Source organism: Pithys albifrons, chromosome 23, assembly GCF_047495875.1.
Source record: "Pithys albifrons albifrons isolate INPA30051 chromosome 23, PitAlb_v1, whole genome shotgun sequence".
Lineage (NCBI taxonomy): Eukaryota > Metazoa > Chordata > Aves > Passeriformes > Thamnophilidae > Pithys > Pithys albifrons.
This window is the reverse complement of record NC_092480.1, coordinates 2,910,651-3,199,008: the sequence shown is the minus strand read 5'-3', so window position 1 is coordinate 3,199,008 and position 288,358 is coordinate 2,910,651. Positions and strand designations below refer to the sequence as shown.

The following is a 288,358-nucleotide window of genomic DNA, read 5'->3' as shown; positions in this document are numbered from 1 at the left end:
TTATTTATTTGTTTTTACTGGGCAGCACAGAAAATGACAGCTCATAAACTGCCTGCCAGCACCCTCCCTCCCCGTGTCCTTTGAAGCACTGCTAACCGCTGGCTTTGAACCTTCTCTGTTTATTGTGCACCACGAAGCTCACGCCTTCTCGGCTGACATAAATTATAGAGCAGGAGTAGAGAGAATAGGAGGAAGATAATGCAAAATGCCCTCCCAACTAACTTTGCTAATTAAACCAGCTCTGAAGCCTTCCCAAACCACCCCCATGTTATGACAACGTGAACAGCACATTCCATGGAAACTGTTAAATTTATTGTTAAATAAATTGTGGAGATAAAGTTCAAATGAGACCATTGTTGGTTGATAGCTGAACATGAACCAGCATGTGCCTGGGTGGGCAAGAAGGCCAATGGCGTCCTGGCTTGTACCAGTAAAAGCATGGCCATTAGGACCAGGGCAGTGACCTGGGCACTGGTGAGGTCGTTCCTTGAATCCTGGAGTCGGTTTTGGGTCCCCTCATGACAAGAAAGACGCTGTGGTACTGGAGCATGTCCAGAGAAGGCCAACAGAGCTGGGGACACGGTTAGTGGTGGGCTTGGCAGAGCTGAGTTAATGATTGAGTTTAAAGGTAATTTCCAACCCAAGTGATTCTCAGATTTATGTCTCATTGCCCTTATGCAAAAGGAAATAATCCTCAAGGAATAGGGATTCCTCTGAGCCTGGGTCACGTCTCCTGCCCTGCTCCCACCAAGACACTCACAGCACACAGCAAATATATTCCTTCTGGGCTTCCCCCTGGATTAGAGCAATGGCAGCAAGGCTTCAGGCTGTGCCAGCACAGCATGTGAAATGGGAACTGACTGTCCTAACAAGAATAATATTCCTTGCAGAGGTTCACGCACTGCTGCAATTGAGTTATGAAACGCCATGAGGATCAGGTGGACTTTGCAGGAGCTGCTCTTCTCACGGAGCATTTTTTCATTGTCTTTAGCTAAAATAACCTTTCAGACATCAGGAGCAGCATCCTCCTCCCCCTCAGCCCTCCAGTCACTCTGTCCTCCACCGAACATTGATTTTTGCAGTGCTCCTCATTTTTCCTGTGCTGGAAATGAACCTGACTGTGTTTCTGCAGAGATGGTAGAAAAGAGACAGTAAAGGCAGAGATGTCTGCGTGACCATGAGGTCAAACTGGTCTAGCTTTTGGGAGTCCTTAGAAGAGGCTTCAACCTGCCCTGTGTTAGGCACTTTAAATTCAAAACGTTGACAGCTGAAAAAAGACCCAGGCTTCACAACTACCTGCTCAATGCTGAAGGAGAATGAGACTGACCCTGTGCCAAGGACTGCTGTCCGAGGAGCCCCACAGTGGGGTGACAGTGACTTGCCCCAGTTAACTCATAATTTGTGGGTGATTACATTACATTGATGGGTGGTCATCCTTTTCCACCTTACCACCACTAATTAGCCATCAGGGCCTGGAGCTCTTTGGCTGCTATTTTAAGTCGTTATTCCCTCTAAGCAAATGCAGATAGAAGCAACTTCTTTTTCCTAAATGAGGCACAGCGAGAGCTTTCACTCAAAGCCAAAATCAAAGAGTGAGCTGGAGATGCAGTTGGAGGAAGCTTAGAGAAGTTTGGATAACCTTGGTGTTGGTGGGGGTGTGCTTGGACCTGTGTGCACTGACAGCAGCCCCAGGGACAAACACACCTGAGTGTGACAGGCATCACTAGAAAGAAGAAACTCTAAAGAAAAAAAGCAACTTTTGCCTTCAGGTCTGTGTCTCACAGTTCCTGGGCACACGGTAAATTCTGCTGGGGGAAGTGTTTCTGTACAACTGCTGCATTGACAGTCACAGGAGGGCTGGAAGGGCATTGGGTGGAGCTCTGGATGTTTACCATTATTTATCCTTAGTGTTTTCCTGGTGCCAAGAGGCCCTGGGTACTGAGCAGCCCTTGTTCAAGGAAGTGCACACACAAGAGAAGGCAGGTTTCTCCAAAACCCATAAAAGTGAAAAAACCAGAGACTATGGATACATTATCACTGGATGAGGGCTCACCCTAAACAGTTATCTGTAACTATAAAGTGATTTCATTCCAGAACCAAATGATAAACTGACAAATTTCATGGCCCAGTTTCTATTCAGGAACTACTCCCCCTGCTTGCTGAGACTCGATTTTTTGGGAAGTATCGGAGGAAAATGAGCACTTCCCCCTCAGATCTCCCCGGGGAATGCTCACACGATGCAATCGCTCACTCGCAGCATCCCTGACACAAAAGTACAAACGGCGACATTTCCCAGTATCAAACAGGGATCGGAGGGGAGTTGCTGAGATCAGGCTCTGCTCTGATCTAACTTGCATCTCTCCAGTTTAAAATCTTAATTGAAATGCTACTTGAAAGCCTCTGGAGCGCAAGGAGGGGAGATAAACTCAGGCGGTTGCCTGGAATGCAAAAGCAAGGGGAAGGAAAACCAAAGTGCTGTTTTTTCTGAAAATATAATTTTGAACTGCCTGTCACTGGCAGAGGCACGGATGTGTTCCTCTCCAGAGAGGGACAGGAGGGAGAGGAAAGTCATCTCCCAAATTCGTTGTGAGCAGCAAGTGTCAGCCAGGCAGCAGCACTGCCATCCATCCTTTGCCTGCTGTCTCCCTATTGAGTTTGGGAAGAGGGAGGAGAAGGAGGGGAGGGGGCACGAGACCACCACGTGTGATCAAAGCTGGGCCTGAACCCCCACAGCACTGCTCACTGTGACAGCACATCGCGATACACAATGCACAGAGCTGGTCCGAGCACTCCCTCTGCCCAGCAGTGGATGGAGCGCTCCCACACATGCTGCTGCATTCCACCCTCCTAGTGCTTCCAAAACACTTCAAACAAAAGAAACCAAACACAAAGAGAGGGCTTCGAGGACCCGTGAGCCTCTAGCAAATGCAAATACAGAGCACATCTATGTTTAATATGGAATAATCCCCCCCCCCGGTGCTCGGCCTCACGGCAAACAGAGGAGCGATTTGCTGAGCCTCTCTAACGCCACCTGCTTCGCTCTCCTCGGATCCTCATGCTGTTCATTTCACAAGAGCAGGAGAGGCTGAAGACAAGTATTGATTTTGGGGAGAATGAAGCTTCTGGGCCTCATTTCCACACGTGTCTGGGAATCACACAAAGCTGGGGTGTGCATCGTCCATGGGTATTTACAGCCGACTTTGCCACCCCCCAGAGTCCCTCTGCCTGGGGACACTGGCCATTCCTGAGGTCCGTGCCCTGAGCCCCAAGGTCCCCCTCTGCCCACAGCAGCCAGGCAGCTCTTCCACATGGGAGACCGGGCAGGGAAAAACCCCCAAAGTGGCCAGGAACAGACTAGCGGGTAATTACACTTTGCAACATCTGCTACTTGCTACCATTTGTTTTAGTATTTCTACTTTATACATTGGAACGCTCTGAATTTTTGGCATCTGGAGCTGCTGAACTGCCTTGGAAAAGAGCTCCCGTTCGACGGCAGCGGCAGCCCCCATGCGTGGCCAGAGCACCAACACCATGGCAAGGACCGCTCAGCCAGCCTGCCTGCCGTTTTTTTAGTGGTTTGGTTATTTTGGGTGCCGCAGACAAACCTCCGACAAACCGTTTGTTCATTTGGGAACAACAGAGCTTAAAAACAAACGAGGTGTTAAAAGGAGCGAGCTCAAAGCCGGGCTTTCATCTGCAGGCTGCGGTGCGGCTTTGATGGGGCCGGGAGAACAGCTCTGTTCTCAGGGGGATAATAATTATGTTTTTGGCTTTGAGAAGTCCAGCGGGTTGGATCTTCACAGGCTCTTGGTGCTCCCTTCCCCACCTCCTCGCATTTCGACTTCAAAGCAGAAGGGAAGAAGCCCCAAATAGCATCATTTTGTTGATCAAAACCCTACACTAAACACTGGCCCAGGTGAAGAAACCAGAGAGGAGCTTTTCATTAGCGGCAGATGAAAACAACACCTCGCTCAGGCTTGGCCGCTCCCATCCGGAGCAGCGATATTTCACCGGCTAAGGAGCCGCGCTCAGCCCCGGCTGCGCGCACAGGCAGAGGCGGGAAGAGTGTCTTGCTCTGGGCACCGGCATTTAGAAGAAAATGGTTTTCTTTCATCTGTCCAAGTAAATCTCTTCCCAACACTTGTGAGCCTGATTGCTGCCAATTTCCGCTGCAGAACGCAGCCGTTCGGAGGAAAGGCATTAGGACTAAGAGATACTCATAACATTTCAAATGAAGCCCTTTTTCGCCTCTCCCCCTCCCCATTCCACCTCAGGCTATATCTCTTTCAGCGCTTGGGTATCTATTCTTTGAGAACAAGAGATACTTCTCCGCTTGAGCTCTGTCCCGTTTTTTGCAGTCCCCGCCTAAACACGAAAGCACTTTCGCTTGGAGGGATGAGTCCCCTTTGCAGAGAGGGACCTTAAAGCACATCCAGTTCCACCCCCATGCCACTGGCAGGGACACCTTCCATGGTCCCAGGCTGCTCCAAGCCCTGTCCAACATCGCCTTGAACACTTCCAGGGATGGGGAAGCCACAGCCTCTCCCGGCAACCTGTACCAGGGCCTCCCTGCCCTCACAGGGGAGAATTTCTTCCTAATATCTAATCTAAATCTACTCTCTGTCATTGTGAAGCCATTCCCCCTTGTCCTGTCACTACATGACCTTTGTAAATAGTCTCTCTCTGGTCTTGCTCGAACAGATCCACATCCTTCCTGTGCTGGGGACCCCAGAGCTGGAGGCAGCACTACAGGTAGGGTCTCACCTGAGTGGAGCAGTGGGGCAGAATCCCCGCTCATCTGCTGCCCATGCTGTGGGATAAGCCTAGAACACAGCTGGTTTCTGGGTGCCAGTGTACATGTCCAGCTCCTGTCCACCTGCTCATCCAGCAGCACTCCTAAGTCCTTCTTCTTCCTGCTCTCCATTCCTTCATTCCCAGCCTGGATTGATCCTGGAGATTGGCCAGACCCAGGTATGGAACCAGTACTTGGTCTTGTTAACCCTCATGAGATTCCCATGGGCCAACTGCTTGACTATATACTCCACTAGGTATATATATTTTGAATTTTTTTTTGAGTGAGAGCAAAGAACTGGAGCATCTCCCCCCAGTGCTATGCAGGAGTTGCAGTCGCTCAGGGCGCACACAGGTGCCAGGCTACAACCACTTTCCACTTATCCTTCTGTGCCTGAATATTGCCACACATATGTTATGAAAAATTACCCGCTGCTTGGAGAGCTCAGAGATACAATAAGATCCACATCAACATTAATGAACCCCTGTCTCTCCTGTGAGAGGAAGCTAATGTAATAAGAGCGTTATATTCGGCAAACAAATGCTTGAGACAATTTTTTTAAGCACCAGACAGTAAACAGGACCGAAAATATCCTCATGAATTACAAGAGTCTAAAATCCTCTACTGAGAAATTAATTTAATAGCAGTAAATACTGGAGCAATTTCCCCCATGTGAAATGCCGCCACCACCACATTCAGTTAAAAAGCTTCATTTAAGCAGCACGTGGGCACCCAAGAGGGCAGGGGAAGGTATTTCATCACCTGATGGTCCTTTGGAAGAGGCTTTGTCCCTCCTGCACCAGCCCTAGCTGAGAATGTACCTTCTCCCGTGGAATGGTCAGGGTGAGGGAGAGTGAGATCATGTTGGAGGGACACAGAAGGAGGAAAAAAACCTCAACCAATGTAACAATTTGTGGACAAACTGCAAGTTTAGGGTATTTCTTAAAATTTAGCCTCCCTGGCCAAAACCTAGACCTATCTGGGCATCCCCCACATTTACCTGCTGCAGAGAAAAGGGAACATGGGGCCGGGGCTGGTAATTCCAATTGATTTTTGGAGGAGGCTTCATCCCCTGGAGGGGCCTCGTCTCTGAGAAGCAGCATCTGCCGAGATTGCCGATCGGCGCCTGCCTCCTCCGGCCGTAATGAGATCTGGGAGCGGCTGGAGGAGCCGGCACACCGGCCTTTGGGGAGCACATGGGCTTTGAAAAGAATTATGTTAATCAGAATAGCCTTCTCCCTGCATCTGCTTGGCTGTTATTCCGGGCAAAATTAATAGGTCTAAGGAAAGATCCGATCATAATGACAATCTGGTCTGCGCAGCGGGAGATTTTATAAAGGAGCTGAACTGCGGCTCATTGAAAACACTTAAAGTAATTAGTTACAGGGCTACTCGCTTTCTTTCCTTTTAATAGTAATAATGGTTATTAATGTTTACAAATTACAGTGCCGTGCTGGAAATGAAAGGATGGCTGGAACTGTTGCCCAGGGAAAACAGGCACTCCGAAATTCAGCCCCTGTGCTCCCTTAGAGATGGATTCTCTCTCCCCTAGGCCAGTGCCACTGGAAACAGGGTCCTTTGGCCAGACCATGACCAAGGGCTCACCAATGTGAGTCATTATGAGCCCAAAACAGGGGTTTGGAACCGAGTAGCGATGGTGTGGCCGCCCCTTGCTGGCACACACTGCACTCTCACCAGCCAAGTGCCAGGAAAGGCAAGCTGAGAATCACTCTGTTGATAAATATGTAGGAGAAGCTCAAATCAACCTGAACTTTAGGAAAGAAGAAAGATAATTAAAATATAAATAGACATGTTTGTTTCAAAGATTGATGGCAAGCACTCGACTCAGCCTGAAGATTAATCAGAGAAGTATAATTATGTCTTTGCACAAAAAACCCCCTGTTAAATGTCCTGTCTGCCCCAAACAGCAGAGGAAGGAGGTGGCCAATGCTGCCAAAATACACATGAAGCTGAATTTTTGAGGACGGTCCCTCAGCACAGGGACACTGCCATGTGGGGCCAATGGCTTTGCTCCACTCCATGGGTGTTTCAGCAGTTTCCCTCATTTCCCCAGAAGCACTTCATTTCCACACACTGGAAAACTTTAATGTGCTGGGATTTCCTTGTGTTCCTGTCCCCCAGTCACACCTCCAAAGCCATTTGTAGGGATACAAGGCACTATCCCATCAAGGACACATTTTGTCTGCTCTCCTTTCTTTGTAGCCCCTGAAGACTCTCCAAGGACATTTCAAGGCATAATTATGGTGCTAAATGTTAGTGCCCGAGCTTGTATGACCTGCTCATCATGCTGGGGGTGCTGCTCACTGAAGCTTCTCCATAACCCCATTACACCCCAGGGCTCTGGGGACCAAGGGCAGGAGGTGGATGTAGCATCACCAGCCTCACGTTCCTCCCCAGCAAGAGATCACATGGCCAGGCCAAGGCAAGAGATTGATTTGTGGGAGCTGCGCGTGTGTCTCAAGCCATGTGTGACGAGCACAAAGATTTGTTTGACATCTCTTTCCACGCAAGGTCAAGTTGTACTCAGCTGCTGCTGACTCAGGCAGTTGGGATGCTGCAGAGCTCCAGAGAGGGTGGGATGCTGCCTCAGCACACCCAGCCACCAAAGACATTTCCCTCTGTGCCACTTCCAGCTGTGAAACATCAGCCCAGCTGATCCCACCAGGTGGGCACCTCGGCAGTAATGCTCAGGGTGTACCTGCTTCCACCAGCACCCCTCTCCACCAGACCTTTCAGTGCTTCCCCCACTCCATATTTAGTCACCCAGCAACATTTGCTTGGAGTTGGGGAAGTTTTTCATTTGAAGCCCTTCAGAACAAGTCATCAGAGCACTGTGAGCCAACTGGAAACACAAGAAGGGGAAATTCTATGTAAGAAGTGTCTTCACAGCCTTCAAGTAACTCCCCATTAGTGGTTCATGCTCCAAGACCATTGCCTTGGACTGTGCATCAGACAGTCACCCCACAGGTCTCTCTTTTACCAGCAGGTCCAAAATCCTGAGGGAGCTTCCCATCACAAGGCAGAGCACGTCCTCACCTCCTCACACGTGCCAGCTGGGAGACAGGGCTCAGTTCTTCACATTATTTACTTTTTATAGACAAAGCTGTGACCCTGGTCTCCTTTTTAAAGCTTATCCATCATGTAGATCTCTCCTCTCCCTCTCGGCATCAAGCTGAGAAGAGGATGGTGTGTGGGGAGGGATGCAGGATTTATTCTGCTGCATCAGTGCTGGGGATGGAGTCGACACGTGGGAATCCCTCCTTTCCCTTCCTGGTGCAGTGGACCAAGGTTCCCATACCCCTCTTTACAGAATGCAGGAGATGAGCAAACAGAAAGCAATGGATAGTGGGAATTTTTGCATGGCAATCAAAAAGAACAAGCTGTCATTGCCTACTGAGCGAAGCCAGGGAGCCTTAAGTGCAGCCCATCGAGTGCTTTATTTAGAGTATCTGGAGAGAGAACAGGTAAAATAGCTGAGTTCAGGGATGAGGCCACAATTCTCCTGGCTTCTGAGAGCTGAGACTCTCCATATGAGAGGTCAGAGTGATTTTCATGAATCAGAGTAGCAGTGCCAGATGCTCTCCTCTCAGCTGGAAAAAGAGGACTCAAAAAGCTCTTTTCCCCGTTTTAAAATGACTCTCCATTTCAGAGAGAGCCCACATCACCCCTGGACCTTCAGCATTCACGTTGCACCCAGGCACCTCAGTGGTATCCCATGGCCCCCATGGGGTGGTGGCAGGAAAGAGGGGGCCTGTGGTGCTCCCACTCCTCTCTTGCTGCCTCTGTGGTGCTGGGGCTGTATGTGATGGGGCATCATTATTCATGTACACACATACATATTGTATACATATATATACACACACACATGTGACAGACGGACTCCACACCGAAGGCAGAGGGAAGGCAGCTCCCCCTCCATCCACGCTGGGACACCAGCCCACATGCTAATCTGTCATTGTCTTTCCTTTCATCCCTGACCAAACCTCGGAGCCGCTCTGTCTCTGCAAAGAACAGGATGGAAATGCTGCAGGCTCATGAGGCAGATCCCTGCTTTGTCTGGTTTCTTCTTCTCTGCGCACAAGGATGTTGGAAAACAAAGTTAGACATAAAATCCTCTAAATTATTTGAAGAAGAAAAAGGCCTGAATGCGTGCCAGGCAGCTTTTAGGGGAGTGCCGGCAGAGGCAGCCCAAAAGCTACTGCTGAGCATATTAAAGAATGGCATTATCAAGTGGAACAGACAAGACATGTATATAATGCATAAGTAGTGTTTGCTGCTTCTCCAAACAACTCATAGATCACCAGGACACAAGCTCCTAGGAAGAGCAGAAAGGAAAAGAGAGAGGAATGCACGATAGCATCAGAAGAGACGTGTCTGCTGCCAAGGAATGGAAAAAGCCCCAACAAAGCCTGGGATCTGGACAGACTGGCAATGCCTGCGGGTCTGGGGACAGCTGGAGGGAATCAGCACACAGGAACCCATGAGCCCTGTGCTCGTCCAAGCTGTCCCCTGCCTGCCAGTGTGGGTGTTCCGAGTGCCACCCACGGTGCCACCAGCCCCAGGTGACAAACAGGGCCTGACAGCTCAGTATAGTCTGCCAATGAAGTGACCTTCAACTGCTGAGGGATGTTTTCAACAACTCGTAAGTGTAAGGAAGGTTCACTTCCATTCTCATTTAGCATATTAAAAGGGTATTATTGCTACAAACCAGGAACCCAAATGAGCCCCTGGTTGCAGCTTTGGATGAGGCTTTAGTCTAAAGGTGCAGGGCAGCGATTAACACACAGCACAAAGCATTTATCCTTCATAAATGAGGCCAGACACGCTCTCCCTCACGATAAGCAATGGAAGGGCCATAATGAAGCTGCACAGAGGCAAAAGGCACTGGGGAACTCATGTGAACCTGGTGGCTGTGGTGGCTCTGAACTGTGTCCCCCAGTTTCCACAATCGAGCTGTTCCAGACAAGCTGCTGTTTGCAGCTGCAACAGCTCAGCTTGTGCCCCAGACTCTGAAGCGCTAATCCTGCTCCTCCAGCCTTTACCAGGGCCTTCCTACTCTTGTCAGACCTGTAAAGCCCCTTTGCCAATATAACAGAGTTGTGCAATTTCATCTCTCACCTCCCCAACGGGTTTGTCAGCCCCATTGTGGCCATGGTGGCTCCTGACTCCCTCTTGTCTCAGGGCAAATTCCCATGAACCAACTCCAAGCTGTGAACCTTTCCCCCACACTATTTCTGTGACAGAGAAGGGGAGACAGGAGATGGGAAAGGTCCTGCCTGTGCAGCCTGGCAGGGAAATGAGATTGTTATTATTTGTAGGCTGAGATGCTGCCCACAGAGCTCTGGGCTGTCTGAGTGCCTCTGATGAGAGGTGACCGGAGAGGTCCCTTGGAGGTGGCTGTCCCCAGCTCATGCCACTCCAAAACATGCTGGCACCTCTGGCTCTTCTCCCTGCTCAAACACAAGGGCACTGCAGGAGCGGAGCCTTGGGAAGCTCCTGCCACAGAGAAATCAGTCACTTTAATTAGCCCTTGCACTCTATTTATCTCCATGAAAGGTCTCTGGCTCCTTCGGTGCTGACTGGCAGGGGGAGCAAAAAGGAGCAGCAATGATCTATATATTTGTTTATTTATTTTTCGCCATCACAGCCTGCCTCCTGCAGACCAGGCTTTCCTTATTGCTCATGAGCTTCCAAACTCTGCTCCCTCCAACAGATGGAGCCACAGGGCTCCTGCCTGGCTACTCGGTTTGGTGTTTCCAGAGTGAGGTCAGGAGCTGAGCCAAGAGCACCATCAGACGTGCTGGTGATGCAGGGAGCAAGGACAAGGCTGCTCACCGGCCACATGACTGAGCCAAGGCCACCAGGAATGCAGGGATGGCTCTTCTCATGGGGAAAAGGCAGCAGAGCCCAAGAGGCTGCTCTAGGAGCCCACCCAGGAGGGAAGGTGGGGTGGGGTAAGCAGATCTGCCGACTAGTACCAAGGCAAACACTCTTCCACTTCCCAGGGGAGCGAGGGTGCAAAGAGGAGCTACGTGCAGAGAAAGCAGGTGAGGAGAGGCAGGGAGAGGGCAGGGAGGGCAGTGTGGCTGTGTCCCTGTCCCCAGAGCGCCACTGTTTGTGTCAGCCCTGGCAGCTGAGAAGCACTTTCTGCTGTGACAGGGTTTTTTCTGTGATTGACCCCAATTACAGGAGTCAGCCCGCACGGGCCGAGCGCGTCACCGGTGTCAGCCCAGCAGCTGCTCAGTGCCTGGAAATGCTGCTGCCCAAATCCATACAAAATGAAGGGCAACAGCCAGGGGTAAGGGCAGCTGGCACAGCAGTGGATGCTGAGAGCGGCGCAGCATCCCTGGGAGAGCCTAGAACATGCAGAGACCCATACACACCCCACATCACCTCCCAGGGTCCTGGGCACCCCCCAGCACTGTCCATTTCACCCACACTTGTCAGGAGACACCCATAGTTTGTTTACAGCTTTTCCGTTAAGTTCATGCAGTTTTATTGTTTGCACTGTAATGTCACAAAAGCAGAACACCAGAACATGAGGTTTCAGGAGTGCTGCAGACCCCACACCCCACTGCGTGGTTGGGTCCAACTTCAATACTCACTGCCCTCCATGCATGGTGAGAGATGCTGGGAATAGCCATGGCATAGGTGGAAAGTCTACCCCACTTCCCAGTGTTTGGCCACTGCCAGCAGCAGCCAGGCCAGGCTCCAGCACAGAGCACAGTTGGAATACACCCATCTGGTGCCAGGAGGAGGAATTGCTTTTTGAATTAATTTCCTCTGGAAAGTTTGGGAGCACAGGAAGGATCAGCAAGCTGCTCCCTGGAGACCAGCTCACAAACACAGAAGGGCTGTTTGTGTCCAAGTAGTTTCAAGACCCTCAAATCACCACCTCCAGTAGCCCCTGCCCAGGCAGGGATTACAAGCAATGGGAACCAGCTGCTCCAACTCAAACCATGGCACTGTGGAGCACCAAACCCAGCATGTTAGTCTATCTTCCCAACAGCAAGGGGCAAGAACAAATGGGTTTATAAACATTTGAGGGTAAATACACTTTCCCAGCTTGTGTTTCTCATCAATAACCTTGCAGAGAGGCAAAGAACTCATTATAGAGCACAGAGACACAAAAAATGGAATAACATCCATGCAACAAGCTTTCACACTGCTGTGGGACCTACCCACACATCTGGCTGGAGCAAGAGCCCCCGGACAAAACCATCTCAGCTCTGCAGCCAACACATCCTCTTTGGTTCTACTACAGTCACTCCTTAAGATCCTAAGCAAGGTCCACATTAGATGGGGTGTGCTCACAAACTAAAGGCCTTCACCAGATAATCAAACCACCGACCAAATAACCAAACCAATGACACTTCTGCTGCATTAGCAAAGAAATAAAAACTAAAAGACTCACCCAGAGTCCCAGTTGAAGGCTCTGGAAGAACACCATGTTGCACCCAGCTCTAGAGAGCATTGCCAGGACATAAATAACTTCACCTGCCTCATCACTCCCCTCTTAGTTGTGCCTCATTAACCACCTGCCCACACGTGGGGCCCAGCTGCTTCCTCACCATCGTTGGGGGTTCACACGACTTCTGCCTCCCCATCCCCTTGTCCCACTGTGTCTCCTGGTCAGGAATGTGTTTCTGCCCACACCACTCCAGCCTGTATTTGCTGCAACACTGAAATTGAGCTCTGCTCAAAGACCCACTTCTGCTATTATTTCATTCTGCTGTTATTAATACTCGATTTGATTCCATTTGTTCAATTTTACAGCTTGTCTCCTGCAATTGCCTGGCTTTAGAAACAGTTTTATCTGAGCAGGTGAGGCAGATTATAAATAAATGTTGTACCACACTTTGTATTTTAAGCAAATTTGAGACTTTTCTGATTAGGTGCTTTCACTGGAGAACCTCGTTCTGTTGGATAATTGCAACCTCGGTTCTTTATCCTCCCCTTTTGTTCTCTTCCCCCCTTGGCAAAGCTGCAATCTTGCATGAGAACATCAGCAGACAAAACCCTTGAAAATAACTCTCCAGAAGAAATCTCATTTGCTTTTTAATCTGGTTCGGAAATTTGCCAGCAGAATTTCCCCCGACAAGCAGAGCCATTTATTCCTAGTTATCATACCGGCCGGATCCTCACTCCCAATCCAGGTAACACAGCAGGGATGGTGGAGTATGTGAAGAGATGGAGAAAGAAATCTTTTGGTATATTATTTATTAGATACAATCTTCCTCCTGATCAGATCAGTGAGCAGAGGACAAAGTGACAACCTTAACCATTCCAGCTGCTTATGCTGAAGCATCACATGGATGCAGAATCCTGTTTTCCCTCTCTTTGGAAGGTTTTCCTCTATCTATCTATCTATCTATCTATCTATCTATCTATCTATCTATCTATCTATCTATCTATCTATCTATCTATCTATCTATGCCCCACACAAGCACCCATATGTATGTATGTAACATTCCAGGGAGGGAAAGAGCTGATTTTCTGTTATTTTATCTTGGACAAAGAGGGTTTTCCTGCATAAGTGACTCGAGGTTTCTCCCTGAAGCCATTATGGTTTTGTTTAATGAAGTGTCTAATGAATGTCCACCACAAAGGCCACAGATTTGTTCCATGTGGCATCTTCAGGGGAGACACATGTGTGCCAGCACATGGAACACCCTGCTCCGCAGTGAAATCATCAGGCTGAAGCTGGTGAGATCTGGAGTGATGTGGGCTCTGCTGTCACCTGTACCCCCAAATAATCCTTGTTCCCCATCTTTTTCCTTATGGCATGTGTAATCCAGCTGCAGGGATTGGGGGGTTCCTGCTTGGTGTCTGTCCTCTCCTGGTCACTCCTCCATGCACTGCCAGCCACTGCCCCTCTCACATTGGAGATCTCCTTGCCCAATGGCTTCTCTCCATCAGGAGGATTCCCCAGCTGAGCCCAGTGCAGGCACTGAAGTTTCTACATAAAAGTTTCCATCTCTCACTTTTCCTTCTTGGAACGATGCCTCCTGTGGGAAGTGTAAATACAGAAAGATGACAACGTGTGCATTAGTGCTCGTTAGAATGTCATCATTATATCCTGCAAAGTGTCTGCTGAAGGGATCCCTGAAGGACACTTAGAGATGGAGCAGCTGCTCCGGATTTGTTCCAGCTCACATCTCAAAGAAAATGACATTGAGATGAATACGGCAGCGCGAGCGGTTTCGGGGGAGAGCAGGGGCAAGAGGGGTGATTGCTGGTGGCTGCAGGTCTAGGATGGACCTCAGCAGACTCCACCATGCCTGGCCTCTGCCTTTTTAGCATTAGTGGTGTGCTGAGGGTCCTCAAAGCTGAAGAGTGTGATGCAGGAATATGTGCCCCATCAGCATTCCAGCCAGCTCCGATGCTGGCGGCAGATTCACTGCAGCGGGTGAAAGTTTGGATTCTTTGGGGGAAAAACCCAAACCACCCACCTAGATGTCTAGAAGATAAAATACACCTGATCAAAGCCTCAGGTGTATTTTAAGCTGGATCGTCATCTGCTGGAATCAGAACAACCTCACTTATTCCTTCAGTGGAGCAGTACAACAAAAGCTTCACCCCCACCAGACTCAGGACAGTACCAGTCCCTAACCTGCCTTTGACAGCCTGTTGCCAGAAGAGAGGAGAATGCAGGACTGATGTGTCTGGTGGCAGCCTCCCCCACACCTGTTTGCTTTTGGAGAGAAAGCCTTGAAATCGAAAGGTAAACAGTCCCAGGGGCACTCGCTGTAGGAATGAGGAAGGTTAACAGCTGTGATTGACCATGAGGAGATCCAGACTCTCACACTGCTGGGAGCCCTCACGCACTTTTCTTGTATCTCTGCCCAGCAAATAAACAAAAAAAGCATTGTCTTCGATTCTCCCATCTCCCAGGAGCTCCTATCACGTCAAGTAGCAAAGCCACAGACAGATTTTCTTCACTTGACAGCAGCAAACAGCTCCTTCCCTGGCAGTGGTGTTAGGGTTGGGGGGGTACCTCTACTGCACAGAGGCCACAGAGGCCTCTCCATGCCAGACAAAATGTGGGGAGCTGGCAGAGACCAGGTCATGTTCCCTGTTTGCATTTGAGTGTGTAGGCCCCAGACCAATTAATAGATCTTTGCCTCATCTGCCAAAAAATCAGCCTGCCTTGAATGTGTCCTTCCACTTCCTCGTGCCATCAGCTGTCCAGCTGCTCAGGAACTGCACGCTGGAAATGTGGGTGTGTTTTGGGGCAGAGGCACATCTTCTGAAGGCATCACCCGATGGCAGGCTGGGCTGGTATGGGCTCCTTGGTGCTGCCCCACAGCCTCCCATGCCTGATGTTCAGCAGTGAGAGGCAGGATGGGGGCCAGTGGGACAGGTAAAACACCTCCAGACAGGATGTGGGAAGGTTTTGATTCATCTTCTGTTGGAAGAGTCTCCCCCAGATGGAAAGGAATAGGTTGGGACCAGAGGACCAGTGCCACAGGTGGCATTTGTGGAGACAGAGGGAGAGACAACAAGGGCTGCCAGAAGCCAGAGTGGGGACAGTGCCAAGTGGCTGCTGAGGTGATGGATTTACTGTGAAATTGTGTCGCTCTGGGAGGAGGCAAATAGCCAGAGCCAGCTGAAAATTTTCAGAAAAGCAGAAAATTTTTATTTGGTCAGTTTAGATCCTGCTTTGGAGAAGTGAAGGAGCGTGGAGTGATGCACATCAGTGCTGGCACAGGTGCTCCAGGGTTGTGTGCTTGGACCTGGACCCTCAGGTGGCACCACGATGTAGATACCTGGGACAGCTGCAGGTGCCTCCTCCACATGTGGCACACCAGAGGAGTTCCAGCCATCCGTGTGGGATGTATCTATTACATAGTTCATATGATATTATCTATTATATCATGTATGTTATTGTATCTACTTTTATTTACATGTATAGATGTGCATGCATACAATGACACCTCATCCAGCAAAGACTGATCCATCATCACTAGCACTGGCAGTTCCTTACAATGGACTGACATCTCATTAGGATGTTTGGGGACCAAAGAAGCCCAATGGGATCTCACACCCCTCAAGGCGTGAGGGAGTAACAGCCCTCCTGCCTTGGGCACTGACAGCCCCCATGCCAAACCACATCTGTGCTCTGAGCTGGAAATCAGGGGCTTCACAATCTCTGTAGAAGAAGTTCTCCTTCCAACAGGCGCTTCTAGCCATCAAGACATTGAATTTCCAGGCTGACATCCACCATTTAACAAATTTCAAGTGAAAAATCTATTTTGGAATGAAATATTGCCACACCGCCGCCCAGCAGCACTGAAACATTTCAATCCTGCTACTGCATCTCTTTCTCCTCTCCCATTTTCTGCCTAACGTGAGATAACCAAGGCAATAAGGGATGCAGTGGGTGCCAGCCCAGCTCTGACCTGGGGTCTGCCCAGGCCACCATGCTGTCCCCAGGGATGGGGTGTCCCCACTGCTGCAGAGAGAGATGGGGAGCGTGCAAGAGGCAGGGCCAGGGCAGAGGGAGGATGTGACTTCCAATACAACACAGCGAAGATGCAAGAAGACTCTACCCAGGTGGCTGTTTTGCAGGAAACGAGCCTTGTTTGGGGTTTCTGTAGTGATTAGGAACTAGTTTAAGCTAAAAGAACTGGAATGAGAACAGATGAAAGGCACAATCTGCTGAGCTTTATGGCATCCCCGTGCTGGGCGCCGAGCATGCCCACGGTGACTTACAGCACAGCTGACAAACAGTGACTTGTTAAGCTGCGGTGGCTGGATGATACATCTGAGACTTAAAAGCACAAACAGAGATTCACACCAGCCCTCCTGAACCCAACACAATTCCCTATATAGGCAAGGCCTCCTCTTCCATCCTTCCTGCCTGTATATATTGCTCACAGTTCCCCATCTGCGGGTGCAGCGCTGCCACCACAACAGAACCCAACACAAACCTCTCCAGCATCAAACCCAGAGATTTTTATTCTGATTTTTTAAAGCACATGCTCGACTTGGCACCTGCAGCCTCCCCTCTATGCAGCAGAGTTGCCACCTCCTCAAATAACTGTAATTTCTTTTCAGTTCAATTATTTCTGCACCGTATTGTTTGCAACAGCTGAAGCCAATGGTGCCTTTCACATATGATGTACTCCATGTCAATGCCCCATGAAATATTAAAACCACAATGGTCTGAAGTCACAGAATCATAATCTGTTAATAGCTTGGTTCATTTTAGCTGCAGAAGATGGCAGAATATTTCTGTTTTTAAATTAATGGGTTGATTCCAATGAAGCTGGGCTCTCATATCACTGCAGCTGCACACCTTGTTCTCCACTGAGGTTCAGGTAGGAGGGAGCTGCTGGCAACTTTTGAATTAACTCTGCATTTACCTGTGGTGACACACTTGGCTTTATCACTTTGCTTCTGATTAATTTGCAGAAAAATATTTTCTTCTCCATTTTTCCAAGGCACTGCATTGACAAGGCTGAGGACTGAGAACAATGAGACACATCTCTAACTCCATTTCTAACTTGCCAATTCCCCCCGAGTTTGAGAGGAGTGAGAATGGAGTAGTTCCCAGGGGGAGTCCCACTCCTTACATCCCTACAACACTGCTTTTTTGGGACATCCATCCCGTGGCTTGACAGATGCACACTTGCACCTTCTTTTTTCATAAAGACAAGACCTTTTTTTAATGCCTTCTGGCAAATTTGCATATCCCTCCTTCTCCTCTTCCATGCTTAAGCTCACGAAATATAATAAATATTTCACTTTCAAATCTAGATTCATTAAAGGATGCCCAGGAGGAAGAAATAATAAGATCTCACTTTACAGCCCAAATAAAGCACAGAAAGATGCAGCCTATAATGTATATTTCAGGCTTTAGGTTGAAATAACTCAGACATTGCTCCTGGTTAAGAAACACGAATGATGCTGTGTCAGCACCTTGGCTGAAAAAGTATCTTCTTGTAATATTTTGTGCCTTTTGGGAATGACTCCCTGTGACCCTGTGCTGCTGCCAATGGGAAACCAGGCAGGCCAGAGCAGCAGCCCCTCCACTGGGGGAGAGCTGAGGTGTTGCCCTGTCTCTTTCCTCCATCCTGTGCTATGCCAAGAAAAGGGAAAAGTGGGAAAACATCATTTCTGTGCCGTGTTTTCTGACCAGAGGCAAGTGTTCTTGCTCTGGCTGCAGAGCTGAGCAGCAGCAGGGCTCAGTGGGCCGAGAGTGCGCCTGTGACAGTGCCTATGACAGTGCTTGTGGCACCACCTGTGATAGCCTGGTGCTCATTTATTTATAAGAACCATTTCCCCACTAATAAAATGACCTCGTGTAAATAGCTCAATTTTTCACCGTTATCACACTGTTAGGACAGGACACATTAATGGAAAGGGACCACATGGACTGTTGATCCAGGACAAATAGCCATAGACAAGGACTGAGTTTTGATGGGGCTGAAGTGCTCCATCATTTTCTGACAGAAGGTGCAGGGAGCAGCACATTCAGGGATGTGGCTGGTCCTGCCACCACTGATGCCACAGGGAGCCTGGGCTTCGTCCTTTATCCTCTCCAGTGGCCCATGCTCTGCCCAAAGGAACCTCTGCCTCCACATTGCTGTCTCCTCAGTAAGCCAAGACCCATGGGAGAAATTGCAGCTGCTGGAGAGCTGCTGCACTTTCCTGAGGTCTGCTGGCAGCAAATGAGACCTTTGAATCAGACCCAAAGGGTCTTATTGAGTGCAAGGAGCAGAGTCCCCACCTTCTCCAGGATGTGCCATAGACATCACCATAGCTTAGCTTCAAGGCCTGAGCCCCAGTGGGGCAGGACGTGCCACAGATCCCAAGTGAACAGCACAGTGGTCTCACCTGCTTTCCCACAGCATCCATTCCTCTGTGCATCTGCAGTGCTCCCATCAGTTCCACAGTTCTGCAAGGGAGCAAATTAGCAGAGTGGAGTGGGAAGGGACAGAGGAGATCCACAGGGTTATGCTGCAAGGAAAACACTGGTAAGTGGGATTTTTTGCTGTGATTTTACTCTCCCATGTATACTCCTGGCTAATCCAGTAATCTCTTATTTATGTGCAGCCTAATTAAGGCTGTGAGTAGCTTGATCTTTGTTTACTTAAGTGCATAGCAGAAGATTGCCAAGATGAAATGAAATCAGCTGCAGGCAGGCAGGGCTGTGTGTGCTGAGGATGGCACAGCACGAGGTTGGGAGCTGCCCTCCCGCCTCTCCGGATGGGGATCACACAGGCTGTTGCATCACAAGCCCTGTTGCTAATTTAAACTTATCTAATAAAGATTCAGATAAAGCAAACAAAACCAAACACAGCAAATCTGAAAGCAGCTAATGAAATGTGATTAGTGCTCCTCAGCCTCCCTGTCACCTGTTACCAGCAGGACCTCACATCCTCCCTGCCTTGCCTGGGAGCTGCACAGGGAACACCACACGCTCAGGGCAGGGAGAGAATAATGTGGTTTTAAATCTCATCTCTATAAAACAGACCCATAGCTGGGCTGACACCCCACTGAAATCACAACACAGATGCCCACAATCTGCTCACTGAGATCAGCCTCCGCTTTCCTTCTCAGCACTCCCCATCCACGCTGGCTCTGGAGGAGCTGTGCTGATCTTTCACTCAGTGTTCCAGGAGGGTTGGATCTGGCACCTGCTCCTTCACCCCATGGGACTGAACTGTCTGGACCAACACATGAAACCTGACTTCCATGAGTTACTGCAGGGGAGTCGATGGGAAGATCCACGTGAGTAGCTGGGTACCGACAGGAATGAGGGGGCTGCGAGCTGCCTCTCGTGATTTACACAGACACCAGGGAAATAGATGAAGTATCTACTCATGTCGATTCCCATTTACTCAGCTACTCTATCTTAAAGGGGAGCATGGATAACATCGCCTTTTTGGAGCACTGCAGATGAAATATGCTCTCAGCATTGCATACATTATGACTTTTACACTTACCACACTGGGAGCTTCCTCTCCTCCCATCAGCCCACGGCAGCAGATCCCACAAGCCGAGCCAGCTAACGAGACTATTACATTCACAATGTGCACTGCCACCCTACGTCTTCCAAGTGCTCTCCAAATGGATCTGTTTGGACCCATTTTAAATATAAATATTGCTGGGTTCTGTGCTAAATGTGTACGCAATGCGTTTTACGAAACCTTTAACAAATTCTGTGCAGAAGAATATGTTTTCCCATATGGGCTGCTTAAAGAAAGGCAGATGTGAGGCAATCCAAATCCCTCATATGCTTCTCCTCCTTCTCCCTTTCCTTTTGGCAAACTAACTCAGGCAAAGACAAATATTGTATCAAAGAGTTATGGAAATAAACACGAATGTAGCTCAAGGGCACAAGTAAGTTTCTGGAATATTTTCTCTGTGCAATTAATAGGTAACATTGCGGGGGGAGCACAAGTACCCAAAATATGCCCGAGGAAGCTAATTTTATTGTGCAGACGGTACTCTGGGAGCCACGGAGCGAGCTGTGTTAAGCAACATTAGTCAGGATACTCTTAATAGGCTGCAGAGAAAGATGAGGAAACGTGAGTCAGAAGTTGAGGGAGAGCAGGTAATGCTGAGCTGCGGGAAGGGGATGGGAAGACTGAGCCTGCTCCTTGCAAGACAACAAGAGGTGGGAGCCACATCAGAGGCTCAGGTGTGAGTGGCTGGTGAGCCCTCTGGAGCAGGCAGAAGCACCTGGAGGTGGCACTGCCTGTTGCAGACCCAGCTCCTGGGAAAGATGTGCTGGGAGAACTGCCAGCCTTACCATGAATTCTGCAGACACAGGAAGCCTGTGGCCAGTGAAGTGTGTGCTGTGTGGGAACTGCTCATCCTGTGCCCAGGGCCATGTAAAAACAGATGGCAGAGATTGCAGCCACAGAAAAATCAGTGGTGCTTCCTGCACAGTGTCTGTGGTTGTTCCCGGCATAGCAGGACTCCCTGGCACCCTCTTCCCATGGGAGAGGCACACAAGGTCCTGGGGCTGGACCCGCTGCTGAAAAGCACTGAGCCAAAAGCAGAAGGCCAAAAGCCAGCACCAAGCTGCATCTCGCTACAAATCCCATATTCCTACAAGAAGAAAAGGAAATAAATACCTGGTTCTTCTCCCGGGTTCCTCAGTTCATTAAATAACCAGCAAACATTAAACCAGATGTTGTGTTTTATCACTTGACTCAGATCATTATGACTTTATTTCTGACAGACCTGGAATAAATGAAATGCAGTTATAAAGGTTATTTAACTATTAAAACAACTATTAATTAAAGTTTGCCAAGTCCTGGGAGCCCTGAGGACAAGAGGCAGCTAGGTAAATGTCAGTTATTATTTAATAAGTCCTTGTTGTTGAAATACGTGGCACGTGAGCTGCATCCCCAGCAGGAGCTGGGAGCTCACCGGTCTCTGCTATAAATATTTTGCCCAGTGTTTGCAAGGCAGAAGAAAGGTGGGAGGTGATTTAGTGCCAGGGTTGATGCTGCCAGGGACTGAGGGCTCAGTGAGCAGAGGAAGAGGAGGTGCAGGGAGGATGTCCAGCAGAGCCCAACTCCCCCACGAGGGCCTTGGGTGAATGGGGGACACAGTGAGGCTCACAGGGCTCTCATTCCCTGTCCCAGGATGACCTATGACATGGATGTCACAGCTCACTTGCACGTTGATGCACGTGTTTTGGGCTGCCCTCAGCTCACTGCTCACCCACCGGGTTCCTGCCCCCTCCAGCCTGGGAATGCTACGGATTGAGGCTCTCTGGTGTTTTCTGCCTACAAAGCAAAGACCACAAGCGCTGACCTGGCTGGAACCCTGGGATGATGAAAGGCAGCAATAAATTGTACAAAACCAACAGCTGAGCTCATCCAGGATTTCCAGAAACTGCTCTAATGCCACTAATTAACAGAAATAATGCTGAATAAGCTTCCAACACATTGGAGCTTGAGGAGTAAAGGACTTCACTGAGCTGGAATCCAGGAAAAAGAAATATGGAACTGTTTTTGTATGTTATCCTTTAATTAGGGCTTGCTGTAGGTTTGCCCCCGTTCCCTGCATAATGGAGCACACTCAGTGTCCTGCTGGTGACACAGACCGAGGGGAACAGCCACCTTACAAGTCCTCACTTTGTACAGATGAAAAAACCCACCAATAATCTGATTCTTTTAAGCATGAGAGAGGAAAGAAGGGAGAGAGCAATGAATATGGAGTGGCGAGCCCAAGCATTAAATGGGGATGAAATGGTGCCAATGTTTTTTTAAAGACAAACCAAGGAAATGAAGGGGCTGCACAATGATCACTCATCAAGTCAAAATTTCAGTCTAATCGGTTCAGATGTTAAGGGGAAAAAACAGAGCAGTGCTGGGCTTGGAGAGTTGCCACACATAGCTGTCCCCTGTCCCAGGATGCCATCAGTCAGGCTGAGCCCAGCTTGTGAGGAGCCTGCTCGGGTGGCCAGACCACCCCAGACTTGAGAACTCTGCCAAGTACCTTGGAATCCCCAATAACTCATCACAGGGAGTTTCATCTTATTCAGGAAAATGTTGCTATAATTTTTATTTCTCCCACCTCTTCTCTGAGGTGCCTCAGTCAGAACTGAACACGTTTCCAGGTGAGCAGAACCCATGGCATTAAACTAGGGCTGGGTTTTCTCTGCCATGTGCTTTGGAGATAACTCTATTTCTCAGCTTTCAGGTTATTGATTTCCTCTAACACAATTGTGTATCAGCTTCCTGAGATGACAGGGTTAAACAAAGCACAGACATTTGTGCCAACAGCACAGGTAATTGCAGCCTCTGTTCATTGTTTTGCATGGGGCAAAGCAAATGCCACCTCCAGGCGAGGTGCTCACTCACCAGCCATTGGTAGATGTCCTTAAAATTTCCCCATCTTCTTTAAACTTGCCTACTCGACACAGCCGTGTGTCATCACAAATTCTGTTCCTTCACAGCTTATTGCTTCTCTAGATCATTAATGACTGCATGCCACAGTCCTGGAGTTGGTGCAAATCCCAGAGGCTCGTTCCCCTTCATCATCTCCAGCCACAATTTATCTGCTATTCTCTTTGATGCCACGGCCAGTGAAGCAGCAATGAAAGCTGAGTCCCCACAGAGCCCTTCCTCCAGAAACAATGGGAAGAGCCATGTTCCCACACAGCCCTGCAGCGAGGTGGATGAGCAGCAGCTCTCAGATAGCTCAGTGGAGAGGCAGGGTTTGGAATATGACAAATGACCTAAGCTGGAGCCCTACTTGCCAGGGCAGCAGGAGCAGGGGTCCCTGGGGAGCTGTAGGCTGGCAGATGGCAGAGAATGAGCCTTCTTGTTCCTTTGGCAAAGGGACTTTCAAAGTTTACCTTTCTTAGAAATTGTCTATAAATGCCACTTTGCCAATTGGGTCTTTAGCCCAAGGGGCAATCTTTCTAGTGAAAACAGAATGAGGGGTAGGGGGGAAATAAAAGTCCTTTCACACCTCTATTTTTGACTTTGGCCAAAACAGCAGCCAGCAATATGAGGCAATAATTTTTTTGGTTGTTGTGTAAATCTTATTTTCTATCAGGAGTAACCTCCTGAGTCTCCTGCTGTAGTTCAGATTACTGACCTGCCCTGTGCATGGTGATGTGACAGCGCTGGAGGATTTGCTGCCTTGGTCTGAAACATGGAACGTTCCTTTTCCTGCTGTGCTGCCCCTCCATCACTGCGACAGGCGATAGGGGCACATGGCCCAGAGGAGGTCGGTGTCAGGATTGTGTGTGCTGCAGGTACCTTCTCCAGCAATTGAATCCACAGCTGAAAGTCACCAGAGGAAGAAGTAATTAATGCAAATCCCCAGGGCTGGATCAATGCAGATACCGAGGCTTTACAGTCCCCTGGAAGGTAAAAGCTCTTACTGGTTGCTTATTTCAAGAGTTCATGCCACACAAAATATCTCAAAATGTTATAAATACCTCCCGAGGTGCTGCAGAGACACACGATGCCGTCAATGCCACATGGAACAGTCCCCATCAGGAGTTTGGACTGGCATGGTCTCTGTCGGGACAGGGATAACTGCATTCATTTTGGTCTAAAAAACCCCAATAATGACCAACTGTGTTTGTTCAGGGCCTCCCATTCTGTCACTGTCTGTCTCCTCAGGTGAGAATAAATCCTGAGAAGAGCTGGTGGTGAAGGTCTGGAGCAGTAGCCCAGGCCAGGTGCAGGAGGAGGATGTGTCTGTGTCCCAGTCAGGTGATGGATACAGATGGGTGACCCAGCTGAAGTGTGTTTAAGGGCCTCAAGCAGCCAGCACAGCTGACCTGAGAACTCTGACCTGTGGGGAGCTCGGTGTGGTGTGCATGACAGGAGCTGATTGTGGAGCCACAGCAGAGCTAGAAGAAAGAAGTCCTGGAGGTGGGAACATGTTGATTGCTGATATCATGGTTATTGCTTATTAAAGGCAAACATAGTGAAGAGGTGACAGCCCAGCAAACAGGCATGCCTCCCAAAAAAAGGTTTCCTTGTGTGGCAGGGTCTCCTGCAATGACTACTCACTGTCCTCATGCCTCTGGCTCCACCAGGGTCTGCCATCCACTCACAGCCTTCCTCCCCTCTCCATTGCGCAGAGGTGCTGCTGAATTCAAGCACTGCCTCACGTATATGACAATTGGGAAAAAAGCCCTTTTTCTCTTTTGAGTGATGATTGCTGTCTAGGGAGTGCCTCAGAAGTGACAGGCCAGCTTGTGTGCCTACTGTCTTTCGATACCTTCCAGGCTGAGAGCGGCTGGTTTGCACATCAAAGAACAGAAGGTTTCTCCAGACACACACACATGAGTGGAGGTTTAGAAAATCAAGTTACCTTCTGTACTTCTACCCATGTTATCATCAGGAGAAGGGGTTGTATTGCCTGGAACTGGCCTGTCCTGATCTGACAATGTCCAGTAACCTCAGTAAGAGCAGGGAGGAGAACAGTCTGTGTTGCACAGCAATCTCAGTGATGGCACCAGGGTACAAGAACTGGCCATGTCTCCCATCAAGGACCACTGAGGTGGTTGAGGTGCACAAGCTTTTAAGCACAAGATGGTCTTCATTCCCAAAAGTCTGTCTGCTTTTCCCCAAAATTTCATCCACTGGACAATTTTAGCTTTTCCTACATGTTCCTAAATTTGCCCATAATTCCTTTCCAAGTCCATCACGGTTATAACAACACAACTATTACTGCCCCAGAAGCAATGTGGACAGTTTGGACTTGGCCATCCTGTGGGTCAGGATCCCTCCTTGCACTCAAGCCTTGCTTCTGCAGGGATGCCAGAGGAGATTAAGCAGGGAGATGTCACACACACCAGCTGCTGGTCTGTGGGGCTGCCAGAAGAAGCAGCTCCCCACAGCTCACCTCAAGCATCCCCTCATGGGATATGGGGAGGAGGTCATGGTGCTCTCTGTGGGATCAGCACTCACCATCTTCTCAGGATCAGGTTGTGCACCTTGAAATCCTGGCAGGTTCCTCTGCTGTCAGAGTCAAGTGCAGTTAATGAAGGCAATCCAATCCAGCTGTGGCTGGTCAAGTTCTCCCCAAAAGTGCACAACGGTGTTACCAATGTTTTCACAGGATTTAAACTTCCAATACAATAGCCAGAAATAAAACAGGCTTCTTACGAGCATTACTGCTACCTTTTTTGCATACAATTGAATAAATTACCCTTTGTTATGAAACATTAATCCTCTTTGCTAAATGGAATAATTCCCACCTCGGATGCAGTGAATGGCTGGAAGGCCCTCAGAGCAGACCTGGGGGCATCCTCTCATGCAGTGCAATGACAGATGGGGCAGGGGAGGGGAGCTGCTGCACCACGGGGTGGGAGCCAAGACCTTGATGGAGGGAGAGATGTTCCCTGGGGCATCTATATCTATCTATATCTAATATATCTATATCTATATCTAGTTTATCTTATCTATCTAATCTATCTATACACACATACATATATGTATATATAATTAATATGCATTCCAGTGTAAAGTGGAGCTTGTCCATATCTTCCTTTCCATGGCACTGACAGGTTTGCTTTACCCACACACACACATTCACACATCAGAGTCCAATGCCAGTGCTGGGAGGGATCCATTAGGAGGAAACTCCACAAATCTTGTGATACTACAGCTCCTGACAAAATGAAGGCAAGGACCTGGTTCAGATCTGCACTTAAAACAATCCAGAGGGCCATTAGTATTCATCCCGCATGATCCAGATGGAGTAATAGTGGCTGTATGAATAAAATTAAAATTGGAGAACTGATGCTGCCTTGCACTTAGGAAAAGGCTGTGGATCACACTGGCATTGCCAATGCTTCAGTGAGAGCTGGGACCTCTGTCCAGCGATGTGAATGGCCCTTTGCTGTGGAAATATCCCTTTGCTAACCACTGCAAGGTGAGCACTGCTTGGCTGCGATCTGGGCCAGCCATGCCATGGTGGTCAGAAGGGCTCCAGGACATAAGTGCAAGGAGCGCATTTAAGCAAAGACACCTTTTATCTTGGCACAAAGATCAAGCGTTCCTTGGCACGCGCAGGTCTGGGAAATTGCCATTTTTCAGCCAAGAATTGAAGACAGACGAAGATTCCTCCCAGGGAAAAGGTGCCAGGACACAAAGGGATCGCTGCATTTATAGTGTTAATGGAGGCGCATCATTGGCACCTGAGAGCCCAAGGTTGCCACCTTTTATCTTGGCACAAAGCTCAATCGTTCCTTGGCACGAATGGGTCACATAGGTGGAACAGGAATCCTCCTTGAAATGGGTGAAATCCATAGCGATTTTAACCAGGCTGCAAGTTCCAGACTGTAGTTCATTAATTCAAATACACAGAATTGATGTCCCTCCTCTTCCCATCGATGCAGTCAAAGGGTCTTTCCATGTCTCCTAGTGCTGCCATTGTATTCCCATAGCTCTGAGTGCTCCTGCATAACTGGATCGTTGTCTTCTCCAGGACTCCTTGGAGGTGCCCATAACCAGACTACCCTAACTGGGTACCCACTGGCACTGGGAAGTCAACTCCTCCTTGCCTGTCTGCCCAGGAACCAGATTGGAGAGGAAACCGCTGTGTGAGGAGCCTCCGCTTTGATATCAAGAGGTTGGCTGTCTGATTCAAAACACTGATTTTTGCCAAGAGTCCCTAAGCACTATTATTCATGGTTGCTTATGAAACCCCTCATTAGCTGAAGAAGCTAATTGTTGTTGTTGAAAAAATGAGCAGTGAATCTCCAGGCCTGGCGCTCTGCCACCTCAGGAACCTGGGCTTGTTTACTGCAAGGTTCAGTGTCCTTTGCTGCTGCAATCAGGAAAACGTTCCTCAACGAACCCCACCTTTCCCCCCCATACTTCCAACTGCCTTTCCTTTTTCTTTGCCCAGATCTGAGAAACAGAAACAGTCAGGAGTGCTAAGGGAGGCCATCAGTACTTTGTGACTCATTTCAAACTCTTCTGGACAGCAGCAAAGTGACCTCTAAAGCGCCAGTAGTGGGAAAAACATCATCCTCTATGAGAGCATCGTGCCCATCTATGAGAGGACTCAGGATGGCACTCCCTCCCCTCTCTCCACCCACCTGCAGGAAGAGGTTCCACTCTGGGGTCAGCAGAGGCATCGGTGTGACCATCATTTCATAAATCTTCCCTTTCATCTGGCTGCTGAGAAGAACAAGGCTTCAGTCAGGAGGCAATTGTTTTGCAGTTATTGTTTTGCTAACAATAGCTGTTTCTGCTTCTGAGAATGCTGTTTTGCTTAATACCTGCTTTCTGCAGAGAGACAATGTGATGGAGTAATAGCCCTGGCATGGGTACGAGGGGTCTGGCTGGTGACAAGAGAACAGACAGCTGTATCCATCAGGAAAGAAAGAAAACAAGTGCAAAGAAAATAAGTGCTCCATGTAGGAATCCCTCAACAACATGAGGTTTTAATCTTTGGGATTAAATGGTGTTTTGATCCCTTACAGCACAATAAATGTATTTGCAGGGGAAAATGTGTCAATTTTCTTCCTGTAAAGAGAAAAGCAAGGTGGACCTGGGCAGTGCTATGCTTATTGGAAATAAAACAGAGATTTGTTTTGAAAGTTATCTGACAGAGCAGAAATGGGACCCAAATCCCATGGTGTGGCACAGAGAGCAACGGGCTGGAGCACCTGCCCTGGTGACCTGTCCTGCACCTGCTTCCTGAGGACACTGGAGATCACTCAGTAGTTGCACAAAACCAAAAAAATTAACTGCTGACAAAAGAGTGAAAAGCTCAGCCTCAGATGATGGAGGGGCCAATCCTGCCCAAAGGACAGAGGGGCAGTGCTGGCTCTGCTCCTGCAGTCCCCTCAGGCACTGCTGCCAACACCTGCACATCAACAGCCCTTGGCCCTTGGAACTGCCTCCCTAAAATCATCTAGTGACCCTAGAAATTTAATTATTCCTTAACATTTTCCTGGATTTGTTTCTGTTGCACAGAGAGGGCCATCGTATGCTGGGCACCGAGTGTTTATGTTGATGAATTATTCAAGTTCTGTGGAACCAGACATCATTATCCCCATGTGAGATAAAGAAGCGGGTGCACATCTACATGGATGCAGATATAACACCAGCTTTAAAAATAATTACAATTCTTGGTATTCTCCCAAACAAAACCCCCAAGATGCAATGTTCTGTTTTTTTCTTCCTTTGAAAGAAAAGCAGCAAACACCAAGCCCTGCCAAGCTCCTAATGAGAGGCTGCTGTGCCCCACATTGCTGCCCAAGAGCCACTAACACCTTGTCCACCCACACTGTTCATCAGCGACCCTAAATAACACACCAGTGTGACCCACAGCACAAAGGTGCAGCCCAGAGAGAGCTATGGAGGAGCTGCCAAGGTTTCCCAGCTGCTTCTGGCTCTTCCTTCGAGCTCTACACAGACATTTCCCCTCCCTCCACATTTGGGAGTAGCCCATGAGTAGCAGCTCCTGTGTGGGTGTGTAGCAGCTCCCACAAACCAACCAGTGAGCTCTGGGCATGCACAGCACCCTGAGCAACCCCAGGGCTGACAGAGCTCAGAGCATCCCTGCAGGCTCCACAGCCCTTCCAAACCCAGCCAAAACACACCAGTACAGTGCCACTGCCAATGTGGCTCCTGCAAACTGCAGCAACAGCCCTGCAGCCCAGAGTCCCCCAAAGCAGAGCTGCACAGTGAGGGGATCACAGCACTCACTGACACCCCCTGCTACAGCTGCCCACTCCAAGCTGTCTGTGAGCCAGGCTGTGTGTCAGAGGGGTAAAGCTTCTCTGCAAAAGAAACAAAAAACAAAACCCTTCTGAGGAGTGTGATAAACACAAGTGTAAAGGAAAGAGGTTGTTTTGAAAAATGGTAAGCAATCCTTCAGCTGCTGTCCTTCTGCGCTCTCCGCAGGGGTGATGGAGGGGGCCTGTGCTCATATTGATCTGACCCGCGACACCCCGAGCACAGCTCGTTACCAAAACAGAAAAACAATGTTCAGCAACACAACATCTTGTTAACTCGGGAAGTCAGGGGAACCCTCCCGCTTCCCAGCAATCATTCGGGCATCGCCTGCCTAAACAGAGCCGAACGGCGCCGCTTTTAATGGGGTTATTAATAACTGTCACGTTCCACGAAGGTGAAATAATGTGCTTGCTTTCATCCATAGATTAAACTAAACCTGTGGGGAATTGTCCAAGTCCTCCTACCCAGATTTGTGCCCCAATACCAAAGCAGAGGAACAGCTCCTCTGACACTGTGGTCATCAGGATGGCCAAGGGCAGCTGCCTCCACCCAGACTGGCCTGTCTGGAAGAAACAGGACTCACTCTCTGACACCAAACACTGGGCAAAAACGTCTCCTTTTTTGCTCTACAACAAATGCACTTGGTGCGTTGTTGTAGTTACAGTTTTAGACCTAAATATAACTAAAAGGCAGAGAGAGGAGAGTGTGTTAAGAGACTGTTCAACTGCAGGGAAGAAATATCTCAGTCCCTGCGTATTAATTTAAAGTTTGAGGTTTTTACAGGGATGCTGCTGAGACAGACACAGCTATGAGTAAATATGTCAAAATAATCTATCAAGTGGAAAGCTGGTCCCTGAGCTGTTCAATGCAAGAGGTAAATTACACAAAGATTATCACTAGATTTCCAAAATGCCTTCCAAAGAGAGAGAAAGAAAGGGAAAGGACAAGATTTGGGTACCTTTCTTAAGGCTTAGACTGTTTCCACCCCATTCTTGCTTTCGGGAACAGCCATTACAATCTGAGGTTCCCAACCTTCTTCACACATTTTTAGAGATCCAGGTGGAAATGGAGCCCTCCATTCCCTCTTCTCCAATGTGGACTGTGGCCCCTCCCTGAATGCCCTCCAGTTGCTCCTTGAGGTTAAATGAAGCCCAAAGGTCAAGGTCACATACAGGTCTAGCCCCTGGCTTCAGTGGGAAGGATGCTGCCAAGCTCCTGCATCATGTATGGCTGGAACACCTGGATAAAATCTGCCCACCCTGCCTGAGGGCTTGGAGTTGCTTGCTGGTAAAGGGGCTAAATTAATCCATTTAATAATGAAAAACCCTGCCTTCAGAAAAAAACCAAAATCCAAGATCTCTCTGAGCAGCGTTCCCCTCGAGGCTTTACCAGCGCTGCGTTTTCCATCACAAAAATAACGTCCTGTAAAAGACTGATTAGTCAGCTGATAATTGAGTTCTTAAATGTCAAAAACAATATGGTATGAATATTCAGCAGATCATGCCATGAAACTTACCTGTTCCATCAACAATGACTAACAGTTGCTACCCCCATTGTTCTTTTTCAGATATTATGTTAATCTGACTTTTCTAAGGTGATGAACAAGGCTTCCTTAAAACACATCGTCTTGCAGGTTAATGCGTAATGAGCTGCTTGGAAAAAAACAGTTTGGAAGTCGTGCCTGACTTCCATCCCTGCACATTAGCTCCAGCTCGCAGTTCAGGGAGAGGGCCAATTGAATCAAAATTGTTCAAAGCAGACAGAGTTAATATTTTGCCTTCTGAAAGGAAAAAAAGCTGGTATGTAGATTGAATAAAAAAGTGATGTTTTTGTGCTGCTTGAAGTTAAACGCAGCCCGAGGGTCAAGGTCACAACACATTTCAGACATCATTTAATTTAACAGGGGAAAACACAGGCTACGTTTCATTCAGGGATGTATCTCTGGTTTTTAAAGAGAAGTGGACTGGTCTTGGATGCAGCTCCATTCCCCACCACCCTTGGGGCCCAGCCATCCAGCCAGGTTTAACTCAGCAAAGAGTACACCCCATCCAAGCCATGAGCAGCCAGTTTCTCCATGAGAATCCTGTGGAAAACGGTATCAAAGCCTTTACTGAAATCTAGTTAGACCCATCCACAGCCTTTCCTTCATCCACTATCTCTTTAATCCAACCACTAATTGTGATGGAATGGCTTGAGAGGAAAACAAGCTCTGAACACCCAATCTCCCAAAGGTAGATGCATCAAAGACAGGAACTCAGCATTTTGGTGCTTGTTTGGGACCATGTGTTGTGCTGAGCCCCTGCAGGAGGGAATCAATCCTGCTGCTCCTGGTGGTCACCAACGAGAACCCAGCACAGTGAACGGCAGCGCGTTTAAGGACTGAAGGATTGTATCTCTGCATCTTCCTAAGCATGTGTTTAATTAACGTCTCATCCTAACCGGGAGCTTGGAAGCCTGGCTCTCAGTTACCCAAACCCAGATTTATGGGCTCAATGTGGAGTGGTTAGGAAAGACATTTAAAACCAATCAGGCCCTTGGAGAGGCAGATCTAAGCAGCCCAGACTGCACTCATTATGCTGGAGAATAGGAAAATAAAGCCGTCAGGCTCACCAGACAAGTAGGTTATTTGTACTATTCTTTTTAATGATTAGTTTCTTTAATAATGCCTTCTGCCTGCAGTGGGAGAAACTCTCCATTGTGCTGCTGATGGATGGTGCTCCCATGTGACCAACCAAACCCAATTTTAATGTTTCCTAATGCCACTGAAAAGAATGAAAAGGCAATTATCATTTTCCTCCAGCAAAGCCTCAGATGCTGCCGAGCACGAAGGGGTGCGAGTTCCTCGGTTGAGGACCATCACACTCAACTTGGCTGAAGATATTCATATAGACAAGCCAGCTTCCAAGATGCCAAACTTTGAGGGGAAAAAAGCAAAGTGAAACTTCTGTTTCTTTTCCCCCTTAGTCTCTCTATCCCTGACATTAGTCACTGGCTGAACCTCCCATGCATAGTGCACTCAGAATGTTTAGGAGAATGTCCCATAGCTTAGACATCTGGTTTGGGCGCTCTTCTTCCCTCCCAAACTTCATGTGGACCTCGGCCTTGCTCTGCAAGGCATCTGCCAGAGCCTAAGGGGACAGATCTGTCCACTAACTTCTCCATGGTATGGATTGACTGTAGGATCCATTACTGCAAATGATATATCAAGGACCTTCTTAGCAACTTGCTCTGCTGGGACCCAGAAACCAGAGAGGACATAAGGGGGAAGTCTGCCTTTTTAATACCATCACTTTAAAAAAAAAATCCATCTGTAGAAATGGAATAAAAAGGACCCTGTTAAAATAGCATCAATATTCCATGTGAGAGAAGTCAGAGATTTGGTTGAATTTCTTTCAGTCTTTGAAGGTTTCCATCTCATACAAAACTCCACATATTGTCATGGATATCGGCCTGTCACTCACATAATTCCAGCATGTCTGGGGGGGCTGAAAAAAAGAGGTATTTTTTCCTTCCATGGCAGGGTGAGTGAAGGTGACCTCTCCCACATGCGCCGAGTTAATCACCATCGTGCCTTTCCTTTGCTGCCCGGACCAGTACCCCTAATTACACTAACCTATTTTTCATGAGTACAATGGGAGAGAGTTTTGGAGGAACAGAGCTCTGACAGGGAGAAATTAACCTCCTTCTCTGAACCGGGATATAATGGCTGTTTATTTTTCCCTGCAGCACTATAATTCTCAGCAGAATGGCCCATGGAACAAGAGTAATACATGGGGCAAGCACAGAGCAGGGATCCATCCCGTGCACACCAGGTACTCAGCCAATTTCTGAGCAGCCATCACCTGTTAGGAAGAATTTCCAACCCTCCTCCCCGAAACATATTGCAATTACCAAAGCAATTGGAATTTTAATCAGCAACACCATGGAAGTGTTTCTGACTCAGTCGGCTGTGTCAGAAACATACAAACAACCCCAAAATTAAACCCTTTATTGCTCCAGCAACACCTGAAAAATCTCCACCTTTTCCTGCCTCTTTAAATAGTCGATCCAAGACTTACTGGTCCCTAAGCCCAGCAGCAGAGAGCAACTTCAGCACTAACAACTTTGATCTTCCCTCAGGCAAAGCTTTTGGGTGAAGCCTGGCAAGCTGAGCATGGAGGGTGGACCTTGGGCTCCAGGGCACAGACAGAAACCTTCCTCTTGGGAGGATTACGAATGGCCATCTTGTTTAGGATGGGATGTGAGGGGATTTCTTGGCAGCATCACTGCTATCTTGGTGTGGACTCACCCTGGTATTGCCAGAGCCACTCATTCCAGGCAGAGAGAAGAATGTGAAGGGGCCAGGAGAGCCGTGAATCCCTTGCTGCATCCCTGTGGTCAACACTGGCACCTCACTGCTGTGTGCGCCAAGTCCCCTCCCGTCACACCAGGCAACATCCCAGCTCACCAGTGCCACATCTGCCTGCCTGGCTTTCACCTGATTTATTCCTTTGGTCTGGATGTGCCATGGACGTCCTTGCCCTGGTCTCTTTCCCTGTTCCCCAGTGACCAGTTGGGGGACAGGCACTTGTTTTTGCCTTCCCCAGGTCTGCATGCTGCCGTGTTCCTACCGCAGGAAGCAGAAAACTAGTTTAACATCTCATTTATTTCATAGATGAGAAAGTAATTCCCTGCTGAATGATTGTCCTGAACCAACAATTCAGAAAGCAGGAATTTACAGTGCCTGCCGGAGCCGGGAGTGCATTACTGTAGTGTTGCTCTGTGATGGAGCTGAAATATGTTTTTTTCCCTCCTGTTAGCCTGAAGAGAAAAGCCATTAAATATGATTAAGGTTAAGAGATTGCTAAAATTACAAACAGCCGCCATTCAATTATTTTGGTCTATAAAATGCAACACAGATTGGAGTTATTTCTCTGAAATGTGTTTTTAGAAAATAACACAACACAACTAATGTGGTTTGATGTAGCAAATCAGGTTTCAGATACTCCTCGTAATGCAAAACTAAAAGGTTCATAATTTAACTCAAAGTTCATAACTTCAAGTCGTCAGGTCGGTGCTGTGTTAAAAAAGTGGGGGGCCAAAAAAAAAATCAATCCTGCCCCAACGAATACGCCGTGGAGTTGTCTAAAGACGGAGAGTCAATCAGTTTTAGCACCCATTAAAGCAAAGACAGAAAAATGCAACAACTTGGCATAACAGTCACACATTTTTTATGGAGAATAAATCTCTCCAACAGTTTCTGCAGTTTCCAATGCAGCCTGAGGTGGGTGTGAGGGACGTGCCAGGGCTCTGAGCTGCTGTTGGAGCGTGAGTCACTCATCGGGAGGGTTGGTAGGGTGTCACTGAGGTTGAGGGCATGGGGAGCAGGATGCCTGTCCCCACCACACTGGTGGTTCATGCACTGCCAGGCTCACAGCGCCCCAAAGAAACCACACTAAAATGTATTTTCTGTCAGCAAGGTGCAAGGAGCTGAAATAATTGGAAAGCTGGAAAAAAATGTGGATGGGGATATAGTAACGGCTGGAGACTTGTGTTATTATGGTTAATAAAATATGAGGAATTGCATTATTCTGCTGAAAGGAACACAAACCTTGCAGGGTCCCCGGAGGGTGGCTCCAGAGTTGTTTCCACTGGCAAACTCTGAGTGAGCTTGGCACAGAGCCAGGCATCAGAGGTTGTGGGAAGTGAAGGGCAAGGCAGGAGGTGTTTGGTGTGCTGGGCACTCGTGCTGTGGCAGCAGCATCGCCAGCCCCATCCCACAGCCAAAGGAACCATCCTGTTGACTCAGCAGTGTTCAGGCAGGGTGAATTCATGTCTGAGGTGCTGATTATTTACCTCCCAACAGCCATGTGCCTGCAGGATTCACATATTCCCACTGTAGTTATCCCCAGAGCCTGAAGTGACACCCAGAAAAACAATTTACTTGCACTTGTCACAGTTTATGCACAAGGTCCTTTTTGTAGCGGGTTGAAAAGAGTTAATATGTGAGAAATAGATAATTTGATGAGCAACTGCATGATTAGGACCCAACGGATCGATAATTTCTTATAAACCTATAAATAATTCATTCTGCTAATGCACTTATAATCACCTCGCACGTACCCACTTGTGTCTCACAACAGCTACTCACTCCTTCGTCAGCCCCACGTAAAGCAACGTGGGGCGGAGAAAACATCACAGACACTCCTGATGCTACACAAGGGCTTGGCTGAGCAGGTGGGTTTTCCAACAAGAAGCTCTTTAAAAATACTGGATCTCAACACCTTGCCTTTGTGAAGAAGACGACATCATTTCTTGCAACATGAACAAATTACGCTGCCACAATCAGGGCTGTGTATCCAACCACCCAGTGTGTGTATCCAGCCACTCTGATGGCATGTCCATGCTGGAAGGCTTTGGGGCAGCACATGGGTTTTGTTGAGGTCCATTTCCAAGGAGCCAGTTGGATGACATCCCAGTGACAGACAGGGCATTTCCAGTATTCCAGCCCTGCATTCCCTTTCCCGCCTGCATAGCCTCAGACCAGCCTGAGGACACCCTAAATCTCCTCTCCCTTTGGCTTGCTCCCAAACAGCCCTTCAGCACAGGGACCAGCAGAGAACTCTCTCTGACAGGTAATTAGCTGCAGAAAAAAACCAAATGAAAAACAGAGTCTAAATTAATAACAATGCACACACACACATTTGTCTGGAGAAGCACAGTGAATTACTTTAATTTACCAAAAGCGCCTGGTTTATCTGCGTGTGGGAACGGATACATCTTCATTTCCTCTTGCCTTTGGGAATTGCAGCAGCAGCCAGGGAGCAAGGAGAGGCTTCAGACACTCCCACCCCCTGGTTGTACCAGAAAGCGCCATCCCCACTGGCACTCTCCAATGCTGTGTGTCTGTACCTACAGTGACACTGGAGGTGACAGCCAGAAAGGACAGGAGCCAATAAATCCTGATAATTATTGCTATTTTGAGGAAAAAAAGGAAAAGAAAGTGCTGCTACTTCAAACTAACCCTACAAACTCACAAGGATGCATTGTATGATGAAAAAGGGCAAAAAGAGATTAAAATGAAAGCACCAACCAGCCCTGGCACAGCAGCACTGGAGACAAAGGCACGTGCTGGGCTCTTCCTGGGGCACGTGGCTCCTCTTTGCTCAGGTGGCAGGAACAAGATGGGAGCGTAGGTGAGCTCTGCATTTTCCTTCAAGGCTCATTGCTTTAGAGTTTCAACCTTAAAGTTGAATTTCAATTACATGACCAGTAATATTCACTTAATGAAAAGTACCATGGGCTGCAGCAGGAAAGAAGGAGAGGAAAAAGAAGGATTAAGCATCACAGCCAGACACCCATCCCAAGGAAGGTGTTTGAGAACCTGAGACAGAAGCAGCACATCATCGTTCCCAGCTCTCCTTGTTCCAGATACCCTGGGGCCTCCCTGGCTAACTAGAAAAACCATTACCTTAGGATTAGGCTTTCATCTGATTTTCATCAAAGGCTTTGGTCACCACCTATTTGCTTAACACCAGACCTTTCAGGCACCATCAAATTTAACAGGGCTTGACAGATTCAGGATTAAACACAAAAGCCAGACAAATCCATACTTTCACAAGAGGTCCCAGTGGATGCACCAGGACAGGCAGGATTAGGGAAAGGAAAAAAGAGAAAAGGGAAGAGGAAAGGGAGACTCATACAAGGTCTGGCTGGTGCTGCTCATGCCAGGAGCATGGTCTCTGTGCCAGCAGCCCTCTGTCCTCTCTCCTCCCCAGTCAGGATGCTTTTGCTTCTTTCTCCCACTTTTCCCAGCTTATTCCCTCTGTGGCTACTGCAACACACAGATGGAAGCCAAAGCCAGTAGCAGGGCTCGAGAGCTGATGAGCCTTGCAGCAGCAGCAGCTCAGGGATTTCAGGGTACAAGGTCTAGTTTATAAACCACTCTACTCCCTTAGCCAAACAGAAGCTCAAAAGCAGCAGGTCTGATTGAATTACGTGTTTAATATTTAACAAGAGGTCAGGCTAGATAATCAAATAGTCCTTTTTGGCTGAAAATTAGTCCTGGGGTCAGTACAGACCCTGCAAAGCCTCTCCTCTGCAGCAAAGGGAGTTATTTCTTTCCATTCCAGTAATGGTCACAGCAGGTTTGGGCAGGGAGCTCAGGAGAATCCAAGATGTTTTAAAGAATACCATTAGGAAGGAAACATAGAATATACTTTATCACTAAATGAAGCTTCCTTGATGTTATAGAAACAAAAATTCAGAATTAATAAGTCTGGTTCTACTTTAGCTTGTTGTCTCACCATAGTAGTGGGAATATCAAAGTGGTCTGGAAACTGTTGTAATCCAAGTCTGAGTCTCTTTTCAATTTTAAATTAAGAGACATAAAGGAACAGACGATTTGTTCCAACAGAGTGAAAGAAACTGCCCCCAACTGCTTTGGCATGTACTGGAACCACTGGGGTGGTACCTCCAGCCTCCACCCTACACCCCCAAACCTGCAGGTGAGCAGCCACCACCAGTTCTTCTGAGAATGGGAGCCCTCCTGGTGCTCCCATCCCAGCAGGGACAGCTGTGCACAGCTGTGGTGCCTGCACCAACCCTGGCCTTGCCACACCACAGCCCTTCCTGACACAATTTATCTGCAGCTGTAAACAAGCCTGTCCATTCTGCGAACAAATTGGAGTGATGGCCAGTCACCGATAGCAATTCCCAGTAATTAAATGTGAATTAATTGATTCAGCAAGCGATGCACTTGCTTTATGTATGGTGTTTTTATTAGCAAACCCTATCTACTTAAGCAATTTCCAAGGCATATTTATTAGCGCTGCGTAAATCTGAGTAAACAAGTCATTTTTAATTGTGGGAATAATTAAAAATGGCCGTGTACATTAAGTGAAGATTGCATCCAGCCAGGGCTGTGGTTGAGGAGACTTTGCCCCTCCTGCCTGGCACCTTGGGCTGTGTTGCCTCTCAGTGTGGCCATCCCAGGCTGTAGTAACCCTGTTGCCGTGGGATGCCCCCCCTTCTCAGTAACAAAACATCTCTTGTCAGATTTATTTCCCATCAGGACATCCCCCACTTGGTGCAAGGGCCATTCCCATGGTGTATCCCACCCCAGTGGCAGCATCACTATCAAAGGAGTGTCCTCCTACTCCTCCCCCGTGTCCCCCACACTCCTGCTCACCTCCCCACCTTGCACAAAAAGACTCCAAAGTCTTTTTTTTTTTTGGGGGGGGGGTCTCATGATTAAAAACTTGGCTCTGCAATGCTTTATGCATGCATCTGTTATGCTAAAATAACCCTCCTTCCTAACCATGCCCACCTGCTGTCTTTTTCAATTTTAAGTATTTCTAAGTAGCAATCAAATCAGTATAATTTGTTCTTTATCTCAGAAAAACCATTGTGAAAGAAAAATGTGACCATTATGTTACATCAGGGAAAAATACCAGCCCTTTCTTTCCAGCCTTCTCTCTGTTCTATCAGATCTCAGTCGTCATTATGCCCGTCAGATTTAATATTGCTTGAATGCTCTGAGCTTTCTTTAATCACTGCAACCTTTCTGCCAGCCCCGAGCTCCCCCCTCCCCAAGGTTAAGGCTTTTTTCCTTTCTTTTTTTAATTCAGATACATAAATACTCGTATCATGAATGCGTTAAGGGTTTCCAGGAGACGGCTCTCGGGTTTGTTTCGGGAGCTGGCTGCTCGCAGCAGCGTTACCATCAGCTGCTATTGTGCGGGGATGGAGGGGCCGGATCCGGGGAACTCGGGATGCGCCAGACAGAGCCACCACCCACCGGCTGCTCCGGGGAGATCAGAACAACAACCAAGGCAAATATTGATGCTATAGTCAATCTTGAGATTAGGATTGACTGCTGAAACACACCCAGGTCGCTGTAAAAACATTCAATGCTGCAGATTTCAATAAAGCCCACAGATCAGAGGGCAACAGTAAATGATTATTTATAGACTCGCTGCAGAGGTAGGGCAGAGAGGGAGCCCATTAGAGTTCGGATCAATCCCTTCACGTGCCAAGGGCCAACTGCTATGCATTGGGGCAGGCTTTGGGAAGATATCTCTTTCATTTAAAGGATGGGGCAGCAGAGTCTGTCACCCATAAGAAAACCACTAATGGGTGGGTGATTTTCAATCACCCACTTCCTTGAAGGAAGTTCAACTCAAAGGATAACCCTCTGCTGCTCTAAACCCCTTTCAGTTCCCTGATGATTCAAACATCTTCTGACATCTCCCATATGGTCTCTGGCCACTCTGACTCCCTGAAAACTGTTCTTAGGCACAGGACTGACAATGCCACACTGGAATTAAGCCCTGGCTTGATAAATGTCTTTCACATCCTTTGGATGAGACGTTAGAGGAGCCTTTCTATGCACTGCAGCAGCTGGGGGACCTGCAAACACAGCCATGGCTTCTGGTAACACTTCCAATCTGTGCTATCTCCATGGGCTCTTCCCAAGACATGGCCATGGGGGACTGTGTTGCCATCAGCAAAATGTTATGCTCCCCACATCGCAGCATGGGAGGGCTCAGAGGAAATGGGCCTCTGAGAAACTTGTCCTCCAGTCTGTAGATCTCAGAGCAGCTTTGGCAAAAATAGATGCTAAAAATAAATCCTGTCCTTTCCTTCCCTTTTGACTTCCCAAATGACAGTCTAAAAATAAGAGCCATTTGCAGGAAAATCCCCCAGTGCTGAGACTCCTTCTCCCCATCTCTCTCCCAGGACATAATGCTATCACTGTTAAGCGACCTGTGAGCACATCTTCCAACAGATGAGGAGAATGGCACACAAGGTTCAGATCATTAAACAGGCAGCCAGGGCCAGGGTCAAGCATTTCTGTTTATGAGCAAGCTCCTCTTTCCAGCTCTTCAGTCCATGAGGTCAGCTCAGATCCCCCAACTGACCACATCCTCTGTAACGAGGGGCTGTGGGATTGACCCCCCCAGAGAGCCCCCCACAGCCTGCCCTCTGCCTGCCTTCCTCCCCCAGCACACCCTGTGCACGTGCTCTCCAGCCAGCTCAGCTACACTTTGCAGAGCCACGTTTCCATAAATAAAAATTAAGCAAACACTTAACGAGCGTCATGCATATTAATACCCTCCAGGTGAAGGTTAGCACGAGCTGTGATTGTGGCAAATCCGCATTTGATTAGATTGACTTGAAAACAGGGGAGATAAACAATGCACAAAACCCTAAAAATTACTATAATTTATTCTTTTGACCTCTGCGAGTTTCTCGGGTTTATGCAGCTTCAGCCTCCTTTGTGCAACGGGATTTTTCCCAACTCAGGGCACTTCAAAGGAGCAGGTGCCAGCACATGAAAAGTGACTCTGCTCTCCTCATCTCTCGAGTTGCTCTCCACGTGTACACACGGCATCTGTACAGTGACTGGGAGTGTTTGACTCATCTGGATTGTGAAAAGCTCCTTGTGGAAGTGAGAGACACGTTATGGATCCCTCTGCTGAACCTGGAGCAGGATGGCAAGGCTGTGGGATAAGCAGGACGTGTTTGGGATGGCAGACCTGACACTCGAGTTGCCTTTTCTCACAAACTGCAGTGGGTTTATTTTGGCGCTTCTGGGTAGCCAGTGGGATGAGGCTGACTTGGGAAGCAGAACCAGGACTGTCCACAGCCCCAAGAGCCACATCCAAGTGCCCCAGGCTGTGACTCCAGACATGGCTGTGCGGTATTTAGGACACCTGCACCAAAACATGACAATGCACATCCCAAAAGTTTCTCTCCGTTTCCCCTGGCTTTAAACCAGTTTAGATATCAGCATTGGCAGTGCAGACCTGCAAGTCCCACTGCTTTGAAACTCCTGGCTTGCCACGCAGTGAGGTGCAAAGATGCCTTTCTGATGGGCTGAACCAGTGGAGGCTGGATGTTCTCTGCAGAGCTGGAGTAAATCCTGTCCATTTGGCATCCCCAGTGTAATGGCATTTCCTCACCCCCCACCCCAAGTACCAGCTTTCTAACAGTTCTCTACCTTTGCAACATCCTTTCTATAGCCCAGGCACTTCAACCTGGACCCAAACACACCTTGGAGGAATGCAGATGTTTTATGAGATCCCTCACGAGGCTCCCAACTCCTGAGTTTTTCCCAGAAGAGCAGTCACTGCTTTCCCCGTGCTCTAACCCAAGCCATAAAGGACATTCCAGCTGCAGACAGGACACCAACAGCTGCTTAACGAACCCTGGTAAAGACAACGTGGCAGGATCCAACCTGCAGCAGGAAGTTCTCTGCGGGGTCCCTGCTATGCTGCTGAGCAAAAGGCACGTTTGCTGTGGAAGGCAGACCATTGTTATTCATTCCTGTCCCGTCTGTGGTGACAGCGTTAATCACAGCAGTCTCTGGGAGAAGGATGCTAATGAAGATGTGATGCGGGCAGCGCCGTCCGCAGCCATTTCTCAATTCATTAGCATCCTGTCACTCCGAGGGGTGACCACGGAGACCCACGTTCCCACCTTTCACCAAAACATGACAGGATAATAAAGCAACGCTATTTTCAGTCCTGGGGAAAAGCTGAACATATTCCTTAAGCTCAGTGGTTGTTACAGTGAGGCACTAAAACTGGGAACAGAAACAGGGAACAAAATCCCAACACCCAACCAAGCAACAATAAAGCATCTTGGACCTCTGCTCTTTCACAGGGAGGTCCATCAGCCCCATCCCTCAGTGCAAGGTGCCACTACACCCATGGTAAGGAGCACAGAACTGCATGGAGTGAGCCTGAAAATCTGTGTGGATGTCCCATGACAGGACAGACCTGGAAGCTGAAAGCCAGGCCAGGCAGCTCCTGCAGGGCCAATGTCCTCACAGCTGCACAAACTCTTTATTTGGTGGCAAAGACATGGAGAAAGGAGCAGGCAGCAATGTACAACAGGAAAAAGTCAAATCTCTGGATGTGAGGTCTGGACCACACTCCACCAACCAGACAATGGCCAATGTCCCCTAACATTTGTGCTCCACATCATGTTGGGTGAGAGGCACCTCTTTGGCAAGGCAGATTTATTCCAGCAGCTCCACATAATGAACAAGCCCATTCCACTATTGAAATCAGAGTGGGCAATCACACTGCATCTTCAGAAAAGATGGAGTGTGCCATAAACAGCTTTACTTCAGAAATAGAAACAGACCTCCAAGCCATGCAATGGGCGCCCAAGGTAATGTGATCAGAGACCAGACAGGTTTCTAACATAGCTGTGAGCTTTACTGTGGGCAGGTTTCCATGCTGCTTCCATCACCATGACATCTAAACTCATTGTCTCTGCTCTGACTGGGTGTCGTATGTTACCCGCAAATGTTCAGATGAGCTGTGAAGTTCATGCAAGTACTCCCTTAATCTGGGGAGACACCGTTTTGCTGATCTCTGTTCTCTTGACAGTGGCCTCATCAACCAGTCAGGAGTAACAGCAGCACAGCATGACCCACCACAGGCTCTGAAGCTGTGGGTAGCAAGCAGCTGGGACATAGCTTTGTAAAATACACACCATCCATCCCCAAAAATGCCTGTCTGGCTGATTTGGGATAGAGCCATAAAGCAAGCCAGACGATGCATTTGCAGACACTGGGAAGAAGTAATCCAGTTCTCAGTCTGGGGCTTGTTTTACACCCTTGGCAGACAGGGAGGAGTACCAGCCATATCTCCCTTCCTGGGGCAGAGCCAAAGCACTCACCTTCCACCAATAGGATCTCCTAGGAGATAACCCAAATCCCTCTTGGCATGATGGGGTCCTGAAGAGGGCAGACCAAGGCTGCTGGAATAGTAACATGGGTTAGCGGGAACCTTTATATCTGCAAGCTAGACCATTCTGGCTAGGAAAATTAAATTACACTTTTGGAACTTGAAACAACGTGCCTGTGTTTGAGTGGCAGCATCTGTTTTTAGTGAGACGCTCATGAGCAGGGAGTTTGGCAGATGCCAGTGTGGCAAAGCAGCCAGGAGGTCCTTGGCCATGTCAGCTTCCTCCATCCAAAAGAAATCCCATTGCTTCCCTCCCTGCTAAGAGCTGAAAAGGCTCTGGCCAAATGCAGTCAATGCAAAGGGCCCTGGCTCTGCAGCAGAGTGAGACAGGCATGTGTTGGCAGTGTCTGGACAGCGCCAGAGACCTCGCACTTCTATGATTGAATTTCACTCCTCTCCCATGGATACCTCCTGGCTTTGCTGCCAGCCTCAGCTGCAGCACAGCATCACCCGAGCTGTGAACACACAGCCAGCACGTCCAGCCGCTGCCGCCTGAGCCCTCCCCAGAGCTGTCAGCTCTCCACAGCCATCAGTGCCTCCTGATGGCAAACAGGTTTTGTGGATGAGTGGGGACAAGCAACCAGGGTGAAGAATCACCACAGGGAGAGGAGACAGAGCGAGATGCAGAGAAGGCAATCAGTGAACAGGAGCACATCCAGAGCCAGCCCACCTAAAGACACAGGTATGCTGAGACCCATGTGGGGCCCCATCCCTGCCCAGAGTCATTCAGCAGCAAGAGCTGTGCAGGTAACAACCTCCCAGAGCAACTGACCAGGTAAATGCCTCTGCCCACCTCCCAGATGAAAGGAAGTGTTCAGTGCGCTCTGACAATCCAAAACTTTCCTGATCTGATGCTAATTCCTCTTGAAAACACTAAAAGAAAAGAATAATCTCACTCCCCATCCTTCTCCCACAGGCTCACAAAGGCACCATCTCTTCTTCATGTTTTTTTTTTTTTAAAAAAGACCATGCACTTCCATTTAATTAAAAGTATCTACGTAGGAATGAGATTAATTAATTCTCCTTCTACCCAAGAGCCCTCTTATTGTGTTCTCTTAAATGAGGTTTCAAAATGTTGTCTATGTGCCGTATCTCGGCCAGTTGTCTCCAGATAACACTCGGGATGCTCTCCCAGCTTGTGCTATACCACCCCTCATCTCTTACAAGAAAATGAAGAGTGCAGGGCCAGTCCACTCCCTGATTAGGAGAATGTTCAGAGTAAAGCTCAGAACACACGTGGGCAACTCCAAGGATGCTCTTGCCCTCCCAACAGCCTGTATAGGAGACACAGCCTCTACACAACACTCAAAATGCCAGGAGAGAGCTGCCAAAGGCTGCACAGTGGCAGGGATGCAGCAGCCAGGACAGGACGAGTGCTGATGATGACTGAGAAGCACTGCAGAGCAGCACTGCTGCCTCCAACACCTCCCAGCACCTCCAACCCTGGCTCCAACTTCTCTGATGCGAATCAGCAAATCAACAGACTGAGAGATGCCACTTCCCAACCTGCCACTTTCCAGAGCCACCTGCCCATTTCTTGGCGCAGGTTAAGCACAAAGAGGGTGAAGGGTGACAGCTGACAGGGTGATGGCTTTAACCATGCCAATTAAAAGCAAGGGAATAAAGCAGATTAACAAGCTTCTCAGCTTTGGAGAGGTGACCTCAAGCAATGCTGCAAGAATGGCCCTGGCTATCCTGCACACAGTGTGCTCCAGTCATGCTCTTTGCATCCAAATTCCACCTGTTGCAGAAGAAACATCTTCCAGCTAATTCAGGCTGCCTGTGACCATGGCAGGGAGCCTGACTTTCCCTTTCCTCGATGACTCCCCAAGGCATACCCCTGGCAAAGCACCGTATTTGCATCCCACTTTCCAGAGGCAGTTCATGTTTCACCCGAATTCCCTGTGATAAATCCTTATCAGAGTGCCCATGGCAAGCCTGTGGTGACTTTGTTCACTCAGATTAGCTCTACACAGATTAGCTCCTTGCGGTGCTTAGCCAGTTCACACACATTTCCGATAAACGTTTTGACAGATTTTCCCCACTTTGGGGGTGTGGGGGTGGAAGTGAGAGGTGGGAGGAAGAAGAAAGACTTTGCCTGCCCATGCTGCAGATAGTGCTGGAGACATGAAATATTCATTGCCTTTCAACCAGGCAGGGTCAACAAGCTGGTGAGCACTTCTCTACCCCCAGAAAATACATCATCACTCCTTTCCCAGCCCTGCTCCAGCAGCACCTCCTGGGTCTTGCTTCTGTCCTGCACCATCCCAAGCTGCCTGCCTTAGAGAAGTCAGGACTCCATGGAAGGATGCTGCTTCACCTGCTCCTTCCTCAGCATCCTGAGGAGGATTAGAGGCTGCAGGGAGACTTTTAAAGCTGATTTGGGATTCACAGGCAGCACTTGCCTCCTCCCGATTTGTGTCTCTGCAGAAAATACAGCAAATTTGGTGGATCGCCTTAACCTTTGGCATTGTCTCTCCCCTGTAACTTTAATCTCTTATTCATCTCAAATCTGAGAGAAGACTTTTTAGGTAGTAAAGCGACAATGAGAGCAGTGGGTATGTCACCTTCTGGTCAGACATGGGGATTGTGGATGCTTTTGGTGCCACTCAAAGCCTCCCACCTGCACAGGATCCCAGTGCCAGACTCGGAATGGTGTTCATATGAATGCAGGTGCCTGGGTTTCACCTCCACTGATATCTGAGTCTCTCCCTGGGAGAGGCAGGACTGTGCAGAGAGGAGCACACAGCCCACCTCAGACAGGGCTGCGATCTGTCTGCCCTCCCTAGGCACTGTGCCTGGGGATGGAAATTTCCACCATTCCTTTCATGCAACCCTTTACTCTCCACTGGATTTCTCTGCCTGCCATTAGCCTTCAGAGCTCTGATTTGTTGCCCTGTCATTTGGACAAATGTTGATGGGCAGAAACAAGCAGGGCTTTCTCCCCCCCCTCCCCCCTCCCTTTTTCTTTCTTTTTCTACCTTCCACACTATCCACTGCCAGAGAGAACATCAAGGGAAAAGGATGAACAACTGACCCATAAAATAAATACAGGGCTTACAGTTTCTGATAGAGATTAAATATTGTAGGAGTCATGACTAGATAAAAGCCAGTGGAAGGAAAAGCCTCAGACCTCAATAGAGCATTAAATAAAAAGAAAGCAGCACATATACACACACCCAGACACAAGAAGATGTGTTGCAAGTTTTATGGAGAGTTTGATAATCTGAACTCGTTTTGCGTCAGGTACTCACCCTCAGGAGTACAGTTCAAACATGGCCCTGAGGAGAACAGTAGAGGCAGAATGAGGCTCTGCCTCACCCTGCCTTGGGGCAACCAGCCTCTGTCTCCAGCCACAGAGGTGCCCCTGGCCCCAGAGACACCCCCAGCAGCAATCCCAGTGCCAGACACAGTCATGAGTCACACGTGGGCCAAATTGGCTGGGGCAGATGGTGTGAGCACATAAGTGGTGGTAGGTAATGGCAGCTCCTCCAGAGTTCAAGGACTTTGATGGGCACACTTGGCACGATCTCCTTCCAACCCTCCCAGTCTCAACAAGTCAAGCTGCTGGCCTGAGTTTCCTTTGAGCATGCAGAGGGTCCAACACCCTCAGCAAACCCTGCTCCTCATTTCCCTTTGCCCTGTTTTCCTCCCTTTGTACCATTCCTCTTGATTTCCCTTAAGCACATTTTCCAGGCAGGAAGACATGGCTGACAGAGACCCAATAGCTCCAACACTGTTCAGTTCTGCTTAAAGTACCCCAAATTTTAATTCTTATGAGCACAGGAACCTTCACCCCTGGCAGGGTACACTGGACATTTGCAGACAAAGCTGTTTTGGGTTTGCTCCAGGGCAGCCCTTCAACAGGGGTATGAACACCATGGGCCAGATCCAGGGCACAGCCAGGGGCAATGCTGCTGACCCTCTGCCCTGGGCCCCCTCCCCAGGACTGGGTGCTCCCCAACTCTCCAGCCAAGCAGCCAAGCAATCAGGCAAGCACCAGTCAGAGTTAAAGTGGCGGCACAGGGAGAATTGGAGCCACGCTCGGCAGCAAATTAGACATTTAAAAACTGAGGAGAGTGAGCGGTGAAGATTAAATGCGTTATAGATTTGCTGGAGGAGAGGCGAGAGAAGCAAAGGTGGATCATTGACACCCCTCAGGCAACTGGGTGAAGATTTGTTTACGTACTGGTGTGTAATCAAGTGGGAATGAATGCAAGACACGGGGCCTTAATTTTTCATTTGCAATCAAGGCCACGTACACACCTTTTCTTAGTCACAGAAAAACACTGCCACGCTCCCTCTCCCTGCTCAGCAGCATTACCTGGAGAAGGGACAATTACCAGGGATAATCGGGCTGATTGCGGACAGGAGCAGTGGGGGAAGGAACACTCCAGGGTTGCAAGGGAGGGCTGCCTGTCCAGTGAGTGTGGGAAGGAACCCGGATCCCAGCAGGTCCTGGTCACTGTTGGAACAATGCTCCAGGCACTGCGACCCCATGCTAGGAGTGGGTTACTTATGGTGGGGCACATGGGAGCTGGTTTGGGAGCATCACCTGGATGGTGTGCTGGAGCAGTGGATGAGGTTCCTGGGATGCTATGCCTGGGTTGGAGCACACTCCCATAGTAAGAGGCTATTTTCCAATGCTGGGGATAAAATAAAAATCATCACAGCCGTGTGAAATGTTGCACTTGACTTGTGGCTCTGACACACTTGTTGAAAGGACTCTCAGAAGAAGTGCTGATGCCAGGGTCCAGTCTGGGAAATGTGGAAGAGCTGAGAAACATGAATGCCCAAGGCATGGCATGGATGAAGGGTCTGAGAAGGAGAATGATGCTGGAACAAGCTGTGCCCCAGTGAGGGGGCATGGGTCAGCACCTCCCATCCTGGCAGCAGACACAAGAACCAGGTATGGAGAATGGAAAGCTGACCATGGGCATGGAAAACAGCAGAGAGGAGATGGAACAGAGAAGAGGGGAAATGAACGTGGGAAGAAAACAACACGGAGAGTCAAGGCAGGAGATTACCTTCTCCATCTCATTGAGATTCCCATGCAGGTCCCATTTTGAGGAGCTGCTGCCAACCTGTCGCAGCTGCAGCACTCGGAGGCAGTGAGGTGCTGGCCCCAAGGGAGGCTGAGAGCAGAGAACAGAGGAGAGAGGAGGGCGTCTGATCAAATATTCCCTTTACTCCTGGCAGCCTTCACATCTCCTGCTTGCTCGTTCCATGCGTGCCTGCTCCAAGTGTGCTCCGGTGGGTGAGGTGCCACCGTCACTGCTCACTCCGCTTGTCGCAGCAAGGAGGGAGCTGCAAGGGCTCCCAGGAGGGATGCTGTTGCTGTGACAGATGCTTAGCTTGGGGTACCCAAGATGAGGACTCAGCTCCCCAGATGTAACACAGTACCAACCAACCCCTGGCTGTACAGGCACCGCTGCAGTCAGGGAATCCCACTTTTGGGCAGTTTGTTGAGGAAGAGGAGGGGATCCTGTTCACCCGATTGGATGCTGAGAGGCAGCACCTGGGGACTTGGGAAGATGTGAAGGACAACACTGGCATTGATGGAATACAAACCAGGAAAACAGGATTTCCAGGATTTCTCTGGGGACAGCAGCTCTGCCAGCCACCATGGGAAGTGAAGCACAGAGGCAAATGTGGGTCTGGCTCACAGCACAGTCCTAAGACAGAAAAAAAACTTTCCAGGGCTGCTAAACCTCCTGTCTCTTCTGAACAGGCTCAGTTCCCCCAGCATCTGGGAGCAGTGCCCCCCAAACCACACTCGGGCTGCACAGCACCTAGATCCTGCTCACCTAGGCCTGCAGAGCTGAGGGACTGCTGAATGGCATCTCTCCATACCCTTCCTATCTATATTCTGCATCCCTGTTCCACCTGTATGTGCTATTCCTATGCTGCCCACATCACTCCGGGTCTGTGACTTACAGGTCTGCTGCTATCCTGCAGAACAGGATAAGGAACTGGAGCGGGAGAACGTGGCAGATAGGCAGAGGCACACGGGTTAGAGCTGATATTAATGTAGCTCGGCCTGGGCTGACAGAGAAAACGGATGGAGAGCTTTGCAGCCAGCACTGGCACCTCGGTGTGAGGTGCTGACAAGTCCTTCTGAGCAGAGCATGGGGGTTTGTCAGTCCATCCACCTCCAGGTGACTGAGGGAGAGGATGAGCCTGGAGGGCTGAGCAAGGAGCAGACCTGACATGGGACAAGGAGATACCCTACATGGACCAGGTGTGATTCCATTTGCTTGGCACCCACTGGCAAAAAAGAGCTGAAGGAGATGGTGATGTCCTCACTCACAGTAGCTCCAAGGGGTCTCTCTCCAGGAGAGCCTCTGCTGGGAAGGATGGCTGAGCTTTCATCCTGCTTCTCACGGGCTCGAGCAGCACAGCTGGCCCTCAGCTGGCCCTTTAGTTACTTTAGCAGAGTTTACTTATTTAACTCAAGCACTTTATTGCACTAAAGTTTTGTTTATTCATCTGAAGTTTATTTTTTCACTTAGTTTCTTAATTCACTTAAAGTTTATTTTTTCACTTAAAGTTTGTTAATTCACTTGATTTTTTCACCTAAAATTTATTTTTTCCACCTCAAATCTGTTTATTTACCCAAAGTCTGTTTATTTAACTGAAGCTGACCAGGGAACTTGTCAGTTTGCAGCCCTGTGCAGGGTGTGCAGAGCTCTGGCCAGTTGCAGAATCCTCTTTCCTGCACCTCCCCAGAGACCCAACTAAGCCCCCACCCTGTTCATTCTGGAAACAGGACAAGGCCAGTGTAAACTTATGGCCAGTAGACTGAAATTCCTTTCCTGGTTGTACTAATTCAGATGTAAATTATTAGCCCAAATGTTGGCTTTTAGATGGAATTTGGGTTTTCCCCTTCACTGAAATTATACATCCAGATAAAGCTGTCAGGACCCAGCACTGGAGGGGACACACCTGCCCCTGTCCAATCGATGCTACCCAGAGCAGATGTTATCCCAGGTGGCACAACACTGGTCACTGCCTGGAAAATGGGATTGGATCTTCAGAAAAAGCTATTAGCCCCTTGTCAGGACCCTCTGATGAGAACTGACTGGCCAGCGTGGATCGATGCTGCCAGACAGCTGCTCACACCTCGTCCCTGCTCCTGTGTATTTCAATCACCCAGCCCAGGATCCAGGTACATGTTACCTGATGTGAGTTAAAATGTCATTTATCACTAATTACTTTACATAGCATAAACTTTTTGGCAACTTCAGGCTGGCAGAAAAGGCTGTAGTTACACAAGTCAGACTCAGTTAAAATAATTCCACCCTCTATTTGGTTAAAAAAATGAAGTATTTTATTACTTACCCAATGAAATAATTGTGCAATTAGGACAAATTGACTTCTGCAACTTTTGAAAATGTGAAGTTCAGGCCAAAGACTACATTATTTTTTAAAGTAATGACAATTTTCTCAATTATAATGAAAACTTGAGCATGTCCTCAGCTCTGTGTAACAGGACAGGCTCATCAGCCATGGGGTCATGTCTGTGGGGAAGGTGTTTCTGCAGTTGGACACTTGGGATATGGGAGTCACTGAGTTTTGTTGCTCAAAGTTACTCTTTCCAGCTTTCTCCATCCATGGTTTTGTATCTGTGTCTGAAAGTTAATGGAGAGAGTTTCACCAGGAAACTGATCCTGCACCCTACAGGTACAGCTTTTTGTCACCTGTTTGTAATGCCTGTATAGACCAGAAAAGCACAGGACCAAGTAGGAAATGGGAAGAAAAGCACCACTAAACAACCTGAAAACCCTGAAAGACGTGGACCCCTGGGAGGATAAATTACAGACACTCCAAGTGTGAGATGCAATTAGTGCTGGCTCGAGGAAAGGAAAATCATCGTGAGCTGGCACTGGGGGCCTGTGAGCCTCAAACCTCTTCGGCACTGAAATAATTGCAATAGCCATGGAAAACATCAAAGCCGCTCTGTTCATTTTGGGCAAGAAAGGGAAGAGCTGGTTTTTTGGCTTTGCCCTACAGTTTTCCCCCCAGTGTCACAATTTCTCCCAGAAAAATGTTATTTCTGACATGATCACGAGAAGCACCAAGTGCTCAGGAGGTGGACATTGTCCCCAGAGCAGCATCAGCCACTGCCTCCGGCACACATCGCGGTCCATCCGGCTCCTCCTGTGCGCTGGTTGTGTGCAGCCATTCTGGCAGCACATCCCTCAGTAGGATCTCCTCGAAAAGCCATTGTCTTTCTCCTCCTCCCTTGTGCAAAACATAAAAGATTGATGGCTCTAATTTCAGCGCCGCAGCTGCCTCGCAGCCCAATTTTGGGGGCTGCTGCGGAGGGAAAGGCTGAGGAGGAGCGAGCGCTGCTGCCGCTGACTGTGGCACGAGGCTGAGAGGAGGCAAAGGGATCCTTCCCAGCACCACTTGTTGGAGTTTGGTGTCCTGAGGTGAACAGATATGGTGTGTCACAGTTCAGAAATCCCAAGGGCTTGGAGGGGAGATGCAAGAAAATCTGGCAGCACCAGAGCTGAATGGGAGATGGGAGCAAAGGAGGTTGTGTATTTGAACACTCACTTTCCATGTCGGGATTTAAACATGTTTGCTACTAAAAGCTTGTGTACCAACCTATCCCAGCTTGAGAAGGTTGGAATATCTGTGACAGATCAATTTTGTCCAAGTAAATAATCCCCAGATAAAACAATTCAGCAATCATAAAAAAGAAACTTGTGAAATTTGCTCTATGCTTAATGCAGCTTCAGTGCATCAGGTTTTATTCCTCTTGCCCCAGGCAGCACTGGGTGTTACCTGCCCATCCCCAGCTCCTTCTGCCCAAATCGATGGGCAACCTCTGATGGTGGTCTCTGTAACAGCTGGGGATAAAGAGTTCAAAACGAGATTTAGTTTTGTAACATTAATTTTTTTTATTAAGAAGACAGATATTTTATAGTACTTCTTTTCCTTTGTAAAAATGGGATACATGAACCAATACAAAATGTGAATGGGAACAGATGGATATGTATTTTCTTACACTGTAACATCTTCCATGGACACCTTAAAACAGAACTGGCCTAAGGGGAAAAAATAAAAAAGGCCGGGTAAATAAAGAACAAGGTTGTTTATCATCAGTTCCGCGTCCTTCATTTGTGATCCTCCTTTAAACAAGGTTGTTCTTTCTTCACGCTTCAAAATCCTAATGATCTAAAGCTGTACAAAGTAATACTCAACAATACATTTCAACAGTGCACTGTATACTGAAGAAAAAATACATAAACCGATATACAACTAAAATTCATAATTTCCTGGTTTTTTCTCCTGTTTTTACGTAGTTTTTTTTTTTAATTTATTTTTCCAATGCATGGGGCCGAAATTTTGCAATCTACCTGAGACGGAAAACACCAATCAAACACATGAACCTGAGACATGTCAACATTGTAAGTCAAAGTTACATCGGTAACACTGCACTACGGTACACTTCCAAACAAAGATGGGCTGCTCAAGGCCAGGATGCCTGTCCCGTCCCGCCGCCGCCGGGCCACGGAGCCCCTGACTCCACCCTGACTGCTTCTCACCGCGATGGGGTTTGGCAATGGTGCTGAGGGCTCAGAAAAGAGCTGCGCTCGACAAAATCTGCTCGGAAAAAGGGTGTTCCGTGAGGTTCTGCTCGTGAAGAGGGGAAAGACGGAATACTGCCGGAGAACGGGCTCGCTCGCTGCGTCAGGCCCCCCACCCCGTTCCCAAAGGAACCCTGCACTGTGATGGTTCTACCAAAAACAATTTAAAAAACAAATGCACAAAAACGCCTCCCCCCCTGCCCTGAAAACCCCTAAAAAGTCCCCAAACCTGACGCTAAGATTAATGCTTCCCTTAAATAAATCAGAGATACATTTGCCACGTAAACACAATAAAAAAAGTATCGCTCGAAATCCATGATTACTCACCAAAAAAAACTCAGTATATATAACTTTATACCATCCTCCCGCTGCGGTTTGCCTACGATTCCGATTGAGCCAGAGTCTCCTGTGCACCTATGGCTTTAGTGGTCATTAGCACACTCGTTTTTCACAAATTCCCATGTTTTACTTAGCAGGTAGAAAAAAAGGCAGTTTTGTTCATCCAGCCACTCTCCAGGTCTGGGCTCACACACCAGAGGGGCTTTACCTGGTGCCCCTGCAGCTGCCAAGCAGGAGAGGATGAAGACATGCCCCCACGCCCAGGAGGGCTCTGCCTGCCCAGCAAGGAGCCCAATCCTGCATCCCCATGGCTGAGCAGCACCTCTGCCGAGCTCCAGCCCATTTCCCAGCCACCACCATTGAAAGCACCTGAAACAGCCACAAAGTGAGGCCCAGGGGGTGTTATCCGAGCCCTGACGGTGACAGGGGAACGGGACACGGGCACACTGAACTGCAAACTACGCATCTAAAATGTGCTGGTTCTCCTCCGATGAGCTCGAGTTCTGAACGGAAACCAGTGAAGAGAAAAAAGGGGAAACACCTTCAGAGAAACGCACCTACTCCACAGGGTCCCAGCTGGCAACTCCAGAAACAGGAAAGGGGAAACGAAGAGCCACAGAAACCCGAAGGGAACTAACGCACAGAAGCCCCTCTTCTTCCCAGCCTCCCCCCGACCCGAACGAACAGAAATTAAACAAGGCACAGAATCTTCTGCAAATGACTTCACTAAACTAAATCCAAGCTGGACTTGGCCAAAAAAAGAAAACCCAAACGAACTGAGGTGTCGAACAGCAGAGTGTACTTTACGAGGAATATTTTTACACAGCGAATCCCGGACCCTCCCGGCCTCACCGCTCTCCACCCATTTGCTTTTTTTTCCTTAAAAAAAAAGACACAAGCTGGTTGCAACTTCCAAGATCACTGTCTCTGTAGCGTTTAAATAGGGCCAGTAGTAACCATCCACAGTTGGACACCTCATGGGAACCAAGGCTGCTCTAGATGAAGTACTCTTTCTTTTCCTCAGAGTTGTTTTGTCCCCCCTCTGCGTTGATGATGGCTGTGTCTGCATCGGCTGCATCATCTGCTCCTTTGGCTTCGTGAGTGAAGTATGTACCTGCAAGGGAAGTGGAGGCTGCATGACTCCTCTGGGGTCTCAGCAGAGTGTTGAGGGAGGGATTGATGAAGGAAACAAAAATGCCACTGGGAGAGAAACTGGGGGGGTCTGTCACTTCAGACAGGACAGCCCCACAGGTGAGGGGACACTCGTGCCAGGACTTTTGTCCTCCAGTTTCAGTCTTTATCTTACCTTTATGTCTGGCAAAATATCGCCCTAAAATGATGAGCAGGCAAAGCATCGCGAAGACGACGACGGCCACGACACCGCCAACCACGGCGTGGTCCACACTTCGTATCGCCCCTTCCTCACCTGCGCGGGAATCTGTCGAGATCAGAAGAGGAATAAGAACTGGGGACTTACTATGATGCTCTCAGCAGGGTCTGGCTGCAGCTGCTCCCAGGATAGGAGGAGCCACCCTCGGGCTCTCTGGAGGAGCAGGGGTGAAGCACGGAGCTAACTAGACAGATGAGTTCAGGCAGAGGAACTTTGTCCGGAGCCGAACTGATCTGGCAGCTCGACTCGTGAGGTGTTTTCCGCTAAAAGCAGCAGCACTACGACTACGCACGTGGGAGACAGCTGGGAAAGGGGAGGGAGGGCACATGGAGTCATCGGTGGGGACCTATTCTGGCAAAAATTGCCCTACAATGCTCCCCAAATTTCAGCCTCCCTGGTGGGTGGGGCACAGGGACGAGCAGTGCAATACGTGACTGTTAAATCTTTAGCTCTGAGAAATGTCATTAACGAGTGCCCTGTTGAAAACATTCCAACTTCTGCCCAAAACACTCCTTGCCCAAAATCCAACCCACCCAACATGGAAATTCTGTTTACAACCATCCCCTGCCCCAGCTCAACTGGGTTCCACCATTAACCACCACCTTTGCTTTCGATGCAGCCCACGAGGACACAACGCTCCTGACCCAGTTTGTAACACCCACTCTGAGGCCAACAGCGAACAGTAACTGAACGGTGCCTCCGACTGCTTTGCTGCGTTTATTTAACTCCTCACTACACAATTAGTTTCCTTTCAGAAGCACCTCTCCCTCGAGACGCCGTCACCCGGGAGAGGAATGACTGATGTGGCGGAGGAAGAGCTCTGGAATGAACCCTAGATGAGCTATGGCCATGTAAAATGAATGTATAGCAGTGTAAACAATTTTAATTTAAGAACGCAGCTACATCAACCCTCGCTGCAATCCTAATGGCAACCAAGATTTATAATGCAGTAAAAACCAATTATTCTCCCGCTGATTAATACATTAACATTTTGGAATAGAAGCTAAACCATTGTCTCTTTTTTTCAGTGAGTCAAGCGTGACACCTCCATTAAAATGATTTACTGGCCATACCTTACAATTTAAGCACAGCAGCAACAGAAACGGTAAAAATCTTTTAACTTTACATGATTTGTGAAGTCATATGTGAAGGATTTACCATTTAAATCTTTCACTACAAGAAGCACATGGCCCATAAATCTGCCCTGCCTGCGCCTGCCTGGACACCTCGGAGAAATGCGTTTTGCCAGGACGACTGAGAGAGCAAATGCAAGTCAATTTTTAAGAAAGATTTATCTCCGTCTCCCTCCAAAGAACAGAGCAAATCTCTGAAGCCTCCACCTCTAATAATATTTGAAGTTTATCGATCAAGCGTACAGATCCGTGACAGCTAAAGGTAATGGGGCTCTTTTGAGCCGAGACCTGATACAAAGCTTTCGAGCAGCAGCTGGGATTTACACTTTCTATCGATATTTCCAATTCTGCTCCAAGATTAAGGACTGAGGGACCCAAGTAAATAACTTGGGACCCAGAGCACCATAAAGTGCCTTTTAATTAAAACAATTTAAGAAAAAAAGCCCCTTTGAGTAACCTCTGAGAGCAGGAGCTCCGGCACAGGCAGGGGTACGCTGGGCTGAGCTGGGGCACGGCAAGGGACACTGTGGAGCAGGGAGCCCCTTCAGCAGCTTGGCTGAGAAGCCAAAAACTGTAGCCAAAAAGGATTTCCCTGCAAATCAAAAGCTTTCCCTGCCACATCACTGAACCCCAAGCCACAGCACCGTGGAGACACCGTGCCAAGGAATCTGAAAGCATGGCAAAGGGGAACCTTCTGTCTCACCTCCAGTGGGAACAGACTGTGCCGTGACGGCTTCCCAGCGTCTGCTGCTCTGGCAAGTGTTCAAGCATCCCTGTATGTGGATGGGAAAGGTGCCCACAGACGCACTGTGGGATGCCAAGCCGACCTGCTCACTCAGGCACAGACCCTGCTGCCTGCCTAAGATGGCAGCTGGGGCAAAACCAGCCACCTTGGGCATCCCGGGAGCTCCCGCTCTGCCACAGCCTTCTCATTGCTGCTCCAGCTCGGCTAATCCAGCCTCTACAAACCTGCTCTCTGCAAAACAACAAAACTGGCTCATCTGCTGGAGCAGCTGCTTCAGGCACGCTTCACTCCATTTTTTTCTTATTTTTTTTAGAAACTTTGCACCCAGTTCCGCTCGGCTGCACTCGGCACAGCCAGCAGCATCCCAGCCTGGGTGGATGAGTGGCTTGTTGACATCTGGAACAGCTGAGGGGCATAAACATGCTGAGTTATGGCTCTGTAATGTGCTTCCAGCAGGATTTTGCATCAAGAGGCATTTTTTCTTCATCACCATAAATTAAAGTTCCAGAAAGACGAAGCCGTGGTGTGCTCGTGCTGGCGACCCACCGCCGCAGAGATAGGGGCTGTGCCAAAGCCTCACACATTCCTCAGGTCTTCCCTTAGACTGGCATCACACTGAGAGTACGGAAAGAGGGTTCCCCTGAGAAGGCACTTTGGCCTAAAACCTGTCCAGGAGTTCTGCTCAGCAGTTTGTTAAGTATGAGCTTGTCTGCTGGGACATTCAGAGCTGTTTTTCTCAGTTATTTCTGTTAAAGAAGACCCCTGTGAGGTGCCAGCCCGAAGTTCATGCTCTTACGCAGGCGGCTAAACACATCTTCAAGCTGGAAAAAGACCTAAACCATTCCTCCTGCAGCAGCTCCTGTCCTCACCTTCAGCATCTCCTCAAACCTTGTATGCTCCAATGGTGTGACCCATCACCAAGAGCTCTGCCTGCCGGCACTGCGAGCATGGCAAAACCCAACTCCACCACCAGCAATTCCGACACTGCTCCCGGCAAACCCATCTGTGCGCAGGAACAGCCCCTTCACGTCTTGTCCCTATTTCATTGGTAATTAACAAAGTGTCAGGTCTATGGAGGAAGGAATAATTCCTCAAATTTGTGCCCAGGAGAGACTTGACCTTAACAACCGGAATCTGCTTTAAATGCTGCCTCCAATTCACCCGAGCTATTCCCACCTCCTATCTCTGATTAAACCAGAAATCACAACTTTATTGCTGAAGAGGGAACAGCAGAGATGGCAGGAACTGACAAAATGCCACATTATTTGCTAATCCTAATATGTTATTCTTCTTCAAGATTTGCTTTTCTCAGCACCAATTCAATTACAGATGCTACAAATCCTTCTGACATTTAACTCCCTCTTGTCAGGGCGCAGTAAATGTATACATGCAGAGCTTTCCCATTAGGATGTTAATATATATTGGAGCAAGCTGGATCCTGGCCTCTCCAGCAAATCGTCAGGAATTTTCCTACTGTGGTTTTGGTTTGGGTTTGCTTGTGGGTTTTTGTGGGTGGAGGCAGAAGGAGGGAGGGAAGGGTAAGGACGGGACAGACATCACAGCATGTTGTCACCAACATGCCCCCCATGGGGCTACTCTGCAGCTACACTGCACCTCAGCTGAACTTCTTTTGGGTCGATGCTTTGCTTGGCACCAAAGCACCTTAAAGGAAAACTGCAGTGGTAACATACAACTCACTTGCCAGAACTGAATTCAAGCAGGAAAAAGTCAATTTTTCTTTTAAAGTGCTGCACTGCCTCCCCTGAAGGACTGGCAAGGCTGTGGCCCACATCAGGGGATGCCAAGGTTCCATGGGATGCAGCACTGAGTGCATGTGCCTGCAGTGCAGACCAATGCACAGCACAGGAGCACTGCAGAACCCCTTCTGGGCGAGCCCAGAAAAAGACTGAGGTAGGTCTAAATTAGTTTTTGCTGATTATTTTCATCAACTGCTCATGTAATCAACAAAATAGTGATTATACTGCTGGAATGGGAACCCTGAAGTTTTCCTTTAAACAAAAAGTGCAGTTCAGCAAACAACATGTAGACAGGGAAGAAAGGGGTTTGGGGCTGGTTCCTACCCATCACTGAACTGAGTACCTAATTCCAAGGGTCAGGAGCAGCATGGAGCAGATGCTGAGCTGGGGATCATCCATCTAAGTACTGACAACCAACATCTGCGATTCAAACCTGCAGGTTGTCAGCTATGGGGGCTTTGGGGGACACCCTTTTTAAAAACTGTATCTGTTGATGATCTCCAGTTTTCTAACATTTCTGCTGATGTAATTGCTAAAACCAGCTGTGGGCTCTCAAGAAAAATGCTAGTGATGGTAATGGCAACATCCTGACAGTCTGGTTCAGCATGTTCACCAAGGTTCAGCAGAGGACAGACTTTTCTGCTCCCACCTTCTCAATTAAAAGGTTCCACTCATTTCCATTTTAATGAGGTTTTAAATATAGATGTACCTATGGATATTAGACTCTGTCAGCAGCAGCACCTCAAGAATAAAAGCAAGACTTAGCTGGGACTGGCTGCCTGTATTTTAAATCTCACTTACACCCACACTTATTTGGGTCAAATATGCCTGTGTTTACCTTCAGTGCTCCCCATACTCTCAGCAGTAGGTCCTGTGAGGCTTGAAGTGGCGGGTTTGGGCTCACCTTGGTGACAGGAACCCTCTGCACCCACGAGTATCCTTGAGCACCTGGGGCAGTGGCTCCTTCCAGTGACTTCCCGCGGCTGGTGGAGCCAGCACTGGCCTCTCTGCCACTGCTGGCACTGGTCCTGCCATTACTGCTGCCTCCAACAGCATCCCACCCTGGGTGGTCCAGCACCCTCTCTGATTACACTCTCCCTCACTCCATGCCAGAATTGTGGAGCAAAAGCAGCACTGGGAGACACAACCCAACCTGATGCAGTGTGGGAAAGTCCAGGTTTTATGGAGCCTCTGCTGTGTGGTGCTCCAGTCTCCTGTTTCTCCTCATCTCCCTCAGGCTTGTCATCCTGTAGCCCACTGCTCTGTAACACTCTGGGGTATCTCTGGACCACCCTGACCCTCCTCTATGCACATTTCTGCTGTAAAAGCAGAGAACAGAGGAAGACTTTTATGAAAATGTAGTTTTTACGTTAATTTTGCCATATTGGGATTTATTGTTGCAAAAATTTACTAATTCTGAAAATTAATGTCAAGCTCCCAACATTGGACAGTGTGGGCTTGTGTGTATTCACATGCTCAAGCTTATATACAGTGAACCCACTGACAGCTCCTGAGCTTCCCAGATGTGCAGGTAACATTTGCATCATGGCAGGGGGAAGGAAACCAATGTCAATGGCTTTGAAGAATTCCTAACTTAGTGATCCCTTCTAACTCTGGCTATAATTCACTTTATTGAACGATTATCACACCGACATGACTAAAGCTCCCACAGGCCACAATGTGGGTGCTAATGGCCTTAAGTCACTCAGGCACTTCTGAAAACCTGGTGAGCCAATTACTTCTTTTCCCTCGAGGTAGGAAACATCAGAATTACACTGACATCTCCCCACTGCATTTGGGATCAATTCTTTTGCAGCATTGAACTTTTCAAAATGATGGGGCAGCACTAGAGGTTGGGCTTGGTTGGGGGTGCTGGTGGAAGAACCGGCTGTTGTTACTCCATGAACACTATAAACCACTTAGCCATGATGTGGGAGGACAGAAATCACTGCCTGTGTATGACAGGATGAGCAATAATGTTATTCATTCCCACAGTGTGGCGTGGAGTAGACAACCCCTCCTCTAATTTATTGAGGGGCCACTAAAGAGCAGTCTTAACCTGCCTGTCGTATCATAATTGAATTTGGTCCAATTTAAGCCAGAGAAATTTGAGTTCATCCTTCTTCAATCAATAAGCTCCCCTTCAGCGACTCATTTCAAGATCGCTTCATAAAAAATAACATCCTTCTGTCTGAATAAATGTGCTCACCCTGGCAGTGCCCAGTGCTGTGCAGCTGCTCTTGTGGACTCCTCTGCTGGAAAAGGAAGCTCTGCTCACAGCTGACAGCAATGGATCCATTAGGACCCCCTCTGCAAAGCTGCTAATCAGGTTTTGACCAGGTAATCCAGCTCAATGCAGAGGCTACATGGGGCTGTTGTGACTCTTCCCTGTTTTACAGGAAGTACCAGCACTCTGCAGAAGGGCAGGCAGTGCTGGGACAGGTCCCTGGAGTGCCGTGCTTGGAGCACATGTTTGTATGTACCTGCCTGTGCAGGTGTGTGCACACACATATGCTCAGTGGTTTGCTCTACGATTCCCAGCGCTGCAGGAATCCTGCCTGTCGGACTGCACTGGGCCGGAATAAGGAACTGGGGTGTGAGGCCAGCCCTCTCCACACCCTGAGGGCTTGGGATGTGAGGAACAAGAGGAGGATTGCAAGAGGCAGGGACACACAGAGCTCGGCCGGGGAGAGCAGGACGGCTCTGCACTCAGGCTACCTGGCTGGAAGGCAAGGGATGCATTACTTAATTGCACGGTCGGCAGAGCCTCTGTTGAAGCTGTTAGCGGGACAGGAGTACCTGGAAGGAACAGCACACTGAGCAAACACCGCAGAAGCCCCATGCCCAGCACACCACAGTGTCCTGTGGGGGTGGGCACATGCCCTGCATCCCACAGGACAGTCCCCAGGACTTCCAGCGCCTGCTCCTGCTGGAGCAGAGGGTGGTGTTCCCGATGGAGAGCTCAGCTCCAGCACTCACCTGGACCACACATCTGAGAGCCCAAATGTGTCGACCCTGGGCCCAAAATGGGACCTGGTTTCAGTTTCCTGGGACTCTGAACAGGGACTATGGGATGGAGGCTGCTCAGTTTGTAGCAGAGAACAGCCCAGGGCTCTCTCTCTACTGTCCCCCCATACCTGAACAGGTATGATCCTGGCCACACCTGACCAGGAACGATTGCCCTTTGGGCAGGCAAGAGTAACCAAGAAAACAACAAGTACAATTTTGAAAATCTTAGGAAAGAAAATTTCTATCTGTAGCCAAATCAGATGCTCCAGAATGGGTGTTGGGCAGCAGCTCTGCTTGTGCTGCCTTCTGGTAAGATGGGGAAAATTTTGGCTTCCATTCCAGATTCAGAACAAGGACAACACCGAGCTGTGTGCTCTGGGAAAGGTGTGAGCCCCTCTGGGCAGTGTGACCACTCCACAGGCTCAGCACTGGCTGCAGAGACTGGCACTCCTGGGGAGGGCAGGTTGCAGAGCAGACAATGATTTTGGGCAATTCCTTTGTGGAATTGTTTCCTGTTCTTCTTTTCATTCACCAAAAGGTGTATTTTCTCCTTAAAAATACAATTTAAAAAGTGAAAAGGTTTATCAGAGCAAAACAATTATTCCTCATCCACTCAGGGATGTTCTCAAGATCCCTGGTGTGCCTTACCTATGGGATCTGGACCGGGCCTGCAATAATAATTGTTAGCATTGCTCAGTGTTAAAACACACCTGGAATGAATCCACCATTTCTGAACTCATGACAAAAGCACACCTGTAGTGGCTGACAGAACAAGATGCTCCCAGTTTGACTGAGTGAAAGGGAAGCATCTATTTGACAGAACAAGGACTCACGGGTTTGGTTTTTTTGGGTTATTTCTTCCTCCATTCTGGAACCCCTGAAGGGAACAACACTGGACCACAACCCCCCTAGGCAGGGTTCTTCCTGGAGGGACAAAGAGCTCCTCCTGCCTCGTGGCCGAGATTCTGCACCCTGTGTTGGAGTGCCCACATGCAGATTCAGAGCCTGGAAGGTACAGTGAGTCTGCAGGGATGTTCTGCAGATGAGGGCAAAAAAAATCTGGTGGATTTCCAGAGGAAAGCATGAAGAACAGAGATTTTGGGTTCATACCACTGGTTCAGGCCCTACTCTGAATATCTGCTGCATCCACTGAAGATGCTGTTATGCTTTAATCTGTATCAGTGCTAATTGGCAAAGACCAGCCATTAGGATGCTTTTATGCCCGTTCCAGTCCAGTGTGGATAAAAAGAGGGTCAAACCATTTACTTGGTTTTGCCTTGCTGATAAAACAATCACCTCCTTTTTACCCCCAATCTGATGCTCATATGCTGAGGAGTCTCTGAGCACCTGAGGGTTAGCACTGGCCACCTGTTTTAAGAGCAGTTTCACAGAATATGGCAGAGTTGACTATTTTACAAGCAAAGATTCAACTCCACCAGTCTCCAAATCAGTGCTCAAAAAAATCCCAGCTGGGACGAACTGCAGTGGTTGGCCTTGGCGCCCTGCACCTCCTGCCCCGTGTCCGAGGGTGCCACACAGAAATGGGTGCCAAAACCAAATAAAAAAGGAAGGAAAAACCCCAACAGAAAGGAGAGCACATCCAAGCTGTGAGAGCGTGGGGGGAATGGCTGCGCCACAGCGACTGCACAATGCAACATGGCCGAGATGCAGAAATCAGAGTGGAACCAGTGTCTAGCGAAGGAGAGCAGCAGGTTACCTACGGACTAGCCCTTACCTGAGAGATCCCCATAGTCCAGCTCCTCGGCCGAATTGGGCAACTGAGTAAAGCCTTACAAGTAAAAACAAACTCGTTTTTCTCTGCGTTTCTCAAGCGACAAAAAACAACACACTTAAGAACTGAGGATGAATTTCTTGGGACAGGGAAAAAGAGAATGCGTCAGTCACTCGCCGCCGTCTGCCAGAGCGGGCAGAGCCATCGTGTGACACAAAGTGCAATCGTGGCCTTTATTACAGACAGAAACGCTCCTCGCTCTACACTGTTGGCACACGGAACATGGCATTGAAACCACTCACTCATAACAGCATGCAGAGCCCCCAGACTCTGTATTTCAGCCATCGTGGGGGCAATACCCCAATTTAGTCCAGGCCGATCTCGGTCCTGCCATACACAGAAAAATGCAAAACTTTCTTCCAATTTTGCACCCAATCCAATTGGTTTTGGTCGTGGTGACAAGCCCGGCCATTATTGATGAGTGAATGTGAATATTGAGCGCTGCACTTCATGGCTGCAGGGGCACCTCTGCAGACTGTGGGCTGTGTCCTTGCCCAAACTATTGGGCAAAACCGGCTTTTTTTTCATCTGCCCAAATGTGATGGGTTCATGGGAAAAGCATCTGTCCTCAAAGCTCATAAAGCAGTCAGGGAGACAAGTGGTCATGGTCACTGCAGGCAGCCAGTGCTGTCTGTGAGCGTGTTAGTGCTGTTTAGTTTGGGAATTTGGGGAAGTGCCAGGGTCTGCAGGCAGAGCAGCCCCTTGAGAGGATGTCTCAGCACTGGTCATGGGGCAAACCAGTGCCTGCAGGCCACACAGACCTACTGAAATGAGAGGTGGGGCAGCGTTTCCATGTGGGCTGGGACTTCCAGGACTCACTCTTGCTGCTGGCTGCTAAAGCAAATGCATAAGTGAATAAAAAAAATTTCCATGAAGAGATCCCCCATCCCTGGGCACTGGGGAACCTGGAATTGTCAGCTTACAGTGCTAGTGTCTGTTCAGCAGCAAAGCTGTGAGTGCAGTATGGTCAATGTGCAGACTGGCTCCACTGCTGATCACTAATACATATAAATACATTGCTCTTTAAAAATAAAACTAATTTTCAGTGACTGGTTTTCAAATACACCAAGTCACCTGGAAGCTACATTGGAGTTACCTTCTGAAGCAGGAAGCCATTTAGATTAATAGCAGAAAATTTGTTTGTGTGTCCCTTTTGGGTTTCAGGAAGCCCTTTTCAGATTTTCAGGAGCATTTTTTCTATGAATGATCTATAAATATGACAGTTGACTCACAGAAGCGTTGGCCATGCAAAGCTGCACTCGGCACAGGAGCCCTTCAACTTTTCTCTCTCCAAAATTGCTTCTGTAAAGCCTTCCTTTCCCTTTTAAAGGAACTACATTTTCTCACTAATGAAAAAGGGCAATGTTGCATTTTTTATGAAGAAAAAAAAAAGAAAATCCTTTTCAAAAGAAAAATGTGCAACAATTCCACAGTTCAGTTTCTCCCTGCACCTGGGACACACAAATGCCACTGACTGGTGTTAAAACCTGTTGTGAAGCATTTAAATAGTGGCAAATTAGTTCTTGATTTTTCTCATTAAACTTTCATATCGGCTACTAAAGCCCCTTCTTTTCACTTCCGAGGGGATGAATTGAAAGTCTGCCACTACTCCTGTTAGATAAATGAAAGGGAACTTTTCACTCAGCTCCATTTCCCTGGAAATGATAAATCCTTGGTAGGCAGAGCCAGCACGGTGAGCACGTCCTGCAACCCGACTGGGCACTCCCACAAGGACATGGCACCCTGGCTATATTTATATTTCTGTGGGCTCCCACACTAGTTTTTTTTTAAGGAAAAGCCAATTTCTCTCCCATCTCAGGCTCTAAATAAGCAATTAGGGATTCTGTTTCATGCTGCGCTCCACGGCACTGCACAGACCTGCAGCAGGCGCAGACAGTGCTGTGATGTTTTATTCAACTGCCCCAAGGATGGGATCCGTAAAATACATTGAGGAACATATTTACTATTAGCTGTACTTTTAAGTAGGGCATTTCCAAGAGGGAACGAGGCAGCTGGATAGGCAGAGCTACTTGAGAATGGCAGTGTAGAAAGCTGTGAGGCTTTTTCTGCAGCACCTGGTGAGATGTGTGAGCAGCTGGCACTGTGGCATGGCCAGGCTCTGGCTGTAGCCAAGTAAAACTCATTTCCAGGGACTGAGCACTATGAAAAAAACCCAAAAAAAGTGTAACACAGTAGTGTTACCTGTTCTTGTACTGAATCCTGTTAAGGCCACAATCAAAAATTCATATGGGCCTACAGGTAGGAATTTCCAGCCTTTAAAATAATTTACCTGCTGCATTATGGGCAAGGTATTTTCTTCATTCACAACTGGGGTGTTCTCCTTATTTTAACCTTCACTCCAGACTTCCTGCTTTGCCAGCTTCAGAGAAGATGTTTTTCACCCTACCTTTCCATGAGGATAAGCAAAAATTCTGCCTGTGCTGAGGCAGCTGAGCCTGGTTCCTGCCTTGCCAGGGCAGTGAGGAGCAGATGGACAGGGCTGCGAGTGCCATACCCTGCGTTAGCAGTGCCTGCATCCTGGGGGATCATTGTGAGCTCTGAAAGTTCTCTGCTTACAACAGGGCAAGGGCAAAACTTGGGAAGAAGTGGGCAAATGACTGGTGTGTCCAGGGTCATTGCTGCTTAGAGATGTCCTGCTTGTGTAGGGGGCAAAACGTGAGCTGGGCGTCTCACCACAGGGTTTCACAAAGGGCAGTACCTCACAATGTCTTGAGCTCTCCACCCCCCAAGGGGCAACAGAGCAGCCAGGACATGAAAAACTGGCATGTTTATTTTGGTGGGGAGAGGGGCAGGGGAGAAGAATTGAAAGGGCATGGCAGAAAAAGTGCTTTCTCCCCCCGACTGAGAGGTGCAGATGCTCCCGGCTCCACCAAGCTCAGCCCATATTCCAGCTCAAACAGTGGGACCTGGGATTTCAGCCCCGCTGGCACCCTGACCCACAGGGGCACACCCAGAGGGAGAAGGGCTGAAGCTGGGAAACCCTGGCTTCGTGGGGTGCAGCGGAAGCACAAGCCTTCCTGCCGGCCATGACCATGCTGTTATTGGAGCTCTGGCAATGAACAGTGCAGAGAAAGGAGAAAGTGCATCAGAAAATTCACAGTTAAGCTCTCATTTTTCAACAAAAGAGTTAACAACGTTCGTGCGTTAAGTCACTCATGCATCGCTGCCGTCAACTCCATTCCGGGAGGAAACGGGAATGGCAGGGCCTTGGCTACTGCTGGGACATGCACACACATACAGGACTCCTTCCCCCCAGTCCTCTAGGATACACTCCAAAACTTTAAATGGCTCAAACCCCCTTTCCCAGATTGAAACATTGTGCTGGCTCCGCACTGGCCTTACATTCTGTTTTCTTTGCTAGCAATCTCTTTTTTGGGTTGGTTTTTGGTTTTGGTTTTTTTGTTTTTGTTTTTCTTCCCCCAATTCATTTAAAATTGTTTTTGGAGAAAATCCATTTGGCTGTATTCATGCCCATGCATTTCTAGTCATTCACAGACATGCTCACTCCCATTGGACATTGGAAAGAACAAATGGCCAACATACAGAAACACCTGGTATACTCCATACACACTCCAGCAACACAAGCTTGGAAAGAAATCCAGAGTCTTCATGGGAAAAGCACCCCACAAGGGCAAGCATGGGGGAATTTGGGAGAAATGGGCTGGTTTTAAGGCAGTAAAGTTTGTGGCAGCTCATTTGACTGGGATGAGTTGTCATTTCAGCTGGCCACCTCCTTGGCAGTGATCCTCCTGACAGAGAGGAGATGTTCAGAGGTTGTCCTCAAGCTAAAACCAGGCTTTTTATGGCTTCCCCAGGACATGGAAAAAGAACGAAAGCCACAGGGAACTGCTTTAAAGAAACAGGCAAGGGCTCTGCCTTCCATGCCACCAGTGAGCCCACCTGCTTTGTCCTCACCACAGAGACTGATACACAGCTACACTGATCCCTTTCTACGCTCAGATGCCTAGAAAGGATGTCAGGAGTCACACTGGCATCGGGGCTGCCTGATCTTTCCCAAGTTTAGCGATGAACATCTAGCCAAAAACCTATCAGTGTTGGCTCTTGACCTTTAACATATACAGGTAAGGTTGTCATGTGTAGAGAAAACATAACTATGCCTGAAGGCTTCCAATCTTTACACCAAGTGGGAAAATGCATACATGTAGGTAAGTTATTTGGGACATGAAGGGCAAGCCCCACCACTTGATGGGGCATCACTACTGAACCATTGCTTCACTCAGTCCTGCCTCTGCCCTCACCCAAGTGACACCTTGAGGGGAGCAGGCAGGAAAACAGGGTGCTCTGTGCTACAGATTTTTGTCAGTAAAAACCCAGTTAATTTATCAAAGTTAAAAGAAACTAAAGCAGCAAGGTCCAACATGGATTAGCTGTAATTAAAAATTGTCAGAGGTTTTGGTGTTCTTTAGCTGAAAAGTGAGCTCCTGCCAAAAAACGAGATGCTCAACTTCCAGCCTGCAGCGCATACGTAGGCTCGCTGGGGAATGGAGGAAGCTCGGGAAGCTGTCAAGCTGTTAGCTAGACTGCCTCGAGCAGACGAGAAGGGTTACTTTGCTAGACTGCTATGCTGAGAGGGAAGTGTTGCTATTTGTTTTCCCAATCTCCTTCTGCAGTGTAATAACGCAAACTTCACTGCCGACCTTGGAGGCGAGCACTCCTGTGGAGCATCCCAGAATCCCCAATGCTGCCCCACACCGGAGGACCCAATGGATGCCCTGTCTTAAAAATTAACTCAAAATGTACGAAAAGTGCTCAAAAAGGTAAAAAAAAAATCGAATTTCTATGCTCAAAAGCTGGATTTATTTTCCATGTGTGAAGTGATTCTCCCAGTTATGGGTGGAGAATCACTCGGCACTGCTCAGACCTGGATGTCACTTCCAAGGGGCTTGGGGCTTGCCTGGCACCAGGATGACTGGCTGCAAAAGCTCACAGCATAAATGACAAGAGCAGACAAGACTTTCCAGCCTTAAAACCCATGTTGTATTTATGAGATGAGTCCACCTGAAACATGGTTTTCCCTTGAAGACTCCAGTTCCCTTTTTGGCTCCCCCTTCCCAGGCTTGTCTTGCCACTCAGCAGTGCTGAGAAATAAGATAAACAGGAATGTGATACCAACCGTGAACTGCCGGTTCTGTCGTCGCCGTTGTGTCTACACACGGGAACAGAGGATTGGAGGAAGGGAAGAAACAGGAGGAACAGCATGCAAAAAAAGGGAAAATGGAAAAAATGGAACAGATAATATATGAGCAAGCTTTCAAAGAACATTGCGTGACAAGCAATAATAAAATGAAAGGCAAAAAGCATTTGAAGTGAGTTGCACTGTTTAGAAGACATGCCTCCAGTTCAAAAGCTATGAGCCTGAGGAAAACAGTAAATTTTTTCTCTTTTTCCAGAACCTTGCCAAAACAATTACTGGTGGTTGCAAAGTCAGGGGAACAGGAGACAGGGGAGAACACCGACACCAACACTTTAGTTGGCGGGGACAAAACAGAAGCTCCAGAGCAGGACGAGGAGCTCAGGCTCAGCACATTGTTGTTACACACTCAAACATTGCCCTCACTGGAGTGCCTGTGGCTGGGGAGTGGTCCACTCACACCTCTTCTCCTCTTTCCAAACCATCACCTGCATGATGCACCATTTTTTCAGCAAAAAAAAGTTCTAGAACTGGCATTGCAGACAAACATTACCAGTCCCTCTGCTGCAGCAGGTAGCTGGTTTATTCCAATATCCTGCAGTTTCTTTGGCCATTAGTCTGAAGCTGACTCTACTCTATATGGACTATATCCCATAGGGAATTTCTTGAGGGGTGCTGCCTTGGCGATGGAAAGACACTTTGTCTTTTCCAGGTGTTTGCAACAGGCAGTTTTAGAGACTGACCTGAGTCTGTAGGTTTTTTCTGACAGTTATTTCGTCTACACCAATAGGTCTAAACCATATTACTCAAATTCACTGGCTTATGTAGTTGTTGGAGCTCATTTACTTCCCATCTAGAGGTATGTACTCTGTGAGGGAACTTGTTGTTTGGAGCAGGCTGGCTCCTCAGAATGTGTTCCTCTGAAATCCCTGGACCCACCAGCACAGCCCAGGTTTGGCCCAACCCTGCCCAGGTCTGGTGCAATGTTTGAGTGAGTAAAAACCCCATGGGTGAGCACAGAGAAGGCTCTGCTGTGTATCCCTGCACAGCAGCCTGGAGCTTAGGTTTTGTAGCAACGACAGACAATTCACAGCGGCGTTTCCCCTCAGTGACATGCTGGCAGAGAACCCAGGGATGGGTCCCCTGCACAGGTAGAGGCAGCAGTGGAAAAAGGAGGACTCGTTCCTTGGCAATTTAGTTGAGGACAGCTCAGGGCTGAATTTCTGAAGCAGCAGCAAAGACAAGAATCATACAAGAATACACAATACTTACAGATACAAGGTCTACATGCTTTAATTATGGAAGCAAAACAAATAAACCCTGCACAGTTTAACAAACTGCACCAAGATTTGCATAAGAGATTATCAAGCCATCATTAGCCTGTTTTCACTGCCAGCAGAGACTGTTCTCATCTTGGCAACCAAATCTAAGGCACCCTCTAAGAGACCGGCCCTTGTTCTCCTGTAGGAGCTCTGGGGTCTGCAAGGGAACCCTTCCAAAGCCATGAGGAGAACAAGAGCAGGGCTTTGCTTTGGTTTTGGGTAGCAATCCCCACATGATGCCTCATTTTAACCAAGCAAATGGTGGAGGGGGAAATGGTGGTGGAGGTGGGGGGAAAGCCGTTGTTCGGAAGGGGCTGTAAAACTGAGTATTAATTCGAGATGGCCTCTATAGATAGTCTCAATTTACTGTCTTCCTGAAATAAAAAGAGTTACATCAGCTTTTACACTAAATAGAAAATCTGCTGGAAGCAAACTTGTATTGACGTGCTAGAAGAGATATTAGTCAAGAAACAGTGCAAACTGGACAGTGCATCTCGCTTCCCCATCCGGGGACAGAGACCAACAGGTTACACAAAATAAAGTTCTCAAGCGGTTGTAAGTGCGAACAAATATCCAAGTCAAACAACATGTTGGCTGCAGCTGGAATGACAAAGTTATGATTAGCAAATGGTTTGGATGGTTGCAATAGGAAACACAGACCGGTTAAGGTTTAGAGTGAGCTTTCAAGGAGTCCTGTTCAATCCCAGAGTCTTCTTTGAGAAGGACTGTACACCAGTGTTCCGAAGGGGAATAATCTCATGTTAAGGAGAACACCCTGACACAGGCACACTACTACAGAGGTGTGGAAAAGGAGAGAGAAAGGGTCACTAGTGCTTTGGTACCAAATCAGGGCACTCCTGTGTGTGTCCTGGCCCCACTGCTGTCCCTTCTCACCCAGGAAGGAACATTCTGGCTCTGCAATGCTGCTGCTCTGACAAACCATAACTTTAGGCTGGACTGGCCAGCTTTGAATGTGCTTTCCCAAATTACAGGAATGTGCTATCAGCTTCTGCTTTGCTTTCAAGAACAACCACTCCTCCATGCTGGAGAAGGCAGACAGGACCCCAGGGACCAGCCTTCTGCCCATGTCCTACAAAAAAACCCCCATCTGTTCTCCTCAAATGCTGACCAAGAAGTCTTACAAATGTTTCTGACTTAGCTAATGTTGAACAAAGCCAAGAAAAGGCTTTGCCATCACCAAAAAGCACAGTTCTGATCCCATGCCATTGGTGTGCAGAGCAGCCACGTGATCACCCAAGGCTGATGTCTATCATTTAAAATGGAAACTTGGTGATGAAGAATGGGCTGGCTTACCAGGTGTGACAAGGCCAGAAGGACACAGAAAGCACATATCCAATAAGACTCAGCTCTACACGCAACATGCTATCCTAACAACAAGGCTTCCCTTCACGATGCCAATCAAGAGGAGAACAAAACGTGCTGTTGGGGGAGAACTAGAACAATGCCACGGCCTTCCAAAATATCTGTGTACACAAGATCCTCAGTGGCCTGTTTTATAGCTAGAGAAGGTACCCAAGGGAGGAACTATAGGTCTTGACAAAGCTGCAAATTTCACTTTATTGGGATTTCTGTTTGGCACTGCCCATGAGGAATGAAGACACCAACACACATCATCCTGTGAGATACCAGTGGTGGTATCTGCCAGTAAAGACAACCCGGGTGACACCCAAGGTCTAGGCACTCACTGCCTCATTAAGCAGCTACATAGGCACACGCACATAAACACACACATATTTATAAAATTATTGTGTAGAGGCATATGGGCAATGTTTCTCCAAGTTACAAGTTCCATGGCTGAGCCTCCTCGTTTTCTCAAATGGATTCTCTCCAACTTCAGACTGTTTGCAGAGTGTGACAGACCAGGCCCTTTAAACTCAGCCGTAATTAGTCCACAACCTCAAACAGAATCAGCACGATGGAGGAATATTAAAACCCCAGCAGCAAAATTAAATTCCCTCAGTTGAATGCTGGAGCCGCAGTGCTGCAGCCTCACAGGGGCACTCGGTGCTGAGGAACACACTGAGAATTACAGCAGCACATCCAACAAAATAACTGCAAAACAAGCTGCTGCCTTTTAAATTTAAAGAGGCTTTAGCAAGTATAGATACCCACTCAATATATTGCTTTCTAAATTGCTTTCTGAACTGAAACCAAAAGCCAATCTGATCCCTGACGCGTGGAACTCTTATTCTTCCTGATTTTCCAGACTACTTCACAGTACTGACCGAGGCAAATGTGAATTCCTGTACATCCTGAGGGACCAGCCTGCAGTGCTGCAAACTGGGTTCCTGCTTTGGTTCAGGTCCTCGGGGCAGGTGAAAAGCCCTACAAAACCCTTCCTGGCCTTCCCATGGAACAAACTTCTGTGGGACACTGGCAGAGACATCACATTCCCACATCACCCTTTCCCTCATCACAGCCTCCTTCAGGAGGATGGATGGGGATGTCCTTTGCATTCCGATGCCCCACGACCTGCTCTGAACAGCACTCCAGCTCAGTGCTGAGTGCCCAGGCGTGCTGCAATGCGCCCCAGAGACAGCTTGATTTGCAGACCAGATGTTTCACAAAAATCATCACAATCTGTATGGACACTGCGTGCAACCAGAACAAAAATAGTCTGAAATGAGCACTGTGGCTCTGCCCATGCTTTTGCATATTTCTCCATACAGATCTGGGAGGATTTTGGTTTAATTTCAATCTCAGGCTTGCACACACTCAGTCTCACATTTCTGCCAAGCAAGATGATGGTCTGGGGACTGCTTATGCTGAGTCACCACAGGTAAGGCCAGGTGTGACAGTACCTGTCTGCTACTGGCTGGATGTGGGACTTGAAAGACTGAATTTTATTTCATTTTATTTCCTGTCCCAGGCCTGTCAGCTCTGCCTTTAGCCCCTTTAACGCAAACACATCCTGGATGAAAATGTCAGAAGAGCAGACAATCATCTTTAAATTAACTTGACATTTTACCAGGGACAGGCAGAAGCTTCAACGGAAAGAGAAAGTTAAATAATAAATAATATGGGGGAACAAATCCCTGGGCTGCGTCCCTGCATGGTGGTATCAGCACCTGAACATGTCACAACCCGACAGTAGACCAGGAAAGCTGACGGCAAACTGGGAGCTCCAGCAGCTCCCACCAATGTGCTCATCTCCCTGTTTGCAGTGCAGGCACTGCCAGATCCCTGGAAAAGCGGGAGACTGAGGAAGAGTCCAGACCACCAGGCTGAAGCTGACCACCATCATCCCTCTCTGATCTGACTGGGGAGAAAGTGTGTTTCCCTTTCACCATTAAATTCCATGTCACCACTTGCAGCATCCTCATGAAGTGCCCATAGCTGAGCTGATGTGAGGCCCATGATCCTGCTGGGACATATCACCTTATCCCCACGGTGCCTCTTTGCCTCCCACAAACTCACTGGAGCAGGAATCTGGAGCAAAGAATGACTGGGACTGGGTTCTTCCTGCCCACCAGCTGTTGGGAATGCTGTTGGAATAAACCTCCTGCGACTACAGCTTTTCATTACACCAGTTGTGATCAGGAAAGCACAAACTCCCACTGAGGGCAAAATCATCATTTTCCTTGTTTTGAGGAAGTTGTCTGGCATGTGAAGGCTCTGAAAACCCATTACACTATTTCTGCTCACAGAGTTCACACTTCATGTGCTATTATTTTTAAGACAACTGGGATGATACAAAAGTGTGTTTTTTCAGAAGGCAGTGCCTTGCTCTGCAGGCAACAGGAGAGTTCTGCTACTATGTGCCCCTGCACAAGAGCTGATTTTCTAACTTGGCATCAATTACCAGTTCCTGCTTTGGAACTTGCTGCCTCCTGCACACCTCCAAGCCAAACAACGCTTGCTTCTGCTTGTACAAATCCTCAGCCTCAGGAAGAACTCAGTGTTTCCACAGCACAGGCTCAGTGCTTTCCAGATGTGTTCACTGGAGAGACTGGGGCATCTCTGGGAATTCTCAAGCTAAAACCACTGCCCATATTACAGTCCCCTAAAGACATACACACACACACTTACTACTCCAAGGGCTCAGCGGGGTCTCAGATATGCTTTAAACTGGCACTCCAGGAAGGACACTGGGAGCCCCCAGCTTGTTGCTAATGGTGCTGCAAAGGATGGAGAGCAGGGGCTGTGCAGAATCAGCAGCACCCACTGCATGGCTGCAAACACTGGCAACTTTCACATGTGTCAACCCCATCCCTGGTCTCCACCAAAAGGGCTGTTAAGACATCTGTGTAATCCACCTGCAGAGAAAGTGTGGGAAATGCAGATCTGCACCTACAAACGATGCCGTGGATCCTGGGAGGAGGATGTGCCAGGTGGTAGTGAGGAGGCTGGGAAAGGCAGGCAACCACTCCATGCTGTGCCCCAAGATGAGGGCTGGGCTGTGATTAAGGACCTTTATCTCCCAGGAACCAACAGCTGTCCAAGCCCAGCATTTCAAGGAGCGACTCCAGGGGTAATTCAAATGATGCCGTTTGCTCTGCTGTATCGTATTGTACATCTTAATGAAGAAAGCCACAAGGACAATTTGAACTGATAAAAAAGGGCTCGTCAGCGATAACGGCTGAAACGCAAAAGGATGGCCAGAATATCAATGCCACTGGAGGATACATGGAAAAGATCAAGCTGTCACACAGAAAATCTTTTCGAGCACCTACACTGAAGTGACAGAGGGAAAGCTCTAAAGGTCGTGGTGTTTGGAAACTTCACCACTGTTCAGCTTGTCCTTTGCTAGAGAAAGCATGTCAGCTTTCCAAGAGCTCCCCCAGAACCGCCCTGCGCCAATAAATCAAAAGGACAACTTCCAAGGGCAGGACTTTCTAGGGGCACCTGCTAGGAACTGCTTCAGTGCAGTCTCTCTCTTCATGTTTTATTAAAGCAAGACAATTGTTTTTTAGAACTACTCTATGGCTTCAGGGAACAGGATACTAGGCCAGGATTATACTAGAAGCAGGGGGAGAAAGACAAAATAAAACAGATTTCAAGCCCCCTTCATCCTAAGGATTGGATTCCACCAGGCTGACTCCAGATACCTGGACTGTCAGTGGTTCAGGGAATACCCTGTTGGATCCCATCACTCCTCTGTCACACAGGAAGAACAGTGCAGTGTTTGTGTGAGGATGGGAATTAAGGTATCAGCTGTCTCTTGAGGCTTTATAAAGTGTTCTGACACTACTCTCCTATGTAATTCTAGAGATTATGTTAATTTGACCTCATTTTTTCCAGCTAGAAAGTCTCTTAACTATTGAAGGGCAGACGTCGGTGCTGCTCCACTCTGCCTGGGCACTGGCTGGAGAAGACACACATGCACATCTCTGCATGACGGAGGGAGGTGAAGCCTCAGCTACTCTGTGTGAGAAAAGCACACTGAACTCATGGGCAGAGGATGGGAAGACACACATCAAGAAGACTCAGTGACAGGAAGAAAACAAAAATTTCTCTTATCAGCATTAATCTTCCGGCATATCGCTAGCAGGAACTGCTGGAATCAGGGAGCAATATCACATTTTCATTACATTTCCAGTCTCCTCAGCAGTTCAAAGATAACACCAAAAGACATCAAGGAGGGAATGGAGAACCACTGAGTTCTGCCAGCAGGGTTTGAGATCCTCCATCACTGCAAACAAAGGTGAGAGAATGACGCTGAACAGCCCCGTGCTCCTGACCCTGGGGGACCTCTGCCAGGCTGATGACACAGCTATTTCCAACTCCAAGAATCACAACCCTCCCCTTCTTGTATTCAGTATGAAAGAGCTGGAAAACTACTACAGAGGAGAGCCCAGAGGCTACTAAACATCCACAGGAAAGCTGCAGTGCTTGCATCAGGACAGCAAACAACCAAACTGCTATTTATTGTGAATAACCCACCGTGACTTGGAAGACTGACACAGCAGGTGAGGACAGGTGAGGACAGCGTGGGCTTGGGAAGGCAGTGCTGGGGTAATCCCTAGAACAACAGGCTGATAACAACCCAGTTCCCAGGAAAAGGACAGCTGTTAACATTTGCAGGCTCAGAGATTAATTTAAGGGGTTATCCAAGCATCAAGACACATTGTTGCTTTTGGACTTCCAAAATTCACTGAAAGCATGAGCAATTACCGTCAAACCAAAGAAACTTGTGTACACATCCATGTACAGTATGTGGAGACACACAGGCCGAGCTTCTCTGCAAACAGCTCTTAGGGAGGCTTTGAGAAAGCTTCAACCTACTCTGAAACGAAAGCTGGTTAAAGTCTAGAAATTAAAACCACGGAAAACAGGAGGGCGTTCACGGCAGAGCGTCCCAAGCATCCAAACGTGGGTGCCTGGAGTTGGGCTTATCCAGAACCACCTGGAGGAAGGAAGCAGAGCGTGGCGAGGTCTGGCAGCGCGATGGTTGATGCCGGCGCGTGTTAAGGCACGTTGGGAGAAAGGTTTCACCTGTGTGTCCGTGCCAGCCTGGCTTGGTTGCAAAAAACCTCAAAAGGAAAGAAGCCACGAAACGCCCTGGGCAGGACGGTGAGAGTCAGCTGAGCAGCGTCATAAAAGCAAATAAAACGTGAAGGCATTTACACAGGGGATGGTTTACAGCAACAGTAAACGTTGTGCCATTAGCTATTCAATGGTCCATCCTCACCTGCCGTTTGTCACCTCTGCCTCAAAAAAAAAAACCAACCAAAAAACAACCCACAAAAAGCAGCAAGCAAAAGCAAAAGCAGCGGTTGAAATAGGAAAGGTCAGAGAAATGACAATGTGAATGGTTACAAATAAATCAAAGGTTTTCCTGATGAGTGAGGAGTTGGGTCTGGTGAGGAGGTATGAAGATGTGTCAGAGAGAGGTGTCATGATCTTGCTGGTTGTTTTTATTCATCTTTTCTCGCAAGACAGGGAAAATCTCACAAGCTGAAAGGCAGCTCCTCAAAAAGTGGCCAATGGACGGCGCTCACTCAATAAAAACAACTGGTGGAATTCCCTTCTCTGGGAGAGTGAGGGAGAGGCTTATCACAGAGAGAGACCAACACCTCGCATGAGAAAAAACATCTGGAGTCACATCAGGCAAATTAAATTGCTGAAGATCAACCTTTCTGTTGCAAATTCCTCAGAAATTGATACTGATGGGGTGGAGGCTGAAATGACTGCCCGAGTTAAGTGAGCTCTAAGGCTGTTTGCATCCTGCATTTGAAGTACCCAGTACTGGTCACTAGTAACTGAATTACTCACTCTTCCTGCCATGACAATTCCCACTTTTCAGAAACACCCACGGCAAGGACTGTCTGACACATCGAGCTGCCAGACCAGGGCTCATGTCATGGGCATATTTGAGGGGGGAAAAATACTGCAAGTGATTGGTTTGTTGTTTTTCCCCAGGCTTCATGCTCTGCTTATATACATAAAAGACAATAAACATTCAGGACATTTCCAATGGTTATGAAGGTACCATACCTGTGATGGTGGTAGGGATGGTGGTGGTAGTGGTGGTGGTTGTTGTGGGAGGAGGGATAGTTGTGGGGGGATCTGGATAAAATATAAAAAGGAAAATAATAAAAAAGCAAATTAAGAAAAAAACCAAGCAGAACACAACATGTGGTCAATCGTGATCAGAGGAAAACAAGGACGCTAAGAAGCAGCACGGGGGTCAGGGGCCTTTCCTCAGCTAAATCCCAGGGGGAGAGCCCAGCAGCTGTAGGGACAGTGGGGTCAGACCCTCCACTGATGTGCCTGGGAGCTGTGCCCATGCCTACTTGGGCTGGAGAACCTGGCCCCAACCTCTCCCCCTTTCTGCCTTCTATGATGCTAAAAAAAATAAATAAAACCCAGCATAAATTAGTCAATGAGAGAGAGGAATGGAATGGGAGAGGCATAAGGAAAATAAACTGCACACGCTTTCCACAACAAAAAGGAACAGTCTGCACATACAAGGAGAGACACGGTGGTGCTTTGGTGGTTGTCTAAGGATACATTTGCAAATCCAGGTGGGAGGGTTGTGTGAGAGGCCCTGCTGTGCTTCAGAGCCTAAACATTAACAGCACATGAACAGATCTCACTGTCTTCCCAGGGCCATGAACCTCACTGCTCTTGCTCTATGAATACACGGCAGTAGGATGTTAAAAACTACTTCAAAGATGGTTACAAATACAGAGAAATGACAACATCATCACTGAATATCAATGTCTGGGTATGAGGAATTCCACCATGATCTTTTAATTAAAAAAAGCCAATATTTTTCTGACAGTATCAATTGCACACCCTTGGCATCATTAATGAGGTGTTTCTCTCTGTGACCATTTCTCAGATGGACCAGACCTGTTGAGATTCAAACTCGGTTGCTCTCCATGGTATTGATGTTACATACAGGGGCACATCCTTATCAAAACTATCAGGCAGGAGAAGGTAGATATGAGAAGATGTAAAAGAAAAAATATGTATCAATGCCCAGATGATCAAACCGAATGCGCTAAGTAGTCAGGAAGACTTTGAACTACAGATTCATTCAGCAATAATAGAGCATGAAACCTTTCATGGGCTTTTGATTTTAGGTTTCCTCCGTAGCACGTCAACTGTTCCTCACTAATACATCTGCTACTCTTTTATCTCCAAGTGAGCTCCCTCACATTTCCTAATTAAGATATCTGAACTTTAATTATATGCACCTTTATTATATTCCATCCAACTTCCTGAAAGTTAAGGAATGTCACCTAGGAGTCTGCTGTGTTAGGAGTGGTCACTGTCCTTCCCTACATTCCAAGGATCCCAGCCCCTGTGCTTACAGCTGGGTGTTTCTCTCACTCCTGATCCACACAGCTCCCTGGGAGCAGTGGGGACCCTCACAGCTGAGGCACAGTGGGACTGGGAGGAGAGCCCCTGGACACACACCCATCAGCACAGGACAGGCAGTGCTGTGGGCTTTTCCTCCATAAAAGCAACAAAAAAACCCCAAGCAAACTGGTGTGCTAGTGGTGCTCAAAGTTTCTATCAGATGTGTCTGCCCACGGGGAGGAAAAGCATGAATTTCAGAAATAAACACATTTTCGGTGTGTGTCGATGTGATTAGACATCCCCACCCCACGTGGGCAGCCAGGAAGGTGTTGGGCACAGCTCAGCAGTGGCTGCTGCAAGTGGTTTGCACCTGCAGAGGTGTCCCTTTGGAACGGGACTATCTCAATCCTGCCCCTCCTGGAGCTGTTCCAGTCCCTGCTCTGGGCATGGAGTGTCTGTAACCCCCAGTTCCCACACTAATGTGACTTGGGGAGCTCTGCACAGACGAGTGGCCAGACCTGGCCCTGGTGGGGCAGGGGACAGCAAGGCTCATCCTCCCACTGACACTCACCCCGTGCCCACAGAGACATGGCTGCACGGACACAGAGCCCAGGGCTGCTGTGGAATTTACTGGTGGGGGTGGGGAAAGAGGCAAAGGGCTAAAGGTGTAAGTGCTCCCTTGCTGAGGAGGGTGAGACTAGCATGCTGAACTTCCCCTCAGCAGCAGCTCGAGCTGGGCCTCTACACCAGGAGGCTACAGCTGATGACCACAGCCCAACCACTCCCTTCCCACTTTGGAGTCCTTCCTTTTAAATTAAGGGTTAAAAGGATTCCTTAGGCTGCCCAGAGTGCTGGATCCTAGCGGGATGCTCCCAAACATGCAGAACTGGAGGTGATGGAGTGTAAACCCCTTCTCTGCTCACAAGCACACCCCTCCTCTATGGGGCCAAGGATGCCTGAGCTGCAGCCCACAGGTCTCCACCTCCTGGGAACTTGCATCTCCTTCCAAGTAACACTGTCTTGGGTCTCTTTTGGATTTAATCCCAAGAGGGAGTAGCCCTGAGGAAGTCCTGTGCTGTCTGTGCTTGCCCCAATCCAAAGTGCAGTGTATTTAATACAAGCAAGAGTTACTACCAGCTCTAAACTCCAGGTCAGTAAGGCTGGGGGAGTTCATGCAGCCCTCCCTTGGCCCAGGACAGTTATGTAGAACTACATAAGGAGGCAAACAACCTGCCCCACAGCTGCTTTACTGCAGCAAGCTTTCATGCCTTTCATCTCCTGGGGAACTGCCTGTGTTCTGTTCCTACTGCTTTGCCCTCTGAAACACTGGCTGTTTCTTTAAACACTGAGGTAAACAAGGGTGGGGGTTTTTTATATTGTGAGCATGCGAACTACCCATCATAAATGCCTATCTGACTTAATTTTGTAAACTGGAGTCTTGTAGAGTGAGAGGCACTAGAAAAACTATCAATATGATGGGGCACACAAATTTTATATCAGCTCAAAGCTGTTGCTTTGGTACTATTTTGAAACTTTGGGCAGGTTTCTAAGACTAGGCTTAAAATTGCTCCTGCAGAGGTGGCATTTGGAGAGGTGTGGGAAGTTCTCTATTTGACTGGATCAGAGCAACTCCTAGAGAGCTTGGACTGCAGAGCTTCAGGCAGCTGTTACATGGAACAAACTTCAAACCAAATTGCTGTCCCACCTGCGTGGAACCATAGCACTGTTCAGGTTGGAAAAGACCTTTAAGATCATGAAGTCCAACACCCACCATGAGCTAAGACCAGCCACACACAACCACTCTTTAACAGAAAAAGTTTAAATAAGCAGCCCAAGAGAACAGCTCATCATTACACTGGGGGATTGCTCTGCAAGGGCCTCCTGAATCTCCATTTCATGCAACGCCTCATGGCAGGAGCACAAGGTTTACAGCAATGCCAAAGTAATGCAGAGGAACCGAAGAATTAAAGCAGTTACTTAATAGCACTTTAAAAGATGCTGAGGCATGTTTTAGTGGCTGCCCAGCTGCACAGACAGGCTTAAGGCATCTCATTCCTCCAGTTTATTTACTGGTTTGTAATTGTCTGGGGATGCTGGCTGATTCCTTGGTAATTTAACTTGTTAATGGAAGGCTCAGAACCCCCTGGACCATCGCTCAAGTCACTGGAGGAGGCGCTACCAAAAGGACAAGGAATTATTGGAGAAGTCCCTAGGAGAACTGCACGGTTCTTGCCACACCCCTGCTCTGGCTTTTCCTTCGGCTTCACCTGACAGCACAGGTGTGCCATGGCCAGTCCCAAGGGCTGCTCCTGTGGAAGGAGCCCCTCAGACCTGGGACAGGCTCTGTGGCTGATGCTCACACCGAGATCCCCAGGAGCACCCCCGGTGGTTTCCCAGCCCCTACCCCAGCCCAGCACAGCGTCGGGGCGTCAGGAGCTGCCTGTAAATCTGGCATTAAGCAAACGTTAAGTTCTGTCACAGCTTTCCGAGCAGGGCATGTTGCAATTACGTGTAAACGAGTCTAGAAGAACGGTGGTTTTTCTCACGTACCGTATACAAACAGCATGTAATCCGCATGTGATTTCCCCACCGCGTTGGAAGCCTCACAGCGGTATGTACCATTATCTGTTTTGTTTAGGTTACTAATGAGAAGGTTTGAACCAGACACTACAACGTGTTGAGGCATCTCATCATCTACTCTTAACCACCTCATGTCCGTAGGCCTACAGAGGAGGGAGAAAAAGAAACAGTCACATTACTATTTTCCTATGGTCAAGATGGCATCTTCAATAGTTCATCCACAGACAGAAAGCCCAAACCAAGAAAAACTGTAAAGAAACAACACATACTTTTTTTGCACTACTCAAGCCCAGATGCTGTCGGGCTTCCTCAATTTAAATTTATTTTAACCCAACAGGAAACTGTATCCAGACAAATTTTCTGAAAACACTAATGCAAGCAGGAAGAAAGGTCATTAGTGGTTAATCATTCGCTTACTCAGCAAACCTGAAAGCTCTGAGAGGCTACAGACTGTGTGCATCCACAGGGTGCTCTGAGGGCAGAGCTGGACAGCAGAACAAGTACTGTTTTGTCACATTTGAACCCTTCCACAAGCACTGTGATGGACCCGGTGATGTCAGTGGGGGCCATGCCACACACTGAGGGACTTCCAGCCCTGCTCCTCTCCCCAACCTCCCTGGCAGCCCCTTACTGCACTCCTGGGCAGATGGAACCCATGTGAGCAGTGGATCTGCATCATTCAGGGAATGAAATTAATCTGGTTTTTAAAGCTGGTAAAGAGCACGAACACTGAGGGGCTTGGAGAGTCTTTTTAGTTTGAGGGCTTTTTTAAATCTTCAAGCAGCAAGTGGGCAGATCAGATCTTACCCAGCAAGAAAAAATCCACTACCCTTCAGGCCACCAACAATAAACTCTTAAAGGGGAGTTTCCTGCAGCACAGCATCTCTCAGCCTGCCTGGCTCCAAGGTTGGCAAGTGGGACTTTGTGCCACCAAGGGTATCCCACAGCTTGGGATTTTCCCAGGGTCCAAAGGGTAGGTGACTCCCATGATGCACAAGCTCCTGAAGCTTCAACACTTCAGCCATGCTACTGGATGGATCCAGCACTGAGCAAACCCATCTCAGCATCAGCTGACTCTGGTTCTGGACATGGGCTCGGTGCTCTGCCCTTTGACCCTGAGACTAGTTCAGTTGGTTGAAGCATGGTGCTAATAATGCCAAAGTTGTGGGTTTGATCCCTGTATGGGACATTCACTTAAGAGTAGGACTCCCTTCCAACTCAGAACATTCTGTGATTCTAATTCCTTCTTTGCTGCCATAGCACAGGCAGCAGAAGCTCCTGAGAGAGCCCAAATGCAGTTTAACCAAGGTGGGAAGTGTTTGGATGCTCCTGTCTATGGATTTCAAAGGCTCTTTGTGCTGTGAGTTTCCCAGCTTGTACATGACACAGCAGCCCCTGCTCAGAGCTGTGTTTCCCCAGGTGCCCCACAAGTGACCATTTCAGCATCCTCCCCCTTTTGTTGTAGTCTCGAGGGGTTGTGTCTAATCTAACAAAACACCTGAATTCATGCCAAATAGAAATCTCTCCTCTCTGGTATTTTTTTTTCTGAGCTTCCCTCCCCAAAAATGTCACAAAATTTTGCAGAGAAATTGTTTTATTTAACTGGAGAAACCTCCCTCTTCATCTGAAACCTCTGCAAAAGATTTCATTAAATCTCTGTCTTAAAAAGATGGAGCTTAACCCAGCCCATTATTTTACTGTGTATTTTCTTAGGTTTGGGAGACCCAGGTGAAGTGACCTAGAGAAGCCACTTCCCAGCACATCACCAGCATCACGTAACGTGCCATGGCAGGCTGCCAGGGAGATGTGTCTGTCCTATTTAACATGGGAATGTCTTACTCATATCCTGGAAGAAAAAAATGTAGAGAAGCCTGTTCATTAGGTTCCCAGTTGATAGCAAATGGGAGGCACTGCAGGTACCCACGGGAGCAGGAATGCAAAGGGGCTTGGGAGGCTCTGAGCAGGGAATAGCTATTAAACAGAATTCAGCAGGGACATGCCAGTCTGTGATGGACAGGGAAGGAATTGGCCTTGTGCCCAACAAAAGAAACTGGGAAGCGGGAATCAAGAAAATACTGTGGGAGGGGAGGTAGGCTGGTGGGGAGGATGAGGGCAGCCTCAGCCTCCAGAGTGCCCACCCTGGATGGGGTCCAGCTCCCTACACCCACCGTGACGCCCCAGCTCTGGGCATGCAACCAGAGGCACTGACAGATCCCAGGGACGTTTGCAGAAGTCTTATGGACATGATGAAAATAAAGAAGGGAGGAAATACTTGACAGCCACAAATCCAAGTTGAAGAGAAAGTATTTTAAAAAAATAAAGCCGACAAAACTTAAATTAGAACAGCAATGAAAATGTGGGAGAAAATCTACCCTCCCTTGCCAGGATTTTCCTGCTGCATGTATTTCTTCAACTGCCTAAGAAAGCCTCAAGGGCTTGGCAAGAAGAGGAGAGAGAATAAAAGCTGCATTCTATAAAAACCACACAGGGCACCGAAAGGGAGGAAAACCATCACACAGTCAGTATAAGCAGAAGGACAGACTGCCTTACCTGAGGATCCATCCCACTTCCCCAAGGGCTCAGTGCTGTGGTGACCTCCACAGGCCTCACCAGCAGCCCCTGATCTCGCTTTTGCAGATTAATCAAACCCAAGATTAATTGCAGATTAATGCCACCCAAGCCATTCCCTGGGGGAAGAGGTGTCCAGTTTGGAGCCATTCCCTTCTGCACCCGAGGGCTGCTGCATAGTGGCTGGGAAGAACTCTCTTAGGAACCCTTCCAGTGGGAATCCCTTGGCCATTAGGAACAAATGCAAGTAGACCTATATGTCTGTAGTTCACAGCAGGTGCTTGGGTGCAGGAAGCATCTCTCCTTCACTCTGGGACATTGTCTTCGCAGCAGAGAATGGCAACAGCAACAGCAGCCACGTGATGTCCCGTCACTGCCGGCCACCCTGCGCCATCCCGGGGAAGGGTCCAACTTACTGTGGCTTTCCAAAGGCTGTGCACGTCAGCTCCAGTGGCTCCCCTTCTCTCGTCAGGCCTTGCAAGGGGTAATTCTGAGAAACCCGCACTTGAGGCTTATCTGCAGGACACAAAACATCGCTCTGTGAGCCCTGGTGGCACCGGGGCCGCCGCCGCTCGCCCTCGCCCACTCGGTGCCAGCAGCAGGGGAAGGTGGAGCTGGCGGCACCTCGGACCCCGCCGCGGCACCGTGCTTCCCAGGAAAGGCATTTTGCTGCACACTTTATCTGTGAACTTGCTCAAGCTAAAAGGAACTCATTTGCCTTCACGCTGAGGTGAAGCCGGAGAGACCTGTGGTGCCCGGAATTGACAGGTTTTGTGGTGTATCAGCGATTCCCGCACCACAACACCCGGAGTCCGTGAGTGTTAATACGCTGGGCTGGACAAGAGATGCTTGTTAGAGACACAAACAGAGCCACGGCCACCGCTGCCTTTGTGTAAACAACAGGAGGTTGTATTTCGTTCAGACGAAGCTCCTCTAAATCCTACAATAAACAGAGAATTAATGGATAGTTAGGGAGCCAACTCAAAAACATTTTAGTAAGACCCTGCAGGAAAAAAACAGCCAAACCGCAAACCTAGAGTCCACAATTAAAAAATTCATTACCTCCCACGACTGAAACAGAGATTAAAAACGCAATCTGAGCTGTAGCTAAAACGTTATCAGTGCAGGAAATCAATTCAAGGCTACAAGTGCCATTAAGCCATAGATATTTTTCAGGAATTTACTCAACTGTAAGGAACAAAGGAAGGCAAAAAATCAGTATGCATAAAGGTTGAAACCATTTAAATGTTTCTATTTCCTTTGAGAGTAACTGCTACCCAAAATATTGGCTGGCTGCATTTTATTAACTGTGTTTAACTCATTAACATGCCTCCTATGGAATAATAGAGATTAGGAAAAAAACCCTGCGTGTCAGGATTTAACCAATTTAAACTCTCATAATTTTCAGTAATGGAATAAGCTACATGAGTAAATCCTCTCCCGAGATGACTCTACCACAACATTCCATCAACTAATCCCTGCTACAGATGCTTCTTTCAGCTCTGGAACTGGGGGTGTCCCTGCGGACTGGCAGCAGCAGCAGTGATGCTTCGGGGTGCCACTGGCCCAGGGGTGAAATCCCAATCCCATGGGAAACAGGGTAGCTTTGGCATGCTGGAAAATGCACTCCAGCCCTGGCAGGGATGTGGCAGCAGCAGCACTGCACAAGGAGCACAGGAGGACAAGTTCAGTCCGTTGTTACGCAGCGAGGAAATCACCCACTGTGTCCCCAGCGCCGCGCTCGGGCTCAGCCGCTCCCGTCCACCATTCCCACTCCCCGGCCATCTGCTCCCCTTCCATGATGCACTTTGTGGCAGCACCACGAGCCCGTGCCAGGAACATGGATGCTGTTGTATCCACGCTGTGGAAGAAGGAGGAAGCCTTTCCAGCTCAGAATACTTGGCACACAGGGACTGCAGCTGAGGAAGCTCCGTGCTTATCTTTGCCGTTTGCCTCTCCTGCTGCTCCCATTCCCTTTCCATTAGCTAAGTTTTAGTACTTCTAATGAGCTGTTTACCTCTGACAATTACTTATGGAAATCAGGAGGAACACACTGTATTCCTTACTGTATGAAGAAGGAACTGCTAACTTTGTGAGCTCCCACTAAGGCAGGTGAGCCCTTTCACTGTCACTTTCCAGCCTCACAGGCTTCAGTAAACTGGTGGTGGCAGTGATGTGGACCTGTCCCATTTGGATCCAGGCAATGTTGTGGTGTCATCTGTAACACTAATCTGGGTCTATCACCACACTGGTGAAGCCAAAGAGCTTCCCAAGAGAATTCCCACAGCAAACGTCTCTCCCAGACAGGGACTTGCCAGCATGCTGGGAATTACAGTGGGCACTTAGGAAAATGTTTCCCAAGCCTCAAGGATTCAGAGGGATGGCTGGGCACTCTGGAGGAGCAGCTAGCATTAGGCTCATTGCATGCAAAAAAAATTTCCCCCATGACTCTGGAGGGGTGGTAGTGTCTTTTTTTCCCTCTGTTTAAGGATGTGCCTTTAGACAATCTTAAATTCTAATTTCACTACTCACACTGTGCCTCACATGAAGTCAGTGTATTTCCCTCAGATTATGGACTCTGAGTGAAGCTTTTGTGAAATGTTGAGTGCTGTGGGACCTGAAGCCCAGCTCCTTCACGGGACTGTGACATTTAGCAGCACACACAGGCAGAGCCCTGATGGTTTCAAAGCCTGGACCAGCCATTTGCCACCTCTCTGTTAAAAGGTCATGTTCCAGCAGTGATGTCTGTGGCTGCATAACGTGGGGCAATGACTATCTTGGACTGTGACACAGGACATGAGGCAAGAAGTTGCAGTTTCTACCACCAAGTACATTCCAGCAGCCCAAAATCCTCAACTTGGAACTTCGTAACATCACACCACTGGATTACTACATAAAAAATAAACACTTGCATCTATGCACCCAGACCCCTGAGTGCTCCATGGCAGCCAATTAGACCCAACAACCCACAGCTATTTCCTACTATGCCTCTTTCTAGCAGCTTAAAAAAACAGCCTCGTAATTTAATAAGGCACCTTTATTAAGCTAAATTCATTCAAAAGCTCAGAGTGATATACAAGGTTAAATACCAGTCGTCTAAAGGTTACGCTGTAGCAGCAACCAATTTGAAAAACTTATTACAAAGCCATTCTGCATTTGATGAGATTTTTCTCACAACAGGAGCAGCGCGTGCCTGAGCATGGGGGACATCTGGGGACCACAACCCTCCTGGAGGGTCCATGCACCCCAAAATGCTCAATCTCCCATTCGGATGCCACTGATCACCCCAGGCTGCACCCACTGACTTTCACAGCTTTCAAGCTCCATGCTTGGGAATTTACCAAACCACTCCAGTTATTCTGCACTTGTCCCAGTTCTTCCTTTTTTAGCTGCTCACCCCCAGTTTTGTGCCATCAGCAAAGATTATTAACAGCGACTTTTTAAGAACTTCAAATGCTTCAACTGAACAGCATCAGGCCAAGCACCCAGGCCCCTGAGTTCCCTCTAAAAATACCAGCACTGCTGATTACTCCCTAATGACTATCCTTTGAGATCTGCCAGTTAGTGATTTCTTAATCCATTTAAACATGCGCTTCATCGATAATGCTTAGATGTCATTAATCAGCTGAGATAAAACGTTACACCGAGTTCGGGGCCTTACAAAAGCCTAAGCCTATTATTTCCACCCGTTTCCTTTCATCAGGCCAACCCACAATCTCGAAGGTAGGTGAGCTCACTGCCCCAAAGCCTGGCACAAGGAGGATTTGGCAAACCTGGTTCCTCCTGTGTCCAGGGTACTGCGATGCTCCGGATGGCTTGGCTGTGGGACCCTCACTGACCACCACCAGCAACAAACCACCCAACCATCCCCCAGATGATGTGCTCCCCACTGAGGCTGAGGACAGCCAAAGGCTTCTTCCCAAGCCCTGCTTTGGGAAACCAGCACATGGCGTCGTCAGCAGTGCCGGACCTTGGCCAACAGAGAAACCTGCAAAATGGACTCTGTCAAGGATTCAGCTGAACAGGCTCTGGCCTGTGCTGGGAGATGAGGTGCTGGGTCCAAGTTTAAAATCCGTTTTCTGATTGCTGTACGAATTGCTGACGCGTCTCTTGGCAGACCAGATGCCAGATGGCATCCCTGGGAGCAGGATCTGCAGGCCAAGCTGTGTTCCTGCCCACTGTAGGTAATTCCAGCCTCAGCACTTCCCAGATAATACTTTACACATCTCCCTTCAGGTGGGCACTGCTTTGTCCAGTTGCTCATCCCTGCTCTGTTCTGTGCCCAAGGTTGCTGCTCAAAAACCTGACTTCTGGGAGTCTCTGATCCCACCTGGGGAAGAGCAGGAGGAATGTGTTCTTCAGTACTAAAAGAAATTGCTGAAGTTAATGTTGATCTGTAGGTATAAACACAACAGCCACCTTTATTCCAGAATCCAGTGGGAATGCTCATCAGGAATGCGCTCTGCGTCAGAGCCAGCCTAGCCCGGCAATCCCCTGCCTGCTCCTCACCTCTGACAAGGACGAGAGGCTGCACTGCTGATTTGCAGCCAAAATACAGAAATCTATTCAATAAATAGATCCCGTGTTTAAAATAAGGAATGAGCGCAGGACTGGCAGGTCACAACTTGTCTTGGAAGAGCCTGTCAACCCCAAACACGACTCTGCAAAATTCACCCTCAACAAAAGCAATTTAATCACTTTGCTTGTCGCGGGAAAAAGAATGCCAGAGCCCGACAGGCATTTTGGGGATAAACACTTATCTTTTAAATATTTAAGCACATGCTGCTGTTTAATGCCTGCGAATGGCAGAGCCCTGACCGCCCCACACGCTCTGCACTCCCAACAACATTCCTCCGAGAAAACCTTATTAATGAGCTCGCAAACGAGCACCCAACTGGGAAATGTCACAAACAACAGTGGCTAATGCCCCAGAAAATCAAATAACTGAACACTCGGCTGATTGTGGTGCTTTTCATATTCACTAAAAGAAAAAAAAATTGCTTTAAATCAAAGTTTCTGAAGGGGTCAACACCTCACTGAACAAAACAACTCATTTATTCACTTTTAGCGATCTCCAGATGATAAATTACATGGATGTTAATCACTTCACTGCATACTATGCAATTAGTAGTTGTGCTGGATGGAAATGTAAGGATTACTGGAGATGCAGCAGTAAATGTATGTGGCTGATTTTGAAGATAATTGGGCACAAAAAGTTTCTCCGTTGCAACAGCAAAGGCTGTAACAGACTCCATCAGGGCAGACTTTAAAAGTACACTTGTAAATACTATAAAAATGAATACATGATTAATTATAACTTCAGAAAAGCACAAAAAGACAACCCAGAGGAAAGGCCAAATGACACTTACTTCCAGGATCACATAACGAGAGAAGGAAACGCACCGCAAGGGCTCAACTCAAACGTCTCCCAGAATATCTGGTTCCATTCAATTCCTTAATGATATTTTAATGCATTTTGTTGCTTCATTTCCTTTCTAAAATTATACCCAATGCACTGGTCTCCCATTGCTCACTGACAGATCTGAGCCACAAAAAGAGAGTGATTGCAGCCAGAACTGGGGATGTTTCCACACTGGTGCCACAGGCTGTGGCTGCCACAGCACAGGGCAGTGGTTGTTCATCAGGCATGGAAGTGTTATGGCCACTGTGAGGACACACCACCCTTGGTCACACCCTGTTTGCCTTTGAGGAGTGTTACCAGGAGGGTTTCACGCACATTATGGTCAATGTTTGCTGAGATTTCTTATCAGTAACACACCCAATATCCACATGGAAGCATTTATCCTTAACTTCACCATGGGCCAAGCTGTGCCATGGGAGATACCCAACAAATGGCTTAGTCCACGAGTAGGGCAAGTTAATACCCACCATTGCTGTTTTACGTTTTTTTCTTAGAAAATAAACCCCACAACTTTGAGTTGCACCTTAAAAAAACCCTCTCCCTACTCTGAAATTTAGTCACACAAAAAAATACCTTATTATCTAAGCAGGCTACATCCATCATCCTCCTGTCCTTCCCCAACACATTTCATGCTCCAGTTGGATACATTAAGTGCAGAGAAATACAACGTCTGCTGAGAAAAACATTTTCCTGTGCCCTGCTGATGTTCTCAAGGGGTGGATCCGCTGTGGCTGTGGGGGGAGCAGGTAGGATTTCTGGGGAGGGTATGTGAGAGCAGAGAGCAGAACACGCAGCCCAGGTAACCAACCTGAGTGATGCCTCTCCAGCTGCAAGCAAAGCAGCAACATCCACACAAGATGAGCAAGAAATTCCAACTGCCACTGCAGCAGAGACCTGGCAGCTGGATGCCTGCAAGGTAATGCCCTGGTCAGTGGAAGGGCACGGACAGCAGCTGGAGAAGAATCCTCTGCTTGGACTGAATATCCCACATTTAAAAAACAACTGAGAATGGATCAGTCAGGACCGGTTGTAGGAGCCCCAGTTCCCCCAGAAGCTGAGCCCACCTCATGGGAATAGTGACGGAGATGCCTGTCTGCAAGGACACGAGGCTCTTGCTCCAGCCATGCTCTCCCACTGGCTGATGCATCACTGTCTTGAGACAGGAAAAGCTCAAGGGTAGGAGCTTGTTCTGAAACCACCTTTTCTTTAAGTTCAGGCCCCTCAGCAGGTATGAAATGCAGGTGTCTGGCCATGCTCCAGCACATCAAGTCCCGGAGCCGCTAACTGCCGGAAGCTGCAAGGTCACAACACACGACATGTTCCTGGGCCGGGGCTCTTCTCTGGCCATCTGCTGCTGCCCACCCAAGGAATGGACCAGGCTAACGGGGTCAAGTCCCTGTATCTGAACATAATTGCTTTAAACAACCTCAGAGTTTATTTCAGAACATAAAACCAAACACGTCTGAACACCTTGTTCATCCCCTGCTCCCTTCTGAGGAGACTCCAGGCCTCATTCCCACAAACAGCTCTGGAACAGACCAAGGGGATGCTACAATTGGTGCTAAGGGCAGAAACCCATGCACAAGGATGCAGCTGGACTTCCAGTGCGAGAGCTGAAGGTGTCCATAGGACACCCAAAGAAATGTACTTTAGGGATGTATTGCCCTGATTGCACAGGGAACCCCCTAAGGCTGCAAATCCATGTGATCAACAAGGGATTTACTTGAGGAAGAGGAGAAAAAACACCTTTTTTTCCCCCCCGAAACTGCTGCCTTCTCCTATCCCACCAAACCATCAGGAGTTCAGAGGAAATCCTTCCTTTCTTCTGAAACAAAGCCTCAAGGTTGTCTGATGCCCTTTCAACCCAGAGAGGCTCCAATCCCTCCACAGAACAGGGCAGATGGGATTTTTTGCTCTTCCCCGTTAAGTATTTGATCAAGCCTCACAAAGGTGCTAATGTATTATTAAAGCTAATGGAGCTCTACAAGAAATGTTAATGGACATTAAGTTTGCATAAATGAATTACACATTAGCACAGTCACAAGAAATCTCGTATCTGCCAATTTAGGCAGTATCTGATCATTCCTGTTTTCCTCATTACAGGAACATTACTTCCCGCTAGTTTAGGAGATATGAGAATTGTAACCAAGATGTTCATAATGAAACTACATAATGAAGCAGATGAAATAAATTAATACAAAACTTCTTCTTGTCCTTTCAGTTGTGAGGAAGTTGAAGGGAACCTATAAAAACAATGACTTTGAGTCATCTCAGGTGTCCCACTGTTCCGAGCCTTGCTGCAGGGACCCTCCCACTTTGCTTCTGGGAGCTGTTTTGGAGCAGATGGGCACTTGCACACAGCTCTGACATTTCCACTAGCTGGAAGTCCAGCACTGCTGTATTTGGGACCACAGGTATTTCCAGGTATCTGCTCACAAACCCTGTTATGGTCATGTACAGTGGAGCAGCTCCTAAGGAAAGTAAGATGCATTATTAACACTGAACATGTAGGAAGCAGCACAGGTTGGCCTCAATCAGTGCTGCTACTACACATTCCACAGAATTCCAGTCATTCTGATGTACAAAACCAGTCGGTGCTGTATGTTCACAGTGCATAACACTGAGTTTCTTCTGCACAGAACCCAGTTTTTGCCAGCAAACTTGCCACGGTGACCAGTTGCTTTGAAGTGGGAGTAGAGGAGCACTTTTCAAAGAGATAAGTAGGTTGCTAGAAGAAAAATACTCAGATTTAATCTGTTCTGACAATTACAAAGCACAGCCAGGAACCTTTGATGCAAATTCTATGTACAGAGAGTTATTTCTTCAGAGAACAAAGGTAAGTATTTATGCTATTGCAGAGAGCTGGGAAAGTTGTGGCTTCACCCATGAAGTGGTATCCAACATTTTGATTTCTATTTCTATTCTAAATAACAGGATGCAATCCTCATGGATGCTGGAATTTTATCATGTAGTGAATGACTCCTGAACTCCCAAGTGAGCAATTTTATACATTAAGGGAATTAAAGGCTCTGCTACTCACACATGACTTCCAGGTAGCGCTGTGTCTGCAAGTCTTTGACCGCAGGGTGATCCACCAGGCAGATGACAGGGACGCCATCGTCCTCCCGCCCCACCTTCAGCAGGAGCTGGCTGGTCACTGTGTACATGTCAGACCACTGCTCCACCTCCGACTTGCCTGAAAGAGGGGACAGAGAGAGCAAAGTGAAGACAGGATGGAGCCAACTGCCTCCTGTGTCCATTTCTCTTTGGACACCCATCCCATTCTCCTCTCCACCAGGTTCTGGCCAATTAAAGCCCACGTGATGTTGTGGCAATGATTAATAATTCCCTTTCACTGTCTCTAAATCCCCACACTCTTAAATCAATGAGCTACAAATCCCCCCCTCCCCTGAATCAACAATTAGCTACAAAAGTGATTAAACAGATTAAATAATTAAAAGTAGTATGGATAAGCAAAGCACTGGGCAGTGCTGTGTCTGAGGGAGGGAACAGCAGTGGGAGGGGAGCCTGGCTCCGGACTGGCTGCCCGAGGGATACCGTGATGCATGGCACGGAAACGAGGAGGAAGACAAGACAAGACAGGAGAAAAAGGACTTTTCCAGGAACTCAGCAAGCAGCTGCTGACAGCACAGCTCTGCTCTGGTTTCAGTGCTCTGATCTGTGCCTTCTTATTTAAGAATTCACAGGCAAAATGCTAAGAGTTACTTCTGTAGCAGAGCTCTTCCAGACACCAAATATTTCTGTGTAATATATGAGAGTGAAATAGGGGAATAGGGGACAAACAGACACCCCCTGATATTTGGAGTAAAGGCTTTCCCATGGGCAACACACTTCCTGTGATTCATAATCCACAGCCAAGGGTTTCAGTCTCTCTAATTCTGTTTAAAAAAAAAAAAAATCTGAAGATGAGCAGGGTGAGCTGGCATTGCACGAAGCTCAGCACTCTTCCCAGAGAGCAGAAAGGGATTTAACTGCCAACACAAGAAAACTCAATCCAGAAGCTGGACAGGCCAAGCACAAAGGGACAATCACTTTGCTGTGCTGCCCATCAGGATGGGGAAGGGAACCAGACTGGGATTGTTAACACCCTGCACACCACAGTGATGGGACTCAGCAGGACACCACTGCATGTGGCAGCAGGTTTACATCCCACCTGCACCAGCATCCTCCCAGCATGTGCTTGGATGCTCAGAAGTGCTGGGCCTAAACAGAGGATTCTATCCTGCCCTTGCAGGAGGGTGGGTTTGAAGTAATGAGTCTGGACTTCAGCAGAGAGCCCGTCAGTGTCTCAGACTGGGTAAAGCACAAAGGTGTTGTCAACCAAGCTCACCTCTACATGCAGACTTAAACTAACAGCATGTCACATGCAATCAGAGTCAGTGACTTGAATGTGCAAGTACCAGGAGCAACCAGACTTCAGGGAGTCGGAGAAACCCATCTTAGATGAATATTCAACTGAACACAGGGAAAATGCTCTATAAACAAGGGAGCTAGACGTGAAGGTGAATTGTAAATCCTTACAGCCCAAAGCGCAGACGATCCCTCTCGTACCTTAAACAGGGCACAAAGCTACACAAGCCACACAGAAATGAATTCAGTGCACAGCTCTGGGCTCCTCAAGGTCACCTGCAGTTACAGCAGGACTCCAGAACCCGGCACTCGAAGCTGGCAGGTAGGCAGAGGACCAAATGAAGTTCAGCCCCCTGTGTTAGGGAATAATCTGTCTGCCCACACAGTGCTTTGTTCCTCAGCTGGCGCTCAAAGCAGCTCGCTCTACTTTTTTCTTTTTTTCCCCTTAAACTGGCAGCAGAGAACAAACACCCCATGTTACATAAATCACTTCAGCTCTCTGAACAAAGCAAGTGACTGAGAGGACACATCTACCGGTTAGCTCCTTGTTGCCTTTGAACCATCTGATGGTGGTGGGTGGTCTGCTGGCCATGGCAGTGCAGTTCAGCTCGATCTCTTCTCCCTCCACGGCGGTTTCTTTCTGGATATCAATTACCAAATTGCGTGGCGGGACTAGAATGGAAAACACAACACAGACCAGATGAAAAAAAAACATCTTTTGATCACTCACACAAGACAAAATCTAGAGGAAAACCTGTAAAATGTACTGAAGGAAATGAGCAGACAGCATTTATTTGATCTTTCAATCAATCAGACCTTTTGATAGGTGGTCTCAAAGTAATTGGAGTGAGCACTTTCACTCTCCACCAAATAATCACCGCAGTCTCAAAAATTATTACTTATCAGGGTTGTAACTTTCTGTTCCCTCTCCCAGGCAGGCACCGTTCCAGGGAGAGCCACAGCCTCCTGTACTACTCGGGTGTGTGCTGCTATTTAAAAATCCAGCTTGACTCCGTGCACATTTCCTGACTTCTCTGACAAGGAGAGGAAACACAAAAGCTGACACTTGGCAGTGCATTACTTACCAAGCCTCTAACCTCCACAGCAATTTTTCTCTCCTGCTGTTCAGCTCCAAGGCTCAGCCGTGAGTGTGGAAGCAGGCCAGCAAACATCAAGCTCATTCAAGATGCTCAAAAAGCCACTGAGCACAAACCTGGAGTGGAATACCACCACCTTGGGAATACCACTGCCTCCCATCACAGTCCTACAAACACCCAAAACCCACCCCAGTGAGAGGAGGGAGCCAGCTCTGCACCAGCCAAGGCACCACGACCAATGACAAGTCCTTTGGGATGGAGATCACCAGGTACCTACCCACCCTAGATCAAGACTCTCCCAAACACAAACCTGCAGCACTGTATTTAATGAAAAATCACCCAGTAATAACAAGAAACAGCCTGTAACTTCAGGGGGTAACAACCCCTGCAGCACAGCCTAGAAATGGGACAAATGAGCTCAAAAATTATGATATAGGAATGAGGAATCTCCTCCCCATGAAAGCAGCAGCAGCAAGGCAGACCCAGGAAAAAGTGAACAACAAGAGTTTGTATGGCAGAGTCACGGCTTCAGAAAATCCCAGAACTTCCAAAGGAAACTCAACTTTGCTCGGATCAATGTGATTAAGCAACTGCATAGTTCAGATGTGACTCACAGGTCTTCGAGCTAATGAAGAACAAATATGTATAAATACCATCCAGATGATCAAATGGACTAATTAGTCACTTGTGGCTTTTCTCTAAAAAGAACAGAATGGGCTACATATTTGAGACTTTCACATGTTCCAATTAGGCAAGAATAAATCTACATATCGTGTCACAGAAGACATGAAAGTGCTGAAGCAAACGCGCAGCTCCCTCCGAACACCAACTGCCAAGGGGATGCCTCAACACCTCACTCTGCACTCCCCAGCTGGCAGCAGAAGAAGCAGATGAGCAAAATCACTTTTTGAAAGAGCCTCAGACCTGGGTAACCAAAGTCTGGGTGATGAGCACGAGATCTTTGGCAGGGAACACGCTCCTGTGAAGACCAGCGAACACCAACATGGAGAACACCACTCCTCCGCCCTGGCTCATTTCTTTCCCTAATTAGGGAGTCAGTAATAGGGAAGATGTGCTATCCTTGGTGTCATGGCTCCCAATCTCTCCATACAAGTGCTAGGGCAAACCACTCCCTCATTCATCTTCTAATAATAAACCTCCCTCATCCTTGCCTGCTTCCTGAGCTGAGGTTTGACCTGAGTACGTGATGTAGGTGACAAGAAATCACCTGCTTTTTGGATGTGGGGGAAAGGCAGCACACACCAGCCATGCCACAAAGCCTTTTCAAAAACAACTGAAGTACAAGGCAAGAAAACAGATTTTTCCCTCAATTCTGAAGCACGATTCATGTTTTTAAAAAACCCAACCAACAAAAACCTGCATTATGTCTCCCACTTGAAAGACATGCGGTGCTGGCTTACAGGTGAATGAAGCAAGTGCTCTGATTTACACTTTCCTAGGCTGCCAGCAGTGAAATGAAATCCAACAAACTGTTTTTCCCTGTGTACAATTAGAGAGAGGAGTTGGAATAGCTTCTCATGCCTGTGAGCGCTGGAAAGCACACAGAAACTTTGAAGGTGTTGATAACCGTAATAGCTGGAGTAAAACTGCTTATAAACATTACTTAACAACGTATAAAAACCTAAGACCCAAATCTCATTAAGCAAAAGAAGGAAGATTTAAACTAATCAGCGAGTGAGATCTTACATTAAGTCACCCTCCCTGATTCAGGTTCTGCCATTAATAGAGCCTTAAAAGCCACTGCTAATCGGCAGGAACCGCTCTAATAGTGGAGCTGCTCTCACTGGCACGTGCCTGGCCATCAGCACTCAGTGTTCAGATCCTTCCTTCAAATCCCTCTCCAGGTGGCTGCAGGTCTCCCAACACCACACAGAGCCCCATCCCACTGGCCCTGTGTGTCCAGGGACTACAGAGCTCCCCGTGTGCACCGACACGATCCTTACCGAGCACCGTAATTGTGGTGTATATTTCCTGGGGGGGGTCGGTGTACAGCTGGCAGAAGTACCTTCCTTCATCAGAGATGGAGACGTTTGTCAGGGACACTCGGAGCTCACTGTTGGAGAAGTTCACCAGCTGGAACCTGCTGTCTTTGAGTGCTGCAGGACAAGCACAGCCTTGGTGACTGCACAGAGAGACGGAGCATCCCCTTCCCACCTCGCCACAACCCCAAAGGTCCCTACAGACAGCAGCACACTGAGGCCAGCACACCTGGGCTCCTGACCAGCTTCCATCCTGCTTCTTACCTTGAAGTCAGACCTATCTTTCAGTTCTCAAGTAATTTTAAATAATCAACATGAACAAATCACAGGGCACAGCATCAAATCTTTTGGCATGGTTTTATTATCAGGCAGCTTAGGGATGTGCAGTAAAATGCTGGGAACAGTGTATGGCCAGACTCACAGGGACATTAACAGAGACCAATGAAAGCATCTCACTGCAGCCACTGTGGCATTCACCACTGGACACAAAGCCTGACTCATTGACTGGATGTGAAAGTGAGGTGAGAGTTTGGTTTGGGTATAAAATAGCACAGATTGTCCTGAAATTTTCAGTCTTTGGAACAGAGAGATTACCTCTGAGAACACTGTGCTGTCTCAGTGTTGCCCTGTTCAATCTGTTTGTGTCAGCTAAATATTTGGCACTCAGTTGCAATTCACCCTGAATTACAACAATCAATTCTTACTGCAAAGTAAGACGCTCTGACTTTTAAAAGGGACTGTGAAGGTTTCCATTAAGGAGAGAGATTATGATTCTGTATCTCACCTCTCCACAGAACTAACTGAACTGCAAGTCCCCAGAAATACATTAACATGAGAGATCTCTGCAAATGCTGTCTCCTGAGTGGAAGTGAGGTGCAGGAGAAGTTGTAATCAAATGAGGAATAATAAACTTACGCCTGAAATCTCTGAAATAGATGGTCTGCCTGTTGGGGTTCAGGAGTTGGATCACCGAGTCATCGCTGTTCTTGACACGGCAGCTGATGGTGGCAACGTCCCCCTCCACCACTGTCACATCCTCTGTCACCAAGTTCTGACCATCACCTGCAGGACAGAGCAAAGGTGGAACTCAAGGTCAGAAACAACACCAGTGAGTTTCATTTGGGAATGAAAACCTCCACTGCGATCAACAGAGGAGCATTGGCTGGCAAGACCTCGGCTCTGGGTTGACCAGCCAGCTGGCCATCACTAAATTACAGAGGAGCAAAGGGGGTTCTGTGATGGGAATAGTGCAACAAAGACTACTGCCAGGCATGGAAACACAAAAAATTCACTTTACCTCTCAACAGAAGAATTTTGTTAAATCACCTTGAAAGAACAACTTGCTGTAAGAAGCACTTATCCTTTGACTGGAGCAGACAGACTTCAGGGAATCAGTCGTTACTCACTCTGTGTAATCAGTAGGTGCTATTAATGTCCAGAGGCTGGGAAAAAAAAGGATCCCGTGCAATTATGCTGTGGGAGCCTTGTAATCATTTACAGGTCATCACCCCGAAAAGTCTCCTCCTAATGAATCGAATCATCGCATCACCCGCACGCTGAGACATTCCCTCAAACGAAAGCAGGGGATGGGACTGGGAAAAGCACTTCGCATTTCAATTTCTCCGTAACTATCAGGAATCAAAGTGGGAGAAATTTTGAGACTTTGATTGCCAATTTGCTAAAGGAAGTGCAGGTACATGGGCAACTGGACATGGGCTGGGGGTCAGGAGCATCCTCTGCTGCTCCACAGCTGTCTGTGACAGGGAGTGGCAGGGAGACAGCCCAGCTCCCACCTTGGCCAGGACAAAGCCAGGATTTGAATGAAGTTTGCACACAGTAAATCTGGGGATAGTATTTATACCCCAGTTTTTCTCTCATCCCACACTCTTCTCCATTTTTTTTCCTTTCTTTCTGACTTGAATTTATTATTTGACATCCCTTGTAAATTTATGTTAGACAAACACTGTCTGGAAAGAGAAAGATTGATAAACCATCAGACACCTCTCCACATCCAACAGACACTGAGCTGAAGTCTGGGCACATTTTTCTGCCCTCTCAGCATAAATTTTGTTTTTCCAGATTGATGAACTTTTAAGAGCAACAAGAAAAGTTGATATCAAACAGTAACACCTATATTGGAGCACAGACTCTCTGTGCGAGAAGAGCAGAGCCCTGCACATCTGTCTGGCTCCTACTCCACATTCTGTGCTCAGGATGAAGCTGGTCCTGCTCAAAGCCCTCAGAGCAGATGAGCATCAAGCCACACCATCATGTTGGCACCACCCTGAACACAGTGCTCTTGAACCCTAGGGACATGGGTAAGTGCTGGCCTTGGCAGTCCTGGGTTAATGGTTGGACTTGATGATCTTAGAAGGCTTTTCCAACCAAAATGATTCTACTCTGCCCACAGGGGCAGGTTCTCAAACCCCAAGGGCCATCACTGCAGAGCCCCACCACTGCCTGTGCTACATCTCACCATGGAAGTGCTGGAGTGGTGCAGAGCCCGTCCTGCACAGCCACAGCCAGGCTGTGGCATCAACAAAATCAAACACCTCAAAAGTGGTTCAAGCAAAAACATTAAACATTACTAACTGCTTCTGGGGAATAATTTTATCAAACCCATTCAAAACAAGGTTCTTGCACAAGGATCAGCTTGATATGTTCTCATAAATGCAATATTCCCTACAAATCATTAACAAAGCTATTAAGATTCGATTTCCATCTAAGCAATTATTGCCAGCATATTTTTTTACATTTACTTTAAAAGACTCAATCCTATTTTCAATTCATTAAACTGTTCCTTGCGTTTACTGAATTTTACATCAGCTTAGAAGACTATTTGAATTAATAAGAATTACAGTAGAAGTAATTTAGAAATAAATTATTTGAAGTTCAAGCCACTGAAGCTTTTCAGGCCAGGATGCTGCTGCATTAAACCTGCCGATGGATGGCTGCAGAGTGCAGCACCTTGGTCTGGGCTGGCATCAGATCCCTCTGAACAAGGCATTTATCCGGGTTAACGACAGGCAGGGTGCACCTAAGGACACGCTGAGCCCCTCCACAGCCTGGAGCAGTCACAGCCTCACAGGCTTTGCCTATTTATTCTGAATCAAAGGGAATCTAATCTGCTGTTGTCTGCTCTGCTGACCTGAACGTGCCTCACCTCAGGCCCTGGTGTGTACCCCTCCAGATTTTGGGATATCTGTATTCCCATCTGCTCCTGTTTACCAAGGCAGGAAAGTTATTTCCATGAGCAGCGTCAATTACAAGCTCTAAATTAAATAAAAATGCAATGCAAAGCTAGAACTCTTTAGACCCATCCTCACGTCAACACCTTGGGAAATTTCTCAGTAAATATTTACTGTCAGTATATAAGTATTTTGAGGAGCATTAAAGTAGACACACTTAAAGCATGGCAATATTTTGGAAGAGAAAATACTGCGGAGGGGAGATGAAGTTTATGGACCTAACATGGAATCTCAGGAGCTGAGAGAAGCACAAGAAAGCTACTACTGAGAAACAACCTTAGACCCCCTGGCAATGCTTTGGGGGGCAGAGCATGAGCAGACACAATGGGAAAGATCCCAAGAGAATTACATGAGACAGATTTTCCTCTATTACATGCTAAGGGACTATGAAAGCCCTCCCATGCAGTGTCCATGCATGAGACCAAAGCTCCCTGTTGGGACACAAACACAAAGGACAATCCTTACCCCAGCACATGATGCCTGGACAGAGAGATGCCAGGATGGACAGACTCCAGGGCCAGACTGGAGTACTGATCATCTTGACCTGGAGTACAAGGCACTGCTCTGGAGGGAGGGGAACAGGAAGGAAAGTACCCCCAAGGTGGGGCTCTGGGGTGAGCTGCTGCCTTTAGGCACCATACACATCTCATGCTAAAAAGCAAAGGAAGCGGCTGAAATTGGTGTGTGCAGTGCAAGGGGGAGGGAAAACGCTGTGTGTGCTTCCTTCATTAACCAAAGCGACTCTCTGGCCTCACTTACTGAATCTCCCTGTGCAAGGCAAAAAACGACACTGTGTTTTATACTTACTGGAAGGGGGAGAGAGGTGGGGGAATGCAACGCTTGAGGGACGCTTTGGCTGCAACCTGCACAATTAATTTCTGCACTTGTCTTCCTGCCTTAGACCACTGCAGTCTCTTCTCTTAAGGCTGCAGACAGACACAGCTGAGTAAATTGTGTTTCAAAAGTTTCCCTCAGCTGGACACAGCCCAAGGACCTTGGCTCATATGCAGCGGTCACATTTAAAATCAATTCTTTCTCCGCTTGTAGCACACCGGGCTAGAGGGAAGCGCCGGGGAGAGAAAAAGGGAAAGATTACAAATATGTGCTGGGGAGCACGATCCGTCAATTTCTATGGAATTTCTTACCAAGCCTGAGCCACAGGTATCCCAGCGTGAGCAGCAGCACTGCTGGCTCAGTCTGCAGGATCCTGACACAGATGCTTTCCAAGGAAGAGAAGTTTTCATTACACCTGAACTATGTAAGCCCGTAAACCTAAACAAAATCCTTCTTAATAAATTGAGTCAGGAGAAACAACTCACATAGACACACAAACTGTCTGTTCATGTGCTTGCAGGGAAAAGCGACACGATGCTCCATCCCCAGAATTAACACAATTTGAATGTCAACACTCATCTATCAGCTTCAGTACCTAAAAGGAATGTTGTGGTTAAAGAACCAGCCAGAGCTGAGACAAGCAGATTTATAAACAATGAGCATCCACCTCCCCCAGAAGCTTTGTCTCTTTCATGTTCCTTCTCTTTGCTGACCAGATCCTCTGCTTTCTAATTCATCATGGAGAGCTTAATCTCTTCCCTTTAACACAAGCATCACCACCAGCTTTTTGGAGAGAGCATAGAAACTAAAGAGACTCTTGGTTGTGATCAGATACAGGAAAAAGAAGGAAGCCCAACTGCCATTTAATTACTTTGCAGATTTGCTTCTAGGAGGGAGAGGAGAACTGCCAAGGCAGTGCTGGGAGAAGCTGCTGGAGCTCCACCCACCCGGGCTCCAAGTCTTGAGAGACTGTTTTAAAAAGCTGCAGTCGTCACACTTGAACTTTGGAGAAGAATGGACAATCCACACTGATTGTGCTGGCAAGAAAAGGCAATCGCTTTTGATGGAGTTAATTTCGTGGTATCTTTTCACAAGCGAGAGAATGGCAACAATTTGGGACCAGGCTGCCTAGAAAAATACATGTACACTTGCCATGGCCTTCACTGCACATGGGCAGTGCTGCAGCTGGAGGGACACAGATCAGGTCAGATAGCAATGCTTACAACCCGCACTAAAGCCAGCCTCTCTCCCTTGATGTGTGTTTGAAGCATATCAAAACAGGCACATTCTCATCCACTTGCATAAGGAAAGTTACTGTGAAAGGCTGGGGCGAAGGGAAGGCAGAAAACACAGCCCACTGTTCCTTCCACCTGTGCACAGTCCCTAAGGGAAACCCTCCAAGGCCACAGAACCTGAAGCCAGACGTGGCACCTCTTGAGCAATTCTGTCAGTGTGACCCTCACTCTCAGAGGAAAATTTTGTTTTCCATTCAGATTCACAACTAGCCTTTTGAAACAGCATCTTCTAATAAGATGTAATTACCAGCTTTGTACCCCTGAGTTAAGCCTCTCTCAGATTTTCCCTGCATTCGAGTAGCTCTTACTCCCTCTTCAGCATCTTCTCCATAGTCAGCAACAGACTCAGCAATCCAATTCCCAAGCAAAAAGCTCTTAAATAAAGTAATGGTGGTGAACAAAAAGAATTCTAGAAAAATCTTGGGTTTGAGTTTGTTCTGTGCAGGTCCATCAGCTGCAATATATGGCTGGGGAGTTTTGGCCATGAAAATCCCTGTGCACTGACATCAAGAGCAACAGGCTTCATTCAATAAGGTGCAGCTGAGTCAAAGTGGGCAGAGCTTGCTCAGTGACATGAAGGGAAGGGGATATGGCAGCTCCACATCCCTCTCCGAGGCAGTGATTACAGCAAATTGCAATGGTAGTGCTCACCTGGTACTCAGATTTTTACTTTCAAATTTAATGCATGTTATCATTTCTTTATTGCTGCACCAGGTCTAAAAGAGCTGCTTTGAGGACAGGTACTGCTGCTGGATGACTCTGCTGCTGCCAGGTTTGGGATTGTCTCGTGATGCTCAGAGCATCAGTTCCCACTTGGGAGGGGGAAATGGAGAGGAGGGAAGAATTAGCATTCACAGAAACAATTCCCAAAACATTACTATCATGGATTTGTTAACACACAGGTACGGCTGATGGCCAAGGAAGTGCTCTGCCAGTGAGGGCACAACTCCCTGGCGAACTAGAAGGTATCAAAGGTATCAGCAGAGCCAAGACAGGGTAGAGGCAGTAGAAGACACTTCCCACTCACTTGCACCCATTCCACATATGGCTGCCACGCTGGGTGGCTTTTCCCACAGGCCACCAAACCGGGGGCAAACAACTTGCACATCTTTAAGGACAAGCAACCATGAGATCCAGGCGGATCCCACCAGCAATCCTAATTTCGTTGAGTCTCCCCAGTGCTGTCTGCAGGAACAGAACCGCTCCTGCTGCTTGGCATCCTCAGCACCAGGATCTCATCTCCTTGTCACAGGCTGTGCTCAGCCCTAGCAATCACAGGGACCTATTTCCCCTCCTTCTCAGCACATATTTTCGCGAGCGAACGCTTTCGGCACCTTTCCGTGGCGCCGCACCCGGCTCCTCTCCCCGCTCGCACCCGCCGCAGTCACACTTCCCTCTGAATTACTCTCCACATTCAGAGAGAATGTGCAAGATGGTGCTAAAAATTACTTATTGTGGGGAGCGAGTTTACGCTATGAAACAGCCACTTCAGAGAAATATACTGCAAATTCAAGCAAGTTGTGCAGAGATATTAAATTTGTGAAGAAAAGAAATGCCATTGCCACCTTTATGGCTTTTCTGGCTTAAAGAGTAAGAATAAAGGATGACAATAGCTCTGAAATTACACTGGAGGCTGCACTGACTTTAAACATAGTGAATACCTGCATGATGCAATGGCATCAGGGAATTCTTTCCACTGGTTTGAAACAAAAACAGTACAGGGACAAAAAATCCTGTGTTATGACCAAATCAGAGTATTTCTTTGGATCTTAGGAACAAAATCCTTTTTTCTGCCATGAAAAGCTCTGTATCTCTGGGCAAAGGGTTTTCAGCCTGAAGTGGTTCCTTCAACCCCCCCTTACACTCCTGTTGTTGCCAGTTGCTGCATCTGCACAGATTTATGATCCGTCACCTGTGCTGGGATTAGATGTCACCCTTGTCTTTCTATTACCCAGATATTGATAGATCAAACTCCTTGGCCATACATCGCCTGTCCTTTCAAAGGTTACTGTCGGTGGACACTGAGGATCAATATCCATCTGCTCTGTCACTGACCAGAGGGGACACAGCAAACGCTGTACCAGGAGCCCGGTGAGGAAGAATTCAGCACGGCAGCAGAAGTCTGTTGTTCTGCACATCTCAGGTTTTTAATCTTACATTTCTAATAAATCCTGTGATGAAAAGCAAATTGTAACAACTGCCAGAAATTCAGCCCTTCAGGATACGATTGTATTTCAAGCTAATGCGGTTGAACCATTTGGAGGAAGAATCCTACGAGTCACACTCACTGCAGTGGAAGTTCTGTTGTCTACAAGCACAACAACATGTCTTGCTGACATAGCCAGCATGGAAAGCTGTGTGGCTCACTTAGAGCTCATTTCTTAACCTACTGGACAGTTCTTAAATAAAAGATGTTGCTACAGCAGCTTTTTATTTTGTTTACCTCTCCCTCTGCCTATGGAGGGATGCTCAGTTTCAGCAACTTTCCAGAAGAGCTTTAAGAAAGAAGCCACCGATCTCCTTCTTGTTTTGGCTCTGGAAGTTGATGGTCCATTGCAGAGACAGTAAAAAGGTCACTTACTAAACTCTCCTGCTCCCATAAGGTCAGAGGTTTATCCAAGTGTCCCCCCAAGGACATTGCATGAGCAGCTCCTCGGCTGCAGCATACCAGGGAGACAGACCATGTTTTTGTGGGAGGATCTGAAAAGGGGAGGCTGCTGAGGACACCCCTGATGGATGCTGAGGGCTCTGAGGGGGTGGTTAAGGGACACTGAGGGGCAGAAGCAAGTAAGAGTGCAGAGGAGAGGACAAAAGGGCAGGAAAGGGCAAAGCTGTGCACAGCCTCAGCAGAAATAGTCAGGGACCTTTCTCTCATGTTCCTCCTGATGCTTGTCCGTCACTACCAGGCATCACCTGTCAAGGACACCACTGAAAATCCACCACTGCCGTGCCCCTACCGCTGCTCGGAAGCAGCATCAGCAAGGGAGAAGGTTTGACAACACGAGACGGTCCCAGCAGGCTGCTGCCTCCATTCAGTGTGTTTAAATAACACTCAGTTAGGATCAACACACATTTATTATTAATGGTGCCCTAATACAGAATTCTTTATCGGCATTTTATCTTCCAGCTACATCGCTACCAAGGACACTCACAGCCCAGAATCAGGGAAGGAGACCTTGATTAATCCTGAGTTTCCAACACAGGTGGAATTTCCTCTCCCTGCCATAACTTGCTCCATGGGGAGCTGAGCCCTGATGTACAGCAGGTGGCTGCAGGTAAGAGGAGGGAGCACTGATGAAATATTCGGTTTTCAACATCAATGAGCATGTTCAGTGCATTTCCCTGACCAGAACAACATTGTTTAACAGCACCTGCTGCCTCACACTCCTTTCTGTCTTTGCCACATGGGTAAAGCTGCAGCAGCCCCTGCCAAAACCTGAGCACAGGAGGAGAGAATTTACACATTTGCAAGTTTGTCACCATCATTGTCACCTCTGGTTTTGCCCTGCAGTGGCCAGCAGCAGCCACCTGTCTCACACTGAGCATGGCACTGCTCACACCCTGAGCTGGCACGTGGATCTGGGGAGGGAGCTCCCCATCTGCTCCCTGTCCACCTTCCCCTCCACCAACAGATCCATGTTCCCACAGATGTCAGTCAGGGACAGGGAGGGGTGATTGCCCCACAGCATCATCTGCAGATTATCACAGGGGGAGCCCTTCCAAGGACCCCACCACCCCAAGCCTTCACCCCCAGACACTCCCTGTCACCTCCAAGGGCTCTCTGTCACCACCAAGCCTTTTGGGATGATGCCATTGCTATTAACATCTGCTTTGGTGCACACTCTGAAGGCACCTGCTCCAGGTGCACCCCAGAATTCCCATTAGTCAGAGCGACGGGGTTTCCAATAACACGGGAGTCCTGTTTCAAGTCAGATGATGGGTTTCATTTTACTCTAATGAGCAGATATGTCTTATATCCATACCTGTAACCCATTTTTCTTGCAGATTTCTTCACATCCTTTTTATTTTTTACTGTCAGTAGCATCTGTCACAACGTGCAGCTTAATAATCTCTTTTAAACCCAAGAAATCTGTATTTCCATAAAGCACCCACGATGAATTCTGATCAACATCAGCCCAGTCTCTTCCCTACAGAAAGGGCCTCCCTTCACCGCCTGCATATTTAAATCTGAAATCTTTAGTTCACCACTGCAATAAGAGTAAATGACAAAATTATTAACAAATGTGCAAACCTGTAGAAAATGTCCTGAAGCACAAGGGGACAATAAATAATACACTGGAATACAGTATTTTCTTGGGGTATCCTGGCTTTGGATCAGCATATAGCCAGTCTTAAAACCCAGTGCTATCCTTAATGTGTTATATACAGGGAGTGACTCTGTGAGCCTTCTATGAAACACCTGCGCAACTGTTATCCCAAAAGTTTACTGTTATATAGAAGCAGGAGGCAAAACATTTACCAGCTGGAATGACCAAGAGCACGGACATCAGAGTGACCCATCCACTACCAGTCCATCCAACTGAGTGAATGAGGACGAGTCTTCCTCCACGGGTTAAGCAGAGTTTCTATTTCACCCTTTGAAGTTAATTTCCAGTTTGCCATCAGAGGAGGGAGGAAAGCTGATCTCACTTCCCATGGAATCCCAGCCTTTGGAGTGGCTTTGCTTGCAGCTATCATCTGCCCACTCTTCATCTCTCTGGGCGGGAGCACGGACGTGAATGTCACGATCCTGGATTTCAGTCCCATTGTGCCCACGGTCACTTTGCTGTCAACCCATCACCTGTATGGGCGCCGTGTCATAGGGAAAGGGCACTGTCTTTAGGGGGTCTTTTCCTTCCCTTTCTTAAGTATTCCCCCTCAACAACCTTTTTTTTTAGAGACCAGAGACAAAATCTTTTGTCAAAGAACCACGAGACCCCCATCATTGACAGACACTCCCCCCAAAACCAGGGGAAAAACTTCGCAGCAGCAGCATTACAATCAAAGTGAGGACTCTTTCCAATTTCTACATCCCAGGAAGGATAAAAAGGTGTGAGAGAAGCCTTTAGTCTAGATCCCAGATCAGACACGATGATGAATGCTTGCCTAAAGGGCAACATATTTGTAAGTTTTAAGTCTCTTGCAACACCAACTGTCCTGATTCATCCCTGTGATAAAGGCAGCTCTAAGAGCTATTTTTCCATATTTATTATTTTACAGAGGAGGAAGAAAAAATGTGGAATGAGCCCTCAATCTGCCACCCATCAGATTTATAAATGTTAGTATAGGACCAGCACTAATGTCTTTAAACATTAATCTCCTCACTGCAGATCCTGCACATTCCCCCTCAGCCTCTGCCTGGTGGCTTGTCCAGGCTGGGGGAAATAAAATACATTTTGGGTTGGGTTTTTTTTTCCCTTCATCCATGGGATTTGCTTTGACTAAACCCATGAAAAGAAGAGAAAGGGCAGATGCTCCTAAACACATTCCTGCCTGCTGTCAGTGCTTTGCCAGCTGAGTGGAAGGCACAAAGCTCTGCTCCAGTGTTTATTTTTAAAGATGCAGCTTGCCTGATCCACACTCATTCCTCACGCCTTGTTTTCAATAGAGACTCTGTTCTCTTTGCTGGCTGCCAGGACAATGGCAGAGTTGGGAGGAAGGGAAGAGAAACTGTGTTCTGTACAAGAAAATAAACCCTTGGGTTTATAAACTGTGTTAGCCCAATCCCTGTCACTACCTCTGCAGGTGCAGCAACACAATCATAAGGTACACAACCAAAAAATACAGTAATGATGAAAGAGAAAGCAACTTTGGATATGGTCCTCATCTGACTTTCCTCAAATCTGCATCCCAACCCCCTTGGATGCCCATCCCATCCCAAGGTAAGCACACTGAGCACGGCACTCCTCTCTCAGCAAGCTCTTTGTAAATTTTATCACTTATTTCTTAAAGTTGCAATTGCCTTTTAAAATTAGATTGTATTTAGTTTTTAATTAAATTGTCATCGTTGTACAAAACCCCACAGGCCTTGAGGTTTAGATTGTCATTTTAAACAAAAGTAAAATGGTAAATGCCTTTTCCATCCAACACCATTAGGTATAATTAAGCAATGGGTAAAGCATACATCGTGCTATAAATGTCATTTAGTTTTACAGTGAAACTCATCAACATTTATCAAAACACTGCCTCGAGAAAGAATGAGACAGCTCCAGAGAGTGACTTCCATCCACTGCTGCCTTTGAAGCAGCTGCTCCAAGGCAGAGCTGCAGCAGGAAGGGCCTTCCCAATTGGTGTTTTCATCTTTTTGGCTGATATGTTGATTTTCTGCCACGTTCCTGTATGCAGCAGGATGGGTGGTACATAACCATCGCACATCAACGCTCAGAAGGGGCTCCCAAAGAGCCCCAAAGGCAGGGGCAGGACAAGGAAACTCAGGCAGAGCCCTGAGGGGGTCCCACTGACAGCCCCATGGGCAGTTTGTGCTCCCCTGCGCAGCTGGCACTGCTCCTGACCCATATGGAGAGAGGCAGAACAACGCTCTGGGCGCAGGAAGTGTTGGCCAGAATGATGCGTTCTGCTTTTGCTCATGAGGACCCTGGTTTGTTCCAGAACCTTCTGCCTTGCAATTGCTCAAGCTACACATCTCCACCTGTCAACATGGAGCAGGAGGTAGGGCCAAAATCCATGGCCAAGGGATGTTATGGCAGGGGCAAGACTGTGCCCCTGCACCTCCCCAGGGACAGCGTCCTTGTTCCAGCATTACAGGGACTGGGCTGCCCAGCAGACTCACACCCAACCCCACTGTATCACAGTGCTCCTGCAGGTGGGAAGGCTGATATAAACAGCACTCCATCCCTGCCTTCAGGTGAGGTGCCTTTGAGCTGCTGCCAAAGGGACGCGAACTGTAGAGAAAGACAAACACCAGCAATGCACATCACCAGGCACCACTGCACTGCTTCTATTTTAAAATCTCAACATTTCTTGTTTTCTCCTGAGAAGCATTAAAACAGTCAAACTGAGCCCATTAGAAGCAATTTTCAATTTACTGCTCCTCCTTGATATCCACACAGTAAACACCAGCAGGCACCGGCTCCATCAACAGGGATCCAGGCACCCGGCTGCCTGTGAATGCTCCGAGCGCCTGACGCTGCAGCTTTGGGCACACGGCAGAGAACAGATCTGAAATTGATGTTTCATCATTACCCATCATTAAAAAATTATGTTGTTGTACAACCTCAGAAGTAGGAAGGAGTGAATGCTGAATGCCTCTGCGAGTGTTATTAGTTCTCCCTGCACATCGTGGCATGGAGGGGTTTTAGGGTGGTGAGTTTCTCCTCCTCCCTTCCCTGCTGCGCCGAGCCCCCCGTGTTATGGCTCTGCAGGAGCAGCAGCCACTCTCTGCTCCACCATCCCCTTCCATCGTGTTGGCAAGGCAACAGGAGCACAGGGCTTTGGGGAACCCGTGGCTGCACCCAGAGAGGGGAGAAGGGAAGGGCAGAAGACACCCAGCAATGGCCCGAACACCCACACTTGGACCCTTTCAAACAACCTGAGGCTGTTTCCAGCACGAGGCTGCCATGATGCTGCTGGGACCCAGAAGGAGCAGCCATGGGAAACTGTTTGAAGTCCTCCCTGGAAACCACACACACGTGTTACAGTCAGGGTTTGGCCAGAACTTGAGCAATTCCTACCCTAGCCCCTGGGTTATGTGTTTGCCCACCTTTCCTGCCTGTAGACAACCATTCCAAAGGGACACGGGCTGGGGACACAAAGCAAAGGTGGTATTAGACATGACAGAGACACACAGTGCTTGCCATCTTTGGGAAAACCCCTCACAAACAGTGAAAACACCCAAGAAACTCATTATTCCCCCATTTTGTTTTCTGTCCTTCTGGTTCTCAAGCAAGTATTTTCCATCTCTTATATTCTCCCACACTCATGGGAAGCCCTCAATGTAGTCCACACAGGGATGTGCAGGCATGGGGGAGAGCAGGACACACTTTGTGAGGCTCATCTGCCACATTTCCAAGGTCAGAGACGAATGGATTTTGGTCTGTACACACTTGTACCCCTCCCAGCAACTCACCTCCTGCCCACCTGCAGCCTCAGAACTATCAGCAGAGAAATTCCTGTCCTCCAGCCCACTGTAGTGCCCTTAAGAAGGGGGTAGGGATGCACAGGTGAGCTAGTGAGCAGTACAGCCAGGGATTTCAGAAATGGACACTGCATCCAGCACCCATCCTCTGGGTCACCTTGTTTGAAAACTGCAAATACAGAGAGGCCACTCCACCAAAAATCCATCTTCTTAACTGCTTGAAACTAAATTTAAAATGCATGTATGCAGCGCTCCTCTCTGCTCGCTATTCTGAGCTTCTCCTTTGGCCTTATGATAAAAGAATGCAGGAAATTATAACCAACCTTCCCCCAGCCCGGAAAAGGGAATTAATTACTGCAAGCACAAAGTCAGTGCTCCTCCAATAAACCAATGCAATCCATCCAGGCACTGAAAAGCAAGGAAAACATCCTGGGGGCTCGATACCTTGCTAACCATTCATAGCGTGTGCCGCCGTGGATATTGCAGAACAGCTGTGCCCCAGACTATCACAAAGCCAACATTATCTCTGCCATTATTGGAATTAAATAAAGCCTCTCCTTCCCGATGTGCCCAGGATTACAAACCACCTCAAACCACTGCAGCCTCTCGCCCGCCTGGCTCCGTGGCAGGTTTGCAGCTTTTAGCCAGGATTAGATGATCCCAGTGACTGGTGACAAAGTTGCTCGACATGCCAAGTCACCAACACCCCCTAAGTGCCATCCTCAGAATGCAGAGCAGCTCTCTGGAATGTTCTGAAGAGCCCAGTGTGGGCACACAGGAGAGATGCTGGGCTAAAGGGTCACTGCTCCCTGGGCACTCAAATCCCAACACTGGCTGTTCAACTCTGGTCCTGCTCACCCTTCATAGAATCATAGAATCATCTGGGTTGGAAGAGACCTCTGAGATCATCAAGTCCAACCCTTAATCCAACCCCACTTTGATTGCTAGATCATGGCACTCAGTGCCACGTCCAGTCTCACCTTAACAATCTCCAGGGTCGGAGAATGCACCACCTCTCTGGGCAGGCCATTGCTGCTCACTGCTGCTCTTCCCCATCCTCCCTGACACAAGCCTGGGCAACACGAGCACCCAGAAGAATCTGATAAACCACCCTTTTTTGCTGCAATTTTGGATAAAACTGCTGTCTCATGCCCACAAGGGAGCAGCTGGGCAGCATGGGGTTTGTGACTCCCCAGAACAAGGTGTTAGTCACCCAGCACAAAGCTGGCACTGAGCATTGCTGCAGGGGGAACCAGGTGTAGCAGCCGTTCGGAAGAAGCAGAGGACACAAACAACCTCTCCCTTCTTTCTATTTGTAAATACAGTAAGTGTATTTCAAATAAAAATACACTCCAACCATCAAAGCCAGGCAGGCTCCAACCCTCCTGCTGCCATGTCACAAGAGACTCGAGACCTTTTACAGATGTTGCCAACAGCAGCTGAAAATCTACCAGACATTTGCTTAGCATTTCTTGAAAGAACAGTTTCAATTAGACACATTCTTCACAGTTCTCTCCTCAAACCCCAACAGTTTGAAAAGATCTGCTTGTTTTTGCCAAGTTTTTACGAACTATAAGCCTGGCCCCCTCACACTCAGCACATCAAGGGTAGGATATTTAAAACAAGGCTCATTTTCAATGGAAATGTTCCACAGTAAATAACTCAGCAGTGCAGTTGTGATAATTTAAGTTTTCAGCAGTTGACTTTTAATCAGGAACTGCATTTCCACCCAAGAGCAAGACAAATCTTTCCCTTAATCACTCGCATTTAAAACCACTTTATAAAACCTACAACAGAGTATGGTCTGTCCAGAACACCCCCTTAAATTCCAGCAATCCCAACCTTGCAGTAACACTTCTCTCACCAAATCAGATGATGCACATTTTGGAGCTACAAAGGAAGGACAATTCCTCACAGGTATTTTTCTAACAAGTCACTGGAGTGACAGCCTGGCTCAGCCTGGTTTTTAAAAGCAGTTTATAAACGTTAAAAGGGCTTTTACTGAGGAGCCACTTGGGGAGAGCATGTACAGAAGGTGTTTTGGGGTTGGGGATTATTTTTTTGATAAAGCTGCCAGGGCTGTGTGTTACTGAAGGGCTTACAGGCAGGCAGGTCAGTTGTTTGCTGAAGGAGTCACACCAGAGTGTGGGTGTCATCAATCACTGGATCCTTGTCAGGCACTCACCGGGTTCCACCTCCAAAGTTACATGAACAACTCGCCCAGACCTGAGCTCCAGCATCCTCCCTGGGAGCAGCACTCCTCCCTCACCTCACCTCGGGCTGCAGCTTGGAATCATTACCCTGGAATAACCATCCTGTGAATGGAATGCATTAGGCTCATTTGATGAGATAAAACACTCCGTTTTGTGGAAAAATGCTTTGACACAGACACCGTATGCTCAACACCCACAACGAGGCAAATGACTTCAACCAGCAAAATTTCCCTTTCCTACTGCCTGTATTTAATTCAGGAGGAAGCTCATCCTGCTTTCACACCCTGAACACAGGGATCTAAGCAGCGTGTATGGAAATGGATTGTGGAGAACAGGCTCTTCTCCAACTGGGGCTGAATCCTCTTTTTGGATACCCTGAGGCGACTGTGCAGGGTGATGAACAGCCTTGGAGTTTGGGCTGGTTATGAGAACAAAACAAGCCATCATGAATCTGAAGGTTTTATGGGAATGCTGTTTCATATAATTTCCCCAAAAAAACGAATTACATTCTGCTCATTAGCAAATGCCGCTGCACAAAGCGAAGGATTCTGCAAGCGGATTACACGAAGGCAGTGCGAGGACAGCAGATAATGACTCCAGTCAAATTCTATTTTAATGTGCCCAAAGAAACAATAGTGCAATCAAATGGGGGGTAGAGAATCAGAAAAGAAGGAAATTCATCTGCTGTACTCTTCCTTTCCCTACGAAATGCGATACAAGGAATTAAACTTGTCACTCTCAACCAAGCGCCGCCGCAAACCACACTACAGAGTGGAACCATGTGTGGCTGCCTCTGGCACCAACGAGCCCAGTGGTCTGTCCTGGTGCTGCCAGCTGGGATGTTTGGGAGGACTGGCATGCAGGATGGGAAACACTGATCCCCTGAACCTCATATCATATATTTTCCCTGGAAAACTTTGAGTTTATAGAGCCATGAAGATGCACAACTTTACAGGCACTGCACCAATGCCATGCCTCAGACAGAGCCATAATCCATGTCATACCTGTTGTCTCACTCAAAATCCCAGGGACCAGTATTTCACGTGGCTCAGAAGGTTTTTGGTTTGTTTTCTAAGTGAAAGCATCAGTGAAATGTTCTCTGAGAGGCAAGTTACCCACACAGGCACAAAAGGCCCGTCTCTAAACAGACCCAGCCATAACTCACTGCAGAAGTCAAAGGGATTCCTCCTCAAACTTCACTTTTTGCTGAAACCTACCAAGTTCTAAAGGAAACATTCAGAATAGGTAAGCTTTGAAATACTCCAGTACAAATCCCAAGTTTGTAAACAAATACTGATATGTGTACAGGACAGGGGAAGGAATCTACATGTCAGTTTGTTTTCTGATCTGGAATTTTCTGACTGGCCACAGGCTCACATCAGCTCTGCTCTTGTGCTTAGGATTATTGGTGATTGGGACCCTGAACCTGGGAACCACCACTGCACCTGTTTGCAAAGCTCTGTAATGTTCTGAGCTGCAGATTTTCTGGTTTTGGTGCTTCAGGACTGGACTCCTCCTGAGCAGCTCCCAAGGCCAGGCCATATTCCCTCTGAGAACCAGTGCTCTCTGGCAGGGTGCAGAGCTGCTGGGTCACGCTAATCAGCTGAAGGGACCTCTGCCATGAGGAAGGGCCACCCACCTATGTGACACAGCACCTGTCACCAGCACCCAGCCTGCACTTGCTATTCCACTGCTGCTTCCTAAAGACCCACTGGGGCAGGCACCTTCAGAAACAAGCTTGATCAGAGCAGCTCCCCTGTCTACTGCCACTCTACAGCTAATGAGGATGGTGGCCAAGGAAGCAAAACCTCCTTCTGCAGTGGTGGATGATCGTTTTGCTACAACACAACTCGCTCAACTGAGAAAAACACTTGCAGCACTTTTCTGGTCTGAGAAAGGCTCAATTGCACCTCAACCTCACCAACAGAAATCATTAATGGCATAATCCCAAAGAGCTGCAGCTTCTCGGCCCTCTTCCCTTGCTGCCACCCCACTCCCCCAGCCGGAGCCTGGTCACACCGCCAGAGCCGGAGGGAACATTCCCAATGGTGATCCCAATTAATGAGCCCGTAGCTATTCATGTTCAAAGGCTTCACAGCTTCCATTGAATGTTCCCCTTTTGTCTTCCCATCCCTTCCCAAAGCCAGGGCTCATTACTGCTGCAGCCCCGGCTGTAATTGCTTGGGAATGCGGCTCTCGGCACAATACCCCAGAGAAGCTGCTTTATGAGGCTCCTCATGCTACTGAAGAATGCCATGAAAACCCCAATCCCAGATGTCTGGCTTTGAACCAGGGAACTTGGCTGGCCTGACGAGATTTCCATCGCACTGCCACGGCATTGTGCTTATGTAAGGGCGGCACTCACAAAGGGACACTGTAAAACAGAGACGCCGTCACCGCTGCCTTGGGCCAGCTCCCCTCGCAGGGAACAAGTGCTTTGGCTCCTGGTAGCACCTTTCATGCCCCACACTGAACCTAGAAAGGAATTCAGCACTTGCCTTAAGTTTTGCCCAAGTGAAACCACAAAGGAACCTCCTTTCCATGGGGAACAAGCAGTTGGAGCACCTTAAAACAGGACTGGGTCAATACACATGCTGCTGAAGGGATGCTGCCTGCCAGTGTAGTGCCCAGATGTGCCAAATTTGGGACGGTTTGGACAGCATGGATGGCTCCTCCCTTGTGGGGGTCAGGGTCATGGGGGCAGCTCTTCATCACAGGAGCCCAACACGTTACAGTAAGAAAAACCATGTTAGGGATGAGCTTTTTGGCATCATGGAGAAAAGTAAGAACAGGTCAGAAAAACAGCCTCAGAACCATGGAGAGAGAATTACTCATGCACTGACACTCCCCAGTAACGGGTAACCAAATGAAACAGTGGAATTATCCACGTTAACAATTCTCACGTGGCTTAGAGCACTTGGAGCATGGTTTGGACTGAAGCCATGACTTCCAGTTTCTGCCTGAACTGGAAGGGATGACCGAGGGCAATGAGAGGCAACATCACCAGAAATGCAGTGATTTCTCCACAGCAAATTGTCTCTACGGAGGAATCCTGTCTGACCACCCAGGGCAGCTAAACACTGACTGTGTGATACACCCTGCAGAACTCAGAAGCGTGCTGCTACTATAGAACTGCAATACCCAGGGTGTCTACAGCCGCAGTGCTTCAGTGCCAGCAGCACTCTAGGAACAGCAAATAAACACAGTGGAGACACTCAGTGAGACTGCCAAGCTCAGAGCGCCAGCCCTCTGTGTCATCAATGGAGCCAGGCAGCACTAGGAGCTTCCACTGCAGCCCCAGGATGCTTTGGCACACCTGGAAAAAGGATTTTTCTCAGTTCAGCACATCTTCTGCTGCCATTATTTTTTTCACCCAACACAACCCACATAAGACGTGCCGATGTGTCACAGGCACCACGTGCCACCTGCAACAGGCACAGGCTCTCCAAGTCACTTCTTTCTGGCCCCAAAATGCACCTCCTGAGCAGCATGAGAGGGAAAGGAACTCTCCTGGCTCAGGGGGCACAGCCAACCAACCACTCCAAGTCATATCCACTGACTCATCAAGCAGGAGCACTGCAACCCTGGCAAGGACAGGGGAAAAGGAGAAAGTAGAATTGTCACGGAAAAGGAGTTAAGCAAAGTCCTTAGCCAGAGGCTCCAGAACACAGGAGATTCACCTCTTTACTTATTGGAGACAAAGCTGAATTTTCCTTGTTTGTCAGCTTGGGTCCTGCTGTCTCATCCCTCCTTCCCCCTGAGGGGGTTATAGAGAGGAATGTTTTCAGCGAGTGACACCCCTGGAGTTTGACAGATCGTCCTTCTGTGAGAGGGAAATGGAGGATCGGGTTGCTAAAAGCATCAGCCTGCTTATCAATCTACAAGCAGCATCTTTAAAGGTCACAAGTGGGAAAAAAATAAAAAATCAGCGACTCATTCTAATTCCTCGCAAACAGGAGCTCGTTTTTCACAAATCCACCCTGCCGTGCTCGGTAACGTGACCTTTCACTTACAAAGAGAACAGCCGATTTCTTTCTCTCATGCATTACCCTCCCTTATTTTTCATAAATTAGACACAGTCTTTGTACCATCCTAACAGGCTTTTCCAGCAGTCCCCAAAAGCTGCCACAGCCATTCTGTTTTCGGCCCTGCTGAAGGTCTGGAGACTATGCAAGGGGCCAACAGGGAAAACCAAAACTTCAATGAAAAATGGTAACCACAGGAGTGCTGGATGCCAATCCAATTCTCAACTTTGCTAGCAGGATGACACCAGTCTCTTGGAATGGGAATTTTTAATGGTAGCTGGTGTATATGAAGAAAATACAAAGCAAGGAAATGACAACAAGAACATGACGTGTTGTCCTGAAATCTTTCAGTTTCTCAACATCTCCAAGAATCCAAATCCAAACTGGAGTTAAGCTGGAAGACACTTGGAAACAGACCTGAGCACAACCTGGAGGACAGGATTACCTGTGGAGCCCTCAGGGGAGATCACAGCATGCCTTTTTTCAATCCTTGTCCATTTCTAGTTACTCCAACCACAAGCACCCCAAAAAGCCATGGTAGGGCTGGGGGTGTTGACCCGTGATCCCACCCACGAGGCAAAGGAACAGTCATCACCTCCTCCAACACAGTGTACCCACCAAGAGCTTCAACAGGATTTGCTTGGAAAGCCATGTTATTTAACACAATCGCTACATTTTGGCAGCTGCAGAAGTTGGCAATAAGAAGGGAGGTTGATCTTCAACTCCTTTACTTACTCATAACGATCTTCATGGCGCATGCGCTCTTTGCCCACTCGCTTGCATGGCTTCAGCTCTAACAGGAGCAGAACACACGACATTTACCACGGCTGCTCTGCAATTATCTCTGATTTAAACTGAAGGTATCTGAAATGTCAGCATGGGATTCCACCCACACCCATCGCTGCCCAACTTCATTTTGGCCAGAAACGGTCCCGTTATCTCCAGCCTGCCTGGCAATTCCTCCTGCCTGACAGATCAGCTTGAGAAAGGGCTCATGCTTTCCTAGAAACCATCCTTCAGCCTAGAGATGACCAAAATGGGCTCCCAAGGCATGAAATAACTCTCACCATTCCCTGGAAAGCTTTTGATCCCAGGTCAGTGCATGCCAGGCTGGACAGTGGGGAGCATTTGAAGCAAAGTTTCATCTGCTCATCTCATGCATGTGTAAGAGAGAGCAAAGAGAAGACCATGCCGGAACCTGCCAGGTTCTGCCAACAAGTAGATTTTGTAAAAATATCCCGTATTCCTCCTATAACCAAAAATGGGAAGCTAGTAGCAGCCCTCCCTCAGTTCTGCTGGCGGAGGAGGGCGGTGAGTGGGTTCTGCTGAGCCATCAGGACCAACACCATTGGAGTGTTGTCGAGCGACGCGATTACAGCCCCAGGCAGCGCGTAAGTGGCTGTGGGAGGGGAACAGCCACATTTGCATTGAGTTGTGGGAGCTCTCGAAGGGGATCTGGCAGATGACTATGCTTCTTTCCACCCTCAGTCTTCTGCAGGTGACTCAAAGATGAGTCAAGGACTGCAGGCAGAGGTGAGCATGTAATGACCATGCTCAGCTGAGACCGACCAGCAACATCAGCATCCTCCCCAAGTCATTGAGTGACCTCGTCTCCAGAGCTAGCGTTGTTCTGTATGTCCATGAATTATCGATCTCAGTCGCTGTATCAATAGCAGGAGGCAGAGCAGATCACAGACAATCCACCCCGGATGAAAGCAACGCTGAAAAACTCAGTACAACAGGAGAAGAAGCCTCATTTTACAGATTTCAGTTTAGTTGTGTGTTGCCAGCAACTCCCTTCATCCATATCGTTATCACCTGTATTTTATATCAGCTCTGTGCTTTTAATCCTAACTTTGTCTGGAAAATATTTCTGAGAGCAGCCTTTGTTCGCCACCCACCACTGCAAGGCTGCTGCCAGCTCCCATAGCGGCACCACCGACAGCATGTGCCAGATGAAGAGAATGGCATGTACCTGTCAGTCTTTGTCAGAGCAGCTATTTCTGGCTTGGGTTTACATGTACAGCCTCCTGCAAGCTGCTTGAAATCTCCATTTTAGAGGGCTCTGATGCTACCTGAATGCTGGCAGATATCGGCACGCTGACAGCAAGCGGCCAGCACTGCGGTGTCCAGGCTCGGGTTGCAAAGGGCTGACTACAATGCTCAGCTCACGGCTCATTTCTTCATAGATTTAATTAACTCAAAAGCCTTTCGTCTTCACACTTGCAAAAAAGTATTTTCCATCTTAAACGAGGGATAATGAGGGTGGTAGGGCTAAATCTCCAATCGATGTACAGACACTGCAACGCTTACGAAGAACTGATGAGATACCAAATAAAAATGCTCTTTTGTGTTCATCAGCCCCATTACACTCTGATGTTTCATCTTCTCTTGTACTTCAGAGCTCCAGCACAATGGTCAGTCCCAGGGAAGCCTTTTGGACCATACTTTTTGATGTTCCTGCCTGAAATGTAACCTTGAATGACTAAATACTGCATGAAGAAACACAACTGCACCCCAATGCCTGTTCAGAGAAGGTCCAAGGATGAACATCTACCATTGACTGCTCTTGGCTGCTGCTGAGGCTCAGCTTGCTCTTGTTAACAAAAATAAAAATAGAAAACACTAAAGATTTGGGAACCAGCATTTCTGATGGAGGTGATGCCCAGCACTGGGACACACCACAACCTTCCCAGTATGATTCTCATCTGAAGATGGAATCAGACTCCTGTCTGAAATTGGTAGCACTTTAACACAGAGGGAAAAACCTGCATTTAAGTTTAAGCACATGCAAAGTGTGCAGAAGGATTCAAACCCAGGGAAAAATGGTCTCAGGATGAAGCTTCCCAGTTTACAGAGCTATCTCAACATGTCTCCACCTGAGAAGATTCTGCAGCTCACACATAGCCCTGCCAGGCCCCCTGTCAGCTCCTATTTGGAAGACAGCTGCTGCACATGGATGCCTCACACTCAAAGCCCATTCCCAGCTGTGGCACTGCCCGGAGCAGGACCCAGGGACTCATGGAGCATGGAAGCCCCAGGATGGCTCAGCTAAGCATCGGCACTTGGCACGCTGACTTGGAGGTACCAAAAGCTGTTGCCACATCACACCACAAACAAAAAGAGATGTTTAAAAGTCCATCCCTTCACATACACAAGGAGGTAGGTGACCACAGCAGTGCTGGGGTCATGCAGATCATGGGTAACACAGGCCAGCAGAACTTGGGGTTGCTGCGGTTTCCAGCTGGGCAAGTGCCTTCACGAAGTTTCCACTCCAGGAAAACTAATGGATCGTGCCTTTCTCAGTACAGTAATAATGCTTTGCTCCATTTGCACAAGAGCTACTCCTCTTCAGTAACGGCTACAAACTCTGATCCTTTCCACAAATCACTGCCTCATCCTCACCAGCATCATTTTGGGATGAAAGCTGCAAAGGTGAAAGAGTTTCCCAACTGAAATTGTGAGAGTGGCCTCAAAAATAGCATCACACTCCCTCCTGCAGCCAGCAAAGAGCCTCAAAAGGCATTTGCTGCACGTGGACTCTTTGAATCCAGTGACTTCCCTTTTCATTACCTCGAGTACACTGAGCAGTGAGAGAAAAGTCTTCCAAAGGCAGCAAAATAAAGTTCAGAGGGACATGCTGGATGATATTTAGTGATCAAGTCAGATGTTCCTGTACTGGAGCTGGAACATCCTTAAAGTAATTTTAAGAGTTTTTTCTCCCATGCTCCCACAAAGGCCAGAGGCCACTGACGAGGGGCACAGCTGACATCCCTCAAGAGTACACACTAACAGCTCATCACATACATTTTCTTAATTATGACACCAGGAATGGCTGAAAACCCATTATAAGTGTGTAGAGAACCAATCAGTACATACAGAAGGTGCTGTTGAAAGACAGGAACTCCCCGATTTCCATCTGGAGAGCTTTAAGACAGGGTGTTACAGAACTAACCCATCTTTCTGCAGCAGCTGGGTATCTGGGACAGCAGGGGATGGGCAGCTGCCACACCCCCAGATGCCCAGTTTCCAGAGCCATCAATCCTGAAAACACCAGCAGGTCACAAAGGGGTATTTTATGCTTCACTCTATCCCAGCTGGGGCTGCTTTTGGAGCCCCCAACACCACAAAGTGTTTATGGGCTGCAAAAGGATTCATCTGCTGGTCTGAAACTGGAGGATACCAACAACAAAGAATAAAAGATGAGCCAAGTTCCTGTGGCCAAGGTGGGAGCAGGTGCCAACAGTGCCAGAAATGTGTGTGGGGAATGTGGGGGCTGTTGTGGCTTCTTGATCCCTCCTGCAGGCAGGGAAGAGCCCACTGGGCAGTGGGACAGAGCACACATGCTCAACAAATAATCAGGTTTGAGCATCCCTTCTCCTATTGAAGCCAAACACAGGACACCAGGGTAAGAAAACAGGGATCAGAGCATCCCTACAGTGAGGGAACCATCCTCAGCATGGCAACCCCCCGCTGGGAACATCCCCCTGCACCGAGCAGCATCAGGGAGCCTTTCATCAGGGATACACTGGATAAAAGCTCTGCTTCTATAGGAGAGTGACCGAATCTACAGGGATATTCTGTGCAAATTGTCTGGTTAGAATAATAAATAGTGGCTTCGCCTTATAATGTCGGCCGCTCACAACACGTTCATTTGTGATCCGAGGCTCCGATTTAAGAGAGGAAGAAAGGATCCTCGCCTGCCTGGAGATAAACTTAAGTAAATAATGTTTGCCATCAACTCCAAATGAAGAATGACAGTTAAATTTTATAATCATCTTCACAGCTCCAGGACTTACTTTATATTTTCTCAGGCTCATGACCCAGGGGTTGTCATAGCAACTAGGAAATCCTACCTTATCAGCCTCTTACATTTACATTCCTTACGGCTGCTTCCCTTTATGAATTAAATCCATCACGGTCTTCTATTCTCCAAATAAGAAGTTCTTAGGATTATCTCTCAGAAACAAGGATCAAATGCTTTGATTGAAACACTATGCAAAAGCTAATTCACTGGTGGTTTTCTTTAAGGGAAGATTGACTGTGCTACAAATAAATGGCTCCCATCCAAGTGTGCAGTTGGCAGCCGCTCGCAAAAAAAGTTGGGAGAGCAAACACGGATTCTGCAGCGTGTTCACGCCACTGAAGAACGTTTCTACATCTGGACAGCAAGAAGGGCACCTGCTTGGCTGGGTGGTCTCTTCATTTACAGAATGTAACAAAGATTCAGCGCTCCAGAAGAGGAAAGCTCAACATTCCACCAAATAAATGTGTCCATACAACACAGGACAGATTCTGGTCATTGACAAGAGCCTGGATACTCCAGCTGCACACACTGAGAAATACCAAGGTGACCATACATGTGTTGGCTCAGAGACCCCTGGCCCATCAGCCTGGGTGTCTGCTCATCTGCAGTATAGACACACAAACAACACTGGAGGACAAAGATGATGCCATTAGCAGACAACATCAAGTCCCATTATACATAGTTACATATGCTTAATTTGGGGAGAGGGTGGGGTGATACCATTTAATTGCTTAAATTCGATTATTCTGCCTTCAATGGGCCAAGGTTCAGAGTCCACCAACAAAGCTCATCTCTGTCCTAAACAACACAGAAATAAAATAAACTTTAATTCCCAGAATGTTTTCTGCAGGAGTCTCTTGATTAACAGAACTCCTATAAACTGTAATGAATTTCAGAAAGGCAACTCTGCAGTTACAGACCTACAGGCATCGAGAGTTTAATTTACTTAATGTACTTTTTATTCATTACTGGTCCTCCACGAGAAGCTGATCACCAACTTGCAGAGTGCATTGCTTAATTATCCATGCTGCACTTCTTCAGATGAGAACTATTGGAGCTGCCTGTCAATACGGCAGGCTGGGATCGATTGATGCAGCCAGAGACATGCCGCCGGAATGCCAAAGACAGGCAGTGGCTCCGTGCAAGACCTGTGGAGTACGCACGGAGCAAAACAATCAGGAACTCATCTCACAGGCTGAAAACCCTTTCTGCTCCCAGTGATGGTATCGGCTGCGTTGCAGACAGCGAGCGGACTCCAGGACTCTTCTTCATGCACTGTATGTCTCACTCAGTGCAAACAGCTCCTCAACACCATGTCCAGGCAGTCTGCAGCCACCAGTACCTGTGTTTTTGCTTTATCTCTCTCCTCCATACAGTGAGGACGATGGAAATATGAGTTCCAGTCTCTACCAGCTGCCTTAGTCCCCCAGGGAATAGGTACAAAGTCAGAACTGGTCCTTCAAGAGGTCTGCTCACCTACACCTGCCTACTGAGGCTGAGATTCAGAATGGCACACGTATCACCTCAATGTCAGCCACTCAATAAACATAAATCACAGTTCCTTTGGTGCAAGCTAACACAGAGAAAATCTGCATTTCCATGAAGAAAAAGAAAGCTCCAAGACTGACCTAGGGTGCCGTTCTGCAGAGATCTCCCCATCCAGACTGAAACTCTGCCCAGTGACATCTTCACCAGCTTCTGGGCTTCACATTTCACCTCTCCCTCCCCAGCAACAGCAGCGATGCTGATTTCAGGGAGAGCTATGACAGGGTGGTGGGGGATCTGTACCTTTGGAGCCACATGCCAAGGATGCCTTTGGTCTGAGCTGTGGTGGTGTGAACCTGGGACAGGCACCGTGTGGGAGAGACTCTGCTTACCCGAGGGCAGAGTGAGGGCAGGGCTGGATGTGTCTGCAGCAGCCTCACTCTCTGCACCTTCCCTGGAATATTCACAATCAGCCGATCAATAATTCATTATATAATGTGATAAAAGGTAATCCACTGTTTGAAGTCAAAGCTTAAACAAACTCCACTCAGTTGCAGCACCGCGAGGTCATACTGAGCTCAAGATACCCAGCAAAAGGCAGGAAGAGGCAGTGGGAAGGGATGGATACATTCCTGTTCCAAACCATTCCTCTCTCTGCTGAACAGAAACTATTCACAGCTCCGAGTTAAGCCAGAAGCTCTCCATAAAGGGACGCTAATTCAATATGAAGTAACGTAAGTCAATATTCTTGTTTCCCCTTTCATCCTTTCAGCCAATATAAAGTAATACAAATGTTAATGACATGGCACCCGTGACCCCTCCAACACACTCCTCCCCTTGCCACTGGGGTGTTGATTCTCCCTTTAAGCAGGTGATTCAATTTGAGTGAAAATTAACTCTGAGCAGAGGAACACCTAAATTGTGTCAGTGCAGAGCTGCTGACATGTCCCAAACAGCAGCACCACGTGTAGCGCCACTTTTTGGGACTATATACTGGATTTTCATTCCCAGCTGTATGGTTTCCTTGAGCAGCCCAGGCTGAACTCAAGTACAGGGACACAAAGCTGATTCTGAGGAGATCGGATCAGCCTTGCTGCCATTTCACAATCATTTGCCAAAGGTCTGTCAGTTGGGAACATGAAAGGCACTGAAGCAACCAGACACCAAAGTCCCAGACTGTGAGAGGCAAATGCAGGCTGCACTTCCTTGGGCTCCCTGTCTGCCTCAAGTCAAGAGGAAGAGCTTAAAAAGGTAAATATCTACACTGAGAAAGGTCTCCACATTCCCAACCACCTCACTGACACAGTAGGCACCGACAGAAGGATGCACGTGAAAGGGAAAAATCAAGCCTCCCACCTTCACCAGCATCCTCCGAGCATCACAAATGCTTTTGCAAAGCTGGTGGCCACAACAGGGGCTTGTTCTTTGCATAAAAGGCCACAACAGTGCACAAGAAACCCTGCTGATAGTTAAAAGGCATGGATCCAAGGTCAGCCAGGCTGGGAGCCAAGGCTCCAGCAATAAACTGCCAGATCTGTTCTGAAGTGGAGAAAGTAAAAGACCTTTTAATTGTAGAGCTCTAGAAGGTTTCCATACTAATTTAACATTCACCTTGAGAGGCGAGCTCTCTGCAGACCACGGTGGATGGGGGAGACCACTGTCAAGAAGGAGGAATGGTTCTCCCCAGTGTTTAAGCACATGATAATCCAGATCGTAAGAGAAAGGCGACCAAACTGATGTCTCAAAGCCAGCCATCAGGAAGACAGTCTGCCTGAAGCTCCTACAAGCCTGCCTGTGCCTTCACACCCCGCCCCATCCATTCCCACCATGAGCATCAATCCTGCACCTGAGGACCTGTCTGTACAAAAATAGTTACCGTGGGAGAGGCTTTGTTCGTAAACTGAGTGAGAAAGTTCATTACATGATAAAAATTCCAACCGTGCTACTGGGATGTAAATTGCCTTCGTACCCAGAGCTGACATCTTAAACAGTTTAATTTAGGTACCGCTCTCAGCAGCGTTGGGCGTCTGCAACAGAAACAGATGCCTTGAATCATTTCAAAGTATGCTCCTGTCAGAAATGTCCTTTCTGACACCAAAATCAATTTCCTTCTCCTTTACTAACTACTTTTCCAAAAATAGAAGGGGAAAAGTTGCCTCATTTTATCTATTGTGAGCGGCACAAGACGAGCTTTAAGCTCCAAGGAAGAAGATGGCAGCGAGCGGCACGTGCGGCTGCGGTAATTAGTGCTATTTTGATAGAGCAACTGGCAACGAGAATGAACCTGATCCATCTTCATTATAGAGATCTATAAAACCTTTGACAAGCCTCGTGCAAAGGCAGACAGGCTGCTTCCTTGCATCCACACCGGCATTCCCGCACAGGCGGCAGGATCCACGACGGCTCCGGTGGGAGCGCAGCCCTCTGAGCCCTCTCCCTCTTCTCACACACTTCATGGAGCTCAGTTTGAGCAAAGGGAATGCACAGGGCTGGAATTATTTCCTGCTGATGGTCAGATGAACACCTCAGCAGTCCCCAAGACCTCGCTGTGCATATTTGAGCAGTCATTGTAAATCACGGCTCTTCAGCGGGCTGCAAATCCAATTAAAACAAGAGGCACGGCTACCTAAGCAATGTGCTGGGCAGAGAAACATTCCTCCATCTCTAACTGGATGCAGTAATGAAAACATCTCCTTGCTCTGCAGAAGGCTGGCTGCTGCTGTGGCAGCCCCCTCCTGTCCCACAGCTGTGGACCAAAGGGATGGGGACAAGTCCAATGCTCCTCCTCCATGGTCAAAACATCCCCTCCGTGCAGTATGGCTGCTACATGACACCTTGACCAGCCAGCACCCTCCCTGCTCTTCAGCACATCTGAAATCTGCCCCATTCCCATCTTCACACAAGTTCCCTCACCGCTCCTGATGGCCCTGACCTCCCAGGTAAAGCCCTTCAGCAGCTGTCCATAGAACAGCATTGCTGGGAATTTTTCTTCCTTGGTGCCAAGCTTGCACCCAAACATCAGCACAGCAATTGGTACCCGGACTTTTTGGGACAGCCACTCCCCCATAGCTACTGAGGGTTTGGGTCACACAGAAAATATGGAAGGTTCCTGAAAATTACTTCCCGGAGAATGCCAGCACTGGCACCATTACACTGTCTAGTCTAGTGGTGGACTTGGCAGTGCTGGCGAAGTGGTTGGAGACAGTGATCCTAACGGTCTTTTCCAACCTAAACAATTCCATATGATTCTATGATATTGGCCTCAGAAAGCCCTCATTGACTCTCAGCCCACTGACAATGTGTCCATCACCAGCTGCCTCCTCCAGTGCTTTAAAATGCTCCATTAGTTTAACTCCTGTCCCTGAACACACCAAAACATTTCCAAGACCGCTTTCCTACAAACACACCATGACAGGCTCTACAGACAACGTTCCATCTACACTCAAACATGCAAACAGGACAGCATTTCCCAATTTTTTTATTTTAATCTATACAAAGGAAAAATCTGTGGGGGTTTGTGCTCTAAAAGGAAACACGATGTGGAAAAACAAGCTCAAAACAAGTATAGCGACAAAACCACAGCCAGCATAAGTTCATATTCCTGACAAATGGCTTCAGAGGTTCAGAACTGCACGATGGATCAGCTGGGTAAGGGCATCTGCATATCCCATTAACGCGGCCGAGAAAAGGGGCCCTCGGCAGCCGCAAGCCACGGCGCTCGCCATCATATTTTAAGTTTATTTTTCCTTGTCTGACCAGTTCCCGCAGGGCAGGAGGCTAATGACGGCACTTCATCACCGCAGCGGCGGGGATTTACATCCATCCTGCGTCGCGACAGCTGTGCCACCGCAGCCCAGCCAGCCCAGCGCCGGGCGCGCGGCCGCGGGATGCAGCGCCCTGCAGTCATTACTCACCAAGCACTTCCATTAACAAACTGCCCTTAATTACAGCGGTAATTGCGAAATTATTTCATAGCAGCAATTATTCTTCTCAGCCCAATCCAGGCTATTTAAGCGGGGCACTGTCCCCCAAAACGGCACCGACTCAACTCGTCTACATCCCAGGATTCTCATTGTGTTGAGAATTGTGATTCTCACTGAGTTCCAAAATGGAGCAGCCAGGGTGGCAGCTGGGGATGGGGGAGCACTCCATGTGCCTGGGGGGGGTTCGAGGCTCAGCATGGGACCCTGTGGACAGAGCCCTGGCATGGGACACCACATCCCACCACAGCCAACACCCTGTGACATGGGAAACAAGGAACAGGCTCATGAAACCAGTGCAAAGGTCAAGAAAGACTCTGAAATCAGCTCAGTTGGTTAAAACTTGGTTGTAATAATGCCAAGGTCATGGGTTCAATCCCCTGTGTGGGCCATTGACTTAAGAGTTGGACTCGATGATCCCTGTGGGTCCCTTCCAACTCAGAATAGTTTGTGATTCTGTGAAGGGGACAAGGCCCTTCAAAACCCAGACTTGGAGCTTTCCTGCACAACTGTTGGTTTTCAAAGTTCACTGTTTAAGGATGGTCCCAGATCTCCCTGTAAAAGCATGAGATCAAGACAAATGGGTGATTTCCTCCAAAAAAGACTAGAGCTTTGTTAAAAACACCTCATAGATCATCCTTGTAACAACTTTACAGCCAGGAAGTGAATCTATTTCATTTTGATCACTTCAAATTCTCCATTAATGAGAAAAATTGAGGCATATTAGTCAGTGATCTGAAATACTGAGTAACCACAAGTCCAGGGCGAGTCTGCGAGCAATTCCCATGTCTGACAGGTTGGTGGCAAGAGATGGGGAAGGTGATGATGTGTCAGAGAGAAAAACCACAACTCAAGTGTTTTAAACTGACAGAGGGCAGTGTGAGATGGGATATTGGGAAGAAATTCTTCCCTGTGAGGATAGTGAGGCCCTGGCACAGGTTGCCCAGAGAAGCTGTGGCTGCTCCATCCCTGGGAGTGTCCAAGGCCAGGTGGGACAGAGCAACCTGGGACAGTGGGTGTCATCCCTGTCCATAGCAGAGAGTGGGAAGAGATGATCTTTAAAGTCCCTTTTAATCCAAACCATTCTGTGATTCACTGCCTGGACCTTGCTTCAAGAGTCATGGACTAGCCAGTTTTGCTCAATTAATTCCATGCTTTTCCTTGCTTCTGCTGCTTTCTAATGTCTTCTAAAGTAGCTGGCAGCTTCCAGCATGCAGAGAACCACCCAGCACAGAGAAATTCATGCAAACTTCTCATGTAAAAGAGGAAAAACAAGAAAATTCCAACAGCCACGACCTCAGCTCCTCTTGTCTTCCTGAGTCCCACACCAACCATGTTACAATGCATTTTTAACGCCTGACCTGGTTATGTATATGCAAATATTGGAATAACAACACCTCTGATGCTCTGGGTGTACCTGATCCGTGGAGACAGGAGTTGGCTGCTGGTTTGGGTTTCCTGGCCATCGTGTTTCTCAGCCCTTCCTTGCTGTGCTGCTGCCAACACCATCTCATCAGGCTGGTGATTCCTACAGAGAGATGTTTCTAAAGACTGAATACTAGGGTTTGATTTTTTTTTAAATTCATATAATTTTGGAAATTCTAGGGCAATTTTGAAAATTCTAGGGTAATTTGTTTGTCAATTTTATTAGGAGAATGTATCACAGACTCACCTCTGCTGAGGGCAGTTGATACAACAAGAATATTTCCCTGCAGAATCTCACACTTGCAAACTGCAGAGGGATGTGGAGAGGGAGCAGTGACTCCACTAACACCCAGACAGCCAAGCTGTGGGTGGGGTGGCAGCTTGGCCAAGGTCACCCAAGCACCTTGGTCAGACAGAACAGAAAACATTGGCACTCACATCATGAAACCCTGCAGCAAGATCTGAGGTACGGGTGCCCAGCGGACAGTGTGACCAATGGTGGACATGCAGCTACTGACACGTGTCCTCCAGGAGCTCAAATATTTCAAATCACAGTGTATTTATGATCACAGTGCTACTGCACTTCGCAGTCAAAGCAGAGACATTCAATAATCATCCAGAAAAGCACCATCTGTTATGTCTTATAGCTTAATTAAACTAAAATACAGAACTCCTTAATTCTCACAGATCATAAAGATAAAGGTCATCCCACAGCTTTACTGTCAGGTACCCTGTACAGAAAATGCAGAGGTTGGAATTTCTCTCACCCAGACATCACTCAAATGTGGCACCATCCTCCCAATACACATAAACATAATTCCAGCAGCGTGACACTAGATCAATGTGGGACTGAAAGCTGGGGAGGATGGACACAGTCCCCTCCTTCAGCACGAGTGTGCTGAGATCAGGTGGGTAACCCTGCCCACCACCCAGACTCCTCCTCATTCTGGCCCTGAGCACCTGGACAACACTGGTCCAAAGACCCAGAGCTCCAGGACCAAGAACTATGACTATCCACTGCCTGTTGTCCTGTGGATGTGCCTGTAATGACCAAACCAGTATTTGAAAGGGCCCAGCACCTCAGTGTGCCCCACCTGCAAGCCCTCCATACTGGGATGTCCCAGACAGAGGTCTCTTATACTGGAAAATCATCCCAATATTCAAATAAGAACAATCTCTCTGCACCTGAATGGGAGCAACAGCCTCAGTTTGGTGCTGGGGGGAAGCAACAGAGCTGCCTGTCATTTTGGGAGTGAAATGGGAACTGAAAGGTTCCCTGTGGAGAAAACATGGAGAAGTCACCTGTGCTCTGTTTTTTTCTCTTCTGGATTCACTTGCAGAGAAAAGGGAAACAGAACTGTGAATGTGGAACAGGTATGGCATCATCCAGCCTTGGACCCAGTGCGAGCACTACCAGTGCCCCCACACAGGTTGGATCCGTGTGAATGGGAAGTTCTAACCCCTTCCCTCCCCTGAGGCCCCTGCCTGGTGTGCCAATGTGGATATCAACCCTGGTCCTCTCCTCCCATGCCACTTGCTGGCCAATGACTCCAGACAGACACCGCTCAACGCTCCACTCCCCTCAAAGCTGTGACTCCCCAAACCTTCCTGCACCATTACTGCACTCTCTGCATGAAGTCTGCTTTGTATTTCAACATGAACCCAGCAGAAGCCTCACTAACACTGACCAAAATTCAATTATTGGCTTGTCAGCCTTCACACATTTCCTTGTCGAGGCCTGGGTACGAGGAACAGGGAATTAAAACCTGTCTGAGAGGAACAAAGCCTTCAGGCTACCACAGCACCTTCAGGAGTGCAAGCCACATGCCGGACAGAGACGGATGAGATGCTCCTCTGAAAGATGAGGGCTAGCAGAGAGTGTTGTGTGATTATGGGGGGTTTTCTTGCTTTCTGCTTCCTGTAGGTGGAGGCAAACTCCTTACTGAAAAGAGGACGGACAGGAAAACAGCTGAAAGGTACCTGCAGCATCTGCCAGAGAAGTGCCCGAGCATCTCTCCTGCAGTGTGATGGCTCCTGCAGCAGAGCATCCTCACACTGCTGCCACCTGCCCCCCAACACCATCTCCCAGCAAAAGGGACTTGCACAGCCCCACACGTGGTGCAACTGCCCCAAACCAGCAGCTGCCCCACAGGACTCAGTGCAGAACACCCCAAATGGCTTTTCTGCCTCCCCAGCCCATGGGTTGCCACAGCACCTGGGCAGATGTCATTTACTCACTGTTCCATCTTTTGTCCCCTCTGAGATTTTCAGGGCCCGATGACCACTGTCTGGACTGCTTTGGGGTGTCCTTCCCTCACCCCATGGCCCCTGACAGGCTTTTATCAGCAAAGATATCCCACACACCAGCCCCATCCTCCACCTGCACCAGATCATCAGTGCTCAGGTACAACTGAGGGATGCTCCAACACAGGGATATGGCCAAATCCCCAGGACTGAGGGCTCCTGCCCCTCAGAGCATTCATCTGGCTGTAAGCACCACCACAGTGCTCTAATGAGCTGCCTAACCTTGCCCCTCTTCTCCACCCAGGCTTTAAAATTTAAAGCTCCAGCCAGCTCAACATGAATAGATGAGCAAGAACATCACACTGCTCTCTGTGTAGGTGCAGTGCTTTATATCTTCATTAATATTTCAGTCTCTCCCCATCTCCTCCTCCTCCTGCAACTGGCCTGGTTTTATTTATATCTGCAGGATACCACTCTTACTTATTCCAAGTTCTTGTTTGCTTGGAGAAAGGCTCCCCACTGAGAGACTGTGTCTTCCTGGCACTCCTGTCAAACCACTGACACGTGGGGTGGCAGAACAGGAGTTTGGGTCAGCCCAAACCCCAGGGCAGATCTAGGTATCCCCACTCCAGACCCACTGGTTGGATGGCACCATGGAGGCCTCTGACCCCTGTGGCCAGTCAATACTTTTCTGACTTGATTACGAAGAAATTAAATTACACAAATAATTCATTAAATATCTTTTTAAGCCTATTAATATTAATATCAATTCCGCCTCTTATGTGCCTGGCATTTAAAAACCCATCTTAAAATCTCAAACTAATTTAAGATTTACATCTAGAATACAAATTAGTGAGCAAGACTCCCCGTTCTCTATTTTGCCTGGCACCCCTCTCTGCCCAGTTACTCTTAGATGTCACTCGGTGACACTGACAGAAGATGAATATTCAAAGCGAGCTCTTGCCTGCAAATGTTTTACAGCTTTCCGGCCACTGAATTTGTTTAAAGCTGCAATTATACCGAGCAGCCAGACCCTGCAAGACCAAAGTATTCTATTTGTCTGCACGTCACCACATCACTCACACACTGCTACGGTTTCAAATTAATAATCAGAATTCTGTGCTGAGGGAAATAAGTGGTGTTACAGGCGAGGGTGCGTTTGCTTTTCTGTGTGTGTCAGATAGAACCTTTAAGGGAGGCAGCCAGAGATGCCACCACCTGGTTCCCGTGTGATAGCCTTGCCTTTTTTCCCTCTCTACTGAACTGCCTCAGATTTACAGGCGTTCCGTTTATTTATTCCGAGAGCCACTTTTCCTGCAACCATCTTGCACAACACGCAGCTTCTTTTTAACCACCCAGAAGCCCAGGGAAAATGAAAAAAATTATCTTTTCTGAGCAGCCATCCAACAAATGAAAGGCGAACAGAAAATTAGCATCCTTTAAACACTGGTACATAAAGAAGGACAATTGGGAGAGGCTTCTCATGCTGGCCGGGCTCTCCAGTGCCTGCCCAGAGCCCTGCCCAGGCTCTCTCAGAGGTTGATGTTCCTCAGCTGGCACAAAAAAAAGTTAATAATGGTCAAGGCCCTTCTCCTGACAATCCTCCACCTCACAAGTGCTCTGAACAACAGGGAGGAGCATCCCCACTGGAGCACAGATGCCGAATGTTGCATGGACCCAGCAGCATCGCCCAAGTTCATGTCCTTTGGTGGCAATCAGATGGCAATTCCTGTTCAGTTCCTCTGGGCTGCACAGACAAGGAGAGGACCACAGGATGGTCACTCAGGAAGAGCACATTGTTACTGTGTCTCTGCAGAGCAAAGGAGCCCATACCAGGTATGACCAAGGGATGGTCAGCATCAATCCAGAGGGCACAGTGTTAGTTCACGGCTGATGCTGCAGCCTCACTCACTGGAAAGAGAACAGTGAAACCCACAGGTGCCACATCTCCCCTGGTTCAGGGGCACTGCTGTCACAGCATGACTGAGCTGCTCCTCACACCACAGTTCCAGATTTCAGACTTGGCTGCTTGGGAAACCACAGGCAGCTCTAGTGCTTGGGCTTCCTCCCTTCTACCTCCGATGACTCATGAGCTCGTATCAAAATATTTTCTTTATAGCTGGCAAAATCTGAAGCCAAATTTTCCTTCCCTCTTACAAATTCAAGTGTAAGCACTGCAGATGCAGTCAGGGAGCCGCCGGTGCCAGCTCTGCATTTCAGCCGAGCTGCTCCTCTCTCATCCAGCTTGCAAACCAGAAGGATCACACGACATATTTTGAAGGGCAACACCCAATTAACATCATGCGAAATAAAACTTCCTTTCATGCAGAAAAAACCGCACATCAGCAAACCCATGGACCTCACACCGGTATTGCCTGGCTCACCATCAAGGCAGAAGAGGAATATAAGCAGGAACACTATGGGAGAAGCTGGATCTGAGCTCTGTGCTGACCACAACCACTGGCACCTTGGCAGGGAAGAAGAAGAGCCAGGTGGGAAAGCACAGAGCCAGCTCAGGACCAAGGGAAGAAGCCTATTCCCATCAGCACCCCTGGCAATCCTTAAGACATTGCTCCACAGCTTTGTGCCAAGTCATTCCGGTTTCTGGATGTCCCTTCTGTGGCTCCTGTCTGTACTACTTAGCCAAGAAACAGCTAAGGAAGGCCCTTCTCTGTGTGACTTGTGCCTTAAACCAAACATCATTATTCTTTTGAACAAGCAGACGTGCAGCTAAAAAAAAGTATTGCTGGAGAGGAGACTCAAATAGCAGTTTGCTATTTGCTTTATATAACAAGGCATCCCCAAGGCCCAGTTTGGGGATGTCTCAGTGTCCATGTCAGCACATGCCCTGCCCCAGAACCACTCTGTGGGTGTTACCAACTCCCTCACCTACAGCACCCAAAACATGGGTGATGCTCCATCCCAGATGGGAGGTAGTATCACTTACAAAACATCCCTAACTGGAGCATTCCCACCGGACTGGCTGCCACACTCCCTGCTCTGAGGACCTTTCTGCCCTTCAGGGCCATCCTGGAGGATCCATTCGCCTGCTGTACCTGCTGGATCTCTGCATTCTCTGGGCAGGAAAGGCAAAACAAGCCCCAGCAATCTTTATCTCATGCATTATTTCTCCTCCCATATAAATGACACAGCAACAAAAAGCTCCGACAAAGTTCATCTACCGAGTTTCACTTTATGGCACCAACAAGATCAGAAAACAATTCTCTGTCTTCTTGTCACATTAAGTGTTTCAATATCCAACTCAGTGTTCCCAATCTAAAAATTTATGAATTCAGTGAGAAGCTCATGTAATATCTTCCCTTTCTATCCATCTAGTAAGGAAAGAAATTACACCAGCCATTTGTCACCACCGTCATTCCAAAGATAAGTAACAACTGAAATAACTTTAACTTACCTTAAGAACTGCAGCTACCATAAAAAATAGCTGCATGCACAGGTTCTGCCATGCTGTAATAGGAGATTACTTTAATTTGATTACTAAAAACAAAGCTAGTTGAGACCCAAAAACCAGGACAATTTATCACACTGCAGAGCCACCACTATGTTTGGCTCATGAACGTTATCAGTGTGTAGCTAAAAAACACATCAGCTGTGTAAGAGAATTTACAGAACTCATAACTTTTGTCTAAACAGCACTGAGGAAATGAGATTTGGCTTGGGGAAACTTGAGTTTCAATCCCACTTGGAAACAGTACACACATCCCTTTGGTTTCAAAAGTAAAGGGCACAGGTAGTTTTTACTAAGTAAAAGGGAATATGCAAAGTACTGTTATTTAAGAAGAAAATTGCTGGGAGCCTTTCTGCCCACCCAAGGAAGCTGCTGGCATCTGGCACATCTCAGAAGGGACAAGTGCCCACTGTGGGCAGCTCAGCTCTGCCATGTAAAACTCACATTATTTACACAGGTGCATTTGGTTCCAAGACAGACACAGGCAAGTTCAAGTGGCTACAGGAGGAGATAATGGGACAGCCAGTCCCATTCTTCAGCTGCATATTTAAGCCTAATAATAGAAATGATCACTTGCCATCGAAGCAGCATTTCAGCACTCAAGAGGGCTTAATTTCACAAGCAATGGGGGTTACTTAATCCTGAGATGTCACCAATTTCTCCTCATTAGGCATGCACACCAACTGGTGCTGGATGAAGGGATGGAGAACAACAACCAACCACGAAGCAAAGATGGGAGGAGCTGAGGGGAGGTGGTTTGTCAGCTGGGGAAGAGTTCATGGGGGTCTCTTTGGGAAGGATCTGCCACCTCTGAACAGGCTGTCACATGAAAGAGATGACCAGTCACACACATCATCTCCAGACACTCAGTTTCTCTTCTCAGAAGGAAAAAGGATGTTTGGGTGTCCCACCACACACATTCCACCCATTTATCTGCCCATTCCCAAGCACAAGTGGAAACAGCTACAATGTCTTCATTTGCAGCAGAGCCCACACCTATCAAGGGTCAATTAATCTGCTTGTCCAAATGCAGAGACAAGAGTTCAAATTAAATCTTGAGGCTCAACTGCCTTAAAAAATTCCTTTCCCTGAGGGCTCAGCTTTGAACAGCCATCACAACTCAGCAAAATAATTAATCTCTGCTCAAACAGGGACTAAATGAGACTATGGGACTAAAATGAGTTGGAGAATGTCTGAGAAGGATTCTTGGAGGAGCAGCAAGGACCAGCACACACACAGTCTGTCAACACTGATGCTCAGGAGTACCAGTTCCCCAGATCAGTGGCTCCATCCTGCATCGAGATGTATAGAAGAACCCCCACTGTAAAGCACAGACAAGGCAGAAGTGCTAAGACAGGCAGAGAGCAGGACACAGCCTGGGGAGGGGAAACAGTGTCTAGATTCCCTTCTGGAAAGACACGCTGTGCCAAGGGCTCACTTCATAAAAACACCAGGCTTCTTGTCATCGTCACTTTGCAAAACTTCACATCTAAAGCAGAAACCAAGGGCAAAACTAATCAAAAGGATACAAATGCTGTGCCTGCAATGGGTAGGGTGGGGGGAAGGAGAGATAGGGGCTCCATTCCCTGCTAAATTTAGTCCGATTTTCATCTGCCTTGAAAGTGTCAGCACTCAGCAAGGAATAAAACAAGGTTAAAGAATGTGAAGTTGAAAGCGGATGTCTTCGTGTTTATCTACAAAAGCAGCACAACTTTTAAGAGCATCATCCCAAGCGAGTGCGACGTTCTACTGTCAATTTGCATAGTAAACCCGCTCAGAGCAAGGCTCTGTCAGGATGTCCACAGCCTCCATGTGCTTCCCAAACACCTCCAGCAAGGCTCTTCCCCAGGGAAATCCTCCTGACACCTACGACACATCCCTGCTTAACCAAATCAATTCACCCTCTGATGAGAGTTTGGTTTGTGCACCAGTATGGTACAAAGGTACTAAAATAAACACTGGCAAGAAAACAAACTGCTCCAAGACTTGGGAGAGTTTTGCTCCACAGCTTCTCCCAACTCTCGACGAGACTACATATGGCTACTATTTTCTCTGCAGCGTGTATCATACCACCATCTGAGCAAAACCCAAAAATCCCACATAAAATCTGTGGACAGGCTCTAAGTCGTGGTTAACCACCAAGGACCATCTCGAAAAGAAATCTCAGAGGATTTGGCAAAGCAAGCAGAGAACCATCAGGAATCAAAACAGGCTCGTGACTCACCCATGGCATATAAGTAGAGAGAGGCATAGAACAGAAGTGCAATAGTCTCAGAGTTTTAACAAGCTTGACTCCAGATAAGAATTACCAGCACTTCTTTTCCTGGGAAAAATGACACCAGCTGCAATAAAGGTGCCCAAATAAAGAGGCTTTCAGTGTTATTGATAAGTTCTACAAGTTTATTAATAAAGGCTGCAAATTACCAGGCTGAAACCTGTCATTTACTAATCAAATTTAAGACTCATTTTCCTCCCACAGACACGAGATGAATTATCAATTCCTGCATATCACTGGTTGAGCAGCAGCCTCCAACGCTGCAGAAGATGGAATGTTGGGAGCTTCCCACCAGTGGGTCTCAGGGTAGTCACTTTAGCTGACACTTTGGTGAGCCTGAAGTCTCACATTATGACACTGAGGGGTCCATGACACTGATTTTCACTGTATGATTGGATTTATTGCAAAAATCTTGCTGCAAACACCAAGTGCAAAGAAGGAATTGCATTCTACCATCTGTGTACTTCAACACTTCTATGTGTTTGGGAGTCATCAGGCTTTGGAGGCTACTTTATTCCAGCTTCCAATGAGCATCCTGCCATTGCAAGACCAGGATTAACTCTCCTGGGCAGATCTCCCTGAGCAGATATTCGTGAGCATTTCTGAGGAAAAAAGAAGGTAACTGCTACCCAATGATTTCTACAAAAATGCATGTGGAAAGACTGCTTTAACCAAGCCTGTAGTAGCAAAGCCACAGGATCCCAGTGTTCAGGGAAGCCCAAACGATGGTCTCAGCACCCGTGTTTGTTCTCAAAGTATTAGATGAAAAGTTCCATGCTAATGTGACATTTTACTATCGTGAAGAAAGCCCAACACTAAAATTAGAACATAAATCAGGCACAAATACTCTTCCAGACATGCAATCAACTCAGCTTTCCACTTATCCTCCTTTATGCACCGAGGGGTCACAGCGAATCCCGTTATGTATCTGTTAACTGCAGGCACTGCCCCTTCAGAGCCTCAGTGCAGGCACTGAGGCAGCTACAAAATGCTGCAAAACGCACCAGCTGGCTGCAGATAAAGTCAGGTGATGAGAGTCCCTGGAAATATTCCTTTAAAATCAAGACTAGAAGATAAACCCTGTAAAAGCCTGGGATATTTATCCCAATGCATTCCAACTGCCAGGCATGGAGAGGGATGACTTTAAACGCAGCATCAGCTCGTAAAAGCAACAGTGTTTGCCCCAAAAAGGCTGTGGTGAGCCCAAGGGCTGTTTGGTGAAGAGGAGGAAGCCTTAAGGATAGACTACACATAGAGAAACTTTGAATTAATCCAGTCAACCTGTGCCAAGCTCTGTAAAATATTACCCATTTGTGTCCAGATCAGCACAGCCAGCACGGCCATGCCCAGATCCAACAAGGGTCTCCACACCAGGGGGAAAAGTCTTTAAATGCAGCTGAAATTTCAAGGCTATCAAGGAAAAACACCAAACCTCATATAAACACAAACTTTGAATCAATATGCAATGAAATATAAGCAGGCCACCACAGGCCTTGCAAATTAAACAGCGTGTTCACAGCGCATCAGAACTCGGTGCATTAATAATTAGCATGTTCTTTGTTTCAAATTCAATGAATTTATATCATCCTTCAACACTGTTTAGCCAAAGCAAATAAAAAACAAGAAAATCACATTACTTTTTCCCATCCATACAGAATGATCTGGATATTCACATTCAAATTTGCCATCGTGGATTAGCTGAAGGCAATTACTCGACTTGCTGAATTCTTTTACAATAATTTAAAAAGGGAACTCCAGTCTGTTCTAATAAGAAAAATGAAATCCCATTAGCTGCGTCTCCAATGTATATTAACATTTCTTTTGTTTAGAAAGGTTAATATCCCCCAAATAAAGGAGCACAGACTGCCTGTTAAAATAATTACATCATGACATTTCCGAAGGGTTGGCAGATAGACATGGTTTCCAGCAAAGAAACAAACAAAGTAAGAGGGCTTTTATAAAATTACCCAGACTTGAAAGACAGGAGGTATCAGTGACTTTGGATGCTCCTACAGCAACTCTGGATGCTCCAACAGCTCTTTGGGAGGATCTCAGAACTCTGTGCCCAGGATACAAAATCAGTCTTGTCTAGTGCATGGTTTGGGGATGTTGGACCTTCAGCAAAGCACTGAAAACCCCCAAATCCACCAGATTTCTGTAAAATTGTACAGTCCTGTAATGGAGAGAGTCAGGCTGTGCTCATGTTCACCAGGGAAGGGAATGGTGGGTCCCCTCAGCACACACAATGTTCAAGCAGCATGAGCCAAATGCTTCATAATCAGAAACCCACAGACATATAAAACACTGTGATTTCAGGAATTGCCAAATCCGAGGAGTCAGAGCCCATAAATGCTGCTGAAGGCTCCGTGAGCAGAGGCGACAGCACCAGCCCCTCGCAGCTGATGCACAGCAATGCTGTGAGAAACACACCCGTGACAAACCTCCTGCTCACCACTTCATCTGCAACTAGAAATGATTCCTGGTCATCTTCCCACTACTTGTTTAACAAATTCCAGCCGAGGAAAGCAAACAAATGCTCCACCTGCTCAGTTCTCACCTGCAATTAGGCACTGGCACCAATTGGGCAACCCTCCCCTTCTTCGTCCTCCCCACTCCTTTCAGGGGACCCAATGGATTTGCTTTGGGCCACCTCTAAAATCACATTTGGCTTCAACACCATTTGTGGCTTCTTGCAAAAATCATCTCTCTTCATTGCATGAAATATTTGCATATTTTAAAGCGCTTGAAAAGCAACAAATGTTACAGTTTCCAAATGATTTTGGAACAAGCACATGTAATTAGCCCTGTCTAACAAATCTGCTCCCGACTGCAGTAGTAAACAACGGAATTTAAGCCAAAAGCTGTTTCAGAGACATCAAATGTCAAGGTCTGACTCCTGTTCTAACGCCCCAGCCGGAGCCTGGCAGGTAATATTTCCTTGGGGCTTATTTGCTTTCACTAAGCTGTGTTAGAGGATGAGATGCCCTTAATTCCACAAGTTCCTCATGCAATAAAATACACTGTTGGGTCTGCACATTCTCCTGCAGCAATTCCACTACAACTTGCAGTGGAGCAAACACGATCCCAGGGCTACAAAACTGCCCCAAACCTTCCCAAAGTGCCGCCCCACACTCCAGGTCACAGAATCATAGAATTGATTGGGTTGGAAAAGAGCTCCGAGATCATCAAGTCCAACCCTTGGTCCAACTCCAGTCCCTTTACCAGATCATGGCACTCAGTGCCACGGCCAATCTCAGTTTCAAAACCTCCAGGGATGGGGAATCCACCCCCTCTCTGGGCAGCCCATTCCAATGCCTGAGCACTCTCTCTGCAAAGAATTTTTTCTGTTCTCCAACTTCAATTTCCCCTGGCAGAGCTTGAGCCCATCGGGCCCCCTTATCCTGGGAGAAGAGACCAACCCCCACCTGGCCAGAACTTCCCTTCAGGTCCTTTCTCCTCCTTGTGCTCCCACATCAGAGCAGGAACAAGCAATGAATACATTGCTGTGAGTTAACTTATCCTGGCAAATTTTGGAAGTTACTTAAACAAATCTGCTTGTGATGACAGCAGTCAGCAGCAGATTCGAAGCCAGCCCTGATCGTGAGTCCTCCAGTCAAGCTCCCACTCCCACGCAGCAGCACCTCGGGCAGGAAAGCACGGTGATGGAAGTGACCTGCTCCCACACAGAGCTCGTGTGGTGACAGCAGGGCCCTCCCACACACCGTGGGCGCCTGTTCTGAACAGGTCACAGAGCTCATGCAGCTCCCAATCCAAGCCCCAGCTCCAGTAAGTGATGATAAAGCAGCTCTGAAACCGAGGCAACCTCCACGCTTGAGACACCCAAACAGCCAAGATGAGACGCTTTCATCACCCATATGAAGCCAAAAATGCTCAACAGTTTCCTCACTTGGGATCTTGCAAAGAGAGGGGACTCTCCTTGGCATGTCGCTCATCACACAGACAGAAAACTAAACTCTACATCTAGTTTAAGCAAAGCAGTTCTTGGCAATTCCAAGAAACACTCTGCTCCCAGGGAAAGGCGCTATGGAAAAGATCAGACCTATCTCCAGGTGGCAACACCTTCCCAAGGCAGCGCCCAAAACCTGGGACAGAAGGTGAGGTGAGAACTGGGACAGAGCCATCAGCCCCCTTCCCTTTGCACTCTGAAACAAGGAGAGAAAATTGGATTTTTGCAGAACTCTGTTCAACATGATTTCTGCAAGAGCATCAGACCAAAATACTGCACTGTAAAGAGGTTTAATACTGATGATGAAAATCCATCTTTTCTTATTGCCTCTTCCATGGGCCAGGAATAAAGGCTGCCTTCATCCCGAAAAGGTCATGTTTGCATTTCTGGTAAACACACCACTTTGTTTTTTCTTCTCCACCCAATATGCTCAAGTGAGTCACATCTGGCTGACATGTCAAAAGATAGTGAAAGTTTGAGGAAATGGTGTTCCACAGATGTTACTGAACAAAAATAGCCTTGCCACAACTGATAACAATTTTCCAGCTCAGTGGCCAAATATTCTGCTCCAAGGCATGTATTGCCAATCGAGATTCATTGCAGATGGCAAGTTGAGCAACTTGTTTCTTGTCCTATAAAAACTTCTCTCTCCTACCTCCTTCTGTGAGTGCAACCACATGAAATTATTCCAGAATTTCAACATTCCTACTGTTCCATCACATAGCTGAGACCTATCTTTCACAAATATAAAAAAAACTCAGTGGTGCATAATCTTCATCTTCCAAAGCAATAATTTTCAAATCAGGTCCATATAATAAACAGTTGTTCTCCCACAAATTCATCTGGAGAAGAAAAGTGCAGATTTGGCATCTCGGGGTAGCATCTTTCCAAGCTGTGTCTTTTACAGTGGCACAGAGAAATAATCACATTAGTGTGTCAGCCAATAAATACTGGAGGAGTAAAGCACAGACAAAGCAATTTCTGCAAACTCTGCTCGGATTGCTCCTACAGTTATTGATAACGGAAGAACTGAATGTGAACAACGTCAGGCTGGCAAAAATAAGAAAAATATCTTCCGGAAAAAATTCTATAAAATGAATACCGATATCCCATTGCCATCTAAGTTAAAACTCTGCGGAGGATAAAGAGACTTCAAAAGCCGGTGCATTTACTGTTGAAAATTCTTAACATTCCATAACTAAGTCACCAACACCACAGAGGTATTTCCATCTCTGATTCTGCTGATGTTCACAGCCTGAGCCGCACTCGTGTGGTTCACACTGTCAGCAGAACCCCCTGACTGAACACCGTGTCATTCACGAGATAAAGTGTCCGAGAGGCAATTCACCAGGTCTTAAACAGGAAAGAGCGATGACCTCAATCCCCTTAGGAAGAATCTCTCCCTAAAACGCCTTCAAAAAGTGAGAAAAAGGGATTCTGCAGGAATCCATCATCTCCTCCTTAAGTAGCCAGCCTTAGCGTCTCGCCTGCTGCACTCTTGCCTTCAATTATTCAGCACTTAAATGGATCCCTGTCCTCGGCAACAACTGACACGTGGCTGTCGGTGGCACAGCTCCGGCATTGTTCCGATGGGCTCCATTTGGGTGCTCCATGACATTGGTACCCACTGGTGCACAAAGACCAGCCCCACTTGTGTGTCTCTGCTGCTGCTGCCAGCAGGACTGTGGCTCTGTGGGTTTGCTCCTAACACAGAGCCCAGAATTAGACACTGATGTTATTAACACAGCCCCTCAAAAAGACAACTTGGCTCCCTTTGATTTTCCTTCTCGGGAGAGGAAACATGCCCTGAATGCACCACAGCCACCAAGACCACTGAAACCTGAACAGAGGGGACTTTTTACTCAACATGACCCTTTCTGTTTGGTTTTCTGATTACTGCTTAAACTCACAAGCCTGATAAACAGATGGAAAGAAGATATTTGCTAAGTCTTTCACAAGCATCAATTTAACTGATGGAACAAAGCGCATATTTTCCCTCAGTGCTGCTGAGAAAAAACATAAAAGAATTTAAAAATCCCACAGCAGTTTTTTTTTTCCTCCAGGGAATATGGATATTTGATATTCTAAGTATTCCTCCAGCAGAACTGCAGGGAAGGAAAAAGGTGGCATTCTCAGGGGTGCTGTGTGTGCAGTGGGGTGGAGGAAAACACTTTGTGCCCCCATCTCTCAGTTCAGCTCATCCAGGCATCCAGATGGCACTGCACCAACAGACTGAAAGGGAGGGATGGAACAGGGGCAGGACCTTCAGCAAATACCCAATGGAAGTCAACAATCACACTACTGCAATCCTGATCGGATACTCTGCTTCCTGCCCTGCAGCCTCGGACAAACACCCAGCACCACTGCCAATACACGGCCAAAATTCAGGGGGTTTCTGGGAGGTTGTTTGCAAGTCAAGAGAATTTAAGAGGGAAGGAAGAAATGCTCATAGCTCTTGATGACCCAAGAACACATGGTGATGTCTCAGAATCCCAGGGAGGTCCCTGCAGCAGCCGCCAAGCACGAGGTTCCCCCGTCCACTGCGGGAGGCACAGGGACACCGAGAGCAGAACGCACCAGAAATAAACATCTCACAGAGAAAGTTTTGTAACATCTCCTATGCCTGTCACATCCAAATGTTCTCTGCGGAGACAGATGGTCCAGGCTTCTATTAGCAATGAATAATGAGATGTGAAGTGGAGGGTGTGAGATGCTGCTTAACCTTGCTTCCCCCAGCACCCTCAGTCCTGAACTGTACAGTATCTGATATTTTTGTGCTGTAAACCTCCAAAACCACCACAATAATCACAAGTTTGCATGCGCCGGTTATTTTGCTGTTGTTAAAAACAAACTTGTTCCTATTTTAGCCTTCCTTAAGACTGGAAAAGCTGAACCATCTGCCATGAAACTATGCTGGAACCAGCCAGAAATAAAAGAAGGCAACCAGTGAGCATCCCACCATCCCAAGCCAAGCCAAACCAGCCACCACCTGAATCCTCACACAAAGTTATCCTTATTAACCAAGGGGTGCTGGAACAGCCATTCAGACTTCACCACAGGTTGAGGGATGAGCTGAAGTAGTGAGATGTGAGCATCCATCTCTCCTGCTTGCTCCTGGGTCCCAGTACTAGTGGGCCTGTGTAGTGAAGCAGCATCCTGGGCTGGGAACTAATTTGGCAAGAACAGGCACAACCAGGCACTGTTTTCCAGCTGTACCTGGGCTGGTCACTGCAGGCATGGGCTCTCTGAGAGGCACAAGCTGTGTGGAAAGACTGAGCTAACCAAGCTGAGCAGAAAACAGAACACTCTTCAAACACCTGAGAAGCAGCTGTGAAGGAAAGGAAACACATCCTTCTGCACATATACCACAGACTCGGCAGGCTGCAACAGGTAAAACCACAGCATGGAATGTTTATGCAGGTACAAAGAAGTTAAACACCAAACCAGAATGCTTGAGGCAGCCACAGCTGCTTTAAAAGGCTGTTGCTGACTGTCAGACTGGGGACACTCAACCCCAGCCCAGAGCAAGGTGACTCAGCAACCAAAAAGCTCAGTGCCCCATTTGCACAGGTTTGCTTAGAACTGGAGGAAGTGATGTTGAGTAGCCCATGCAGGTACCAGTGTATGAAACTCCAACCTCCAAACTGCCTGGTCACTGTGACCAGCACCAAACACCAGCAGATTTGGCAAACCTTTGTTGAGTGCAGAACACAGCTGAGCTCCTTGGCCACATTTCTTTATTAGTTGACACAAAAAGGCTGAGTAACCTAAACCATGGAGGACTAGACCTTCTCCAACCCTTCTGCAGCCACTGGCAGAGCAGCAGTGATGTGCACCAGGGCTGGCTGCAGCCTGTCTCTGTAGCTCAGCAGTGCTGGTGTCAGGGCAAGCAGAGACCCCTCTCAAGCCCATCCCATCACTGAGGAGCAGCCCCAGCACATCTGCTTGTCTGCTACTCATTATGTCAGAGCAACTGAGCTTTCAGAAAGAATCATCTAAAACTATTTAAAATATTTTGTTCAAATTAATGGGCTATTTCACACAAAAGTGTGTTCCCTAGAGCTGTGTGCATTTGCAAACGTGCCTGCATAACCGGTTTTAGCAATTTGTAGATGAAAATTTGGCAACATGATACATTCATCTGGGGAATTCACATTACGTCTTACTTAGATAAACAGACATAATAGCTATTCCCCATCTCTTTTCGGCACCTCTGTTACCACTTGAATTGACTAATACCCTCAAAAGTTCACTACCTTCACAAAGAGGAAGGTCAGAGCGGCCATGGGGACCTGGTGTTTCATCTTGGAGGTGTATAGAGGCTTCAGCAGCATTTCTGGCATCACCAGACACATGAACAAGGCTGTAAATAATCTAAGTTGCCTTCAAAATCCACTAATAATGATGCTGCCCACAGCATCCCCACTGCCTTTTCTCTCTGCATCTCAGTGACAGTAATCCGCAGTGCCTGTTGTGTTCTGTCCTGTCTTTATTAAGACATGGTGGCTTACAGGAGCAAGTGGAATTTCTATGGGAAACCAAAGGATTGCCTTGATTGCATTAGAACACTGACATTGGTAAGAAGACACACAGTGGCATCCTCCTTCATCTAAGGAACTTTTTCTGTTGCACAATTATTCACTGCAAAACTGAAGGAAACATGGAACAAAGAGTCTGCCTTTAAACTATACTATTAATATCACCATGTTTTGTTCCTTTTCCAAATTAGATTAGATTTAGGTCCAGTGCTAATTAAGGAGCAACTAGAATTTCTACACTGAAATCAGCAGGAGACATTGGGATTAGGGATGACTCCCGCTTGAGCAACCTGCATCCCGAATTCTGACAAAGCTGCGACACTGAAGAAGCAAATCTTGCATGTGCCTTCTCCACACACACACATCTATGCACACACACAAAAATGAGATATACACATGTGTGTATGTATGCACACACACGGTGATTTGAGCAGTGGAGGGCCCCAACAACTATTGCAAATCCTTTCTTCAGGGCACATAAAACACTCTCACAGGAGCAAGTGTTTTAAATCCAATTTGCCACAACAAACAAAGGCATGAAACGCCGTGTTAGCCTCACACAGGCATTTACATTCCTTATTGTTAATTTGAAAAGGGAAGCCACGTTTCTTCCGGGCAGATGAAGCCGAGGTGTTGCGATCTAAAACGTGCTCAGAGCTGAGGTTCTCTACTAGGACGCTTCCTAAATGCTGCAGTCAATATTAATAGGTCTGGGAGTCTCACAGGATCAGAAGCAAAAATTAATCCAGTTTAACAAAGTCTGAGGGCACAGTGAGCTGCTATAAACTCCTGAAAGTTCATCTGAAGGTAATCAATAACTTAACAAGGCACTTCCTACCTGTTCCATATTAGAGAGCACAAGAATGCTGAACAAAATGTGGTTTTTCTCCTGCAGGATCTTTACTGACAGGTGTCTGCAAAAATTCCATTTCCAAGCAGCCTGACATTCAAGACTAAGATGTTTAGATCCAACATATCCTTTCCAAAGCAATCTCCTCACTAAGGCATCTCCCCCCACCTTCCCTGTGCCCGATCCCCTTCCCACAAAACTGCTCATGATTCAAGGATTCCAAGATGGGAAGAGAAGCAAATATCCCCTCAATCCCTGTACACCATGGGCACACCATACCCTTGGGACATCAGGAGGACTCACACATACAGCCCTTCAGGCTGTGGGATCTGAGGCTCCTCCAGACACTAAGCTGCTGTTTTGACAATAGCTTTTTTTACGAGACATTTGTCATTAACAAACTTTAGACAAGGTTAATGAAAGTTCTGTCACTTTAATGTCTCGCCTGCTTTAAATTACAGATGTCATCTGCCATGACTAAAGAAAGGGCACTGAGCAATAATACCATAAACTATCATCTCCAGGGACACACAGGTAATTGCATAGCTCATTAAAAAACTGTTTTAATTATTAATTGACCGTGTCAGAGTTGTCCTTTGAAGTCAGTTTTAATTTTTTTCCTTGCAAGCATGATGATTCCAAGCTGACCTACACAACTTTCTCTACCACCTCCAGGAACTGGAGGGAAGGTTTGGGACCTGCTTCACAGCATGGTGACCGTGGCTTGACAGCACAAGTGTGGCACATGCTCAAACATACTCAAATCACAAGAGGAATGAAAAGATTTGGGCAATGAAATGACAAAGATCCTACATGTTGGCTGGACACCAAACCTGGAGGAAGGAAACAACTCTGAATAGCTGACAAGCCACAGACACAACAAAAAAATGCAGGGAGAATATTGCTGGTTCCTATGGCTACAAAATCATCCAAGTCACCTTCTCCTGAGGCTCCAACTCTGCCTCAAGCTGTGGGGCTGCACTGTGAGGTCCCTCTCACCTCAGTGACTCTGCGACTTAACAGCAAAAATGACCAAAAATGTGTTGGAAAAACAGTAGTGGAAATCCACACAGATGAAATAAAAATTGTGTTTAAGAGAGACTACCCTGACATTGCCATCCTGGGAAATCCCCAGGACCCAGAGGATCAAGGGAAGGTGTCTGGGAACACAAACACACCGAGGCAGCTCCACTGGGCACTTGGCTTGTAGGTCAGTCAAAGCTATAAGGAAATGAAACACAAACCACCAACTCTGGGAAAAAAAACACTTGCAGAAACCCTGCCTAAAATACAGAGAGCAAGACACAGAGCTGAGGTATCCTACAGAGGCAGTGCATCCAAACAAATTCCAGAAGGAGAGAAATCCCAGGCGAATGTGCGTGTGGGCTGAGGTTTTTCAGCTTCTGTGCTGTATTTTGTTAAACAGCTGAGTGGAAAAGCCCCAGAGAAGGCAGAATAAGCTTGCAAGTCTCAGCAACCTACTGGGGCCTCTTGTCCTATGGCCCAGGAGCTGATATGAGGTGTTTGCACTACAGGGAGGACTCCAGCACAAAACCCTGGACAGGTAACTCATGGGATGAATCACAGCTGCACCAGCTACTTACCTATTCCCTGCATCTTAACTTAGTCCTGATCTCACCCAGCATTCAATCTTGGGCTTTTACCCAGCTCTTCATAGATGCCAAAATGTGGACAAAACAACTGAATACAGAATAGTAACAAGAATTTGGAAAGAAAAACAACGTCAATTAAAAAGACTACAACTGAGAAAGAAATAATGTTAAACCTTCCCTGCACTGCAATTCTCCTCAAGAGGGGCATTAGCAGGAAACCAAGTCTTTTGAGGACAGGAGTTCAGCCCAGCAGGCTTTGGGGGTTTCTTTAGCAGGTTTGGCACACGAGGAGTACATTGAGAACACACAACCACTGAAATTCTGCCCTGACAGTGAAATGGCCTCACCAAAGGCCAACACTTTCCTTTCTCAGAATCACAGCAACACCAGGGACTGCAGAAGCAGGTAAGGATCAAAGTACAGGCATCACACGGTTCCTTAATTGCCAGGTGCCAGACTGGGAGGAAAAGAACAAAGTTGCAGCTCCTGCAGTTACTCAAGACAAACACCTTGCCAGCAGGCACTGGGTAATTGCACACTTCGAGAAATGCTGTAGAAAAAGGGGCTTACAATGGCAGTGCTGGCAAGTCCCACTTCCACTCACCTCATATTGAGGCAGAATATACAGTTTGCTGTTACTGTTTGTCTTGGGCACTGATTAATTTTACAAGGAAGCTGCAACACAGACACCTCTCCTGCCTTAACCTTTACAAGCACATCCCTTACACACATTTATTTCTTTTGATGCTTTCTGGGTACAACTTAAACCACCTCAGGAATACACCCTGTGAGCCAATACTGAGATTATCAAAGGGTTTGGTCAGGTCTCTCCCTCTCCAGATTCCGTGTACATAAGGTAGGGAACGCCAACATCACCTCTCTGGCACTAGTCACCCAAAGGCACCAGCACAGAAGCAGCTCCCCACCAGAACAAAGTCAAACCAAACTCCCAAGTTGGTAGGAACATCAATTTGGAATGCCACTCATGTACATAAACTATCACATACATATGAACACCTGTACTGTAGCACAAAGCCACCATCTCAAGCGACTTACAGGTACGTCTCCATGAAGTACAAATGTGATGTGAATGGGAGGGTTTAATGAAAACTGTGTTTTTATTGTAGAACTCCATAAATCCACATCCCACTGCCCTACGAGCTCCCTTCCTACCCAGCTCCTGCTCAAGCTATTTGCCAGTGTAATTGAATCCTTCTCCCAGACTCTTTATATTCTGCTCTGGTTTGGGGACAATGCTGCTGAAATACGTTTACCATCCATCTTTCTTAACGTGTTTAATCTAAATAGAAGACTCAAATCCAAGATTGTGTGGTTGATGGATAGCTCACCTTCTTCCACCAGCATGCCTTAAATGCCTCCCGCTATATTGCTCTCAGAAACCTCACAGAAAACCTGCATTCACAGGGATTTGAGCCTCTCCTACCCAGTGAGTGATCATATATTCTTATTACAGTGGAGTGCCATTAAAAATTGATAAGGTTCAAGGAGCTGCCACATGTAAGACAGAGATATGTGAACACACTTAACAGACCCCCAGTGCCACATGAGACTGTCACCAATTTCAGGCTGCAGAACTAAACCCGTCACTCCCTTGGGCACCCCCTCGGTACTGGCAGTGGTGTTCATTAGAGTGAAGGACCTTCAGCAGCTCCCCAGCATCGAGGTGTGCTGGGCTGCCTGAAAAGGGATAAAAAATAAACCAAAGGGAAAAAAGCCTTCTCTGTTTACTCCTCAAGTCAGGCAAGCACAAGCGTCCCTCCTGTGCCTGCCTCAAACCAAAATACCACGTGTCCCATGAAGTCCCAAGAAATTCCTAATGAAACTTTAGGCATGGATTTAACAAAGGTAATAATTGTTATTCCTATATACATTCTGTTATTCCTGTGAGGATGGGGAGGCCCTGGCACAGGTTCCCAGAGAAGCTGCTGTGACTGCCCCATCCCTCGAAGTATCCAAAGTTGGAGGGGGCTTGGAGCAACCTGGGCTAGTGAAAGGTGTCCCTGCCCATGGCAGGGGGTGGAACTGGATAAATTTTAAAATCCCTTCTAACCCAAACCATTCAGGGACTCTATGATTTATATATTGAAATGTACAACTGGGATATTTAAAAGGTATTACATTGGAATGAACAGAATCCATTACTGATGCCACATGATGTGAGAAATGCACTCTTATGTAAGTAATAAAATTCTGTATTAGGAGACTAACTTGGGTATTCTAGATAAAATGCCTGTATTTTCCTATCTCCAAGGGGCTCAGAGTACTGCAGTGTGGCAACACACACTATGAAGGAAACGCAATCCTGCAGTTCTGTGTACAGTGCTGTACAGAGCAGCATGTTCCCAGATTTCAAGAAAGCACATTATTTTGTGCTGCACAGAAAACCACCTGCTCTTCTGACAACAACGTCGTCCTCTGGAGCAAACAGCTGGCAGCACTCCAGATCCCAGGGATTTTCTACATAATCTCTGCTTAATCCCAGCCACACCCTGTGCCCAAAGCACTGAGATTATGGGCTGGGGAAGATGAGGGGTCAGCTGAGGTCACTGCTGCCCTGCTCACAGCAGCCCCGGCCCAGCCAGCATCACTGTCTGTCTGTGCAAGGATGGACACGACACCAGAACACACAAAACCCAAGCCTGGCTTCTGCCACAAACCTCTCACCCTCCACCCTCTCCATTCCTGCCTCTGAGCCAGGGCTAGGGGCCCACTCAACTGCCCCCATGGACCCTCCCCAAGCATTCCCCACATGTTACTTCCCATCTGCGAGTTTCCCACACTCACACGATGCCTTTTTCAATGCTTTACCAGGAGCAGGCAGCTGTGCCAGGGAAGCATCTCCCTGTCACCCTTAACACACCTGGCAGCAGAGGAGCTGTTGGATGGTGGCCCAATGTGGGACTGCCACCAAGTGACCTTTCCTGGTGCCTGAGACTCACTGGTGTCTTCCTGGAAAAGCCAATTATGTTGAAATGCAAGATGAACATGTGTTTCATAAGACAAACATCCCAGCCAGAAGCATTGCTGTGCCTCTTCCCTTCCACACAAGCCACCAGGATCATCAGGAGAGGTAAGGTAAGTTCCAGCAGGATGGGATTCCTAAGTCTGGCAGAGTAAGGCTGAAGCAGGTCCCTCCCAGAAGGAGAAATAAAGCAAGAGAGGTGCAAGAATGAACTGAAACCATTTGTATTCCTGGGAACAAAGTTGTCACAGCACTCTCCTCTCTCATTCCCCTAAAAAAAAAAAAATCACACTTGCTTCTACAGTACAGGAAAGAAAAATCTATGAGGTCAATGTCTCACATCAATTTTGCTGCTTCCCCCCAGTCAATGAAATAGTTAATTATAGTTTTTCTTCTGGTTTAATTCAGAGAGAAGAGTCAACCACTTCATTTAATAATTTAGTTGCAACATGTCCACACAAGAACACACTGATTTCTCATTCGGGTTTCAGATTGAATCAATGTAAGGGCTGCCAACAATACACACACAGAAATGCAATCCCCCCACACTGATAGCAGAGCAAAGGTCCTCGTCCTTTATGAATGACTTTTGTCTCAAGGCTTGTGAAAAAAAAAATCAATGTACAACCCTGCCTGGAAACCAGGAACCTACCTGTGCAGGGTGGGAATAATTGAGTGTAATTAGACACACAATTCAGAGAATTCATCAAAAAGAACAAAAATGAAGGTGTTTCCCTCTAAATTCCCTGTACCACAGACATGTGTTTCCAACCCTCCCCAGTTTTCCTGCCCTTTAGGACACCAGCACAGTGGCTCAGGTCAGATGTCTTGTATCCCAATAAGCCATGACATGCCCAGGTTAATGCTGACCCCTCTGCAGCCTCCCACCCACCTTCCACAGCCACGAGTGCCATGTCCCTGCACTCCCAGCATTCCAGGGGACTCTGCCCCAGGTCACCCACCTGGACAGACCTCAGTAGGGACATTTCATCTCACTAGCAAATCCTTCAGCTCTGTGCTTCCCAGACTCTGGAAAACATCCAAATCACTTCCCTGAACACCAGCCTCATAATTCACTCAGGAATCAGAGCCTTTCCAAGCAGAAATGCTTGTGGTTTTATGTGGGAAGTGATCTTTCCATGGAACCCACAACAATCACTTTAGACTGAATACTCTGCTGCAAACCTCAGTGTTTTCCTACCCCTTTTTCCTAATAAGATCTTTACCTTCAACTCCTTGGTTCTAGGAGTCAAATTAATTTTGCCTTTCCTTGCAGCTCCAGAGCTCCCTGGCTTTTCCTGGAGCCAGGCCACTGAACTGCAAGGATATCTGAGATCATTTGCCAAGAGGTGCTCAACCCACGGCTGTGACATTATTTTGGTGGCTGTGCTCAGCCTGCTCCATTCCATACCAATTCCATACCCCAGGAGCCTCAGGTTCATGGACCATTTGTCACAACACCTCACCCACACACTGCAGATCTAACCCAACACCTGACAACATTTTCTATTCAGAGGTGGTAGCTGTGAACCTCACCAACTTTGGATTGCATCCTTCAGAGGTAGTTACTGTGTCCTTTTAAAGCACCAGCACATTTTTGGACACGAGCAAGAAAACAGCCAAGTTATAAGTGAGAATTGGTGCTTCCCAGGTCACATTTCCTTGGGTTTACCTCTCCAACTGGAAAAGCTCAAGAATAAAAAAGGGCAGAGCACTAAAAGGAACAACTCTCAGAGTCTTCTGCAAATGCCATCCTGTGTCTTCAGGCATCTCCCAGGAGGTGGAAAATCGAGGTACACTTACAGCTTCACATCCTCACCTTTCCAAATCACACATCTGGCTCAAACAGGTACAGGGTAAGAGGGAACCGACTACAGAAGCAAAGACAAAGGGCACTTGTGATGCCAGCACTCCTCTTCCCATAAATCTCCTTCCTTTTATATTAAAGGAACCCATTGACAGCAAATGCATTTTTCAATATTTCAGCCAAATATAGAATAGCAGTGAACTCAGTCATAAATTCCCCAGGAGGCAGAGGGCTGGCTGGGGAGGAGAGGGAAGCTGCTGTTACACAACAGCACCAGGATGCCCTACTTTCACAGGATCCTTTGCTGCCAACTTGCTCCTTCCCCCTGCCTGCACCGCACCGGCTGTGGCCTCTCCAAGCAGCCACACTTCCCTGCAACCAGCAGCAAAAACTCTTCCAGCAGCAGGAACCAACATCCCAGTCCTTTGCAGGAAGCATGACGTTGTACAAAGCTGTCTGTAAGTCACTGCAGGCTGCAGCTGAAAACAAACTCAGGCAGCACAGGCTGCAGATGAACCCAGGAGGTGCAGAACAGCCCAAGCAGACCTGCTGCTGTTCCCTTTTGAAGTCTCACACTTCTCAAGGCACAGCATGAGAGAAGATGCTGCAAGAACAATACAGTTCCTTACAGCCTGTTTTTAAGTCTATCTCCAGAGGAGAAACTCGTGTTTGTTAAGCCCCAACACATGTGAGAAGCCACGAGAAAGTAAATAAAGCTGTAGAGGTTTAAGTTGCAGGCAGGACTTTATGGTTTATGGGTCGCAGAGATCTGTACTTACTCATCTCCTCTTGTATTACCAACTGCAAGAGGAAAATGATCCTTAAGCTCTTAAGAAGCAAGAGGACAGGGAAATTGCTTAAGAGAGAAAGGGAGTGCTGAAGTACATGCTCCACAAATCAGTCCAGCCCCTCGTTTTATTCCCTGCAGGAAACCTAAGGGATAAACACCAAGGGGATGCTGTTCCCTGAGCCCCATCCCAGCACACCATGAGAAATCCCCTCCACGGGGCTTTTCCAGGCAGGCACTTCCACCCTGCCCCTGTCAGCTGGCCAGCTCCAAATTGGGCTCTCACCCCATTTCCCACCTCCCCTGTGAGTCATGGGAGGGGTGAGGTCTTGAGCCAACGCACTGCAACCTTCCCACAGCATGTACCAGAGGTGTGCCAGCACCTGAGATAGGCACACCCTGCAGACACATCCCTGGGTGTATTGCTACAACCAGTGGCCCTCATGGAAGCTTGAGTTGCACAAAGATCTTATTAATACTCTACAGGATTGCATTAAAAATACATGAAATACGCGCAAAACGGCACTTCTCGATGCGGCTCTGCTGCCTGAAGCACCTGCACATGGAGATAACATTGGAGCAGCACCGACTCTCTGTATGAGCTTCTCTATTTTTATCATCTTGGCTTGATGTTCAGAAGACGGCCGAGCTCAGAGATGGTGTCACAGCAGCGCTCGCTCCGAGCTCGGCTCCTGCGGATCAGTGGGATCATCCTTGTCCCCCAGCCCTCCCCACCAAAGCCCCATCAGCCCCAACACACCAGAAGCACCTGATGAAGCCAAGGACCTCCCTCTGGGGGCCTGAACTTCCTGCTTATTTGACAAAGACTGAATTCCCAACACCATGCCTTAACTGACAGCTCTGAAAGGGATCAAGAAAACATCCATCAAACTCCAAAGACCCTTTCTCTGCCCCTGACATCCAGGGATGCATTGCTTCATGGAGATGGCCAGACAGCCCAGCAGCAGACACCATCATCTCCTGCTGCCTGAAGATGCTTCCAAATATCCCCTCCCAAGCCCTGAGACGAACAGCTTGTCAAAACCAGACCCACAGATACCACTATTTTCTTCTCTGAAGGGGGATCCAGGCCTGCCTTGGCAACAAGGAGTCCTGATGCAGCTCCTGACTTACAGCAAATGGCCTCTCATCTGCCCCAAGGTACAGGACGAAGCATCAGCTCTTCCAGGACAAATTACTCACTTTAGGAAGTGTATTGCATCAGTCTGGGGTCAGCATAAACAAGTTGAAAGCACCATAAGTTGCAACACCCACTGATCAATAACCCAGGTGTGCAGAATTTTCTGTTTCATCTCACTGCCATGACACATTACCCAGCCAGGATCTCTGTGACAGATAATCAAACCTCCTCTCTACCTTTCCTTTATTAATCCTCACTTAATCCTCTTTCAAATTTTCACTGCAGCTTTCATTAAGGAAAAGTCTTATTTCTGAAAGGCATCAGAAAGCATCACCTTGACACCTGTCACTCCAGACCTCTGCAAACACCCCTTCACAGAGCAGCAGCACTTCAGCAAACCCTTAGGGCTCTGCTGTTCCCTTGTCCCCATCTGACACAGGGTAGAGACCCCAGAAGCCAAAAAGACAAATATCTGACACTATAAAAAGGGTAACTGGCCACTCAGCTCCCAGCCCTGCTACTTGAACCATGAGCTGGAGGGAACTGCTCCTTCTTCACTGCTCCACTGCATCATGGATAACTAACACTGCTGGGAATGGATGGGAAACAACAAAGTTAGAGCTTTAAACAGCCCTGGAGCAGCGTTCCTGCACATCAGGATCAAGAGACAGGGGCAGCATGATGGGACAGGTGCCTGCACCAGTGACCAGTCAAACACGCTCCAATTCTGGCTCCTTCTCTCCACTTTGTTTTGTTCCACCTCTCAAGGCTTGGGGCTGTTTTTCCCCTGCTGCTGATCATTCCTAATATCATCTTCCAGCCCACATTCTCCTCCTTTGCCATCCCGTTGTGAGGTCACGATACATTTGTGACAAAGTTTCCATGGCAACAGACTGATGACATAAACATAAGCTGAGGATTTCTCTGCAAAACAGGAGGAGCAGGAGATGGGCTGCAAGGGAACTGCTCCTTAAACAGCTCTCTTCAGTAATAGCTGTGGGAATAGGGAACATCACTGGCAAAGTAAATTGCCTTTTGTGAAAGTGTACTCTTTTTTTGAAGTTTGCCCCCATGTGAAAGTCTCTAAGTCAGAACCTGCCCATTATTTTAATGTGCTGTTCGGTATTTAATCATCTTCTGCCTCAGACACCAGTCTGTTGCCATGGGAATGACGGCTGCACAAATATGGGATTAGGGCTATCAGGCAGGAAAAGAGAAATTATTAATAAACCAGTTACATTCAATAATTAGCAACTCTATGAAAAACCCCAAAATCATGAATTTAGATGGATGTGTTTATCTCCGTGTTTGAATACAACGATGTGGCTGTTGCTGCTCCAAACTGGGATTCACACATCACACACGGGGTTTGGGCTAAACAGGTTCGGCTTGGAATGCAATTTATCTTGCTCCTGTTCCTGGTTTTCCCTTCTACCTCTCCACAAACCTCTCCACAGGTCCAGATTCTCCCAACACAGGCAGGTGCCCACCATCCCTGTTCCACCAGAGCTGGAAGATGCAGCCTGGCTGTCAGCACTGGGTTCCTGAGCTCAGGAGGGCATTGCTGGAGCAAGGAACATCTCCTGCACATCCAGACCAGTCTGCCCAGGCCATGAGCCACAGCTCACTGCAGTAAATTAAAGCTTCCAACGCTTTCTTTTTCGAAAAATGGGAAAAGGCTTTCTGCTTTAACTGGAATTAGTTACAGCATCACCAAGTAACTGACTTCAAATGGTACTCGCAGCAAAATCCTGTGTTATTTAACCAGAATCCCAGGCAAAAAGACACCAGGAGCACCTGTGTCCACTGTGAGATGCCTGTATTTTCCTGCAATGTGCCCTGGCTGGCAATGGTTGTGCCTCCAGTAAAATGTAGCATCCTCAAACAATGAGCTAAAGCCAGGGAAGTGTCCTGCAGGATAGTCACCAAGGTTGCAGGTTTCCCCTTAACTAAATGAGTGGGATACTTGGAAGTGGAGTTCCAAACAAACTCATTGCCACAGATGCAGCCTGCACAGCCAGGAGCCAGGCTGCTCCAGTGAGGTTTTATTCCTGGTGGGAGTCTCTGCCCATAACAGAGAGGGACTGTGGGTTCTCACAGCCTCCAAAGTCAAAGGGAACTGATTCCTCTCCTCTGGCTTTGCTGGGGAGGCCCAGGTTTTATGTCTGCATCACCAAGTCTCATTCTTGGAGCCTAAAATGATCTGCCACTTGCCAGCCTGCATTCCTTATTCACCTGAGATACTTCCCTCTTTGCATATCTGTTGCTATTAAAATTCCCCTTCCAGCACATAATTCCCTCTACAAGCTTTTCTTGCTTATTAGAGAAGACAAAAAGTATTCGGAGAATCTGATCAGAGAGATCTCATTTTCTCCAGGCACTCCTCTGAATTTAATTCTAGATTAAGCATTATTTAAAAAAACAACAAACCACCCCTGCTGCCTCCTACCTCCTCATGCTCCCTTCCCTTTCAACACAAGCCTGGAGAACACTCCCAATCCCAGGAATCAAGCTGTATTTAAAAATTACTCCTTGAAGAGTAACACTCCTAAATATACTACAGAAAACCAAACAGAAATCACAAGACAGGAAAGGCTGTTTGAGTTTTCACTACAGGGTTGGGAGAGGAAACTCCTGAGTACTCCTTTTCTCACACAAACACGCGAATCACAGAAAATCTACAAAAGCTGTTGAAGCATTTTGGTAATATTTTTTTACATGCCATCACCCATCACTTCAAGACTTACTAACAAAGCATCTCCCGGCTGACAACTGCCTGATGTGCTGTCCGAGACTGGTACCTGTCCCATGCCGAACATCAGCATTCAAATCCCACCTCTGAAAGTGTTCACTTACCTAAAAAAAAAAAAGCCAGGAAAACATAAAATTAGCACAAATGCAGCAACTTGGATACAAAACCCTAGACAAAGACATGTTTCAATCCAGGGAGGTGTTGACAGCTGCTCCTCCAGTTCAACAAATTGAGAAGAAAACACCCAACTACTTAAAGCCTTGGCCAAGTAAAGCCCCTGAAGAGGAAGAGAGGTTAATAAATACTGAAACAACCTTTGAGGCCTTTTTATTTATACCTACATACATACGAGCACAGGGATTTGACAAATAATACTTCTCAAATCACTCCTACGATGTTAACACTCCGGAGTATTAACTTCCCCGTGCCTGAAGGAAATGGGTCAATTTTAATTCTTCAAACAATTCCTGGCAGCACAATAACTCATTCTGCAGATAGTGAGTGGTGCCGAGTCCCAGAACGATGCAGGCACTGGGATGTGGCTCAGCAGGACGGGGGGCTGCATCCCCAAAAAGAGGCCACCAGAGGAGCCTCTCTGCCTTATCAGCCAACAGCAAAACTCACTCAACACCAAAAATAAAGGAATTAGAGTTGTGGGAACTCCTGATTGCAGTAAAAGCAAAGACATTTGAATACCTGCCTTGGCCAACACATCTTTTCACTGCTCACAGTCACCTCTAAAAGCACAGTCCCATGGCTGGTGACATTGAAACCTCCTCCCACCACGGGGACTCCACAGACAGTAACAAGCCCTTCCAGACACTCCCAGGGCGACACTCGGATTTCCCCAGGATTGGAAACAGCTCAATGCCACCTCCATTAGAGAAGCACACTTGACCACTTGCCAAGAGGATGATTTTGGCAGGTGCACTGAGGTGAGCCTTTCTCCTTTTGAACTTTTGTTTTCGTGGTTTTTTTCACATTTCTTCTACAGCACCGACTGCAAATGCAGTGAAGTGTCACACAGAGGGAAACCACCCGCTGCTCCGACGTCACGAGCCACGTGCACAGGGAGATTAACAGGAATTACAACAGATATAAGTCACTGCCTGGGAAAAAAATAAACTTTCCTTAAATATCATACTTCAAAGGCTCCATGTGTTTAGGTGACAAGAGGAAGAATGCAAGTGGGACAACTGAAAATCATCCGTCTCTATATAGGGCAGCACAAAGATGTTGGAAGCGCATTCCCACGGTCTCATGAGCTCTTCCTTTGGATATTTTGGTTATCAGGTATGTTACAGCCCATGCCCTCACTGCAACATGGACAGCAGGTCCCTGTAACTCTGCTAGATCTGCATGCTTACTGAGCTGCTCCTTTAGCTCAGGGAAAACTCTGGTTGAGAAGGTTCCTTGATCCCTCACTGGAATGCTCCCAGTATAAAGAACGGCTCGGAGTGTGCCCCCCAGCCATCCGTGTTGCCTGGCCTCCACTTCATGGGAAGGAACTAAAGCAGAGTCATCCTCACAGCATAAGAGGAAAACACATCTTGTCTCCAGGTATCTGTGAGCAGCCAATCCCCAACTGCCTTCGGAGTGGGTACAACAGGCACCTCCACAGACTGAAGCCCCACCAGGCTCAGGGGGTCCCTGAGTGGGACAGGAAGGCAAAAGCTCTCCGCAGAATCCCAAAGCTCCAGGCACTCTGCTCGTCCCAAGGCCAGCACTGCCGGGAACACTGGATGCTCCACTGGAGCACAGACCTCCCTGCCCATCTCCAGGTGAGCAGGAGAGCAGCAGCACCAGCAGGATCACAGCCCAGACCCCAAACCCCACGCCCAGGCTGCTGCCACACATTCCTCATGCTGTAATTACACATAGTAATTACATATTTAATTGTTGCGCATTAATATCACCTCAGCCTACAATTACAGCTTATTCATGTAAACCTAATCAAGGAAAACCGGCGTATTTGCATAAAAGTTGTAATGAAAAGTATAATGATTTCACTAACAAGACGTGGAGAAGAACGCGTATCTGTGACAAACACTTTGTGTCAAGGAGAATAGAAAACGATTTTCTTTCCTGAAGATTATTTCAGGCCCATTTAACACAATCTGTACCACTCCGGTGATGTGCAGTATCTTACACACATCAAGTCATATCTGGATAATGTTCCTGGCTTCAAATAAAATTTCATTACTATATTTAGTTCTAGGATGGCTGGAAATAGTTGCATTGTTAAACTTAATAAAAATTGGAATTTGTGAAGTATTAGGCAATCCTCAATGCCAGTTTTCCTCCTCGTGGTTCAAGCATGGCAGCATCTCCATCCCAGCCCCCCTGCGCTGCCGTTTACATCCCAGCTTCATTTTCACCCATAAAACAAGCAATTAAGAATAAGTACAACTGCTTTGGAGTTCCCGAGGCCAGAGATAAAAATAAATTGGTTTTTATAAATTCCTTTTTTTTTTTTACAATGGTAAAACAAAAAACAGCCCTAATTATCAATAATTTGTTACCTCTAATTCCAGCAGACACACTGATGGGCATGCGCATCTGGATCCTTCCATGCCCTGAGTCAGGTACAGGCACACGAAGGCATCTGCTGGGTAATCAAACTGCAGCAGAGGGGACAAGCTTTCAGTGTATGGACCATCCTTTGCTCAGAGTTGTGGCAACACCCACTCCATCCTCAGATTCACCTTGTTCTAAAGGCTCAGTGGGAAGTTTAAGGCCCTGGAGTTAATGCCTTGAATTTCAATTTTCTATGGAAACATTATGGAAATCAGTTAGACCCATTCAGCATCAGGAAGCACCTTCAATTTCCCACTTCTTAAATGTTATTTCCTCTCCAATTACAACCTCTTGCATCTCGTTTCATCTCACCTGGCCATTATCAAGGCAGCTCCTTAGAAAACCCATTATCAAGGTAAGCAGAGAATTTCCTAAGAGCACAGATAAGAGACAAGAGAACAAGTTTGCTCTTTTGCATGTGATTTTGAAATCTATATTGTAAAGGCAGCAGCTGTATGTAACATCTGGAAGCCCCCACTGCCTCAGAGTGCTTCTAGAACAGGGAGGAAACGTGCCAGTTTCTCCAGTACAATCTCTGCGAGTTCAACGGGCTTTATTTGTCTCCTTGACAACGCGCAGCATGACTCAGTCATCGGTTCCCTGGTAATTAAGAATTTCATTTTCAGCAAGAGGTCAAGACACGGGAGGCACCACTGCTGCTGCCAGACGGGTGAGCCCGCAGCTGCCACGATCCCGTCCGGCAGCGCTTCCAGAGCAGAGCAGCTCTCCAGCCCTGCTGTGTTCAGCGACTGCAATGGGGGGATGCACCGCCGAGCCCCAGACTGTCTGTGGGAGTGCATCTCGCTGCAGTTTAACGTTATCTATTGCTCCACCTGCCACTCTGTTTAAACACTTGTGGCTCAGTCATCGCCTGAGCACCGCCTCGAACAATTAGCACGAGCATCGCTGTGGAACGGCGCAGCTTGGAAGCGCTCAGTTATTGGAAAGCTGTAAGAGATAGTACAGAGAGAAAACATCCTTCCAAAGTCTGCAGCTTTGGTCAATCCCCTGCCCATTTCCTCATTAATCCCCTGGGGACAAAGGAACAAAGCACAGAACATGCCTGCCTATCAAAGGAGTTAAACCAGGAACTGTAGTTATCCGAGAAGGAGCAACTGAAACCGGGGAAATTTAGGTTACATATAAAGAAGAAAGTCTTCACTATGAGGGTGGCGAGGCCCTGGCACAGGTTGCCCAGAGAAGCTCTGCCTGCCCCATCCCTGCAAGTGCTCAAGGCCAGGCTGGGTGGGCTTGGAGCAACATGGTCTAATGGAAGGTGTCCCTGCCCATGGCAGGGGGTGGAACAGGATGGTTTTTAAGGTCCCTTCCAACCCCAGCCATTCTGGGATTCTATGATTTTATATGAAACTGGCCATGAGCATCATCAAACAACAACAGAGCCCAGCAAGATGCCAACAGAAAGAAGATGCCAGGATCAATGATGGATGTTATCAGAGCACGGAGGTGACCTGAAGGAACACCAGTCATGGCAAGGCCAGCATCACCTGCAACTTTTGTCACACCAACATGCAGTTCCAATGTCCTGGTCTAGGACAGATCCCTGCCCTCATCCAAGGCAGGATGAGTCATGGTGACCCAGAGCTCCCCACACCTCCCTCTCCAGCCGCATATTAAGCACTTTGCACCATCTGTGCTCCCCTCCTGTGTTTGTGTTTTGCCCGTTACCTATTATGAAACTGCGCGTATAATCTCCCCATCAGTTCATCAAGGGAGAATTTAAACATGACACACCAGTAATTGAACTGCAGGAGGACCTGGCTAATTCGTGGCGGTGATTAAGAGCCACTGCAGACTAGCGAATTTTACAAGCGAGTGAACATGCAATAAAAATCTCGCTCATTTGTTTTGACAAGTGTCACTTCACATTAAAGGTACACTCCACCATGAACTCCAGTCTGGGAGCACAAGTCTATTCCCAACATGGCCCCTCATTAAGTCCCAGACTCAGCAAAATGTTTTGCCATGTGCTCAAACTGTAACTGGGAGAGCTGGGAAAGCTGCAGAGACAGGGAGGATGTTGCTGAGGGGAGCCTGACAAGTACCACATCCAAATAAACCATCTTCTTTTCAGATGACACATCCCTGTTTTGTTCTTTTCTCTTGTCCCTTTGCTGCATTAGGGTTAAAACCAGAGTCAAGACCAGGGAAAAATCCTTCAGCATATGTCAGAATTTCCAACAAGATCAAGACTGAAATACGACTTTTAAAAAGTGGTCCAACCCTTCTGGATCTATGAAACACTCCAGTAATGTTCTGCTGGGTTTCTCAGCTCCAAGCCACTTACGCTGAGAAGGTTAATCCTGATGAAGGATGCTGCCTGCTTGTCAGCACACTGACATTCCAGTCCCTGCCTCAGGACAACACCAGAGTCACATCAGAAGAAAATGGTCAGCAAAGTCACCTTCCACTCTCAAGAAACACAAGCTCTGCAACTCACAGGAGGTTCACAAGATCACAGCAAGGGACACCCACTCAGGACACCATGGCTGGTGATCCATTTTGTTATTTATTTACATGTATGCCTACAGTCTCCAGAGCTCTTCCCCCACCAGTGGAATTCCCACCATCGGGATTCTGGGGACTATTTCCAAGTGTGTGTGTAGGAAGTGACAACTGAACTAGTTCAAGCATTTGTGACTCAGCTGCAGGCTGGGACGATGCTGCATGTCAGGATGCTCCTACTCAGTCAAAACAAGCAGGGAACCAGGAGCCCGTCACAATGACAGCAGATGGGGGCACAGACAGAGCACTGGAGTTGAGATGGAAACATCTTCAACGAGGCCTACACTCCTGTAGCTTTTATTCTTCTATTTTAGGAGACTTTCCAGTTTCAAGAAACCAGGCTGCTGCCCCAAATTGTACCTGACAGTGAACACCCCCAAGGGTACCTCCACATGGGGCTGTTCACAGGCTCGCTGGGCAGAGGCACAGAGCAGCAGTCCAGCCCTCACACACCACATCTCTCTTGAACAGCAAGAGGAGCTTCAAAAAGCCAACTTGGTTTCCACTGAAAAGAAACTCATTCTATGCTCCTGCCTGAACAAATTGTACAGCTTTCCATCAGGCACTTTCATACCCGTGTACTTGACAACTTCAGAGATCATTTAAAAAGAAATATGTTACAGGAGCCCTGCCAACCACCAAAAGGTCTTGTGACTCAAAAAGATCAAATCTGAGAGGAAAAAAATACTTAAACATTTCTACACAAGCCATTTGAAGTCAAAAGTTCAAAAATTAGTATTTTTACATGCCTGCTCACAGGCAGATGCCTCGAGGTTATTTTCTCAGCCTCTATCTCTGGCTATCTCCTTGTAACACTCCGGCAATTAACTTCAAAATTCTGCTACAGGCATGAGGTGCTTTGAAAATAAACGTCTTCAGAAACAGCCATGACTGAGCAGGGAGGGGGAGAAGAGTTCCCAAAGACACTCAGAGGTAAATATCCCTGACTATACAATCAACAGCACCTCTGGGCTCCTGGACAAGGCTGGCAACAGCCCGTTGGTTTTACACTCATCCAGAACAATGTGGTTATGTCAGACATAGGAAAAGATGCCTGGCCTTGTACATGGTTTTGGAAGTCCTCAGGATGAGGTGCAAAGGCTGCAGAAAACACCAAGGAAACCAATGTGTCATTTCAGTGGTAGCAGAGAGGGACACACCATCAGCTGAGGACAGCCAAGCTGCCCCAGGACACACCACACTTATAGAAATATCCCAGAGCACACTTCTGGGAGATTCATTCCAGTGATTTTTAGATTAAGTTGGGAAGAGTCCACGGAGAGGTAATTTTGCTAGTTTTCCCCAAAAGTGATCACACAACAGGACCCTGACACTCCCTGTGCTGGTACCAGTTGTTCTGGTCAGATAAAGAGCCCCAAATCAGCTTCCACAATATATTCCTGCAGGACCCTCACCCATCACAAAGCTCAGAGCAGAAGGTTTAATGCTGCTGTAATTTTTACACTGCAAGTTCACCAGCAGCTGGCCAGTCTGAAATGGCATTAACCCCAATGGAGACAAAAAAGCAACGCTGCTGGTGGGGTTCCAACATCTGTATTCCAAGGCACTGGCTTTGCAAAGCAGAGCTTCCACAAATTCCCTGTACCACAGCTTCAGCTTACTGCCTTTCACCTACCTGAACTTCTTCTAATTTGCTCCAGCAGCCAACAAACCCCTTCACAGCTGTTTGCTGATGCATTAAGCTCTGGGACACCACAGGTCCCTTTCATTTTCTCATTTCAAGTTGGACATCCAAGCCTTAGGGAAGCCCCAGACATGAGGAAAGGCCTGAGGAACACAATACCATGGAGCACTCAGCCCAACAGGGAAGGTGAGTGGTAGAAAGCTGCTACAAGGAGGGATGAGGCTGAAAATCCTGCCTATTCCTTGTAAGATGTGGCTGCCTAACAAGTTTAAACTCCTTGGTCATACTTTAGAGCTAAACCTGATACCCCTTCCTATCCCAAATCCCAGGCTGCCCTACTTTGCACCTTATGTTTATAGAGCACACGGCGACACTAAGTCTTGCAAAATATCCCAAATTGCTTTCAAAGGGGTGAAATGAAAATAGAGGCAGCCACCAGCAGGCTTAAGCCTGAGATCTCCCAGAGAAAATAAAAACAGGATTAACCTTCGCTGGCAATTTAAGAATATCAGTAATTGAAAAAAACAAAATCTCATTTTCAGCCTTTAACCCAGGAAGAATAAAAATAAAAATATGCTGCTTCTACAGCATTTTTGTCGCTCTGTCCACCTAAACCAGACTTTTAGCCAGAGCCTATGGTGAGGATCAAGAGCTTCAGAGACCTTTACGAGGACTCCATGGGAAGGGTGGAAGGTCCATCCTGCCAAGCACGGAAGCCGGCACGGCACAAGGCCACGGTGCCAGCACTGGCCCTTCCACAACAGCCACAGACAGCCCAGGCTTAAAAGTTTTGTCTCGCTCCAGGCTCCCCATGAATTGCAAATCTTCAGGTTGCCACAGAAACTCTCCGGGTGCCACGCAGCCATCAGGAAGCATCACGGTCATCTTTTCCATCTTGTTTGCTTTGCATCAGAGCACTTTAAACTCCCTGTGGCATTGGTGCTCCGCAGAACGATTCCCTCCACGCAGTTATTCCTGTGCAGTGTCCAAGCCGCAGTGATTAATCATTCCTGCTTCCTCGGCTGACATATCGAGGTGGGGAAACGACATCCTAAATGAGCAGAGCTGATTACCTGGGAAAGCAATTCTTCAAGATAGCACAGCTAACTAATAGCTCCATCTGCTACAAAAACACATTCCTGAGCCCCAGAGTGGTGGCAGGGTACAGCCAACAATTTCGTTGCAGCTGCCAGTTTTGAAATTGTTTGTCACAAGTTGCCACAAAAATGTGGGGAGCACCTCGTCCTTCCTGTCCCTGTCACCTCGGAGAGCAGAGAATCTCAATCAGAGACTTGTGACAGGGACACTGAAGGTGAGGTCTGGACTGAAAAATCACCTTGATATTAAATGCTTTGCCAGGATCACCCTTTTTTTTATCTCCCTGATTCCAAGCAGACTCAGCAAATGCCCATCCCCACAGATGCACAGAGGGGCTTCAGTCACAGGATGAAGGGTGGGTACCGAGGTGTCCTAGTCCTTACCCATTTACAAGTCACCCTAAATTTTACCAGGAAAACAATCCAAAGCCCAGGTTATGTCTGTCCCTATGGCAGCCCATCCACTGCCAGCAAACAGGGCTGGCGGGGACCCCAACTGGAGCCTTTGCTGGGAGCTACACCTGCTCTGGCACCAAATACCAGAATTTTACCATAGCCACAAGCTCATCCTTGAAGTGCTTCCTTCTTGTTTCATAAAATAAGACATGAAATCTTATATTCTGGAAGTCCAACTCCATACTCACCATCAGACAGTCTCCTGGATCCTCCCAGGGAGAATCAACACGAATGTGAAGCTTGAGCTGTCATTTAAAAATAAGTTCTTACAGATCCTACCCAAGATATGATCTCTTCACTACAGATACAGCGAAATTTGCAGAGCTATCAGAAAAGCAAATTAGCAAACAGACCTTCCAGGAGATCCCTGTCCCACTGAAGCCCCTTGAGCTGCCAATGGGCCCCAGGGACACTCCACAATTCAATTTTATTTATTTAAGTAAATTGACACCTTATTTTGCAACTCTGTCCCCTCAAAGCCACTTGAGCTGCCGCAGACCCACAGCACAGTCTGCATGTCAATTTCATTTGTTTTTTTAAGGATGTGGACACTTTCTTTTGCAACTTGCAACTTAGGTATAAACAAGGCAATTTCACACTGATTAGGCACTTTTAGCATCACTTTCACTCCCACACAAACAATGTGTTCAGGATTTGGTCAAACATTTCCGAAGATTTTTCCCTAGGATCAAAACATATTCTCTTCCTATTCCCCTCAGCCCCTCCTGAAATCAGAGCTTTAGGTATATTCAAATGACTTCAGAAGCTCAAGTTTTAGGAACGAGAGTTACTGGGAAACTCCAGTTATCTGTAATCCACATTCATCCATCTTCCTTCCTTATTCAAGGCTCTTGGGAAGAGCTTTGCCACAAATTAAGATACAGCTGGAGGTTTGCTGATCAAGGCAGGCACAGACCAAACTTCCCCAGGAGACGCAGCTGCCCCTGTTGTAACAGTGGGAATTTCTTTGGGTTTTGTTGGCTTATTTTTAAGACTATTAAGAGATTTCCAGGGGAAAAAAAGCCATTAAAGAGTGGCAACAGATTTAAAGGCAACAAGCTGGTCTTGGAAAGCCAGGTTTAGTGGCTCTGTTTGGATAACACACTCAGTTCTATCCTGAGACAACCTTGGGTAAAACAGGCAAGTCACATTTAATGTTAATGCTCCAGCAAAGCTGTTTGTACTGGCATACTGTCTGACCAGCTCACATCCCTGAAAAGCCCTCAAACATTCCCATATTTAACACTCCAAACCGCCTTGTTCTCCTTGGCTCCACCGGCACATCCTCGGCTCTTCACCACATCCATTTCCCTGATAGCCCTGCCATGCTCCCATCATGTGTCAGCAAAAGCCAGGAGCTCTAAATTAGGACTGCTCGAGTGATTTTCTGGCTGTGGTTTATTTATCCCATTTGTGAAATAAGTAAATTACCATGGTATCCAGAAGAATGATAGAAGTTCAATCACTTAAGAAATTAGCCCATCAAACAGAACCACACGATCCCAATCTTGGATTTGCAGCCTGATTTAATAACCTTGTTGTGCTGGTTGCTCACATTCAAACCAGAACTGAAGGGTTATATACTTGTGTAATTAATACAAGAACACAGTACAGGCAAAAGCATTTTCCTAAAAATTGCTTTTACCTAAACAAATCTGTCGTGTTTCCCTCTGCCTTGGAAGGAGGGAGAAAAATGCCTCTGGAGCAGAGATTTCATAATTTCATTCAAAAGTCACCACTCATGTGTTGTGCTGTTGACAGCTAATTAAGTTCTCCCAAGGTAAAATAAATGTAATGTTTTAAAGTTGCTTCCTTGCTTTAAAAAAATCTTGACTGATATTTCACTCGCTTATTATTAATCAAGGAAAAACAATGAAACAGGGAATTTGAATTGGCTTGAGCCAGAATCCCAGCACCTTCTCCATCCTGTAAGTAGGTCACTAATCAGGTCTGGGTTTAATTTTGCTCAATTCTGTTTCCTGGCACTGACAACGATCACCCTGGACACAAGTCCTGACTCGGCAGCTTCAGTGATTAGACAATAAACTCCATTTTGCTTTGTAAGGGCAAAAGATGTGGGAAGCTGAGCAAATGAGACAGCAACACTGAGATACTGCACCCACACTTCCAATGGTTTTTGAACCCTATTTGAAGTGGCCTTGAAAAAAACCCTTGGATTTGTGCTGTTCCAAAGGATAATGAAACCCTCCTGCAAAATCCCTGCGCACATGGGGTGTTCCAAATACAGTGGCTATGGTGGGACATCACTTAAGATCCACCTTCAGCAGATTTTAATGCTCCCCCCAAAGCCATGGCAAAGCAAAATCAGCTCCCACAAGTTCACTACAATAAACACATCCCTTGTTCCTCTGACCAACACAATTCCACTACTGCCTCACACGTGGGGCAGCAGCACAGAGAGCAGCTGACACGTGTCACTGCTCAGGTCTGAGCAGATTAAACTAAACTAACGATTCAAGCCAATAAACTATTCAAGCCAAAACCACCGGACACCTGAAAGCAGCTTTCAAAGCATCATTTATCAGCTGTATCTGCTGGGTTGTTTTTAAAAACAGCGAGCAGAGGATCTATGGAGCCACATCCTGCTGTGATGAGCGCCAGGGTGTTATCACGCCGGCGCGCCCGCAGCCGTTCCTGCAGCAAAGAGCCTTTCCTTCATCTCCTGAAAGCCCATGGAGATAATATTTCAGCAATAACGGCGCATCACTCCCCGCGGCACCGACACACATGTGGAATGCGCTGGGAGCAGTGCCAGGAGCCCCAGCGCTGCTCTCAGGAACTCTGCTCAGGTGAGCAGCCGCTCCCAGCCCAGCTCCAGCAGGAGCTCCACATCGATCTGGCTCTGTGGCCATCGCCCAGCCAGCTAAATCACTCCAAGGGCAAGCTCTGATGAGTTATGGGACCATTTCTGCTCCTGCCTCACCGAGAGCAGCTCGCCATAAACCAACATGAGCCTGTAGGAAAGCTGCCAACACAGGGGCCGGGCTTTTGGCTGAGGATGCCAAAAGACAACTCGAGGCATGGGGTAGGAGTGGGCAGACAAGCATAAGGGCTGGGCTTGTCCTATGACTTTCCATGGGACAGAAAGTGAGTGGTGAGAAAAGGCATGGGAGCTTGGTTGGGCTGGGCTTGGCTTGGTGTTAGGGTGGGTGACATAAAGATGGAGCAAAGGGACCAGGGCATGTTTAGTCCTGAGGTGTGACCAAAGGCAGACCCACAATCACTGCTGTTCAAGGTGTTGGCCATCTCTTTACATCTTGGTACCTTCTGCTGTCACTGGTGGCACTCAAGTTAACTTTGGGCACCTCCCATCTAGGAGGGCATTCACTTTCTAGAGACCCTGAGGAAAGGCCACTGAGCTCTAGAAACCCTGGTGATGTTACCAAGCTTTGAATCTGGTCTTGCACTGAGGCTGGTCTTAACTAGAGCAAAAGAGAACTTGGTTGCAATAATACCAAGGTCATGGGTTCAATCCCCTCTGTGGGCCACTGACTTAAGAGTTGGACTCAGTGATCCTTGTGGGTCCCTTCCACCTCTGAATAGTCTGTGACTCTGTGGTTCTGTGTCTGTAAGCCAAGCCCAGAGGTGGAACAGAGCAGGTGCCAGGGACAAAGCAAGACAGGCACATGCTGGGGCTTCTGCTCTACAGAAAATGAACCACAGGGCACCTCATGGCCAAGAGGGTTCAGGTGACAGGAGCCCCCAACACAGCCCAACTCCTCCTCTCTTTCCAAGCAACCTCATTTTTCCAACCTGCTGGGCACAAGGGTAAATCCAAGCAAGGAAAAGATACAGGCCAGCTTTGCCAGGGTGCACACTGCAAAACCTTCTGCAAACAAAAATAAATGTGTTTACTTTGCCAAACCAAGGGAACTTCATGTCCTCTTTGTGGTGAGTTATTCCAAGATGGTTTTTGCACGAGCCTGCCAAGGAGAATGTGGGGCTTGTGGGCTGTGCAGCAGGAGGAGGTTTGGGTGGCTGGTGGAAGTGATTGGGCTGGAGGTTGTTTTTGAAGTTCTCTGATTTGCTCAGATTTCCCCTGAAGTGACCTACAAAAGCAAAGGGGAAGGGAAGAACTTGTGCTTATTTTCTCTAGTTTACTGCTGTCAAAGACACCTTAAAAGCTGTCAGAGATATTTTTCCTCTCGTTTTCTTCCTCCGTTTTGTAAATTCAGGTCAGGCCCGCATTTGAAGTTTATCAAAAGGCAAACTGGAGAAACTGTCTTTTCTGAAAAAGTAAAAGGGCTGTTTTTGATGTCCCGGGGGCTGCTCTGGCAGCATTGCCACCAGGAGGGTCCATTGTCCCAGCTCAGCTGAAAACAACAGATACAGAGATCTGATCCAGCTCTTAAATGGGGACAAACCACAGGCAGCAGGAATGCTACCACCTATTCCAAATTAAAACTGCCTGTGAGGATCAGACAGACATGAGCTGTGGGCTCAGCAGCTTCCCATTTGCACTGAATGCATTGGGAATTCTGCAGGACACTCCAGGCAGAGCAGGTCTGCTGAGCCTTGGCATTCCTTGCATTCCAAGCATAAATCCCAGGGGATAACACCAGCCTTCCACCAAAATCAAGGTGCACTAACCCAAATCAAACACAAAGCAAGGACAAACCCACTCACTTCCACAAGAAATGCACAAAATTGGAACATACACCACTCTGGCATGAGTGTTCCAGCTCTCCAAGTCCTGGCTGCCGGGAATCTCACGGCTCCACAACCAGGAATCTCAGCTGGGTTGGCTCAATGATGTGCAGAGGACACTCCAGGCTGCCTTTCATGTTTTCTCCTGTGTGTTGGGGACAGAGGATGAGGGAATTCTTTACCCTGAAAATACTCAATTATTTTAATAGGATTACATTGGAGATTGACAATATTTAGAACAGTCCCCGGAATTTATTAGCCTGCCAGCACTCCAGATAAGTAATTTGAATGCAAAGATCTCTTAAACTTAAGTAACTAACTGGCAAAGAGCCAATTCCCACCCTCCATGTTTTAGGCACAACACTAAGTTTTGGAAATGAGTTCCTAAACTCAGCAGTAAAATGCTTCAGACAATCTCAAGCCCCAAACCTTTCCCAGAGATCTCTTCTAATGACGTTTTTGCACACAAACACAAGGGTAGAGGAGCTAAAACCCACAGATATTCCTCCCTCTTTAAACATCTCACGTTATGAGCAAACCAAGTCATACATGAATGGAATGTGGAGTCCAAACTGACATGAAATAATGTAGCTCTTCTCCACAAGGAACATGGTGCAACCACAAAATGGCAGGACACTTAAACCTAGAACTTGCATTTTGGAGGGACACAATTATTTCTGTGCAGGCCCAAAAGAATTCTTGGCTGTAAGGAGGTGGCATCCCAGTAGGGAATTAAATGTCCCCTACTGCATTCCCACTGCCAGGACAGGATCACACACCTGGGGAGGGCAGGAACAGGGCAGCAGTGGGTGGGCAAACCAGCATCTCTGCCCAACTGGGCTCCCCATCACATCACTGGGAAGGGCTGCAGAGGTGTGCAGTGTCAAACTGGCCCTGAGAGGGGACACAGTGCTGCACCACCCCAGTACCAGCCCTGCTGGCCTCCCCAAAACCCTCATGGGCTCGCAGGAAGCGCCTGACACACACGGCACAGGTTATTTACTTGGGGGGAGGGAATTAATAAAAGAGTCATAACTGGTATTTACATAAAGCTTGACATACTCAAAGCCCTGTGCAAACATTAATCCTTAACAGCCCTCAGAGGAAGGTCAGAGTTATCCTCTCTCCACATCAAGGAAATCTCTGACAACTGTGCTGGCAGTGGCTGTGGCAGTTCTGGTTGGTTCAGCTCGCCAGGTTCTGCTCCAGCTCACCAGGCCCAGGTGTGCCGCCACACCTGCCCAGCTTTCCCTTGTTAGAAACACCCCAGTAACTGGGGAAACCATCCCATTAGCCATGAATGACTCCTTGAAAACAGCTACCCTCCCGTCAGAACTGCTTAGCTCTGGCTCTGCAGGGAAGGAGAGGGCTTCTTCCTCCTAAAGAAAGAAGGAGTAAGAGGAGGGGGATCCATGCATGTGGAAGAGAACAGCACATTTCTGGCAAACTCAAGTTGCCTTCCCTTTAGAGCCAGACAAAGCCACCATCACATCCTTTGCCATCAGTCCAGCCGTAACATCCAAAGCAACTGTACTGGACAAAGCAGCTGGGAAGAAAGGAGGGTCATAGTGGAAAGTTTGTCACTTTTGTCACAGCCATTTACCTTCAGTTTTTGGGGTGAAAACCCTCTGTGAGACAGGCCAGGTCTGATCTGAGGGATCCACTGCAGAACTGGCAATTAAAGCAGGGAAAGGCTCCACACCAGTGCCCAGCCCCACTCATCCCTTCACAGCTCTCATTGCAGGATGGGTCCCCACAACCTCTGGCCCGCGGCCCTGTGGACATCACTTCACTGTCCCTAAAGTGGAGCCAGAAGGGCAAGGACAAGGAGCAGGACATGGAACTGCTGCTGCCACCAATGCTCGAGGGCAAACAAAGGGTTACGTAAGCCAGAGGACATCAGGAACACAACTGAGGAGGAAAGGAGGGTGCCTGGGGTAAAAGCATTGAGAAATCTAAAGCAGAGTTCAGCCAGAGCTCCCAGAGCCTGTCCAGAGCACACAGTCCCCTGCTGCTGTCAGTAGGTATCTGTAAAGCCCCTGAGCAGCATGTCAGCCCTGGCCATGCAGCACCACTCACCCACCCAGACAGGGCTCTGCACAGGATGCTGCAGGCTGAGGATCCACACTGGAATAAACACACCTCAGGACTCACAGTTTCCAGCTTTTCAATCAGGAGACTGTCCAAACATGCCAGCAGGCACTGTTGTTCCTTCCTTCCTTCCCCCCAGTCCTGGCCAGTGCCCAGACAGCACCTTTCCCAAGCCCCACTCCAGCAGGAAAATGCCTGAGCAATGCAGCAGCATCCTGGCTGACAGCAGCTCCTGAAGCATTTGCTGAGCTTTTCCCCTTGAAATCCAACTGCCTGGCACCCCAGGGTGCAAGATACAACTCAGATAGAGGAAAGCAGGCGCCCCTTCCAAAGGCTGCCACACTTCTGAAAAGGCAATTTAATGCTCGCTTTGTGTTCAAGCTGGGGGAACCAAACAGAGGAGAAGGAACATGTACAGGCATTATCCTGCTGGCCAGCCACCAAAAAGGTAATTAAAAACCTCCCCCTGAACAGGTGGGTCAACAAAACCAGCATTAATGCCTTGGATTGCCAAGGAAATGTCTCTGAGCACACAAGCTGTCCCAGCAAGCCCCCAGGATCTGAAAGCACATTTCTGTTCTCTGACACCTGGTCCATGATGAAATGGTTATTGATCCACTGGGAGCCTCCAATGGAGCCAAAGGGGCCGGATGGGGCAGGGGAAGAGGAGTCCAGGTGTGCTGGGGATGGGGGCAGTGCACTTGCAGAGCTCACCTTGCCAGCCCTGCAGAGTCCCAGGAGCTCCTGACCAACCCACACCAGGCTATTTGGGCAGCACAAAATCTACAGAGCCTCCCCAAGTCTTGTTTGGCCAGCACAGCATCCATACAGCCTCTCTAGGTCCTGTTTGGCCAGCACAGCATCCATACAGCCTCTCTAGGTCCTGTTTGGCCAGCACAGCATCCATACAGCCTCTCTAGGTCCTGTTTGGCCGGCACAGCATCCATACAGCCTCTCTAGGTCCTGTGTGGCCAGCACAGCATCCATACAGCCTCTCTAGGTCCTGTTTAGGCAGCACAGCATCCATACAGCCTCTCTAGGTCCTGTTTAGGCAGCACAGCATCCATACAGCCTCTCTAGGTCCTGTTTAGCCAGTACAGCATCCATACAGCCTCCCTAGGTCTGACAGTGCTCACCCAGTGCAGGAATGTAAGGCTTGGGATACTCCTGGAGCCCTAAACTGAAGCTGGAAGGATTCTTTTCAACAGACCACGGGCTGTACTCTAAGAAAATAACAGAACAAACTGGGTGGGCAGTGCCAGAACCAGAAATATCCACCCCAAGTCTGACCTTGCAGTCCCAGTGCAGCGAACACCTTGATTTACGGTGCTGCCAGTGCCATTACAACACCGAGCTCAGAAGGAAAAGGTCCATTAAAAGATTGCTTTTAGTATGAAATTTCACCGGAGATACATTTTCTCTTGTCAAGGGCACCAAATTGTCCACGTAATTTCAGACCTCTGTAGTAAACATCCTAAAAATACAGACTTTTGCAGCAAATCACATTATCTTGAACAGGGTTTGCTGAAGTCCTTCCCTCCACTGGCTCAGGCTGGAGCTGGAAAGCCACTCCACAGCTGGCAAGCTCTGCCCTGGCCCCAGCAATCTGCACACACCTGCTGAAATCCCATTGAGCAATTTTACAGCACAAACCTCTCCAGAAAGGAAGGTTTAAACCTTTGTCAGAAAACTCAGAAATACAAAAACTGCCAGCACTGATAAGCACGTGCAGAGGCTGCCAAGGAACAGCACCAGATCCCCTGCAAATGGAGGATTTTCAAAACTAAATTAGAAGTTATCTAATAGCTCTGATCCTATCTCAGAAATAATCTCTTTCAGCTCCCTTTCCACGATCTTGGGTGCTCACACCAGGAAGAATCTATTTCTTCACATGGGCTTTTTCAAAGGCAGAGGTGTATTTTGTTCCCAAAACGCTGCCTTGAAAGCTCACCCAGTTTTGAAAGTAAGTTTATAGCTGACATTAACCTTGCAAGTGTTTTGATATTCCTTTTCTGCCATTTTTCAAGGGGTCAAATTTGATGAGTTTGTCAAAAAATCTCTTCTGGAAAAAAATACATCCCAATCTCCTGTTTCCTCTGGAGGAACTGCCTTCACCACAGGGAGCATCTTCACCACATCAAGAGCATCAAGAAAAGACACACACCCTGCCAGTCCATCAGGCAGCGATAAGCACCTTTTAGGTTCAGGTGTATTTATGTGCATGTTCTCCCATTAATCTGCCATATCAACAAGGAAACTTGGAAGCTGTTCCCCCAAGTTAGGAAGGTCATAAAGAAACAGCATAAAGCACAAGGAAATATTCCCACTAAACCAAAAGACTTCTCACCAGCACCTTCCATCATGGCCTGAAGCAAAGCCCAGGCCAAGAACAGACTCTGTCAACTCTCCCAAGGTAACCCAGCTCCCCTCAAATGACCTTTACAAATGTCAAATCATCCACAACTCACTGCACTGCTTTTCACTAGAAACGAAGCCAACAGCTCGGAAATCCTACATGTTCACGTGATGCAGGAATTCTGTCCCCCATGACAGGGGTAAGAACACTCTGGACTCATCACTCAGTTAAATATTACAGCAACTCAAGGCTGTGATCCTCATCACTTTGGAAGGAAAATACCAGGAGCAACTGGCAAAGCTTGATAATGCCTAAGCCTCTGGATGGTGCATTAATGCTCCTGATGAGGTGGAGGCTCCACCAGCCTGGGAAGAGCAGCAATCCCTGCACTGCCACCCGGGAACGGCACGACCAGCCCAGCGAGTTCTAATCCAATAAGTAAAACAAGAAGAGCAACACAATGTCACTTCCCTTCAGTGTTTACGGTTCAGAGAAGAGTTTGCGTTACTTGAGGCTACAAATATTGCAGCTGAAAGCATCAAACACATCCACTGCCAACTTAGCTGTGAAGTTGCAGAGAGCCATCGACTGCTCCACACGCTGGGCCCAAGATTTACTTAACACTTGGATCTGCTGTGAGTGAAGTCAACAAGCGAAGCGTCAAACAGTCCAAGGCAGGAGCCTTATGAAAAATACCTGCATAGAAATGCACATATATTAAGGCTACAGACCACTGGGTAGCTGCCAAAAATGATGGAATACAGTATGGTTTACTTATTTCTTTTTAATGGCTCCAACATTCCACCTGAAAAATGGGTCCTGGATCTCCATAATTGGGGATAAAAATTAAGCGACAGTTGCCATTTGTCACGGGGGGAGCTGATCACACACATCACTCACACAACCACGCAGAGCACACCTGATGCCAAGGTCCCTCCTGACAGAGAGCAAAGGGGCACTGCAGAACCAGCACCTAAACTGCAATTCCAGCATAGCACAAAAGTATGACATACCTGTACAAATGTGTTTATTAAGCAGAGTGAGGTTGATCTCTGTGTTTTGTTTTCCACTCCTAACATCACCTGAAACATGTTTCAGTCACAGGCTCCTGCCTGACCATGAGCCTTCCTCAGAAGGCACCACAATAGTACTCAATTTAATATCATTCCATGGTTTTACTGTGTCACCGAATGAGGAATGGTTTGGGTTGGAAGAAACCTTAAAGCTCATCTCGTTCCATTCCTCTGCCATGGTTAAGAACACCTTTCACTAGACAAGGTTGCTTCAAGCCCTGTCCAACCTGGCCTTGAACACTTCCAGGGATGTCCTTTCTCTCATCCCTCTTTTCTTGTGGTCAGTGGGGGAAAACTACATTTTAAACCAGAATAAGCTCCTTCAGGCACTGCTGTTACACCAACTTCAGTGACAACCTTAAAGCCTCATCCCCAAAAGCGCTGCCAGGCAGGTGGCAGTGGAAAGGTACCCTATTTAATGGTTGTCCCCCTACACCATATGGGGTGTAGGATGTTTCTCCTGTACCTTCCCTCCTTCTCTGACCTCATGGCAATGCCAGAAAAGAGAAGCCAAATCAATTCCCAGACACTGACACAAGGCCAGCCCTGTTATCCATAGCAGTGATGTGATACTTTCACTCCCATCACTTCAGCCCAGCTCTAAGTAAGACCTGCCACAAAGGAAGACAGTTTAACACCGTTTAATACGTGAACCAGTTTTCAGGAAACTGGAGCAAACAGAGAGGAAGAAAAACAGGTTTTATTTACAGATTTCCTGACGCTATGAAGGCACATTTTCATTTCATTCCCACACAAGCAGCTCTCCACTGGGAAGTTCCGCCTTCATCTCCTCATTCACTTCTGTCGGTGCTCTCAAAGGAGGCAAGGGAAGTGTGTTCCATCCTTACATTTCTTTCCAATCACAAAGCAGCCCAAAATAAACACGAGAAGACTCTGAACCACTAAATATTTTTAAGTACTTGACACCCAGTTCCCTCAGAGAACTGCACAGATTGCACATTCACAGAACGCTGGGATTCTTCACACATTTTCCAGGCCATGTTTCTCAGAATTTATACAGTTTCTTCCAAAATATTGTGTAATATATTATACCACCAGAACACTCAACTGCTTGGCTGGACACATGAAAAGATTTGCTCATTTTCTCCCTTCAGTTTGCTTCAGGTGATGTTTTTTATATATATCATTTCTTCAGCCAAAACCAACAATACAGTAAAATAATTCCCTAAATCCCCCAAAGAGTTTGAACTATCATTCATTTCGCACAGAGCACCAACTCTGGAAAATTTCTTCTAGGAGACTATTGGAAGCAAGTCCAGTAAGTTGAAAGTCAACTTAATTCTTCCAAATTCAACTATCAGAGATCTCCAGCCTCACTAGAGAGAAGGGAAATCATATATATATATATATATTTACACACAGAGAGATATATCTCCCTGCCCTGGTTTCTCCTATTTCCAAAGGGCTCCCTTTTAACCCTGAGGACCCCAGGTAAGGTGGACAGTGCCACCAGCCACGCAGCATCAGCACAGTTATGACCACGGAGCTATTTTGGTTTTATGTACAGAGTTTACTACCACCTTATAAAAGAAGGATTTCCAGAAGGCAAATGGACCGACGTCTCAAAATAGAGTGTTTACATTAACGCTTGGCAAGCAGAGCCTGCAAACAGAGATGAATAGAGATAAGCTATAAAAAACACCGTGGACATTTACTTGCTGGAATAGGAGCTTGTAATCCAATTTCAAGTCCTTCTGCCAAGTGTTACACACAGCATCTTTGTGTGTGACGATTTCAGCCCCCACCGCCCCTCGGCAAAGATCAACCAACGAGAAGAACCGGCAATTCCGGCAGAACGCTCCATTAAAGAGCCGTTTGGATGGGTAGTTATGATCTGGGTATATCCAAACTCACTGTCCCTCCATTTGTGGAAACATTAAAAGATCAGGAAAGGACAATAAATGCTGCCTGAGAGGCACGAGGGAGGCCGGAATGAGGGTGGAAAAACAAACCTTTCCGCACCTTTCTGCTGTTAATGGCGAACAAACAGGCTTTGCCTGCGTTTGGAGGCTCACGAGAGCCCTGTGGATGCAATTACTGCTTTGTAATTAAACGTGTCTATTTGTTCCACACACAACACACTAAGTCACATAAAACAAGACAGTTTGAGCCAGTTCTCCCTGGATGAACCAGAGCAGGATCATTTTGGACCAGTGGGCACAAGCCCATGTCCTGCTTCCACCAGACCAGAGCAAAGGCAACCCAGCTCCAAGTGCCAACTCCACCTTCCAGACTTCCATACTTCTGAAAACTCTTTTAACAGCCCTGATTACACTGGGTTTTGGTATTTTTAAGGCATGAAGTGGTATTTTTAAAGCTTCTAGTATCACCTGATATCCGGGAAGAATTCTTCTTCCATTGGATTTTAGTTTGACACAACACAGCAAAGATCCCTAATTCAGTTAATCGCTCATCACGTAAACAAAGAAACCTCTTGAGAACCAGAGAGCAACACGCACATGTATTTGCAATGCATAAGAGGATTTTTTTTTAAATGGCAACAATGCAATCTATTCAGTGTGAAGAGTCTGGGAGGCCAATTAAATACTTTGGGTTCCATAATTATAATTGCAGTAATGAATAGGAAGGAGCATTACTGCTTGCACAATGCAATTCCTCCTCAAGTCAATGATTCACTTCTTGTCTGCTTTCAACTAACCTTTTGTGTCTCTTCATATCAGATCCTGCAGATTACTTTGACTAGAATAAAAATATCCCCAAATATCCCAGGTAATGGAATACATTTGCCATCCCCCAACTATGCCTACAGAAGGGATTGTGCATTAAATGGGTAACATTAGCTTTGATTAATTAATGAAAATCCAGGGACGCTCAGGCCACGGGCAAGCCAATGACAACAGGGAAAAGCTGAAACCCGATTGCCTGGGATGTTTTGAGGTTTTTCTCTCCCTCTAAAATAGCTCTTCTTGATCGCCCCTCACCTGAAAAGCAGCTTTGGTGAAGGATTCCTCTCCCTCATTTTCTTCCCACAGCAGCTTTTATCCACCATGTGCCTGCAGAAATCAGCCTCAGGAAACTGAGGATTTATTCCCAGGGAAGTTAATCCCAAACTGCTCCGTTTTCACTTGGAAAAGTAAGTATGTTTTGGTTGGTTGGTTTGGGTTGGTTGGGTATTTTACCAAATATTTTTAGGGCTCCCCCAAACTGGATGCCCACTGTACTTTGCTGCATCTTAAGAGTGAATCACCTGACAAGAATTCCTTAACTTCTAAGAATTTCCAAATACACCAGAGCTGAGGTAGATTTTCCCCCCAAACAATTATCACCTTTGGTAAAACTTCTGTACAATCTCCCATGGAAAATAAAGCTCTTTCTCACTGAAGGAGAAAGGGTTAATGCTGGGCCAGAGCTGCACAGGCACCAATTGCCCCCCCTGTCTTAAGGAAATGAAAACAAGAGATTTAAGTAAATCCAGCTGTATGAATTCAAAGCTTCAGCTTGCAAGACAGCAAAGCAACATTCTTCATAATGCAGAGAAAGGGAAAAGTTAATTTTATTGATGGAAGACCCAAAAAAAGGCAGATACTAATCTAGGCAAGTGAAAAATCTCCTGCTCTGTACAACAAAGGGGACCTGGAGTGCCAGGCACTGCAGGGATTTATTACAAACCTGAGGAGACAAATAAACACATCCCCCTCCTTGGGGTTAAGCAAAGTGCTTTTGGACTGTCACTGCTCATCAAAAGCAACTCTGAGGATCTGATCACCTTCACCAACAAAGGCTGAGTGCATCACAGCAGACTCTGCTCATGTAACACCATGAGGAACAAGGCTTTTGAGAACCTTCTGTACACACTGCCTGCCTCCAGAAACTCACCTGGGCACCCTGCCCACCTGGAACACACCTTCAGTCACCCACAGCTACACTTGGTTTACTCATCTTTGGTACTGCCCAGAAAAAGACTAATTCAAAAAGTCAACCCTCGCCTGGTCGAGGATATCTCAGAGGCTAAAAGGAGCTCTGCAAGATCACTAATTACATACTTACTGACTTCTAATGAAGGCAACTCACAGAATCTGTCATCAGGACTGTTATGAGACTTACCAAGAGCCACAAGCAGCCCCATATCTGCCTGTAATTAATACAGCCCTGTAAAACCCAGCACTGCCGCAATCAGGTCCGAGCGCGCACGGCCACGTTAGTTGACATCTCCTGTTGACTGAATTAGAGCATCTTCTAATGAGGCTCGCTTCAAAATCATTTTACATCCATTTGCTCATGTCAGCATCAATGTATTCAGCATTATCTACCAATTAGTAAACCGGAAAACATTCTTTAGATAATCTAAAATCTCGCTAAAATATTCAACGTGTCATTCATTTACTGCAAACTGCCCTATAAAAACAAATTACTGGAACCAGCTGTCACAAAAGCAACAAGTGTCTCAGGACAGAGTGGTTTTTAAACCAAAGGCTTTCCAGGACATGAGTGAGGTGCTGGTATGCTGTCTTCACCTCCAGCAGAACCAGTCACTTCCAAAGCTGCCTGTGTCCCCATGGAGTGGGTGAAGCCACTACAGGCATTGATATCACCAGGAGGACACAGTTCACTCTATCTTGGAGTTCAGAAGGACAGCACAGGGGTCAAGGGTGAGGGCTGCGAAGGGGTTCAGCCTTCAGAAGGATCCAGTGTCTGTCTGGGATTTTACCTTCTGGCTCTTCAGACCAGTCCAGTGCTGAGGATGCAGCACTGCCAAGGAGGCACGACCCAAACCACGCACCTTCTTGGTCTGCAGTTAGGGACAAACTTCCTCACCTTTCCAGGGTTTTTCAGGATTGACAGACTCAGTGATGGGAAGGTGTTTTCCACTAGATCAGGCTGGCAGGGATCTCAAACAGCTCTCCAAGTGCAAGCCAAGCCTGGTGAACAGTGCCAGGGCTGCAGCTCAGGTAGGGAACATTGCCAGCCCTGTGCCAGCCCAGCCAGGGACTGCTCTAGAAGGATTTCTAATCCAGGAAACACCTGGCAGCAGCTTACAGGCAAGCTCACCCAGTACTGGGACACTCCATGGCCTCGGCAGGGTGAGGATCACTCCCTGCCACACCATCATAACCCTCCACTGCCAAATTGTCCCACCTCACCAGGTACAAGTGGGGTCATATGTTAGGAAGAGAATCATAGAATGGATTGGGTTGGAAAAGACCTCCGAGATCATCAAGTCCAACCCTTAGTCCAACTCCACTTCCTTTACCAGATCATGGCACTCAGTGCCACAGCCAATCTCACCTTAAAAACCTCCAGCGATGGAGAATCCACCCCCTCTCTGGGCAGGCCATTCCAGTGCCTGAGCACTCTCTGCAAAGAATTTTTTTCCGATTTCCAACTTCAATTTCCCCTGGCAGAGCTTGAGCCCATCGTGCCCCCTTGTCCTATTGCTGAGTGCCTGGGAGAAGAGACCAACCCCCACCTGGCCAGAACTTCCCTTCAGGGAGTTATAGAGGACTCTGCATGTCTTGGCAAAAACAGGGCAAAAGCTTTTTTTTGTCTGGTATTTTTTCTACTCAAAAGAAGCAAACCCCCTTGTTTTTCCCTAAGTTTTACAGGCACAGGAAGGGTTGTTTGGAGAGTAGCTGGCTGGTTTTTTTCATCTCTGGAGTGTGGCAGAGCAGTAAATCTTGCATTATGCTCTGAAGACTGTCAGGTTTGGGCTTCATTTTGGTCTCAGATTAGACTCCTGAAGCAATGAATCTTCCATCACGGAGGCCATTACCAACTCAGTTTTCCTTCATTTTGGACTGCTTTATCCCTGATTGTGTTATAAAACTTATCTCCAACCCCCTCGGCTGTGAGGGGCTCAGCAGATCTTCAGACTTCCTGTGCCAGGGGAGGTTTAGGTTGGATTTTGGGAAAATTCCTTCCCTGGAAGGGCTGTCCAGCCCTGGAACAGCTGCCCAGGGCAGTGGTGGAGTCACCATTCCCAGAGGGATTTAAAACCTCTGCAAAAGTGGCACCTGGGGACATGGTTAGTGTGGTGGCCTTGGCAGTGTGGGGTTAATGGTTTGACTCAATGATCTTAGAGGGCTTTTCCAACCTATAAACGACTCTCTGATTCTAAATTACCATATGCAAATTGTGATCATTTAAAGGCATTTATAAAAATCAAGTAAAACAACCCATGAATATTGAAAAATGCTTAAGTGAGAAGTTAAACGACAATTTTCAAAACACACGAAGGAAATCTGACCGTAACCAACCAGTCCCATGAAATACCGTATCTATCATCAACTTTTTAATTACCAATTGATCAACATGTAGACAGTGTAATAGCTTTCAGCTTTTAATTACTGAACTATCAAAATTCCAACCAAAAAAGGAACCTCCAGAGATGAAACTGTAATGCTTGATTATTCACTGCTACATAATGAATGATTTGTTTTTAAACAAGATGTCAAGTTCCTCATGTAATCCATCTGGATGTGTGACTCTGCAAAGCTCACACTGCCCATACTAAGTACTTGGGGCTTCTTTTCTCTCTTCTCTCCTGACCCCACCAGTGAAAGCTTTTGGGGGATTTTCCCCCCTTAAGGCAAAACAGTCCTGAATCAAGGGGCTGACAGGCAAACAAACTGCCAAACCACGCTGCGAATCCAGACACGCTGTTCCAGCTCCCTCCAAAGGGACAGGTTTTGCCTGGGAGGGAACAGATACTCCTTCCAACTCGCCTGTAGTCCCGAGGAAGCAGCTCTAAAAGGAGAAATACATCCACGGAGTAGTGGGTATGGAAGTGCTGCCTCTCGCTTCGCACACCCGGCACTGTCAGAGGCACCGATGCCGCAGGATCTGGGATGCAGCTCCCAGGTTTTCTTCCCACAGTCTAAGCCGAGTGAGTGCTGCGAGGATTTAAGTGTTGGCATTACACAGAAAAGTACATCGGGGCAGGGGGAGGCTTTTTATCTCTGCCCTAAATTCAGCATCAAGCTCAACATCACATCCACACATCCCTTCCACACATTAACACGAACCGTCCTCTCCTCCCGGGTGTTTTTATCCAAATAACCATTCCCACTTCAAAACCCCAAAACTGACCGCTGCAAATTTCCATTTCCATGACAAGTGCACACGGCCCAGAGGTTTTCAGCAATATGAGGATGCACCTTGAAGTCACAGAGCCCTCCACAGTCTGCACTACCCAGAGAGGATTCTGCTAAATTCAAGCTTTTTGCATTCATTTCCCAGAAATACTCATTTGCAAATTCAGGGATCCGAGCAGGGATGTAAAACATTCTGGAAATAAGAGCGTTAAACAAGGGTGGTTCAAGCGGAGCCTATTTGTCAATTAGCAACAAAACCACCAAAAAATAACATTGTTTGTTGCTTCAGCCCAGTGGCAGCAATAAACATCCCTCAGCCCGAGCCCCTGGTGTATAACCCTTCAGATATTCCCAGTGCATATCATCCCTGAATAGTTATTCCACAGAATCGCATCTGCTCCCACAAAAAACAAGGAACAAGAGCCTTTTATTTTCCCTTAATCACATCCTCAGAACCCCAGTTATTGCCAGTCAAACCTAGTAAGACTTCCCCCATAAAATCACCCACTCCAGCCACATCTGGGCTGTGATTTCCACACGGAAACCACAAGCTCCTTCCTCGCACTTCCCTTGGGAAGCTGCTTGCATGCCGAGCTTGTACAGATTTCCACATAAGAAATTCAGTAATCAGTCCAGGAGCTGTAAGCACTTATGACAACAATATCTATCAACACTTACCATATTTACAACTAAATCATGTAAATACCAGGCAGCTCTCCTCTGCATGCTGATAATCCCGACAAATGAAGGCTGGAAAAAAAACACTCCAACAGGAGACCAGACAAACAAAACCACGTTGGGTGGGAAACAAGCACTGATGGCACTCCAAGATCACCAACAGCACTGATGGTAGAGCGAGGGGAGCACCCAGGGCCACCCTGCCTGGTACAACCACACAAGCTCTCAGTCATTCACAATCCCTTCTTGTGCTTGGTTTTGTATATTTTCTGTACATACTGGAGCATTTCGTAAATATTTCATTACATAGAATCCCTAATATTTCCCAGAAAAATAGCAACAAGCTGCTTCAATACCTACTCAGAGCATTTCCCTCTCCATCCGCCTTTGAATCCCTTGTAAATCCCAGGAACCAATTTAAAATGAAAAGATCCCAATTTCAGAGAGGCTTTTTTCCCCCCTTCCCGAAGATGAACCCCTTTTACTACGCTCATTAAATCAACAAAAATGACTCTTCAGCTGGTTCACTCAAATGCAGCTTCCACAGCAGTTTAGGCAAATGCTTTCTCAGACCTTTAGAAAAGTGATTCCATACGTAATTGGATTTTTCAGCACAACAAAAATACCAAGTTATTAAAACTCTCACACAGCTTTGAATCGTGTCTGTAATGGACACCAGAGTCCTTGACCACTAAAAACACATTTTATGTAAAGCAACAAGGAGCTGCATCTCCAAAGGTCTCCCAGAGGATTCAGGAACAGTGTGCAGTGTAAGGTTTGGTTTTGGGGCAGTGAAATCCAGAAGGAGGGACCGATCTCACCAACATCCCCACTAATTCTGGCACAAAATCCCTTCATCGCTGAGAATCCTTTCACCCACTGGATTGACAACTCTGCTGGGCTCTCCCTGGGAAGAGGCAGATGAACAGGCTGAAAATAGTTTACTAATCCTAATTTATTTACTGCAGAATCATTTCATCCACTCCCTGCTTTCAGACAGGATTTATCCACTGCCACAGACCCCCATCTCCCATGAATAACTAATTCTGTTCCCTTATCCTGCCTTGGCCATAAACCCAAAGAAGTCAGATTTTGGGGGGAGCAGTGCATGGGGGGGGAAAGGAGAGGAGGAAACTTGTGAATACATCAGGTTATCCAAAAGATACTTACTCTTATAAGAACTGTAAAAGAATCATTCAGTAGGAAACACTGAAATCACATTTAATGGAACTCTTGCTATTTTAAATACAGCCTCTCCCTTTCCAAACAGGAACAAGATGAATAGACCCATCCAATCTCACAAAACAGAAAGAGTATCCCAAACCAGACAGCTGGATCTGGCATACCACACATGCCGTCCCAAGCTGCATTCCACACACATCATGTTTTGTTAACATACTTGAAAATTTTGGATCCAATTTACCAACGAGAGCCTGGAGGAGTGAGCCATCCTCTAACTGTGCATCTGAAATTCTCCCAGAGTGATTTAAGAGCTACATCACTGGGTTTGCTATAAACCCTCTGTTTACAAGGCTCCTTGGATTCCTACAGAGCAATAAACGATTTGCCTCCAAGTATTTTTCTTATTTCTCATCTCCGAGTTTCTCCCCCTTTCTCTGGTGAAGTCCAAAGGGAACAGCGTTAATCTCCCGTCTATCCTGCTTTAATCTTCACTCTTACTGAGGAGAGACACAACTGCTGCTCATGCTGAGGAAGCAATACTTGGCAGTTATGGATTCAGGGAGTTGATTAAATGTGTACATCCTGTTAAAGATTCTATGGAATGATTAAAGTATAAGACCTTTAAATCGAAAAAGAAGCTGCTTGTCTGGACAGACCTCAGGAACCTCAGTGTGGGAGTCGCTTTCAGTGGTTCTGCCTACTCAGGGATGAGTAACATCTCCTTTGGAGCCACCCACAGATCAGGAGCTGAGGAAAATCAGTCCCTAATAGTGACACAGCACGTTGTGTGTCATGACCCTGCAGACACAGACTCTTAATGACACATCCTCATTCCAAGTTGTCCTTATAAAATCATAGCAAATGACGGTCAGAAATGAAAAGTGTCAAAGGAGAAATCCCACTCAACCTTTAGGCACCTGGAAGAAACTTCCCTGCATCCACACTCCCAACAGTGACTATAGACAAGATGCAAGAGCAGGTTACATGGGTCTTGCCTCATCCCTAGAATGAGTCACCTTCTCATCTACACAGGACAGGGGTGGCATGATGCCTGACAGCCCATCCTGCTCCGGATAGGGATCTGCACTGCCCTGGCCCTCCAGGACGGGAATAATACTGGCACATGCCAGGGAACTGCACATTGTTTCTCCAGACTCTGCTCAGCATGGAAACAAACATGTGTGGCAAAGACATTCATCTGCCTGGAGACCCAGAGCTGCTGTCAAGCCAACACAGTGACAACTCTTCCCATGGCAAGCAGGGGGTTCACTTTGCTCATTCCTGCTGCGCCTATCCCGGAAAACCTAGCTCGTTCCAAGGAGTCCTAATGAACCAACTGTCCCCCAGAAGCTCCACTTGACAAAGCTGATGCCTGACGATGACAAGCATTCACAGCTTTGATGGTTGTCAACCAGCTTCCCCCAACGCCACAGAGCCCAGTCAGGCTGTCATCACGAAACGATAATGGAGATGGCATCGCTCGGGATCTCGGCACCGAACACGTTACCCCGTCATCCAGCAGCACTCCCTGAGTAAGGCAGGGACAGAGCTCGGCATGAAGGCTTTTAAAGAGCTGCTGACACCCAACCCAACACAATGTGCTTTCTGCTTAACAGAGCTCCTGACTGTGTGGCAGGGCCTGTCCTTGAAACAGAATCTAATTCCATACAGACTGCGAAAAGCAGGAGGGATAACCCTAAGGAGCTACACTGCTTCTACAGAGTCTCTAAGCCCATAACCTGTGTCTATGTTAGGTAATGTGAATGAAGATATTAAAGAGACAATAGGAACACAAATAGTTCAAACCATATTTTCAAGCAAAAGAGCTTAGAATGAGAGTCCAAAACAAACTAAGCTACAGCAATAGCTCTCTAAATGTCAGCATTTCAGGGCCTCATTTCAATGACACTGATCAGAATTAGCTGAGCAACCTCATAACCAAATTCCATGGAGCAATACGGGGTTTCTGTGTTTGTCCTCTACGCTCAAGCAATTTGGGTTTGTCCAACATCAACCTCACTGTGCCAAAGGATGATCCGAGGTGTTAAGGGATGATCTGTGGTGTAAAAAGCCCTCTCACTTGAAGCTGTGTGTACAAGACCCAATCAGCACTTTTTGGAACAGTGCCCCTGAAAGTGACCCATCTCATCTGATGTGTCCAGACAGAAAAGCAGCATCACTTTCTGCTCTAGGAAAGCAGAGAAAACACTCCCATTCTTCCACAAACCTCAGTCAACAGAGCTGATCCACGATGAATATTCGAATGCCTGTGCAAACATCACTGTGTAACCACAGGCACTGCAGATCCACAGTGGTGCGGTGACTGTCCGGATGGTGCGGAGCACTGCCAGCATTAAGGACCAGGGTGGGTGGATGGACAGATGGATGGATTTCCACATGGGTCCAGACAGCACAGAGGCACTGTGTGAGGAGGAGAAGCCTTTGCAGCTGAGCCAGCAGCTTTCCCCTCAGTTTGACCCAGCTACACCATTTCAACACCTCTCAATGAACAAAGGGCAGCAGTTGCCCAGAGTTATCCCACACCACACCAGGGCAGTGGGGTGGGAATGGCTCTGGAGAAAGTCACTGTGTTCCCAAGGTCAAGGATGTGTCACAAAGCACATCCCAGAGCAGCATCATTGTGCTAAAGGCATGGAGTGAGAGCTCTCTCTGCAGAATTAAGGACGGATGTGCCTCTGCACGGCTACAAAATCATGGCCGTGGGGGCATGAGGTGCCTTTATTTCTGCGTGTTAGCCCAGAGGCTACACAGAAAGTTTCTTTCCAGCCCAATTCTCACAGAGCCCTACTTTGCTGCAACCCCAGCTCCAAAGCTGAACATGACTAACATTGAAAGTGCTCTGCCAGGGAAGCTGCCAGGCAGCCTCATTTAAAAACAGGGAAGCGGCAACAAGCAGTTCCTCATGCTTGATCCGATTACTCTGATCTCTCTTTTGACGCTGCAGACTCAGACTCGTATTTCTATTGCTCTGCGGGGGGAGCAGGGGAGGGAGGGAATGTCACTTTGCTGCTTCATATTTCTGTCTTCCTGTCACACTTTGGAGAAGGGATATACACTACCAAGAGATAGAAAGGAATGGATGAGGGGTCTGGGATGCACCCACTTCACAGATGAGATGTCACACAGGCCAGTGGTACACCCAGGACCCCCATCAGGCCACCACCCACAGTATCAGCACTCCTAGACCTCCCTTACTGGAGCTTACCAAGCCCCAGTATGGTCCCATGCTGCCCATGAAAAGTTCCTATCTATAAACTAACAGAAAGGTCTGTTTCTGTTGAATGTTAAGTATCTCAGGTCCAAGAGTCATCATTTTAGGGACTAGCACCCAAGTGCATTCTGTGAAGGGAAGGCCCCACTGACAGAGTCCAGCCAAGAGCCACCAACTCAGGAGCCCTGCTGACAGCCTGGGGAACGCAATGACATTTACATTCTGGAAGCAGACCTTGGAGGAGACCATAAATCAGACTCAGGCACTCACTAACTGCTAAAAAAGGACACCACAAGACCACAGAGGTTCATTCTAGACGTAATATGAACCCAGGGTTTTATACACCCAGTGCTCATCAAGTCTAAGCACAACTTTAGGAGGCAACGCCGGCCTCATGGGCAGCCTTGGCTCCAACAGCTCACTGGCAACTCCCTGCTCTGCAGGTACAGATCACTGTCCCCCCTGACTTCCACTGCTCAGCTCCAGAAAACAGAACACAAGTGCTGCAGCCTCACCATCCTACAGAAGGCTCAAGACAGGAATGTAACAGCTCAGGGCAAACTTCACAGCTGGGACTGGAAGAGGAGGAATGTTTCCAGTACAACTATTTCTCACTGCCAAATACACACCTGGGTTTGAAAACATGCAGGTTCTCGTGTACTGCTGAGACTACTCCCCCTTCAATGTTAGCACCTGACTGGAACTGTCACTAAGAGGGGAGAGGGCATTCAGGCTGTGTCGTTCAGGCAAGACCTACAAACACAGGCAGTGCTACTTTGGAAGGAAAAGCCAAGGCAAACCCAGCATGGACCTGTCACAATGCAGCACCTGCATGTGACACTGATAGCAAACACCGAGAAGCTGCCAGTGCTTCCACAGACAACAAAACAGCCAAAAAAGCAAAACTAAAGACATTTTCCAGTTAAGCTACTGCCCACAAAAGTTTTATATCTCTGAGCAAAGAGATGTGCCTAAGTATTGCTTTGATCCTTCAGACTGGAACTTAACTGGCTATCAAGTCTTCTACTGATTCACCTTGAGAATTCGGTAAGGTCAGAGTGTTTTCAATGCTCAAGTTTTTAAACCACAGAAGAACACAGCCAATTAAAACCAAACCGCATGGTTAAAAATAGCTGGCACAACCCTATGGATGGACGCTGTTGGTCTAAAATAACCAGGGCAGCAAACGTCCCTGGTATGACCCAGTCAAGTGTTTTAAATACAAGCAGCCACCGACCACATGCTGCAGCCAAGTGTGTGGTGCAGGCTCAGCACTAATTCCAAGAACTACCACTGCTCCTCAGGGACTTGTATCCCCTGCTAGAATTTGGAGTGGGTGAAACCAACTGGCCTGAAAGTCAGGTTTTCACAGCCCTATTCAGCACGGTACAGTGGTTTGTGGGGCTCCTCAACACCCAGTTCAACACTGTGGAAAGGTACAAGGTGAGGGTCTGCTGTGCAACACAGCAGAAAAACCCAAAGGTTCAACAGGTAATGAACACATTGAGAAGGAAAAAAACTATTGTTATAGTAAAAAAGGCTGAGAGAAAGCGGGTGGGTGGTGGTCACACGTGGGCAGGGGCATCAGAGTTCCTGAACCCGCAGAACTGCAGCTGGAGCTCTTCCTGCCCTTACAAATTAAAAACTGGAATATCTAAATCCAGCTCGTGGCTGAACCACAAACGCCAGCTCGTCTCGGCGTGGCACGGGCCAGCCACCACCCGCCCCAGCCGACAGCTCCTCGCATTCCAATTACCAAAGCTGAGATTGACGCCTGGTGGTATTTCCCTTCCAACTTGCCTGCCACACATCCAAACCCACCCTCTTCCCCAGCACGCTGCCCCGAAGCGCCCGAGCCCACGCCAGGCGACCTTCAAAGCATTTGCGGCGGAGCTCCCCAGGAACCACAGCAGCAGCTGCTCGCTGCACTGTGCAATTACATCGCAGGAAAGCGACTGATTTATGGAACTTAAACAAGTACATACCACTCCTAATTACAACATTCCACCTAGGGGTCTCTCCTTCGTGGCAGGTTTCCACACAGAGTCCCTTTATTTAGCACCAGTGGGTTTGCACTGCACTACGTTCCCCAGAGGAACAAGCACAACTTATTTTTTTAACACGTAGCATCCAATTTCTCAGCAGAGACACCGGCTGCATGTCCAGCTTTGCTTGTGCTCTTAAGCCTCAGCATAAGTATTTACTTCCTGGCCCAGATCCAGGGAAAGCTGCAGCCTTGCACCCGTGCTCCGCTCTCAGCCTCTGGAGCCTGCTCAAATCCTGAGCCACAGATGGGAGCCAAAATGTTTGGATACAGGAGGGATCCCCTGCTTTCCCAACAGAAGTACCACCAGGTGCTACCAAAAACCAGAAGAGGGAACAGGTTGCCAAAGCCCATTTACAAAGTATGACAATCTCTAGAAAAATGGGCATTAAGCAGAAACATCCAGAAAACTGCCTACATGCCAGGACCAGGAAGGTGACTTTTCTTTTTGTGAGCAAATGCATTCTGAGAGGTGCTTAAATGGTCCATTTAAATACAGGGTATATCCAGGCTGGAACACAGGTTTCATTCCAGGTGGCCTCAGGCAGAAGCAGGGTTAATGAGCTGACCCATTTTCTGTCCAGCAATAGGGCAGAGAGCACGCCCGATGGCACAGCCATGGCCCCACGAATGCCTCTGGTCCTGGCAGGGCTGGGGAAAGGCTCGCCAAGCACCCTGACGACCCAGCCAGAGCTGTTTGCTTACAAAGCCTTCTTTATTTACACACCAGGAAAGACAGCACAAGGCAAACAAAGGCGACGGCAGCGCAGCATCGGCAGAGCGGCCGCTGATACGGCCCAGGGGTCCCCCGGGGAGCGAGACTCTTCTCAGGCCTCCTATCCCCACAGCCATCTCTGTGCATGAACAGTGGCTGCCTGTGCCAGGGGGATCCCAGCTGTGTCCATCCCGATGGCATCCATCCCAGCAGCATCCACCCTGGTGATGTCCATCCTACGGAGGGCGCTGACAGCCGTCCCCTCTTCAGAGCCGAACACACACGAAGCAAAGTGATCTCCTCGCCTTCCCATCCTGAGGAGCCTCCTTGGCAGTGGTTTCAAACCAGATTGTCATGGTTATAAACCTGGGCTCAACTGCCTACACGCCAAGACAAATGAACCCAAGCTGCAACCCAGACGGATCGCTTGATTCCCCAGCCCCTTCCCCGCCAGTGTTCGCATCGCATGCAGAACGCAGCGCATGTTGCTGAAGGCCAGGGATGAGAAGACTCGCCTTGCTTGCATACAAAGGCTCCTTGGAAACTCACTCCGTGTTTACAAAGGAGCCTGGCTTAGCGCAGCCGCGGTGGGAACACTCGCTGCCTTCACGGGGGGCTTTTCCAGGGCTGGTTTAATGTCAGCAAACACCGAGGCTGCAGCCACGACCACCCTTCAGCCACCCCATCACAGCTCAGTGCCACGGCCAGGTCGCAGCTCCACGCCAACACTGGCTCTGAATGCCTCCCACAGCTTCAGCTGGAAAGTTGCTCTTCCTAAAGTGCCGTGCGACATCGCTCTACACCGCAGACATCGCTGCATTCCACCCCAGCGCTGCCCGACCGCCTCGGTGCAAGACCATTCCTCAGCCCTCGCCCTGCTGCACAGGGGCATTGCAGAGCTTACTCAACTGGAGAGCATCGGGAGCTGACAGAGAGAAGTCACGGAAACACACAGATCCATCCAAACCCGAGTTACCCGCTCAGCTCAAACCAAGTCCCAGTGGTGCCTATTGCTGGTCCAACATCCCCGTGAGCGGAGGCAGCAGAGCCCTCAGTGTCGCTCCGTATCACGGGATGTCACCACCATGGCAGTGCCATGGCACTCGCACCGCTGTGCCTCGGGTGGCATCCGCACGGGAGACACAACCGCAGCACTCTGCGATCGGTGCCGACGCTGCTGCCATACGCTTGTTCTCTCTTCCCAGAACACTGAAGCTAACAAATAGCCTGGAAAAGGGGGAGATTAAGGGGAAAAAAAAAAAGAGGTCCTCAACTGTAAGGAAATTCTGCCTAAAAGCGGGGGGTCTGGGATTTTATCCCGTGATTCACAACACGGCACCGCAAGCACAAAATTGCCATCTTCCACTAACAGCACAACCTCGCGCAGCGCTTCTCACCCAGATGTACAGGGTCAGGCACAGCCGCTGCGATCCAGCATCCAGCCCTGCTTTTGTTTCCCTTCAGCGGCTCCGCGATCCCACATCGCAGCATCCCGCCCGTCGGCTGGGCAGCGGTGACAGCCTGAGCATCACTCTGGCCTTCAGTAAAAACTGCTCTTAAACACAGCATTCGAGGTGATGTTTTAAGAGCAAGGCAGCAAAACAAAGGATGGAGGCAGCCGTCCTGCAGGAGGGCTCTAGTTTCCCACCCAGGCGGTCTCTCGGTGCCAGGATCTCCCGGTCACACCGGCGGGAGATTCACGCGGCAGCAACACCAAACGCGATCCCAAACACCAAACGCAATCTCACAAACAGCAACTTGCAACAAAACATGCGAGAGGCTACAACACACCGACTGCAGGAACACCTGGGCGCTTGCTGCCGGGCACGGAGGGGCCGGACCGGAGCGTTTTCCCGTCTCGCAGCGCCAAGAGCCGGCGCGACCGCTCCTTCCCATCGCTCCCGTCTCCCCTCAATGTGCGCTCCGGGATGCGGAGCGCGGGTTCGGAGCCGGCCCGATAGGAGGGAGAACAAGCTCAAAGCGACACCGGCTTTCTCCCTCCCACCACAATCCCACCAAAAAGGCCGCCCGGGAAAGAGCGGGGAAAGCATGGACATGTACATAGGCTGTGAATAAAGCTCTTTGTTCGCCGGGCTGCTGGCCCCTTCGTCCCCCCTTCCGTACGAGCGGGATTCAACAGATCGCTCAATGGCCTCTTGTTCTTCCCAAACATCCCGGGCAGAGCACCCACTCCCTCCGGCCACGCCGCCCTGTGCCGCCCCGCGGGCACGCTGGAAACGTGAGCTGGCGCTACCGGGGATGTTTGAATGGCAACCACCCCAACACGAGCGCAGGTCGCGGCGGCGGCTCCGGGGTTCGGCGGGGAGCGACGCCAGGCTGGGCGGGGGGCTCGTCGGCCCCGACGGGGGAGGCACCACGCCCCGAGGGAGCCGCGGAGGGAACCCCACCGGCCCCGCTCGGGGGACCTCGTTAGCCGCGTTAATTAGCGCCCGCTGCAGCCGCAGCGATCGCCCCCGAGCGCGCCCAATGCGGGGGGTGAGAGGGGGAAGCGGCTGCGGCGGAGCCCCCGCGGGAGGGAGGGGAGGGAAGGCAGAGAAGGGAAGGAGGGGAGGAAAAGGGAGAGGGAACCGCCGCGCAAGTTCCACTCAGATTCCAACAGGTTCCCCGCTCCCGCGGGGGTGCAGCATCCCCCTGCCGCCGCCAACACCGGGGGCGGCGGCGAGAGGGGAACAGAAGGGGCGCGCACAGCAATTAGGTTTTAATTGCGAGGCCGCTGATGAGCCCCCGGGCAGCAGGAGAAGCCGCTTCCATGGAAACCGGCAGCGGCTGCCCGCGCCGCCCCGCCACGCGCGGGTGATACCGCCCGCCGCTCCCGCCGCCGGGGGCGCTTCCCGGGACCACCGGGATCACTGGGGCGCGGCGCGGGGTGATGCGGGCGCGCCCCGGACCCGCGGACACCGAGGAGTACCCGAGCTCCGCCGCGACCCCCGGGGGCGAACCCCCCTCCCCGGTACTGCCCGTGCGCGGCGGCGGCGGCTCGCCCCGGGCCGGCGGGGAGGGGGTCGCGTTCTTCCTACCTCTGGGGATGATGGCGGCGGCGGAGAGGAGCAGCAGGAGCAGCGGGAGGAGCCCCGGGGCGCCGCCGCCGCTGCCCGCGGGGCCGCTGGGCTGGGCGCGACCCGCCATCGCCGGCACCTGCCTCGCTCTGCCGCCGCCGCCGCCGCGCCGCCCGCGGGAGATGGCGCGTCACGGGGCGGGGGCTCGACGGGAACACGCCCCTGCCAACCCGCCCCGCCCCGCACCGGGGGTCGGGCAGCGCGGGAGGACGGGCGGGGACAGCAGCGCACCGACCCTCGGGCGGAGGGGTTGGTGGGCAGCGCTATAGTGAGGCCGTGCCCCCTCCCCGCACCGCCGTGCCCCAACCGCAGCATCCCCCCAGCGCCCCGCTCCCGACTTTGCCCCTTGCAAGGGTCGTGGTGCCCCCGCAACATCCTCCCCCACCACGAGGTAGCACGCCGGCATCCTTCATCCCGCGGTACGCCCTTCCGCCAGTGTTCGCTCTCCCAGGAATATGTCCCTAAAGAACTTCCCCCCCCCCAGTCAGAGTGTCCCCTCCCCTCCCACCCCCAGTGTCCTTCCTCCCACGCTGCCCTCGTTCATCCTCCCAGCAGCATCCTCCTGCGGGGGTCCCTCCGGTGTCGCCCCCCGCGCCGCTGGAGGCGGTGTTGAGCCTTGGCGGCTCCGGGGGAGCGGAGCGGCCGGAGCCCACGAGCCCCCCGGCGGCGGCGATCGGGGCTCGGTTAGCGCAGCCCTGCAACAATTCCGCCTTATCTGTGGATTTTTCATCCGCTCAATGGGTTTGGCGGGGGTTAAACGAAGCAAATTAACAAATAAACTCCCGGAATTGCCCCCTCCTCGCGCACCCCCACCCGGGGGCTCAGCCGTACCGTAACACACGGCGAAGGGAGTGGTTGGTGTCACCGGGAGAGTCCCCGGGAAGTGTCCAGGCTCCCTTCCCACTCGCGGCACCAGGAATAGAAACGAGGACTCGCTGACAAATGGGCCCATGCAAGCGTTAATGGAGCAAACAGAGAATGTCAAATATTCCAACCTTATTAATTAGGTTATTCCAAGTTAACCTTAGGCAGGTGAGTTGTCAGTTCAGCTTTATCATCCCAGATTCTGCCAAGCCTAAGGTTAAAACCGCCCAGGGCAAGTGTTGAGTCACATGTAGAGCTGGGAAAAGCTTTCACCCATTGGAATGCAAAACCAGGCCGGTTTCACACCTGAGGAAATGCAAAACGCTACTGCCTCAGACTCGGTTTGGGGCTCCCTCCCCAGACCATACTGTCTCCCATGATGACAAATCTTTGCTCCATAGCCATGCCAAACATCTCTCTTTCCTGTTCAACAAGCAGAGTTTTGGACCACCATAACCACCATGATTCCATAACTAAGCCAGATTCATCCCCCCGTTTTTGAGAGAGCACTTGTCTTCACCTGGAATCTCAAATTCCTTCCCATCCAGGAGGACCCAAGCGCCACTAAACACAGCAGAGAAGCTCCATTGGCTGCTGGGTAAGCCCACATCCAGGTATCCTCTGTTTGTGTCTTTAATTACACAGTGTAGCCCCTCCTCCACAGTATCACACATTAAGACCCGCTGTGGCTCAGACATCAATTGAGAGACAACCCGTATTAACTAAACAGGTTTATAATAATTCAAGTATTCCAAGGGTGAGAACAAAAAGTAGTAGGAAACACAATTAGCATAATAAATATCAATATCACAACGGCCAAAACAAACCATGACAAATTATCTGCTGGTAAATGGCCAGGAGATTATAGAATGCAAATTGCAAATCCTGAACTCTAGGAAATGACTTCCCTAACCTCCCATGTCTCATTCAGCAGACGGAGAGGGACTCGGGTTGGACTCAAACTGGCGATGTTCCTGCTGGAGACGTCTTAGTGCCTTCCATTATGCATCAACTTTAATTTCAAGAGGAAAGCGATTTCCTCTGTCCTGGAAGCTTAGCCTGAGATTATTTGTCACAGGGTGTTTAGCAGTGACGATATTGCAGCACGAGGCCCGCTGGCAGTGATTGAAAGCTGTATTAAATCAAGTCACCAGCAGCCAGGGACAGCTGTGGAACCGAGAGCAGTGGCAGCAGTGTAGGGAAGGGGTGTTGGGGCAGGAAGGGCTGTGAAGGTTGACCCGACCCACGAGCACAGTGGGTGTAATCGCGGGTGTTATGTGATGTGGTCTTTCTCTGAGTGACACATTCCCCTGGCAAGTGGTCACTCACTTTTGAGACTCACTCTCACCATGGAAGCTGGTGGGAAAAGCAGGATGCTGGAACACCACCCTGTGCCCAGGCTGGAGCAATGGAAAAACCCACGGGCCAGCAACACCTATGGATGCCACTCCAGAGCTTGGCATTGGGGTAAGGAGGGGACCCAGTGACAGAGGAGCGCTCCCAGGACCCAGCTGTGTGCAGCCAGCAGTGAGGGCTAAAGTGCCACAACCCCCAAAATCAAGGCCATCATCTGCAGCTGTAGAGGTGCCCACATCGAAGATCAGATTTCCTTGCCTTGACACAGGTCAAGAGTGGCAGGAATTCCTTCTGGGAGCCTCACCCGGGCCACTTGGAGACCCTTCCCATGTGTCATTCCTGCTCCCCCCACTGTGGTTTAGCACATCTCAGAGACCAGATGGTGTTTTTGCATTTTAAACTCAATAAGCCATTGTTTGTTAATTCAACTTTTAAATCAGAGCAGAAATTAACTTAAAAATGAGTATTCCAATCTGTGATATAATTCCAGAGACAGAGCCAAACCCCATGGTTTCAAACACACAGAGAAAGGCAGAAGATAAAGGCAGTTTGTGCTCCACCTCCCTGTGACACAGCACAGGACAGTGGTTTGGACATGCCTCAAGTGGCATTTGGCAGTGGATGAAGCTGCAGACTCAAGGATGAGCAGCAGTTGCTGCTGAAGGGCCAGTGACTTGTGTGGTCCTGGTACAAACTGGCTTTAGTCCTGCCACTGCCACCTCTTGGAACGGTGTTAAGGGACACAGCATCACCCAATGGGTGGCTAATTTCAAATAACCAACTCTATAACCATTGCAGAAAAAGTTACAGTAGAAGCTGGTTTTGGATGGGTTTACAAAACTAGTAATTAATTAATTCCCTTTCCTTAGTTTCACAGATGATAAAAGGGACTCAAGGTGGCTCACTAGCCACAAGAGCTTTCACCATGTGCCCTGTCTTTGCCATTTGTTCCCTACACCCACCTAAGAAGTGAAAAAGAACCCAAAGCTGCCTGAGTTTGCCTCTCTAGAACAGGGTGATCTCACAGAACACTTCCAGGTACAGCAGGAGTTCCCATTCCTACGTGGCTCTTTGAGCCTCACATTAAAGGTGTTGTAGAGACCACAACCAAACCGCTCCCCCCACGCCTGGCAGTGTTTGTTCTCTTGCAGTTTTCTGTCAAGAGAAATAAAACAGTTGTCGATCTTAGGGAAAACACCGGCTCTGAAATTTTCAAAGAGCTGCATGGAACTTTAGCCACACAATTCACATGAAAGCAGCATGGGGCTAAATCCTGTGTAACTCTTTGAAAATTGAGGAGTTTGTCAAAAGGAGTTTGGAGAAGGAATAATCAAGTTATAGCATTTCAGATTTAATGGCTTGCCTGAAAGACAGCTCAGTTCTTGCTGGGTGGGTTGTGTTGCCTCTGCTGGCAGGACCCCAAAGTGGGACCACAGAGTGTCTCCTTGTACCTGTCCCCAGCCTGGGAAGTCCAGAGATGCCTCTTTAAAGATCAGGTAAAAGTGCAAAGCCTAATTTCAAGTCTTTCATGTGCTGTAAAAAAGTTGTCATTGGCCACACTGTCCCTCTTCAAATTCAGGGTTTAGCTACGGCACAAATCACTCCCAATGCATTTTATTTATCTGCTTTCCACTGTGATGAACAACAAATTTGTTCAAAGTTTCCAGAGGTAAAATGGAGTTAGAAAGCTTTGACAAGGACAGAGGGAATGTGGAATTGTCAAGCTCCATGAGGGCTGGGAGCTCTGTGGGGTCATCGCCCACACCCCCCTCACTCCGAAGCCCGGGAGAGGAGCTCCATGCCCATCCCACAGGCTGAGCTGGCATTGTGAGCATCCCATAGGGTTCCCTGCAGCCCATGGGCAGGTCTGAGTGTTTGGGATTTGCACTGAAAAGATGGTACATTTCAAAAGGATTCCAAAAACCACTAGTGCCAAATTAATAACTGAAAGCAACGTGTACAGAAGGGTGTCATATGGTGACTTCACCTCTCGTGGGCCAAGCACTGCGGGTGCACACAGGGACCAGCCTCATCACCTGGAGCAATGGTGTCACCTTTGTGCCACACATATGCCAGGCACCCACTGCAAACACCACATTTTCATGTATAATTTACACAATTTTCTCCAACACCCACTGGATATTCCCATTTGTCATTTCACTGCAGGTGAGTGGAGGGGGCTGTTTTTAAATTTTCATTTTTGTTTCCAGAGCCAAAAGATTCCATTTAATTATTTTTGAGCCACAAGTGTGACAATAAAACGCAAAAGTCTTTTGATTTTGGAGCAATCCTATTGAGGATCTGAGGGGCTGTCATCAGTGCAGCATCAGTCTTCATTATCTGATTCTTTTTTCAATTGGCTGAGCTTTACAGAGCACAAGGCTCTTTCAACAGGATGATAAAGGGGTATTTGAAATAAACAGAGAGAGTCCCCAGCCGGTGAGTACCTCGGATTGCTGCGGACTGTGACTTAATGCTAACTCCTGTGAACTCCAGCTTTTTATCTTTTAATAAAAAGCCATACAGATGGGATTCTTTGCTCAACTAAAACCTTTGTTAAAAAAACCCCAAACCCTAAGGAACAACAGACACTAAAAGTATAGAAGTTCTCTCTGAGCAAAGTGTCTTGCATGTATTTATTCAAGACCATCCAAAAAAAAAAGAGCATTTCCACATGGCACCGACAACTGATTCGTCATTATCCCGGCCACACGCTGGAGCAGGCTGGCTCCAACCCTGCTTGCTCCAAGCTAGGGCGAGAGATGCTGCTCTGATGCTCCCCCAGTGCAGAGCAGGGGCATTTCCACCCCTGAGATACTTGATTTTACCCAAATGTCTCATTTTGCCCCAAATCCAACCTTGCAAGTCAGCACAAGCAGCTGCAAGTGTATCATATAGTACCTGATAAGGTGTAGGCACCAAACACTTGCTTTTCTCCCATCTCCAACAAGCACAACCAGAAAGGTTAAGCTCCCCAGTCTGCTGAAACAAGATGAAATATTTTCAGATGGTTTTAAAGAAACCAGATTATTCCCCAGTGTAAGGATAAAGCAGGACCAATCCCAGCCAGCCTGGCTCCCCTGCCAGCCTAACCTTTTTACTGCTGGAGAACAAGGAGTAAGCTATAATTCAGATTTTTAGAAAGTTATTTATTTATTTTTTAAACACAGATCTAATTGAGAAAGGAGAGGGACAAATCATTTTACAGTCTTGCATCATCCTTCCTGCAGATGAGTCTCTAATGCACCCGCGCCATAAAACGCAGGAACTGTGCCCTCTGCATGTTGTTGTGACAAATTTCAAATCAAGAGGGTGCTTGAATGGGATTTATTACAATTGGAAGACAAGAAATGGTAATCTTTATGAGCCAATGACACAGAGCCTTATAATAGGAGAATGGAGTATCATTTTAAATGTAAAGCAAATTAGATTACCAGGGTCAAACCCTTCTACAGAGACATCATGTCTTCAGAGCGCCTCGTGCATTTGACATCCTCTTTTCAGGTTTTGCATTAGCATTTAAGTGTTTTTTAAGTGTGTTTAATATTCTTATAGGAGAAAAGTGCCTGGAAAAGTCAAGACATGGAGATCATGGGGAGGGGAGAAAGGAAGACATCAAAATAAGCCCTGGGGAAGCCACAGCCCTGTGTAAGGAGACGGCTCCAGTCCTACTGACACATGTTTAGCATAGTCCAGTCGCAATATTCATGATTTGAGTCCTACAGTAGAGCTGGGTTTGGTTCAACTCACCATCCCAACACACAAGTTTCAGTGTCAATGTCCTTTGGGAGCAGCCAGGGACATTCCACCACTGCCAGCCCAGCCCAGTGCTCCAGACAGGCACCAGAGCAAATTATTTGGGGTTTTATGTTGTTTTATAAAAGCTGCAGGAAAACAAAACACTTTTGATCCCATCAAAGGCCATATCTTCCCCACCACATGTTGCCTCTTGGGTGTTGTCTGCCCCACCTGAATTCCAAAAAACCCAGTTCCATCCCAGCAACGCTGTTTGACCCAGGGTTTTAGAAACATCCAAAAGGTGCAGAGGCAGCAATTGCTGCTTCCCTAAATTACCATACAGGGTTTGCCTGGGGGGAACAGTGTGGTAGAACATTCTGCTTCTCATCTGCACAAAGTGAAACTCATAAAGTGACTCTTAAGGACACCAGCAAGCCCACTGAGACCATCCACTATAAGTACACTGGTACCAGTAAAGGACTGGTTTTCCCTCTGGCATCTTGCTCCTACAATCACAGCTTGTCCTTCCCTATAGCGTCTCCTTTGCTGGGGACACCTCGAGCTGCAAGAGGCAGCAGGTCCTGAACCTCAAAGTCAGGCTGAGAGGATTACACTGACGTGAGTAAACACCTGAGCACACAATGCAAAACTTAGGCCATTCCCCTGATTTCAGACTTCATGTCTTAATCATCTGTCAACACCACACGTACCTGAGCACTGTACAGAGGAAAGGTCTCCCAGAAGGGATCCAAACACTGAACATGAAAGGAAGAGCCTTACTTAGCCTAGAGGGAATTTCAAATGAGGTTCAGCATTACTGTAGCTCTCCCTGTCAGGAGCAGTTAGGTTTTCATTGACTCCTTTTGTACCAGCCAGGCTCGCTTTGAAGAATTTGCAAACATCTTCACCTTCAGCTCCTGTCTGTGTGCTGTGGCTCATCTCTGGCATGGTGATAACTCTCCAAAGCCATAGCCAGGGGCCAGGACTCAGCTGCAGCAGGTGCTGTGCAGCAAACAGGAGTTTACCACTTGCTGCCCCCTGAAAGAGCTTCCCATCACTCTGGTCCATGGGAGCAGGCAGAGGACTGCAGATAAGGTGCCAAGACAAGCTGGCAGGTCAGAGGGAGAGGTGGCTGGCCCTGGCAGGCTGCCCCCCAGGTCTGACAGCCCAGGTCTGGTGCAGCCAGGAGCATTCCTAGTGCAGCTCCAGGGACACACACCAGGCTTACCAGCCCTCTCAAACCAGAACCAGAAGGCTCCATTGAGACTCACAGCAGTTACCTGTCCTCTTCTTTCCACTGACTCTATCCTCTTCTTCCCACCAACTCTATCCTCACCAGGGTGCATCCTTCATGTTTATCACCTGAGACAGGCTGTGGGCACTAGCACAGGTTTGGGAGAAAGACACTTTCTGCTTATGGACATACAACAAGCAGTAAAAATCCTGTCATGCACCTTCACTGGTGTGAAGTGCAAAGAGCTTGGGGGAGCATTAAGCAAAAGGACTCCAAACTTGTCTTCTTAAGCAAAAAGCATTGCCTGGGTGGTGAAGAAACAACCCAGCTGTGAATTTGGGAGGGAAGATTGGGGCAGGCTGATCTCCAAATGGACTTCAGAAATGCCAAAAGGAAAGCTATCCTTTCTGATGGGATTGCTGGGCTTTCAAACCAACAACCAGGACACCAAACAGCAGTATTTGCAGGTTGCCATCACAAAGCTCCTGCCATTCCCTGAGTTCTGGTTGGACAGATGAGACCCCAAAGTCCCTGAGCATCCTGCTCCTCTGTGTCCTTCCTCACCTGCTCAGCTCCTGACAGCACGCACAGGCTCTGTGCATGGAGTAGTTATACATAAATACACACACACATACACACAGAGGGTTTTAAACATGCATCTTAGCCTAGTAATTGTGGGGCTTTTGTAAGCTTGTCTCAACTTGCCGACAGCTACAGAGGAAAACATAATTCGTTAACTCTACGTGAGTATTAAAGAACAAAGCTGGAACTCCCATACAATTATATTTTATCTCAGAGCAAGGTGAAATCATTAGATATTAGTGAAGTGCAGTGGCACAAAAATGATCTGTTAGCGGGGGTTCATTACATTGTATTTTCAGAGCCAGGAAGATCAATGTGTTCATGCATCATGAATTAGTCTCATGCCTTCGTCTTCTCTGCTCTCCGGAAACCCAACATGATCTATCGCCAGCCATACATCATTGTTTCAGCATCGTGGAGCAATGACAAAGCTCCAGTTTCCACTTGTCACACTGACCAGCTGCATTTTTCTGCACAAGAGGGAAAAAACACCGAGGAGGAGGAAGAGGGTCATTTCTGGGCCAGGCTTCGCAGTAAATTTCAGCCCTTCAAACCTCTCCTGTTTCTGTAGATCCATCACTTTTATAATCTGTGCCTAAACTTGCTTTCCTTGCTTATATCCAAAGCTTGGAGAGCTGAGGGAAATTGAAGGAATAAATCCATTAAGGGATTCTGTCGAGCTCCTTCCTGCTGGCACAGAACTCTGCCTCCCTATGTGCATCCTCCAGGCTTGTGCTGGGAGCAGAGGGGTTCCCATCCCTCAATCCTTTTGTCCTTTCCCCCTTTGAGTCAATAGGAAAATACCATTTTCCCAAACACCTGGCAGCATGAGGCCTCTGGAAGAGCCTTCCCTGCTCTTTCATTATCCTCTCCACAGGCACCAAGGCCAGGAGATGCTGCCTCCGCCTTTCCTCACCCCTGGCCAGGGCAAAATCCTCTTTTTTCCTGCTGTGTAACCCAGTTATGGGTTTGAGTGTTCCCTTTTCCCTCTCAGCCACCAAAACATCCACGGCTGCACCCTGCAATTACTGATGGAGAGGCAGGCAGAAGATGGCAGTCGCTTGGCTTCTCCTACCTTCAGCATCCTCCCCCCGCCCAGGCCAGAGCAGCTAAACAGCCCATGACTCTGATATCCCTTCACCATCCCTGAGATGCCTCTGCCACCATCTCACAGACAGGGCACTGAGTTGGGGACTGGTTTCTCTGTCCCACACAAACTAAAGACAGCACAACACATTCCACCTGGGTCTCCATCACTGGTATCTTCCCTGCTTGTGAGCACCCAGGTAGGAACAGGGGCTCTGTGTCCTGCTCAGCCTGTGGGTGGGTGGGCGGGAGCTGCCTGAGCACTGCCAGCCCCCACCACCCAGCCAGTGCTGCTTCTGGGCATGCACAGGCCAGGCTGCAGCATTTATTTTTTTAAAACATTGATCAGCACTGTTTGAAACATGACAGTGTGCCAATACTTCCCTTGTTACGTGACAGATGACTGCACGGACTCAGGGCTAATGCTGCTCTCACTCCTTATTATTCACTAATGCTCACAAAGCAGCTGACAGTGGGCTGAGCTCTTTAGGGCAAATCGTTTCTTTCCCGGTCCCGGATGCTTTCAAGGCAATGATTCAGCTGAGGCTGGGGGGATGAGGCCCCTCAGACTCCATTTGGGCTTGTAGGAGCTGAGCTGGGTCCCTGTTATGCCACAGCTCTGGTGACAGATCAGGCAGCACCCAGGGAGCAATTGAGCTCTGCTGGGCTCTTGGCACACCAGGACAGACTAGATGGGTGCAAACATTTTTGATTTACATGGTAGTGTCACTTCTGATCCATCAGAGAGTCCCAGGTCTCGTGAGGGGGTCTGAGCACCTGCCCCTCCATCACGAGGGAGCTGCCAATCCTTCCACACCCTCTCCACAGAATCACAGAACCATTTAGGTTGGAAAAGACCTCTGAGATCATCGAGTCCAACTTTTGACTGATCAACACCTTGTCAACTAGACCAGAGCACTGAGTGCCACATGCAGTTGTTCCTTGAACACCTCCAGTGATGGGGACTCCACCATTTTCCTGGACAGCTCCTTCCAACGTCTGGCCATCCTTTCTATAAAGAAATTCTTCCTGATGTTCTACATGAACCCCCCCTCCTGGCACAACTTGAGGCCAGTTCCTCTCATCCTCTCCCTTGTTACCTGGGAGAAGAGCCTGATCCCCCCTGGCATCATTCTCCTTTCAGGGAATTGCAGAAAGTGATAAACTCCCCCTCAGCCTCATTTTCGCTAAGCTGAACAACCACAGCTCCCTCAGCCGCTCCTCATATGCTCTCCTAATCCTGCCTATCACCCCATCTACCCATCCTGCCCCCATCCCAGTCCTCCGCGGGAGCCGAGGGACGCTCCTCTCCCGGCGCAGCCCAGCCCAGCCCAGCCCTCTCCGTGGCTATTGACAGCGGCGAGCGGGGAGCCTTTCAGTGCCTCTTTGTTGGTTTTAAACAATGACTGTTGCCAGAGCTATTTTCGCTTCCTCTCCGCTGCTTTCCCCCTCCGTACAGTGCCGGGGCTCTTTTTTTTTTTTTTTAAATCAATGGGCTCAGATAGCAGTCGTAGTCAAAGTGACCTTTCGAATCCCAGCCGGAGCCAGGTCAGCTCAAATTGTGCTCTCCGCCCCCGCAGAACATGAAAGCCTTTTCATTTCTGGCTGAAGGGCCGGGGAAGAGCACGGCTGTTTTGAGGACATCCACTGTGAGCCCAGGCCTGGCATGAACAATAACCCGTGGCTTCTTGCCCTCAGTAGCAGCATCACTCCGGCATGCATTATCTGCTGCATCCTGATTTTTTGGCCACCCTATTTCTGCACTTTGAACAGCAACTGCGATATCCAGCTGAAATCCTGACACCTGAAAGCATGTGGAAATCCAGACAAACCTGTATGTTGTCTCCACAAGGGGTTGGCAAACATCCCACCAAACATGCCTGGCAAGGCACAGCTCTGAAGGGCTCCAAGCCTTTGCAGGACCCACAACCAAGCAGGTATTTTGTCTGCTAGGGAAACCAAAAACCTCACTTTCATGCCCTCCAGTCCATAATTCTCACACACACCACTAAATTCTGGTGTGTGCTTCAACTTCAGCACCACGGAGCATCACACCATGAATTACAGAAGCCCAATGGCATCCCATTCCCTACACCCCCAGTTTCCAGGTTAGATGTTTTCCTTCAGCAAAAAGAAGGAACAGAGGAAGACATACAGTGCTCAGCACAGGCAGGAGCATCTCCTCTCCCAGGGAAGTGGTAACAAATTACTTCTATTTCTTGAAGCCTCTTCCCAGGTGTACTTTGCCCTTTCCGAATGGAAAGGGGAGTCAGCACAGCTCTAATGGCGCTTTAAAGTCCCCTCTGTTATGGCAACACAGACAGCCCGTATTAAACACATTCAACTATGAACACGTTCCTTAATGGAAACAGCCAAATACACTTTTCCCAGGATGCTCTCCTTAGGGAGCAATATCTCAGAGGTCTGTTTACTCCAGCCTTGTGCTAACTGTTGGCTCCCACAATGCTGCCACCAGAGGGTCAAACACACACTAGATGTGTAACTACTCCCAGCATCACCTCAGTCCTTCTCTGTTCTCTGAATGCTGTGTCAGGCCAGCTCGTTAGCAATCCAACATTAATCCATGGACCAGAAATGCAGGGAGCACAAGGGAAAATGTGTAGTACTATATTGATGCAGTTTGGAAAAAGCTGTTTGTTCTCCACAGTAAGCATCCTGCTCTTCTAGCAGAAAAAATCCATCTTCTGCTGCCCAGAATGATTTTTTTCCCTTTTTACTCTAAGAAGATGCTCGCTGTAGCATGTTTACTTGAAAGTAAGGATCTCATTGCTCTTTCATACTCACAGCTTAAATGAGTAGCTTGCTAATTATTTATTTGACCATTTAGGCTTCTAATATCTGCAAACAGGTTTCAATTTTCTCATTATTGGGAATTATTCAAAAAGACACTGTGTCACTACTGAAAAATCGATGGCTTTGATCATATTTCCTTTGCCACTGTTGGATGTTTACAATTTAAGCTGTATTAAGTTACAATTGGCTTCAAAGGTCTGGGTCTTATCTGGGCTGATTTGCTGGTCGAATTCAGAGGTCACACAGTTAAACTCAAGACTTGTTGAACTTGATCCCAGCCAGATACTGATAAAGAAAACAACTGCTTTAAAGACAGGGAAGGAGTGGACAAAAGCTTTTCCTTGGCAGGATGGGCAAGTTGTAGGAGAATCCCCAGAACCCAGGATGGCTTCAGTGAAAAGCTGGTGAGTGATGCCCCTCATGGAGATGCTCCAGGGCTGCTCCTGCAGGACCACTACTCTCTGGGAGTGTGAGGGCAGAGCCAACACCCCTGGATCTAGGAGTGCTCCATGAGGAACACAATTGCTGGGTCCCTGCTGCTGCAGACCCTGTCCCCCAACAGTGATCCTCCAGGCTGAGTAAGGCCCCACTGGCCACTCCCCTTCCTGTCCAGCATCCCAAGGGATCTGGAGGGACTTGCCACAGAGACAAGACCCATCGATCTGGGAGTCAAAGCAAGGAAGGGAAAAACCCTCACAGCTGGGCTCGGTAATGGTACTGCAGGGATGCAAACTCTGCTCTGGACATTTTATCCAATTCGAAACCCTCAGGGAACACAGGCTGTAGCACAAGGTGCTCCATAAATATTTAAAAGAACAAAACCCAGTCTTGCTTTGGCAGGGACGTGGCTCACTGTGACTCAGTCCTAATCCTCTCCTTTGCCTGGACTGGGATCCTGGCCACTTCGCATGTTTTAAATTAACATCCATGACTCTCCTGCCTCCTTGGCAGCACCCTGGCTTCTCAGTGAGTCACAGTAGGCCACCAAGCCAGGGCAAAACCCTGCCTGTGTGTCTCATTCCACCTCTCCAGCCTTTGAACGTGGCTTTGTCTCCACGATGCTTTCACAGAGAGACCTGCATGGGCTTTGCTTTCCTCCTGAGCCCCTTCATAGGTTGATTTGGACTAAAGGCTGGAGGAAACAAACTCCTTTTTCTCAGGCATTGTGTTAAAAATACCTCCACCTCTGCAAGAAGCAGCTGCTGTTCCTTGCTGGCATCTTTCTCTTTCAGACCCTGATGTCCGTGGTTAAAGGGACAAAAGGCTGAGGATAAATTGAAGGGACAGTGCTGCAAACGAGCTAAATATAAGTGCCCCAAGAGCAGCATTTCCCAATTTGAGAGTTGTTTGCTGCTGGATTTCTCCTCCCCTGACAAAGGGTCCCTTTCACAAGCCTCCGAAAAAGCGCCAGCAAGCCCTGGGAGCACATGTCCAGAGGGGATGAGACGAGGACCATGACACACAATCACTCTTCTCCCAAGTGCCAAAAACCAGACACATTTCACTGCCCACGTCTGGGAACATTCCTGCACAGCCCTAATGAGGCTCGATGTGGGCTGGGTGGTCCTGAAAGTGCCCGGAGCCAGCGAGCAAGACACGAGCAGCTAACCCAAAATTTGAGGGATTTTAAGCATTTTTGACTGGGCATTTTATTCCTGCACAAGATGCATCCGGGAGATCTATTATGACTGTCAGGCGAGGCTGGGGCTGCAGAGCAGGAGTTAAGTGATGCCCAGTGACACTTGCTGTAATCAGATTTTCACATTGTTTGAGGAGATACAGTTCCTGAGCTCCCCAGCTGTCTGGCCTCATAACCAAACACATCTCCCAGTGCAGGCAGGACGCAGCTGTAACTGAATTCCCAAGGAGGCTATGGAGCCTGGCATTAGCCTGATTGGACCCAGGAGCACCCCAGGGCAAGGCTAATGCTGTGATGGAACACCAGGTGGCCAGATCTGCTCCCCTTGCCCTGTGCGTCATCTGTCATCGATTCCACTAGGGATGGCATGATGAACTCCACAGGGAAGCTGGGGACGTTCTCAGCACAGCCACCAGCTCACACCCCCAGCATACCATGAGCCTGGATGTAGCCCCTCAGAAAGCACATCTCAGTGGGCTCTGCTGCCCAGCCACTTTCTCAAGCCAACAGGTTAGAAAAAGTCCCAAATCCCCAAGTCACACACATGTTAGTGGGTTTTTTTCCTTCCTCTCTCCTGGACAAAGGGCTCACTGGAAACTGAGTTACCAAACATGCACTGACCACAGAATGAACACCAACCAAGCTGGTGTCTGTGGTCTAATGAAGCCAAAAAAATTTGGGAGCACTGGACACACAACCCTGCAGGGATGGCTGGCAGTCACCAAGCCCCGGGCACAAGGCACTCCACCAACACAGGAGTGAGTGCAACCCACAAAAGGATGGGGGTATACACAAGGATGCACGAGTCACTGGCAATACATCCCTGCTGGTGGTGCAATAAAGTACATAAACCCCTTATTTTTCTTAATTATTCCTGATATTTCACCTGTCATGTTGTCAGCTTCCTCTGAGAGCAACGATAAATAGTGCTTCTCATCTCACACCCTCAGGGAAAGCTTGCTATTTATTCCTGTGATGGGCAAGACATCATGACTAATTAGGAAAAATGGGAGCCCACTTGCACCCCAGCAGGAGAGGTAGCAGCAGCAGCTGCTCTGAGTGAGTTTGTGCTGTGGACCTTCAGCAGCTACCCCAGAGGTGTTTGGTCACTGCAGTTTGGGAGAGGGAAAGGATGGAGAAGGGGTTCTTTCATTCCCCAAGGCTTATATAAAAGGGTATTGAAATTTCAGAATGACTCAATTTACTATGAGGTATGTGGTCCTAAATGAGCAGAGGCATTGTTGGACAGACTGCCCAAGAGACAAGTTATTAAATTCTGAAATTCGGGAGTCCCTCCATTCCCATTCACCCCCTTACAGACCCAGGGAGTTCAGCCTCTGCACTCCCATCTTAAATTTCAGCCCACAGCACAATTCCAGTGGTAGGAGGATTTACTCCTTCTCTTCCCCTGCTACCACACACACTCTGATCATAACAAGGTAATGGAGATCAGCACTGGAGAGGACAACTCATGTGGGAACTGCAAATGCGTCAGATTAAAAGCAAGGAAAATGAATGTAGAAGTTGCTGTGACCACAGATGAGAACAACATATGCCAAAACTCTTAAATCTACACTAAGCAGCAAAGCAAAAGCAGCCTCATTCCTTCCCTTCTCCCAAACCATAAGTGGATTCATCCTAATGACTGTCCTAAACCCTCTGGTAGATGCAGAGAGAAGGCTGGTGTTCACCAGCACCAGCACAGCTCCCCAGGGAGTAGGGAAGGAGGGTGGGTGCCCCCCCCACATCCCAGCCAGTTACAGCGGCTGCACAGCAGCCGGGAGCTGGAGGAGTCTGTTCCTGGTGACATGTGGTGAGGGCCGGGCAGAGCTGGAGTCTTTATGTTGGGAAAACTAATGAGCACAAAACTCCCCTTGTCACTGTCACGTCAGCGAGCGCCGCCGTGGATTGTCGCAGCCTGTTCCGCACTGTCATGTCGGGTGAAAGTTATTTGTTTGCAAATTCTACCTCTGGGCACCAGCCCCCTCTAAATAAGCTGTCAGAGGCACTGGTGAAAGGGAAAGGGGGGTGTGTGTGTGGGAACCTCCTCACAAATCGATGCAAAATAAGAGATCACAGTTGGCAAATCTTTTAACTGGAAGCTAAAAACAGGGGCAGGCAGAGGTGGGGAACAGTCACCACCTGGCCCTGGTGCAACAGCAAACCTGGAGCAGTGCTCCAGCCCTGCCATGGGCCTGGGAGCACAAGTAACACTGAATTAACTGGGAGAGTGCCAGCCCTGGCTATGGGGGTGAAACAGGGCACAGCAAACTCCTGCGTCAATGACTCATTTATCCAGGATTTATCTTGGCTAATGTGCCAAGGCTGCCAGCTCTGCTGTGCTCCCACCCATCCTGCTCAGGGCTCCTGGCCACAGGGAGCTCTGATGTTACAGAGCTCTGTGGGGATGAGCAGCTTCTCCTGCAGCCCCAAGGGCTGGGTGGGAGGGCAGGTGGATGGGGCAGAGCTGAAGATGGGGAGAGAACCTGGGTAGTTTCATCATCAGCCCTGTCTTCCCAAAAGCTTCAGCCCAAAAGAGCTGCCCCTCAGCCGGGCTCAGCAGGCGTCTGGGCACCCATCCAGATGGAAAGCAACGCAGGAACCTCGCTCCTTCCAGCCATCCCCAAGCGCCAGCTCACACCCTCTCCCTCTTTTCTCACGTTCGTTTCAGGCTCAGCGCTGCTTCCCATATGCCACCAACATTCCCCATTCATAAAACTCTGCACCTCTCTCACATCTTTTTAGAGACACTGTTTATAGAAAGAGCCAGGCACCAAGCCCTGCCTGCCAAGCACATTCCAGAAACTGGGAAGACTCTAAGAGTCATGAGAAAATATAGGAATAACATCTCCTGGAGCACAGGTGGGTGGAAGGCAGAAGATGCCCTCCCAGGCTCCAGCACCTCAAGGCAAACTGGGCCAACAGCCACATTCAGGACCAGGTCACTGCCTTCCCTCCTCAGGGGCCAGGAGGGGATTTGTCACCTTCAGCACCAAGGATCTGACCTGCACTCAGAGCATCCTGCAAGCAAAGCTCCTGAGGCTACTAGAAGGTGAGGAAACAGTTTCTTCCTCAGAAATGGGGACAAAAAGGAAAATATTGGAGCACCCAGCAACCCAGACCTTTCTCTGCTTGACAGGGGCGGGTGGAACTCCTGTTTGCAGATACAGCTTCTTACAGCAGCCCAGTAAATTAAATTAAAACTATTTACTCTGTATTTACAGGCTTACAAATAAATCTCAGAAAGCATTTTACCGAGAGAGGCGGGGGAGGAAGAGAGATGGGGGAAAAGCATTTTCTGGGCTGAATATAAACAAGGCCACAAGCCTCCTCACAATTCCTTATTAGCTCAGAGAGAGGGGAGCTGGGGGTCAGTATGATTGGAATAACACAGAGCCAGGGAGAGCAGTGTTCCCTTCTCATTTACAGGTAACAAGAAAGAAAAAAAAAAAGCAGAGTGGTGTTTTGTAAGGGAAGAGCTCTCCTGCCTTTGTGTTATCCCAGTGCTCGGGTCAATGAGAGCCCTTTCAAGCTGTCACAGTGTTGGGTGTCCAGCCTGGAATGGGAATCTGGTGGGTTTGATGTTGTTTTTAAGTGGCTGATTGAGGTCTCCTTGTTTGGTTTGGTGTGTGGTGCACAACATGGCCCTGTGCATTAGTCAGGAAAATCGTTAGCTGCCTTGCAGAGGGAATGAAAGGGGAATGCAGGGATTGGGCTTGGAGGCACAGGAGGGATTGGGGAGGGAGAGTGGGAATCACGTGGCAGTGACAGCACATGGTGCTCAACATGGCATTGATGGCAGCAAGACCAAGCCTGCAGCACCAAAACGCAACAGCCACCACATGAGGCACCACAAAGGCAAATAGACCCATTCCTGGAGCCAGTCCCAAGGGTTTCATGAGTTGGGAGCACATTTTGCATCTTTAGGCAACACAATTGGCCAGTGTGATCTGGTTTAGGTTAAGCTGTATTTAAGGCTTCTTCTGTGTCAGTCCCAAAAGCTTCAAGCCAAATGCTGAGGTTTCTACTCATTTACCCTCTACCCACCTGTGCAGAAGCCAAAGGACAGATGTGAACAGCTCGAGCACCCTGAGATCACTACACTCCCAATACGATTTTTCTTCCCAGAGTATGGCACTGATGGTTAGTGGGCAAGAGGGACTGAGCTTGGCTTCAGCACTCACTGCACCACCAATCTCTTCTGTCAAGAGGGACAAAGACCCAACCAGCAGCTCTGCCCCAGAGCCAGGAAACCAATGCACATACTTAGGGCATGAGGTAATGAGATTTAAGCCACACATCTAAAAGCACAGTCTGTAAATGATTAGCCCCGTGTAAGGAAGATCCCCTTTGCCGGTGATGCATTAACCAGCAAATGTATGGCCTTTCTGACTCCAAACTGCTCCTTTCTCCCGCATTCTTGGGTTTCCCAGGAAATTCAAGATGAAAAGCCTCATTTCAAAGCCACCATTCCCGGATTTCACCTGGAGCGCGGGTGACCCCACGGTCACAATACACCTCAAGTAACAACACATCCCCTCTTCAAGAATTGATTTCAACACTGGAGCTGGATGGGGCCGTATCAGAGCCAGCCCTGTCTGAAGCCACACACACCATTCTCTGCAGTGTTCAGTCCAGAACTCACCCTGGCCCCCAACTCTGAAAACACCTTTCTGCTGTGATTCAAACCAGGGGACCAAATTCCCCCCTCCTACACCCAAAGGTACCTAGCACCATGTCCAGCACCTGCCCAGGTGTCCTGTATAGGACACAGGAGCAGTGTTTATCCCATCTCCAGCTGCTGCTTCACCAGTACTGGCAAGAAACCCCCCTCAATGCCCCTGCTGCAAGCTGTGCCCCAAAAACCTCGGCCCCATCTCTCTGCTTGATTTTTTTTTGTATGAGTACAAACTCGGAGCTAAATCAATCCCTTCCCAGCGTTGTGCACCAGTCTGCTCCCCATGCCCTGCTTTCTTTTGAACCTCACCTGCTCTGAAATAAAGAGCTTGGACTAATCTATAAAAATATTTTGGATGCTGTGCTCGGCAGCCCTGGGTTTCTGCTTTCTTCTTGTCCTCCCCGATTGACACAGGTGTCTAAGAATAGTTTACATTTGATACGGGTATCATTAATGATGATCTGGCAGGCGCTGCTGGTGCTCCGCCGCGTGCCCGGGGAGCCGGCGCCGCTTTCAACCTCCAGCTCCTTTGTTGCGGAGCGCCGGGCGCTCCGTGCGGGTTACACAGAGCTCTGGCTGGCGGGGGATGTTTGCTAATCAGGCTGGTGGCTGCAGTGATATGGTTTGGTGATAATTAGGCTCCAGTAGCTCTGTCTTCGGGGCTACTGAATCCGCATCGCTGCTGCTGCCACCGGCTGAGGTCTGAGCTGCAGAGCTGGCAAAGTGGAGCACACTGGGAGATGCCAAGGATGGAGCTGTCTCCTCATGCCTGAAGCAGGTCTGAAAGTGCTGCAAGCAAGGGAAAGGGAGATGTGGAGCAAAGTGATGCCATCAGCCCTAAGCTAAGCTTTTCCCCAAAAGAAGATGGGAAGCAGAGGGAACGAACTGATGGCTCCCATCCTATGGTATTAAGTCCATCAGTACTACAGACCCGGTGCCCACAGCTTCTCTGAATGAGCTCAGCACACTCAGTAGCACTAGAGAGCTTGTTAAGCAATCCCTTGTGGTTTTTTGCTGACTTGTCCAGCTCTTCTAGATGGAGGCAGACCTGGCACCCATCCTAAAATCCCAGTGTCACTCTTGGCTCCATACTCCCTGGATCACTATTTGCTGCCGTGCCTGCAGCAGCTCCCTGCAGAGTCAGATGCCTTGAGGGATGGTGTGTGGGGAACAAAGGCCCCTCTCAGGTCCCTGGGAGGGCAGTGAGGGACAGAAGGACACTGCTGACACCACATGTGGGTCAGGGTTGATGCTCATTGCTCATCACCTCCCTGCAAGAAGGAGAACAGTGACCTCAAACCCTGAATTTCAGGGTGAGAGGCATTGGCTCACGTCCCATCACAGGCTCTTCCAGCAGGAACTTCTCAAGCTGGAGCATGCAGAGGGAAGAAATAAACATTTCAGCAGGAGACTTAGTGACAGGCTCAGCATCTCCCTGGATTTTTCTCTTCCCAGCAGCAGTGAGTGCAGAATGAGGTGTGCAAGGAGCAAGGGCCCTGCATGGAGCAGGCTGCTGGAGAGGTTGTAATCCAAGCTTAAGGACAAACAGCTGCTGATTAAAGAACAGATGGTAAGGAGGGAAAAGGGGACAGATTTCTTACCCATTCCCAGATTTTTTTTTAATTTTTATTTTATTCCCCTCTCAGACAGAATGCAGAGGAGAAGAAACCCCCCAAACACACACTCCAAAGCAAGGGAAGGGTTTAACTTGCACAGATGTTTGGGAACAGAGAATTTCATGCAAAGTGTTGCAGCCTTTGGGGAAAGCACACACTTAAAATAAAACCTTTCCTACCTCTTCCCCAAATCTTTGTGAAAGGCCAGAGATACTCAAAGCTGTAAATTCTCCTAAGAGTCTGGGCTGGCAAATAAGTTTTGCCCCAAGGAACCTTGCTATTCCAGCTCTGATATCTTGTCCTTCCAGGGATTTTTAAGCCCCTTCCTCAGCTTCCCAGCTACCGATCCAGGGGAAATACCAGCACTTTGCTAAGATCAAAGGCTCAGACACTGGGAGAAGCAGGGTGCCATGAAATGAGAGCTGCATGCTGCTCCTATTCCCTCAGCCCTTCAGGATGTCTCCCTTTTTGGCTGCCCAAAACCAGCAGGGAATAAAGCCAGGGTTGGTTTTAGCTTGGGTTTTCCCCCTTGTCTGCTGGAAGAGGCATCCTGTGCAAATGAGCACCATGATAAAGTATGCAAGACAGGCTTCCCTTTGGAAATGGGAGATTACAGCCAAGGGATCACAGGAACACACGCAGAAAGCAAGGCTGCCACTTCTTCCCCAATTATTGTGCACTCTCGGCTCTATTTTGTTGACCTCGCACATTTCAATCAGGCTCCAGCACATTCTGCCTTCACCTGCTCTGAATCAAAACCTGGAGGGCTCAGATCTCCCTGCAAAGGAACCCTTTGATAAGCTTGTTAGGGATGCCAGGCAGCTCTGGTTCGGAGGGAGCTTTTGTAGAACACCATTGCAAATTTATGTCGTCACCCGAGAAAGTTGCGGGATTTACTTGGCAGTGTGTGGGAAGGCGAGGGAGCTGAGATGCTCTTGATTTGCTTCAGCAACAAAGGGCTGGAGAGGAGCAGAGCCCTCCCAAGCAGCCACAGCCGAGAGGAGAGTTGCTGAAGCCTGAGCTAGCAAAAAATTAAATAAATAAAATCAAAATACGGAGAAATTGGGGCACGCCGTGGAGGGTTAAAGCCAGAAACATATGGCATTGCTACCACATTTGAGCTGTCACGCAGCCAAGGATCACTGCTGCTGCTTTAAAGAAACACTCATCCATATGCAGGGGGGTTTGAGCAGTGAGGCTCCAGGAGTGCAGGGTCAGCACTGAGAGGGCACCCAATGCCCTCGACCCTGAACGCAGCTCCCAGCCAAAGACCATCCCCAGAGAAGCATTACTGGAGGAAAATCAGCATCCCACAGGTTTGTAGGGCAGATTTTCCAGGTTCCTGAAGTCAGTAGAAACTTATTTCTCCTAATAAGTAGGTCTCTACAGCCCACTCCCCTGAGTAGCCAAGCAAGCAAAACAGTATTGGTGATTTGGCACCTGCCCAAAACTTCTCCACCACTTGGAGGCTCCTTTAGCCCCCTTTCTCCATCCATCCACAGTTTTTCTTTCTTTCCCCAGAGGCTGCTTTATTTGGGACCCTACATCTCCTAACTACACAGACAGTGGTGGGAAACACCATAGAAATAAGATACAAGCTCCTTCAGGAGGGTGAATCCTGCCATCATGTCAACATCATAAGAGTTTTCCAAGCATCCCACTCCTCTTGGAGTATCCTGATGCCCTCTTGGGCTCCCAGCTCACCAGGTCAGACCTGCAGGCACAACACAATTCATTGCACCCACCAGGTACTGCAGTGAACTTCGCCTCTCCAAAGCCAATTTGTGCTCTCCACTGATCACCCTGCACTTGGACACTTGAAACACGAGTGGAGCAGCCAGGGAGGGTTATAACTACCCAGGTGCAGCCTAATTGTAGCTGTGGGCTGTAGAGGATTTAGACAAGCCACATTCCAAGGGCTGGACCACTCTGCTTGAGCACTCGGAGGCTCTCCCACCTCTGCCAATGTCGCAGACAAAGCAGTCTTATTTTTCACACACACAATGATGCTACAGCTGGGCCAATCAGTCTTGTCCATCTGCACAACTCCGTGGGCACCAGCCACTTCCTCCTGCTGCTTTCCATCTCTGTGCTAAAGCTTCCCTGATATTTCAAGCTGTTCCACACACCTTTCCTCAAGGTCCCTCCAAACACCACCAGTGCCCAGCAGTGGCAGATTTAAGTGATGTGATATAAACCTACCACATGCCATTCCCTGCTTTATCCTCTCAAGGAAGACAGTGTGGCACGGAGCTGCATTTAAGAAACCCTTAGAACAGTTCCATCCTATTTTTCTCTCAAAGGCAGCAAGTCTCACAAGGTGTTTTATACTCGTAGAACAGCTCCCTGCACCAATCCCTGGCTGCACGGTGCTGTGCCCAGTACCCTCCATCTCTTCAGAGAGGGGCTGGTGTCCTGAGTATGCCCCCATTCCTGCCCTCCACATTCCTTGCTTTCCCTCTGCAGGGTAAAGTTTATTTTTATGATGAAAGCCCAAGCTGGATTTTGTGTTTCTCCACGGCTGTGGCTGTTGGCTGACAGACTCTCTCCACAGCAGTGAGGGAATCCAGCCCCTCCGGCACTGGGCAGAATAACCCAGCACATGCAAACTCCGCAGGGTAATTGAAAACATTTGCTGCTGCTGCTCCACGGAGGTGCAGGGGCACCAGGAATGTTTTCTTTCTCCCCCAGGTTTGTTTCATGGAGCTCCAGCACTCCAGGCTGGAAGAATTTAGCAGAGTTCATGACCTCTATAGCCCCCAAATCCAGCAGTTCAGGCATTTTTGTGTTCTGAGTTGCTTCTTACCTGACAGGAATCGTGTCTTTCAACCTTGTGTTCAAAGAACTGCCAAATTCTTTATCGAGCTGAAACCAGGCCCCCTGCTCTGAGCAGCAAGTTATCCCCGGACTTCTTTGGAGCAGATAATGATAATAAACCTGAACACTGGACACACACCTGGATATCTGAATAGAGATAGCATCTAACACCCTGCAGGTAATTTCAGTGGCCTTACCCTCATGCTGAATTCAGCCCCCACCCAGCACAATGACCATGGCAGCCATCACCATGCTGCTCCTTTCTGTGCTCCCATCACACCCATGGCTCCCAAATCCATGAGACAACCCTTAATTTCCCATGGCCCTAGATGAGATGACATGGTTGAAGCAGTTAGAAGCCAGAAATTACAGCCAACAAGCAGAATGGAGTTGTTTTCTGCGGTAGCAGTGAAGGCACCCACACGTTCTGAACCTGGGGAGGATGCTCCAACCCACCATGCTGGAGAGGTGACAGCACTGTGCCTGCTCAGTGCAATACAGAGCCCACACACAAACACCAGTATTGAACTGAATGTGGCTGTTTGGCAAGGGCAGCATTCCCTCCCCAGCCACACAGCAGCTCAGGGGAGCAGGCACAGAGCAGGGTGGGAGAGGCAGAGCATCCACCCACCCATCCCACAGCATCACCCAGTGCTGTTGGTGAGAGCCCCAGCAAAGCTTAAGGTTGTTCTGCCTCAGCCTCTGGGAGCAGATGGAGCCAAGGCAGGATTGTGTTATTTCTACTGTACTGCAGCAGAACTGAACCAAAAGCTGTAATAAACTGCTCATGAAAGTCCCTCAGCACAGAGCAGGGAAAAAGCACCTCAACACAAGGGAGCTCAAAGAAGCTGCACTCAGGAAGGTGAGCCAAACTCTGCAAAGCCAGGGCTCTGGGCTCCAGATAATTCACACTTCCACAAGACCCCCTGTGATTTCCTGCTGAAAACTACTGCAGTATATAGGACCATGTGAAGATGGATAATTTAGCTATGGCTTCACTTGGCCCTGCTGAACAGGCAATATCAGGCAGCAGATGCAATTAAAAACCTCAATCACATGTAAAGTCAGAAACAATTAATTCTTACTTCAAAATAACTTTGCCTCAGCCACAAATGAACACGCCAAGGTGCCAGAATAAGCCTTAAACTTGCAGATGCCCCCATATGGAATTTCAACTCAGCAGCTTTCCCTTTTCTCTCCATCAAAAAATCCCACTCTGATCACAAGAGAAGGCATCGCCAAAGCCAGGGATGCTTCAGTAAATGGGATGCAGGAGCCAGCGGACGGTTCCAAGTCCTCCCCCGAGAAAGCAAGCTGCTTGCAAACAGATTTGCAAGTAGTGAGCGGGATAAAAAAAGTAAAAATCTGCCAAGTTACTCATTCAGGAGACATTCAAACCAGCCAAAGGACAAATCTTTCTACACTGTGCAACATGGTACAAAAATCCCCAAGTATTTCATCAGAGGCAGATGCTGCAGAGACATCAGGAACACGGTGCCTGAGCTGATGGCCCAGGGACCCTCAGCTCCATCACAAGGCTTGGCTGCACAAATCCATCACTCAGGATCAGTCACAGTGGACAGAAGGAAGCTGCTGTGCACCTCCAGTGACCTCCAGAGAGGGTGCAGGCATGGAACCAGGAGCACCCACCCACAACTCACTGAGCTTCAGTGAAAGCTGAGCATCCAGAGGAGCTGGTTGCTCCAAAAAGACAGTTCAAACTCTGGCTGCACACACACCACTGTTTCTGCAGGAGGAGGACACTGTTCCTGTGGGAATCTGCTCAAGCAGGAAGTCAACATCAGCTGATGCATCTGCTCAAGCAGGAAGTCAACATCAGCTGATGCATCCTCAGAGACCTCCATGCAGTATCATGAGAGGTACGGGACAAAGCAGAGCTGAAAATGTGAGAAAGATCCCCTTCCTCTGTGCCCCTGCTGCCAATTAGCCACCACCAGCTTTGCCCTCAGGAAACCTGCTCCAGCCTATCTCAGTGAACACCCTCAGGTTTGTGGTGGTGCCTCTAAAGTCCTTGTTCAACCTCAGGAACACCTGAGCAAAGCAATCACTCCAGATGCAATCTGGATTGCCCTCGCGGCCCAAGGATGGGAGTTTATTAGGCTGCGGCCCACATCAGAGTTATTGTGCTGTGTTAAATTTATTGGTACTATCTCACCTCATTAAATGCTTAAATAGACCTGACAAGACAGAAAAATGGGACTTAAAAAAAAAAAAAGGGGAAGGAAGCTGATGTTCACATGCTTGGAGTCACCTCTAACGCAACAGCCTCCAGAGAGGACAGGGAAGGGATGTTCTACAGCACAGCTGATGTGCTCCTTCCCAGAAAACCCCATCCCCAGAGGAGAAAGCTCTTTTGTCACTCCAAACCCCATTGGCAGAGGGGCACACATCGTTCTGGCCAGCCAGAGTGGAAGGTCGTGATGAGGAAGGAGAGAAGAGAGGAGGAGCCAGGACCCATCTTATCCATGCTGTTAGACTAAGCTCAGCCTGAGCCAAGCTCTCAGACTGGGACAGCAGCAAGACAGGGCTCTGCTGTCCTCACCTCACACCACACTTTGTTCTGATTTAGGGGGACAGCCAGAACATAATGGCTATGGGAGCCCATTACCTTGTGCCAATGTTCTGCTCCACTGTTATTACTTCATTAATTAAGCACCAATTGACTATTAATTGCAGTAGTTATTTATTATGGAAGAGAATCAGCTACTAAGCAGTTAAAGGTCAGTGAGTGGCTTAGCTCCTCAGCTGGGATTTATACACACTCCACACCTGCAGTCAGTGTCCAGGGAAGCACCATCCTGAATCCCTGTGCACACACACAGGTGACAGCCCCTCACTGTGGCCACTGTTTCCATGTGGTGCTCTGGCTTTCAGAGCAAATCATGGGGAAAGAGGACAGGTATCAAGTAGCTCTTATTTCCCCATTTCAGGGTTATTACAACTACAGGAGGAGCAATGAACCTCTGCCCCTTAGCTGGGACCTGATCCAAAACAAGGAGTCAGGGCAGGAATTCCTGCACCCTGTGGGCTGTAAATGGCTCCAGGCATACCAACCCCGTGCCACAGAGCAGGACAGGCAGATGAAGTGCCCTGTCCTCATTGCAGGCAGTTTGTGGCTGGAGGGAGCTATGAATTCCAAGTTGTGCATCCCCAGACAGTGCTCAGCCCACTGGAGTCTCTTAAGGAAAAGATGCACCTGAAATCTTAGGAGTGAGTTGTCACACAAGTGTTTTATCTGTCCTGGGAGAGCCATTGCTCACTCGAGCAGCCTCTGCAGTGCCCATCCCTATGCCAGGCACAGGGAAATGCCACTGTGAGCTTCAGCAAGGCACCTCCAATGAGGCATCATTCCTACAGACCAAACATCTCTGAATTCCAATGCAAATCCCAGCCAGTTGCTATCAGGTGGCCTTTGGCACTCCTCAGGTCACTCCCTGCCTTTCCAACACACTTGAAAGTGACTCCAGGCTAACGTGTTTTGCTCCCAAAAGGAGCTTCAGTTGGGAACAAGCTGCTTTTCCCACAGAAGAGCTCCACTCTCACAATGATGGGGAGATTATCTAAAAAGACCTTAGCTCTCATTTAACAAATTAAATGACTGGATTTTTCATGAGTTCAGCATCTGAAGTACTACGCTGTTTTTGAAAATTCTGGCTGTAAATGTCATCATGCTGGGCCCTTTAGAAAAACCTGACTGCAGGAAAGGCTGGGAACCTTTGAAACCCAAATCCTGCGCTGCTGAAGTGCTGACCCTAAATCGATCCTATTCAGGAGCAGACACCCATCTTTGGATGTGAAATTTACTCTCTACCTTCATTTCTATTTAAAGTGAAAGCATTATAAAAGGAGGAAAATAATGAAAGGGATGAGTACCCCTTTCTCTTTCATTTCTGATCCAACAGCACCAAAAGAACTGCACCGAACCGGTTCCCACACCCCACATCTGTTTTTCCCTTCTTGGAGCACCCATGGGCAGGCTCTCACCTCCAGCAATGCTCACCTTTCCCAGGACAGCGAGCCAAGGCTGTTACACCCTTTATTGACACAGTCATGGTTCCTGTGCAAAGTCAGAGCATGGAAAGAAGAGATGCCCCTCCCTTTAGCAATGCTGACCATTACCTGCTCCCCGAGAATGGGCTAAAGAACTTATACACAATTTGTTCCTTCACTTTCCACTGGCAGAACTAAGTCTGGAGGGGAAATAAAGCACCTTGGTGCAGCTTCCCTCTGGCCGTGTGTGCCCCAGGAGTCCCAGCTGCTCAGTCGACTGACAAGGACAAGCCTTTAGGGCCCAGCAGCACCACAGTGGGGTGAGAGAGCAGGACCTCATCACATCACAGAGAGCACATGGAACACACGGGAACATCAACATGACAGGGCTCAGCCCCTGCTAAGGAACTAGTGTTGTGGGCAGCAGAGAGGCCAGAAGCAAAATGTAAAATAAAAATATGAATAAATCCCTGGACAAAAGCCAAAGAGACCAGCCTGACTCAGATTTCAGTCTGAATTTATAGCCTTGCTTGCAGCTTTGCATTTGCTGCACAAGTTTTAAGAACTTTGGGGCAAGTACTATCTTTGAGTGCACACACAAGTCTCGGCAGCAAACCCCAAACCCCAGCCCACTGTGCTGAGTAGGAATTCCTTTTGGTTTGGATCCAGCTGCTGAACTTCCCCTTCCAGCAACCCCGGGCTCAGATTGCAACCCTGGGCTGGGACTGCTCACTTCTGCCTTCTCAAAGCGTTCTATTCTTATCTCTGTTGTCTCCATGCCTTCAGCCTGACCCAGGAAGCAGCTGAACCAGGCAGCTAATGAGGGGGGCACAAAGCAAATGCAGCCACATAGGAGAGCAGAGCCCTCACACCTGCTTGTGGCTTGGCCAGTGACCTGTTGCAGCACCTCAGGCACCTTCCCTGCTGCCTCCCTGACTTGCTTGTAAAGCTGACAGAGCACCATGATACAAAAGAGCACCAAAAATCAGCATCACTCCAGCTCAAGAGGCACCCTGAGTATGAGGGGGAGGATGCTGAAAGCCTCTGCTCCAGTGTTCCCGCCAGCGATGCTCCCACTACACAGACCCATCCCTTTCCCTGCTTCCACCCCCACCAGCCACCCTTCACCAGGGCACAGCATGGCACCAAAATTACACCCAAGCTCACAAGCCCTCCTGTAAAACCACAAATTTAATATGCAGAGAGCAAATTCTTTAAAAAGTGCCCTAAAAAGCAGCCACATGCTGCAGGAAAAGGGGGAGTCTGGCATATCGAACAATAATAGCAAGATATTATCAATGTAGGGCTGTGATTGTGCCATATAAAAAATAAAATACACACTGGTTAATCAAAGAACTACAGACACTTTTAAGTAATCCCAACTCTGGCTTTGCATAACTCCATATACTGCCAGCAGCTCTCCTGTCGACCACAAGAGACCATCATATACATCAAAAATTCTCCTTTAAATTTATTTTCTGTAAAGATTGGTCTTTTGAACTGCAGTGGTGGAAGCTTAAGGGTACAAAAATCTGTCTTTTTTGTCTCTCCCTCTCATGGAGGATGCTGATCTGTGGGGAAAGTGCTGCCACAAGCCTCTGTGCCTTGTCAAGATACCCGTCCTTTTCATGGATCACTTCTTTTATCAGCCACTTGATTAAGACATTAAAAGAAGGAAGGTGAAGGAAGGTTGTGCAGCAGGAAAAAGGCAGCAAGAAACTTCCTCCCCCTTGAAAGCTCCATAACAACTGCCTGCTCTCCTTCCAGGAGATGGGCTTACTGGGGAGCTGAAGAAGAATCCACCTCCAGAGACCCTGCTCCTGCCCCCTGGTTGGGGCAGAGAGCTGCCAGGTCCAGGCAGAGGCACTTCCAGAGGGAGCAGCCCTGAGAGCAGTGGCCTGGGATGCTCTGGGACAGGTCCCAGCTCCCCATGTGGGATGGTGGTACCCTTGGGATGGTGGTACCCTTGGGAAGAGAGATAGGAGTCAGGTCCCTTCCAGCACTGACCATGGCAGCATAAGTGGCTTAGGTAATAAAGCTGTGGGTCCTGCTGCATTAGAATGTGAAAAGGGGGTTTGTTTCATTGGCTAAAATTGTCAAAAATAGTTATGGCCTTAAGGCACGAACACGGCTGGCTGGAAGCCCTGGGGGTTGGAGGGCTTTGAGCTCAGATGTAGGAGATCTCTGGGAGATAAAAGTGGGACATCACTGCCTCAACTTCCCTGAAACTCAGCTTTATACACAGTGCTCTTACATTGTCAAACAAGTCCATAAAAGTTAAATTAAATACTTACACTTCCCCTGTGAGACATCAAAGCCCTCCTTATTGTACCAGTGGGGACACCGGAGGTGGAGGCAGAGCCAAGCCCAGCATTCAGAGGTGTGTTTGAGAACATGCACCAACACATGCCCATTATAAACATCGCGTGTAGCAGCGGCTTTAATGTGCTGTACAGAGCCTGAAGCACACAAATCCCTGCTCAGTCCGGGGTGTGGTACCAAAGGCTTTCTGAAAAAAAAAATCTGTTTCAACTATTTTGTGCAGAACATGTTTAGTCTGGACAAAGAGATGAAGTGATTTTCTTTTACAATGACTGCGAGGCAAAGGAAGGATTGCTGGAACATCAGGCCTCCTTCCAGCTGTGAGCTGCCTGAGCAACCACCAGGAAAACCAGGCAGCCTGGAAAGTAGTGGTGGGAAGTCCTGCCTGGAAAACAAGCACCCAGCCAAACCAGGGCTGCAATGAGGCTGATCCTGGCTTTGACCCCCAGCACAAAGATCCACATCCAGCCCCAAGTCAGAGCAAGGGACATTCTTCATTATGAGCATGGGCAGGCCCTGGCACAAGTTGCCCAGAGAAGTTGTGGCTGCCCCATCCCTGGAAGTGTTCAAAGCCAGGTTGGACAGGGCTTGAAGTAACCTGGGATAGTGGAAAGTGTCCCTGCTCATGACAGGGGGTCGGAACAAGATGACCTTTAAGGTCCTTTCCAATCCAAACCGTTCTATGATAGTGCCAGCAGCACTCCCTGATCCCCAGCTCCCGCGGGGAGATCCAGGAGAAGATGAGGAGGTGGGTTCATTTATGGAAATCTCAGCTCCATCTCCCAGTAGAGGATCCAGACTCCCCAGTGTAACAAGTGCATTAACAGGGGGAGGAAGCACATCCCGCCAAATGTATTTACCGCCTTTAATAATTCATCCTGGCAGACACAGCCCAGCTCCAGCGCGGTCCCTCGGAAAGCAAAAGCCTTTCCTACTGCACGGATTCGGCTAATGTCTTCATAAAAGGTTCTCAGCCAGACCTCCTCTCCACATCAGCAGCACCAAAGGAAAACTAATAGCTCCAGCTGGCACTCGTTGAAAAGTCACTTAATATTTCACAATGCAGGGAGCTTTGTTTAATGGGACACGTTGTTTTTCCCTAAGCAGTTGGAAAACCCCTTGACATCATATTAATAATGTCAAGTTTTATTGGTGCTCTGATTTGAAATGATATTAAACTTTTCAGACTGTCTCGACTGAAGTAGGAAGCTGTTACGATGCAGACAGTTTGGATAACTGGAAAAATAATAGGTCTTGTCAGCCATGGCTTCCAGACTGCAGGGGGATGATGTGAAAAACCAAGGAATAGGAATTTATCCTCTATCCTAGCTAGGAGATGTGGTTCCTGACTATGATGCTGACTGGGCATGGAAGATGCCATGGCTAAGCCCCAGCCAAGGAAACATGATTCAGTGCTGCAGCAGCTGGAATTCAACACAGCTGGGTATCCAGAACACACCCTGTTCCCAAGCTCTGCCACTGAAACAGAATGAACTGAGGAGTTGGTTATGCACAGAAGTAGCAGGACAAGCCTGGCAGCACCCAGTACATTGGGCACAGGCATTCCTTCAACACATACCTACAGCTTCCTCAGGCAGCTCCTTCCCTAAGGCACAGCTTTGCTGAACTACCTGCAGTGGTAAGTGGCTGCACAAGGAAAAAATAAGTCACCTAAATGCACAATAAACTAGAAACTCTTGTATTATTTTCATAGACATGTTTCCAGCTTGCCTGCTGTCAAATGACTCTTCATTACCAGTTTATTCTGGGCCACTGCCTTAAAGAAATGCAGTTTTGACAACCAAAGGCTGCTCGCTGCACCTGAAGGATGGGATTTTAAATTGCACCTTTTCTCTTGCATGACATGAAGTAGCGATATTGTGACTGGGTTTCTCAGGAGGCTGGAGCAGCCCCTCCCCAGGTCCAGTTTGCAGCCTCTGGAGCTGATGGGATTTACTTGGCTCCATTAAGATGGTGCATAACACGCTCTGGCTGTTGCATATCAAACAGCTGCTCTGAGCAAGGGCTGAGCATGTGCCCAGTGAGTTCACTCAGGGTATAAATTGTCCTTAGACCACGTAAAATAGGCCAGTCTGCTCCTCTGAACCTTCAAATGGCTTCACCAAAGCTCAGATTGACTTCCAGACCAGCTCCTCCACAAAGAGCAAGCGGACACATGGCACTGCCCCCCGAGAGAAGGAACATCCCTTTGCCCAAGTGCTTATTTACACGTTCATTTTTATGAGACCTTAATGAGTAATATTGCAATTGCAGGTACATTACAGATGCAGCTCGGTGAATGTCAGTCCACCAGCAACTGCCCAAGGGGAGCCCCCACCTCGTGATCCCTGCACCCCACTCACGTCCCAGCCCTCTCAGTGCTCCAGATCTGCAGCAGTGGTGTCCCCAGATGCCCCACACACAGCAGCCACCACTCTGGCCACAGCAGCCTCTTGGCTGTCTCTCTGCTGGCAGTGGGTGGCTTGAAAAGGCGGCCTCTCATTTTGATTATTTCCCACAACTGTGCTGTAAATCTCATTTCAATCATGGTTTTCCACTTTACCAGGTGAATAGCCCCATTCTTGCTGACAGAATAGCCAAGGCGGAAGCTTGAGCTCTGTCTGAGTAATTTACAGGACAAGCTCAGCTTCACTCATGCAGATTCTGGCCTTTACTCTGTGTCAGATTTTATCAATTAACAATTAACAGTATAATGGACATCTCGTAAAAAACGTTTTTCCAGTGACATCTATTCCAAAGCCTGAAGGAGTTTACCTGCTGATGTGCTGGAAGTGCTGCCCTTCCCACTGCAATGTCATCTGCTGTTCCCTGCATCCCTCCTCTCCTCTGCCACCCTCCTCTGGGAACCATGAGCCTCAGTGAGGGTCTGCAAAAGCCAACACTGACATCCCAAACACTTATTGCAACTAGTTGCAAGGTGCAAGAGTGAACAGGGTGCAAAGTCTGTGGCCATAGACCCAGGGAACCCACAGCGTGTGGGTCTGAACAGGTAGCACAAAATCAAGACAGCAGAGAACAAACTGGGCACTACCAAACATTTTCTACAGCTCTGTAGAGGAGGGAGGCAGCGATTGCTCCCAGGGAGTTTTGGGACTGATAAGAGCATCAGCAAGGTAAGGTCCCAGCTTACCTCTGGCATGCCATAGATCATGCATCATCCTGTTAATTGGAATGCACTGCGGACTGCAGTGTCTTCAGGTTTATATATAGGCTCAGACACTATTGTTAGCAAATTTATACAGCCACACTCGCCGGCGCTGAGCTGCTCCAGAAATTAAACAAACTCACTCTCAGTGGGAGAGTTATAAATAAGTGACTCGCCCACTCACAAGGCTGATCCTGCTCCTCTTCCAAACAGCAGACACAGAACTCCTCCAGCTCTTCCATGCAGGATTCAGCAGGAGGGTTACACAGAGATCTTGCCTTGCTCTCAGCAGGGCCCAAGGCTGAGTGTAGTGGGCTTGGAGCAGGAGCCAGCACATCCCTACACACCCTTCAGTTCTCCAGTTGGGGCAGCCTGAGGTGTTAGTGGGTTATTTGATATTCCTGACTTAAAGTCAGCCCAATGCTGTCCCCAAATCCATCCCCCAGCTCCTCCAGGGGTGACAAGGTAGACAGACACACCAGTAGAACCCCATAAAACCCTTGTGGATGAGTTGAGAAGAGGCTGCTCATGAGCAGCAAAACCAAATCCATTACCAGCGAAGTTCAGTGTATCAGAGTGATACAAGAGAGAAGTGTTATTAAGAGTCTGAGGTTAAGAGAAATTACTGTTATTTGGTTTATTTAAAGCCTATTAGATGTTGTTTATCAGGGTAAAAGTTAAAAGTTCGGATCAGGTCGCCAGAGGAACAACAGGGATTTTCCCAAGTGGTTCATGAGGTTCAGTACCCAAACCACAGCACTTCCAAGAGCATTTTTGGAATGTCATTAACATGCAGCCTACGAAGGTCAAGCTGTGCTTAAATAGCTCAGTTTCAGACATTAAACTTGATGTCACTGGACTGTTTGGAAATCTTCACTTATCATTTCAAATCATTCAGCCCCCCCAAAGCTCCATATCTGAAATGAGCTGCATACTCAAACCTGCCTATTTGGACATTAAACCAACATTTGGAGTTACACAGGTGAGGTTCTATTCCATAATCACAGGTACAGGGCCGTGCGTGCGAAGCAGGGGCATTGACTGATGAAAACATCATCTGAAATTAAACTACGTGCAAATGAAAAGAATTTTGCAAGCGCTCTTTAAGTGCATGAAAATGTAACAGGGCCAAGGGCTGTTTGGCTTAAGAATGTAATAAAAATGCTTGACTTGCTGAATTTCATTCTACTTATGTGCAAGGGGGATGAAAACACGCCTTGAGGAAGTTCTTACTGGCGTTGGTTTGTTGTTTTTTTTTTCACCCCCACAGCAATATTAGAAAGTGTTCCTAATTATTATTATCCTAAACAGCAGCACCTTTGTTGGGGAACTTTGTGCTACAAGCCAGGGAGATTTTGAGAGTGAAAACAGCCCTGCATATGTTCTTCTTGGAGTAATTCAGCCTGGGGTGACGGGAGTGGCCTGTCACCTCACCAGCACTCAGCACCCCTTCAGTCATACACCAGATTTGGCCTGTGGGGTGGCACCACCTCAAAACATCCCTTTCCTGCACCATGGCAGCCCTGAGACTTCCTGGCTGCCCCTGCACCACCCCAGCCACAGCGTCTGTTTCAAGAGCCCCCGACCTTTAATAATCGTTTCTGCTGCTATCTGAACACTTCCTAATTCATCCCCTTCTGTCCCTGAAAATCTAAATCCTATTTAAGTTAATGCCCTTCATTTTCATTTATAAAGACAGATACAAAATAATTATTTCCTATCTCTGCTGTTTCCTTATCTTCTGTCCTAATAATTCCTCACTGTCTCCCTTTCATCATCTGTCTGCAATACAAGAAACTTTTCTGTTAGTTAAAATATTCTGTATGTTCATTTTCTTCCTCTTTCATATCTTGACGCTTCTCTCCCCACCTGCCCTGGCTCCCCCTCCCCAGTCTGCCCCTGCTTTTCATGCTCACCCTTCACACTGATTTTCACATCTCTGCTGTTTGTATTTCAGCTGGCAATCACAGATGCAGATGCCAGCATCCCACCTCTTCAGGCTCTGCTTTGATATCCCCTCGCCCTGCTGGCTGAGGTGTTTTGCATCTGCATCCACATGCTCCAAAGGACAGCCCCATCCTCACCCTGATGAAAGCGGCGAGGCGAGCGGGAACAGATGTGTCTCCTGGTGACAATTTGATTAAAATGAAATAAAGGTGTTTTGTGCAGGAGACCAGCCCTGCCAACACCCAAAGAAAGAGCCCCCGTTCCTCCAGCAGCCAAGGGCACAGGGTTTGTTACGGAGCTCACTGGCAACAGACACTGGGGACAAGAGGCAGCAGAGCTTCAAAGAGATGGGCTTGGCCGAGGACCAGCAGAGCAGGCTCAGTGCCTTCCAAAACCCACTACATTGGCCTCGGCACCCCCAGAGCACCAGGGCTCCTCTTTGGGCTCCATCCAACACCATCACAAGGGATTTACAGTGACTGAGCATCCTCTTCATCCTCTCCTCCCTGTTTCCCAGGCAAGCCTGTGGTGGCACTCAGAACCCCCTTCCCTGCACACAGTCCATAAGCAGAGCCTGTTGCAGTTGTGAGGCCAACACCCTCTAGACTTACTGTAATTACAAATATCAGCCCTGCTGAAGCCAAATCACAAATCCAACAGCTCTAGTCTTCTCCAGCCTCTAAATCAACACAGCAATCCCTCAGAGCTGGGCTTTAGGGGGCTCCTGGCAAACCACTTTCCTTAAAATGTCTATACTTGCTACACCCCTCTCCATGTTGACACTAAAAAACACTTGTTGGGGGTGTGCACATCTGTGTACATTTATTAAATTCCTTTTCTCACCATCAGCCCTCAGTGTAGCCTGTCTGTTCTTTTCTCTGCATGGTGAGTTACTCTCACTCTGGCTGGAGAGTGTTTGTGTGTTTGCAATCAAAAGAAATGAGAGTGTAAGTGTTCAAAAATTGACAGCAGAGCTCGGAGCAGCCGAGATGCCCAAATGGATTTCTAACAGCATTCTCTGGGAACGGCTTCAACTTGGCTTCTACCCTCAGACTAGGGAAAATACTGCATCCTCAGCACCCAACATGCCCTTCTCCAGAACTGCCCCAGCTTCCCAAAGATGTTAAAGTTGACTCAAAATCGTTTAATGGTGGGCAGAACTGCAGGGCCCCGGTAATTGCTCACAGTAACCATGTATTTCTGGCCAGAGAACAAAGAGCTCAGTCTAACGCTGTCTAGCACAGAGACATCGCTTCTGATAAATAATTTTGACTAGTGACTCATCAGCAGCCTATGCAGGAAGTATATATTTAAACCTGTGCAGCTTAAACAATTGTTAAAGATGTCAGTTTATCACGCAGACAGTTTTTATTGAAAGAAGAAGGAAAAATATCATTTTTTAAATTAACGAGAGCAGACCTTATCTCAGCTGCTTTTACTACACTGTATTTTGGAAAATATTCTTTCATTGTTCACAATTGCTTCTCTTTGTTGGACCCACACACCAGCAGCCACATTTCAAAAGGCTTTACAAACATTAACCAACAAAACCTCAGCACTGGGAGCTGCAAAAGTAACAAGAGCAGAAAGATTATTTCACTGCCTGAAGTTACATTAAATCAAACCAAACTCAAAAGCAGCACCCGGGTTTTGACTGCCCTGCAGTAACCAGAGTTGTTCATGTGCTGCCACTCCAGTTTGCCTAGCCCAGATACTGCAGCTCCCAGTGCCCTGCTGGGAGCGCAGCACACAGCCAGGACACAGCCCTGGACCTTGGGACCACAGCTGATCTGCTCAGAATTGACCACTTCTATGCATGTTTTACCCAGTAACTGGATTATTTATTTTTTCAGCTGCTGTGTCACATCAAGGGCCAACGACAGGCACTTCCCCCTTCCTTCAAACTCTTTAAATCACTCCAACCCCTTCATGGAGGACCTTGAAAACCCATATGGCTCCAAGTATCCAGTTACTGACTTTGATGTGTTTTATTGCCCTAGAGAGGCGAGAGTGGCACCAGCACCTGGGCAGGACAGCTGCAGCCCTTGGCTGGTCCAGGGAGCCCCAGGCGCCTCAGAGGTCAACAGAGATGTGGGTGAGGTGGCAACGAGACACCAAGTGCAGCTCCCTCTCCACACAGGGAGCAATCTGGGAGGGAAAAGCCAACCCTTACACCATATGGGATTTTAAATTAATCCTGTCAGCTCAGCTAAAGGGGCTGCCAACATTACAGACAGCTTGCTGAAAGCTCCTGCTCAGTGGTGAAGGGCAGGGAGACTTCAGCTGCTGGCACCGCTGCTGGGATGGCACCCACAGCCATTGGCTCTCCCCTCCACAAAACAGGGCCCAAAGAAACAGAGGTGATCAGAGGGAAGTGTCTTTACCTCAGAGTTGTCCAGGACTCTGACAGATCTAAAAAATGAGACACGGCTTTGGAATGGCAACTGGTAAGAGGAGGCAATAAAAAGGCAGTGGATGATCCATAAGAGGTAGAGTGGGACTCCTAGGCTGTCTCATAAGACAAGAGAACTGGGGCTTTCAATAAAATCAGACAGGAAGAACGTCCGAGCAGATAAAAAGAAATACTTCTCCAGCACAGTAATGAAGTTGCTGATGTTTTTGCCAGAGGAAATAAGGACAGGAGCAGAGCAGGGCCTGGGAGGGGCCATGTGCTCACACAGCTATGGGAGCACCCAGGCTCCTTGTAACACAAGATGAAATGATTCTGAGAAGCATTTTAAATCTCATATTTCACGCTGAAGAGCACCTTGAACTATTGAGAGGCTGAGATGAAGCCTCATGCAAGGGGTAGATAATTATAAAATTCATTTGGCCTCAAGTTTGGTGGCAGAAACGTAACAACTATGAAAGCAACATGAACTCCATTAGAAGCTGCTTGCACAATGGACCCTGGACGGGTGGAAGAGACCACCAGAGGTCTTGGACCCCCACACATCACCCACCTTGTGAAAGGGGGATCTCCTGTTCTCTCCCTCTCCTCCCCACCCTGAGAGCAGCTCAATCAAGTCCTAATGGACCAGCGTGACGCTGGCGCTGATGAAATCCGTGCAGCCGTGCGTGCTTGAAGGGCTGAGAGAACTCTTCAGCCAAGTCCCCGCTGTGCTCTTTTCAGGAGAGGTCCTTTTAACTCGATGCTATTCCCAGACCATCGCACTGATTTAAATGTTAACACGCTCTCCAGGATCCAGGCACCTCCCGCACGTCAGAGGCGCAGGGTATGACGCTGGCAGTGGCCAGAGCTGTGCTCCAAGGGTCCTCAGGCTGCCCAACCCCTGCCCCACCGAGGGACAGGCAGAGCATCCCGTGGGAAGCACTCCCTCCAGAAGAGAAACACAGTTGCCAATTTCCCGTAAATAACGTTGATATTTACTAAATACTTATATCACAAAATGCAACAGCAGTCGGAAACAAAGGCAACAGGGAGAAAAAGCCACTCAGGAAACAGCCAGGACGACGTCTGGGGAATATACTTGGAGATTTGAGAAAGCTTAAGCCTGGGACACAAATCCCTGTGCTTTGTCCGTGACAATAGAGGATAAAGCCTGGTGTAGTTCTCCCGGCTGTGATGGAGGGATCTGGCTGCTTAGGGCCAGCTGCAGAGATACGATCTGGCTGCCGATTACCGGGGTTCACATCCCTGACAGCGGCTGCAGGATCAGTGGCCACGGATTTTCTGCAGCAGCAACGGGAAAAGCCCTGGTACAATGTAAGGCAGGCATTACCCGTGGGGATGAGGCTGTAAACTCTGCTTTTGCTGAGAGAACAGGGCTTGAAGTAGGATAGAAAGAGGCAAATCCCAAATGTACACATGCAAGAGGAGGTCAGGAGCTGCCAGTTCTCCACAGAGCTGGGATGAACTCGCATGAGCCCTTTGGAGGTGAACACAGGGCAGGGAGGAGAAGGGCTCTGCAGGACAGGCAGGCATTTCCTCACACAGACCTTGCCATGAAAAAAGCCCCACCATGAGGTCTCAGAGACAGTAAAAGGCTTTTAAACCACCACCACCTCCCCTGCCCACACTTCTGCCCTGGGGATCCACTGTGCCACCTGCTGACACCCTGTAAGGCAGCTGCTCCAGTCCCTCCTGCGTCGAGTGGGCTCCCATGGTGGGGAGGACAAGACAAGAGATGTCACTAGCTGGAGTTCTGCAGCCTTCTCTCAATGTGAGATTTTCCTGTCTCCACCCTGCTGGTCTTTGCAACAGCACAGAAAACCTCTGAACAAGGCTCCCTATAATCCGTCAGAGGTGCTGCTGCCCATTCATGCTCCACAGGAGCTCTGCCTCTCCAGTAAATCCCTCAAGCCATCTCCAAATCACCTAATCTCCATCTCCGCCACCTCCCTCTCCTCAGTGACCTTCGTCCTCACATGCAGTATCTGCAGGCTTCCAGATAACTCCCTCACATCCTTATCTGCAAGAGTGTTTTAGCTGCTGTCCTGGCACTGTGGTCATGCAGCAGTAGAGACATGGAAGGAAATCACCAGGAGGGTCCAAGGAAGGGATGGAGAGAGCAGCAGTGTTCCAGCTGCTCACCTGAATTCTCACCAGCAAGTTCAATATCTCACAACCTGCACCAAATTCAAAGCCTAAATTCCAAAACCTCCCAGCAGAGGTGGCTTTACCAACAGCTGCACCAACCAGTCAAACCAGTTGCAGAGAACAGGGGTGTAAGAGTTGGGTTCTCCCCTTGTCATCCTGGAGTATGGGTCATCCCCAGAGCTGTGGGAACCTCCCAGATCTGTAACGGGTCTGAGTAGCAGGGAGACCATCCCAAAAGATCCCAGTGCTCCCCATATAACATGTCCACTTACACTGATGGCCATTCCAGTGGTTGTGGTGCCTCGAAGGCTGCAAGCATCTGATCTATTAAACTCGAAAGATGTGTGATTTCCAAATAATATGGAATTCCCAAGTCTCTTATAACCCTGCTTTTATTTCTAACAATACAGAGCTTCCCTCAGAAGTTTCCCACTGTAAACAGACACAGTAAAGGAGACAGATGTTGATTCTGTTGCACTAACAAGGATCTGGTATTACACAGGGCAGCTGGGGCACAGAGGTGAGGGTTTGTTACTCCATGGAGAGGAGCTGGTGGGGTGCAGGGCAGGGGCTTCAGCATTGGGGTTACTCAGAGGTTGCACACAGTGTCTGTTCAGTGCTTCAGCCTGGCATCTCTGCAGCTAATGAATGTTACAGGAGGAGAGGCTGGAGGGAAATGGAGCAGAAATGCAAGGCTGCCATCTCTGATATCGTCTGCTTGTCTCCAGACAGGCTCACACAGAGGCACAGCAGCACCCACAGGAGCAGAGGGTGAAGCAGGACCCAGCCAGAGAGGGCACAGGGCAAGGGACACGTCCCAGACTCAAAGCTGTGCCCACATCCACCACATTGTACAGAAAAATTCACCTCCAGTCACACTTGTAATGAAAAACAGGATGATCCTGGCTCTGCTGAACTTTTTGTTCAGCCTCTGCTGAGGCAGAATCCCAGCTCACACTGGCCCAGCCATCAGTGTCCCTTGAGCCCTGCCCGTGTCCCCTCCCTGCTGGAGTAGTTTTCCCACCACGCTGGGGCTGCACAGGGGTGTGGCAAAGGCTCTCCCTGCCCTCAGCACTTTCCATCACAGAGCAAATTGTCACAGCCAAAGGAGGTTAAAAGATGGGCTGGGGCTCACAGAGGAAATCTGAACACTCTCCCCTGCTTTTCCCCACCAGTTCACCCTCCTGCCCTCCCTGGGGGTGATGCCTCACCAGCAGCACTCTCAGTATCCCTGCAGCTCCAAGCCCCAGGCATGGCTTTCCAACAGGCAATCACATCATAGAGGCTCTGGCGTTTTCTTAGAACACCTCAAATTGCTTTTTTTACACCTCACTGCTCGGTGCCAACCCCAATTCGTGTTATTTGTGCATTTGCTTAGAGAACATTATCTGATCAGTCACCCTGTGAGAGGCTGGGGAAGAGGCCGAGGCTTCTCCCTGTAGCCAAAGCAGGTTGGGAACAAGGAAACTTGTGGAAATATCGTGCAACACAGACCCTCTGTGTGCATGGAGAGGCCCTTGGCAGGGTCCTGGCCACAGGATGGTATGGCCTGGGACAAGGGGCAGCACCAGGGTGCTGCATGTCTGCTGCTCCCAGCTGAGCAAGGGCCTCTTTATGAGAGAAAATAAAATTGGCACATTTCTGTTTGTTCCCTCTGCTGGCAGAAGCTGGAAAAGGCAACACCCAAAAGACTCGGGAAGATGCTGGGACTTGTGAAATACATTTAAAGATATATATTCCTATACTTCTCCATGGAACATCAGCTGCTCAGTGGGAACTGCCCTGGAGGACGAAACAGCCTGGTCTTTTCCCTCCAAGGGGATGAGGAAGGCCAAGCACAGTTCCTGGCAAGTTCCATCTATGAAATCACATGGAATAGTCAGTGTGGCTCACCAACAGCAAGTTAGGGTTCCTGGGCCCCCCAACCCTTCACACTGTCCACATCAAACCACCACCTATGGCAACAGGCGCTTTCTTTGATAAAAGATGCAAAAGCCGCTACAATTAATAATTCTGTATTAGCCCATCCCTCCAAGCTGTTCCTGTCTCACCATCTGCATGTCCTGAAATGTGAGGTTTTAGTCATAAATGCCAGGCCTCATTTTGGAAATTTATAAGCTGTTTTGCTTCCATTACCTGAACAGCTTCCAGCTACTGTGTCCAGGCATTTTAATTCCCTGAACTTCACCATGAAATGGCACGACAAACTTCATGATATGGAGTTCCTGCACCACAGATGCTCAAGGTTTCACCAATCCAAGGAATTTCCTCCTTCCTCTGACAAAAGCCAGGTATCCAGCAATTAAAACTTGGGCTGAAGCATACCAGGGCACAGGGACATTTTGGGATGTGTGCTCAAGAAAATCGACTCATTCCAACTCCCATATTGCAGCCACAACCCCTGATGCACCATCAATTAAGAGCAGCAATAATTACAAATGGAAAACTGCAGACCTCGGAGCAGATAATGTGTTTCCATTAGATTAAGTAGTCATAGAAATCAAAAATAAAGCCTATACTTGGACTAATTAAGCCCACTCACCATCTGATTAAGATGTGTTGTGATACCATGGAAAAGCACCAAAGAGCTATTGTAAGCAAACCAACACAACTGGGTGTTAATGTCCCATTCCCTGGCAGAGGGATAATTGATACGTCCAAAGATTAAACCAAAATGTTGCTGCAAGTCATCATGGCCATCAGTGCTGAGGTTCCTGCTCTGTGCAGCAGCATTTGGGAGGAAAAACACAAAGATAGTCTAAGCTCTTGGCCCAGACAGTCCCACACTCCTGATCCTGCTGGGCACAATTGAAACAACCTCCATGGTCATCTGACTAAATAATCCCATTGATAATTCCTTCTCCCTCATCGCCAGACTTTCATTTCTACCCCCAGTTATGTTGAGGAAGAGCTGATTTGGGGTTCTCTAAAAACAAATACCTGAAATTCCACTGTGCTAGGAATGGCAGCATATCAGCAGGTAAGTGAAGGATGAATAAGGATCCTGCAACTGGAAACATGATCCAGGGGAGCCCAGGAAATTCTAAGGTATTGCCAGAAGAAACAGACTGAGGTTATTTAGGGTTGCAAGCTGACCCTGAGCCAACAGCATCCCAACACAAGGCATCATAGCAGGATGGATCTGTGGCACACACTTCACAGGACACAGAGGAGCTGTGGTGTCCCCACAATGTTGTCACAGGGCCGAGGCCACCAAGGGGTCTGTTTTGTCCCAGGGCAGCTCCCCTGAAGGCTTGTCCTCTGCTATCTCCTTTAAAGTCCGTGTTTCCATGAAATCTGTTTATGGAAGATACACAGAGCATAAAGATAAAAGGGGCATGACAGTGAATTTAATTAAATATTCAAGGATTTGGTTTGGTGTTATTTACTCAGAAAGGACTCCAAGCTCCGGGTTCCAGGTTTGGTTGTTACTGTGGAAACCAGTTGAACGTGGATGTATAAAAAGAAAGGGCTCATCAATTAAATCATTTAAAAAGTGAAATGAAGCCTTGGGAAATACAACATGACAGGTTGTTCTGTATTGAGGATTCTCTGTCCCAGTGCTTTGCTCCGGGAGGCAGGAGAACTCCAGGATCTCAAGCAGTAGCTCCTGATAACTGCTTAAAGGGAAATCAGCAGGCAATATGCTTCCCAAAAGCCCTGTGACAACGGAGCAGGAGCTTGTGACCAGGCAGAGGTCTAGGCTACAGAGCCCTTACTCTGGCTTTCAGCACCTGCACAGCCTTGGATTCACTGTGGCACCTGGGTTTGTGTCTACCTGTTAAACACAACCTGATCCTCACCTGCTGCCTTCCTTAACATCCTTAAAGGGCTTGGAAACCTTCTGGTGCAAAGAGGTGCAAAACAGTGAAAAGTATTATTCAGCCCCCACTCCCAGCCTGCTGGGGAGATTGAGAGCTAAACTGCTGCTCAGAATGGCATATCTGAGGAAATGCAGAGGGAGTTTGAGGTCAGACCAGGATTTACACCTCATCAGCATTCAGCAATGAAGGAAAATCAGTGAGTGAAGGTTATCACCAGCTGAGAAGAACCTGTACAAACTGCCACCCTCCAACCCCATGCCTACAGGAGAGGAAGGGCCACTAACCCTGCAGCACAGCCCCTGCACATTTGTCCCTCTCAGGGTGGCTCAGCCAAGGGTCACCATCCTCTATTGTTAGGCAGGAGCAGGAATGGGATTGAGGAGCCACCAGTGGGTCACAGGGCAGTGGGACAGCTGGAATGACCACCCACACCTCTGCAACAAGAGCTTGGGACCCCAGCAGCTGCTCAGGGCCCTTCTGCCCTGGCCCATTCCCAGAAGGAATTCTGCAAACCCCATTTGCTTCAGCACCTGTCACAATACCAGGATAGGGAGGGCAGCTGCTGGACCTGTACAAACTGCAAAGGTTATTTGTCGCACCTCGCAGAGCAACCAGATCAACGATGTGCTCAGAGGAGCTAAGGGCATGTTTGACAGCATCCATAAGGTTTTCTGTCACGCTATCCAAAGGATATTTCTTTGCTGTCTGAACACCACCATCATTATTTAAGGAGTGCCAGAAGATGGATTTCCATTTTGTTTCCTCCTGTTCCACTCCCCATCCTCACTCATCACACACCAGTCAGTCCCTCACTGCGAGTACAGCCTTCCCAAGTGAGCTTTCCCATCCATCACTAGAGGGTCAGGTTAAGATCTATATTCCCCCATTGACCAGCTGTTAAACCAGGCCCCAAAGAGCAGCAGTGCCAGCAGCAGGCAGATACCACACACCCCAACTCCACTGCCTTTTGCTAGTCTTATGGGAAGCTCAGCTCACAACCAAATCCCTCAAAATCTCTTTATCAGAGGAAGTTGAGGCATAGAACCCCTTGCCAGCTCCCCTGGGGAAGTGGTACAGCTTCCCAGAGCTTCCCAGCAGTATCCAGGGTATACACATTCCCTCCCACAGGCTCTGTTGAAGGAGGAGGAACCAGCAGCCAGTGTTCTTCATCGAACAGTTTAAACATTATTGATTTTTCCTACTGGCTGGCACCGAGGCCCAAACCCCAAGTAGTACAGACATGATTAAAAAGCAGACTCTCCTCAGACAACTAAGACACCATTCTCCCGTGTGGAAGCAGCAGATGGAAACCCAAATGAGCTGCTGAATCAGCTTTGTTCTCAGTCAGAGGAGACAAGAGGAGTGTAGGACCAAAGCATCCTCACCTGCCTGCACAGGTAAGAAAGATGGAAAGGGCTTACAGCTACAGGTGAGCAGTCAGAGCTCTCAATACCATACTGAAAAAACAGCCCAGCACCACAGAACTAAACTTCAAGCACCTCATGACACACTAGTCTCTGTCCAGGCACTGAACACACATTTTGCATCAACAAATGACAAATCCTGAGCAAGACATGGTGGCAAAGTGATGCTAAAGGGATCTCAGTTGGTCCAGCCCTGGGACCTGCCATGCCAGCTCACTCCCTGTAAGCGTGACAGGCTCGACAGGGCTCAGAGAGGGATGTGAAAGAGGACACCGAAGGGCTTTTCATGCTCCCCCATAGGAGGGTCACGCTTCAGAATGTGCTTGCAAATGCCTAAGTTCCCTGGAGCTGCAGGAGCCTAAGCCAGCTCTGTGTGCTCTGGCACTGCTCCTGCCCCAACTCCATCTCTATTCTGACATCCAAGCAGGCTGTGGGCTGGTAGCTCCTCCTTCACCTTGGAAATCTGCAGCCATGTCGCTACTCAGCTTCAAAAACCTCTCTAACCTTCTTTTCCCTGCTAAAGGATCAACCTCCATTCATGGCCAGCCTGCAGGAGAGGCCAGGACAGTGAAGTATTTCCCTCTCCTGCAAGGCATGGACTTGTTATAAACTTGCTGCCAATGCACTGATGAACATGGCAGCGTCACACACAGAAATTGAAGATGCACTTTAATGGCTTTGGTATTGATCTGAAGATGGGGATTTTGCCTTTGACATTGGAGTACCAATGGGAAAAGAGAAAAAGGCAGCTTGTATCCAAGGGGGAGGCTCCCACTCAGCTCTGCCTGCTGCTACTTGTGGGTTCACAGGTGCTATTACACTCATCACATCTGGGCTCCGGAACACAGAAAACCACACACAGTTGGAGCCACCCCTGCCCAACATTTCAGACCACTTTAGGATCTACATCCCTGAAACAACATCTCTTGAGTGTCAGTCCTCGGTTACAGTGCCCAGACTCCTTGGAAAGCACTCAAGAACTATTGCAGCAGCAATAGTGACTGAGCAGCTCAAACCACACCAAATCAATGTCTCGTTCTCTAAACAGCAAAAGAACAAATCCTGAATTTGCAAAGCTGAATCTCAGCTCAATAACGAAACAGCCCCCAAACTTCATGATACCCCAACGCTGATGGAGAGGATTTAACAATCTCATATCACCACACAATAACCTGGGCCTTCAAGGTAATTTTCTCCTTTCCATTCCTCCAGCTTCCCTAAAGAGAACAAGCAAGCCAAACGGACCAGCCTATCAGGAAATCTTGATGCACTTAAATAAGAAAGCAATTAAACACTTTAATAAGGTGAGGGGGTGCAGGAAGGAAACTATTAAGAGGATGACCTTAAAGCCTTTCACTGTTGTGGCTCAGAACATTCACAATAGCAAGTCTGGCTGATGTGATTCCCCACAACAGCACCCACCTCACACCCAGAGCACCCACCACCTTACACAGCTCATGGGCAGCACAGCCTTCCCCAAACTGACTAATTCTACCTTTCTTCTCCTGCCTACTTATAAGCACTATTTACTCATCATTTGGCAACAGGAAAAGACAAGCCAGTGCCCAAATAACACTCCACTCAGGCAGCAACATTAAGTGCACAGACCTCAAGTGTCCCCAGAGGGTCCGAGCCCACCACAGCCCCTGCAGCTGCCCAATAGCCACCCACCTCACGTAATAATAGCAATAAACGCCACCGCTTCCACAGTACTTTAACAAGAGGACTTCAAAGCCCTCACAGACTCAGAAGGTCCTGTGACACCCTTAACAAGTATGTTTTTAGTCTCAGTTTTATGGATGAGGAAATTGAGGCTGGGAAGGTGGAATAATTTGGCCACAGAGCAGAGGAAAGGAATAAAAGCAGCAGCTGGAAGGAAAAACACAAGAGCTGTCTCTCAACCCCTCACCAAGACAAGCTCCCCAGGGAGCTGCCTTCCTGCCAGGGCTGAGCTCAGACCACCCAGCCCCTCTTTGGGTCCACAACCAGCCGCAGGAGCTCAGAGCACTCCTGAACACTCAGGAGTCCTCACGGAGTCCTTGTGCTCTGAGGGTCTGAGACACAGAGCAGAGACCTCTTTGCAGCGATTACACGGGAAAAGGGCTTTAACAAACAGCTATTGCACAAGGGTTATTTGTTCCTGCATCAGCCAAACACCGGGCTGGGGACCTGGAGGCACCAGCTGCTGGTCTGTGTAATTTGAACAAGCCCTCAAAGAGCAGGGCAGAGGAGGGGCTGATCACACACAGCACCTGCTATGGGTCCAGCCCAGCCAGGTGCACCCCTGGGTAGGAGAGGGGGCAGAAAGGGGCATTTTACAGAAGGCTGGGGATGAGGAGAGCAGACAGCAGTGACCCAGGGCATGGGACACCCAAGAGCATCCCTGTCCCTCCACGCCCAGGGAGGCTGCACAGGGCAGAGCATCCCGGCCCCCGCTTGAGCAGTCCTCATTGACGAGCCTTGTCATCGTTCCTCAAGACTAATTTTTTAAAATTGCAAAATCTTACAGAGCTATTAACCTCAAAAGAGTTTAACATATGGCAGCACGAGTCTCCCTCTTACCCTAATTATAAGGCTTGCAGTAATGGGGCTGTCTTTTAAGTTACAGCTGCTATGCTTTTGGCTTTTCACTAACATTACATCCTATTAAGGAGCTACATTTAATGCATGCAAATTGCCAGAACACCGAGTGCCTCCGACCAGCGAGGGGATGCATTTAAGCAACAGCAGCAATATCCCAGGGTCAGGCTCACCCTGCTGAGAGCTCCCTATGATCCATCAATCAAACTCCACTCATTAATTAACTAATTCATTAAGTATCTTCATAGATGAAGGTTCTCCAAGGCGGAACATTGTGTTGACAGCAGTGTCCTGTCAATGCTTAGCAGTACAAGCCCCCCACCCCAGCCCTGATACCCCAGATACCCCAGACTCACTGTGTCTCCAGCGGCCCCACTGCTGCCACCCATTGCCATCAGCCTGCTCTGTCTCGAGCTGCCCCACAAGTGCCTAATTATCTGCCCCACCTGTGTCCAATTACCTGCCCCACCTGTGTCCAATTACCTGTCCCACCTGACCCCACCTTCCCCAGCATATCAAAAATAAGTTGAATAACAAAAGCAGAACCTGGATGGGGTATTTTTAGCGAATAGTGATAAAGTTTGCAAATAAAAAGAAACAGTAGTTAATTAATCAATAACAAAGGAATGGAAGCAGCAGGAAGGGGAGCAGAATGCCCCCCACCATAGAAACAGGTCTTGCAGTCCAGCAATGAAAGTGCTGCCACAGTGCTGTTTTGTGCCAGACACACCTCAGAGCTGTGCTGGGTGTTGCTGGGAATGGCACAGCTCAGAGCCAGAGTAGGTACTGCCCGGAAAGGCTTTCCGAGGGGATTTTTGGGAAAGCCTACCATAGCCATGAATGGCATTTTCCTCCTGTATAAATAAACCCATGCTAGGGATGCAAGTGGAACTGTGCACAAGTGGCTGCACCCAAATGCCCTGCATGAACCAGCTGGGAGCTGCATGTGACCCTGGGACCCCACCTCGCTGTCACCCTCTGCCCAGTGCCCTGAGCACCCCTGCAACCAGTCCCTCAATTAACCGTGTTTCTGGGAGTACGGGAACATCACAGCCCTGGCTCCAGCCCAAGGACTAATTTACTTTCCCAAGCCTGGAGTTCAACCAGGCATATTAAAATGGTGCAGGAACCGCTGCCAACCCCCCGGTCTAGACAGGGGCTCCAACCTGGCGCGTCGCGCTCCCGTTTCCTGTAGCAGCTGGGTCTTGTCCCACTGCTCCAGGTCTGGTGAAATCCAGTCCCTACAGCCTCCCCCATCCTTTTCTCACTGGGCTCCCACCCTCCTGTGGCTGGAGCAGAGGCCATGCTGCGGCAGCGTGTGGTAATGGTCACCTCTGCAGCAGCCCTTGCTCCCTGAAGAAAAGCCTCCTGGCTTCAGTGCCACAGGCTGTAATACTGAAAATGGCTGTAAATGTGAAAAATTGGCACATTGTAGTCCAACAAGACAATTTCTGAATTGCTCCATGCAGCTGCGCAGTTCTGGACGCGATGCTGCCTGCATCCTAAGCTGAGAGACTGGAGCATCTTCTCAGCTGAAAAAACTGTCTTGGATTGGGGTTTCCTTTCTGCTGGTCCAGAAACTGAGAACAGACCCCTTGGAAGGAATGAGGGTCCCCAGAGCACAGGTCACTGCAGGTCATAGAGGGGGGTCTCAACCCACATAACATCCTCATTATTCAAAGAAAAGAGATTCTCTGTGAGGACTTTCTGCCTGTGTGCTCTGCAGAAAGAGTTAAAATTCCAGAATAAATAACTTGTGGCAAGATGGGAGAGGGAAAGAAAAGAAATCAGTATCTCGAGGAGGAGGAAAACCAAATCCTTCTTTGACCAGCCATAAGGAACCACTTCATGCCTTGTTTCTCATGGTAAGCAAAGAGTGGGAAGAGTTTGTGAATAATACCTGGAAGTCAGGCACTTTTCTGGAGCCACACTTTTACTGTAATGTGATTCTTCAGGGAAGCCAACAAGCTCGGCTCATTAAATTTTAGTGTTATCTCTGTAGCCTTCTGCATTGTTTGATTAAAGTTTAATCACTGGCATGGTGGCTTTTCCTCCCTGTTATGCAGCCTTGGCCATCCCACCAGCAGCCCTGGGAACCAGGTGGCCTTTGGGGGCTATGGGGTAGGAGGTGGCAGGGTTGGTTTGCAGAGGGGGGCTCAGGACACCCCTCAGGGACTGTATTTCCCCAGGATGCTTTTCTGCCAGCTCCGGCTCCAGGTGGCTCTCCTGGGAAGGACCATGCTCATCCTCTGGCCCAAACACCCCCTGGCTCCATCAAGAACCTTTGGAGTGGATGAAGCCATGGTGATTAGTCTCTGGAAAGGCAAACAACAGGAGATCTGCAGCATGAAGCTATGACAGGGGAGGGTTAGATTAGATCTGCCCCCAGAGGGTGGTGGGCACTGAACAGGCTCCCCAGGGCAGTGGGCATGGCCCCAAGGCTGCCAGAGCTCCAGGAGTGTTTGGGCAACCCTCTCAGGGACAGAGTGGGATTTCGGGGCTGTGCCGTGCAGAGCCAGGAGCTGGACTTGGTGATCCTTGGAAGTCCCTCCCAATTCAGAAGATTCTGTGATTCTGTGGTCTGAAGGCGCTGGCATCAAAGTCCTGCCCCTTCCCAGTGGCCGTGGTGAGCCCACTCATGACTTCCCAGACACAAGGACATTGGGGAGCTTCCCGGTGCCCAATGCCTACAGTGCCAGGCTGGCAATTAAACCAGAGCAATGGCTGCATGGAAACACTCTCTGGGAAACTCAACCTTCAGCTGAATGAGCAGGATTTTGCTGAGGTGTCTGTGTGTGCATTGAAATGCAGAATGGCCCGAAGCTGTTTGTCTTCAGAATTTAATGAAAGGCTTTGTTTATCGCAGTGTGTGTGCTGTGAGTTATAGGTGTGAGTGGTGCCTAACAAATGGAGTTCCCTCCAGCACCCTCTGCCTGGGAGTTCTGCTCAAGGATTCCAGCAGGTAAACCTCAGACTGAGTTCCTTCCCAGGGCACCAGCCACAGGTCATGGAGCTTGGTCATGAGACACCCTGATGTGTAGCTCTGGGTGAGAGGGCTCGGGCTGTGGAGTCACCCACCTCTGTGTACCATGAATCCTGGTGGTGGAAAGGATGCTCTCTCACCAGAGATCCCCTTGGATGTCCTTTGCAGGCTGCCACTGTGCCTGTCCCAGTGTGGAACAACACCCCCAACATTGCCAACCCTCTCTCCATGGCTTGAGGTGACTTGTGATGTTTGGGGTGTTGTAACTGGAAGGGTGAGTGCTACCCCAAATCCCTCCATCCTGCTGCTGAGGGGACGTGCCACGTTCCTCAGAGGCCTGGAAACTGCCTGTAGCAAGGCACAGCCCCACACTGCCCTGGGCAGAATGTGTGTGGACAAGTCACTTACCTGACAAAGTTTCACTTGACCTCCTTTTTGTAGAGCTACAATGAACTTTTCTTCTTTCCTCCTCCTTTTTTTTCCCCCTCAAAAATCTGAAGCCATTTCCAGTATTACAGCTTTTGCTGCATAAACCAGGGGGATTTTCTTCAGGGAGCAAAAAATTGATTCTGAGGTTTCCATTAAGTGACATTAGCACAGCATGGCCTCTTCCAAGGGCTGAGCTTGCCAGTGAACGTGTTGTAAAAGAAATGGGACCTTTGCAATGCCCAACTTCCATGGAGTTGGGCTGGGTCAGCCCCATTAAGCTGCTTTTATGGTGGGGCGTGGGAGCTGGTCTCTGGTGAGCCTGAAGAAGATCAGTCAGGTGCTGGGATGGGGTTCTTCTGGCATTTCATGGGTTTTTCCTTCTATCTGAGGAGCCTCAAGCCTGTGGAGATGAGGTCTTGGCTGGATTGTGCACTTCAGATCGGGATCAGTTCCTCAAGAACAGCCATCAGCTTCTCTTCAAGTGTCCCCATTGTTTCAGCATCTTCAGCAGCATCTCTACTCTTGGCAGCCCTTTCCCTTTCCTTTTTCCTGGCCCCTGTGCTGCCAGTGGGGCAGGCAGTGACAGGGAGCTCTGTGATTGACACTGCGATGACGTGGCTTCACCTTGGCACGGCAGCGATTGTGCCAGACAGAGCTGTTTAAATACCACCAGACAGAGTGTTACTCACAGGAAAATGAGGCCTTAAATGTCATTATTTGTGTCATTATTAATAGCCCCTAATTGTGTTCTCTAATCATCATGAAATTATGTTAATATTAATATTCACATCAAAACTGCCTGGGGAAGGAGGAGAACTTTTTTTTTAAAAAAACAACTCTAGTCTATGTCAATTCCCATTAATGGGAAGCACTTGCCTGGTGTGCCGGGAGAGCAGAGATATGGATTGCTGCAGGGAGTTCTCTGCACCTCTGAGCCCTGGGAAAGGCTCTGCCTTGGGATATCCCAAGGACCCACAGAGGCACCACAAAGCACCGACATCCTTAGACTTCATCACTGTTTTGTTGGGAAGACTTCCAACAAGTCTATTGGAGGGAGGAAAGCCAGATTCTTTACCTGCACAGAGAAATCTGAGAGGTGCAGGAATATCACAATATTTTGTAGCATTGCTTGCTTTTTGTACATATTTTTCCTCTACTGAGTTCATTCTTTTCATTGTGTTTTTGCCAGCATGAAAATCCACCCTAGAGAATGGCAACAGTATAAGCTCACCAAAGAAACCTTTGGAAAAAGCCTTCCAAAGGCTTTTATTCATTAACTTCAATGGCTGTCGCTCTGGGATGTTGAGGACTTTTGGCACCCTGGACCATCATTATAGCTGCTTTACCACCTCCCTGAGGTCCACATTGAAGCCTTTTCCATGTCACAGCCCCATTCCACAAGCAATGCTCACTTGTCATGAACTGCAGCCTCTGTTGCCACCACCTCCAGTCCTGACAATCAGATGTCCTGGAGGAAGGGAATGGTGACCAGGTGGCAGGGAACCATTTTCATCTGGAAAGAAATTGTAATGAGAAGAAATGGCTTTGTCTGCAATTTTCTGCAGTCCATTTTCCAAGCAGCTCTATTTGCAAGTACCCAAATGCCTGACTTAATAAAACAGAGGTTTTTGGAGTGGCAACTATTATGCCTCAAGTTAAATATAACTCTGCATTTGAAAATAACAGGGAGCTGACAGAGTGATGGTTTGGAGAACAGCTCCAACAGGTCCTTTCTGGGTGTGAAGACAGGGAGATCCCTGCAGGCAGCAGGCATGTGGCTGGTGGGTGCTTGGCACAGGTGAGGTGGGTCAGTGTCCTAGCAGGCAGGTGACAGGGGTGTGCTCGGGAGAGGGATGAGGGTCCTGCCATGCTGGGGTGCCACCAATCTCATTATACTGTGTCAATATGAGGTTGGAGCATCCTTTCCCAGGGGAACCTCTGCCGCTGTGAGATGGACATTTGTTTCCTGGGAGATGTATGGGCCTTGCATCCCACCAAGAGCATCTGTGGCCAGTTATGGGATGCAGTTGGATCCTGTCAGATTCAGCCAGATGCAATTGGGTGCAATGGGATGCAGTGCAGCAGCAGTGAGATGCAGTTGGATGCAATACAGCTGGAGCTGGCAGTGGCAGGGCAGGAGATGGCCACATGTCCCAGGAGCCAGGCAGTGCCAGGCGGGGCTATCCTTGCCTTCTCTCCCCAGCTGTGCTGCCATGCCTGGACCTGCTGCCTGCAGAGAGCTTCAAAGCCCCTTTCCCAGGGGCAGGGTGAAGGAAGTTTGCGAAGGTGTTTAACACTTCCATGTGAATGATTTTTCCATAAAATATTAATGACGTAGATATAACCTAATTGAGTCCTTAGGGCAATAACCTCTGACAAAACGGCCCTGATTAGGAGATAATTGACTGTGTGGAATTGTGGCTATGAGAGCTTAATGTTGGCAAGGTCCATTATGTGGCAATAACGAACCCCTTTTGCCAGGTGCCAGGGCCATTAGGAGAGACTTTGGGTGGAATAAATCCTTCTTTAGCTCTTTTATCCCAAATGATTCTGTGACTGCTTCGAGGTGGGCTGGCAGGACCAGCAGGTAGGGTGACAGTCCTAGTTCTGGTCCTGGATGTCCTGGACAAACACAAAGCCCAGGAATTGGTGTTTCCCCCCTAAAACAAACGTTCTCTGTGCTCTACCCCAGAACTGCACATATAGGGACATTCAAGAAAGCATTAATGTAAAACACCATTGACTTCAATTTATATTAATACACTGTGCAGTGAACTGAGGTGGCTGATTCACAATCCTCATCAGATTTCAGCGCACCGGGTAAATCAGCTCCCTTGGTTCACTGTAGTTTAATTATAAGCAAATTGCAAGTGAATTAAGATAAATCGAATTAGAACCACTCTAATACTGAACAAAAACGCCCACCAAGGAGTCTGTGAAGGTTTAACTAATCCACTTCTAGGGATAACGGGGACGCATTTGTCAGGAACACTTTGAGGTGGGAGAGGGAGCCAGCTCCGAGTGGGAAGATCAGCAGGAGCATTGCCATCGACCCCGGGCAGCTCGGTTGGCTCTGGTCCGTGCAGCCACTGGCCAGGACACTGGGCTGGCCACTCTCGGAGCCGGAGACTGGAGCCAGAGCATCGCATAGGAGGTTGAAAGTGGGGAAAGGAGGAGCTGGAGCAGACTGCTGCGACACAAATTGGAAGCTGGGGTGGCTCTTTCTTCTTCTCCTTCTTTCTTTCCTCCCAGGGAAGTGTCATTTGTACAAATTGCCCATCCGTGCCAGCTTGGGAGAGACCTCACAAGGGAAACCTGGAGCCTTCCCCGCTTTTCATGTGAGCGGATGCCCCTTTTATTTCTGAGCAAGGAGTAAGTGGAGAAGAAAGGAGCTCCTGTCAGCCTCCGGGAGACAAATTGCTTCCTGCAGCCAGAGGTGCCTCCGCTCTAACAACCGCCTGCTCCGGAGGTGAGCCAAGGTGCCCCCGCGCTCCCCAGCCTCTCCCCTCTCCCCAGCTCCCGGCTTTTAAATTGAGCCCCGGATAAGTAACTAACCATCCTTTTCATTTTTATCTGGCCAGAATGATTTACTGGGCCGCTGCGTGAAAGCGCGTGCGACGCTGCTGCTCAGACGGCAGAAACGCCGCGCTGCCTAAATGGAATGACCCTGGATGCCCGGGGTTAAAGATAACAGCCAAGCTCTTGTTCGCTGCCTCCTCGCCATCAGATGGGCTGTTATCTCCCCGGGTGCTCTCCTTCCGAGGGGAGGTGGGCAGAAAGGCTGCCAGACGATTGCGAGCCATAAAGTTATTAAAACAGTGGAGGCAACAAAGCGGCGCAGCTCCCCCGCTGCTCTGACATTTCCAAAGGGTGAAAGGTAAAAACACGCTCTATAAAAACCCAGCCCGGGGTTTGCGGTTTCTGCCGGAGCTCTCGGAGCAGCTAATTAAACAGGAGGGACAAATCCACAGACCAAACTTCCAGCTAGCAAATCAAAGCCCAGCCTGGTGGGAAGTGAGGGAGCTGTGGAAAGGACACCCCTTTTCTCCTTTGAGCCTCCTTTTTTGGGGAAAGGTGCGAGTGGGGCTTGGCGCAACAGAGCAGCTCCATCCACAGCCCCTAATTATCTCCACTAACTCAAAGCAGCGAGGCCAGGAGCCAAACCGCATGGAAAAGTGCTGTCGATGGCAGAGCTGCATGGACAAGTGGCACATTCCCCCACCCCCAGTTCTACCCCAGTTTGCCTCAGGCTCTGTGTTCCCACGCTGGTTCTCACATCGCCCTCGGGCTCTGCCCTGCAGATCGCTCTGGACGCTGGAGGGTCCTGAGCTGACTCCCAGCACCGGGGTGATGGAGGCGGTAGGGACAGGTGTACCCGGTGTCTCTGGGGGTGCACACCTCTTCCTGTCTCCCTGCACAGACACATCCCCTCATCTGATTGATCTGGGTGAGCTGCCTGTCCACCCACACCCTATCGCTAATGGCCTCATTAGTTAGGGAAAAGAGTTGCTGAAGTCAATTTATGATATGGAATAGTGAAAACCAGCAAAATCAATAATTCTGCAGCCGGGGGGAGGTTGGGGAGAAGGGAGGGGACCCAGGGTTGAGCTCAGGTAACCAATAAGCTTAAAACGCCCACTCCCCGTATCTGGCCTCATGTTACATCTATGCTCAGCCACATTCCATTTGGATGAGACAGCCTGTGCTCACTGCTCCTGGTCCTCCCCCGGGGCCTGGACCAGCATCCCCTGGCTCCTCTTCCCCTGCGGGACTGTGCCATCAGCCCCCTCCTGCAGAGAGGGGACCTGGTGGCCCGACTGCCCCGGCAGACCTCGAGACTCCAGAGCTCAAATGGTGAGGGGGCAGGTGTGCCACAAGCTGCCTTGGTTCTACCTGTGCTGGGAAGTGACCAATCTGATGGAAGTGGCTCAGGAGCCCGACTGAGTTGGATGAGTAACACGGTGGGTGTTATCCATGGCAGGAGTGATGGAGGGCTTCCTGTTCTGGGGAGGCTGTAATTCACAGAGGGATTTTTTCTTTTGAAGCTTGCTGGAGTTCACACAAGAGTTAATCCAGAGCAGATGAACGTACCAGGCTGTGCACAGGGGGATCCTAAAGGTTCCCTCTGATCTGTGATCCAAAACCACAGTCCCTGGTGACATGGGCTGTTATAAAGCCTCTTGCCAGAGATCTCCATGCAGTGGTAGTTCCTATTATAGCTGATTTCCACCATGTGGCTGCACACCCCATGGTTTACAAGAGCTCTGGAGCAGTGGCAGAGAGCAAAAACTGGGAGTTGGGAAAAAATAACAGAATGGTACAAATAATTTTCTGAGCTTTCCTCATCAAATCATGACAAGAGGAATCAGAGGATGCCCTCCATCTCCCCCCAACTCATAGTCACTTAACCGTCCTCCCATTCTCCCACACAACCTGTGCTCTGAGGCACACGCACCTCAGTTCCGTCTTCCCCATCTCTTGCCATTGTTTTTCCCCAGTACAAATTTTGCATTTCTAGCCTGCTTGTCATATTTCCTACCGGATTGGGTGTTTAATTAAAATCATAATTAAAATTGATCTCCTCATTAGCATGCACCTGCTCTGCTGCTCGCGTCCTGGCATTTAATTATACGCTGAAGATGTCAAGTCTGACAGGCGAGAACAAGACCCTGGCCAGCAACCCCTGACAGGACTTCCTGGTGACAACATCTGGATGCCAGGAGCCCATCTGCTGGCATGGCCTCAGTTTTGGATAGGGAGATGTGGGCACCACTGGAGCCAGGGGCTGGCAGCCCCAGGGGGTCAGTGGGGTCTGGGTCTCAGCAGTCTGCACACCCACTCTGGAGTTTTCTGTCATGGAAACACATGGGGACAGTTTTCCCAGTCACTCCATACTTGCTGGGTTTCCATAGGCACTGGTGTTGAGATCCGAGCCAGTCAGAGATCCAAGCCAGCCTGAGATCCAAGCCTGCCCTCCTCCAGACCACCTCAGCAGCCCAGGATGCTCTCTGTTCGATGGTGAAAGCAAAGCACCTCTCACCTCACCTTGGGATGGCCATCAATGCAATTACTGGAGTACTTTCTGGTCCTGAAAGTGCATCTGCTCCTTTCCCTCTGTGCCAGGCAATAAAGCTGCCAAAAGGCATTTTTCGGGGCTGTTATCCATGAGGAGTTTTATTCCTGCACTTTGAAAGTCTCTGATGGATGTAGGTTCAGTGGGATCTGTGAAGCAATGAAAGCTGACATCAAACATACCTGCCAAATTTGAGGCTCTCCTTTATGGCTTCCTGGGGAACCCAGCATGTTTTGAATCCAGGCAGCTGCCTTTCCTCTTGCTCCCAATGGGGCTCAGGCAGCCCCAACCAATGTCTCCAAAGGCTTTCTGCTATGGAAACCCCAGCTCAGCCACACCAAGTGGTGCAAGTGACGCTGTTTATCAGCAAAATGGCTTCTAATGAAGAGCAAGGAGCATAAGCCCTTTAAACCCCCCTCCTCGGTGACTGCTCATAAATGGTTCTTGTCATTCCTCCCTGGCCAGGAGTGGCTGGGGACACACAGCAACACTCTCAGCTTTGTCAGGGGGAGATGAGGGGGAATGATACCTCCAGGTGGAGTTGCCCTTCCATTTTTATGGCTCCTTATATGGCTGAGGCCATCAAATGCCAGATACAGAGACCTTTATTCCTCGAGAAGCTGAAACTGGAGCTGAGGCTGAGGCTTTATTGTAGCTGGGCTCCCCCATTTGAGAATACTCTGAGTGCCAAAGTGGGGGAATGCCATGGGTGCTGCAGACACACAGAAGGAGAGAGTCACCTTTGCAGGAACGATTTCATATGTGGCCAGAGAGTGAAGAACAGGCATTCCCAGCTGGCTGTAAGGACATGTAGGGACCTTTAGCAATAACAACCAGTGCAATTTAAAAACAGAGATATTAAATCCCACCAAACCTGCCAGTAGCAGCCATTTGACCACTCCTTACAGAGACAGCCAGGCCCATTAAGCATAAATAAGGCACTTGAACATTATGAAGAAAAATACACAACCATTAATAGCCAGACACCAATGCAGCATCCCAATGGGAACATTATTTATGAGGCTGTATTGTTATCAATCCTGCTGGGAAAAATTCTGCTGCATGAAATGAGATCCAGGAAGGCTGTGGCATATGTGGGATGGAGCAGGGTCAGTCCCTGCAGTGGGGTCTTACACAATGTGCATTGGCCGAGGGTGCAGCTCAGTAAGGCAGAACAGAATGATCCTGCCAGACCCTGGGGGTGCTTCATTTGGGCACATTCTCAGTGATTTTAATGAGATTTTTTTCATGAGTAATAATTCATCAGCCTGGACTGCAGGCTGGGAAGAGATGAAGTGTGGGCACTCGCCAGGCTGTGCTGGGAGAAGGGACGTTGTGTGGGGAGCAACTGGATACTCCATGTGCTGCTCTGGGAATGGGGCACAAGTGAGAATTGGAGCCTAAAGAAACATTTGTCATTTGAGTTGTAATTACACAATTACATAAATGCATGACATTAGTAGTCAAGAGCCTGGAGTTTTCAGTAAAGACTCCCTTAAGTAAATAAACATTTTCAAGCAATTACATTATTGGGATGAGATTTTAAAAAAATTAAAATGTTAAGAATTGTGCAGAATGACACTGGAAAGTGAGGGGGAAAACCAAAACAAACCCAGACCAGGGACTGTTGAAGCAATAAGGTGAGGGTGACAGCAGGCTCCACAGAGGTGGCTCATTTTCAAACTGCTGGTCCTGCAGATGGGCTCTGGTCACTAAGGCAGTGAGGACTGGCAACATGAAAAGACAGTTTCATTTAATTTTAAGAGATACCACTGCGGAGGTGGCATATAAGGTTGTCAGTTGCAATGGAAATACAGAATATAAATAAATACACATGTAAAAACAAACAAAAGCCCATCAAAACAAGCAAGAACTAAACCAAATCCCTGCATTACACTCCATAATTAAATATTTATCACAGCAGAGGAAGTAAAATCCATTTACTGTTTTTGGCCAGTTACAATCTTCCTTTTAAAAATCCTTTGCAATTAGTTCCTTCCTCCCTGGGAGACGAGAATGCTGAAAAAGTCTCCAAGTCCATCTCGAACAAATTGCAGAACATTTTCTTGCCTGATTGGAGTGTGTGTGCGTGAGGCTTTCAAGGAACTTTCTGTAGCTCAGCCCTTCCCACTGTGTGTCCTTAATGATGGGTTGCCATGGGCTCTGCAAGTGGGAGGGATAGCGTTGGTGTTTACCATTAACCCAGGGATTACCATGAGCATGGCTTCCTGTATTTCCTTTATCCTTGGGAAAGGCCTCAGGGAGCTGTGTCTAAACAAGACAAATTCATCCAAGCTCCTTCCACTCGTATTTTGGGTCAAGGGCTGCCTTCCCTGCCCATGTGATGCCACCTGGTTCAGGAATCCTTATCCAGGACATGGCTCCGCTCATATCCCTGGCATTGACAATCCCTTGGGAACACAGACTGCAGAATGTGGCAGTGTCCAGGTTCTGCTTCCACTGTGGGTTTAAGCAACATGAGTGACGAGGGGCACCAGCTCCTACCAGCACCAGGACTGAGGCCCCAGCCTTGACCCTGGAGCCTTGGGAGAGCCCCCACTTCCCGTCCGTTCTCCACCAACCAGGACATGAAGTGCCGTTATGGAATTTCACATTTGGAGATAATTGCATTAAGGTAATTGCCACTGCAGCATTATTTCCCGTTCCTGGGAGAGGCTGAGAGGGAGGCTGAGTGTATTGTGTCTGCGTTAGCAGATTAATAATTACAGCCCTTCGGAGCAGTGCTGGTTTGTATGGATTCACAGCTGCTGGATCATTACCCGGCACACTTGAAGACACCCTATAGGAGCACAACACTGCGTGCTACACAGTTTGGTTCCTCTGCTGCTGGGTCGTGGGTTTTCTACACTTTTCATCAGACTCACAGCTTGTAAGAAATAGAAAGCATTTACAACCTGAAGCAAGTGAGCACTGGAGCCACTTGGAACAGCAGAGCGCCATCGAGGATTCCCTGGCAAATGCCTTGGGAAGAAAACGTTCAGTCCATCAGAGGAAAGCTTTACCCTTCCCAGCATAGCCTGTTCCTTGGGAGGCTCTGGCTGCTCATGGGAGCTACCCCCAGTGACAGAGGAGATCTGTGGAAATCATCCTCCACTGCGGACCCACTGCTGCCTCTGCAGTTGCTCTGTTTGCTGCAAAATAATTTAGGAGAGGGAGTAGGAGGCTCCTATGGCCTATTGAAAAAGATGAATAATTTAGGGAAGCTGGATGAAATTACAGGAGCAGGATAACTCAGCCTCACAAAGAGGATAACACACAAACTCCAACAATCCAACTTGAATGGCATTGTATGGGATCCAGGCAAAACATGGGTGGTTCACAGAGGGAACAGCTCTGTTCAGCTCTGCTGCCTGATTAGAGCAAATTGAAAAATAAAAGTATCAATTGTGAACAGAAAATTAGATTGATAAACTGATTTTAGTTTTCACAGTCTGGGGTGCAAGACAGCAAAGAGTTCATCTGAAAACAAAGAACTGTCTTCCCTAAGGGTGTCTCCTTCATGTATTGATTAATGTCTGTATGAAGCAACAATCTCATTTAGGGCACAAGCAATATTATATTTCTTCTGCAAAGCACCTTAAGGGATTTAACAGGGAGTTTTTTAGCATAGAGCAAGTCCTAGTGATTCAGAGGTGACAGTCGGTTTAGCAGACCATGGTGAGGACACAGGTCATTTCAGGAGATTAATGGGTATGAGGACAGATCTGCATATCCATCCATCCATCCATCCATCCATCCATCCATCCATCCATCCATCCATCCATCCATCCATCCATCCATCCATCCATCGCTGCTCGGCCTCTAGGAAAAGAGCAGGGGAATGGAGAGAATCCAGTCCCAGCGTCCCCCAGGCATCTGACCCCAACACCTCAGGGAAGGCTGTGCAGGATCACGAGCAGGGTGATGCCAACACACTGGTAAAGCTCAGACAGCACCTGCTGAGGGGGTATGGGGTGTCCTGTGCTGCCACTGGCCCTGCCATTCCCCATCACCAGCAGCTGCACACACAGCTCACCCACTCCAGGGCCGATGGCCTTGCAGAGGGATTTGGGATCAAGCTCTAAGCTGGGTAAGTCCTTGTCAGAGGCACAAGGCACCTGTACAGCCTCATGGTTTGACCTCTGCACATCGGAAATTATATTCCAATCTCTCTACAACACCCAGTGGAGTACCAGGACTGAACACCTACAACCACTCCAGCAGGGAAAGAGGATGACAGCTACATCTGTAATACCCAGCAGAGCAGGCGAAGCTGCTTCCTCTCACTCTCTTCTTTCCCATTTTTACATATGCAATTACAGTGCCGAGCGTTATTTGGATTTGCCTCCACAGCTGCTGCTGTCCTGCAGCGTGCTCCAGCCAAATTACATTTCAGAAATGACATTTCCACTCACAGCAGCGCAGCCCAGCTCCCCTTGGAACAGCGATGAGAGGGACGTAATGGCTTTAGCATTTGTTCTTCCAAACAAGAAGGGTTTGTTCTTCCAAAGGCAGCACCAATGGAGGCTGTGAGGGACCGGCTGGCTGTGCCCTGCAGCTTTATGGGGATCTTGCTGGGACAGATCCCTTCCAGCTGGAGAGATGGATCAGCACGAGCTGCTAAACAGTGGTAGCTAATCTGGCTGTTGGATTCATTAATTCCCATTTGTGCTTCTCTCTCTCCTTCCCTGTCCATCAGGGCTGATCACACCAAGCTCACTGCCTTGGCAGCTGGTGCCCTCTAAACATTGCCATACCGTCACCAGACCCTTACCAGCTGTTCCACAGAGTTAGGCGATGGTTGGACTTGGTGACCTTAAAGGTCTTTTTCAACCTAAATGATTCTGTGATTTTAGAAATTACCATTGTTAGCAGAGCCGTCCGGCATCAAGACATCTGTAGCAAGGGCTTTGCTGTGCTCACCACCGTGTTACCTTTCCCTGCAGCCACACTAATTGCTAACCCTGGGCAGAAAAAACATGTTTTCCTCGCTGTCGAAATGACAACCTCTAAACAAGTCCTAAATCCTGTCCTTTGCTTCCAGCAGTGTTTTATCTTTCTGCTGCTGTTCTCTTGAGATTTATGCCTCATGATCTGGAGGAACCTGCAGCATCCATCCCTACCTGTTTCTTGTCTATTTAAGTGGCAAGGGCTTGTCAAGGCACGGAAGTTGCATTGATTTACTGTAAGATGCTGGATCAGGCTGCTGCAGTGAATCCCTGGCCATGCTACCGTTCAGAGAGAAGTTCCTCTTGGGTTGACAGAGCCCAGTCAGGCACGGAGTGCACCAGGAGTGGAGGTGGGGTAAGGGTAGTGGGGTAAAGAATTTGAGCTGAAAGGGTCTGTAAACATGTCTGAGGCTGAATCCCAGCACTGACCATGTAGAGGAAAGGGGGCTTCTCCTTGTCCCATACTGCTCTGCAGCAGGTAAAACAGACTGGGCACAGGCTCTGGGACACCTCAGAGCAGAGGGACTGGGGGATAAGTCTGTGTTTGTTTGTTTTTACGGCTCGTTGCCATCTTCAGGTGCACTGGCACCATTAAAAGAGGAGCAGCATGTAAATCGCTGCCTGCACCGCAGCGTAATGAAGGGTTATGTCTCCCTCGCTGCTGCATTTCATCGAGCAGAATCAGGGAAGGGATTTGGCCTGGCACAAGCTCCCACTTTACTCCTAATGCTGTGGAAATGAGAATGGAATCACATCCCTCCTGCTGTTTCCAGCCTGGGGAAAGGAGTTGTTTGACCCCAGGAACTCAGACCCTCCGGGAGCCTCCATGAAGCTCCAGCTCCATATGGGGAAGGATGGGGCAGCACCAGTATGAGCTGGAGACAGAGTATATGGAAAAGCAGTGCCAAGGCTCCATGGATGAGCCTCTTGTCCAAGCAAGGAAGGGGTCAGGAAGCTTGAGAACTAATGCCAGTAATAAATGATTGATGCTGTCGCTCTTCAGGGTGTGTTAAGCAGGAAGATTTATTGTGGTTCTGAAAAGGCAGATGTGACAGGAGAGCTCCTGCCTGCTGGGAAAGGAGACATTTAAATCCTGATATGCTTGTGCAAGATGGATTTGATATTCCTGTGCCCTCAACTATCAGGACCGTGCTCCCCCCACACCCCCTCCCATCTCTCACGACATCTTCCTTCAGGTCAGGGATGCACGAGGTTCCTAGGGCAGCTCCCAACCCTTCTCAGAGTCTGAAGTGGTGGAAGAAAATTATCCCGAGGTCCTCCAAGGAGAAATTTAAGCAACAGCTTGATCCTCTTTCTGTCAAACTTACTGGGAGAACTCCTCTTGAGTTCAACAGGAGATAGATGAAATGTATTATTGTTACCATTACATATAAACACGGCCAATTTAGTAAAATTCATCTGCACCGAGTCCCGTCCCTGTGCAGGGAATGAATCAGGTTAGCAGCTACAGCCCTGGGCTTCCTGCAATCCCCCCTTCGATAATATAAACAGAAAATTGGAAGGGAAATGTCATCTCAGTGAGTTTATTCCTGGATCACATGTTTGATGAAAGACTCTTTAAAAACCCTTAAACTGCCTGAAGCCATTCACCTGAAAAAAATGTAACATTCCTCGGTGGAAAAGAACAATTAGCAATACAATTAGTTTTCTAAGAGGCAGAGATAAATAATTGAATCCTTTCTTTGACGGGGAGGGACAGCGCTGACAGTTCTCAGCTCCTTGTATTGACAGCAGAGGAAACGGCCCATGAAACCGGTCGTTTGCGGGGAATTTTGATCTATCAATTGCGACCGGGGAGAACAAGAGAAGCATGAAAGAGCAACTCGGCTGTCAAACAGCAGCTGTAGCCACTGCAGCCTGGCTGGGCTGTTACACAAGCAGCCAGGACCCGTGCCTGCCTCTGTGTGGAAGCGCCCACTCAGGGTTCCAGAGGCTGTGCACATCTGGGTTGACACCCGCGTGCTACTGTGGGTCTTCTGGCTCCCGGCAGGTGGGATGGAGAGAGGGAGCTGAGGGTCCATGGCAGAGCTCCGAGTGGCCTTTTGCCAAACCAGTAGGATGGAACCACGTGTGGAATGGCAGCGTCTGTGCCTGTGCGAGCGGCGCTGGAGGAGAGCGGGCACACGGGGCACCGGGTCGGGATTCTGTACGGGAGGGGAGGGAGAGATCCATCTCTGCCACCGAGAAATGAACCAGGACCAGCAGCGCAATTCTCAGTTATGAATTTGTGATCGATACCCTGTTCTCATCGATTCCCTGTTTGCCGTAATGAACTGATTAAGGGAAACACAACTGCAGAGACGATGCCACGTGGCCGGTGGTTTTGGTGGGGCAGAAGGGCAGCAGCCGGCTCTGCCAGCACAGCCAGGCTCACCACAGGGACACGTGGCACCGGGGGCTCCCTGACCACGCGTGGGTGACAGCCTCAGACTTAGGGTCTGTCCTACATGAGCATCAGGGGGGTTTCATCAGGGGCATTTCTGCTTCTGTCTCCCACCAAGCACACGTTTCTTTCTGGCAGTACATTCCCAAACAGGCCCAAGCAGGAGCCAGCCCTTTCAAACCTCACAAGGACAGGCAAAGAGATGGGGAGAAAGGCCAATCAGCATCTCTTAAGCTGTGGCTTCTGCACTGTCAGCTTGGGACCTTCTCCTCATTGAGTTCGTGCATTTCATCTGCTCTCTCCTCTGCTTTTCTTCGGCTCCCATCCTTCCCTACCCTTTCCAAAACGGGAGAGTGAAAAATATGCCTTTTGCCCCCTTAACTATTTCCATCTGAAATTAGAGCTCCTGTTGGCTGACCCTGCTGTGGCTGAATCTCAGCCTTTTCTCCATCGAATCCTTCCTGCAGAATTTATTGGGTGGTGCTGCATTACCCTCATAAAAAGGCAATAAATGGCCCTGTTTGCATTACAAGCCATAATGGCTGTAACCTCGTGGCATTCTTAAAAAGCCTCCTTAGGAACAAAGGGGCAGAAAAGAAGTCTCCCAGAAATCTTTGGGATAATTACATTGCAGGAGTGCAGGAACCTTTGAAACCATTTTAAATCAGAGGAAACCCATATTTTAAATCTGAGGTGAACAGCATTTGGGACAGTTGCAAAACTCCTCAGCCTCACCAGCTTGCAGCATCCCCTTTGCACCCTGTGTGAGGATGCTTTTCCTGCCTGTCCCTGTACTTCCTCATTTTTTTCCAGGAACCTAGCAGGGTTCCAAGGCCCATTCACTTGTGTTACAGGCACAATTCCCATTGTGAAGCACCCTTGCTATTGTGACAGCCCTCATGGTGACAGGCACAGTGATGGCTGTGCAGTGGGGTTAGGAGCAGAGCTGGCACTATCAGCATCTACCAAAATCTCGGACCATGGCTGTGGGGAGAGGCAGCACATCAGGGACAAAAATGATGCTGCAGGTTGCTCTCCAGGCTGGTGTGAAAAACACAGGAATTTTTGTTCCCCACTTTAAGAAGCTGGAAAAGAAAAGTAGTCCTGGATCATGGAGGAATTAATTACTCACAAGATGAGCAAGGGAAATCTCCTAGAACTTCTGAGCTTAAGCATCTATTTGCCCCGTGCTGGTCTACTGCTGCTTGTTCATCACCACCACCCCCTGTCCCCAGTGACTTACAGCTCACTGCTGCTGCCAGCCTGGGCAATGCAGTAACAGGGAGGAGCACATCAGGTGTTCAAGATCAAGGCTTTTAGCTCTGCTAATGCTCTGCTGTGCTGCTCTTTACCCGACCTGGCACCCATTTATTGCTCCTTCAATGGCCACTTCTAAACATTATGGCTTACTTAGAGTTTAGGAAGGCAGCACTTCAGAAATACAGAGTTTGCTGTTTCAGCCAGGATGTACATTACTTGTCCCTCATTTCTTTATTGGTTGAAGCAATTTTATCTCTACCCATTTCATGTATTAAAGTTGCAAAGTGGAGATGTAAAGTTACAAAGTGGAGATGTAAAGTCACAGTGGACGAAGAGTAAAACAGGTCTGGAATAAGGGAGAGGAGAAGGATTTGGGGCTGGAGCCTGCAGCAGAGTTCCTGCAGACCTGTCAGGCTGGAGTCACACCTGCACCAAACAGTCTCAGGCCTCTTTCCACTCATGCCCCAGAGGAGCTGACTGCAGACAGGGACATAGAGTAGTGACAGAGGGGACAGGGGTGTGCTCAACTCTTGCTTGTTCACCTCAGTGCAGTGTAGTCTCAGATAAAGTCAGTCCCTGCAAACCAACAACCACATGAGAGCAGCCAGTCCCAGACACAGTGCAGGGACTGGATTTCTCCCTGCATCCCCCAGGGCAGGGCTCCCGTCCTTTAATTCACTGGGATGGGATGTGGAAATGAAAACAAAGAGAGCATGAACACAACAGCTTACTCGCTGCTCTGCGAGGCCAGTAATCGAAAACTCCTGACGCTAAACAGAAATGAAAATGTTAATGGCAAACACCCAAAGCAAATGCATTCCATATGCAGAGGATCGCCATAGGCTGACAAATACAAATGTTGCCGTAGCTACACAGAGAGGAAACGAAGAAACACTGCTGTAGGAGAAAGTGCATGCACTCCCTGCCGAGTGCAGAGCAGCTCCCCAGCACCACTCTCTTCAATCCCTGATCCCTTCAATCCCCCCAGCACTGCTCTCTTCAATCCCCCTGGCACCTGATCCCTTCAATTTCCCCGGCACCCTCTCCCTTCACTCTCCTTGGGACCAACTCCCTTTGCTCTCCCCAGCCAGGGCCAGCACTGGGTTATCCCTGAGGCACCCAGACCTGCGCTGCCATTCCTATTTCCCACCTACACACCGGACGTTTGGGAAGAGGCTGGACCATGGTGAGGAGCCTGAACCCTCAGCCCACTCACAGGGGATGAGCATTCCCCTCTGACTGGCACCTTCCAGCACTGCAGGGGAAAAAAACATCGGGGAGCCACATCCTTCAGTACAGGCACTCAAAGCACTGCAATGCTTGGAGTAGTCACGCCATAAATTCATCCTGTAAGAGTTCCCAAGTCGGAATAGGAGGTAGAGGGTAACGACTTAAAAATAATACACAAACCCAGCAAGAACTCAGAATGCCTGGTCAGAAGCCCAAGGGAAATTAGCCTAATGCTCAGCAAATGTTGGAGAGCGAGGGGATTACTCTTCCCCTGGCCCTGCTGCTGCCGCCGGGAGAGTTTACAGCACTTTGTCATTTATGGCTGGAGCTCTTCATGGCTCTGGGGGTTTTCACAGCCGTAGTGGTTCCTCCTTGCATCCATCTTTGCTGTCACAGACAAGGAGATTGGTGCTTAGGGTGCTAACCTGGGGCTTGACAAGCCTGGACTTGCTTCAAACCCGGCTCCTGGGCAGCTTTGCTATAAAACCACAGTAAAACTAGACCTGTAGCACCTGACCAAGCCCCAGTTCATCAAGGCCAGACACGTTCATAGCCCCCAAACCCAACCCTCAGACTCACCCCACTTTCCAGAGATGCAGGTGAAGCTTTTTGAAACTCCTGGCGGCTTTTCTTTGTTTACCATTTTTTTCCAGACTTGCAGCCTGTCTCCAAAGCAGGCAATATTCACACTCCTTGGGTTTCACCACAAGCATCCCTTCCAGCTCCATCTGTGAGCCTTAATTAGTGAATTTACTGACAGAAACTTTATTAATGCAGCATTTAGCTCTGCTGGCAGCGTCTTGCGCCCTTCAGAGCCTCCTGTTCAGGAAAACAGCAGCTCCTGGGGCCGCCGGGCCCCCCTGGGGCTCAGCACAGCTGCCAGGGGTATTTCATGCCATTATTTCAGCTTCTGGAGGCCCAGGGGCACCAGCCCTGCCCTGCCACCCTCCTCTTGCTGACTGCTCATGGAAGCTGGGAGAGCGGGATGCATGGCTGTCCAGGGAATACACACGTCATGGGGAGCAGCAAAGCAGATCCTGACAGCACTTTGGTACTCTCTTCATCCCCACTGGATGCAAGCCAGTGCTGTCTGGGATACTCCAGAAAGCCTGGAGATGGGAACCAATGCTCAGCCCACCAGTGCTCCCAACATCACCACTTCTCCCACCCTCTCCATCCACTTCCAAAGCATCCTGCTGTCCTAGCTGGAGCCAGGACCCACCTGCAGTGAGTGGGCACAGGGCCAAGGTCACCCAACTCTGCACTGTGACCACACACCCACCCCCTTGCCCATGTGCCACCCAGAACCAGAGATTAGCTCTCATGGGACAGACCCAGCAAAACAGCTCCCAAAGAAATCACAAACCAGGATTTCCACCACATCTTCCTTTTCCTTTCAATTTCACTTCTCCTTGTAGTTGTTTTTTCTCAAAGACATTAACCAGAAATAAAAGTTAAATGTGAATTCGAAACAATAAGGCATGGAAATAGCAGAAATAACTTAATTAAGTTTTTAAAGATTTCCATGCTTGAATAAATTAGCCTTCCTGCAAATGTCACAACAGGCACAAAAAATGTGTAATCAATGGAGCACAATGTTACTTTGCTCTTTAGTTAAATGAAAGCTCCGGCAGTGTATTCTCCAAAGCTCCCTCTCTCCTCCACACTCCCCACAGCTTCTTCCCCACATGCTGAGCTGCTCTGGGGAAAAACCTCCAGAAACTCCAACATCAGCTTTTCCCTGTACAGGCAACAAGCTGGAGAGGTTTTCTTTGCTCTATTCCCTCAAAGTGCCACAAGGGAAGCACCAACAACCACTTCTGTGGCTGGTGACACAACCAGGAGGGAGGGGACGCTCCTAATTTGTCAATTTGGCAAAGAAATGGCAGAATCAGCAGAAATAACACATGTTTTTCACTGGGGAATATCCCAAAGCTTTCCACTGCCACCCAGGTCCCTGCCCATTCTGCTGCTCAGAGAGAATGCTGCTCCTGAGGATGGGAATTTACTGGGAAGGGTTTGGGGGAGTGCAACCATAACAGGCAGGGAGAGTAAAACACTGATACAGGATAGAAGTGGAGGGAATTTTGGCTTGCTTATTCCGGAGAAGAAAGATGAGGGGAGACATGCAAGCAGTCTTCAAACATTTAAAGGAAAGCTCTGAAAAGGAAGAGAATAAACAGGTTTTCATGTTCGCTATGAGGATGACAAGATAAACATAAACTGCAGCAAGGAGCATTCATGTTCAACATCAGAAACATGCTTGTGATGCCGAGGTGAGGTTTTGAGCAGTGCAGGGGAATCTGTGGAATATTAGTGGGGACAAACTGGACTGTCAGGAGCAGGTTTGGTGGGATGATGGAGCCCTGGAGCCAGGGACAGACTAGCTGACCTCATGGTCTGATTGCCCACCCTCATGATTTGCAATATCCATTTGAGTGCAGCCAACAGACAGTGGTGGAAGAGCCATTGACTCCAGGGCACTGGGAACAAGCTGGGAATAGGTTAAATATTTGGTGCTGAACTGATGGATCCAGAGCCTGACTTGGGTTTTCTGTTATTGCCAGGAATTGCCAACAATTCCATATCAGAAATTGACCCAGATCATCCTTGTATTTAGTGTAGAGCATTGTATGGCTCTAAACAATTGATGCTCTTGACTACTTCAGCCAGGTTGGATCTGACCTCTGAAATGCAGGAACATGTAAGACTCGATGGCTTCTCCTTCCTCCATTCCCTCAAGGGCTAGAACTGTGAGAGGAGCACAAAAGCTTCCAATCCCCTTGGATAATGATGAGGGTGAGCAATTGAGCTTCTCCCTGCTCCACCAGGAGCTGAATCGCAGGCTGGGAGCGCTGCTGCCTGCAGTGTGACACACACTTTATTAGAAAGTGACTCATTGGAAGGTATTGGAAATTCTTCTAAGACTGTTTTGATTGTCCTCGAGGAATCAGTGGCTGAGGCTGGAATGCCGGGAGGACAAAGGCAGCTGCCAGATGAAAGTAGAGAGAAAGGATTTCTCCTCTTTGAATCATCAGCCAATTAAATTTTCAGCACAATAAAAGTGGAGGGCAAACGGTTCGACTAATGGCTCTCGCCAGCTGATCCCATTACCCAGCGCTGCCATGCTGGGCTGACGGCGCAGGGGCAGCCGCGTTGCCAGGGCTCTGAGTGGGGATGCTGGGACCATCCAGGAGGCTGAGGAGCTGCAGAAAGGCCCAACAAGGCTGGGAAGTTGGGCTGGAAATCAGGCAGAGAGCACACATGCCAGGTTATTGATGCCCATCCCTTCAGACCTGAAATGTCCTTCAACTACAGCCTGAACTCACCCTCTTTGTGTCTTCATCATGGTTGATGAGCTGTGGGGGGAAGGTTGTATGGAAATGCTGCTTTTTCTTCTTTTCCAAAGCCCAAATAGTGTTTAATTTGACTGGAAATGTGAATGAGCTCACACTGGGCTGTAGGAACCTTTGTTTAACTTGAAAGAAGCAACCCTCATTGGACTCCTTCCTATTTCTGATCAAGAAACACATTTTGGGTTTAAAGGCACATCCCATGTGAGACCAGTAACACCACTGGCAGAGAGCGAGGCAGATGTCCTGAGGACTAAAGAGGATTTAATTTATGGTTCTTGATTCTTTGCTGAGCTTGAAGCTTTGCAGTGACAGAACATTTCTTTCCAATTCTGCCCTTCACCTCCTTCAAGGCTACTGAAACATATATATGATCCAAAGAGGGAAGATGGATCTCCCAAGTCCTCACTGATTGTTTATCAGAAAGACAAAAGCCTGGAAAGCTCTGTGTGTTGGTTGAAGAGAAATTTTCCCTCCCCTTGCAAAATTGGGATGATTGTTACTAATGACCTCTTTGGATCTGTGCCCAGGATGCAGAGATATCATCTCCCACTCCCAGTAATGAGGTTGCAACTGATCCTGAACAAATGGCAAAGTTATTTAATAATTATTTCAGAAGGTCTGCTTGTGACCTTTCAGCGCGTCAGGGTAAGTAGCGCAAATTTATCACCAGCACCACGAGAAGGGACTTGATTATTCGAGTTGTTTTTCCTGGCAAGAACTTGTTTTCCCCCCACTTTCTGAGCCATTCAAGGTATTCACCAGCTGGAAATACAAATGCAATTCCTGCCCATGGCAATGGAGTTTTCCCTGGGGTCTGGGGCATCCCTGAAAGAGGATCAAACATGGATTGCCACTGGAGCCAGCACAGATGAGGGGGAGGTAGGTTTATTCCCTCATTAGCCAGGCAGCTGGGACCCTGCTGGAGCCCAAGACAGAACCCTTTAACCCAGCATCCCAACACCCATCCTGCAAGGAATTGCTTCCCAGCAGATGAGGATGAGACTGCAGTGGCAGGAGGTTTGTTGAAGAGTGAGAGATGCCCCATTCCCACTCCCCCAGGACCTCAGGGGCTGCTGCAGAGTCTCTGTCTTCTCCCTTCAGGGAAAGCTGCCCAAAGCCTCTTAAAACAGCGCCTGGAAGTGCCCCTCGGCTGTCCTGTTTGGATAACTGTTTGCAGGCAGCCTTGCCTTTCATTTCCTTAATCTTAAATTGCATCAAAAAGGCAGAGATTAGAGGTAAAACCTCAATAAAAGACGGAACAAAAGCCTCTGCCCACATCGGATTCTCATACCCAGCTTTGCTGTGGTTTTGTTCTCCTCTTGTCTGACAGGGTGAGTAGCCAAACCTTAAAAAACTGAAAAACCCCCTAAGATTAAAACACTATTTAGAAAAGGCCGTGCCAGCCTGAAATCACCTGTGGTTCATACATTAAACATCAAATATACGTTAACTCTGAATTATGGTCATGAAAAGCAAATCCTTTAATACCATTTTCTGAGTTCCACGGGCTGGAGCTTAGCATTAACAGTCCTGGTTTTTCTCGAGCCAGTCAGTGGAGTAGGACTTGCCTGCCTCGTCTTATCCCTCTGCCCTCAGAGGTGTTCAAACCTTCCCGCCCTAGGAAGGAACATGGATGCAAGAGAGCAGGAACAGAAGCCTTGGCCAGGTGCCCCAGCACTTCTGCCAGGTCTCCCAGAGGTTTCCCAGCAGCAGTGGCAGCTGTCAGTGCTTTCTGGCTTTTGAAGAGGATTTCCAGCACTGAGGAGATGATGCTCCTCGCTGCTGTGAGCAAGCAAAACGGTGCCAGAAGGAGAGGAGTGCAGAGAGAGGAGAAATCCCAGCCCCTCACCTGCACAACCACAGACCTGATGCAGGAGCATCAGTTCCTGGGGCTCTCCAGGGCACTGCAGAGGTGATGGATGCTCCTCACTCATTCCTAGGAAAAGCAGACAAAGAGAGTGTCTCCGATTTGATGGGGTGATGGCTGGGAACAATTCGATTTTGAGAGTATATCACCTTGATACTACATTTGCAACATCTCCTCACCAAAGAGTTGGGTTTACACTCAGCAGCTTAAGGAAACTGGCTGATGGGCAAGACAGAAATGAATGACACACCCCTCAGCTGCAAAACCATCCTAAAATACCCACAATTAAAGGAGAATGGAGCAGCCATGTCAACAAGCAGGAGTAAATCAGAGTGTTGTTGATGTGGGTTTTCCAGCCAGACATTCTCCTGGGTGATGGTGCTTTCCAGAAAGATCGTGGTACCTGGAAAGGAGAGAGACCAATCCCTGCGCTGAGCAGTTGGAACTACCCTTTTAAAACAGAGGAGACAGTTCCTGCCTTTATTTCCAACTGCTCCTGAAAGTTGTCAGAACTTGTCCTGCTTTTCTCTTCTTATTATTTTTCTGGTTATTAACATGTAAATAAAGCACCCCAGGAGCGTTGCTGGCACACGGAGTCTAATCCTGGGAGATTAATTTATGAGCTCCTGACAAAAGCCCTGCTCACCAGGGCTGCCTCATATCCAACTTATTATTTTCTCCCATTCTGTAAGTTCTCTGGGTAATCCGTAGGAGAAGCAGAGCACCGGCTGCCCTGGCCCCGCAGGCAGCACTGCTCCGTGGCTGTCAGGGACCCCACATGGTGACCCCGGTAGGAGAGAGCCAGGAATTGCCTGGCAGCATCCGTGTGCCAGCTCCATCCCATTCCCTTCTCTGCGCTACAATTCAATTATCTCCTTCCCATCCGTTTCACCTTGAAGGCAGCACATGAGCTCCCCGGCACGAGCCGTTTAGGGCTGCCATGGCCACAACAGGACAATTTAATCCTTCATTCAGCAAATCGCTCCTCATACGTTACATTTCATAAGGTCTAAATGACCCGTGGATCTTCCCGTTACATTTTCCTGTCTCCCAGACATGGCTCTGGCTTTTTTAACCCTCCGTTTGGAGCACCGTAGTGTCTCCTCCTCAGGCAGGGACCAGGTTTCTCCCTAGCTCAGCGTTTCTAACTTTTTGTTTTGTCACTCTGCTCTGCTCCTAATGAGCTGTAAATGATATGACCATTACCTATGCAAATTAAGAGAGCGGATTCAGAGGGTGTTTTTCACCTGGAGAGAGACGCTGCTCCCAAGGCTGGGAGATGATAAATTATGTTGGTGTTTTTATTAAACTGCCTCTCTTCGGGGACCTGGCTCTGCACAAACCCCCCGTTGAGCTGCAGCGGCACAATCAACACCTTCCTCGGAACGGCCCTGGACAGCCGGGCAGGAAAGAGCCAGATCTACCTCTGGTTTAATTAGGCAAACAAATAAAACGTGATGTCTAAATACCCTCGACAGCCAGAGCAGCCTGCTCGGAGGCAGCTGGTCTCAGCTGACATCCTCCTCCTTCCTTTGTGAAGGACCATGGGATGCTCAGACAGGCTTTGGCGCTGCAGGGATGGATGGTGCTGAGCACTGTCCTCACAGCCTTTCCCCAGGTGGGGATGTTGCCTTGGACACTGATGTTGTGATCATGTCCCTGCAAGACCCAAATCTCACAGCCCCATCCTGGCGTGTCTCTGGGCCATACCCGGGCACAGAGCACACAGCTGATGCCCAGGCACCCACCAAGCACCTACAGGGAGATTGAATCTCAGCTTTCATATGCCTTCAAGCCTGGAGAGGTGGTAGGAATTTATCTCTAAAGCACTTATTCTTCCTTTTCTTTTTGTGAGCTTTAATTAAATATCTCTTTGTTTGAAGCAGTTGCTGGTGGCCGTGAGCTCTCCTGAGCTTTATCAGCAGTGGTGGGAGATAACTGTCCACAACCTCACCTGACCTTTTCTCATCTCACAAGAAATGGCATTGGGTGCCTTTGTTCTTCTATTCTTTCCTATTATCTTCTGCTTTTTCTACTCTGCCGCGTGCCAAGGGTTCCAATAGCGACTGAGGAGTTGCTATCAGAAATATTAAGAAAAGAACCTAAAATATCGCTGGCAGTTTAACGGCCTCAGGAGCAGAAGGGCTTGTTTCTGGCTGGCCATCGTAAGCTGTCGCCAAGAGCAGGAAGGTCAGACTTTAACGAACTGCTGAGAATTAAACAGAAGAAGAGAAACTGAAAGGTGCCCCAGTGACTTGAACCGAGTTTAAAGCAACTGACCTTTGGAGAGAATGAAACAATTCTGCTCTTTAAGTGTTCAAGGGTTGTTTTTTATTTCCCCCTTTGCAGCCTGATGCTTCTGGGATGAATGAATGTGCTGGCCAGAGCAATGGCCCTGCAGCACCTGGGTCTGGGTACTGATGCAGGTGGACACAAGAAGGCGATGTCCTCTGCACCAGGGCTTCCATCAGGATTTCTAGAGCTTTCCTGAAGCTGTGCCTGGGCAAAGGGTCTGGCATAGGGACAAGCATGCTCTTCCCATAATGACCTGATCCTTTCTCCTGTACCTTTCCAGACCCAACACCAATATAAAATTAAGGCCAGTTCCAGCAAGGGGGGAGTGAGAGCTGCATTGTATCCCATTTATGGGTGCCTTATCTCTTTCCAGTCCAAGAATCAGCACTTCATATCTTCCCTTATCTCATAGACAGACCAGTTCCTGGCCTTGTGCCTGCCCTATCGGCATGGAAAATGGCTGCTTATGCCAAGGGTCCCACTTTGGGCAAGGGAGGACAGTGGCTCCAGCTCTGCCACATGTCCTAATGGCTCCTCTGCTTCCCACAGGCATTAAGGGATAAGGACATTGAGCAAACTTGGTGAAATACAAACTTTCATTGAAACTATTCCTCAGCATGACACATATCGGCAGCGGCACAGTGAATAAATCCATTTTAATGGAATTATCCATTTCAGTTCCCAACTTAATTGAGCTTTGCTCTGTAACTTAGCACAAGGGTGCCGCTCTTCATTAACCCCATGCAGGCTGCAGAGTGTTCTGCTGCTGCTCACACACATCCAAGGGTTTGTGGAGAGCTGACACCTATATGACATGATTTATCAAGGTGGGAGAGCTTGGCTGTCACTGGGAGAAGCCTCTGCATCCAGTGGCACTGGATATGAAGTTGTGTGGCTGCAGAGTCTGTTGGTGGTTGTTTGTGGGATGGAATCATCAATGTTTTTATTGGTGAGGTGCATTATGAGCAGAGCCCTGGAGACCCAGAGCATCACCCAGTGCAGACATGCTCCAGCTCCAACTGGGTCACATTGAAGGTAACCAGGAGGGAAACTGGCATTGCTCTTGGAGATTCCACCCTGCCTTAAGAGCTGGGAACACCACCCACACACTGGTCCTTGGAAGGAAAAGTTGCTCAAGCTCACAAGTTTCTTCCTCCAAGACGGTATCTCTGCTCTCAGGGGCAGCCAAGGCAGAGGAAGCCTGTCCAGCTACTTCATAAGTCATTGAGGATGTGTGGTTTAATTAACTCACCCAAAATTTCTCCTTTCTCTCTCCCATTTCTGCTATTAATATTTTTCTCTATCTGATAACACAGCATAGCTAATTCTTTCTGGCTTTATAATGAACAACGCCGTGATGAAAGAAAGGTTGGCAGTGCTTCGGGCAGCTTTTCATTATCTGGCTGAATGGGTAACAGCACTTCATTCCCTGCTTTCCCTCCCTGCACACCCCACCTGAACAGGTAACAGCACTTCATTCCCTGCTTTCCCTCCCTGCACACCCCACCTGTACAGGTAACAGCACTTCATTCCCTGCTTTCCCTCCCTGCACACCCCACCTGTACAGGTAACAGCACTTCATTCCCTGCTTTCCCTCCCTGCACACCCCACCTGAACAGGTAACAGCACTTCATTCTCTGCTTTCCCTCCCTGCACACCCCACCTTTCCTTGTCAAGTACCTGAGGGCTCCTTCCTGCCCCTGTCTGCTGTCCTGGGGAGGAAGCAGGGACAGGCTGCTGTTCCCCACAGCACAGAGGAGAAGTCAGGATGCAAAGAAATGCTTTCCCCACGCTCTGAGAGGTGAGAGCACAGCCAAGGAATTCTGGGAAAGGACGTGCTGGCACTGCCAAGGCCAGCACACAGGGTCTGGCACAGCCAATAAATCCAATATTTCCAAGGCTGCACACACACTGCAGCACATCTGTAAATCAGAACCACTCAGAGCAGAACTTCCTTTGGGTGTAAATAAATTGCTATTTTTACAAAATGAGTCGGGTGCCTGGAATACTGATCCATCAGCAGCGCAGGTAGGTCGGCTCAGAGCAAGTCACATGTGAGGCAGGGGACAACACCTCCACACCATTCCCTGCACAGAGGATCAGCTCCCTGGTGGCTCCACAAGCAAATAAACCAGGACATTTCATCAGGAGCATGACTCTAACACCATTGCACAGATGGGGAAACTGAGGCACAGAAAGCTGAGGGGCCCAGCCCTCCCAAAGCCATGGCTATGACAGATCCAGCCCCCTCCCCAGCCCCTTCCAGCCCCCATCCCAACAATATATTTGTTTTCCTGCTGTAAGTCCTGAATGGAAATGTCATGAGGACAATCACCATGGTGACATTTCAGCAGCACCATATAGAGCCATGCAGGAAATGAATTTCAAAAATCCCTATTAAAAATGGAAGGGCAAAAACAATTTTCTGGGGGAAATTTGTTCTGAGAGGGTTTATAGACTTTTTTTTTTAAAAAAAGAGAAAGGTCTCCAGCAAAGAAAGTTTGAGGTGTGATGGTTTTTAAAGCTTCATTTCTTCATGAAGGAACAGACCTTTTCCAAGAGGGATTTTCATGTGTGTTTTGTGGTGAAGAAAGTAAAGTTTGTTGCACCATTTGCCAGGGTTTTTTCCCCATGCTGGCTTCTGCTCCAGAGGATGATCCCAGTGAGGGTTTATTCTCCAAGCCAGTGCAGAGTTTGGCAAGGCCAGGAGAGAGGCGGGTGATTATTTCAGTCCCTTGTTCCTCCGACTGGCTGGTGCAGCACAAAAGAATGCTAATGCTCGTGTCTTTATGAAAGCACTCGAGTTCATCAGCTTTGCAAAGAAGAGAAATTAAATCAAGATTTAATTGGGATATGCATGTTTTATTCATGGTACTATCCACAGGAGAAGCCAGACAGCTGAAGGTAAAGAGGAGAGGGGGGGGAAATCTTTTGAAAAATTGTTTCTCTCTGATTAAATAGAGATAGTTTCCCACTTCAAAGGGAGGGCTCCTTTAATGTATTTTAAATGCTTCAATGTGCCATTCTGATGCAGCAGCCTGGCAAGGACAGCACAGACCCCTCATCCCCCTCCTCTCCACAGCCTCTGGAAGGGACACGCTGCCCCTGGAGCGCCTCATCCAGTAGATTTCATGGCTTCCAGGATGACCTGATGATTTCAGCAACCTGTTGGTCTTGTCCTCCTGCTTGTCCCCCAGATCCAGCACAGGTGCAATGGTTGCTCAGGGAACCCACGTCAGACTGGGCTGTAGGACACAAGGTGTTGGGAAATGTGATGAGTGGCAGCTTCTATAAGGCATCAAAGGAAGGAAAATCCAGCTTGAGTTTTCACATCCACCTTTGCAGGTTTAGTGCCCAGGAAATGAAGTGTTTCTGCCTCTTCTGTGGCTGCACCAAGAAAAGGGAGGTTGAATTTCTGAAAAAAAAGCTTTTCTTTAATTTTATTTTGTGTATTTTCCTGTTTCTTCATCTTCAGGGCAGCGACAGGTTCCAGCTCAGAAGCAGCCAATGCAAAAGGCCATGTAGTACCTGTAGGAGTTTTTCCAGCCAGCTTTAGAGCCCATCATGTTTAGCCAGAGGCCTGAAAAGCAGTTTGTGATGCTGATCCTCCTTGGGGGAAGCTGCAGATACTGTGAGAACAGCTCTATGTTTCTTGTTACACTCGTTGTAGTCAGAGGAGAGGCCAATCCAGCAGCTTAACAGGAAGGGGATGAGGGATGAGACCATGAAGGTTTCCAGTCTCTGCTGAAAACTTTTTCCTTTCCCGTCTTTCCCAGTACCTTTGAGGAATAGGAGAACTGTATTTCTCCCCAGCAGGCCAGGCAGGAATGGGCCAATGGGTAGGGATGCCACTGGAGCAAGGAATGGGAAGCTGAGGGATGCAAAGGAGGCAAGAGGCCAAGGGAGGCTGAGCAACACAAGTCACAAAAGCAAGGATTTAAGGACACAGGGAACTTCTGATTTTGCTTTTCAGATTGAAATGTGTATGCAAGGCACTGAAAGATAGTGGTTGTAAGGGAGGAGGGGATCTGGCAGCAGCACTCCTATCGCTCCTGGTGGGAATTTTTCTATAAAGGACCGATTGTTCGGCGACGGCGCATGACAAAAATACAATTGGAAAAGTGGAGGAGGAAAAAAAAAGTAAGAAAAGAAAATCTTCTCTGTAACTTGTGCCCTTCAGAAGCAGCCCCTGTCGCGTTCAGTGCCTGGCGGAGGCGCCGCTGCCTTGGGAGCCTCAGGTCTTTGTTAAGAAAAGGACACAAAGAGAAACACGAGTTCTCCCGAAGGCTCATTATTCAAACTGCTCCAGACCCAGCGTCGCAAGTGCCGGTGACTTTGGAAGATGAACAATCTTATCTCCTGGGTGAAAAGGACCATTTGTTGTTTGCTGTCCGGGAGAGAAAGCTCACAAAAGGCACGAGAGGAAACTTGGAGAATATCTGAGCCAAACTTGCCAGGAGATGTGCAAAGGAGGGACTGATGCCAGTGACCGGCACAGGGCTTCCCTGGAGAGGTACAGCCCACCTCCCTGCCAGGGAAGGATGGGAGTGGGAAGCACATGGGCCACAGGGCCCTCCTCCATGGAAGAAGATGGCCAGAGGAGGGAAAGAAAGCTGAGGAAAGCTCAAGCTGAGCATCCTCCCACAATCCCCAAAGCCAAAGCCCGGCCAGCGCCTGTGGTGTGTGCTGGCAGCAGCCCTGCCCGGCTGTCCTGGGGATCTGCAGGCAAGTGTTTGCCTTTGTCACTTATTTATTTTGACATTGTAGTGCCACGTCCCTGCTCAGCAGGACGTGGAGAGCCTGGGCTCTGTGGAAGCTGGAGCACTGCAATCCATGTCCAGGGAGAGATGTCTCCTGGGCAGAGGTAAGACTCATCAAGACACAGATCTCATCGAGAGAGGCTTCACACTCCTCTCTCCCCTCCTGAACAATCTCTTAATGATAAAAGTCCCCACGGTTTATAATTACCAGTTTGACAAGTTCATGAGTTGTCTGTTAATTATTATAATTAGCTCTGGCTGGGTGAGAATGCAGCAGTTCAACAACAATATTAACAATGGGAGAACTATTATTGAGAATTAACTACAGCGAGCAACAAGGAAGGATTTCTCCTGCTCCCCTGTGTTCAGCTCAGCTCCAAACTGCCCTGAAGAGTTCAAAGGAACAGGAAGGGGAACCCAAACTCAGCCTGGATTGCCAAAAATAGGGTCAAGATTTGGATCAGAGGAGGAAATCATGTGATAAAGCAGCTGTGAATCACCAAAAGACACATGGTGGCTGCAGAAGGACAGACCAAAGCAACATCCCAACAGAGCAACACAAAAATCAGGCTCCAGGAATCTCCCGTCCCACTCTATTTCACACAATGAAGCTGTAAGAGCCTGTGATTAAATTCCTGCACAAGCCTTTCCTCCCGGGAACGTGCGGCACAAGACGCAGGCCTGAGCAAATATTAGAAAAGTCTCACTTTTGGGCACCCCTAATTTGCTGAGGATGAATGGATTGACTTCTCAAACACTGCATGATCCCAAACAGCCCAACACAGCTCGGCTTTCCTCCTCATTTCCAGTTCAAATGTATACAAAATGTTTATCTGAAGTGCAGGAGAGCTCTGAGAGCCAAGCTGTGCAAATAATTAGACATCTGACGCACCTTCACACCCGAAACAAGAGGCTGGAGGTGGTTTTGGTTCACTATTTATTTTTTTAATTTCTTTAATCCCACTTTTGAGAAAGCTGGGGGTTAGTGTTACCAGGAGAAAAAGCCTTTTGACGGGTAGGAAAGGGACTTTCCATGGGAGGTGTCAGAGACAGTTCTGGGTGGCACCAACAGCCCTCGAGCTGTGACTTGGCTCAGCCACCCCAAAACCCTCCAGGGCCCTGCCACAGCCTCTGCCACACCAGGAAAGGACCCTAACCTGGACTTGGTGACATTCAGGGATCATAAAACAGGCCCACACCTCCCATGGGGCCAGTTACCTCCTCAAAGTAAGGGAAGCTCCATGTTTCTTTCCTTTACTGGGAAACCTAATTTGCTTTTCAGACAAAAGCTTTTGCACACTGAGGCTGCTTGAGAAAAACACTCCATTTCAAATCCACACCATCTCAAATACAGACACAGTTATTTATTTTTTTCAACTGTAAACAGGTTCTGAAGAAAAGATCAAAATCTGAAGGAAAGATTTTGAAGCTGTTGGGATGAAGCGCTTCGCTGTACATGATAGGAATTTCCTGGGAGTAATTTCTATTCAAGGGATTTACATTTGCTTTTACATCCCAAAAGCAGAATGGGAGAGGGAAAAGTTGAAGCTACAAAGAGTTTGGTGGGGCAGTGCAAGCATTTCCCACTTACATGGGGTGAGGGAACTGGGATGGGAAGGGTCAGGGCTGTGTCAGGTCTCACAGCCTTCCCTGGTCAACCACTGGGCATTCCACCCCTTCTCCCTGCTTTGCTGCCAGCATTTGTAATGTGTTCATGGCATTCCGCAGGGAATAAGTTCCTGCAAGCATCTCGACCCCGCTGATGGAGCGGAGAAAAGGGCCCAGACAAGCCAGAATACATTTAAAAGTGGAAACACGGAGCTGCCAAGGGGAGACAGAGCAGAGCAGGTTGTGTTCCCACATGGCAAAGACCTGCTCCCTTCCCAGGGAATTATTAAAGGTACCACACCAGGGAAAAAATAATTTTAAGCAAAGGAATTCCTTTCACTTTGTCCTTGCAGACAGATGAGTGGAGCAGGAGAATCAGTGCTGGGTTCCTCCCCTCCCTCAGCCTTCTGGGAAGCTCCTTTGAACACTTACAACATCAGAGCACAGGGTCTGATTTGTTAGACAAGCCAGACTTTATTATTTTTTTAAAAGGGGGATATTATCTCCTGCCTCCAAAGGAAAGGGGGAAAGGAGAAAGCCATTGATATGGAGGGGGGTAGAGACAGACACAGAACCTCATTATTAAACAAAATAAATAAAATATACTACCCGAAAAATGTGTCTTGGCTTTATTACTATATTCTGTCCTCTAAATATTTCATTTCCAACTGATGCCCAAGCCAAATGGAAAATTTCAAGCAAAACTGTACTACTTAGAATATGCTTAATTATTGATTCAGCCAGGAGGGAAAAAGAAGAAAAAAAAAGAGGGGAAGAAAAGGCACTGAGCTGCTGCTGACTTTTTAACCCGTGCAGCTTCCCACCCCCTCTCCTGGGGAAGGGATCTGCCTGTGGCCAAGCTGTTTCTCTGAATGGAGGGAGAGGAGGGAGGATGCAAAGGGGCAATGCCAGACCTGAGCCAGGTGCCCACAGCGCTGGGCATGGCTTGGGCTCACACCACGTTTCACCAGTCCCACACACACCACTGCTCAGAGCTGGCAGAACTCTCACCCACCCGGGTTCCTCTGCCCTGCCCTGCCCAGCCAGGACCACCTCAGACAGCTTGAGCTTTTTGCCATCCCTGGGAGCAGCAGCAGCAGAAGAACACCCTTGCACAGGGCTGGGAAGTTCTCTGAGAGAACCCAAACAGCTCTACCATTTACAGGGAGGAAAAGTAAAGCCGGGAGTGTGTTTGCAAATGGGCTCCAGGGACCCAATTTTCTTCCCCCACTGGGATGAGTCCAAACCAGCCGTTTTGAAGTCATGGGAATTGCACTGGGAAAACAACAGGGGAGAGATGACTGACTGTGGATGAGCACAAAGCTGCAGGGTGGGGACGGTCCCTCTGGGGTAGTCACACTAAGGCAAGGAATCACCAGACTCCAGCTCAGGGGCAGTGAGTGTGTGGTAATCCCCAAATTTAGGGCAGAAATTGCAGGACCAAACTTGCTCTGGTGACAGATTGGTGGTCCCTCCAGCAGGCATTAGTCAAAGAAGAAAACATTTTGATCATTGCTTTTCCCTGGCTTTTCCCTCCCTATATTTACCTCAAAGTCCTTTTTAATCAATGTAAGTTATTTTTGGTGAAAATGTTGTGGTCATGAATGAAAGCTAAAAATGTGGCCTTGGACATGCAGCCAAAAGTTGTTTGTAAGTCACAACAAAATCTAATTCACAAAAAGCCAGCAGTTCAGAGTCTCATTTCTTCCATGCCTGTTGATGCCACTGATTGTATCTCTCTGCCATCTCCTACTCTGGAAAGCCACCTCCTTCCTATATAAGCTGATTTCTCTGTGAGACCCAAGTATTTTATAGGCACAGGAGCTGGTTTAACCCAGAAATTAACCTGTGCTGGAGTTTTCCTGCTACCTTCTCCCTCAGGTCTGTCCTCCTTCTCATGGGGATCCTTGTAACCCCCTTATCCCTGCTCTCTCTGGAGGCTGAGTACTACAGAAGGGCTCCCAACACTCCAAAGAGACCACAGAAAGGGAGATCATCACTGAGGGGTCCCACCTGGGGCCTTGGGGAGCATCACAATGTCCAGGTCATGTCAAACCCACTGCCCTGTAGCTGAAGGGGGGCACAGCCCACTACAATGTGAGCCACACACTCAATTAGGAATTTCACTGAAATTTCAAATTACAGTCCTTTATTTTTTTTTAAACAACAGAATTATGCCACATTACAGAGAAAGTGACAGGTAATTTGGGACACTGAGGGTTTCTTGGGCTCTATAGTTAATGGGGAGTTTAGCACCAATTCCTCTGTAATTTGCACTTCTGAGAAACGGCATTATTATAAAGTCAGAAATCTCAGGCACTTTCAACTCCAGGATCTGCCAGACTGACGATGACCAGGAACTGAGGAGTCCTGAGTCCACAGGTCACCCATTTCAATATCTGAGGCTGGGTGGCTTCCAAAAACGGACACTCCAACGGCGGAGCCGAAAATTGGAGGTGACATTCAGAAGTCTCTGAAAATTATAACCCTGACTTCCTCCTTGAAAAGCTTATCTGAATCCTGGCTTATCCTTTGATGAGGTTACTGAAAAAGCATTCTGCTCTGAGTACTTGGAAGATAACAGGCAATATATGTGAGCCGGTGCACTCCTCCCGGGGGGGAAAACGCTATCGAACTCCCAGAGCATGGGACACTAATTAAATGGCCTGAATCATGCTGGACATTCAGGGCTTGGGTGGCTTGGTTTAACTCCTTCCCAACCTTGCACACCCAGAGCAGATGGACATGCTCCCTGTGCCAGGTTCCATGAGAACACTCTCCTGCGATCTGGTGTGTTCCCATGTATCCCACTCCTCTGCACCAGCCACTCCACTGGGATACTCCTCATCTGCCTCTTCTCTGCGTGAGCCTGTAGCCCAAAAAGCAGGGAAAAAGAACAAAAGCTTTTAAATGGCATAATTTATTTTAAAATGAGCTGTCTCTTCCTGCTGCCCCAGCCCCCAAACACCAATAATTGTTGGTTGGTTCCCTGCCATCTCCCCACCAGCGCCTTCAGCGTCTCAGACGCTGCTGCTTGAGATTAGCGGGAGGTGTTTGGAGTCCTTTACATCAAAGGGATGGAAAAGCTGGAAATTTAACAGAACATATTATGCAGGTGAGGGGAAAAAAAGGCAAGTTCTGTTATAAAGGATGGCTCATTTCTCCTTGGTCTGGGACAGGGCGTAAGGCAGCTGGGGGAAAAGCCCAAATTTAAACAGGTGAAAGGCCAAAAAGACAAGGAATGGGAAGAGGAGGGAGAAGTGCCCAGGTTCCCTCCAGGCAGGGAGCAGAGCCCCCCTCACATGAGATTGGGTGGTAAGGCTTGAGTGGCTGGTGGCAAGCATGTGGTTCCCCTCTGAGACCAGCCCCACACACTGTGTCAATAAAGAGGGAGGGAGAAGTAGACATGAGAAAGGCAGAGGGGAAGATGAAGTGGTGGGATTGAAGGTTAGTGAGATGTTTTTCCAATTGCCTGTGACACACTCCTGTGGTTAATACAGCCCTGCCTGCTTGCCCCAGCCTCACTCTGCCGCTGTGCCAGGGCAGCAAAGCCCAGGAGTGCCGGGGGAAACATCCAAAGGGCCCTCCTTGAAAACGCTGAGCGCTATTTCCACAGCCCTTAAACAGAATAATTCATTAGTCAGCTCAGAACAATCAATACCGCCGCTGACAATTTATACACCAGCTCTGTTTACCCAGCAGACCCTCTTTGATAATATTATTTATGATTCCAAATAACTCCATCGGTGTTCAATAGAGCTGGGAGGTACCTGGGGGACCAGGGCACAATCAAATTATGAAGACATATGGTTTACTCAGCGCTGGAAATGTTCAACTGCATTTCATTGCTGTTAGTCCTGCTGCAGCACCTTCCCAAGCAGTTATACAGCCTCCTCCTTCTCAGCTGCTGAATGGGAAAGCTTCTTCAGGGAGAGGCTCTCGCTACGACGATGGAGAGATGTGGCTGTAAAGGGAGTTTTATTGTGCCTGTTCCTGCCTGCACGGAGCTGACGGACATGCCAAGCAGCTCGATGCGTCCCAGGCCACTGCGGCAATTAAACTTCGGCATTCCAGGGGCCTGGCGGAGCAGGCAGGGAGAAGCAGAGGCAGGGGCAGCTCCAGCCCAGAGAGGCTGCTCAAGTGATGTGTGTGCAGCTCCTGGCTGGATTTATGGTCGATGCACGGACTGTGTACTTTTTAATAAAGTGCTTCTGATACACTCACGGAGCGGCCAAACGCTGAGTCATTATTATCGACGGAACATCGCCTGAGCACCGCGCGGAGCCTCCTCGGGGCTTTGAGGGGGTGTAAAGCCAACACTGATGCTGAATTGCTCTATAAACTCCAGCCCTCCCTGCAGAGAAGCAATAATTAATCAGAGCATGCATGATACATAACAAATTGAAAAGATAAAACTTCCCAACAAAAATTATGGGACTGGAGAAACACGGGCTGTGCTTCGAGTGAGCAGTCCCTGGCATCCCATTTCCCTTGATCCATGTAACAAAACATCCGAGGGCTGGATCCTGCCAGCTGGCTCCACAGCCCCCAGCATGGCTCCATCTCAGAGCACCCTGCTCACCTGGAGTGCCTTTGGCAGAGGAATGTCAACACCTTCTGTTTGTGAATATGTCCTGGAATCTCCTCACAGAGACAATCCTGCTGGTTCCTGGCTTGTGAAAAGCTGAGCCTATAAAATAAAGTGATAACAGTTATCACTGTGGAAATATAATTTCTGAGAAAATCCCACCAGACTAATAATTAAAACAGAAACTGAGGACTCTGACAGCCCTGGATTTTTTCTTGGGTTTTAGCTACTTCTGCTACACAATTCCCTGTAGGAAAATCAGTGTCTTCCTTCCACAGCAAATCCAGACACTTCAGGACCCGTTTCTGTTCCCCTTGCAGTGGAATGGAGAAGTGAACACTGACATTTCCTATGGAACAGAAAGAAAAGACATTGTCAACTCACAGATGTCAGAGGTTTCACTTCCATCTCCCCATGCAGGCTGCAGCAGGGATGAAATCCTGTTTTCTGGTGGGAACATGTGTGGCTGGGGAAGTTCCTGTACTTGGGCAGGACAAATGGAATCCTGCAGCCCCCTCCCTCCAGCTCCTGAGACAGAAACATCCGGGATCAGGAGCATCACATTGAATAGAGAGAGGGGTGAGGATGGGTTTGGAGACACACAGTGACCAATGCAAACCTGTGGGTCCCCAGTCACAGAATCACACACTGTTTTGGATTGAGATGGACCTTAAAGATCATACACTTTTACCCCTTTGCCATGGGCAGGAACACCTTCCACTAGACTAGGTTGCTCCAAGCACTGTCCAGCCTGACCTTGAACACTTCTAGGGATGGGGCAGCCACAGCTTCTCTGGGTAACCTGTACCAGGGCCTCACCACCTCACAGGGAAGGATTTCTTCCTACTATCTAACCTAACCCTGCCCACTGGAAGAGTCACTCCATGCCCTTGTTAAAAGTCCCTCTCCAGCTTCCTTGGAGCCCCTTTACTCACTGGAAGGGGTTCTAAGTTCTCCCTGGAGCCTTCTTTTCTTCAGGCTGAGCATGCCCAGTTCTCCCAGCCTGTCTCCAGAGCAGGGATGTTAAGCTCTCTGACCATCTTTGTGGTTCTTCTCTAGTCTGGATGTAGCAGGCCCACATCTGTCTTCCACTGGGGACTCCAGAGCTGGATGAAAGTGCTTCAGGAGGGGTCTCACCTGAGCAGAGTAGAGAGGGAGAAGATGTGAGCATGTTTCTAAGAGTCAACCTTTATGTGTTGACTCCAGTAAGACGTACACATCTCCTTTCCACAATCACCAGGCTGCCCTTCAATGCTGTGCCAGACTCAGGTCTAAGGAGGTTTTTAGGCTGCGCACATCACACTGTTTCTGTCGCCTTAAAGGAGGTGTTTGGATTTCTATATTTAGTTGTCCTCACTTCCTTTCCTCCTTGACATTTATGAATTTTAGATGTCTTGCATGCTGGGCCTCTGAAGGGCATCCTGGAGAGAGGCGTTGTGGCCCCTGCACTGCACCTCCTGGTCCCAAAGGGACATGGTCCAACCTGTCTCCTGGCCCAGCCAGAGGATGCTCGGGCACCACAGGCACTGCCATGATGCTCTCCAGCCTTTAATAGGCATATGGGGCTGCTGCTGACTCCATGGTTGCCGGAGGGAGGGAAGGGGAGGGAGAGATGTCTGGGAGCAGTGGAAAAAACCAAGATTACAAGGGATCAGGGAGATGCTGTTAAAGCACACGGCAACTTACAGATGAAACAGCAGTGGCTGCCTTGAGCTGAAGGCCAATTTGGCAGGGGGCTTGTGCAGGAACCTGTCAGAGAATTAGCCTGGCTGAAGTGTGGGTGGAATGGGAGACCCTGCAGATGCCTCTGGCACTCCTTGTGCTGGCTGGTCAGAATGGGGTCCCACTCCCACCCTCCTCACCAAGGTTGGCTTCAGCAGCAAGCTGGGTAATGTGCTCCTCATTCCTTCTGCCTCACACCCCGACCTCCTCCAACAGCACTGAGCCTGCCCGAGTGGTGGATAAACATTAGTTTCACAGCTCACAAAGCAGAACTGCCGGCTACTGCCAGCCCAGACGTAATGAGCTCCTCCCGGGACCCCTGGGAGCGCTTAGACTGGGCTCTTCTTTACCCAAGCTGCCAGTCAAGCTGGTGCCAGGGGGGAAGCAGCGCCGTTAATCTCTTTCCCACCATCCCAGCCATAGCTGAAATCCCTTCGAGCATGTAACAGTTTTATTTTAATGTGCCGTCCCACGGGCACATGGCCGAGAGCAACGGGGGCTGCCCACACACCCAATTCCAGCTGCTCCCACCCCATACCCGGCCAGGAAAGCTTTAATTTGGGGGGGGCTGCAAGGTGGGGATGAGCTGACAGGGTGGAACGAACGACTAGGGAAAAGCTTTCTCATGTTTTTACTTTTCACTCAGGATGGTGTTGTCACCTCCTCGGGTACCCTTTAATTAAGAACAGATTGTTGTTCAGTGGAGAGAGGCTCGTTTAGCACCCGTGAGAGGAGCAGGGAAGTCTGCTCAGCAGCCGGGCACCAACGCCAGCGACGTGTCCCACTGCATCACACTTTTGCCATGCCACTAAATCACTTGTCAGGAGATTTTCCCAACAGCCACAGCAAACCGGCTAATGAAGATGATGTCATGTGGATGTTCAGGAGTGCTCTGAGGGGCTGGACACAGCTGCTGCTGCCCCCTGATACTGTGGGTAACAGAACACTCACATGTGTGTCTGCTCCCCTCTTCCAGCCACAAAGAAACCAAGGGTTTCTTTCTCCACAGGGAAACCAAGATGGGATGCTACATTCAAGCAATGTGAGCTGGGACAGGTCTTGCTTGTACCTGGTGATGCAGCCACTTTCCTGGGCTCCTACTGGGAAACTCAGCTGTGGAAGTGCCATCACCAGGAATGTTGTGCCCTGTGAAGCCGTGCCAAGGATCCTGCAGAAACCAGGGCAGAGGTGCCCCTTCCCCAGGGCAGACCCCATGGAGGCACAGGGTACCTGCTGGCAGGGGCTGCTTCCCTGAGCCCCTCTGCTCATCCCCATGTCTGCACAGAGATCAAGGGCCAGAAGTGCACAGCACGATGTCCCCTTCCGAGAAACACCAGCTCCCAGAGGATACATGAAGAGAATCACAGACAGGATTCATCAATCTCTCCTAGTCAGACCTCTTCCCAGAAAAGGCTGGACATTTGAGATGGAAAAAGGGGAAAGAGCCCCAGTCAGGTCCTTTCCAAAAGACCAAGGGACTGGCTGCCAAACTGTTGATACATCCTTGCTTCCCATCCTTCACCTCAGTGGAGTGCAAAGGTGCAAGTGGTCTCTAATCCACAGGGATGGGCAGGGAGCCAGCAAAGACTTTTCCATCCCAAACCTCTGTGGAGACAGGCACCTGTGTCTCTCCTCTATGCTGGGCTGTTTTTAGCAGCCGTAATTACACCCTTTCAATCTATGTATAAATAACTGGAATTCCGGGTAAAATGTCGGGTTGCTTGATTTACATCCCCAGCGAGCCGATAAGGTTGCAACAAGGATAAATCACGGCAGAAGTGCACACTCAGAAGATCTCAGAGGAAGAGAGAAACTTCTCCTCTCCCCCACCCTGCTCTGCCATTACTCATGCTTGTTTGTAAAGTGGCCAGGATAGTTTTGGCATTAAACAAACATTGTGTGATTGCCCAAGTATTCCATCATTGTCCTAAGTGCCCATGGAGAGTTGCGGGAAGAAAGCACTGCCTGCTTCTGTTTTCAGGCCATCAAGGACAGAGCTGTAAAAGAGGTTGGGGAATGGAGGCTGCTGCCCAGGGTCCCACTCTGATCACCCTGCAGCACCCTGGCCAGGTTGGAATTTTCAGAGGCAGCCATGCAGGACCCACTGAGAGGTAGGGAAGGGGCTTCAGCTCCCCCAAAGCCTCAGTCTGGTGGCCTTAACTGCAGTGCTGAATCTTCACCCAGCCAGCAGCGTGGCAGGGTGTGAGACGGGAGATGGACGAGCCCGTCCTGGATGTTTTTCAAGTGGAGATTAACCACTGAGTAGGTTCTTTTTATTTAAGACGCCGTATGTCTCTTCCCTCTAAATATCTCTTCCATCAGATACCGCTGTGATTCCCGCTCTGCCTACCAACCCTGCCTTTGAGACTCTATTGCAAACACTTCATAAAACCGTGTTAGATCGGAGATGGGAAATGCTTTGAAGCTCCTTCTCTCCGCTCCCTGTGGACATCGGTCTGGATGTGTGCGCAGCTGCTCCGTCCTCACCGCAGCATGTCTGGAGGCATGAGCGTCTGGGGAGGTGGACACTGCTCCTGGGTCCAGGGCATGGTGCCCGTTTGACTCCTGTGACTCATTGGATTATACTGCAAATTCCCTTCTCCGCCTGCAAAATGGGGATAGCAACGTTATCCTCTTCCCCTGCTGTGAGCTTCAATATATCAAGGATTGTGAGGCACTTAGTGCTATGTAAATGGGAGACGTATCAGCTGTGCCTCAGATAAATGAATTTCACTTAGATTGATGGGTGTGAAGCACTTCCAAAATTAGGCCTATTCTTCTTAAATCAAACAGTTTCCCCAAGCCAGTTCAGCTCCATTGATGTAGAGGAAGTCATCAAGCTGCGATTCATCACCAAGCTCAATCACAGACCTTCAACACGCTGACCCACCACGAGCTTCCTCCTCTTGGCACAGGGAGAGGAGCTTGGCCGGGCACAGTAGGAGCAGGACCCTTCCATGTGCACAGGACATCCACATCTTGGGCAGCAAACCCACGTGCTTGTTCTCATGCTTGCACAGAACTGTCTTTATGCCATCAAATGCTCTATAACATACAGATACATTACAAACCTCATTTCATTCAGCTAGAAAAGAGTAAATCCCTCTCATGTGTAGGAGCACCACCATCAAACTTCAGCTTGCTGAGTAATGCTGTAGGAAACCCCACCAGGGTGTTTGTAGAAACTTCTCCTTTGCTTACATGACAGGGTTGCCACCCATCCCAACTCAGGGGATGCCAGAGGGGAGTGGGTCTGCAGGCAGCCCAGTCCCCACCAGGGCTGGCAGTTCTCCTCTTCCCTCTGCCAATGCCAAGCACCTCCTGCCTGCAAGGATCTGTCTGGTGTTTATGTGTGGAGCAGCTCTGCTCTCTCCAACTTTTTAACTGCAGATAATCAACAAAGCTGGGCAAATAATTTAGTGCGTATAATTTATTCTATGAATTTTGATTCTTTGCCCACAAGCAGCTTGTGCTGCTCACCAAGGTATTGGTGCTATGAAATTATGCAGGGGAGCTCCTGGCTTGGCCTGGAGCTGGCTCAGCCGGCTGGCAGCGGGCGCAGCACCCCGATGGCCATGGTGGCCCTGGGCTTGCCCTCCATCAGGAGCCTCACTCGTGTGACATTTCTCCTGCTGATGCCCTGGGAGGAACCCAGCCCTAGAGGGCAGCTCTGATGGGCAGTGTTGCTAGCAGGAACCATACCCATGCACCGAGGACAGCTGTTCCCAGTCCCCAACGTGGGATTAGGCATCCGAAGTGTAGGTACAACAACCCGTTAGCTGAGTAATTGTTGAAACGTGGCCGCATCATCCATATGTTTGTACCAAACTGCCCCATACTGTCATTAAATGAGACTAAATATCCCTGGGAGTAGCAGTAAGCACAGCTGTGCTGTTTTTCCCTGTTGGCAGGGGAAGGAGATGCTGCTGCTGCCACCTCATGCGCAGCCGCCGTGCCAGTTATAAGCTGGCCCCAAATTTGTATGTGGAAGCTGTGAAGCACATCACATCTGCTTTTGGGCCATTTTTGCAGCATCTCGAGTCCCTTTGGCCAGTCCCTCTGCTCCATTCTCCTCTGCTGAGCTCATGCTCCTGTGAATGGCATCAGACATGGGGGTCCTTGCACAGGGCAGCAATGGGGACACATCTATCGCCGTCACGAGCAGCACATGGCCCTGATGTTGCTCCCAACCTCAGACCCGCTCCGGCCACACATCCAACAGTATCTCCATGTCTGACAGGCATCGGAAGAGCTGACGCAAGTTTTCATTAACAGTACCTCCGAGGTGGGAGTTAACGTGTTTGTAGAGAGAATGCGGCATCAACACAGGGCTGTAAATCATCCCCGGGCTCTGTCCTCGTCCCTGGCTGTTTGCCACCACCAGCGGCAGGGCGTGCACGCGGCTGTCACTCTGTCGATGCCCTCCATCCCCTTTCTTTATCTCCTAAACATTGCAATCTTGTCGTCTGCAGCAAGAGCTACAGCCCTTCAACTTAAATGTGCCTGCCAAGAAAAGTGTTGATTTTTTGCCTCCACCTTCCTTCAGATATCTGATTAATTCAATGCAAGGAGCAAAGAATTAAGTTGGGGGATTTTTTAAGCTGAATACAGAAACATTGATGTAGAAAACCACCGTGGTTGTTAGAGGTGCCTGGTGACCGAGACAGCCTTAAAATGCATTTTAGCTTGACTTGGCATGCTGGCTTTGAGGAGCTAAATGGAGGAGTGAACTAATCCCAGGTCTTAATGAATAATGTTCAAATCCAACTTTCATTTTCCAATGCATCCATACATTCAAGAATGAGTCACAAGGTGTTTGTTGTGCAGTGGAAGAATAGCCAAGCTGGGAAGGGTATTTTTATGTGTTTGTGAATCATTGTATATGATATTTTCCTCCACTGTGCCTCTCTGTCCTGGCAGTTTTCTGCAGTGAAATCCATTCAGCTGCACTGGAAATGTAGGCACTTTATAGAAAATCTTTAATAGCACAAGCACAAATGGATGGCTCTTATTTCCTCTCCGCAAAGTGGCGATTTGCAAAACCACTGCTAACAAATATTTACCCTCCTCCCCCAAACCATCAAATAGAGACTGATGGAGATGCCTCCCACCATGGAAGGCAAGGCAGAGCCTGCAGCAGGGACTTGGCACAGCACAGGGACAGGCACTGCGGGCCCCCCAGGTCTCTAACCCACATATAGAGGCCATGGGAGGGGTGGGGTGATGTGGGGCTGCACAATCTTAGTCTCTGATCCACATGCATGGATATGGAAGCAGTCTGAGTGTAGCATGGAAGCACGGGAGGGTGAACACATGGCTGCACAGGTGCCAGCATCTATCCAGACACATATGGGAGAGACAGGGAATTGCACGGATCCTTTCCAACTCGCTCCGTCCTGGCTCCTGTGCCTGTTTGTTTTCTGGTACGCTCATCTTGCTGGAATTTTTAACATTTAATTAGTCGAGCCAGCTGCTTCTGCTTTGCAAAGGGCTGGGCAGCTCTGCCTGGTTTCAAAGGCGGGTTTCTTTGTTCACAGGATCCATCCATGCTCCAGCCACAGCACACAGCCCACTCCCCTAGTCCCACCACTGCTCCTCTGTGCACTGTGCTCCCAACTCCGGGTCCAGGGACATGCTGGGGGCTGTGGGCTCTGCACGGTGGTGCCAGCCAAGACACCCTGGGTTCCAGCCTGGCTGGGCTAACAGCAAAGCTCAGAGCTGCCATACATCCCCTCTCCATCCCTCTCAACTGAATTGGAGCTGAGAGCAACCTTCTGTTTCACAGATTAACAACAGTCCCTTGGAAATGGGATGAAAACCAGTGGACTCACCAAAGAGGTGAAAGGGGCCCACAGGTTTAGGGGGCTCTGCACTGAGGGGCTGAGAAGCTCCAGACATCACCATGCTCCCTTTCCCCCACCTGCCCTTCCCATGCTGGCACTGCACTGCCCATTCAGCCCTGGCACAGCACAACACACCGGCCCCATCCAGGGGCTGTGGGAGACCCCATGGATTCTGGGAGAGCTGGGATTTCAGCCTGATTATGGCCATCACTCGTGAAAACACTTCTAAGGTGTTTGGCTTCAGAAAAGGGCAGAATGCCTGAAATGTCAGGTGTCAGCAAAGCCTTTCTGCAGCCCTGGGTGCACTCCCCTCTCCCGCTTCAAATGACACAAAGGCCCCTGTGCAATTCTATTCAGCCCAGATGCCACCTCCTGCCTTTAAAGCCGAGAGAAGTTTGCCTGAAAATAGAGATGTGATCTTTATTCTGATCGTTTTAATCATTCTTTTTTCCCCCAGGAAATAAATTTTTAATTGTTCTTATTCTTCCATAGCACCTTTGAAATGCTTTCACATTCAAAGTCCAGGATAGAAGAATACTTTAAACTTTCCAATTTTCAGACCCCGGCAAACCCATCGCTTCTGACATAAACAAACAAAGCCCAAACATGTTTAATGAAACAGTTTCAGTTTTCAAAATGAACGATTTTGTTTTGATCAAAAAGCTATTTGTAGCTCCAATCCCAAAGACATTTTCTTCAAATCCATTTAAGCCAGCTCTAAAAACCTCTTTGCAGAGAGAGGTGTGACGTAGGCTTGTTTGCCAGCCTGGATTCTCTTCCCCTCATTAGAGTTGCCAAACATTAGGCCTGGGTTTTGAGGGGATGGAATCTCTGGTCCTGTGGCTCAAGACCATGGGTGCTGGTAACAAGTGATTCTCTTGATAGAGGTGACAAAAGCAGAGCCTTGAAAACAGCATCCAGCAAACAATGATGTGTACTTTAACTCTGTTTCTTTTCTTTGGGCATCGGGGAACAATGCTTTATCATTTTCTCCCACACATGTCCCAGTCTTTGCGTGGCTGACCCTGTACAGGGACATCAGTCCTGGCTACACCTCTCACAGCTGGCACATCCAGCTCCGGGCTCTGGCCAACAGCCCTGCTCTATATGAGCTAAAAATTTGTTTCCAGCAGGCTCTGCCTTCAAAACTGCTGCACATGCAGTTGTTGCTGCCAGCGAGCTCATTAGCAGAGCTATTCGCTGAGAGCAAATGTACAGGAAGAAGGAGCTCGGCCACCCGGGCACTGAGCCTGTGGCTCTCAGGAACAGGAACACCCTGCACACCCTCAGCCCCAACTTGCCTGGCCCATGGGCTGACAGCCATCCTCCAAGGCTGAGGCACTAGCAAAGCCACTGTGGGCTCTGCATGTGGTGTCTGGGCTTGGGGATCACCCACAGAGAAAATCCAAGTGGTGTTCCAGTACCAGCAAAGCTGTGACCTTTTTGAAGGAGCCAGAGATGACCTTCCAACTCAGCCTATTCTATGATCCCATGATCCCCTACCTCTCACTTCCCCAGCTCTGTATTCCTTAATGTATCTATGATGTTATTCCTGCACAAATACCTGAGGGAGACCCACACCTTTCATGGTCTGCAGCTGCCTTGGGAGTTCTGTCCCATGCCTCTGCTCATCCCTTGTCCATCACCCCCACAGCAGAGCCACAGGAATAGGTGGTACCCAGGGAGAGACCCCAGCTCTCACCTGTAAGGATGACCAGTCACTGCTGTGGCAGAGTGGTGATTATCATCCCCCTCAGCTCGTGGCAGAGAGATGAATGTTGTCCCCCCCTGGCTTCCCAAACACAGCACAGGCTCAGTTCAAGGTGGTGCCTGAGGTTGGTCACTTTGTTGCTGCAGGGCTACACCTGGTTATTGCTCCTCTGGCACCACTACCCTTCGAAGCATCTCACTAAAAGCAGAAAAAAGATCATTAAAGTCAAGTGGAAACAAATCCAAGAGGGTTTGGCAGGCCTGATATACAGAAAGAGATGAAGGAACTGAACACACAGGCCTCTAAGATACGAGAGGGGCAGAGGGGAGATGTGCAGAATGTGAGAAAGCCAGATAAATAATAGTAATAATAAAAATAAGGTTACTTATAAATTGCTCCCTCGAGGGCTGAGGGACCCAAGCAGACAATTAAAGCATGATAATAACAAACAATGATAATTAAAACTGCATAAAACACATCATAGGAAAAGGAAGCAAAATATTCTAAAACCCACAAAATCCTACAGAGGACATAAAATATAGGCAAGGGGGAAAATGTATCCAAGATTGAATGAAAATACATTGCAGGCAGTAATGGGTTTCTGCCAGGGAAAAGAGACTGAGAGGAGAGAGGCTTAGACTGGAGCGAGAGGAAGAGGTCAGAGAGGAAGATGATGGAGTGGTGAGTATGGGCAGTGACAGAGGCATTGGGGAGTCACTGCTGCACCAACCCTTAGCTGCCTGGAAAAGAGTGACCACACTGACTGGGATTGCTCAGGGTTGGTGGCCATAGGAGGGTGACAAGAAGAAAGGAGTCCCAGGGCTGGAAAGCACTGTTCCTGTTCCCCAAAATGGTTTGCTTTCAGGTATTGCCTAACCTGCTGGCTTTCCCCAGTTGTTGCACTGTGTCTGGAAACAGCGCTCCTCAAACCCTCTCCCGGAGGGACACCTCTCACCGGCGTAGCACAGGTGGGCTGTGTCACTTGTCCCCACCTGCCACACAGCTGAGGGGGGTAAACCCTCTCCTGATTTGGGGTGACAGCCAAGCATAAGCTCTCACTCTCTCCCTGTTCATTTGTGGTGTTTGTGTGCTCAGATCCTCCTTGTTCCTCCTGTGACACAAGAGTGGGAGATCAGGAGAACCTGAAACACATCTTGACTGTGGCACATGGAGCCAGGCACTCCACCGACAACTTACACCAATTATATCCCAGTGATTTGTCACAGCTGTGAAGCCATCCATGGGCATTCCAGGCAGGAGGCCGTCCCTAGAGACAAGGGAGAGTGGGGCAGACTGGTGCTGTTTGCACCACCACCTCTCCCCTGCCCCAGGATGCTGCTCCATGAATATGCAGCACGGCACCAGGGTCACTCGGTGTTTTGTCAGGGATTGTGTGTTGGAATAGCTCTGAGGGATTTCTACACAGTACAGTAATGAGCATGTGGTAATAAGGGCTCCAGGAAAGGAGACAAAGCCAGAGCTGCCACACCTGTGGTTTAATAGCTGGAGAATTGTGATCTTTGGAAACTGGCTTGCCCTAACACCATGATCTGTACGGCAGGAACCTCTTGTCCTGTTCAAGCTGGTGGCAGGGGACATTGGCAGCCAGAGAACTCCCACAAAGGGCGTGTTTTCTGACAGTGAGAAGGTCACTCAGCCTGACAGCACAGCTGCAGCACCGAAACCTCCTTGCCCTCCACTCAGCTTTGGGATATTGGCTGAGCATCAGAGATGGGGAGGCCAGCTGAGGAAAAGCTTTCTGTGAGGATTCAGTCTGAATTCAGGGAGAACTTACACCTCTGTGATGGGATGTCACAGGAGGAAGGATGGGTGAGTACCTCTGCTGGGCTAGGAGAGTCTGGAAGGGCTCTCTGCATCCATGTTCCCTCCAGTCAGGCATCACCCTCCAGCTCTCCCAAGGTGATTTTGAATCAGGGGTGCTGTGCTCTGAATATCATCACAGCCAGGCAGTTTGAGCACCATGCCACTGTGTCCAGGCCAACCCTCACCCCCAGTGTCACCTGCCTCAGAGGAAGGTGACACTGTGACTGCTCACAGAGGCATCTGGGCAGTCACATGCCAGGGGAAACCCTTCCTGACCTCCACTACCATTCACTCAGCACCAGAGCTAAGGATTGGCTCCCACGTGCTCTTACAAATGTTGTCATTGATCAGAAAATTAGGCAGCTCCTCTTTAAACACAGCTACACTGAACTTTGTGACCTTGGATGGATGCCAGCCCTGCACGTGCCTGGTGAGGACACACATAACTCCTGCTCTCTCCATCCTCGAGTGGTCCTACTCCAGCTGCAGGAAAAGTGGGATGAAGCTGCAGGCACGGTTGTTTCCAGATGAATCCATCTCTCCCCAGGCAGACAAACAGGTTGGTTTGAGGGTTTTTAATTTCCTCCACTACAGAGCAGCCGTGTGCCTTTTATACAGAGAAACTTTAAAGACTTTGGAAAGCAATTCCAGTGTGTTCTGTGGGCACGGGGAGATAACAGAACACTCTCAAGGAATTATCTGTGGCAGAGAAAGTTCAATATTTGTGGTGCATCCTGCACTCACTGGGGTCTGTGCCTCAGCATCCCGCCCACTCCTCATTCCCTGAAAAGCTCTCAGTACTTTCCTGTGGCTTCTCTCTAATGAAACACTCAGGGTTGAGAAGCAAAAACAAGAGTCAACCAAAGCCCTTGTCACAAAACAGACGTGAATATCTGGAAGCAGGGACTGCTTTGCCTCCTGCAAGAGGGGGGAGCGGGCGGCTGCTCCCTGTACAGCGCCCACGGGCAGAAAGGCTCTGATGAGCTATTTTTAGCCCCAATGTTGCAGAACAAGAAGCAGCTCCAGGCAATTGTCTGTTTTCTTTCTATTTTTCCCCTCCTT

The 288,358-nt window shown here is 48.5% G+C and overlaps 1 protein-coding gene across 8 annotated transcripts; it reads right to left on the bottom strand.

Annotated features, from left to right (window-relative positions):
• Positions 1-51,636: 51,636 nt before the first annotated feature.
• CADM1 (cell adhesion molecule 1) lies at positions 51,637-192,251 on the bottom strand. 8 transcript variants are annotated; one of them, XM_071576098.1, is made up of 13 exons: positions 192,097-192,251; positions 96,731-96,877; positions 95,780-95,932; positions 93,253-93,390; positions 91,388-91,543; positions 83,342-83,441; positions 80,328-80,500; positions 76,464-76,535; positions 67,666-67,698; positions 62,454-62,507; positions 60,428-60,508; positions 53,991-54,122; positions 51,637-53,798 (listed from the first exon to the last, which is right to left on the bottom strand). In XM_071576098.1, the coding sequence occupies exons 1-13, from the start codon at positions 192,203-192,205 to the stop codon at positions 53,680-53,682; spliced, it is 1,467 nt and encodes a 488-aa protein (XP_071432199.1). In that variant the 5' UTR covers positions 192,206-192,251; the 3' UTR covers positions 51,637-53,679. The 8 variants fall into 8 exon arrangements, with proteins under 8 accessions (XP_071432199.1, XP_071432201.1, XP_071432200.1 ...); XM_071576100.1 differs by lacking the exon at positions 60,428-60,508; XM_071576099.1 differs by lacking the exon at positions 76,464-76,535.
• Positions 192,252-288,358: the final 96,107 nt, after the last annotated feature.

Coding starts and splice junctions, on each gene's coding strand:
- CADM1 (XM_071576098.1), bottom strand. CDS start 192,205: ATGGCGGGTCGCGCCCAGCCCAGCGGCCCCGCGGGCAGCGGCGGCGGC. Junction 93,391..95,779: donor CACCACAATTACGGTGCTCG/GTAAGGATCGTG, acceptor TTTCCATTCTAG/TCCCGCCACGCAATTTGGTA. Junction 83,442..91,387: donor GCGCTACCTGGAAGTCATGT/GTGAGTAGCAGA, acceptor TGTGTCCTGCAG/ATAAGCCTCAAGTGCGGGTT.